Source organism: Phycodurus eques, chromosome 8 (assembly GCF_024500275.1).
Source record: "Phycodurus eques isolate BA_2022a chromosome 8, UOR_Pequ_1.1, whole genome shotgun sequence".
Taxonomy (NCBI): domain Eukaryota; kingdom Metazoa; phylum Chordata; class Actinopteri; order Syngnathiformes; family Syngnathidae; genus Phycodurus; species Phycodurus eques.
In genome coordinates, this window is record NC_084532.1 from 25,964,186 (window position 1) to 26,248,791 (window position 284,606).

Sequence of the window (284,606 nt, forward strand, 5' to 3'; positions counted from 1 at the left end):
AGACGCTCATGCAGACCCATGATGTCATGCGCCACCCCACAAGGCTCCGCCTCTTAGAGGCACATGTATGTACGTACAAAAACACTACAATACCTAAAGTGTTTTCTATATATTTTAAGATTGCAATTTGTTTTTGGGTGGGTTCAAGTACTTTTACAATGAGTTTTAAAAGTGTTTTTTACTAAGTTTACATTATTTAACAAAAGTGTTTCAACCACATGTGAGGGGTAAAACTATTTAAAAATATCTCTATATGGAGGCATGTAAAAAGGTCCACAAAAAAAAAAAAAAAAGCATTGAATCCACACATGCTCATAATATGCTTATTTCCATACATTTATTGGTGATGCAGGCGTGCCTCATGAATTTTCCTTTCTTAAATTTTTTTTGATTTATACAAAAACATAGATGCTACTCAACTTTTAACTCAACCGGTTCATTTAAGACAAAATTCTCCCCTAAATTGTTTTGGACAAAAACTGAAACATTTATTTATTTATTTTTTAAAAAAAAAAAGTTTCATCAAAGACTGAATTGTCTTTGATGTTTATGGTAATGTACATAGGTTCATCAGTCTTTGATGTTCACAAAAACGTAAGTTTCACTGAATACTAAATTAGCTTTGCTTACGAAAAATGTATAGAGTCAGTCTGTCATTTGTTCTGTCACAGTCTGCCGTGACAGACGGCCAATTTGTTAGCCATTCCGTTCTACTAAACAGCCAATCACGTTCTAGCCACAGTCAGCTAAACCTGCCTTTTTAAGGCCTTGTTGATGATGCAATCAGCGTCAGAGTGTCCGAGATGCTCAAGACTACCCAGTGAGAGTCTGCTTCATCATGTTTGCCTCTTCCTGTCCCCGTGGCTGTTTGAGATCTTGCTAAAAGGTCAACAAGGTGGGAGTTTGCCTGTTTCTGCTCTCTGCAAATCGTGGATTAAGACAACAGTGACGTCTGTCTGTGGATTGCGGAACATTGCCACACTTTGGCCCAAGACCAAGCTATCTTCAAAGCCTGACCCTCTCGACTGTGATGTGAAGGTTGCATAAATAAGAAAATTTGTTTGCAAAAACAGTCCATCAAAGATTAAATTGGCTTTGATGTTCGCAAAGAAACGTATGTAAAAGGTTGACTGAATAGTAAATTAGCTTAGATGTTTACGAAAAATGTGTGCGCGTGGATCTACAAAAACAGGAGTGTGACCTCATGGTAAAATCTCGTCAGGATTTGAGTGTATCTCATATTTTTTATTTATTTTTTGTTCCTGTGTCCGCAGACCGCATCCCGCGCTATCAGCCGCTGACATCGCGCGCAGGAAATAAAAGCAGCGACGTCGCGCCAGGAGTGGAGGACGAGGAGGAAGACGGTGACTCGGGGCTGTCGTCAGCCTCCTCGAGCAGAGCCATTAAAGTAATGGCCGACTCCGGGTATGTCATGAAAGTATGATGTTTGCCTGTGCGGCGCCTATGGAAGGCCGTTTGAGCATCTATCCCATATCCTCCATATCTATCTAAAAAGTCCATGTACTACTAGTACGCTCTTTGCCCTCACTTGTTGGACAGCTTTGGCATACTAGTAGGACAACCGCAGGTTACTAGTGAGGCAAAACTGTAAACTAGTTGAAATGTATGTGCTACTAGTATAGAAAAGCCGGGCTGGATATCAAGAATATCATATAAATGCTTAAGCGGCTTTCCATAATCACCTTCTACTTAGTGCTGGGAACAGTCCACCGGAATTACTTCTTATTCATTGATGATGTCACTGCTGCAAGATGAGAGAGCGAGAGAGAGAGCATATTCAAATAAAGTCTGATAAATGAGACAATTTTGAGCTGATGCCAATCTGCAAGCGACGCTAGAGATGTGCGCCCGTCATCAGACCTTTTTAATAACAACACTCACGTCTCTCCCAACACCTTCAACAGGCTCCGTCCACTTTGGGCTTCAGCGTTCATTCAAGACTAAATTGTCACATAAAAATGTTGATGACAAACATGGACATAAGGTTCGAAAACTTAATTGTCTCTCCTAAATTGTCTTTGGTTTGCAAAACTATGAGGCGCATCCAAGATGAAACCGTTTATGAAACATGCACATAGGATCGATAGACGACTAAATTGCCAATTGTTTACCAAAACCAAATGTAAGATTAAACGCAGACTAAACGCTTTGCTAAAGTTCAGTAAACACTGTATTGTCTTATGTTTTTTGAAAACGTATGTCAGGTTCATTGAACACTTAAGTTGTCTTTGATGTGAATGAAAACACAAGTTGAATGCTGACGAGAAAAGCAGCTGCACTCATGCTGTTATCTGTTCCCAGAAATTACGTCATTATTCTTCGTACGCTTTCACATTTAATAGCAGCGTCCTCGCTCAGTGGATTCAAAGTCACTCAAAGGACAAAATGTGTACTTTGTTGGAGACGGACAAGATACTGCCAGCCCTCCCAGTTAACATGGATATTTGACTTCTAAAGCCGTCAATGGCAGTGAATGTTTTAATATATTGTATTACAGTATAATGGACTTTTTCGAAATTAAGATCAAGGTTAAAAAGGTAATGACAATGTCCAGAAGATCCAAGCACTTTGTGGGAGCAGTTTGAAAATTCTCATGTTTTCTATTATTTGAAATGTGGAGAAAGAGCAATAAAAAAGTAAAAATGGAAGGAAAAGATTTTAGAGTTTTTATTTGAAATGTGATTTTACACAGGAAAACAAAACTTGTCATGTTTGTGGCTTTTAAAAAAGATCAAATAAAAGAAAGAAAAGTGTCACACAAAACGTGTGGTTGCTGTTGGGCTTCTTTTTTTTTTTTTTTTTGCAACATTCTGTCCAGCTTCTCATCTTTATCTGAGGCACCTTTTCTCTCGTTTTAATAAATAACTTTTGATTTACACATTAGATATAAATATGAAGGCGCAAAGTCAAACTTTTTTTTTTCTTCCTCAAAGCAATTATAATAATAAATGTAATTCATTTCCATTAAAAAAATAGGCAGGCAGGCAAATGAATAAAACCTTGGCAAAACCATAAATTGGCACCAAAAATAAAAAAAATCAAATGATAACAGACATTAAAATCAGAGGCACTAGTTTATAAATGAGCCACCACACCAATGAGTACCAACACTGGCACACAAATTTAATCATTCTGATAATTCTCCTCTTTTTTTTGCCCCTCCCCTTTCGTTATTCTAAGCATGGATGACACACTGAGAATATCGATGGGTATTTAAGGAGCCATTAAAGGGGACATATTATTCACATCTTTTCTTTTTCTTCTGTTTTTTAAAAATAAAACAGTTCCCAGATGTTTTAATAACACATCTGTGACTTAAGTCAAAACATCCTTAGATCAAGAATTACAGCACACTTTCCAAGCCTGTTTTGTCTCATGCAAATGAGCCACTGCTCACCGTGTCCGTTGCCAATGCATTTTATTACCATGACGACCTGGGTGGAGTCGAGCAGCTACGAACTATGCCCAATCTCAAAAAAAAAATTAAAAAAAAGCCAGTCCCCACTAAGTATGGATTGCTTTTTCACGTTGGAGGCAACACTTCCTTACTTGATGGGAGGGTAGGCACGCCAGAGACTTTGTATATAAGCCATTAAAAAGTACATTTTCCATAATATGTCCCCTTTTATTTTATTTGGCTGAAATGTTATAAAGTCCAAAGTTGGCACATGCTAACCAAAGGCCTCCTCACACTTTTTGGGGGGCCACAAATGGCCGACTTTGGCCAGCTTGCCCGCTATTTCAGCATCAGTAAAACAATCAAGGCTGTCATGTTTGAAAGGAAGTAGTCAGTGCCAGAGTTCTTCCCTATTGTCAACTTATTGTTGGATCAGCCTGACAGTTTCAGACCTGAACTGAAGTCGAAAGAATCAAAGCACTTCACGTTTGACAAAAAAAAAAAAAAAAAAGCGCAAGTCGAGCCTTTGGAAACGTATAAAATGCTTTGGAGCGTTAGCTATGCAAATTGAGGTTCAAACGTACATAAGAAAACATAAAAAAAAATAATAATAAAAAAATACTGATATGGACGTGCGGCGTCTTTAAGGGATCCTCCGTTGTTCGGCCACATTCGCGGCGTATTTTTGTGCTCTTTCTGTAACACCATAAAGTGCCGCAAATTCGATGGCTAATAGGAAAGTAGTAATTGTAATAGAGCTACACTGGATTGTGGACTGTTTTATGATCTTTATATATTTGGGAGGCGCTAAGTTTAGCCCTGGTTGAAGGAAGAACTTCCAGCAGTCTTCACCGCATTTGCATGTTTTAGATCTGCTTAGTGGTGATTTTTCTGGTTGGCGCTCGGAGATATCACATTTCCCAGTTTTCTTGAACGTAGCATATGAAGTATTCCAGTGCTCTGGCCCAGAATTTGTCAACAAGCACTTGCCTGTGTCATCGCTGGAGACAAGAGAACTCCTCTAGTAGCTACATAAGCACTTTTTAAGTGTCAGAATATCAGAGGATCCCTACAAATAATTTTAATAAATAAACTTGTGCATTCTGTCTGAGTGCTTTTTCTTTCTTTCGTTTTTTTTTTAACGAGGAAAGATTTGTTTTAATAGGACCGCCCCGCACTGGTGCTACTGCGGCGGACGCTCGCCGACAGCATCGCAGAGGTCGCACGGCGATGTCATCGTTTGGGTGTCTCAGCACGCTCGCTCTCTGACGGCATCATCGAAGTTACTCGCCGATGTCGATGTCTCCCGCTGTGATGACAGCGGTTGCTGGCCGACATCATCACAGAGGATGCTCACTGTCGTCTTCGAGGTTCCTCGCCGACGTGCGCGAAGGCTTAAAGGAGGATGAAAAATAAAAAATGAGCCCTCTGGCGTGGCGTACATGGCAGAGAAGGCTGAGTTTGTTCTTTGGCGTTCTCACGGGCCTCTCTGGAGGATGTCCTCCTCTTATGAATTCTGTATATGTTTTGTTTTTTTTAATATTCCTGGGACATTGTGATTTAAGAGTCATCAAGGTAGAATAAAGTGCCATGCGGTCTCACTCCTCGCACGATTGACAGTTTGATTAGAGCGCCCTCTGCTGGGCAAACAGCTAGTAGCTTTCCCTCAAGTTGTCTCTGGTGCCGCTGTAGATGCGAGGAGCCGGTAGACTTCTGGAAGAGGAGGGGAAAGAAAGAAAACAAAAGTCACATTTACACTTGTACCCTCCTCAGATGTGCAGTACTACCTTTAGAATACCTTCTTGGCAAAAATGTCCATGCACAAACTGCTGTAAAATCACCATACATACAAATATTTTTTTTAAATAAAGGAAAACTTTAGACTTGCGTGTAAATACCAAACAATTTTGAGGATGCAACCCTCTAAATGCCAGTTTTATGATTTGAATTATTGAGTATTTTCCATGTAATGGTAAGGTGATGAGGCTTGTGGTGATTAAAGTCTTGGATTTGTCAGATTAGCAACAAATTTGACTGACGGCATCAAGATTTGAGTTTAATTTGTTCTGTGACCACACAACTCAAATCATCTTTCCCCATTGAAAAAAATGCAAATGATATTGCATTTTTGTAATGTGTTTTTAAATAAAGAATAAAGCACAATCTATAATATTGTGCTTTGTAATAGCCCACAATAATTAATATAATTAAATATTTTTAAAAGATATAAAATATGAATATAAAAGAAATAATAATTAATAGTAGTCATTTTTGCAGCAAAGACAAAAACATATATGCCCGTGAGTATTGTTAGCTTGTCTGTCTAGTTTTGCTTCACAGTTTTGTGTTCAAATAGGGCTACAACACCTCAACACTGATGCTTTTCCTTAGCCCATCTATGGCGTTTCACATTGGTAGCATTTTCCTACCTGCGCACAGGCTGTGCCAGTTTGCTGCGAGGCAGAGGGATGCCTCCGCCGCTACCTGCCGGGACGCTGGGGCGAGGCAGGCCGCTGCGGGGCGGAATCAGGGAGCGGCCGGGCACGGTGGCAGCGGCGGCGGAGCCGGCGGGGTTGGCGGTCGCCTTGACGGGCTGCCTCAAGGCCAGCGGCGAGGGTGCGGCCGGCGCCCGCAGCTTGCTGGACGGCGGAACTGAGGAGGAGGAAGACAGCGCGTGTCAAACGTGACGCAAAACCACGGACGTCGACGATTTCCGGAAAATAAATGAATGTCGGGAATTGGAGAGCCAAGCATGAAGAATGTCTTTTTAACAATCACGATTCAAATGGTCGGCAATGGCAAAAGAAGCAAGAGTCCTACCATAACATTAATGAGTGTTTATGTGTCACTATTTCTGCTATGACTATTCTCCCTCACGGGATGTCTGTCTATTCATCCATCTCGCTAGCATGTTTACCGTTTTCAAAGATTTTCCCTCCCTCTTGTCAACATTAAGGTGAATAATGGATCAATCTTAACGATAACATTCAAGCAAACGCAGGAGTTGGGTATCAATAATGCGGTACCCTCACCCAGGATGGCTCTGCCTGGTGCCGCTTTTCCCACTGCACAGTACTGGCTCGCTTTGGTTCTACATATTGGTCGGTACCTGTTCAAAAATTCACCGAATTGTTTTTTTTGGTGCGCCGAATGGCACAAGATGCGCCACATAGCTGGCTAAAAAGTCATTGGTGTCGAGGAAGCATTTTGAAGTGATACATCGGGGAGGAGCTGAGTTTAGCCGGGGTTGTTAGCGGATTAGCAAGAGTCTCCGCCGCATGTGTTTTTACTCTGCTGAGTGGCAATATTATCGAGCCAGTTAGCCATTTATTTTTTTCATATTAAGGGTAAGGTTGTAAAATGGGTTTTAAATTGTATTAAAGGGATTTGGGATTGTAGTTTGGCGTATATTCATGGTCTAAAATATTAATAAAGGCAATTATAATTATAGAAAAGCCACAAAATTACGTGGAGAGTTTTAGTTGCGTCCTACGGAAACATTGGCGAGTAGGTGAGTGTTTACAATACTGCAGCAAGAGTAAGCTAATGTTAGCATACGTCATTTCTCGCCACGTATTCCTCAACTCCTACAGTGGCACAACCATAAATAGTACGTTGTAGAACCTGCTAGCGTGAACGCCGTGCAGTGGGGGAAAAAGCGGCCTTGGTGGAGGTCTACTTTTTATGATGAGCCGACAGAATGAGATGCACGACGACACGGACACAAAACCACGCCGAGGAGCCACGGCAACAACAGCGGCGGCAAGCCGTCAGTGAAATACTCACTGAAGTCAACTTCGTCGCCGAAGCAACAGGAGAGTGGGACTGGACAAAGACAACAAAAACAACAAAGACACAGGCCTTAGGTCGGTCGGGTTTACAGGCTCCCATGACGTGCGTCGTCGTCACATTATTAATCCCAAACAACTTTGCGGCTCCTTTACGACAGAAGTTTGATTGGTTAGTGCAAAATGTGCCAGTGAATTCCAGGAGGCGTGGCATTTGCACCAAGGAAGAACCTGCTGGTGAGGATCTTGATCAAGGTGCAGTGAACCGCCACATATTCGCGCTTCGGCATTCGCAGATGTTTGGGGGGAACCCGTCCTCCAGTCAAAAGTGAAAGTACGTTTCTGCTTCTCTCCCGATGCAGCGAGCTACTTATAGCAGGATTAGTCTACTTTGCTGTTACGATTCGCTTGTATTCCTTTATATCTATTATTGCATGTAAATGCCAAAAGTGCTTGTGCGCATATTTGTTTGCCCGTGTGTGATGTCAGTTGTATACGCGTATTTTGCTTAGTATGCTAGCTAATACGATTGGTGAGCCACATGTGAAGGTGATTTGTTTTATGTTGAATAATTTAACTGCTGAATGCAGAAGTTTATGTAACATGGGTTCATGATTGTGTATGTGTGAGGAGCAAGGTGTTGATGCTTTATGATCATGACTTTTTTTTTTTTTTAATGAGGTTACTGCATAAGCAAGTTTATTTTTTTTTTTTTTTAAATCCAGAACACAAAGAAAAAGATGTGTTCTTATTTTTTTAGACGAAAATGAAAAAACTAAATTTGGACATATGTGTCGTTTGTTGACCAGCGATGATGGCGAAGGCACTGTTCATTGTTTTGGTTTTCCAATTTTATCAACAATTTGGCCTTGGCAGAGGTTAGCGGTCTACTGCTTGACATTGCATCTTAGCTTGTCAAGCTTTCTTCATACTGTGCCGAATTAACGTTGAACATCCCGTCAGCCCTTATATCGGGTGAGTCGGAGGACAGCGAGGTGGACGTCAGAGAGCGTCCGAGCTGCTTTGGGCCTGTTACCTCGCCGCGCTGTCGGGCTTTGGAGGTGCTGTTTGGTTTTGGGGGTCGAGTGTCTCGGGAGCTGAGGTGCTGCTGTGGACACACACACACACACACACACACACACACACACACACGTATACACACACGTCACTGCAACGCTGAGGCCTGCCTTTGCAGTGCGGTCGCATGCCGCTAGAGGACGCCACAGCCAAACACATGTGCCAGCCCGTAGCTCCGTTCAGCAGTCAAGTGGGAGGGAGTCAGCGCCTCATGCCAAAGCCAAGGAAGGGATGGAAAGCTCTTGGAGCATTTATGCCATGTTCTTCATGTCCATCTTAAGGTCCATGTACAATCCAAGACAATTCAGACTGGATATCAAGGACATGGAATAAATGCTCAAATGGCTTTCCAAAGGAAGGATTTAGTTAAAGATAAAGCTTAATGTTTAAAAAAAAAAAACATGGCAGGATAGAAGCATGTTTAGCAAACTGCAGCTTGCCCTCGGACCCCTGCGCTGTGCCACTTGTAACGGAGAGAAGGATTAAGAGCTCTCGGATTAAGAGGGATACCATTAACTTCATCCCACATTTAAGGATTACATCAAATGGATAGTCTGGACTCTTGTGAGGGGACGCTGTAATCTCTCTCTGTCTACGTTATGCTGCCCCCTGGTGGGCACGGCACACACACCAGAAGGAGCACTGTGTGGGACTGGAATGGATGAATGGCGTTTCTATTCATTTGAAGCGGGGAGCGATGATTTGAGATACGAGTGTTAGACAAATCAAGGCAAATCATAAAAACAACAAAAAAAGGATTAACTGCATATGTTTGTCTTTTTTCTCTGGCCGGCACGTTTTCCAAAAGAAGGAACAGCCGCAACAGGAATTTCTGTAAAATAAACAGACTCACACTCAAAGCCATCACCACAAGCATCGTCACTAGTTTTGCCACACTTGACTATTAGCAGAATTTAACTTCTTATTAGACTTCAACTAAAACTATGAATAATAATACCCGAGGCTCGTCTCACGACAAAATGTGCTGCAATGCAAAAGAAAGTTTGCCAAGAAAGAGTTAACGCGAACATGCAGGCATCGTGGACGTGTGTGTGAGTGTGTGCGTGGTACTCACGAGCTGATTGGCTCTGGTGTCTTGGGGATCCTCCATTTGGCAGCTGCAGGTTGGACTCGCAGCTTCGGCTGTTCTTGACGGGCTCCGGGCCTTGGGGGGGCGCCGCGTTGGAGCGCGTGAGGTTAGGAAGACTACGACGCAGCTTTTCTGCACAGGAAGAAGAGTTCGGGGATGTGTGCCGTGCAAGGTGTTAGTCCAGCAATCCCCCACCGATACCGACAAAATTGCCCCATCAAAAAAAAACACTAATTCGTCCTCATAAATAAAGTTTCACAGCCACAACGGTCTCTGATGGAAACCCGAAGTATAATGGGGCCCGCGACAAAAATGAGTTTCTTATCCGCTGCTTTCTGTGCGCTCACCTTCGTTCTTGACCACATTGGTCTGCGTGTCGTGGCCCTGGAGCGAGTGGCGCGGCTGCTGCAGGCGGCTGATGGCGGGCTGAGGCGAGCCGCGGCCGTAGTCCACGGAGCGGGCCGGGGAGCGCGAGCGCGGCGAGTTCCGCGGGGAGGCGCGCGGCGAGTGGCGAGGCGAGGGGCTGAAGCGGCTGGAGGGCAGGTGGAAGGCCGGGTGCGCCGCCTCCTCCTCGTCCTCCAGGCTGTGCGCGTCCAGCTCCTGGTCGCTGAACGTGCTGCGACGCAGCGAGTGGCAGGACGAGCCCGAGCTGCGTCGGGAGGCCGAGGCGGCGTAGTCCTGCCTCAGACCTGACCGCGCACACACACACACACACACACACACACACACACACACACACACACACACACACACACAGAGTTACGCGCGTGCACCTTTCAATTTGTCAGTTTATTGTAGTCACAGCACACAGGAAGGAAGTGCCACTTACTCTCTTCCTGCATACGCGCCAGAATCTGAACGTCGTTGACGTTGTTGAGCTTGTAGGTGGTGGACGAGCCCACCGAGTCTTCGTCCATCTCGGAGGTGCTCAGCTCGCTGTCCACCGACGACTGAGGGCTGATGGCCGGCGGGTTCCTTTCCGCCGCCGCGTTGCGCTGGTGCGCTGCAGAGGAAAAACTTTGCTTTAAAGTAGTCATACAGGGTGGGCGAAAAGTCGTCCTGTAGACACTTGAAAATGTTTTTTCATTACCGGTGCATTTATACTTATTCTGATCTGCAACAATTTCAATGAAAGCTTCCGTTATAATAGCAACAAGCAGGGGTTAGGGTCTCCAAAATAGTTTTTCAAGGCAAGTGTTGGGGGACAGGATTAGGGTTTCAAATGAGTTTCTAGCCAGGGTTTGGATTGGACGTTAGGTTTTCATGGAAGCATTAGGGTTTCAAAATCGGGTTTCTCGCAAGCGATTAGGTTTCAACTTTGTATTTTTTTTTTTTTTTTAAAAGAGCTTTCTCGTGTAAAATATGCGCTCTTTGCTCGATTAACGGACAACACTGCTTTGCTCCTCCGTCGTCGAATTAATTGGGTGGGATTTACCATTGCAAACCAGACTGCGGCGATCTAAACCAGAAACTTTGAACATCGGCCGGGTTTTGGCCTTTAGTCCTGCGGTCGCACCTGCGTTGACGGGCATCAGCTGCTGCCTGACGACGGGCACCTTGCTGGGCGTGGAGGAGGGCGAGTTGAATCCGCTGCTGTAGGGGCTGTTGGCGGCGTTTGGGCTGTACGGGCTCCCGTAGGTCACCTGCTGGTTGTAGCAGCTCCCGTAGAGGCTCCGACGCTTGTTTGCTGCAAGGTTTTAAGAAGTTTAAATGTGTTTCATTCATATGGTCTCTTTATGTCACAGATTTTCACCTATGAGGGTGTGGAACGTCTCCCCCATGATAAAACGAGAGTTCGCTGTTCATAAAGTGGCTCGGAGTACCAAATGCAGTCAATTCCGCAGGCACACTCCAAATTCTTAGAGCAAGTGGAAGCTATTCAAGTCTGTGGGCCGCAACAACGCTGACAGTGTTTGCTCGCGGTCGCTCTGCAGTCTGCCGCGGGGTGTATTCAAGCGGACGGAGAGCAGGACTCAATAGAAAGCATTCAAGCGGGAGCACAATGCAGGCGCGTGCGAGCTCTCAAGTCATGAGGTCGGGTTCCAGACTGCATGGGCACGTCCGGTTCTTGTCCTCGCATACACAATCTATAATGCAGAGATCATTTACTCAAGTGACACTCGGAGTCATTACGAGTAGAAGTAGTTGATTTTTCTTGAAAATCCACTCAGTAGCGCCCGCAGGAAAGTTAGGAAAAACAGATAAACATGAAATTGGGTGGACACGTCTATTGCCCAAATGAGCCCCGATCACAAGCGGCGGCACTAAATTGCCAAGCGTTTCTGTCTATGCCGTCTCACGTGGACAGAGCGTCGCGTCAACGTTTGATGATTAACCCGTTCGCTGCCGTGGACGTTTTCATTTGTCAAACGGAATCCAACTTTTTACTGCCACCGATGTGTATATTCTTCAAGTGTGTTTTTTGCAATGGCTAGGTGTGGAAGAGGGTCCCACCCAGCTTGTCTGTGAAATTCGGGTTTGCAACCCACCGTAATGACCGACAGATCTATGTAGATGGCGGCATTGCATCGCTTTGGATTTGATATCAGCACGGCTTTTGAGCAGACGGTAAAAATGAAGTTTTGACTCTCGGCTCGACGCGTTTTGGCGGCGCGACAAGTTTAGGCACCTCACATTCAAACAGAGAATGTATAACGTGTGGTACTAGCAACAGAGTGCGTGTCGCGATGGGTAGTAGAAAGCGTGTGTCCCGATTGTGAGAAAAGATGACGCAGTTTATGTTGTGAATGAGTCACGCCTTGAAAGATGAGTCAAAATGCTCTAGAACAGCTGGTAAAATGGGCTAATGTGGGTGGAGAGCACGATGTCAAGTTTAAGGAACATTTCAAGGACTTGCCGTGAAAAATGGGTGCCAAAATACATCGTCATTATATAACCTTTCATTTTGAATTCCCCATTGTCATTTTGTCTTGAGTCTGGGAGAAATAACGTCACCCATTTGCAGTGTGTGTTCACTACATTGCCAAATTTAGCCCCTTGCTCAACAAAGCGCCGCCACCTTGTTGTTACTGAGGTTTGTCATTAAGTCATGTGACAACACTTTTCCTGTGCAGGACAGCAGACGCTCGCTGAGGTGAAATAGAACACAACTTCGGATTTCTGGGGCCTTTCCCTGCTACTTTTGTCATATTATTATAATTTTTTTTTTTGCAATTGTTTGTTTGCCTTGAGATACGAGCATAAGTCTTTCCTCGCCCGGGCTCGCAACTCAAAGCGCACGTATTGCAAATCATCTTTCCCCATTGAAACGACAAGAAATGCCATGAATCCCTTCTAGCATCCCCAAAAAACAGCAACAAAAGATTTTGCAATGTATTTTGTATGAGGAAAATCGCACCCTACTTCATAAAAACATACAGTATGACAGACTTAAATTGAATTAAAACAGATCAAACAGTTTTTCTCACACTTTCTCATTCAATTCAATGCACATTGTGCTGCTCATTCTGGTTTGTGCACCTTGGCCACTAGGAGCAGTATGCGACAGAATATGACTGAGTACTGTTGTTTTTCCTGTGTTGCTGCATCGTTTGTGCAAACATCTGTTGCTTAAAGACAGCCGCATAGATGCTAATCATCGCTTATGTTAGCATTAAGCTAGCGGACTAAAAGCGAAGCTATGTGCTTGTTTTAAATATAGAACATGTAATTCTCTTTGTTTCCTGTTAAGCTTGACAGTAAACTAAAACTGACTAAAACTAGCATGGTTTGGTAGTATGGTTTCCGGAACGTATACCTCGTGATATTGTACGGATACTGCACGGTGCTCAGTTAGAGCTCAACGTTTTGGACCATAGAGGCAGGGATACGGGTTAAACTCCGCTTTATAGCGTGGACGTCCTCGTACGACCCACCTCGCACGACAAGACAAGCTGTCCGAGATGTTTTCGTATCGGCCGTGATCGGTGTCGCTTAGGGGAGAACGAGTGGCTGCTTACGCGGGCGGTCATGGCACACCAGGACAAGAGAAGCCTGAGGGGATTTGACGCTGAGGGGGATGAAGGAGCTCGGCCAGGCGCTCCTCTTGCTGTCATGTTATACAATTAGAGACAAAATAAAGGGCAGACTGTGGAGGAGAACACTGTTGTGTCCACAACTAAGCCATAGGAACAGCGTAAGCTAACATGAACGCTCATTTTTCGTCATTGTTCGAAGGCAAATTGACGGCAGTGGAAAATGGAGCACTGCAGCCAAGCGGAGACTGTGGAGTATAAATCTTGCGGCATAAATCATTTGATTCAAATTATTAAACCAATTACTTCTTCAAGTAAATAAGAACCTTAAATGTATATGTAAAATGTAGTTTAGTAGTTTTTTTGTATTTTATTATGTACAATAAATCAACCAATTATTTAGTGAGATAAATAAGAAAAAGAATGTATACATTTGAATTAACCAATTTTAGGGAAACGGCTCAATTTCAATGCAAAAAATACAGGATTATTGATCATTTAAACTATGTACAGTGTATGTAAAGTGCACGCCTGTACAATATGAGCAATACAATTAAATAAATACATAATTGCACATCTGTCAGGTATCTCCTAAGGGTAAGTAGTTTGTTTTATTTATACTTTACAGACGGAGACTCTTCAGCTGGTATGGGAGGGGGAGAGCAGAACGAGTATCGACTCATTCACGCTCGCGAGGTTTCACTCCGGCAATTATCTCGAACGAGTCTCCTCCGTGCTGTAACGTAACTGAGGCCCGCCGGCTGATGCGCAAGTGACTCGCTGCGCGCGTGCGGGCAGACTTGACAGCTCCCATCTATCGTCTTGCCCGCAGACTCCACGTTCCCGTGGCTAACGCACACACTCCATGGCGACAGCGTTCCCAGGCGCCCGTCCGTTTAAGCGAGCGGGCGCGAAGGCGTGCGTGCGTTTTGTGGAGTCGGCGGCAAAACGAGGGATGAGTCTCCCAGAGGGTGACGTGATCCTACTTCCACACCTACAAGCGATGAGGCCACCGCCCGTTACTTGCACTCTTAGTCATCCAGCAGCAGACTGTGCTTGCACTCAGCGCTCATCTCGGGTTTTGTCTTGTGAAACCTCATTATATACAAGCTAGAAGACACTTCAAAATAAGGGTTTAACTAGTACCAAGAGAAAATACAAACACCACGCCGCACTGAACGCATTATTGAGAACCCGGTGTGACAGGGTCTTTATTACGTATGTGTAAGATGACATTTTTCAAAGGTATTTTAGTATTTTTATAGATATATTTACCTTTTCTCCAATTGTGTTACTTTTATGTATTTTAAATGTAGCTCTGTTTACTTTTGTCATTTTCTTATTCTCTAATTTTGTTACTTACTATTACTATTGATAGAACCATCTATCTATTTACTTATTTGCACAAAGACACATTTATTTGAGGAGAATGAGAGCAGCAAGAAAACAGAGCGCTCCCGCATAGCGGAGACTGTGGAGCATAAATCTTGCAGCGTCCACAGCTAAGGCACAACAAGGGGGTAAGCTAATGCTAACGGTTAACGGTGGCGGCCTATCGTCAGCTTGCTCGTACCTAAAATTTTGGCTCGCAACACAAAGTAAAAAAAAAAAAAGTGCATTCGGAAATCAAGGTACCATTGACGCAAACCGCTGTCTAAATGGAAACTCTCAGTTTAGCCACAAGGAGGCGTGTGCCCCCCCCCCTCCCCCCAGTCGAGATATATTTATTTTTCTATATTTAGCGACGGTCAAAGCGTCGGACGAGAGCACAGCGCAAGTGTCCAGAGTAGAAGTGCAAGTTGAAAATGTTGCGGATTACCAGACATGGTGAGGTCCAGCCTGTGGATGAGCGAGCGCTTGGCCATCTCCATGTCCGGACTCGGGTTGTCCAAGGCCTGGCGGCACCACACGACGGGGCTCAGCGCCTTCTGCAGGGGACTGTTCAGCTTGGCCTCGTACAGCCTGAGAAAAAGCACAGAAGCAAACGTTTCATATGGAGACATGCCTGTAAATTGACTGTGTGGAAACAATCTGGTTTTGGTATGTCTTCTGTGTGAGCCAGATTCCGTCTTAGCCACAGTAACGATCAGTGGAAAATATTCTTTGTGGACGCAGCACTCAAGATCTAATACAAGAGCGTTGTCAAAAAAAACAAAAACAAAAAAAAATCTGCCTGCACGAAGATAACAATGCTCAATTTGGAGTTAGTTAGCCACGTTTCCACCAAACGATACGGTTATTCACATTCTGTGGCCAAAAGTACGTTAATTGTAGGGGATACGTTCCAGACCATCTAAGATATATTTTTTAATAAATTATAGTTTTACCCCTTCCATGCGAAAAAAAAAATACTTAATAAAACATCCTGAAAACATATTAAAACACATTTATTAAAGTATTCTTGAGTGTCTGTTCTTCCTCTCTCGCTGGCACAATTGGACAACAAAGAGAAATTAACATTGGATATTTCAACACCAAAATGTTCGACCAAACCATATCATTTCGTCTAGCGAAAGCTTGCTAGCTCAATGCGAAAAGCTTGCTAGCTCAATGCTAACAAGCAAAACAATGCAATCAATGCAAAACTCCATAGATTGGCTCACCGAAACTAGTATAGGCCTTGTGATAATTATTAACCTTCAAACAACTCCTACAACTCCTACATTGTGTGTTAGCATTAAGCTAGTTGAGTTTCACACACGTAAAGTTATGTGGTTGTTTTACAGACACAACATGGAATTGTGTAGACATCACAGACAATCTCACCCAAATTAGCATGGATTTTACAGGAATTACAAACCTTCTGACAACTGCTATTTTCACACATACAGAGCATACAACAAAATAGAATTAATCATTGTATATTTAAATAGTTTCAACCAACCAAATTGTATCGTTGTGTCTGATGAATGATAACCTGTAACCCTAAGCACCATAGACTAGGCTAACGGAAATTAGCATAGATGTGATGGTAATTCTAAACTTTCAAAGAGTTTCAACTTTAATACACACAGACCAGCAACACATACAAACAAGCAACTGTTGGAAAAAAATAATAATAATTTTGTGGCGGTTCACTACACATCTTTAATGCTTTAAAAGAATGTACCAGTGGCGCTTCTCAAAATTGAAAAGTCTGGGATTTCTGGTTCAAAGACACACTGCAATAATAATAATTTTAAAAATAAATAAATAAACAAAATAAAATTTTAAAAAAGCCTGTTCTTTTTGTTTCCAACACAAACGCCAAAAAAGGGGTGTCACGACCCTTTTAAAGAACAGCAAGAGAAGCAAGAGGAATCTCCACTACTAAACCAAATCACCGTCAGCAGCTGTCAGCTCAGCTGCACTCGCAGCCGTTACAGGAAGTCCCTCCTGATGAAAGGAGAGATCTTCCGGGCTCAAACTGAGACAAAGTTTAATCAATGCAACCTTCCTTTTCGAGCAAGGAGACGCTGAAAGTTAAAGAGATGATCCAGAATCCAGTCGCAGGCTAATTCCCAGATTACAGGAGCTCGCCATCGGAGCAGATAAAACAAGAGTCCGTATCTCCTAAATAACGCAAACATCCTGCGATGCAATCAAAAGGAAACATCTCCAACCACATTCCTGAAATTACAGTCCAGAAAACTGGGAAGTACGACAATTGCAGTTGAGCAAAATCAGAATAAGTAATAGCTGTCGTTTCGACAAAGCACAGTAAATCCACTGTATGCCTGTGAGTACTGTGACACGTGATGTTTCTGGACACTAAGGAATATTTTTAAAAAGTATGTTGAAATAAATTGAAGTGTGATTCACAAAGTTTAAATGTGTTTAAAGCAGATGGGCGAGGTAAAACTACTTAAAAAAAAATATAAGAATAAAGAAATAAATCTCCCTATATCACCGATCGTATACCCCGCAATAAACAGAGGTTCACTCTATGTATGCAAATTTGGGGATAACGCGGATTAAAGCTGATCCTCATCGTGTAATCACTTTTTTGGGTTGCCCGTTTTGCTCTCGAGCTCCAGCGTTAGTGGCCGGCTTGTGTTTGTTTGGCTGCGGGGAATTCTGCGTAGGAATGTAACCATGGCTGCCGGGCAGGACAACAGCTCTCGAGCACCAAAAGCAGTGCTGGAACAAGCCAAGCAATGTACACGTGTAACCCAGCTGTAATTCATTCGATAAGTCACTTTATGTTGCTTGAGTAATTGTGTTTGTATGGATGACAAAACCACCATATGACAGTAAAAACTATTTCAGCTATCTTTTACTGGCCAGCATTTAATTTTTAGGGCAATTAAAGGACACCAAGGAGATCAACTTTTTTTTTTTTTTTCAGTGAAGACTGTTAGGGTAATTTTCGTTTTCATGGTTTGAGAAAGGACTAAACAAAAAGGACAAGTAATAACTCGTTAACTACAATTGCAAAGTGCATTTAAATAGACCAAAACAGTTGGGACACATAAATGAGGACCGTTTAAACTTCATTTGTTTCATGCACAGATTTTATTTTTGATTATATTGACTGCACGTTACACTTCAATGTCCAAGTCTTTGGGCTTTTGGCTTAAAAGGTTATTGGAAAGAAGAGGTGAACTGCATTTTACTCCCTACTAGGATTGCACGGCATACCGATACTAGAAAAGTACTGTGATGAAACAATACTACACCTTTTTTTAACAGTACTTCTGCACAGTTCGGCAGTGAATAGTTCTCCATAATGAGGCTAACTGTGCTTGCGTCGTGCAGTTTATTAGTCACTTCTGTAAAATATGTATAGTATTTGTATGCAGAAAGACAGAAAGCCCGACAAGCGTACTTTGTTCGGCGGGAGAGGAGGGACAACATCTGAAGCAGCTATCGAAGAAAAATTCCAAACGAACTGGTCATGTTCCTGATTGTCACTCACTAGACCACGCCCCTTAAAGGCACAGGTACAACGCTACAGTTATTGCGTCTCAGCGAGTCCCAATGTACAGTAATTACCCTTTATATAACCAGTTCTTTTTTATATACTATTATATATACACTATATATATATATATATATATATATATATAGTTTGGACACCACTGCACTATATATATATATATATATATATATATATATATATATATATATATATATATATATAGTGCAGTGGTGTCCAAACTATGACCCAGGCCTATTTGCGGCTTGCTGTCTGTTTTTTAGCGACACGTACTAAACATTAACCCAATTCATTTCTTTAGTCTTTTTATGTTTTTATTAGGGATGTTCAATATCACTTTTTTTCAGGCCGATACCAGTATGAGTATTCACTCTTGAGTACTCACCGATAAAAAGTATTACTAGTCCATACATAAAATTTCGATGAACGCAATGAGATAATTGTGAACAAAGACCTTTCTTGCATTCTGACGCACGTGAGTCGCCAAAGTGTCAAACTGCCAGAGCGTAGCGCCAACTACTGGCGAGGATGACTTACTCAACGGCAGATGTATTTTTTTGCCTTAAGTATCGGTGGCTGCTATCGGAAGCCTTCACGAGTACCCAATACCTTGAAATAAGGTCGTTATTGGCCCGATCGCCCATCCTTAGTTTTTGTATTTTATAATAGTGCTTTTTAATTATTATTATTAAAATTGTAACCCAAAAAAAAGTGTGGTTTTGTTGAGGGGCTGGAATGCACAAAGAGAATTTCCATTCATTTCAATAGGGACAGTAGATTAGTGATTTGCGTTACAAGAATGAATTAAACTCATAAGGCACCACTGTAACTATAATATTCTATTTAAACAATATAAAATTGGAGAATGATTCTATTGTTTAGTATGTTTACTAAATACAATGAAAAAATGTCCAAGTGTCGCTTGCATCTTTTCATTTTTCTGTACGTAACCCTCGGATGAAAAAGTTGAACCACTCCTGATCTAGTCTGATCGACAAACAACAGGTTTCACGGTGCGTTCAGGGACCACCACCACCCGGCAGCTGTCATCTCCACTCACCAGCTGTCTTCGTCCTCGTGCAAACAGTCCATGACCTCCAGGTCCAAGACGTCCACCTGGTCCAGGATAGACGTCTCGCCCTCCGAGCACCGCGAGTTCCGGGCCGACCCGGAGGTGGCGGCCGAGGCGCCCTCACTCTCGTACGGCCTCCTGAAGCTGACGCCGTCGAAGGAGAGCCGCGGGCTCCGGCAGCGGCGGTTCTCCAACAGGTCGCCGTAGCCTAACCCCACCCCTTGGGCGAAGCCGGCCATGTCGCGCCCCGAGAGCAGCGCCGCCGCCGACGACGCCGCCGACAAGGACTCGTAGCCGGCGCTGTGGGGTCTGTGGTGCGCCGACATCATCATGGAGCGACCCCGGAGCTGCTCGTTCTGCTTCTCGAGCTGCTTCACCAAGTCCTGGAGCTTCCTCACCTCCAAGTCGGCGTTAATATTCGAGTTGATGTCCTCCATGGTGGCTCCCTCACTAACCCTCACTCAGCGCCCTCCTCCCCGGGGGAAGAAAAGGCGCTGGTCCGGGGCGGTTCGAGTCGCTCGTCGGTTCCTTCGAACTCCCTCCCCCTCCGCGACCGTCCTTCGTGTCCGCCGGAGAGACGTCGTTCACCCGCGGTGTTTGTTTGACGGAGTTAAAAAGCTTAACATTGTCTTGTGGGTTTGTCCCTCCTCGGCCATTTCCACAACACACGTCACAACGTTTGAGACAGGCTCTGGCAGCTGACGTCATCTCCAACGGGAGCGCGCACGTAAACCAACACCTATTTGCGCGTTCGCGACAAAAAAAAAAAAAGCTCCTGTTGCGCAACTTTTTATTAAGTTGCTTCTCGATGAGAAAACCATTTTTATGCTTTTTAAAATTGTATTTAATCAGGAAAAAAGTACAAATGTATTATTAATTAGATATTTATTTCCACACTGCCAAAATACCGCGAATACAAAATTAAAAAATTTAATTAAATAAAAACGAAATATTGCTTTTAATTACAGTATTTAAATGTATAAAATATTTCATCAGTATAAAACATAATACACACATTTGTTATTAAGTACTTATTTTCACACTGCTAAAATACTGTCCATATAAAATTAATCCAAAATAAATTGTATTTAATGTGCAATACGTCAGCAGGATAAAATAAGTCATACTGCACTACGCTTTATTTTCACACTGATGAAATACTGCACACAAACTACATTTAAATCAATTAAAATACATATCTACACAGTATTTATTTCATATGTACAATAAAAATATAGCAGCATAATAAAAATGTAAATAAGAATAAACACGTTTTTAATCACCCCGCGACCCTAGTGAGAAGCGGCTCAGAAAATGGATGGATGGATGGACGTTTTTAATCATACTGCTGAAGCTGTGTACATACAAAATACATATAAAATAGCATCTATTATATGTTATATGTTGTTATATATATATATATATGCTATAAGCATATAATATATGCTATTTTATATGTATTTTGTATGTACACAGCTTCAGCAGTATGATTAAAAACGTGTTTATTTTATATATATATATATATATATATATATGCTGTTTATTTTATATGTATTTTGTATGTACACAGCTTCAGCAGTATGAATTAAAATGCCTCATATATATATATGAGGCATTTTAATTCATTTATATATATTTGATATGTGCAATATTTCAGCAGTATGAAATATGTAAAATAAAAAATACTGCATATTTATTTTATACTGATATGTAACTAATGCAGCATACATATTTTCTTTCATTTATATTTATTTTATGTCATTCCGTGACCTGACCACTCAAAACACTCGCAAATCGTTTTTTCCAATTGAATATAGTGAATTAAACTTTCAAAATTAAACTTTGTTTCATTTCAATTGGCATTGTGCTACTCCTGGTGTGCACGCCCTGACCACCTGGGGGCAGTATAATAGACATACACATCGACTCCTCATTCCTCAGTAAGCCGCACTAATATTAGTCTTTCTTCACAGAGGATAAAGCATACATGCCTGTGAGTATTGTGTTACCTTTCTACATAGTTACTTCACAGTTAGTGTTCAGCTATCCGTTGCGTAAAAGTTATAAAACTCCCAATGAGATGCTGTTTGTTAGCACCTCTATGGCGTTTCCCATTGTTAGCATTAAGCTAGCCGAGGCTATATAGTTTTAAATGTGTAATTTTATTTTTATTTTGAAAGCAAACTTAACTGGGAGTGTCAATAAACAGCTCGTAGCCATTTTTTTAAACAATTGTTCAATAATTCGAGTTGCGAAATGAGTTTAGTCACTGGCACCATACAGCACTTGTATCTCAAGTTTTTTCTCACAAGTCAAAACAAAAATCTTTTTTTTTACGTGCAGTATTTCAGCAGTAAAAAACAAATGTTAATACTGTTTTTAGCATGATTTGTGTGTACACATTCTAACATCATTCTATGAGTACATTATACAGAATATTACTTTCTGAAACATGCCTATTCAGTATTTACATTGATGAATATGCAAGACTCAAATTAAGCGGTCTCGCGTCACAGTTTGCGAGTTCAAATTCGCATTTCGAGCCTCAAAAAACAATTGAAAAGCAAACGCACGCAGGGGCGTATGTGACACAACGCGCTTACGTCACCAATGCGTGTGAAGTAGGATGCGGAAGTGAAGCGATTCGGTTGAAGGAGCAGGAACACAGCAGTTGCAAGATGTGACGCAACGCCAAAATGAAAGAGAAACACAGAAAATGGCAAAACAGAGTATTTCATAGTAAAATGCAAGACGAGCACCCATTCGTTATAACACAGACCTTTCACTCTGACAAACACGCCGCGTCGTGGGATCTGAGAGACGAAGGTGAAATTAACAGAGATAAACTAACTTACTAACGTAACATTATTGCTAAGGAGTGTCTCTGTTAATTATGAGTACCGTTAAATGTGGGACTTGTTTATTACGAAGGTGACGGGTACAAATGTGGCCAGAGAGGAATAAAAGAAAAATTAATCATGTACCCAAACAGGAGGATTTTGGATTTGTTTTCTCTCGAGGTTCCTTCATTTTAGTTGGAACAAATTTAACACTTCCAAAACTTGCACAAAGAATAGTCTTTGTAATTGTTCGTCGTCGCCTCGGTTACGCGCTCTCTACGATTGTTTTTGTTTTTCGTTCGTCTTTGGAGACATTCAGTGACTGTTTTTTTGTTTTTTTTTTTAAATCAATGTCTTTATGTCACAAAAGTTTTCTGTCAATTGACTGTCTGTTGTCGTACCAGAGGGGCTCCAACTACCGGAGACACATTCCTTGTGTGTTTTGTGGACATACTTGGCAAATAAAGATGATTCTGATTCTGATTATGTCATAAAATGCTAAAATATTAGCAGCTGAATTTATACACGTCAATTTACAAAATTAAAATGGTGCATTATCTAAAAATGGAAACCAATTAGTCATACGTTAAGTGAAAGGTCTAATTTTCTCTTTTGTATTGGTAATTGCTCTTTAAACAAGCAAAAATATAGTTTATCCACATGCTCGACTGTTCCATCGAATTTTCAGTAGGATACTTGAATACCGAAATATTCAATAGCTGCAGCCCTAAATTCTACTCCATTATATTGTCGTATTTTTGTTCAATAAAACCCTTGCCTCGGTTCCCGGTTATCAACCTGCAAAAAAAAAAATTCTTCAAAATTACAAAGCTGCTTCTCAAATTAAGAAATGAGTAGCAAAACTGCTCCTCAAAGAAAAACATTGAGCCTTGATACGACATCTTAATATTATGCAGGGAACTAATTTACAACACATGGCAAAACCTCAACATATACTGTTAATGTGGTGCTTTTTTTGGTTAGCAACAGCATTCAACTGGCTCAGCAGTTAACTTTTCAATGTGCACGTGTGAACAACCACTTTTAAAGCAATTAAGATTTATTTAAATCAAATACAGTAAGTGATGTATGTGATTATTTACATTCTCAGTTTGGGGCCTTGTAGTTTATTAGCGAATCATACACAGAGTAGGCTCACAATTCTACTTAAATGTATCCATTTTATCAAACCGCCTCAACCAAAATTAATGAAAATGAAATGCACGTCTCTCACAAAATGGCTGCCCAACCCTAAAGCCACTTGAACTGCTTTCTTAACTAACAGACATCGACGTTTGCTCTCCGTGGCTATCCGTTGCTTCCTTACAATCGCAACATCTTTTTGTGGTTCAATTCAAATATATAATAATACGGCACCACCGTCAGACAGAGATAGACTACAACAAAAATACTACAACAACCTGTAATAACTCGGGGGTCATAACAATATGTGCATGTGACTGGTAAGGAAACAGTCCAGGGTGCGACCCAGCTTCTTCCACCCAAAAAGTCACCTGGGATGGACTCCCGCTCACCCGTAAACTTCATGAGGATAAACGCTATGGACAGTGAATAAGAATCAACCTGTGTAGCCTAGAATAGAGTTTGTTGACAAAAAAAAAAATTGCTATAGAATAATGAAAAAAAAATGCATCTATTTAGTTTCACGCGCTTGTCGGTGGCAGACTTGTGTTTTCTTACTCGATATTTCTGAGCTAAGCGTTTGTCGCACGCCCCGCAGCTGAAGAGTTTCTCGCTCATGTGCGTCCTCGCGGGTCTCTCCAGTTCAGATTGATTTCGTAAAACTTTTGGTTCGAAATAAACAAATTATGGACTGTGCCCTTGTGTCTCTTCAGCTGTTTGCTGTGAACGAACGCCCTGCCACACACGGGGCACACATAGGGCCTGGCGCCCATGTGAATGAAAAGGTGTCTGGTCAGGCGTCTCTGGGCGAAGAAAGTTTTTCCGCACTTCGGGCAGCTGAAGCGCGCCTCTGTGGGATGTCTCTCCCTTCTCATGTTGGCAAAGCCGACCTGCGAGCAGACGAAGGGCTCGTTGTGCGTCTCGGAAGACACGGTGTCGTCTATGTAAGCAATGTTAGGTTCTTCGCAGTGTTCTTCATCAGCTTCGCCTTCATTTAACTTCTCCACACTTGGGTGGCAAAGCTGTGAGGACTGACCTTCATCCTGTTCTTTCTTCAAAAGGACACCATTCAAAGGGGCCGTGTTGGAAGCGGTCTCCCCAACCTGAATGCTCCACACGCTGTCTTCCTCTTCCTTTTTAATAAAGCCACAACGCGGGCTGCACCCCTCCTCTTCTTGCTGCTGCTGCTGCTCAGAGGGAACCTCTTCTGGATTCTCCAACAAATGCTCTACATCTGCAAGAAAACACAAATGGGTTTTGAAAACGACAAATGAATATGTTTTGAGAAATAAATACCATTTGAAAATGTTTGCGCTGTCAACTCTGATGTCAGGAATATTCCATCCATTTTCTACCGCTTATCCGGGTCGGGTCGCGGGGGCAGTAGCTTTAGCAGGGACGCCCAGACTTCCCTCTCCCCAGCCACTTCATCCAGCTCTTCCGGAGGGATCCCGAGGCGTTCCCAGGCCAGCCGAAGGACGTAGTCTCTCCAGCGTGTCCTGGGTCGTCCCCGGGGTCTCCTCCCGGTGGGACGTGCCCGGAACACCTCACCAGGGAGGCTTCCGGGAGGCATCCGAATCAGATGCCCCAGCCACCTCATCTGGCTCCTCTCAATGCGGAGGAGCAGCGGCTCTACTCTGAGATCCTCCCGGATGACCGAGCTTCTCACACTATCTCTAAGGGAGAGCCCGGACACCCTGCGGAGGAAACTCATTTCGGCCGCTTGTATCCGGGATCTCGTTCTTTCGGTCACGACCCACAGCTCATGACCATAGGTGAGGGTAGGAACGAAGATCGACCGGTAAATTGAGAGCTTCGCCTTTCAGCTTAGCTCCTTCTTTACCACAGAATATTCCAAAAGAACAAAAATATACGATATTATGATACATTAACATTACCACGTGGGGTGATATGGGTGACTGAGTTTAACTAAATAGGGTGTTACCCGGTGTGACAACTGTGTAAGGCTGAACTGAGGTGTGGCGCCCTATGTCATCGAAGGATTCAAGTTAACCTCCGCCAATGCTAAATTCTCCTCATTACTAAAATCAAGCAATAAATAAGTGTTAAATGATATGAGTACGAACCTGCTCGGCGTAAGCCTCCATGAGACTTTAAAACGGCGTCCAGTAGTTTGCCTTCTCGCTCTTTCTCCTCTTTTGTTCGACGAAGTTCCTCCTCATAGTCCAAAATCGTTCTGTCAAAATGTTGAAATATTTCCTCCACGCCGACATTTAGCCGCTGCTTCATTAATTCTCTCAACATTGCGACTTTACGCATTTTAACGCAGTAGTGCTAGCTCTTAGCTTAGCGACGTGTTGCTAACTTGCGTTTGCCCGCTAGCAAGCTAAGCAAACCCCAATAACTCCAAACTAGTAACGCAGTAGTGCTAGCTCTTAGCTTAGCGACGTGTTGCTAACTTGCGTTTGCCCGCTAGCAAGCTAAGCAAACCCCAATAACTCCAAACTAGTAACGCAGTAGTGCTAGCTCTTAGCTTAGCGACGTGTTGCTAACTTGCGTTTGCCCGCTAGCAAGCTAAGCAAACCCCAATAACTCCAAACTAGTCCGCTTTGACGGTTTTATGTCCACTTCGAGACGCTGCGAGAACGTTTCTTCTTTTCACACGTCAGATGAGTGTGATGGCAGCACGGTAGAAAATCAAAGACAGCCAGGGGGTAAAAAAAATACAATAAAAATTGCACCTCTTCTTCGTGCTTAACGACGCTCATCAAACTATGAGCGCATTACCGCCCCCAAACGATCGGTAATGACTACTGCTTCGTCTTGCAATCAAGATTTTCATCAAACGAAATCGTTTTTTTAATAGTTGCACAATATCTTAGATTCCAATTATTTTTAATAAGCACCTCTCACATATTGCATTTAATCGTAATTAACTTTAAATTGATTCTACTTCATTACATAGTTCCCATTATTAGTTTTATATTTGTCCACATTTATTTATTCATATTTCCTCAGTTCCTCACTTTGTTCTCGTCATTTGTTCCCTAATTACTCCTTTGATACCAAGATATCATGTAGCACTTTTCACCACAATAACCATTATTTTTCACTGCATTTCCCCTTTTTTAAAAAATATATATATATATATATATATATATATTTGTACTATAAAACTCCTCACATCCCATTTGTCACACACGTCTACGTTAGTTTTCAGTTTGTGTTCAGATATCCATTGCTGAATGGGTTATAAAAGTTCCACAAAGATGCTTTTTGTTAGCCTATCTATGGCGTTTCCCATTACATTAGCATTAAGATAGATGAAGCTCGTTGGTTGTTTTAAATACACATTTAATCATTAGTTTTATGTCTGACAGTGAACTTGAACTGGTTGTCCCATTAAACAGCATAAAGCCTTTTTAGAACAATTGTTCAATGAGATACGAGTTTGATTTGTTCCTTAACCCTGCTTGAATGTCAAAACACAAGACAAAACACTCTCTCCCCATTTGAAATGAATTGGAATGCAATTAATCTGTACAGCCCCCACAAAACACCCATAATTAGATTAATTTAAAAAAAAAACATTTTTAATAAGAAAAATGCACTCAATAGTATTGCACTGTAAAAACAAATAAACTTCCAAAAATAATCAAACTTCTCTCATCCTACTGTCAACAAAGAGAAAAACATAGAAAACAAAATGGCTACCCATTCCTAGTTACAGAGACTATTTTTTTAACAGATCACCAGTTTGCTCTTATTTTTAATGATTTCAGAGGCATAAAAAAAAGAAAAAAAAGATATCGTGATAGTTTTAGGGAAAATATATGGTCCTAAAAATCTAATGGAAAAAAAGATAGCATCCATTTAGTTCACGTGCCGCTGCTCTTGTTGGTGACACGCTTGTGTTTACTGATGTGATATGCAAGCGAAGCATTTGTCGCACAACCCGCAGCTTAAGGGTTTCTCGCCTTCGTACGTCCTCATGTGTCTGGCCAGTTGGGGCTTGTTCTCAAACCCCTTGCTGCAAAAAACATAAGGGCCGGAGCGGTAGGCAGCGCTGACGAGGCTCTTCTTCACTGACTAGGCGGAGACTTGCTTGTCGCCTGTGTGCGCGTCCAGGTGTCTTTCAAAGTGTTGGCTTCGTGCGAACGCCTTGCTGCACAAGAAGCACGTGAAAGTCCTCCCCTCTGTGCGAGTGTGCAGGCGCCCGGTCACGTTCTTCCGTCTGATTGGGTTCCCCTTGAAGACAAAGGCTTTCTTGCACTTGGGGCAGCTTAAGTGTGTGTCTGCGGGGTGCGCGTGCGCCCTCATGTGTTTTCTCAGGGTTTTCGTTTTGGCAAAGGCTTTCCCCCACAGGGAGCAGACGAAGGGTTGGTTGAACATCTCGGAAGTCACAATGTCGCCCGTTTCGGCAACGTTATCAGGCTCTTCGCAGTCTTCTCCTTGATTTATTTTCTACACACTTAGGCGGTGAAGCTGTGAGGACTGACCTTCATGCTCGACACTCTTCAAATGGACATCAGTCGAAGGAAGCGTGTCGAGACCAGCTGCTTCCCATCCTGACAAATCCAAACGTCCTCCTCTTCCTGTTTAGTGAAGGGGGAAGTCTGCGTCTCCTCCTTGTGCTGCTGCTCAGAGGGATCCTCTTCTTGACTCTCCCTCAACACCTGCTGCACATCTTCAAGCAACCACAAGATGTGTGTTCGGAAACATCAAAACTTTAGCTCTTTTATCATCAAAGCCTCTCTGCATTTCTGATTATTAGATCAGAGAGAAATATCCCAGGCATTCCCCGTTATTGCTGCATTTGTGCATGCATTGTTCGGTGCGTGTATTTTACATCAGTCACCTCGCTGGGCAGCTATGCGGTCCTCGGAAAGAGGGGACAGCAATTATTGTTCTTATTTACTCAGTAATTGTATTTTATTTTTCTTCCATTTCGTTTATTGATAATGTGTACACACAATCAATATCAGTAGATATGGAAAGATGTTTCCACCAGATTTAGCAGAAATCTACAGAAAAGCAAAATATTTTTTAGAGAGCTTTTTACAGCGGTAAAATTTTAACTGCGTCATTTCTGGTGCGCCACCAAATGACCCAATGGGAAATGAATCGGGCATTCACTGAATACGAATATATCAAATATTTAATAATACAGCAAGATGAGAGAGGAGCTGATAGGCCTAATCAACATTGTGTCATCTCCTGTAGTAGTGGCTTGGGTGAAAAGAACGCATTTTAAGAAAGAATGATAAGAGAAGAAAACCTGCCTCCGAGTACAACGCGAGGCTTGAGAACTACGTTCAGTAGTTCGCTTTGTCGACGAAGTTCCTCCTCATACGCCAATATAGGTTTTTTTTTTTCCAAAAAGTTGATATATTCCCTTCTTGGCCACGTTTATTCGCCGCTTCTTTATTTCTCTCAACATTGTGACTCATTTTTTTATTTTTGTTTTAACCGCAAACGCGCTAGCTCTCTACTTTAGCAACACTATGTTTGCTCTCGGCTTTGTGACGGCGCGACGATGTTTCACTCTTCGCTCGTCACACGTGTTCGTCGTACGACGGCAGCAGAACAAAGAACATAAAAGACAGCGAGGGGGGGACAAAATAGGAAATTAAACTACAAATATGAACAGATTTGTATAGGTAGATACGACAGGCCTATTTTGAGTTCGGTGGCGACGCTAACCTTGGGATGTGTATGTGCGTGGACGGCAAGAAAAGAACAAATGATCAAGGCCGCCGGAAATTGTGCTGCATACGGTGGCGTAAAATGCCGTAAAATTACTACAAGGGAAATGGGAGTCCCTTCAGCATGTACAATTATTTGCTTTTTTAAGATCTTGGTATTGATAGAATACGCTTCGGCACTGACAAAACAGTAACTCCCACGAAAATCGGTCGAGAAATGAGCACGTTACGACTGAATTTTAGTATTCATGCATTGTCTTCTGTGGGAACGTCGACCTCTCCAACATGGCCGCCACGTAGGCACGTCGGTCAGCCGGGCGACTACAGCGCTAGTGTAGCTCGTGTTCACATCTATCTCGCGACGTGCGTCCCCAATGTTCTTCTTCTGTTAGTAATGACGGTTGTCAAATAACGTTTAGCAACTACCGCCACCTAACTGTAGGAACTGTGGAGCAGGTACTCAAAAGAAAAGTGTGTACATATGTTGCCTTCTCTAGAAACATTGCCCTTTCCTCTCATTTTCCCACTGCTTTTTCCAGGGTCTCATCAATTTGTTTAATGACACTTTTTTATTTCTGTCTTACTGACAAAATGTTAACGGGCAGGTGAGGTCAGTGGAATGAGGATGTAATAGAAAATGTAATATTTGATATTGTATCACTGACAGGTTTATTTTGTGTGTGTAACTGACTCAGTCTGTCTGTTATAGAAAGGCATTCAGTGAAAAGCGGGTGCATAGCACTTTTGGTTTTATTACATTTGAGGATAGACTTGTATATTTTGCAAGTGACTGCGCTATCTGTCTTATTTTACGCTTGAGGCACCGCTGCGAGTTTGCTGCAGACCGACCACCTGCTGATGTCAGCGAGGCGTCCATGTTATCAATGCCACAACACGTGATTGCCGATCGATTCAAGCTGAATTGTCCATGGGTGTTTGAGTATGGTCGTTATTTTCTAATGTTACGACCAGACGAGTTACCACGAGTACCCAACATGGGATGGCGCGCCCCTCTTTTCCCACTCCCAAGGATGAACACAGCCAGAGAGTTGCAGTCCAAACAAAGATCATTTATTTATACTTAAATCAGCGACAAACAAAATGGACTATTTTGTCAAACTAAACAAAAGAAAATCATGAAACTCGAACATTGGTCTCTTACATGGCTCCCTACAAACAGGAGAAAAACATTGAAAACAAAATGGCAGCCCAGTCCTACAGCTACCTGGACTTCTTGAACTAACGTACACTTTGGCTATGTTCACGCTGCAGGTCAATTTACATTTTTTTGCCCAATGTGACATTTATATGATTTTTTTTCATGTCATTGTGAATCGTACAAGTCCGATTTTTTTGTCATCTGACCCAGGCCTCTTTCGTATGTATAGAAATCGGATATGGATCCGACACGAGTGCAATGTGGACGCGTACGGCGCGCTCCTCCGACCCACACGTCATCAAACGGCGACAAACATCACAACTGCTCGACATAACAGACACGCGAAAAAAGCAAACGGCAGAAAACAGCCAGTGGTGAAAATAATATGCTTTAGGTAATAGATAAATACAAGAGAATGTTGGGTCCGGCTGCACAAAATCCTTGAAATTATACCACTGGTGCGTTATGACAAGATCTACGCGAGGGGCCTCGTTTTTGTGCGCATGAGCTATGCGACGTCCTGTTTTGTGCGCATGCGTGTGACATCACGGACGCATTCCCTCTCCAGTTATTTTAATGTGAATGACTACATAAAAAGATCAGATTTAATTTAAAAAAATAAATTAATTAAAAAATCCAGATTGGGCATCATGCCCTGAAGTGTGAACGTAGCCTTATGTTTAACACGGGCCTCAGCAAAACGCAAATGCAACGGCCAATCAAAAATGCCACGTCGTTTCACAGAAGCCTTCACGTTTTCCGGCCATAAGCGAGTGGCAGCCTGCCGCCGCCATTCTTAAGCCGTACCAAAAACAACAACAAAAAAAGGACAATACAGTATATACATTGTGTTTTACAACAAATAGCTATAATTTAACCTATACCCGGTGCTACAAACATTAAAGTGTGCAGAGTGTCTGTCGCGGAAATGTACAAGTAGTCAATGAATGGAGCGATCATTTCCAACAGCCTCTGAAATATCCACACTTTCCATTTATTACTAGCTTGATTCCCCTCTTTGTATGATTATAATAATATAGTTACAGCAGCCAGGGCAGCTTCATCCTTGACAATTGCGACATGTTGTTTGTGGTTCTAACATAAAATTAATACAGTATACTGTAGAGCTGCAACAACGAATTAATAAAATCGATATTTAAAAGTTTTGGCTATGAATTTCATTATCCATTTGTTGTGTCACGCAAATTATTACGTCAGTCACTCGCTCCGTTGATGCGTTGCGCACAAAGAGCAGCAGACCCCCAGTGCCGTCACGGGCACATAGCAGCGTCTCGAAAACCAATGAGTACGCTGCATTTGGATGATGCCAGTACTGCTGGTTACTGATCAAATCCTGATTAATCAATCGCAAATGAAGTCCTGAGGCTTTAAACGTGTGGAGCGACTGTACAGATATGGCAGCGCAAATTCCAGAAGGCCACACAAGCGGAAGTGATCGTTTTCGGTTTTTTTCATGATGCTCATGCTAGCCAAACGGACTTGCTCTCAGTTTAATTTAAATGTTACACGTGACAATATTTGAAGTTATTTTGAAAATATTTTAAGTAATTAAGAGGACTTTTTTCGGGTGTGTGGAAATGCAGTGTCGCGCAGCACTCAGCTGCTTGTTTATACAGTAATCAACAAAATACATATACATTTTTCATAGGTAAAGTATGGTGTCACCGTTCATTATAATTTCATGAATATATTTTGTACATAATGTTCTTGTTTTGCATAAAATCGACTTCCTTCAGGGTTTGGCAAATGAAGTTATTTGAACTTGACTCCTTGAATTCAGAAAATGATAAGCATCATGAGTGTCGAGGTAGGTTTTGAAATCAAGTGTTTCTACTTCTTAGTGAGCTTTAATCAATTGAATGGCTTATATGGACGATCTAAATGGCACGCATGAGAGGTCATGTCTTTGTCAGTGGGTGAACTTAGGAAACGAGTGAGGGATCAAAAAATTACTTCCTCCACTGTACTTGACAACATATTGTTGTTTTTCACGCAGCAACCTGTTCTGTGCACTTTTTCTGCAGTCAATTTGAAATAATGTTCAATTTTTTTATTCAAGGAGTGGAAATCCTTTATTGTTTTTATCCGATTGATTGATTAATTTAAAAAAAGTCAGCGTTAAACGATCATAATAATAGGCCTGCAGCCTTATTATACTGTATATAGAGCCTCAAAATGTTTCCTGGTAAGTAAAGTTGGGGAAACGTTTTTTTTTTTTTTTCTCTCTCCTGCGATTGTCCAGTTTAGTCACTTACAGGCGCAGCAGCGTTTAGACGATCAGTCCATATTGAACTCGGGTATTGCCATGGATGAACTCGCAATCGGTACGTATTGATCCGCTTGGAGAGAGACGAAACCCGAACCATCGAGCTGGCTGAGTCGGTACGACGGAAGTGTGAGGCAGAACCGAAAAAAGCGAGCGTCCGTGTAGCTCAGGCGCTGCCATTGTTGTCCACGACACACTTGTGATTTCGGACGCGTTCTTTACGCGCGAAGCGTTTGTCGCACACACCGCAGCTGAAGGGTTTCTCGCCCGTGTGCGTCCTCATGTGTCTCTCCAGGTGGGATTTTTTTGTGAAACCTTTGGTGCAAAACAAACAGGGAATAGGCTGGTCGGCCGCACTGACCGCGCTGACCACACTGACGGGGGTCTTCTTCTCGTACTGCTTGGAAACTCGCTTGTCACCTTTGTGCGTGCCCATGTGTCTCTTCAGGTGGTGGCTTCGGGTGAACGTGTTGCCGCACACGGCGCACACGTGGGGCCTGATGCCCGAGTGGGTGAGCATGTGTCTATTTAGGTTCCTCTTGATCCAGAAGGCTTTCTCGCACATGGGGCAACTGTACTGCGGTTCTGTAGTATGTATGTGCGTCTTCAAGTGTCGTCGCATGTTTCTACTTGAGCCAAATACTTTGTCGCACTTGGAGCAACTCAGGGATTTGTTGTTGGCGTGATGCGATGCGTCGCTTTCGGAGTTCTCCAGAGGTACTCTGGGGGCGTCGGTATCGGAAGACACCTTGTCGTCTGTGTCTGATAGCGGAGCAATGTTGAATACTTTGTAGTGTTCGCCATCAGATTCGCATTGACTAAACTGTTCCGCACTTTGAGTGTGGTGAAGCTGTGAGGACTGACCTTCATCCTCCTCGCTCTTCAAGTGGACATCAGTCAAAGCGACCGTGTTGACACCACTCTCTACCTGCCTGCCTGGAAGCCGCTTCCCATCCTGACAACTCCAAACGTCCTCCTCTTCCTGTTTAATGAGCGGGGAACTCGGGATGTGCTCCTCCCCCGCCGTCTCCTCTGCCTCCTCCTGCTCCTCCTGCTCATCCTGCTCAAAAGGAACCTCTTCTGGACTCTGCATCAACACCTGCTGCACATCTGCAAGCAAACGGAGACCGGTTTGGAAGCATGGAAAATTTAGCTCAGTCAAGTCTGATGTCATTTCAGGTACAGAACATGCTAGAGGTCCAAAAAAACAACATCATCAGACATAATTATCATCACGTGTGATCAAACAGTATGTAAAAATTGTCGTTAAAACGGGTTACAAGTTTATAATTGCCTACAGGTGCTACAAAACAGCAGCAAAGGAATACTTTTGTCTGAATGAAGCTCCTCAGCTCACTTCAACACCAAGATGCCACCAATGCTCCTTTACAGAGAACTGCAAGTTGTTTAAAAAGTAACAAGTTACTGGACAGTTGGACACGTGCGTTCAAAAATCTAGAGAAATCTAATTTATTTTTGCAAATCTTGATTTCTACTATGACAAAATCAGGTCAGGACGAACATCGGGATTCAACAAATTCGTCCAAGTAGTGTTGCCGTACCTCATCCAGGAAAGGGCCTGGCCTCCTAATTAATTAAAAACAATAATCATGCTAAAGAAGAGTAGAAACAAGTCAACAAACCTGCACAGTGAAAGCCAACATGAGACTTTAAAACGGCGTCCAATAGTTCGCCTTGTTGCTCTTTCGCCTCTTTTGTTCGACGAAGTTCCTCCTCGTACTCCAATATCGTTCTTTCAAAAAGTTGAAATATTCCCTCCATGGCCAAGTTTAGTCGCTGCTTCATTAATTCTCTCAACATTGTGACTTTACACATTTTCACACAACCGGGCTTGCTCTCTTCTCGTTGCTAACTTGAACGTCTCTCACGTTCTGCCTTCGTTTGCCGCTAGCAGGCTGAGCTAACTTGAACAACGCCGATTGGGTCCGCTTTGATGAGTTTTAACTCAACATTGACACCCCGCGACAACTTTTTTTTTTTTTTATCACGCGTCGTTCGCGTACGATGGTAGAAGGACAAAGACAAAGGGGAAAAACAAAAGCCTTCACTCGCACGCGCTACCGCTCCCGTCAGTGACGTATTAATAACTTCCGCGTTTTTCTTCTTCGCTCGCTTTTTTTCAGTAGCTAAGATCTACGACTTTACACTGCTGCCACCTTTCGAAGACCCCCGCCATTGGCAATTTACGTACTCCCAGAAAATATTTTATACCGTCTTTGAGATAAAACATCACCAAATTTACATGCTTAACAATAAATAATGCAAAAACAATAATAATACAAAAATCAAGATTGCCAGTAATTAAGTATAAACCGAGGACCCCCTGTATTGTATTTTTTTTCTGAATGTTTATTTAACCTTCATTTACCCAAATAAGGAACTTGAGAACAGATTCTTATTTGCAATGCCAACATGGCTGCAGACAGCAGAGTAAAACAAATAAGTAAAATAAAACCATACACATATTCAAGAAACAGTCAAATGTGATAGTTACATATTTACTGTACATATTACAACATAGCATATGGTAAATAAAAGGTTCATAAAAACAGGTGCAACGATCATGTACAGTATCTGTCACTTTAAACATTTATATTGGAATGAATGAGGTGAGTTTTATAACTTGTCTCAGTGTGACTTGCCCGTGCTTCAGGGAAGAGAGCGCCGTTGTTGCTCGCCTGGCACGGTAACAAACTGGTTAGCGCATCTGGCTCACAGTTCACAGGTCGTGGGTTACATTAAATGTACAAGAGGAGTATGATGGTTCAGAGGTTTAGCACACTAATCATACATACGCGTTTAAAAAGACTAACATATGATTGAATTTGTCATTATGAAATACCATAAATGAAACAACAATAAAAAGATGAAAAAACTGAAACATCTGCGCCACCATTTTGAGCCATGCTCTGATCATTAACAATTGAAGCAGACAAAAGAAGGCGGGCTCGGGGATAACAGCTGGATAACTTCAGGTTATTATAAGTTCAAATGATCCTTAATACTGACTGTGAACCCATATAAATGAATTATTGCCTCAAATACAGGATTTAAATATACAAAACATGGATAACTAGTTTTGACATCAGAGGCTGAAGACTCTAAATTGCCCGTAGGTGTGAATGTGAGTGCGAATGGTTGTTTGTTTAAATGTGCCCTGCGATTGGCTGGCAACCAGTTCAGGGTGTGTACCCCCGCCCCGCCTCCTGCCCGATGACAGCTGGGATAGGCTCCAGCACACCCGCGATGTCCAAAATGGATGGATGGGATGGTATTTCCACAAGAAGCATGAAGTTGACGCACACGATTTGCTTTTGCGGGCCACATAAAATGATGTGGCAGCCCGGATCTAGCCCCCAAGCCACGAGTTTGACACCGGTTCGCTATAAAGCGTGAGAGCACGTCACTGATAGAATAGGTACATCTCAATAAATTAGAATAGCGTCAAAAGCTTAATTCAGTAAGATACCGTCATTTCTCGTGTATAATGTGCACCCCCAAAGTTGACCTAAAAATTCTGGAAAAACCTTCTCCCTATGTATAGTGCATTTTTACAATGCATGATTTTGCTTCTACCCTTATGATCAAAACAAAGTATTTTTCAACAAATTATTCTGAAGTTAAGCACTTTATTTGAACATGTAATACTTTTTTTTATTTACTTGCTCTTATTTTAATTGGGATTCAAATTAAACTGTCAAGCATTTCAGAAAAGCATTGTCATTAAACAAAACATAACCATAAAGAAACGAATGATGGTTGTTGGTCAGTCATATTTAAAAAAAAAAAAAAACAGTAGTTCACACATTCAGCCAGGGTATGTAAACTTATGAGCACAACTGTACATACAGTATATGCAGTCATACGTACCCCTGTCATATTGGAATGAAAGTGTAGGCTACACCTTTTTCATAACCTCTAGTTGGTGGCCTGTTAGAATGAAAGTGTACACCTTTCTCGTAACCTCTAGGTGGCGGTGACATTGGAATGAAAGTGTACAGCTTTTTCATAACCTCTAGATGGCAGCATACATTTATAAAATGTGCAAGTTTTTTTAATTTCCCCCTATACCGATGTATAATGCGCACTATAGACTTTTGACAGTTTTTTTGGGGGGGGGGGAAATGTGCATTATACACGAGAAATTACGGTAGTTCATTTAAAAAAGTGAAACTTTGATGCATACCACGCAGTAAAATATTTCAAGATTTCTTTAATATCCATAATTTTGATGATTATAGCTTAAAGCAAACCAAAAACCCAAGTTCACCATCTCTAAAAACTTGATTATGTAACAAAAAAATAAAAAAAATAGAAACAACGACATGATTTTTAATGTAGAAACTAGGCAGGAATTTTCCCTCTGCAAAGTATTTTCCGAAGTTTTTAATAAATCTATATAGGAGTAATGAAATAAATGGACTTTTCTACCATATTCTAATTTATCGGGATGCACCAGTACATATATACATAAAATCGTTAAATCAGTTTGACAGCCGTTCTGCAGCTTTATTTACTGCATTTTTATTTCCCCCACTCCCAGTACATTTGTGTTGTATAATCCTGTTCTTAAAATGGAATCTTTTATGACACACGTTGCACTGGAACGGTTTCTCCCCGGTGTGTAATCTCATGTGCTTTGGGATGTACGATCTTTTTGCAAACGTTTTAGCACAAACTGGACATGTTAGATGTTTCTTGTCAGGGTGCGACTCCATGTGTGTTTTTAAATGGCTCTCTAAAAAGAATCCAACATTACAAAGCGAGCATGTAAAAGGTTTTTTATAGCCAGCGTGCGTCAGGATGTGCCTGTTCAAATATTCCTTTAAACTGAATCTTTTGTCGCAGCGCGAGCACGCGAAAGGTTTCTCTCCGGTGTGTTGAGTCATGTGTCTCTTCAAAACAGGCCTCGTCACAAACGTTTTCTTGCATACAGTGCACTGTTTGTCGTCAGAGTTCTTATTTGTGTTCAAAAAGACTTTCATTTGGTTGCCGGTGTGTTGGCGTGCTTTCATGTCTAGCTTCTTACTTTCCTTGAATAATCTTTTGCATCCAGACGTGGAAGCGACGGATCTTTCTTTTTCGAAATCTGAGTGGTGGTCCTTATCGGATTGTGGCGCCTCCTCCACTCTTCCCCTCGTACCAAATTTGTCCGCATCCAGACTGCTGTGCCGCGCTCCGTTAATGTGGGGGGACGCTTCCTCACTGGCCACCAACACCTGCGGCATGTCTGTATCACGTAAAGAGAGCAAAACATGATTATCAAACAGCAATTGTTTCGTCTGACCTAATTAATCAAAGGAGACATACTGTACATTACTCAGTATTTTCAAGTTTCAAGCTTAATTTTGATGGGGAAAATTAATTTGGTATGCAGCGGACCCCCGCATTCTCGCAGTTTGGCAGCAGCAAATTGCCTTATCCACAAATATTTGTTCTTCTTTTTCCAATTTTGTAAAGAAAATTCAGTTTTCTTTTTTTCTTTCTTTGGGGGAGGACTAACCCCGAAAACATCCAGGGTCGCGGGCGTGCTGGAGCCTATCCCAGCTATCTTTGGGCAGGAGGTGGGGTACATGCTAACTGGTTGCCAGCCAATCGCAGGGCACATACAAACAAACAACCATTCACACCTACGGGCAATTTAGAGTTGTCAATTAACCTACCACGCATGTTTTTGGGATGTGGGAGGAAACCGGAGTGCCCGGAGAAAACCCACGCAGGCACGGCGAGAACACGCAAACTCCACACAAAAACGGGGCCGGGGATTGAACCCCGGTCCTCAGAACTGTGAGGCAGACGCTCTAACCGGTCGCCCACCGTGCCGCCACCCTGAAAACACTTGTTGTTTTATCTCCACTTATTTAAGAATGTATTGGATTTAAAAAAATATTTTTTTTTTCTTTACCCCAATGCAATCATAATGGGCATATGTACAAATAAATTGAGTCACAAGCCTGTTTACAGAACAAATTAGTCGTAAGTTAAGGCAGCACTTTATGTACGGAAGCTGACGCTAACCTATGCTAACTTTGCAGCTCTGCTTAGCTTTTGGCCTTGATGTTATTGTTTTATTCATTTAAAAAACACAACCTCAGCCCGTTTTGAAGGGGCGGTCCTGTCTCATGCAAATGAGCAATGTTGGGTGAATTACTTTTGAAAGGTAACTGGTTACAATTACAAGTTACTCTGTTGAAAATGTAATACTCGTGTAACTATTTAAATTACTTTTTCAAAGTAATATAACTAATTACATTTGATTACATTTTGATTATCATAATTTTGAACACATGCTCTCAACTGTTTACCATTTTCAGATTTTAAGGTAAGACCTGCTAGTCTTAAAACCGTAAGCAGTACTTAAGACACACAAAGACTGAACTTCAGTTAAAAAAAAAAAAAAAAAAAAAAATTATACTGTTGCAACAGCTTACAGTAAAAAAAAAAAAAAAAAAAAAAATCATTGCCCTAACAATATAAAGAAATTTTCACAATGAGGAGTTTCAAGAGTCAACGCTAATTAAAGCACTTTCGCTGTGAAATCAAACTGGCCAACAGAACAACACAAAGCTTACAGATGTTACACACAATTTACGTCAGTATAAAAATCAAGATAGATGATGGCAATTATGTTCCATTAGCAAGGCCAAAATTATAAAGATGAAAGTCAATGTTGTTTTAAGCGTTCGAGTCTCACGCGTAGATCAGACTACATGATTTTAGCCCCGATATTCGCCCGATTTAGCTATCGCGGGGGATTTTCCAGATCGGGCCCGACATATTTTGTCGGGAACGCCAAAACCTCTTCTCGCATATCCACGACCAACGATTTGGCCCAACGATAGCCCTACGATGCCCAAATGAAAAGTCTAGCAAGTTTGATTTATTGGGATATCTTCCGTCTAGTGTGACATTAACGACAACTCTCTGATCGTGCACCTCGACGTCGACCAATAGGATTTTGTATTGTGACCGGCACTTTGCCTCCCATGCTTGCTGTTGTCAACATACTTGGTCGCTGTTGTCAACATTTATTCACGTGCACGAACCAATGTTTACCGAAGCTTTAGAGCATAATTCGACAGAACGCCGGCTTGTTTACGTACTTAACGTTAGTGCTAGCACTATCTTGCTAGGCTGCATGACATTATGTTGCCTGCTTGCGAGCCGAGTCGTATTAAAAGTTCGTGAACATACCTCAAGCTCTTCTTGAATGGACAGCTCACTTCCGAGCACCGGTGATGACGCCACACTTTTTTTCCCCATACAATACAATACATTAGCGCGATCCATTGATGTTCTCGTCGCCTTGGTAACGGGTGTATCCGGTCACATTGACCGGTGTCATGTTTTCTGGTTCCACCTCTCAGACAGTGTATGATTTGACAAGATAAAAGACAAGTGATCGTAAAAGACGGGATCCCGTGCAATCGGAATAAATGTCGTGTAGTGCTGCCCGACATACGGCAAGATTTTATGGCAGTAGTCTGACGTAATCCAATCGTAAAAGACCACATTTGTCTTGTAGTCTGTTACAGGCCCTTTCAAAATCTCAGATAAATTAATAGATTACACCACAAGGTCATATTTTACACGAGTACTTCCAGTTACCACTACCCAACAACTAGTAGTTACATACCTGTAAAGGTGTCAACTGTGCTGACGTGCACAGCACCTTCACTGCGGGTAAACACACGTTGCTCTGCACTAATACTGTATCAATACTTTTTTCAGTATGATGTATTGACTGTAATTCCAACCCATGAACTTGCAGCGGACTGCCATAATAGCGTTAACTTTAAAAGCCGAATGAATAGCGCAGGAGAATGGGACCTGACGAGAGAGCCAATCACAAAGCGGCAGAATGGCAGATGACCAGAGAGAGCCAATCATAAGCGTCGTCTTGAGAAGGCGGAAGAAAACAACTGTTTGATCAAGTGAAAATTGTAATCATCGGAATTCCCAAAAGCAACCAATTAGACTTTCTCCCAGTAATATAAAAGATAAGAATTACTTCGTTTGTAATTAAATTACCTAATCCCGTTGCATGTAATTTGTTATTCCCCAACACTGAAAATGAGCCGCTGCACTCCACTGCTAACGCCAAGTACGTCTTTAGGTACCGTGACGACTGAGGCCGTAGTTAGGCAGTCATGTCATGTGCTACGAATGTCTACTAAAAAAAAAATTATTAATCCAAAGTCATTCTTGAATGAATGAATGAATGAATGAATGTGGTTGGATGTTTGGTGGTGGTGCGAGTGGCCGTGGGTGCAGAATGGCAGCCACGCTTCTGTCAGCCTGCCCAGGCCAGCTGTGGCTACACAAGTAATTTACCGCCCCAAGACTATGACTGTGGAGTGAATGAATAATGTGTTCAATTGTAAAGAGTCTTTGAGCACCATGAAAAGCGCTCAGTAAGTCGTACGCTAGTTGTCGGGAATTAAAAAAGGAGGAGAAATTAGAAAAGGTTTTATTAACGTTTATTTGAACAACAAATGCTACATTGGGCAATTTCTGCTTTAAACATAAATTGCCCGTCGATGCCATAAGATGGCGGGAAAGTACTACTTTTCTCTGAGACTAAATGAAGCTCCTCCCTTCACTTCAACATAGTTCACCAAAATGGTGCCAAAGCAAAGCGTCTATTAGATTTGGCTTTGGCCTGAGGACAGAAATAGGCTAGCTTTTTTTTTTTTTTTTTTAAGCAAATTTAAAGGGTATCGGTATAGAGAGGACATATAAAGTATAGGTTAAAAAATAATAATCTGTGAGTAAGTAAATACAAGAATAGTGAATCACAAATATACGCTGTGTAACGTTTATATCAATAAGGGCTAAACTTTTCCAATTATATTTTCAAAAATTGGACATGAACTGGAGAAAAAAAAATTGTCTCAACTCAGCAAATTGTCCAGGCTTGTTATAAAGTCACACTTTCCTTGTTTTACTACCCTTTCTGTCCCCAGGACAATTGTGTGTTTTGAGCCGGTACCTAAACGTGAACTTCTCATGACACACCCGGCAATGGAAAGGTTTCTCACCAGTGTGTATTCTCATGTGACTGTTGACATACGACTTGGTGTTGAACGATTTGCCGCAAACTAGACACGCCAAGAGTTTCCCAGGGGCGTGCGCAGTCATGTGTTTCGCCAAGGTCGCCTTGTTGGAGAACATTCTAGTGCATACCGAGCAGCTGAAAATTTTCTGTTTGGCGTGCGCTCCCATGTGCACACTCATGTAGCTCTTTTCTCTGAATCTTTTTGAGCACAAGGAACAAGAATAGGGCATCTCCTCTGAGTGTACTGTCATGTGTCTGGTCAAAGTCCCCTTAAAGGGGAATTGTTCATGGCAAACTGGGCAAGTGAATGTTTTCTCTCCGGTGTGCGTTAGCATGTGTCTGCTTAAAATGTTCCTGTTGGTGAACTTTTTTTCACATTGGGAGCATTTAACAGCTTTGTTATTGTTATTATTGCAACGTGTCACATCACCTTTCGACTTTTTTTTCGTCTTCAGAGGGTCTTCGGGCCCGGCGCTGTGATCCGTGTCAGAAGAGTCCGTGGTCATGTTGTCCATGTCTGGTTCATCGCCGTGTTCTCCGTCAGCCTTTGTTGTCACGTGTGGACTTGAGCTACTGGAAGCCTTCTCATTGACATGTGCTCTTATGTGAGCTATCAGTCGCCCTCTATGCCTGAAGCTTCTCCGACAAAGCGAGCACGTAAATGTTTTCGGTCTCTTGTGTAGTTTCTCATGTCTCAGCATATTTGCCTTCACATTGAATCTTTTATCGCAAACAGCGCAAGCAAAAGATTTCTGTCCCGTGTGTATTTTCTTGTGTCTTCTTAAACCGTCCTTGGTGGCAAACTTTTTCTCACATTGACAGCAGCTTATGTATTTCTTATCATTGCGATGCGTCATATCACTTTTAGACTTCTTTTTAGTCTTTAAAGATTCGTCAATGTCCTTGCTGTGATCCGTGTCAGAAGAGTTCAGCGTCACGTTGTCTGTGTCCGGTTCCGAGTCACCGTGTTCTCCATCAGCTTTGGTTGTCACGCTTTGACTGGAGCTGCTGGATTTCAAAGCCTTCTTTCTGCAGTTTGTTTTTGCGAGTGAGAACAGTTGCGCCGTATTCCTGAAACCTTTCCTCCCAGCTGATTCGGGAACAGGTTTCTGTGTTGAGTGTATTTTCTCGTGTCTCAGCATATTTTGCTTCAAGGAGAATCTTCTATCGCAAATCGAACATGCGAAAGGTTTCTCTCCCCTGTGTGTCACCATGTGTGAAGTCAAATTTGAACTGGAGAAAAAGTTTTTCCGACAAAGAGAGCATCGATGGTTGTCGGCATCTGAGTCCTTTCTGGTCCGTGAAGGTTTTGTGGTGTGGTTCGTATCTGACAGTGGAGGAGCTTTGGATCCTCCGTCAGCTTCTGTCGTCAAAGCTTTCTCCCGTGTATGTATTTCCATGTGTCTCTTCACGTGATGCTTCCAGGAGAATCTTTTATCACAAACTAGGCAAGGAAAAGGTTTGTTTGGCGTGTGCGTTGACATGTGTTGTTTCAAACCTCTTTTGCTGTAAAACATTTTCTCACAGAGAGAGCAGTTAAATTCATTGTTGTCACTGTCCCGTGTCACAACACCTTCAGAGTTCTTAGTGGTCTCCAAATGTTCTTTGGTGTTGTCTTCTCGTGAGCCTTCACCAGCTTCTGTTGTCAGATCTTTCTCCCCTGTACATTTTCTAAAATGCCTCAAGGTGTACCTTTTATTAGACCAAGTAAAAGGTTTGTCTCCCGTGTGTGTTACCATATGAGTTTTCAAACTTATTTTGCTTTGAAACATTTTCTCACATTGAGAGCAGTTAAATTCACAGTTCTTCTCAGTCTCCACAGGTTCTTTGTCATCACCGCTGTGAACTGTGTCATCGCGATGCGTCATATCACCTTCACAGTCCTTATTAGTTTCCACAGGTTCTTCCACTTCATCGCTGTGATAAGTCTCAGAGGAGTCTGACATTATGTCGTCCATATCTGAGAGCGGGGCAAAGAGGCTGTCTGGTTCAGATTGGAGATCTTTACAGTGTTCTCCTTCCGTTTCCATTTTCACATGTTGACCTGAGCTGCCGTTCTCCTCACTTTGATTGTGCTCCACTTGCTCTGGAAAGTTGTCGTCCTCTTCCTCTTTAATGAGAAGGGGCGCTGCTGGGTCTTCCCGCGGCTCATAGGGAACTTCTCCTTGACGCTCCCGCTGCATATCTGCACCACACAAGGAAAGCCAAACACGATTAACAAAAGTGACATTTGTGTCAAACATCCATCCGGTACAGAGGGCTCCACGGAATCAAATAAACAGGCCAAATTTGAACAAATTCCCCTCCCTTCCGACCAAAAGTCAAATTCTCTGAGATCCCTGAAAGATTATCCTGTGGTCTAAAGTGTGTTAAGACTACTTCTTTCGTCTTCTGTGATCCGCTCGGTAAACTGTCGGGCTGATAATTGAAATTGTGAACCGAGGAACACACATACGCTTTGTCAAAATTAAATCACCTTCCTTTCCTTCCGATTTAAGTCAGTCGAGGCCTAATTGCCGGATATCTCTGAGAGATTACCCTCGCTGATTATACTGTGGTGTGGGGTGTGAATTTTCCTTCGCTATCTGCATGACAAATAGTCAGGGCTGATGATTGTAAATGTTATGCGGGAACGGGCATGCGAACAATCAGGCCAAATTTGAGCATGATTTTTGAGAATCATTGATAAGGAGAAGAGTTTTCCACTGCAGTTACCAGACAAGCCAACAATTAGCCTAGCATTGTGGAAGGGATGACGCTATTCTTCTTCAGACGACCACGCCGACGGCCCGGAACAGGTGGCCCAGATGATTTATATCGCACTCCGATATATATTGTAATATCGCATAGCACTACATCGACGAATCGGATAAACATTTTCATTCATTTCAATTTGTCATTATTAAACAACAATAATGTGTATGTGAGGTGCAGGTATTTATTTACCTTTTTCATGAATAAACAAAATGCGAGGTGGCGGTATTACATTGGTCGTACGGTAAATGTTTTTAATCACACTACGATATATATTGTAATACCGCACAGCACTACATCAAATAATCGGATATGCATTTTCATTCATTTCAATTTGTCATTATTAAACAACAATAATGTTGTATGTGAGGTGCAGGTATTTATTTATTTTTTGTCCACTTGGGGTGGCCAATCTCATGTTCTACAGTTTTACACGATATAATCTCTGAGTTTGAGTGTTTGTGGCTTTAAAAAGGTGGGGCCTCGCCTGGTGAGTGATGTGGGCGTCAGCGAATTAAAGTAGAGGGGGTTTAGATTCGGGGATGATGTCAAACATTGCCAACAGTTGGCCTGTCTTTTGTGATTAAGGCCTCGACAAATACATTTGATTTGAATACGAACGGTCATTCAACATATGTAGGCAGATAATATAATACTCACAGGAATATATGTTTTATCCTCTGTGAAGTATGAGCAATAGTAGTGCCGCTTATCGAGGAATGAGGATTCCCATGTATATCCGTATGTCGCTATTAAACTGCCTGCCCCCAGGTGGCCAAAGCATGCACACCAGAAGGAGTAACACAACGCGCATTAAAATGAAGCAAAAAGTGAGAGACAAACGGTTGAATTCTTTACATTCTTTTTAATTGTGTGATTACTTCATGTCTTGTAAGTAGAATCTTAGAGTGATAATGTTCAAATTAAAAACACATGACTAAAACTTTTGTTGCTTTATTGGGGAGAATCACACGCACACACACACACACAAACACACGCACACACGAATCCAAAAGAGTACAGGGAAACATTTTGAGAGGAGGAGGGAAACGGTGTCCAAAAGTCACTATTTGCTTAAGACAATGTTGTTCTACAAATTGGCCCAGAGAACAAAAAAATGACTTGTTCTCATACAGCCAAGAAACAGCCCTTGTACACCCTCTGACCCCCACCCACCCCATCTCGTGTCAAAGGTCAACTCCTCTCAGATGTTCAGTCCTGCACTCTGGGCAGATCACTGGGGAATTGTGTCGAGTTAGATTTTTATGCTGATTAAAACTAAAATTGGCATGCTGATTCCAAAATTGCAGTCCGTTTTTCTCTCCACAGCTTACCCTCCAGATAAACAACATTCCACTGATTAGCTGTAGTAAGACTTGCCAGCTGATGACGATTGGACTCATCTACAGCTACGTGGCAACTTGTTTGTGCAGTCACAATTAAGACGGTGAGAGGTGTGCGCAGGTCCCAAAAGATCAGTACTATCAATATCCGCAAACAGAAAGCTAGCATAGTAGGAATGAAGAGGGTAGGTGCTGGCTTTTCTCTGAACTTTGTAAATTCTACTTCGTTTTATGCTGGGGTTTTTTTAGCTGTCAAAGCTTGTAACTATTCCAGCTTAGTGTTTTATTTACATAAGTATGTATTTCCTTTGTTCCATCCACTTTGTTCAAAAACTTGACGTGACAGAGAAAAACTAAGATGAGTTTCGGATTCCGCACCCAGAAATCAGCTAAAAACAGCTGTCGGACTAAACTCAACAAAAATTGCGTTCCCCAGTGTTACTAGTTAGCTATTTAGAATTTTTGTTTTATTTTTGTTGGTTTTTCCCCCCAGGTGCTAGGCCATGATCAGTCAGCTATTTGATCAAAAATTCAATCACAATTTGATGAGTTTTAATAATAATTTGTTGAGTTGTAGTCGAATACCAAATACCGTGTTATTCTGTTATAGTTCTCTTTCTTTTGTCATTTTTGCCCAGTTCTCCATTTCCCCTAGGTCACCCCCTCACAAACATTGATTTATCCAATTACATTTCCAATAAATATCACAATACAAACAACCACAGTGGGTGTATTTCAAACTCCCGTTACACCAAAAAATGTTCTACCACAAAAAGGCTTACACAGCCACTATTTCAGTGATTCCAATCCCTGTAAAAATGTTTTCTTTTATGTGCAATATATTTTAATTGTATCATTATTTGGGTACAGTTTTTTCCCCCCTTTATTTAACTGCACTGTTAAAACAATAGGTGCAAGAATTTATTAATCGACAACTAATCGATTACCAAATTAATCAGCAGCTATTTGAAAAATGTGTTAATCCTTTATGGATACTTTGTTTAATTTAAAACTGTCCAAATCCCTCGGAATTTCAGTCGCTCCACAGTAAATATTCTTAGATCGCTGTAGTCCTCCATGAAAGCAGACTGATTGTCTTTGTGTTTAATTAAAATATTTTCAAATATGTTTTTACTTTTTTAAAAAAGTCAACATTTTTGCTCATTATATTATCCTACATGTACCAAACCAGTAACTGAATCATCATCAATTTATGTACTGAATGAAATTCAAAAATTTCTGTCCTGTCAATTTGAAATAATGTTCAGTTTTTGAAAAGGAGGGACCCATCAATCTATTTTCCGTACTGTTTAAGTTTTTATATCTGATTCAAAGATTAACTTAGAAAGTAATCAACAGATTAATCAATTCATAAAATCATGAGTTGCAGCCCCAGTTAAACCTGCGGATATTGTTGCAATGACTTCCAATTCTTTTAATATATATTTTTTCTTCTTTATAGAAAAACCACACTGCTGTTTTTTTTTTTTACACTTGGGAGAGTTTGATTTTTTTTCTTTACGTGGAACTTGGTGTAAAACTAAATTATATATATTTATATAAATAAAAGATATACATCAATAGATATTATAAAAGGCCTGAGCCAAGAAAACCAAGAAATAACGGATTTTCTCTCTCTCTCTCTCTCCGACAAATCTATAGTATGTGACGACAAATTAAAAATGGAATTAAGTCGTTAGGTAGTTTTAATTTATTTTTATTTATTTGAAACAAACCTTTTTTGTGCAGTAGACTACGAAGCTCGACGAGGGCATTCACTAGTTCGCGTTGCCGTCGCTCGTTCTCCTCTTTGCTTCGACGAAGTTTCTCCTCGTAGTCTGCAATAGTTTTCTCAAATAGCTCAAATATCTCTTCGGTGGCCACGTTTAGTCGCTCCTTCATCAATTCCCTCAACATGTTGACTTTACACATGTTTACACGATCGCGCTGGTGAACAAGCAACCTGTTGCTAACCTCGGCGTTTCTTTTAGTACAAGTTGGGCCCGCTCGCTCATAGATGAGCATAGGTAGATGCGACACACTTGCTATTGAGCTGCGTGCCTTCGGCGAAGCTGGGCTAGGAGGGGCAAAGTCGTTAACGCGTTCCATGTGTGCGGACGGTGAGAACTCAGAAAGTACATTGTGCTGCCTACGGTTGCGAATAAAACTGTAAAATTACGACAAGATGACTGGGGTCAACTTTTCACGGGTAAAAATGTTTGGGATCTTTTTTTTTTTTTTCTTTAAATAAAATGATTTGTATTGCTAGCACGTCGCCTCTGCCAACATGGCAGCCGCGTCGGTGAGCCGGGCTACTACAGCGCGCTGGTGTATCTAGTCTTTTTTCTTATCTGAGGGCCTCAGGCTCGTGTTCTTCTTCGGCAAATAAGCCTTTATGGGCAATTGCGCCACCTACAGGAGTGGGAAAGGGTGAAGAACAGGACATCATGCAGAAACCTTTTCAATTTCTTCCTCTCACGACACTATGAGACATATTATGGAATGTTGACTTTCTAAGTGCTGGTATACAAACAGCTGGGTCTCAAATTTGTTATTCCTCTACTACCATCGCTAATCTGTGTAAAAATATACATACTTTATATAGGGTGTCCACAAAAATGCCCTGATTTGTAATATTATTTCACACTAACTATACAGATGCATGATTTCATACAGTTTCACGTGGTAGGCCTACAGGTAAAGTGCAGTGTTGCCCAAATTATTTATTGAGACAAGGCAGTGGCACCCATCGTTCCAACAACTACTAACACTTTCACCACTATTCCAATCACCACTGCTACAGCTACCAATACTACTACCATTAACCACTACTACTACTACTACTACTACTACTATCACTTCAACTATTACGTCTACCACAAATCAAAACACCAATACTACTTCTACTACGAAAACTACTATCACTTCTACAACCACAAATACTAGGCCTACTACTAGTATCCTCTACAACTAATACAAGCACCACTCATTTAGTACGTTCTTTTCAAATCTGCAGTAGAACCTATTCAGGTTGTTAGTAGCAGCGTGACAAGATTTGACCAAAAGTGAAGGCAGTCAAAATGCGGAGCGTGTTTGGAATGGCCGCCTTAACTTGAGTACCAGCACCAAGAATTTTGAAAATTGGACAATGAGTTCCGGAGAAATTTGGATTTTTGTGTAGGGAAAAAAAACGGAATTGTTCTGCTGGCTTCTGATTTCAAGTTATCCATCATTTTTTCAGTGTGTGGAATAATACGAGGCAATCATACATGTATATGGCTTCACAGTCGTAACAGCCCTTTGAGGTTCTTAAAGCGATACAGCACACTTTACCCAGTGGAACACTTATGCAAAATACACACAATGTTCATTAATGTCACGTAATGTATGATGTTTATCATACCTCAGTACCAACCGACCATTCTCTCACGGACGTTACACATAAGAGAGATAAACGTGGTTGGGAACCACGTATAGTGAGGGGCCCAACCTTTAGGCAGGAGGGAAGGGGCTTCCCGACCATTTTACAGTAGCACAAAGAGATATTAGCGCCAGGAGCTTTACCTATCATTAATCAATCGGTAATCAATGATCATCTAAGTTTCACGCCTCTTTCAAACCAGCGGTCCTCCCTTTTTCGTAATTTGGACGTCGTCGTGCTCGAAGAATTGTCCCTTCTTTTTGAGACGCAAATGGAACTGCTGACTCTGCGATGTTGCGCCATGCGTTTGTGTAGAGGCTGCTTGGTCTCTCCAATGCGACTGGTCGTGATTGGTTGTCTGGCGCATTGATGGATAATGATGTCTGCTTTATCAACCAATCAGAATGGGAGTAGCTCAAACACCCGCTCCCCTTTATCAATTAAGTCCCGCCCCCTTGTCGTCCAATCTGATTGCAATTCGATCTGAGCCCCACCCTCATAGCTGTCTTAACGTCAAGAGTTTAATTACACTTTTAAGTGTTCATTTGTGAAATACAAAAGAAAACAAGATGTTTTGCATAAGAGATCCCCTTGGTGGCAGGTGTGTATGGATTCCCATATGTTATTGCTGGATCTATCTCACCCAACACCGATAAAAATAGACACAAAAGGAATGAAGACGCTGGTTTCTTTTGCTCATGAGGAGGGCGTTTGGGAGATTGTTCAGATTGCAGCCTCTCATCACGCTCTCAACAATCGCTCCCGTCGCTCCTGTATTTATTTGAAAGAGGGAGGTTTTACAAGACATAACATACTAAGCTTCCAAGACACAACACACTAAGGGGAGGGTTTCAAGGTGAAGACATGGGACCAACACCTGCCACGTCCTTGGTCAAGACGCCCTTCTATCGGATGATTCCTGCTGAGTCATCTTCTTGAAGGCGAGACATCTTCCTTTCTCAAAATCGTCCATAATACGAATGCAAGCTTAGCAAATAAATGATAACTTCTACAATATATTTAACACTTATTCATTTGTATTTTATTAGACGTTCATGCTGATTATTATTATTATTATTATTATTATTTTTTTTTTAAATCAGAACTTACTCACTTGTTACTTTTGGAGTATTTTTTTCAGTGAGTACTTTCTTGCTCTTACTCATGTAAATATTGGGAAGACTACATTTTACTTTTACTTGAGTCATATTATTCTAAAGTAAAAGTACTCCTACTTGAGTACAATATTTGGCTACTCTCGCCACCTCTGGTTATCACCGCTTTTGCTCAATTACTCTTGTTTGATTGTAAGATAAAAAGGTGTAATAAAAAGAGCCCTCACAGACGAATACATTTTCATGTTTAATTAAATCCCGTCTTCGTATCTACGTCGCATGACCAAACCGGTGGAGGTTAGCGAGAGAGTGAAATAAATCTCAATTTATTATTTTGAATTTAAATAATTTTTGCTGAGGGTGGAGCAACCCTACAATGCAGGCATTCCTTGTTAAATTTGGCCCCGCACGCAGCATGCAGGCTTTCTCCCATGCAATTGAGCACTTTTCCTCTTCCGCATTCCACAGGGTGTAGTAAATATAGTGCCATATTGGGTGTGGCCAGTAAAAATGAGCTCTGCTTTCCCAAAAATGTGAATAGCTACACTTTATTAATCATTTAACAAGGGGGCCATTACTTTTCCACACAAGGCCAGGTAGCGTTGAACATTTTATTTTTCATTAACAAATAAAATCATTTAAAAACATTTCCAAGTGGGGAAACTATGAAAAAAAAAAAAAAAGAATTTTAAAAGCAGGCAAATACTTTTTGTAGTGAGTCACCTGCTGTTTGTGGCGCAAAAGGTTCTGATGTAGAACAGCAGGAACACACACTTTTCTACTGATGGCCGCCCAAACATGCGTTCAGTCATAAGCACAGTATTCTGATTAAATTACCTTTATTGGATTTATTTCATACAGAATTGAAAAACACAGGCTCTCCTTCAAAGTGTAGTATGTTTGACGGAGTACTCCTCCGTAGTACTACTCCGTAGTAGTGTGCACTCTGGTGACATCGACTACTGAAGGTGTTTTTATATTTAAAGTGTGCAATATTTTCGATAAGGATTTTTATGACATTCACAAGTCTCGGGAAAACTCCGACTTCAATGAGTCACGCCTTTTGGGTGACTGCGTACACATTTCTGTGTTACACGCGGTAGGTTCGTCAGACGTCTGGACAGGAGAATGCGCATTGCTGGAATGTGCACAAGCCCGAAGCATAAAAATAAATACTTGCGCACAAATTGGAGAATGTAGTATGCATAACAGATCATTTAAAAAAATATATAGATATGTTCATACTATATACCTGGTGATGCCCACCTGTTATTATGCAACCAGAAGTCAGTACAGAAGGGGGAAGCTATCCTCAACCTAAATGTGTTACAACCCAAAGAAATGATCATAAGATTTCAGGAAATCCAGTGTCAACACTATCCAGAACTGCAGTCCTTTGTACACAATCCCAACAGGAAATGAAAAAGATCAGGCTAAGAATTTCAGTTGTAAGTATTTTTTTAATTTTGTTTTCGACAATGAATACATATTTACAATTTCCATTAAATGGGACAGTGCTTTAAAAAAAACAAAAAATTCATTTCATTTTGGTGGCTTGCATATATGGATCCCACTGGGTCATCGTGCAAGATCGCTAGCCACCAGCTAGCTAGCTTGAGAGCGAACAGGCTTCTGGGGCTGCGCTGCACCAGCAGACAGGCCTGTCCACGGTGCCTCCTCGCTCGGTAATTTAAAAGAACACCACCAAGCTGTTCCGTAAATTGTTGACATCCAGGGAAGCTACCTTTTTTTAGGGGACAGGCATAGCTAGCTAGCCAGCTGCACATTGTAGTGGTAGAAATAGGCCTCGTAATAATAATTAACTCGCAATTGTGTCGGACAACCACCGATGTCATAGTTGGGGAGGGGTCACTGATGCCGAATGCAGTTTTAGCCACCCGCACCCCAAAAAAAAAGAAATCAGGAAAATTGAAGTGGTGAAAAACTGAACGCTACGCCTCCACAATTCATAATTACTACGTTTTCAGTCTTTGCATGTTTTCAGTAACATATCAGCAAATATCTCTTCCAACGTTAATGTATTTAGACACAAATCTCCAAAATCACTTCACAGGGTGTCTATATTTTTCTTCAAAATATCCCAAGGATCAAGGATTGCGTTGCGCTTTACACTGGGGCTGCAACTAACAATTACTTTAATTGACTAATCTGTTGATTTGTTTTTTTATGAATCAAATTTAAAAGCATGTTTGAATTTCTCTTTATTCAAAATCAGAACATTATTTCAAACACGGTGCCGAAAATGCACAAACTTTTTATGTGTAACATATCAGAAAATTGTCCAAAATGTTGATCGTTTTCCAAAATAAAAGCAGATGTTTCCAAATGTCTTATTTTGAATAAACACAAATACTCTGCTTTCATGAACGACTACAGAAATGGTCTAATATTTACTGTTGAGGCTGAAATTCTGAAGATTTGGACAATTTTAAGTTAACAAGAGTTTCTAAACGAGTAATCGTTTATCAAAATAGTAATAATAATAATTCCATAATCGATTAGTTGTCGGTTTATTGTTGTACCTCTACTTTACACACTATTTCGCCCTAGTTCTTATTAGTCTCCAAATGTTCGTCGTCGTCGTCACTGTCAGACGCGTGTGACATCATGTCGTCCATATCTGACAAGGGAGCGAAGTTGTCTGCTTGTTCTCCATCAGCTTCTGTTGTCATCAGTTGACTCGAGCTGCTGGACGCCAAAGGATTCTCCTCCATGTGCGTTCTCATGTGCGCTATGAGAAGTTCTATACTCGTGAAACTGCTCGTGCAAACCGAGCAAGCAAACTTCTCCCCCGTGTGTATTCTCATGTGCTTTCTGAATTGCGATTTGCGGGAAAAACCTTTATCGCAAACTGAACACGCAAAAAGTTTCTCCCCAGTGTGCGCGCTCATGTGTATTCTGAGATACGCTCGGCTGGAGAATCCTTTCGAGCAAACGGAACACGTGAAAGGTTTCTCCGCAGCGTGTATTTTCATGTGTTGTCTGAGATACGATCTGTGCGAAAAGTTTTTAGCGCAAACGGGACACGCGAAAGGTTTCTCCGACGTGTGCGTGCTCATGTGCAGCGTCAGATAATTGCTACAAGAGAAACTTTTAGCGCAAAGCGAACACGTAAAAGGTTTCTCGGCTGTGTGTATCCTCTTGTGTCGTTTCATTTCAAACTCCACGTAGAATCTTTTCTCGCACACGGGGCAGGAGTAAGGTTTCTCCCCCGTGTGTATCGCCATGTGTCTCTTCATATTCTGCTTTATGGAGAATCGTTTGTCGCAAACCGGGCAAGCGAAAGGTTTCTCTCCGGTGTGCGTTAACATGTGCGTTTTCAAACTTCCTTTGTTCGCAAATGTTTTCTCACATACGGAACAGTGAAATTGTTTGTTGTCGTTGGGATGCGTCATATCGACTTCGGAGTTCTTATTTGTCTCAGAAGGTTCTTTGGGCTCATCGCTGTGGTCAATGTCAGAAGACTGCGACATCACGTCGTCCATATCCGACAGCGGAGCCAAGTTGTCTGGTTGTGCGAGATCCTCACATTGGTCCGCGTCGGCTTCTGTTCGCACGTGTTGACTGGAGCTGCTGGAGGTCGACGGTTTCTCCGCCGTGTGCTTTTTCATGTGCATTCGGAAATGCGACCTACGAGAGAAACTTTTAGCGCACTCTGAACACGCAAAAGGCTTCTCGGCCGTGTGCGTGAGCATGTGTCTCTTCATTTCAAACTTATCGTAGAATCTTTTATCGCAAAAGGGACAGGAATGGGGTTTCTCCCCCGTGTGTATCGCCATGTGTCTCCTCATATTCTGCTTGAAGGAGAATCTTTTATCACACACTGAGCAAGTGAAAGGTTTCTCTCCTGTGTGCGTTACCATGTGATTTCTGAGAACACTTTTGTTGGTAAAAGTTTTGCCACATCCGGTGCAAATGTACAGTTTGGTTTCAGAGTGATACGTCGCATCAACCCCGGACTTCTTTCTTGTTTTCAAAAGCTCTTTGCCGTCGTCACTGTTCTCGGTGTCGGAAGATTGTGACATCACGTAGTCAACATCTGACAGTGGCGCGTCGTCTGCTTGTTCTCCATCTGCTTCTGCTACGTGTTGACTTGAGCTGCTGGGTGACAAGTGTTTCTCCCCAGTGTGTGTTCTCATGTGCTCTTGCATGGCGGCCTCATCTCGGAATCTTTTGTCGCAAATTGAGCAGGGGAAAAAAGCTTTCTCCCCCGCGTGCACTCTCATGTGTCTCTTCATGTGATGCTTCAAGGAGAATCGTTTATCGCAAACCGCACACACAAAAGGTTTCTCTCCGGTGTGCGTTACCATGTGATTTTTCAAAACGCTCTTATTGGTAAACGTTTTCCCACATTCCGGGCAGTCAAAGTGTTTGTTGTCAGCGTGACGCGCCCCTTTAGACTTCTTCTTCGTCCTCAATGCTTCTTTGGTGTCGTCGCTGTGATCGGTGTCAGACGAGTGTGACATCATGTCATCCATATCATGAGAGTGGCGCGATGTTGCCCGATTCTGATCCTTCACAGTGTTCTCCGGCACCCTCTGTCGTCTCACGTTGACTCGACTTCTCCTCGCTTTGACTGTGACGGAGCTGTGAGGACTGACCTTGGTCATCTTCGCTCTTCACATACACGCCAGTCCATGTGAACTTGGTGACGTCAGCCTCCTCCAGCCCTTGAAGCTGCTGCCCATCCTGACGGCTCCACACGTCCTCCTCTTCCTCTTTAATGTGGGGGGACTTTACTGGCTCCTCCTGCTTCTCAGAGGCAACCTTTTCTGCTTGACCCTCCACCAGCACCTGCTGCATATCTGCATCACACGAGGAAAAGCACAAGAGCATTTATCTTGATTTTTTTTTTTTTTAAAGAGGGATGAAAAGGTCTACAGTGGTACCTTGATATACTAGTGACCGGGCTTACGAGTTTTGCGAGATATGAGTCATCGTTCTGTGATTTATTTTTTTTAGTGAGCAAAAATGTCACTTTTGTGCAATTTTTTTTTTTCGTAGCATGAGACGGGGCATCCCCGACCCACCCCGTTGATGATTAGCTATCCCCAACAACTAGGGGGCGAAGGCTTGGTAATAAGGCTTCATAAAGCTGCCTAAATAACAAGCGGGCAGCACCAAGCGCACTCGGAAGCGGCAGCCTTGGTCACTCAGAGACTGAGGTGAGGAGCTAGTGCCTCGGAAAGGGATCAACATTCGTTTTCTAGACACGTGTTGATTCAGGGAAAGAAGCCATATGTAAAGGGTGCAGCAGTCGTTCTGCCGCCTATGATAAAGACAATCAAGAGACAAGTGCACTAATTTCATCGCAGTCCAATGCAAATGTAATCTGAACAAAAAGATTCCTTCAACCTGTCCAAGAAAAATCATAAACAAAGATCATTTGTACATGATGAACATCTTTTTTTCAATTAAAAAAATAAAATAATCAACCAGCAATGTAATCACCCTCTTCAGAAAACATTGCAAATCATGAAACTTCATTTGGGACACATAACGGTAAAGATGTTTTGACATTTAAAGCGTGGGGAAATATCCATTTAGAACATTTTATTCACTTAGTCTTGAAACAACTATTACCTTTCGAATGATAACTTCAACTACTCATACCTGTAGAACGAATTGATTTACTAAATTAAACTGAGATGTCGCGAGATCTCCAGCGCGATCGGTTGCATCCAATATGGCGGCCCTTTTAAACTCGACATTTGTACGGTTAATAATCCGACTATTTAACTTTAAACAGCACCTATTGTTAATAAATCAACAATTAACACAACGAAGCAGTCTCATTACGAGTACGTACTTAAGAAAATGCACCTCAAGGTGTTAAACCGTGAAGTAGAAAGAAGTCAACAAACCTGCTTTGGACGACAGAAGACGAAGATTGGAAACATCGTCCCGTCGTCGTGGCTCGTTCTCGTCTTTGCTTCGACAAAGTTGCTTCTCGTACTCCGCGATCGTCCTCTCAAACAGTTCAATGACCTCCTCGACGGCCACGTTCAGGCGCTGCTTCACCAACGTCCTCAGCATCTTCACTTTACACATTTTTGTTTTTTTTGGGGGGGGGGGGCACGATGACGTTAAACGCTCGGCTTAGCGACGTGTTGCTAAGCTAAGCTAACAACTACAAAGTCCACTTTGGCGAATCTCAACAGGAAGCGTTTTTTTTTTTTTTAGTGTCTGTCTATACGACGACAGACGTGTGCTGATAGGAGAATAAAGTAAATAGCGACAAAATAGAGTTTTCGCGGCGGCTCTTCTCTTAGCCCAGCGACGACCGGCTAACTTAATCCCTTTTCTTCTTGTTTTCTTCTTTTTGAGTTTAACTAGCAGTGTCAAACCACTTTTGGGTTCATTACCGCCACCTTCAGGAGGAGGACGAGCAGTGCGGCTCAGGCATATTAAAATTGGATAGTCCTGTATTTGACAAATTTTCCTCATTCTACATAAAATAGAATCAGATTTTTGTAACTGAATATAATAGACATCATCTCACAAAAAGCGAAAACACTCACATTTCTATTTTATTATATATTTTCATGGGAAGACACCGAAGAAATGAAACTTTGTTTGCTGCAATTTAAAGTAGCCTGTGGACATCTTCTATAACAGTGTAAATTTACTCTCCTGTCAAAATAACTACAAAATTGCGGTGACCCCATTTACCGGTAGATAAATGACAGTGGAAAAACATTAGAACACATTTCCGAGTTTACCCACGAATTCAACATTTTCAAATCGTCCAAGAAGGCCTACAAGTGCGCTACAAATGTTCAATACATTTAAAATGATCAACGTTTGACCCTTAAATTGAACAAAAAAATGTCATGCCTAAAATGTTGTTGCTGCAGTTTTGTACCGTTAACAGCAAACTATTTTAAAACGGTGGCGAGATAAATATTTGAGAAAACTTAGAAACTTGAGGTAAAGGCAAGAAGTGAACCGACATTTGGCATTTGTTTCAATTTTACTATAAGTCTAAATGTAATACTGCTGCTAGATGAATTGAACCCATTTGTTTTCTGTTTGGCAAAAACGACCACCCATAACAGGACATTAACAGAGTGTCATTGAATATATTTGTCTTTTTTCCCAAACCTAACATCGCTTTGACTGTTGTTTTTAACACTGTTTGTTAACATTGTGGCTCGCAAAATGGCGGCCACATCCCGAGGCGCCTTGCGAGGAGACTCGCCGCATCGCGATGGTCTCGGAAGGTTAAAAAAAAAAAAAAAAAAAAAAGGCATTTTTTTTAACATTTTATTTTCCTTTGGATGTAACGGACAAGTTTTAGCTCAATTTGGCCGTCAGTTAGCTAGCTCGCTCGTTAGCTTAGCCATGGCCGCGCTTTCAAATTCATTTGCGCCCCTCTTAAGTATTTTTAGTTTGTATAAATCTGCCCAAATTAGTATTAGATTATTATGATTAGAATTAGTATTTAATTTCAGTACTTGCATTGAGAGTGAATTTCATTATTGAAATTATGCAGATTTTTGTTTTTCAAATTGGATTATATCGAAGCAGATGGAAATCCAAAATTTACCACCAAGAAATTAGAATTTAAACACTCACAATTTTTTTTTTTTAGTTTTGAAATTACGTCAGAATTCTTATTTCCTAATAAAATAAATGGAAATGTCTACCATGTATTGAGATGCACTTATATGTTGATTGTAAAGGTGTTCCTAATGGTTTGCCGCCTTAGTAAAGGCAGAATATCGCACTGGCTATCATTAGATCATTGTTAAAGTAGTCTCATGACTCACGTCTAAGAACTGACGGATGTTATGTATTTGTGGTTTGCAGTGTCTGCACCTGAGCTCGCACTGCCGCCTTTCAAGCATGAGGGGCCCGATGCATGCGGACCTTTTTTGGTTTTTCTCTCCCTATGAAAGTTTGGACAAATGTATCTTAATAATTCTATTGTAGGCTAGGAAGCGTTTATTTTACCACCCCAAAAAATGACAGCACTCAAAATTTCGCGATATGGCAAGTTATGTGATGATTTTGCAATACGCTGAATCGGCGATAGGCGAACCGCGGCATAGCGAGGGAATACTGCATACAAATCTTTCACTCTCTTAATAGCGATCACAGGAAAATGATACTTACCGGTATATCACTGGAATTGTTTTTAGAGCTGTCTGATAATGCTGGTCTCATGTAAACCAATTCATCTTTGAAATTTTACCCACCTACCCTCAAATTAACAGCAAGATGTGAACGATGATTAAAGCATAAATAACTTCAATGCACAAGCAAAAGCTTTTTGGAACTTGCATGCAAACATATGAGGCTTGAAATTAAAGATAATTTGTAGTTGCGCTTATTTAGTGTTTGAAATAAATGTTATCTATGAGAAATTATAATTACATATTACTACTAAATAGTAATAAGTAGTTTAATCACCATTGTTTTTTATTTATTTTTTTGCAGCTCAGTGCACCATTGGCAAATGTAGTCATTTACATGCAATACTAGCAAAAAAATAAAATAAAAAGACGAAGGTAATAGTTCAAACAAGTATTTTTATTGTACGTCAACAATAGTTACACTTCTCCAGTTTTCATGAAAAAAAAATCTATTTATTAGAAAGAAGCTTCAGTTACTTATTCACTTTAACGTCTTAGAGGACATTAAAGCGCATTAGCACAAACGATATACGCTCCATATTGAGCATTTTCGTCACAGTTTCTCAGTTGTTTCAAAGTCCCGCAGCTTCATTTACTGCAGTTGTCATCGCCACAACACAATCAGCAGTTCATGTTCGTTTTTCAGTGGATCATCTTATGTGTAAAGGCAGTGAATATTGATGACTTGTAAGATTCATTACCCAAACAAACACTCAACACAACCAGTTGCTCCGCTTAAGTGATACCATGATGTACCAGCGCCCCAAATCAAATTATTATTATTATTATTAATTATTTTCCCACATAAATACAAAACAAGCTTACTCGCCAGGAGCTTCTGTAGGCCACAACTCACACCGAGAGGCTCACACTGAACTATAAGCAGCCAACCCGACTCCGGCTCCTGATGTCACTCAATAGGCCACACCCCTAAAAGGCCCACATCTCGCGCACGGATACTACATTACTTACTTATGTTAATGACACGTCTGAAAAGTAGCTTATTTCTTAACATTCTCTTTTGTTTTTTTGTCATACATTACAGTGCTTTTTGAATTTGTAACAAAATAATAGTAGTTTTGGAAGGTGCTGGAACAAATTCATGGAATTGTTTAAATGTGAAATGTTTTTTAAATGGTGTCTCCATATCATGGACTTCCACCTATTGTGAGTTAGTATGGAATATAAACCCCCGCGATAAACGCAGGTTGACTGTACTTTCAAATGTCCTTTTCTGACAAACGTTTCCCAACATTAACAACATTTAAAGTGGAGAGCTCTTATTAGTCGCTAAAGGTTCTTTGGTGTTGTCAACGTGATCGACGTCAGAAGAGTCTGACATCATGTCGTCCAAATCCGATTGTGGAGCCAAGTTGTCGTCAGCTTGTCCTCCATCAGCTTCTGTTGTGAAACTGCGCGAGGACAAAGGATCCTTCGCAGTGTGCTTTTGCAAGTGTTTTCTGAGATAAGCGCTACTAGACAAACTTTTTGCACAAACCGGACAAGTAAAAGGTTTCTCCCCGCTGTGCGTTATCATGTGTTGTTTGAGATGTGACCTATGAGAGTAACATTTCGCACAGAGTTTACAATTAAAAGGTTTCTCCCCAGTGTGCGTTACCATGTGTTGTCTGAGACACGAGCTTTGTGAGAAACTTTTAGCGCAAACCGGACATGGAAAAGGTTTCTCCCCAGTGTGCGTTCTCATGTGAACTCCCAAGTACGATCTATGGGAGAAACTTTTTGAACAAACTGAACAAGTAAAAGCTTTCTCCCCGGTGTGTGTCACCATGTGTATTTTGAGATACGACCGATGAGAGAAACCTCGACCGCAAACAGAACATGTAAATGGTTTCTCCGCGGTGTGTCTTTTCATGTGTTGCCTGAGATAGGACCTATGAGAGAAGCTCTTAGCGCAAACCGAACATAGAAAACGTTTCTCGGCGGTGTGTGCGCTCGTGTGTTTTTTCATTTCTAACTTATCGGGGAAACTTGTATGACAAACGGAACAGGAAAAGCGTTTTTCGTCTGTGTGCATCGCCATGTGTCTCGTCATACTGCGCTTGGCGGAGAATCTTTTGTCGCAAACTGAGCAGGTGAAAGGTTTCTCTCCGCTGTGGGTTATCATGTGCGTTTTCAAAAGACTTTTATAGGCAAATTCTTTCCCACATACGGAGCAGTAAAAGTGATCGTAATCGTCGTCATGCGTCATGTCTCCTTTAGGCTTCTTTTTAGTCGCTGAAGAGTCTTTGGTGTACTCACTGTGATGAGTGTCGGAAGGGTGTGACGTGTTGTTGTCTGGTTTTGAGCGTAGATCTTCACAGTGATCTTTATTGGCTTCTGTTGTCAGGTTTTGACTTGAGCTGCCAGAGGCCAAAGGTGTCTTCCCAGTGTGCGTTCTCATGTGTATTCTGAGATGTGATCGACACGGAAATGTTTGAGGACAGAGCGAACATGTCAAATGTTTCTCAGCACTGTGTGTGCTCAAGTGTCTTCTCAGTTCAAACTTGTTAAAGAATCTTTTTTCACAAACCGAACAAGAAAAAGGTTTCTCCCCTGTATGAATTGACACGTGTCTGCTCATGTTCTGCTTGAAGGAGAATCTTTTACCGCAAACTGAGCAAGCAAAAGGTTTCTCTCCCGCTGTGCGTTATCATGTGTGTTTTCAAAGCACTTTTGTAGGTAAACGTTCGGCCACATTGAGAGCAGTGCAAGTGTTTGCTGTCACTGGGTTTTTCACCTTTAGAGTTTTTATTAGTCTTCAGAGATTCTCCATCACGTTCTGCTGGGATGTGTTGACTTGTGGTGCTCCCGTTGTTCTCCTCACTTTGACTGTGTTGAAGCTGAGAGGAGAGACCTTCATCCTCGTCACTCTTCACGTGCACACCAGTCCATGTGAACGTGATGACATCAGCCGCCTCCAGACCTCGAAGGTGCTCCCTATCCTGACCGCCCCACCCATCCTCCTCTTCCTCTTTAACGTTGGAGGGCTCTGCTGGCTCCTCCTGCTTCAAACTGGAGCTGCAGTCCTGCTGCTCAGAGGGAACCTCGTCTTGACTCCCCACCAACACCTGCTGCATGTCTGCATGACACGGGGAAAGCACAGCAGCGTGTCAGTGTTCAACACGAACAGTTCCAGGCGTACACCTTAAAAGTACAAATTAATAATTAGATAACTAAGACTGAAACAATTAATCGAATAACTTTATTAACATTGGCTAACTGCTGGCCAGTTAACACTCTAATTCGCTGATGCCCACATCACTCACCAGGCCTGCCCCCACCTTTTCAAGCCACACACACACTCAAAGTCACAGATACTACAATGTAGGACAAAAAACAACACCTGCACTTCAAACGCACTTTGTTATTGTATTGTGTGTTGGTAACTTTCTTTGTTGCAAGTCACTCGCATGATTTTGCTGGCACGGTTTTTACGCTAGATGCCCGTTCTGACGCAGCCCACTCAATTCTTATCCAAGCTTTGGACCAGCAGTAGCTGGGTATTCGGACACTGGCCGGGAATCGAACAACACGCCGTCAGCACGAAAGGAAGCAGCATGTACCAGTACCCTACCCGTGCATACAAAATAAAGTTATGCAAAATATTTTTTTATCCGATTAATCGATGGGATACTCTGTAGAATACTTGGTTCTCAAAATATTCGACTGTAGCTCAACAGAGTATACAAAGCCGTTTGAGCATTTATTTGATATCCAGCTTTCCATCAAATGACTCTCAATTCCCAGTTAATTCCCATATTTCTCATGAGAACGTTTCCAATTTGGAACATCTCCACAGTTTTCCATCTTTAATTCCACCAAAAACTTTGCAGAAATTTTCCACTCCTACTTACTAGTAACATTTTCCCCAACCACTGCTTTCCACGACTGAATGACATTTCTGCACACAAGTAGGACAACTTCATTGTGAGCAAATATTACAGATATGAGCGCTAGATGGTGGCAGAGAACTCAACTCACTTCACAGCAAGAAGACGTTTGGTAAATTGTGAAGAATTCTTCAAAAAATTGGCTTCAAGCTGTTTATTGCCACTCCCCATTGCAGTTTACTGTCAAACTAAATATAAAACAAAGAGCATTACTTGTGTATTTAAACCAATCACATAACTTTTCGGTTTGAAAGTCCGCTAGCTTAATGATAACAAAAAAAAAAAGGTAAGCGCCATAGACGGGCTAACGAAACTAGCATCCTACATTGCTGTGCTACAACCATTTACACAAGAGCTATATAATTTGTGCTACGGCCAAAGCGAAGTCTAATGTAAAAATCTTGATTGGGCGCCATCTTGCTGCCAAGTAATTATGTTGACGTGAGGGGAGGAGCTTCATTAGTCAGGCCACAGCCTTGTATATTAGAAAAAAGTACTCTGCTGCCATCTGGTGGCATCTTTCTGCAATTACTACAAGCTTTTCTCTCCTTGCGACAGGGCTCGGCTCGTATGCCCTGATTAAATGCATTTCAATTGAATTGATCAGGTTCTCGCGAGACCTTGAATGTGATTGATTGCACCCAAAATGGCGGCCCATTTAAACTTGGCACTTGTACAGTTAATAAACGTTTTACTTTATTAAACAACGATTGATGGTACAACAACAATGAAGATAACGAAGCAGTCCTCAACACACCATAACGAGTGTTCGATCAAGAAACTGGCAGTTTTAAACGGTGAAAACAACTACACAAACCTGCTTAGTTTTGTGCAAATCAGACGCGTTTCCTGTTTGCTTTCCGCTGTCGTTCCGTCAAGCAGTTGAAATAACTCCTCAACGTTTCCACGTTTAATCACCGCTTCATCGAATCTCTCAGCACGGTTCACCCATTAGCTCTCTGGTTAGCGACCGTGCAGCTAACACGCTAAGTTAACGTTCAACAACTCCAAAGTCCACTTAGATGATTTATCTCTACAGGCATCTGTGAAAGCCTTTAACTAGAAAACGACAGACCTGTGTGCTGATAAAAGCGCAATGAACACATTCAAGGAGAGAGAGAGCTCCCATGGTGGGTTTTAGCTTAGCGCAGTGCCGCTAACTAGCCACCATTTTTTTTACTACTTCTTTAATTGAGTTGGCGGATGGCAAACAGCGTTTGGTTGCATTACCGCCACCTACAGGCGGAGACGTGTGGCTCAGGCTCACTACATTCCTTTAACGAGCCCTATTTTCTTCTAACGCAGTACGGGACTCACATACTCACGTACAGCTCAATAAATTCGAATATATTTATTCTATATACATTTATTCTAATTTATCGAGACGACATGGCGAAATAAATTGTGCAACAGAAGCCTGAAGATGACTATAAATATGATTTATTAGCTGGAAAATGCAATTTGGACATACAATAGCCTGAAGCCTCACACAGTTCCACGACAAATTTGTGAACAATAAAACACATCTATAGTCATCTGCAGACTTCTGTTGTACAATTTATTTAGGTATCTCAATAATAAGCCCTGTTTTCTTCAGTGGTTCTGTAACTTTCCATAGCAAGTACTGTAAGTACCACCTCAAAATATACTTACCTCCCCAAGTACCACCATAATGAAATAGTAGTAGGCTAGAGTGTTCATCAAAAACGAGGTTTTATTCCGAAAAAAAAATAGAAAATTTAATGACTGTAAGCCACTGTGAACAATATGCAGTTTAAACATTAGCGCGGCGCTTTGATATGGGAAAATAAAAAACTGTAAATCAGAAATGAGCCATTTAGAAATGTATTGTAGACTTAAACGTTAAATAAAAACATTACATAAATTAATGTAGAAAAACAAAGACCTTTTAAAGATGCAAATGTACTGAATTTAAAAGTTAAATACAACTGAACTGTACTTGACAGTTATTCTATCAAGTACCACTAAAAGGAAGGTCTGCAAAATAATTTGCAATAAATTGCGTGCTTATCATAACATCACAACTTTTTTTTCTTTACAAAATATTCATCATCATAAACTAATTTCTTCGCCCTCAAAGATAGGCAACCTTTTAATCCCTATGTCATTTTAGAAGTACACATGGTACTTATGTTTAATTGGTGTTCGGATCGCAAGGGGTTTCTTGGAAACATTTCAGGTGTAATAATATGATGAGGTTATTCGGCTGTTACAGCCGAACAGGACAGAAAATAAAATGAGATGATTAAAGATTTTTATGGTTTCACAGTCATAACGGCCCTCTGAGGGAAACCGTAACTACAATGTGGCCCGCGACAAAAATGAGTTTGACACCCCCCCCTCCAATTTCCATTCCTGTGAATGTAATCATGGGTACTATCGAACATTTTTGTCAACAAACATTTTCCCAAATTCGTGGCAGTGAACGTGTTCTCAGTCAGCTTCTGTTGTCATGTGTTGACTTGAGCAACTGAGAGGTTTCGCCACCATTTGTTTTCTCGTATGTTTTATGAGCGACGACATACGAGTGAACAAACAGGACATGTAAAAGGTTTCTCCCCGGTGTGCATCCTCTTGTGTATTCCAAGATACGGCCTACGAGAGAACGCTTTGCCGCAAACTGAACACGTGAAAGGTTTCTCCCCACTGTGTGTTTTCATGTGCATTTTCATGTCGCTTTTATCGTGGAATCTTCGAGCGCAAACTGAGCAGGTGAAGGGTTTCTCCCCCGTGTGCCTTCTCATGTGTCTACTGATGTTCCGCTTGAAGGAGAATCTTTTATTGCAAACGGAGCAAGCGAAAGGTTTCACTCCATTGGGTGTTACCATGTTTTTTTCAACACTCTATATTTGCCAAACGTTTTCCCACATTGAGAGCAGATAAATTGATTGTTGACAGCTTGATGTGTCATATCGCCTTTAGACATCTTCTTAGCCTCCAAAGGTTCTTTGATGTAGTCACTGTGATCGGTGTCAGAAGAGTGTGACACCATGTCGTCCATAGCTGAAAGTGGAGCAATATTGTCTGCTTGTGAATCTTCACATGTGTTCTCCATCCCTTTCCGTTGTCATGTGTTGCATTAACTTGTCCTCACTTAGACTATGATGAAGCTGCGAGGACTGAGCTTCATCTTCTTCCTGACTGCTCCACGTGTTCTCCTCCACTTCTTTAATGTGGGGTCGCTCTGCTGGCTCCTCATCCTGCTCAGAGGGAACATCATCATCTCGGTGCTCCGCCGACACCTGCAGCAAGTCTTCGCCAGACGGGGGAAAACAAGCACAGATGGTTTGCTTTGATAACTACGACGTTTAAATATGAAGTTATTGTTGGACGAAAATATATTTAGCAGAAAAATGATGTGGCAGGGTTCTTCGGATAAAAACCTCACCAATAAACATTCCAGTGAGGGCATAACTCACAGCGTTATTGAACACGCGAGCAATGATAAACAAACCTGCTCTGTGCAGTCGAACTTGAGGCTTGTGAACAGCGTCCAGTAGTTGGTCTTATCGCGCGTTCTCCACTTTGCTTCGACAAAGTTCCTTCTCGTACTAGCGTTCTCTCAAATAGTTCAAATATCTCTTCGACTGCCACGTTCAGTCGCTGCTTCACCAGCGTTCTGAGAATTCTCATTTTACACACAATCGCACGAGCTGCTCAATTGAGCGTTGCCGCGCATGCGTACAACTTCCGGCAATTTTGAAAGCTCTACGGGACCCCCTGAAGGACAAAACACATAATCAGAATCATCTTTATTATCCCTGGGGAAAGTATGCACTATAAGGTTCATGTTCTACTGGTAGGCTCCTTGGCGTCACTAGTAAAATAATCCAGTGCACTAGTGGCAAGAATAGGGCCAACTACTAGAACTGCCGCACTTCTCACCTTACCCCTGAAAAACTGCTCAAGTTGAAAACATTGAAAAATAATATAGATGCAGCTCCATTACGCCAGAACATCCAGCTTAAGTTAGTTTTAATATTGCTGAAGCTGACACTGTCACCTTTGGCATAATTGCTGCCCTCAAAATATGTAATGAAATAAAGAGACTAATACACCAAGATTTTCAATTTTTATTGACATTTTTTTGGACAATTTCTTTTCCAGTGTCATCCGTAACCTTTCACACCTCAATTGCATAACTTTCCACGGAAGCTAGGAGGCCTCGTAAACGCAGGCGGGACGACGCACGGTGCGGTCAACTTTCACTCCCCGGGGGAAAATAAAAGATGCCAGCAGACGTCACCTCCAGTCTGGCTTGCAACCTCCTAGTCTTTAAGGCCGATGTATTTAAAAAAAAAAAAAAAAAAAAAAAAAAAAAAAAAAAAAAAAAAAAAATTAATTGCTGTTGAACAGAAACTCTGCCTTAGCAACTGGAAGACAAATGGGACCGGACCCTGACCCCCAAACGAGATGACATGATATTTTTAAGCTTGTTTTTCTTTTGTTTCTGTCTTTTTTTAAATGTATTATTATTATTTTTTTTTAAAGTGTGAGGTTTGATGAGCCAGAGGTGTGGTACTAGTGTTTTTAAAGGAAGTTGCATCATCTCCAAGCATCTGGCAGTTTTGCGTCAAAGTGAACGATAAGGCGACGAGGTGTCACGAGCAAATGGACGCACAGATGACAATTACTTAAACGGAAATGCACGGAGAGCACTAATAGAGCTGACCCCCTCCTTCCAAAACCTGGCAAAAGGGCAGCTCTACAACAACAACAACAAAAAGACAAACAAATTGTCACGTTTGTTTTTTCCTCTCTCTCTCTCTTTTTTTTTTTTTTTTTTTTTAAAGCATTGACAGGTGAGTGACAACTGAAGGACTTTTAAGGGGTCAGCAGTCAGTCCAGGAGGGGGGGGGGGGTTTCGGGGTGAGGACGGGGGAAAGATTGTGTCTGTTTGAAGATGTTCTCCTTTAAAAGCGTTTGGGTCCCCAGGGTGAGGCCTTGGCGGAGGACACCGGGGCCCCGAAGCTGGGGAAGTCCTCAGAGCTGCTCATGTCAGGAGCCTTTTGTTAGAAAGAAAAAAGACAAAACACAAAAGAACATCACTGGTAAAATGAGTAAAACAAAATGACACTCAAGAGCTCATTAAAAGCAAAGTATTGATAATTGAAATGGGAATTAGCATACTACATACAGGTATATCAATAAATTTGAACAGTGTCAAAAGCTTAATTGAGTTAGGTGCCAGTGAGTCATAGTGACTGACAGTACAAATAAATGCTCTTCTATTAGATGGCAGGAAGTACATACAGTCAATGTATCCACGTTTTGGGACATTTTTGTTTGTTGGTGTGCCGTGAAATTTTTCTATTGTAAAATATGTGCCTTGGCTCCATAAAGGTTGGAAATCACTGCTCCACACACACACACAGAAATATTTCATTTGTTTAATCTATAATTTTGATTATAGTTTACAGTTACCAAAAAACGCAAATTCACCATCTCTAGAAACTAGAATATTTTACAAATGATGAAAATGACTTTCAATGTAGAAATTAGGCAGGAATTTGCCTTCTGAAAACTATTTTCTCAAGTGCTGAAAGAATCTATAATGGATGAGTAAGGAAATAAATTGACGTATTCACATCCGCTCAAAACGTTACCGTCATAATCATGTAAGAACTAGACAAAATTTGGTTCATTAATACAAATGGATGATTTTTTTCCCCTCTGCCAACACTTTTGGATGCTTTGTTCAAATCACTTATTTCACAAAATGTTCCTGAACGGGACCTTTTAACTAACAAGCTAGCAGAGGAAGTGAAAGTCTCACCTTCTCGTTGTCAGTGGTCCAGGGAGCCTCCCTCACCACAAAGCCTTTGGAGGGCCCACGATGCTCGTCGGCGGCCGCGTGGTTGCCCCCCGAGGGCCTCATGTACGCCATTTTTGACTCATTCTCTACCATGTCTGCCATCTGAAACCCAAGCTGCATTAATATCCACTGCCACACCAGAAACGAGAATAGTGGGAGACGCTTACGTATTCTTCTTCGAGGTTAAGGAGGTGGTCGATGGCTTCGTCCACCAGCTCGGGTCGACCAGTCACTGTCACCGTGTTGGGGTTAGCGGCTCCGCTCTGAGGAAACCTGAGATCAACCTGGAAAGGACAACACCAGTCAATAAATGGAAGTTAGTGGAAATGTACAGTGGTGCCTTGAGATACGAGTTCAACACATTCCATGACCACACGCAACTCAAAACACACCTCACATCATCTTTCCCCATTGAAATGAAATTAATCCATTCCAGCCTCCCCCCCCCCCAAAGTGTGTTCTATATGAAGGAAAATAGCATCGCGTGAGTGAGTCACAAAAAAAAAAAAAACTAACAAAATAAATCCCACTCCCCACACACCTTGAACTCATCCATGATGCGGCGGATGCCCTTGCCGCGGGCACCGATGATGCGCGCGTGGACCCTGCTGTCCAAAGTGATGTCCTCAGAGATCATCTCCTCCAACTCCTCCACGATGGCCTGGATGGCATTGCCTGCAGCTATGGCTTTGTGCTCATACCCTGTAATGGTAATCTGGTCCTGTGGAAAGACCATTGAAACCTGCAATTATCTGCAATGCCACGTCATACGTCTGTCTCGTCGGGATGGAATGGTTTAGCGACAAACCAAGATTATATTTTAGTTAGAATTTCAGGTTCAAATTTTATTAACATTATAGATGGACTATTGCATTTAGCGTCAGAGTAGTCGTTGGCAACAGCAAATAAACAAAGACGTGAACCGCAGAAAACGCAAAACGAACTTTGTTACAGTACTAAGATTCTAAAACATTGCAGACTGCAATCTAGGATAAGCAACATCTTATTTTAATGTTTTTTCCCCATCTAATGTTACACATTTTCATTATTTTTTGTTTTATTTGAATTTGGCATTATATTGCAATTTGTTTCTATTTTTGAATTTACCCATTTGTCACTGAATATTTTATATTTTTCTGATTACGTTCCAATTCTGTATTTTATTTTCTTAGTCAGTTTTTTTATATTGGCAGTATTTTTTATTCTGTTCAATATTTTTTTCATTATCTTCTAATTCTATAGCTATAAATTCCAGCAAAATAATACAGCAAAACCTAATGAAAATTTAAAAAAGCATGACAAAATACAAAAAGAATATAGCGAAAGTTAAATTGAAGTGAACCTAATGTTTTAAAAATGTGATAATACTGCTAAGTCATCATTACTCACCATAAGGCGATGTGAAAATATCACAGCATTTCATTGCTACTGTTGTATGTAGTTTGCAGGGTTCAAATTTGGTAACAATCTGATAAAATCGCTCTTTGAGGCACACTCTGTTGTCCAAAACGGCCGCATGAACGTAAAATGACATGCTTTCCTCCGTCTTTCTGGGCATGGCTTCTTGAGACTTTGCGGGATAAGTCATGCCTTCCAAATTTCATGTTGCCAAGGTGAACCGGCTTCAGGGGCTGAATTGTTAAACCCGACTTAAACCCTCAAACTGAGATTTATTCAGCCTAAGAATAACAAGGACGGAGATGATAAAGTACCTGGTTTTCGTCATTCTTTTCTGGGAACTGGATGTTAACATCGTGCTCTGTGCGAATGTTGGTAATAATGGCACCCTTGCGACCGATGATCTTGGGGTGATATTTGGGGTCCACAGTGATGGTCAGTTTGAAGCTCCTGAGTGCCTGCACGGGGAAACGATGAGTTACACGTTTCTCATTTGTTTGAACCACCGGGCGAGCGTCTCGTGCGTCAGGACACCGACCCGATCCTCCTGCTCGACCTGCAGCTCCTTGACGCGCTCCAACAATCCTTCTTTGGCGCGCTCCAGGTGGTTGGCCAAGCCGGTGACGGCGATTTTATCAGACTGCTGTTCAGGAGCAGGCACTTGAATATTTACCTGAAGGGAGGGAAAAGGACACCTTAGAACACCACCTCATTCCCAGAGAAGGTAGGGTATTATATATATATATATTTTTTTGTCATTGTGATCAGAGACATTTAATAGTAACATGGCATGGAATACACATTCCTTTAAAATCAGATATTGCTGAGGTAGTAATGTAGTCCATTCACATCAATATGTGAAATGTTATTGAAATGAGAACATCCTTGGGTAAATACCTTCCAATCTAAAAAAAAGAAAAAGTAGGTCTTTATAAAGATAAAAAAAATTTAAAAAGACATGAACCGTCTGTGCTTGTTTAAAAAAAAAAAAAAAAAAAAAAAAAAACATTTTAAAACTACAAAATTTGGAGATCAACGCATGGAAGACAAAAAATACTTGAGACTGGCAGTAGCTGAAGGGGGTTTCATTATTTTGACTGATTATCTTTGTGTTAAGTCAAAATAAGACATTTGCAAACTGCTTTTTTTTTTAGGAAAAGGATTATTAAAATTTTTGCCTATTTTGCCTGTTACGGACTTAACCGGTAATTGAATCATAATCAATTTATGTTTTGTGCATTTTCTGCACTGTCAATTTGAAATAATGTCCTACTTTTGCATAAAGAGATGGAAACTTAAAATTTTAATCAGATTCAATGATTATTCAAATTGTTAAGTGCAGCCCTGGATAGTGACAATTTTGCTTATCATCGTGATATCGAAATCTCACACAGTCTTATCTCTGTAGAACGCATCCAAGATTCTAATTTGGTGGACAAAATCTCTAGGAAGGCTGTGTCAAACCAAATTGACAGACTGTCTTTTTGGACAAAGATTCTATGTAGATACAAGCTTAGAGCTTAAGATGTAAATTATAGCAGACAGACCTTACACTCTGTCACGAACCTCAAATTCGTCCATCATCTTGCGAATTCCACTTCCTTTCTGCCCGATGATGTAACGATGAAGCACAAAAGGCACTTTCACCTTGATTGTGACAGGAACCAAAGCCTAAGAGCCGCCGACAAGTTAGTAAAAACAAAACAAAAAACAGTAAGGTTTGTCCGTTTTAGATTGAAACCTTCAGTGCTTCCACAGCAGCCTCGCATCGCTCCTTGCGGCCAGAGATCACAATCACGTCACACTTCTTTGGCGCGTTTGGATCAACGGGCTCCTTGATCTCACCATTGGCCTCGCCGTTCTCCTGAATTGGCTCCACAGCTGACGCAGGGGAAGAAGACAGCACAACAGTCATACATCTTTTCAAATATTCAATTCTAGGACATTCATCATGATTTTGAGCCCTTTCTGCCACTTAACTGTGTGAAGCTACATATCGTCACAGGTCAATGAAAAGCATGTTTGTCAAAATTTGGAGTTTTGTCAAAACACAATTGTTAAAAATAGAACACGAGTCATTGGTGAGAGAATATATGCTTACAATAAATCAGGCTGCTGATTTAATTTTTATGAATACTGTTGCCGTTTAATGAAGGAGCGTGGATGTCCAAAATTTGTGTCTTCTATTAAAATGCATTTTTTTGTAATTAAAACAATTCCATTTAGTTAAGTGACAAAAGGCATGTGGCCAATAAAAAGCACATCTGTTTTTCTGAATTAAAAAAAAAAAAAAAAAAATGGACAAAAAGAGGGGGGTGAAAAAAAAGATTTAAGTGACTAATTTATTCATTTTATTGAACAAGCTCAGAAAATTAAAAAAAAAGATAAATTTCTTGTAAAAATTTGTTTGTTTTCTTCCAAGTAATTTAAAGGGACATTTGTTAAAAATAAAAATAAAAAATAAGATTCTGGTTTAAAAAAATATTTGGAGATTTAACACATCATACAGGTGTGAAATGGGTCCATAGAAATTTTGATACAGCTGTAAATCATCTGATGATGTGAATGACTTCAAACAAACAACCTATTATACCATAGAAGCTATTTGGAGTGAAATACCACTTATCCAATTTGAAACACTCGATAGGAACCTTGTGAGAGGTCATCTTAAGTTATTTTGTTACCTTGAGGGTCCTCGCGATCAGGGAACTTGATGTGCACGTTGTGATCTCTGGTGATCTGCTGGATTCGGGAGCCCTTGGGGCCCATGATAGAACGATGGAACTTCTGAGCAATGGTGCATTCAATGATCACTTGAGCATCCTGTGGGGTGGGAGGTAAAAAGGAGAGATTAAGTGGCTTTGTCACAGAGGACGAAAACACGCTGTACTCACCAGGTCCTCGACAATCTCCTGCATGCGCTTTTTGGCCGCCTCCACACACTCTTTGGCTCCTTTGAGGGTGACTTTCTCGCTCTGCGTGCCAGTGCGGGGGAAGCTCACCATCACACCACCGTACTCGTCGGCGAGGTCGCGCAGGACTTGGCCGCGACGGGACACAAAGTAGCGGTGGTGCTTGGGGTCCACGCTCATGGTTTCCTCAATGACGTTGTCCTGTAAATACAGTGAGTGTGTGTGTTAAACATAGTGCTGGGCTGTATGTACTTGTAATTACATTTTTTCCCCTGCAAATATGAAATTAAAAATATTTTTCCCCCCCACAAATGACAATTTTCAAACTTTGATTTCCCCCCTTATTTCTCAGGATACCTTTTTTTCATTACCCCTCTTTTCCACAGAAATGGAAAGATTTTCTTGGAATAAAAAAAACAACATCAAGCTATGCATGTAAACATGAGTCTCAATCGTAAAATGGGAAGTCAATGCTGGTCCATACACTACTCATAAAAAGTTATATTTGGCTATGGGTGAAATTTCAAGATTAACCCAGAACACACTATAACCTTTAAAGGTCAACTTAATTTGACCTCTAAACTTCTTAATGCACGAATCTTGTGTAAACTAGCTTTAGTCTCTTGGCAGCTACAATGTTACACAAAAAAACATTCTGACAAATGAACTTTAATTAACAGATAAAACTGATTAATTCACAAGCCCTAGTTAAGCACCCATTCAAGTGTCGTCGTATTGCCGTACCAAGCTCTTGATGAGCTCCTCCAACTCCTTCTGGGCATCGCGCACGGCCTCCTCGGTGCCGATGACCGTGATGAGCTCCTGGTCTTTGTCTTCGGCTGTGGGGAAGATGATCCTGGCTCCGGTGCTGTCGCGCACCTTGCGAATGTTGCCGCCGCCTTTGCCGATGAGGAACTTGTGGTACTCTGGCTTGGCGCGAAGCTCGGCCGTGTGGCTCTTCGTTTGCTGGTGGGACGACACATCAGGAATTTTTATTGAGGAAAAAAAAAAAAAAAAAAAGATTACAAATTCAGGGGCTTCTTTGAGAGATTGTATAGAACTGATACAAGGTCTGTGAAAAACATGGGAGCGAATGTAAGCTGCCACATGATGACAAATGTGAAATTGTTCACAGTTACAAAATAACCACGGCGCCACTTGCTGCTTAGAGTTAACGGGTTCATAATGGTGACAGTTTGAGCTTGGAATTAATTCAGTCCCTTTATGTTATTTCCTATTACATGTAATCTTTCCATTTGCACAGACATGCCTATAGAGTACCTTTTCCTCAGCCAGGGCCAGAAGCTGTTGCTTGGCCTTCTCCACCTCCTCCACGGGGCCCCGGATGGTGACCTTGTCGATACCAGAGCCTTCGCTGGGGAAGTGGATGTGCACACCGCCGCACTCCTCCATGATGGAGCGCACGAAGCGGCCCTTGGAGCCGATCAAGGAATTGTGCAGTTTGGAGGGAATGGACACCTCCAGCTCAGTGATGTTTGCCTTGTGAAGAGACGTTGAATTAAGGTCAGGGTATACCGTGGTGCCTTGCGATAAATGTAAGTTTCATTTGTTGCGTGACCAGACAATTCAAAACATTCAACTCCCCCACATTTTTGTATATATATATATTTTTTTGTATAAATACGGTAATAGCATTCTATAACATTGTACTTATAAAAACAGTAAAAGCGTAAATAGAATGTAAAACTTTGGGCATTATACACAATATGACTATCAAAGTGGAAGGAGAGCAGGTAATTATAACACGATGATTAAAAACTCATTCACTGCCAGCCTTCCCAGTTAAAGCAGTCAATGGTAGTGAATGTTTAAAGCTTCATTGCAAAAATAATTGCAAATCTGAAAAAAAGATCTGTAAGGGTGTATTGTCCCATGTAGGGCGTACCAAAACTGCGCAATATTTGACAGAGTACCGTTGCATCCCTAATGAGTCTACGTGTCTTACCAGTTCCTTTTGAATGGCCAAAATGCGGACTCGTGCAGCCTCACAGTTTGCCTTCTTCCCAGTGATGATGATCATCTCAGAGTTGTTGTTCTCAGCAGGCAGGTCGATTTTAGTGTTGGTTTCCTCACGAATCTAACAAGAAAGTCAAAGCGGACTCTTATCCATGCAAATAGTTTGATGACACAGTTTACTGATCAACTGTGACAGAATTTTACACAATTAGTATTACCGTTTTATTTATATTCTATAATTATGAGTCTAGTAGTAGCTATCTCGATGGGAAATATACAAAGACCTAAATTCTTGTGTCTTTCCCTTTAAATTGTTTTTGTCCATTGTATTTTCCTATAAATTTTTCCACTAATTTGTCTGACCTTTTATCATTGTTTAATAGTTTGTAGATTTTATCAATTTTGTGTATTTTTGTTGTTAATAAACTTGAATCTTCTGAGAAAAATACTAGCCGAAAATCCAATTGCTTTTTCATATTTGATTATTTTTAATTTCTTTGTTTTAGTCTAGTTTGTATAACTTGCTAATATTTTGTCCAATAGCAAAAATATGAAAAATACAAAAACATTTATCCAATATTCCTTGATTTGGTCAAATATTTTGTATAATCTTTTACGCTAATATTTTTGGTATTTTTTTCCTAATGTGTAGATATTTTCTTTCCAATATACATTTAATATTTGTAAACTTGTTTTAATCCCTTGTCAAATATGTTAATTTTGTGTCCAATATTCTTTTGTAATAGTTTGAGAATTAGTACCATGGCTCTCGTTAGATTGTGCTGCTGATAACTTAAGTACACCAGTGTACCAGCAGGTTAACGAGAGCTACATTCAAGATGTTTTAAATGACCGCTCATTACATTTAAGACTTAAACACCTTACCTTTTTGATGTTTGATCCACCTTTTCCGATGATGTTCCTGTGGAACTGCTTAAAGATTGGGACGGAGACGGAAAAGCTGTTCTCCATCTGGTAGACGCACTCAAGGTTAGTGTTTAACATGACAATAAAATACTTGCCTGCAAGCCAAAGGGTTTCCGAGCCTTACCATTTCAGCTACAATTTTCTGCATGAACTTGGAACACTTTTCCACCTCAGTTCGCGGGCCCCTCAGCTGAACAATATCACTTTTCTGGGCGGGGTCAGGGAAATTGATGATGACCTAAACATTTGGATACATGATAAAAAGGAGACATTTTTATACAAATTAAAACAGTTCACAGGTGTCAGCCTGGGCTGTCTCTCCCCGCTAACACTCTACTCAGTGATGTGCCAACCCGAGTATGACTTGGCGTTACCGCAGCGACAACTACGCACAAATGCTGGGAGGAACACTGTTGCCGGCTAATTGTTACAACAGTATGTTAGCAGCACATTGGTTTATACAGGTTTTTCAGGATGTGGTGGCCACGCCCGTAACAGCTCCCATATAATGTTAAAAAGTGTGTTCATGTGCCTGCTCATCTACGCATCCAACAACACTGCAACTCTTGATTAGCTTTCGGCTTGCACATAAAGGCAACTGGTGTAGTAGGAGTCAGCAGTTGCATTGCATTGCAAGAAAGGGAAAGGAAAAAAAAATAAATAAAAAGTCTCCTTAATCAGTCTTGTAAAATATGTACAGTATTTGTATGTGGGGGAGGGGGGGAACGAAAGCGAGACAACAACGCTACGGTAGACTGTAGGATACTTTACATAACCTCCGGCAATACATAACAGTACAAAAAGCGTGGAGGGACACAAAGCAGCAATGAGTTAGCATGAAAAAGGGAACGAAAACTGGGCATTTCCAGTCCATATTATATTGCAAACCTGATAAAAAGGCCAAATAACAGAATGCTGTAGGGACTGTGACAACTGGAAAAAAATTGGGCTGGCCAACATTTTTAGCCAGAAGTCCTGCCTTATCTGTGACATAAACCCAAAGCTATGTTTTGTTAAATGATTGTGTTATTCTGAAATGTCTTTTAGCTTAATTTGAATGACGACAAAAATGTTTTTCTCTCGTGATCACCTATGTATTCTTTAATGTAAATCCTGCCAGGGTGTTTTTATTTTATTTATTTAACCTTTATCCAGGTAAGGCAATTGAAAACATACTCATCTGCAATGCCAACCTGGCTGCAGACAGCATAGTATAACAAAGCAAAATAAAAGCAGATACACATGTGTATCTGCTACATGTGTAAAAAATTAGTTCAACTGTTTAAGATCAACTACTCAATGTTTTTTTTGTCATCTATGATTCGAATGCTTTGACTAAAGTTTTAGGTTTTTGCCAGAGGTATCGGTTCAGTATCGAGCTAATTTATGCAGGTATAGTAACAAAGTCAGAATTTTGCTATTGTGGCAACACTAGGCAGGCATATTTAAATTAACCCAACTGTCAAACTGAACAGACAGATACAATTTGATGACTGTGGGCAGATCCTCCTGAGACCCAAAATAAGAGTATACAAGTAATTAACCTTTACTTTTCCCATAAGTAACCCTTTACAACTGTTGCACTGAGGTAAAACGATTTTCCAGCTCACCTCTGGGAATTTGTCGCGCACTTCTTTTATCTTCTCTCCCTTTTGGCCGATGATGGCTCTGTGAAAACGCTGTTCGATGATCAGATCCTTTGTACGCTCGTTCTCCTGCAAGGAGGTGGGCGTGGATTGAGTAACAGCGACGCAGCTGTTTATCAAAAGGATGTGTAAGTGCACAGACCATGCGTGACGCAAGCTCCAACAGCTCCTTCTTGGCCTCCTGTACACCTTGGGGGTCCCCCTCGATGCGGATCAGGGTACTCTTCTCGTGGTCAGGGGGGATACGGACGGTGACTTTGTGTAGCTCCTTGATGCGGTTGACTTAAAAAAATAAAATAAAAACCTGGTTAAAAGGAAGGCCACCAGGCAGATTATTGTACATGTACAGCTGTGGCCCAATGGTTAAGATCATCGCCTGCCACCGTGGGGGACCTAGGTTCAAGACCCTGACTGGACCATCTCCCAACATCTCCCGGACTCACAGCTGTGGTGTCCTTGAGCAAGACACTGATACCCCGAAATGCTCCCCGGGCGCTTCAGCTACCCCCTGCTCCAGTGTGTTCCACTAACATGTGTTCACTGTGATGGGTTAAATGCAGAGAACAAATTTCGTGTGCATGCATGCATGTTCATGACAATAAAAGGTGATTCTTCTTCTTACTGTTGGCGCCAGCCTTCCCAATCAGATGTCTGTGGAATTTGGGATCCACGCTGATCTCGGTGTAGTCCATGCGACTTATCTGTTAAGGAAAAGTAAACGTGCTATGTAGACAACCACATTAGGGCACCAGACTGGACTGAAGTCAGTACTCACTAGGTCTGCAACAATGGCTTCAATCTGGCTGTGTACCATCTGCACATCTTTGGTGGGACCCTCCAGGGTGATCTTGTCTTCTCCCTCGGTGAACTCGATGTGCACCTGCATGAGGTACACAGACATTTAGAAAAGGGAGGGGAGAGAAGAGAAAAAAAAAAAAAAAAAAAAAAAAAAAAAAAAAAAAATAGTATTTCAACATGAATAATCAATTCTATTCGACCCACCTTGGGCATTTGTTGGGTAATTTTGGCCAAGTTCTGGCCCTTCTTGCCAATGATGAATCGATGGAGCCAAGAGGGAGCCGTTACCGAGGAAACAGTATAGCTGTTTGCCTGCAAAGACAAAATGAGAAAAGTAAAATTGTTAGCCGCAAGTTCAAAAGAATGGTATTAAAGTGCTTCACAAACAAATGCAGCACAGCAGAGCCTCTGGCTCGCAGACATGGCTCGCGATATGCTTTTCCAAGTCCATGAAACTTGTTCGCTCATTTGAAATTGCATCATGTCAACATCCTGTCTCTGGATCAGCAGAGGGAATGGTAAATGATAAGCTAACTTGCCCCACACCAGCTACAGGTAGGGCAGGCTAGCTATTGCGGCTCCAAAACGGCAGTTATTACAAGTACTACCATTAAAAGGAGGTTGAGGCCGTGCTAACTAACAAGCAAGGGAGACTGAGGACAGAAGCCAAGCGTTTAACCTCTAAAGCAAACTTTTAAATGGAAAAATCCACAGAAAATAAGTGCTTGAGTGATACACATCAACAACAAAAGAGCTGAACCCACAAGGAGAATATCCAGCTAATACATTAATTTAGCACTTCCCGAAAAAGAAAATAATGCTATTACATTATATGAATATCTAATTGTATACATTTAATTTGACAATCTGTAAAAAACTATGTTGCAATTTCCTAAAAAGATTGAACCTGCTATACATTAAATATGTCATTGTATAAATTGCTTGTTTGTCTATAAGCTTCTCGAAAAAGACAATCAAATGTTACACTTACCTAAAAAGATTAAAACTATGATACATAAGATTTTTAAACCTAATGTCTTGTATAATAGAATAATTATTTTCTGCCCCTTACCTTTCCTTAAAATATGACAAAACTATTAAGTGTTGATTACGCAAGATAAATTTTATTTTTGAATTTTGTTGAATGGAGAAGGTTTCATTGTCTGCATCCTAATTTTCCTAAAATGACAACCAATTGTTATTGCACTTTCCTAATATATTTATACATATATAAAAAGACAAGATGAAAGTCCCAGTAGAGTAAAAAAATAAGTCTTCTAAATTTGCTTCGCACTATTCGAAGGGAAGGAGTGTAGGCAATGGCCAGCTATTTGGCTAGCAATTGCGCAATCACTGATTGGAATGAATTATGCAGCAATTAACTTCAAACATAGAATGCATTAAGAAACACCATCTTTATTATATTTGATCGTATACATTGGAAAAATAAATTTACTCGATTTAACTGCTATAAAATGTGAGTTGGAAACGTGGCCCCCAGATGAAATCAATGAAGAACACCCAAGGTTAAGTCACCTTGGCATAAACTTCGGTGAGGGCCTGACCGAGGCGGTCGGGCTCCCCGCGAAGGATGACGGTTTCCGAGCTGCTGTCGGAAGGTGGGATCTCAACCGAGACGCCGGTTCTGTCCAGGATCTCCTGCATGGTGTTTCCCTTGGGGCCGATCACATACTTGTGCTGAGACTTCTTCACCTCCACCGCGATGGTGGTGGCATTCTTCTTCTACACAAAAAATAAAAGCATGTAAGAAGCCAACCAGACAAAACTCAAAGCACCCTTTGTGGTCTTCAAAAGGCGTACCTTGTCTTCGTAAATCTTCTTGATCATAGCCACAGCAAGGGCCACCTGTTCCTTTTCCCCAGTGATCACGATCTCCGTCTTGTTGACGCTGGGAGGAGGCACGTTGATGCGAGCGCCCGTCTCCTGCATCATCTCGCCGACCAGCTTGTTGTAGGCACCTGTGATGAACGGGTGGTACACCTTGTCGATGTTCACACTCTCCACAGCTCGCTTGTCCTAAAATGATGGGGTGGGGGCAAAAAAAAAAAAAAAAAAAAAAAGTCAGGTTTCACATATAAACCCACCCCCCCCCATTCAAATCCTCAAAAACAAAACTTAAAGTATAAAGTACAGTAGAGCAGAGGTTCTCAAACCTTTTGGGTAAATTTTTTCAAGGAACCCCTGACTACTCCCAAATCGTACCTGTTCGGCAGAGATCAGCAGGATCTCGTGTTTCGCCTTCTCCAAGCCCTCCTTGGTGCCGGAGATCTTGATCTGGTTGCTGGGGTCGTCGGGTCTTGGGATCTGGATTTTGGTGGCGGTCTTCAGCTCCAGCTCCTGCAGCTTCTCCCCATTCTTGCCGATGACAAAGCGGTGGTGCTCCTTGGGGATGCCCACAGTAGCCGAGGCCTGTCGGTATAAGAAAAGCTTTGTGTTAACAGCTTTTAACATGGGGAAAGAAACGTGATGTGACCTGTACAACTCCACAATTTTTTTTTATCAATTTTTCCGCTTAAAATATATTTATTTCAAATTAGTTGTATAGGTTATAGGTTACATTAAGGGTGATGTAAGTTTCAAAATGTTTTCTTTGTCTCTTTTTATATCTCAAAAACGTGGCATTTGAACAGGGCAGGGTCAAACTTTTACATCCATTGTATATCCTTTAGGACATCACCTCCAGGTCAAAGTAGTAGCAAAGCTTTTAGGATGAGGTCACATAGAATTCAATTAAGAGGCCCTAATTTGGAGAGAGGAGCTTCAGAAAACAAAGCAAGGAAATGAATGTCTTGAATCTGAAGATAATGTACTACACATTTGATGAGAGATGTTCTTCACCTGAGTCTGCAGTCGGGACACAATCTCCTTGCGAGCCTTCATCACGGCGTCCAGCTTTCCAGACACCATGATGGAGAGACCCTGATCTTTAGCCAAGGAGAGTTCCAGGTGGGATCCGGTCTTGTGCATGATGTCCACACAGACCTTGCCTTGGTCTCCCTCCCCAAACTGGTTGATGTCCTTGTACTTGCGCTCTTCTAGAGGAACATGGAAAACCTAGTTCGACAAATGAGGAAATAGATTATGTATGGCACATTTGAACGTTTTCCTCAACAGTCTGTTGACAATGTCTAAAACTGAGATTTAAGTGCAGCTATACAGTTTAGAAGGGACACAGCCCTGCTGCCAACAGCAAAAATCAAAGCCAAGTAAAGGAAAGTATGGACACTGAGAAGTGGTTGGTTAAATCCACATCACATGCTTTACCCAGCATCTCAATTGACACAATTTCCATAGAATGGGCCTTTGGTAACCTTGGTCAGGTTTTGGCCTTTTATGAGTGGATTTTTGGCAAAATTATTTGTTGTGTGGGCCTAGGCTCCTCCACTCTTCCCAGACGCGTGTGAATGAATAATTCCTCGAAAAAAAAACTGAAAAACGATACCAGTAGGAGGTAAAAGTGACGAGACGGCAGGGTGACTTAAGACAATTCCTCTCTCTGTGACGCGATGAGAGTATTTGTTAATTATGGTACTTCATTCGTACACAAATTATAAAAACGGAAATTTCATTAGCCTAAGACTTTTGAAAAGTTGTACAAATCTTGAATCAAAACAAGTTGCTTTGACCTACTTGTTCTGTTCTTTATGTTGCTACTTGCCACTTTTTCTTAACCGACTGGAAACTTGTCAGTATATTGCCTGTTAAGGCAATGATGAGTGTTTATACGTCTGTGACAAATGTTTAATATTTGTTTAAGTGTTGTTTTTTCTGAACAAAGCCTGAGTCTGTTTTAGTTTAATTTTTATCCAATATGTTTTAGTTCTTGTTCTACAGTGACATTGTAATGTAGAACAATAAATATCTTAGATGTGTTCATTCGTCTTAGAATTAAATGTGAATTGTTCGTAAAAAGTTGCATTATGCTGCTCTAATATCATATCAGTGGCATAAAACTATTGTTTGTCATGATAGCAATTTATTTAGGATATAATTTCCCAAAAACTATCATGACAGGCCTAAACAAAATAGAGAGAGAGCAAGAGCAATGGATAAACAGTATAAAAAAATAGAGTAGGAACTGTAATAAAAATATGCAATACAGCGGGACCGCAAAGCAAGAACCGTGATATAGCGGAGGATTACTGTATCTGTATTCCGTGATAAATTGCAGGGTCTCATTGTTTCCATGACATGTACATCCAGGGACGCTCATCTATCTGATCTATGTTTGACCATTTTTCATTTTCTGCAATTAAATGCTCTAAATGACAATATTCGTATTTGGGAATCATGTAGTTTAATATGTTCACTCACAGATATTTTCACTTATTTTGCATGTGACGGGACCCTCTCGTGGGCAGGCGGCGCTATGAATAGAAACTGGAAAAATGGAAATTTACTGAAAAATTTCCATCCCTTAGCGACATAAAAATGTGCCTTGTCTCAATAAATGTTGGGAAACACTGGTGTCAAAGAGGCTTAAAAAGGTAGATACTAGATAAAAGACACACATACCTGGGTGATGACGGAGGACTTCAGAGAACGCATTTTGGTGGCCCAGGCGCTGGTGGTCTCCTGGGCGCCCTCGGGCGTCGCCGCCTTCTCAGGCAGCGGCGGGAAGGCATCCTTGTAGGTGGGAAGGGCGTCCTCCTCTTCTCCCCCGACGGCACCGGCAGCTGCCACAGTGGCAGCTGCTGCTGATTCCACAAAAAGAGATTTCACATCGTTCTTGAATTTCACACATTTAGAGAGAGGGCGAAGTACTCACCTCCGCTCTGCTCCGGCAGGAGCCCGATGCGGTGCTCGTTAAAGATTTCCTGCGTAAGTACGGCGACTGAGCTCATGATTGAAATCCCACGCTTAACACAGAGTCCGAGTGTGCCACTAGAAAGGGGGGTGGGGGTGGAGCAATGGCATTTTAATTTCTCTGCTTCACACCAGCATTAAATTGACACCATTTGATTGCATACAGATGCATCTCAGTAAATTTGATCGTGGTAGAAAAGCTTTATTTTAATAGTTCAATTCAAAAAGTGAAACTCATTTTACAGCTCAATTTAACATTTGGGAAACACTTCAGAAGGGCAATTCTGACCTAACTTCTATAGTAAATCCTTTTGTTTGGTTATGTAATATTCCAATTCTTTCAGATGGTGAAAGTGAAGCTATAATGATCGAAATCATGAAAAATACAATATAATGCATTCAAAAAGTATATTTAAATACTTTTATCCCATTAGTATATACCTATTTTCTATTCATATCATGCATGCAATTTTTGTGTTCAAATACATGTACAATTTGTTCAAAAAGTGTGTTTCATAATAGGTTTCAATATGTGAAGGGAACTTTGCTTAAACTATAAAAGGTATTCACTGCCATGGACATCTACAGCTGTTAAATACATGTCGGCGTGGACGAGGGTCTGACGCTGCGCCGTCTGTGAATATCAAGCTTGTCACCCACTGAAATGATTACGAAGTAAATTTCTGTTTATCCCGTCAATTATGACGAGGGAGCGAAAAGCCAACACGCACGTCAGACGAGTTTAGGCACCTCGCATTCGAACAGTGTGGGTCTATGTATGGTATAAACGGAGTGTGTGTCACAGTAGCTTCTGCAAAGTGTGTGACGCCATCGTGGGAAAAGATGACGCAGTTTATAGAGTGAACGAAGAAACATGTAAAAAGGGTTATTATGGGTCTTATTTTGTTTGATAGTCATAGTTTGAGGTCACTGTTCTGTTTGACAGGTTTCTTTTCATAAAAAGCTCGTTTTGTCTTATAGTCGGTGAGAAAGTTATTTTGGGTGAAACAAACCCATGTTCTACTGATTATTTCAAAAGAATGGAAAATGGAAAACTGGTTTTGGTGAAAAGTGTTTGTATCGTCACAGAGCACAATATTCTGTGGGTCTTGAAAGAGCTGTCAAAATGCTTATGTATTATGTACTCCAAAACCGTGGATTTTCAACTATCATGGGTGTGTCTGGAACGTCGCGCAATTCCGATCACTGCATTTCACTGTGTAGTGAATAGGACTATACGAGTGTGACTTTAAATTAACCCACGGAATAAATTAAGTTTTCCACAATATTGTCATGCATGTACACATAGAATTGTGCATTGACAGTATTAACAGTAGTGAACAAAGCAGGAATATAAGCTTTTAAGAAGGTAAATGCAGATAAGAATAAACTATGCAGTCTGCACCTACAAATACGAGTCTTGTAAATCTAAATTGAGAGGCAAAAGGCCCCTTTCACACAGAGATCCTGCTAACTTACTCTAACAGAGAAACCCCGGCATTTATCAGTATGTGGATTTCACGCAGAACCCAGTGACAGGAGCTGGACAGTGACAATCGCTTTCAACGCAACAGGGTGGGAGAAGTGAATGGTGGGTGTTAAACGTCACACTTCTCTTCTGTCCCTCACACAGGCCGCGTCCCAGCTCTGATACTGGCTCCGTAGGTGGAAAGTTGCGTCACCGTGAATGTGTAAAGTGTGGCAAAACAAGCTTATCGTGAATGGACTTTGGGATTTTCCTCCATTATCTAATCTGCCGTCATCAAATGTCATTGATTGATTGATCGCATCCAGTTTTTGGCATTTTACCTCATCAGCGCCTTGTTTGTGTACACACCTGCACTTGTCTTTCTGCTTATTTCTATTGTGCAAGGTGGCAGCAGTTCTCACAAATATCTGGCGAGAGGAGCAATCGCATTGATTATAGGACACGTACAATGTCCACAGGCATGTTCTTGTTCACCCCTTAGACTTAAGTTGTGCTGTGTTTATTTCTATTGTGCAAGGTGGTGGTCATCATGAATAACTGAGATTAAAATAAATAACTATTATGTGACATGAACATTGCGTGAGTGTACGTTTCCATGAATGATGAGGATTTTGACGAATTCTAGAGGTTCTGTCTTGTTGTCGTGCAAGGTAGTGGTTATTAAGGACAACTGATGAGGGGAGCAATCACAATGATAGGTCGGATGTAGGGCTGCAGCTATCAAATATTTTTACTCTACCGATTGTCCCATGGAATAATCAAGCACCGTATTTTCACGACCATAAGGCGCACTTAAGTCTTAAATTTTCTCCAAAATGGACGGGGTGCCTGATAATGCGGCGCGCCTTGTGTGTGCACCGAGTTCCAACATCTATAAATGTTGTTGTGTGATGAGCGCTCCGCTTGACTTTTTTTAAGCACAGAGGAAAAGCGGACGTGGCTGAGGACAGGGGAAGGGTGCGTGAAGTAAGACGCTAAAGCCACGCCCCCAGTAGGTATATAGCGCTGGTGTGCTTTTCTTTTTTTAACCGCTTGACTGACTGGGAGCATTTCCAGGATGTGCATTGTCCAAAACAACATCGGTTTGGCTAAGGACCTAAGAAAATGTCACCTACGAAGAGACACGCTTACGAAGCACAGTTTGAACTGCAAGCTATCAGTTACCCGGATGAACATGGGAATCGAGCAGCCGCAAGAGAATAAGATCAACAAATCCATGGTTCGCAAGTGTAGGAAGCAGGAAAACGAGCTTCGCCAAGTCAAGAAGACGAAGCCGAGTTTCCGCGGGAAAAAAGAAAAAGAAAAACAAAACGCGGAAACAAGGTGAGGTGGCCAGAGTTGGAAGACCAACTCGGGTAATGGATTAATGAGCAAAGAACAGCTTGGAGAAGCGTCTCACCAGTCACCATTCGTCTGAGTGCAATAACGCGGGGCTTGCCATCATTCCGGGAGGCTTGACGAACCGCTGGACATCCGTGTAAACAGGACGTTCAAAGTGAAGTTGCGAGCGGCGTGGGAGCCATGGATGACAGATGGCGAACACAGCTTTACTAAGACAGGGAGGCAACGCCGGGCGAGTTACGCCACCATATGTGAATGGATTGTGGATGCTTGCGCTAAGGTATCTATCTGCTTTGACTGTTGTCCGAGCTTTCGCGAAAGCAGGCATCATTCCTGAACAGCCCCCCGGCAACGAGACTGACAATGACGAGATGGAAACCAGGCGTGTTTGTTGGAGAACTTGCCCAGTTGTTCATTTCAGATACAGACCGTGAGGACTTTGATGGATTTTTGGATGAGGATTGATTAAAAAAATAACACAAGTACATTGTTAAATACTTCAATAAAGTACAACCGAACTCAGTTTTGCTCCCGCTGCCTTTTTAAAAACATTGTTTTAGCATGCATCCATGCTACCGCATGTTTTTAGCTAGCGTATGTTTTACCATGCCTACGCCCAATAATACGGTCCGCCTTATGTATGTGTTAAATACAGAAATAGACCCCGTAACTGAGACTGCACCTTTTAATACGGTGCGCTCTATGGCCGTGAGAATACAGTATCCATTCATTCATTTTCTTATGTTTATACAAGATAGGTGTCACGGGGGCAGCAGCTTAAGCAGGGAATGCCAGACTTTCCTCTCCCCAGCCACTTCGTCCAGCTTGGATTAAAAAATATATATATTTTTTTTTACATTATGAAACAGTAGCATGTGAGGTGAAGGTATTATTTGGGCCTACTTGGGGTCACCATCTTCATATTCTACTCTCTGATTCTATTGTAGTATCTGTGACCGAGTGTTTTGGCTTTAAGACGCCAGCCTGGTCTGGTGAGTGACGTGAGCGTCAGCGAATGAGCGTGTAGAGGCGCCTGTTGTGGGCTCAGGTTAACAGCTGGTTGTTAGCCAGCCGTTTACATTGTTAAAGTTAGTACAATAAAGCGATTCCAAGTCCACCGGCGGCTGTGTCTGTCCTTGACCAGTTTTGGGGTGGGGGGGGGGGCGTTACAATGCAGAGAATTTGCGGCATTTTTAAAAATCTAAATATTGAATTAATTGTTTCAGCCTCAGTGGTGATTACCATTAATACACCTACATTGACCAGGCAATGCAATACACTTATGTTCATTTCTTGTAATAAATACATTTCTTGTATTACTTCAGAAATAAATTACAAATACTTAAAAATCGGGAGTTACTTTTCAATGACCCAGTATAGAGCTGACATAGAGTGACAAGGCATCGTTTCCTAGTGATAAGAACGTTGTGAAATGATTGGTGTCCGGTACCAGAGTATTTTCTTCCCCCACTAGAACTCCATTTACTCGTTCTAGTAACAAGAAACAATCGACTGCGCAAAAGGGGAATTTGAACAAAGGCATGTTTGTGATAGAAAACTGGAAATTGAGCACCATGGCTTGTGAGTCCTTTATTAATCCGGGGTTAAAATCCACTTTCTTTTGACAAAGGCACTTTCAAGTGTGGCCAAGAGGAGCAGAGTGTTTATCAGGTAGACTTTAACTCCCTAATTCTTCTGAAAGTTCTGAGAGATGACACCCACATCAGAGGAGAACTGGCTGATCCCAAAGATTTCCTTACTTCAGTGCTGGTTTAAGCACACACCCCACCTACATATTACAGAACCCCCGCTCAGCAGCCTCTTTCCCGGGACTTGCTCAAGGCAGTAATCATGACTGCAGACTTTGGATTTAAAATAGCTTTCAATTAACTGTGTGAATAGGTTTGCTCAAAGGAAAGGACAAAATCTGTTCATGGATACTCTCCAATTGTGGAGTATGGTTTAAAAAAAAATAAAAAAAGAAGCAATGGAGCATTGGTAGTATGATTTTGGAGAACTAAAAAAAAAAAAACATGGTTAAAACCATTCCAAGCAAAAAACGTTACATTTCTTTTGTTGTCCATATGCAATCACTAAGGTTGAACACAACAACTTTCTCCTAGGGATATAATGGAAATAGAAATAATCCATTTCAGTATCAAACCTGTCTTACAGGCGTAAAAGAAAAAAATGGCTGCTTCATAAATGAGAAAAACCGGTCGGGTCTAACTTTAAAGACAAAAGCATCAAGTGAAAGAAGGGCGGGGCCATTTAAATTTCCCGTCAATCATGGCAGCTGTGAGCATATTTACTCAACCAAACATGGTGAAAAGGTGCGTGACATCAGCCAGAGTCGTCCTATTCCAGCTCCACTTTTGTTTGCAAGTTGTAAAAGCAAACGTAATGGCCGAGCGTGAAGCGAGACGCAGAGCTGAGGGCGGCGAAATAGATGTCAGCCATGACTTGAAGTTATCCTCCGAAGAGGAGGCCATTTTGATCAGTCACTCAATGTCAGTTATGTGGTGGTGTCTCCAAAGCGACGTGGAGCAATGCTATTAACTAGCTGGTGTGCAAGCTATGTTGGTGCCCTCAAAAACAGGCAACACAACAAACCGGTTTATTAATTTGAAGAAGTACTACCCTAGTGATTATGTGGAAAGCATAAAATGTGAGCAGAGTCATTATAGCCTGTCACTTAGTGCTACTAGCACACGCCGTGCTACTACATACGTGCTTATGCTACATAGCATTTAGCCACTACTAGCGGTGCAACCACCGGACACAAACAAAGCGCAATCAATTGTGTCATAATCATTAATCAGATGGTTTGTCACATGACAGAACCAGACTGCATATTTGTAAGTACCAATAACGTTTCTAACTGGGTATGTAGCATCATAACCAGAAAATTATAATGTTTATAATCAAGGTGTCTTCATTATCCCGGAGGGGACAAGTTGTTTATGCTCTATAGTGTATACCTGTAAAAACACTCTGCATTCGTTGCTCTGAAGATTTTTATTTTTATATTTTATTTGCCTTATTTGTTTAGTCTGCTAATATAATGTTGGGGTTAGAGTTTTAAATTTAGATCATGAGGATTTTTGTTAGAAAAAGGCGTTAAATACATAGTCATACTCCTTCCTAGCTTCTTTAGTTTTCACTACAGATGCTTCAAAACTGGCAGTTTCGAAACAATATAAAGAAAATTGTGGTAATAATCAAGATCAGACTATATGAAAAAAATCGTCAATGTTTTTTTGCCATATCGGCAGGCCCTCAGTGAAAGCGAGAATTATTCTTGACGCAGGAGTCATAACTTTTCATGAGAAAAAGGAAAACACGGAGATAATTCTTTGACGTCTCATGTGACATTATACACGAGCGGTTCCAACTGCCAAAATTGTGTCACTCTAGGGTCAAATTTTATAATAAAAGACCCTCCAAGTTGTTGAGATAAATTCTAACACTGTTAGGTTAAAACTCATTACGACATGAATGCATAATACCTAATTAGCAGATGCTAAATTTAAACAAAAAATAAAAAATAATAAAATAAAAAACCTAGAGTTACACTGACGTGATTAGCCAAAATTGCAACGTTTTGTCTTTGGTCTTATTGCAGTTCCATCGCCAAACTTTAGGTCAGCTTTGGAAACTGTTTCTCAAGTTTTATGACGTCTGAAGCTTTTGAGTAGCTGGAGGATATCCTAATACGAGGTTAAGACACACTACAACATGAATGTGTAAAAGATGCCAAAATCTAAGCAAAATGCTAATGATTTATTGACTAAAATGTCAAAGTTTTAACTCAGGTCTTAACGTGGCTTGAATATTGAAAATGATCAATTTAGGGAAATGTTGATCTTATTGTAGAACCTCAGGAGCTTTTTGAGATTTTGGACAAAATTGTAAAACTGCAAAGTTTAAAAAACAAAAAAACAAAAAAAACAGACTTTTAAAACAAGGTTAACAGATGCTACATTTAAACAAAAATGCTAGAAATGTGAATGTGTACAAAAGCCAAAATGGTTTCAAATTTTTAGCTTGGGTCATAGCTAAAAATACACCCAGCGGCGGCATTTTCATGTTAAACAAAACAAGCAGCAAAATTCAACGTTAACTCACAGTTCTGAAAGAAAAAATAGGCGCAAGGACTCACCAGCTAATTGGTCAGTTACCAGATAATCCGTCCTGTAAAGATGCAAATTCCCGTCAGCCTGCCAGCTTTTGCCTTTGGACACACAAAGAAAAGGAGAGTTCAGCATTGTCGGAATGGTTAGCGGAAACAATTACGAGAAGTAAATCACGTTCAGGGGTGATGTCGGAATCTTCCAACAATAGTGTAAGAAGCCCTCGCCCATTCATGAATTCACCAGCTCACATATTTTTCAGTAGAACAAGCTATCGGCTTGAAAAACGCACCTATTCGTGTCTATCTGCATATTTTTGTTTTTATCCTGTAATGGCATTGGACGGCACTTAAACACCCTACTCCTTCTTAACCGCCATATTACCGGAAGAGTAGCTAGCGTCAGGCATCAGCCTGAATAGTAGCGAGATGGAAGATTCCAGTAGCGGTGCGAGAGGCAGGCGAGGCTCCTTGTGTGGTGACACTGGAAAAAAAACGGGGTGCCAAGCTTCCCAAGATGATGCAGAGAAAGAAAGTACTCTGAATCACCATTGGCAGCCCTGTAAGGTCAAAGCTGATCAGCTGCTAATGGCTATCGGCTGTAACTACGGTAAGTAAAGTTGTAGGCAGCACAGTGTTGCTTGTGAGAGCTTAAGTCGTTCGGTGACCACACTTGTAACTCAAAACACGTGCATCTCAAATCGTCCCCATTTGAATAAAATGGAAATGCTATTAATCCATTCCAGCCTTCCCCCCTCTAAAAAAAAATAAATAATAATTTAGATTTTAATTAGGGAAAAATGCACTCTAATAGTACTTTATAAAAACAAAGTAATGACAAATGGAACGTAAAGAATTTAACCGCTTTTGTCACACATTTCGTTTCAATTCAAATGGTCATTATGCTGCTCCTTCTAGTGTACACCTTGGGTACAATAATACAGCCATACTGATATATATGGCGACAAATGTCACAACTCCTCAGCAATGTTAGTCGTTCATCACAGAGGATAAAGAATGTATGCCAGTGAGTGTTATAATATCCGTCTACAATGGGTTGCTCCACTGTTTGTGTGTTCAAATATCCATTGTTTAAAGCGTTACAACACCGCCACATAGATGCCATTTGTGAGCCAGTCTGTCTATGGCGTATCCAATTATGTTAGCATCAGGCTGGTGGACTTTTTATTTTATTTTATAAAATTCAGCCAAATGACAGCTCGTATGTTGAAAAACTAAATCGAGTCACTTGTATCCCAAGGCAACTGTATTTAAAAGAATGAGTGTATATGCATCTGTTCTGTGTTGAGCTTATCAGTGTACACGACACACCACTTCTAGTACGACCAAAACTGTTAAATGCCAGATTTTTTTTTTTTTTTTTTTTAAATCTTCATGTGTGGAGTCTGCAACAGCTAAACAATCTTAAATATTAATAATTTTTATGAGTGTACCAGGCCCAAGACGAAAATTAAAAATCCTTATGCGTGTACCAGGCCCAAGACTGAAGTTTTGAACTAGTCTCGCTGGCTCAACTGGAATTAACCACTTTGCATTGCCGATACAAACACTTTAAAAGGATAAATGCAAATCCCAGATTAGGTATTTAAAACGCAGTGTGCGCGCACGCGTCTGATTGACAGCTTTGAAACAACACTGTTAGCCATCTTCTGATAGCCACCAGATGTACACGTATTACCTCCAAAATGAACTAAAAATTCCAACCCCTTTAACTTTAAGCGTTATAGGGTGTCAGGATGTTAAAAAAGAGAGACAAAATAATGAGCGCTATTACGATCATACGGTCGTGGTGTGGCGGTTTTATCCTTCCAATTCGGGCACTAACTTAGTTTGCACGAAGGGCGAGAAGAGAGTGACACGTAGCCGCGAGGGCTAACGCTAACTCGGCTAACTCCTTGTTAACATTGCGACACAACTTCCCGAGCTACGCCGTAAATGAGCTACCAAAATGACACTGAGATCGACTGTGAACATGTGCGTAATTTTTTTTAATGTACGGTACTCCCGGGGAACCGTGTTCGGTGACAAATTTTGTCCACACGGTTGTTAAAAAGTACCAAGTTGGATTCATTTAGCATTATCCTGTGTTCAATAAAGTTTTTTTTTTTTTTTAAATGAACTTAGCATTAGCTTCGATTAGCTTCCACGACTACAGTTGCTAGCTGGCCAAGTCCACGTAGACACAGTTGCTAGCCGAGGAGGCGGAGGAGGAGTAGGAGGCGTAATGACACCGAGTCCAGGCCAGAACACACGCCGAGGTCCAAAAAGAAAGACTGTGGGGGGGGGGGCTCGGCGACGAAACCCGGCCTGGTAAAAGAGTCCATTCCCGCCGCGTTCGCGCGAGCAACCCGACCCGGCGTTTGTACCAACGCGACTGTTGTCAACGATGTGCAAAGACAGGAGAAACGGTGAAGACACAACGACTTACTTCTTTTTTTGTGTTCTCGTCTGCCCAGAAGGTGCAGAAGCGGAGATGAAATTCCACTGGCGAGGAGGTGGGAGTGACGCGTGACGCATATATACGAGCGACGCCCACCAATCGTTGGCCGCCGACGTCACGCCGGAGTCCGGTTACACGCCCCGCAGCACCACGTACTCTTTCGCCAACTCCAGGGAAACACCAGAGATTTAGATCACAAATATAAATTTACAAAGGTAAAGCTTTTTTTTTTTGGTGTGTGTTTTAACGACTCGATCTTTTTCTTTTTTATTTGTACTTTTTATTTTTTGTTTACACACTATTTACCGTTGTACTGCATATATATGTTAAATAAACATAGAAAATGACACTTAGTTGAGTTGTATCAATTAAATTCAATAGATTCACTGACTTGAATAAGAGGAAGTAAAGTAAAGGAAGCAATAGTCCAGCAAATAATTAGTGGTGCCTTGAGATACGAGTGACAGCACTCACATTTGTTTCAAGACAAGAGCCGTCGTTCGGCCGTTTATTTGCTTTGACTTTCGATCAAAAATTGGATGCAGGACGGTGGTGCTTTGAGGTAAGTTTAATTCGTTCCTTGAGCACCCTTGTAACTCAAAACAATTTTATCTCAAATCACATTTTCCCATTGAAATTAATGGACATGCCATTAATCCACCCCCCAATGTGTAATGTGTTTTTTAATGAGAAAATAGCACTATTGTACTTTATAAGCACATACAGTGAAGAAATAATTAAATAGAATTAAAGAGAACTTGTTGCTACATTTTTTTATTCAATTCAATGCACATTGTGCTGCTCATTCTGGTGTGCACACCTTGGCCACCTGGGGGCAGTATAAGACATACTGTACAGATATATGGCGACAGTTGCAGCTTCTCAATATGGCAATACTATATGACGTTCTTCACAAGAGGATAAAGAATATATGCCTGTGAGTATTGTTATATACAATGGTGGAAATCGGCACAGGCGAAGTGCGGCAGGCCCCCCATTGTGAAGATCCATCGCAAGCTGCTGTTGGACCAGATTGGAACAGTGGGGGGAAAAAAATTACGTCAACATCCCCCAACCCTCGGTCGTATCTCGAAACACTCGTAAATCAGGTCACTCGTACCCCAAGACAGCACAGTATAGCGATTATTAGTGGACTTTTTGGTAAACTATATATCCCACTGCGATATATAAAAACATATATATAGTGTATGTCGTGATTAGGGAGTAGGGAATGAGTTATTGATTCCCAACACAGCCGGCAGCACTGCAACATGGATGACATTATCGCTCTCTCTATTCATCAATCAATAGTATCTGGACAAAAGTCATGAGACACAGACACCAATCAATCACACAATCAATCGGAGCCATTAGTTGTCTTATCTTAATTCGAGACAATTGTGTGTTTCCCACTTTAATGGGAACAGTTAGGGGAGGGCCCTTTTCTGTTTCCAGCTCACAAAGGCAGGTCCATAAAAAGCCAAGCTTGGATGAATGTGGGACAGAAGAACAACTTTGCGGGCAAATGCAGACGGTGGGCGACATCGCAAACTGACTGAACCGCAGTAAGTGTCATTTCATGTTCTATGGTTATCATTTCCTCACAGATGGATTTAAATACTCACCAAAGTTGAATACTTTTTTTTTTGTTTACCTTAAAATATAATATAGAATTGAGTTAATTATCAAACATTAAATATACAGTACTTGCTATATAAATAATATGCAAGTATAAAAAGTTTAAACTACATATGGTAATTTTTAAAGTAATTTTTTTTTAATGTAAATATTACTCGGATAACTTCCACTGCTTTTTTATTTGTACATTTAAATACAACTAAAATATGTTTTTTTTTTTTTACTTATTATTATGTAATTTCTTCCCAGCTATTTGTATTTTTAAGTGGATTACAAATAAGGTAAATGTTTAATTTACAAAAAGGAAATGATTAATAATCATTTTCAAGGACATTCAGGCATATGCAGGATGCACATTTAATAACAACAAATACAGTTATTTCTATTGTAGACAATATATTTATTGAACTACTACTATCTTTATATTGTGATGCATGCTGTTAACCTTGTAAAGTAAGTTATTTCATATTTTATTATGGGTTTTCTTTGTTTTACACCTATTTTACAGGTATGTGCCAAAAAATGTTTGAAGATTGAGGGAAAGTCCATTTATTTCAATTATTTGTTTCGGAAAGTGAAATGTTATATTACTTCACCACACAAAGTGAAATATTTCAAGCCTTTATTTTTTCAATTATAATGATGATGGCAGAAAGAAAATAATCATCCCTCTCTGGCCCCATCTAATGCCGCTAGTTAAATTTAAATTCTTATTTTAAAACTGGGCGGCACGGTGGACGACTGGTTAGAGCGTCAGCCTCACAGTTCTGAGGACCCGGGTTCAATCCCTGGCCTCGCCTGTGTGGAGTTTGCATGTTCTCCCCGTGCCTGCGTGGGTTTTCTCCGGGCACTCCGGTTTCCTCCCAGATCCCAAAAACATGCATTAATTGGAGACTCTAAATTGCCCGTAGGTTTGACTGTGAGTGTGAATGGTTGTTTGTTTGTATGTGCCCTGCGATTGGCTGGCAACCAGTTCAGGGTGTACCCCGCTTCCTGCCCGATGATAGCTGTGCTGGCCCATCAAGTACTGTTATTCCATGGCTATTAAACCAGGTATTGGTAGTTTTGGCTTTGTGGGTAGGTGCCAAATCCTGTTGGAAAATAAAATCACTGTCTCCAAAAAGCTCGTCGGCAGCGGGAAGCATGAAGTGCTCTAAAATTTCCTGGCACACAGCTGCGTTGACTGTGGACTTGATAAACTACAACGGACCAACACCACCAAATGACATGGTTCCCCAAACCATTACTGACTTTAAGCAGCTTGACTTTTGTGTTTCTCCAGTTTTCCTTCAGACTCTGGGACCTTGATTTCCAAATGAAATGCAAAATTTACTTTCATCTGAAAAGAGGACTTGGGACCACTCGGCAACAAACCAGTTCTTTTTCTCCTTATCCCAGCACAGGATAATTGTTAACACAGGATAAAAGTTTTTGGTTCAGGAGTGGCTTGACACATGGAATTCTCCAGCTGTAGCCCATGTCATGCAGACGTCTGTATGTAGTGGTTCTTGATGCACTGACACCAGTCTCGGTGTGTCCCCCCCCCCCCCATTGCTTGACAATCCTCTCAAGGCTGCGGTCATTCCTGTCACTTGTGCCCCTTTTCTGGCCGCATTTCCCTCTTCCTCTTAACACTTTGATACAGCGCTCTGTGAGCATCCAACTTCTTTTGCAATTTCCTTTTGAGACCTTTTCTCCTTATGGAGGGTGTCAATGATTATTTTCTGCACAACTGTCCAGTCAGTAGTCTTCCCCATGATTCTGAAGCCTACTAAACCTGAGTGAGACCATTAATTAGCTGACAAGATTGGGACACAGGGAGCCTACAATTCAAATTTTGTGAAATACTGGATTTATTTTTTGTCTTTCTGCCATAATCATCAAAAGTGAAGCAAAACAAGGCTTGAAATATTTCACTAATATAACATACAAGTTTCACTTTTTGAAACAAATTATTGAAATAAATGGATTTTCCCTCGATATTAAATTTTTTTAGGCACATACCTGTACTTACAGCTATTTTTATTTTTATGCGAATTACAAATAAAGTAGATTTTGTTTAATGAATAAACATTTCAATGGCGAAATAATGCATTTTAACGACAAATTCAGGTACAGTATTTTATTCTCACAAAGGAATTACGATGCGCGTGCACAAGGGGGCGCTGCTTGCCACATATACCATTTCTTCGCCTTTTGGCTCACGTTCAGGTTTTTGAAGTATCTACAACGAGAACTAAATGGACTCTTGACTTCGCTGCAGATTTGTATACATGACGAAAATAGTCGTTAACCAAACACATAATCTCTTCGGAGAAAAATCTCTACACTTGCCGTAAAACCTGTTGCAGGGCACTGCGAACTTTAACCTAGTTCAAGACACGCTGCGGGGGGCAAGATTAACGATTAATGACACGTTTTACGGTAGTTTGGACCGGTCAAAATTGAGGGTGAAAAATGATTTTTTTCAGAAATGACCGACATTATTTGGATGCACGTTAATCCGTCCTGTCCATCGCGGCTAATTTGAGTCGAGGATGACGAGAGAAGGAGGTGATCAAAAATTTGGCTAGCAATGCAGAAGCCACATTTCAGCCAATCAAAGGCCGAGATGGCGCGCCGCAGCCAATCGGAAAGCGGCTTCGAGTGCACACTTAGTTGGACGGCAGGCCTGGGGCCATGGACGGGACGAGTTGTGCCCTCGTTAAAATCTCAAATTTTTAGCAGTTTACTTTCGACACCAGCCCATACGGTAAGTGTCTTTTTCAGAAAAACAAACAATTCTCATTTTTCATGCGCTGCGCTACGTTTACGTCTTCGTCGTTAATCGCCAAGTTAGCTAAAAACTCGCAGTGCTCGAGCTCACGTTCTGGAGCCGGAAAAAAAACCAAAAAAACAAACAACAACAACGCCACGTTAAACTTTTTTTTTTTTTTTTTCGTGTTTGAATATGACATTGAACTCGTTTATATCAAAATGATCATTGGAGTTGCAACGCGGTGCTTTTAAAATCCAACATTTGTGTATTTTTAACCTTCAGGTGGACATTCACCTTTTAATTATGTTCGCTTTCTTAAACTTGTGGAGTTTCAATCAAAATACGCAACTTTTAGAAAATAGTGTCGTGTGAGTTGTGTTGGGCTATTTAAACTCACCTGTTGTATGCTTGTAAACGTTTAAAAAGCATGTGATTTACAATGGGGATTTAATTCATTGTGAGTGTAAGTAACTGAAAGATTGATGACATTGACAGACACTGAATACTAACCACGTCATATAAAAACACACAAGTGAGCCTTGGCTTTTCTTGGCGGTTTTAAGACTTAGCCCTGACACAAATAACAAGAATTATATTTATATTTGCCTATTAATAGTTAAAACACCAAATATACCCCACGCTATGATCGGAAAATACTTAATATCCTTTCAAACTCATTTTACAACATTACCCTTAAAAATAAATGGTAAAACATTTTTAAAATGGTAAATAAATGCACTGGCGTGTATGTTCGCAACATGTAAAAGTACCAACTACTACTTTTATATGTGCCGTTTTATTGCATTTTTGAATCCGTGATCCATAAATACACTTTTTTTTTTTAAATGTACAGACCTGTACAGACAATCCTTACTGATTAGCCATTCAGAAACTCACCTACTTGCAAATTTTTCTGTCGACTGAAAAATGCAAATGAGTAACAACTTGACATTACTGACATTTTAACAGACACTTAAGAGAGACATTTAAGCAGCCTCACCAGCGAGCTATCTAAACTAAAGATGTTTTTCAGAGTGTAGGCATAGCTAGTTAGCAAACTGCACGTCGCAATTGTGCCGGATAACCGCTGATGTGAACGCAGGCGCTCAAGTTCTTGTATAGTGGGGGTAGGGGTGACTCATGCCGGTCGGTCTCCAAAGTACATCACGCGGCACCTAACCACGGTAACCAAAAAATTAGATGGTTGATGGAAAACAAAGCTACAGCTCCACAATTCAGTACTACATAGTTCCCAGTCTGTGTACATTTTCAGAAATTATCTTCAAACATACATAATGTGTTTAGAAACAAATCTCTGAATTCACTTTGCAGGGTCTTTAATAAATAAACATTTAGGATCCATTAACATTTAATGAACAATCAAACTCAATGGCTCGGCTGGTCCATGCGTCTCTTGGTCGACATCCAGCTCTGTCACAGTCTTTCTCATGTGGATGCACTTGTTTTCCCTTCTTTTCTTCAAGGAGCCGCCCGCTTGGGCGCCGTCATGGGGGAAGTCGAGGGATCCTACAGAGTCCTGCAGACCCCGGCCACAAGACTGGGAGCCCAATTCAATGCGGGCATCAGCACATTGGAGCCCGGCCAGAGCCTCAGCACCAACGTGGTGGTGGTCGGCGGCACCCCCGCCCCCACGGGTCCTGGTCGGGGGTTGCAGGTCCGCGTGCAGGGACTGGACGAGTCCCAGGAGTTCTTCGATTTAGACGTGAGTGTTTCTTTCGCCTTCCTCGCACGCTGGGATAAGTTTGCTGTTAGTTAGCCGTGCACAGCAGGGCCACGTTTGACCCGGTCTTCGTGTTGGTGACAGCTGCAACGTGGCTTTGGCGCGGAAATCCCTTCCCCTCAGTCTTATGCCATCTTATTTACAAACTTCATACTGCTGAATTTGGAGGGATTGTCCTTTAAATTTGAGATTTTGTCTTTGTCTTTACTGAGGACATCAGCTTTTTTGATTGGGTAATAATTGGGTGCATTGTTTGTTACCTCAATCTCATGGTGATTAAAGCAGTATCTGTAAAACCAAATAGATTTTTGCTGTGTAATGATTAGCTCTCACGTAATCAACGCTGAGTCATGTTTATACCACAATGTCCACTCACCTTTGAGACACATGTCGCTAGGGCTGGGGGATATGACCTTAAAATAAAATCAATGTTGTCGTTTTTATTTTTGACAAAAATCAGCTTTCCAATTTTAATAGATTTTCCCCCTTGCCTCCTTTCACTTCTAAAAACAATAACTGACATTTACATTATTCAAATGCAATTTGGATTTTCTCCTGATACCTTACGAGCGTTTTATAGGCCTTGCATCAATTTCCACAGCAATACAAATCTATTTCTTTACACGTAATGCGTCTTACGCATTTTGATGCGTATGACGTTTGGCGGTCTCTGCAGTTAAAACTTTATGTTGCAGTTGTTTGGTTTTACAGGGTTAGCAAATGCACAATCGAACGATAGGCAGTCTTGCTAGTCGGCCTGGTTCTATTTTTGCCTGAATGGCGCTTGATGGCTTTTTGGTTTGAATTCTCTAATAAAACACATTGTAAACCAGCAAATATTCTGTCAAACCTTACCGAAGTTCAACAAAATGTACTGTTTGTCAGCAACATCTGCCTCACATTTCTAGGGTTCAGAATACGGGCTATGGCCTTCATGTGTGGAGATTGCATGTTCTCTCTCCCCTGTGCTGTAGTGGATTTTCTCCAGGTACTCCGATTTCCTCCCACTTTTCAAAAACATGCGTGTTAGGTTAATCAAAGACTAAATTGTCCATAGGTGTGAATGTAAGTGTGAATGCTTGTTTCTCTATGTTTCCCCTGGATTGATCGATTCACTCTCGGCCCCTTTCATACTAGACCAGTAACACGAGGAATAAGCCTGCTCTGATGGGAAGCCTGCAAGGGGATGTTGTCAATTAATTAGTAATTTAATTATGACTGTGATTGCTGTGTTGCCGTGTTAAACTTCTCACCCCGTTCCCAGTTTTCCAGCATTCCCTTTCACACAACCTCTGTTATAGCTTTGATAGTACCTCAGAAGATGAGACATTTGCGGATTTGACCTTTGTGACTCCCAGACCTCATTCCCTGTCTGTCCCTTTCACACAGACCAGCAACATGCGGGCTAAGCCTGTTTTGACAGGTAGCATGAAAGGGGCTATTTTTTATTTTTATTTTTTTCCCAGGTAGGGGTATCCCAGTCACATTTTTTTGTGGCCAGAGTCGAGTTATTTAATTCGCCCGATTTGGTATTTCAGCAATGCATTAAGAAGAATATATACGAGTGCATTTAATTTCTTCCATAGTTAACAATACATTTACATGCAGCTGCTTTGCAGATTTCGTTGAGTTTGTGGTATCTTTCAGCTTGCCCTAACTGACCCCCCCCCCCCCCCCCCCCCCCCCTTTTGGCCATTAACACAAGCTTTAGGTACAAAGCTGCTGCCCACTAGAGGGCACTGTGCCTGAAGACAGGAGAGCCGTATCTGTTAAACAATTAACCTTCGTTCCATCGCTGATACGATCTCGGAAGCTGTGAGAATGTTGCTCTTTAACTCAATAATAATGTGACTGCAGGATGCCTTTTTGCTGCGTGAAAGCGCCCACAGTTGCCCTTTGCTGGGTTCTGTGTGAAAGACACGGGTGGACAAATGCTGGATCTTCTACTATGACTGGAATGAACATTTCGCAGGATCTGTATGTGAAAGAGGATATTTATTCTGATGAAAATCACTTGAGAAGGAAGTCGCCAATGATGTGCTTTCCTGTTGGCCCGCTGTCGGTCCGCCAACTTGCTGCAGTAGTCATTCACATAGGAAGCAATAAGGAAGCCAATAGAAATGAGCCTCTTTCCTGTCTTTGTAAGTCAGGCTGGTGTTAAATAACCGGCGTGAAAGAAGCATTCAAGACTCACTGATGATGTTGTGTAATTAAATACTGCGCCCTAATAAATCCTCATGTAGCCTCAGCAGTAAGGATTCTGCGGTGCACTGCTGAGACGGACATTTTATAATCTAAGGCGCCATATGTTGTCTCAAACCCCTTAACTAATACAGTCAAGTTTAATTTGTATGTAAGTGAGTCCATGCAGAGTTGAATGGGGAAAGAAATATAAGACTTGATGGATTTAAAGTGACTCCAACTTGACCTGCAGGTTCTGAGCATATTTTTACAAATATATATTTTCCCTATTCCCTGGTAAGAAAACATCTGTCATATACACAAAAAAAGATTTGCCGTCTCGAGCGCATTTCGGCCAATCAGGAGGGTGTGAAAGCATCAGCTGACTTGCACAAAATCGCTGTGAATAAGGCGATAACATTGTTCAACAAATACACAAGATTACATGTTCAACATGTTTCAAAGACAAATCACCTTTTAAACTGCCCTCCCGACAAACCGCGCATCAGAGGTGTAATGGTAGAGCCGGCATTTATTCGCCTGTGCCTTTTATACAGCTGAATATTTTCCACAGATGTTGTGGCTTAAGGCATTCTGATAATTAGCTGTGCAGCGATGTCAGTGACAATTACCTTCGACACGAAAGGGGGTGTAGGCAGAGACTTGGGTGTTAAACTTCATATTTTGGTGTCCTGCTGTCCTATTAGGCCCGGTAAACACACTTGGGCTTTTTTTCCCCTTATTTTTGCCCTAGCCCGACCAAGGACGTCAAACGCCAGACTATTTTATAAGATTGTCCTTAGGGGTCGAGGTTTCTTCAGAGTGCATTTGTCACGATTATAGGGTCCGAAACAGGTCGGGTCCAACAATCTTAAATGTTGAACGCGTTCGATATTTTCTTGCATGGGGAATACTGACATCTCCCAGAGCCATGACGATGTGAGTTGTGACGTAGAACATAAAGTAGCCAATCAAGAAGCGCCCTGACTCAGGAACAAGTAACATTAGCGCATACCCGGAAGTGTCAGCTCTTCTTTGTTTTTGTGAGATCATGTGTTATCACGCGAGATTTCTGCCTTGGAGGACTTGTTTTGAGATCGGTGGTGCTACAGAAATGTAACTGCGTTATGTGTTGAAATTATCAGAGCACACCACACACAATACCACTAAAACTGTTGAATGAATGTTTTTTTTTTTTTTAAATCTTCATGTGTGGAGTCTGTCACAGATAAAAAAAAAAAAATAAAAAAAAACATCTTTTAAGATTAAAAAAAACCCTCATGTGTGTACCAGGCCTGACACACTGGTGGCGTTCCAAATCCAATATTAAGTGGGAAAACGGCAAATTGTCAGGTTTACCAGAACCCCGGCCTCAGTATTTTAAGCACAGGACAGCGAGCCGGGGAAAAGTCTGTTTGGATGGCAAGTGGGAACAGAGAAGTGGCAGTAAAACAGGCCAAACTCACCCAAGTGTGAAAGCGCTTTCTGCTTTCACGCAGGTGTTGCGGAACAAATGAGTTTGGGGGTTCTGCAATTTCAGCGTTACTGCCTGTTTCTTTCTCTCCACTGGTACGCTTAGCATAATTCAGGAGAACTAGCACCAGCTACAGTTCTGCTCACAAAAACTCGTCACATAAGACGGAGTTGGAGGAGCAATTCTCTGTTTGAATACTGTATTGTTACAGCTGCAATGGCCAGTGTGTGAACAAATTGGCTATAATATTCTGGCTTAGTCTTTTCACACCACCTTTGCGACAAATTGCTGTAACGATAAAGCATGCATTTATTCGGTCGTGCCTTTCAGACAGGACTCGATAGACAGTGACATCGCCGTTTTCCGTATCGTGCTTTCGCGCAGATATTGTGGGACAGCAACAATTGCGTTCAACACAAAGTGGTGCGGGCTTTGAGTCTCGGGTATTTAATGTCACACTCTGGTCATGGCCTCCCGCTAACCCCGTACACACTGATACCTTACACATAGCAAGCAGGGAAAGGGCCGAGAAAGTAGAATATGTGTGTCTGTGATCCTGTCTAGTAGGCTGTAGTCTGCCAAGAAAAAAAGATGGTTTCTGAGTGCTTCTCTTCATTCAGTGTGGGGCGTTGTGGGCCGGTCTTGTCTCTTTCGTATAACAGCACTGTGGAGCTAATAACGTTGTTTCTATGTATGCTTGACTTCGAGCAGAATTTGTTCCAAATGTTAATTTCTTGATCTGAGGACAGCTACAGTCTTTTTTTATTTATTTATTTCTTTTTATTCCAGGATTGTGCCCTTTTCCTGTACACCGTGTACAAGAATAGACACCAAATTGCAGTGGTGAAAGTTTGAAATGGTTGTGGCCTTTCAAGCGACTGCCCTCCCTCGCACATTTCATCGTACTCTGGCTTGCAGTCCGTGTGAACCGATGCGCTTGGCGCACTAAAAGCAGTACGGCTTTGCCTGGTGTGTGAAGGCTGACAGTCGAGCAATTGCGTCGTCGTCGTTGAACTTTCCCAAAAACTGGGAAGTGGGAAATATTAGACCTGAGACTGGGAAAAAATGGAATAGAATGCTGCTTGAAATTGATGTACCCTGATTATAATTACTTCCAAAGACAATCTATATTACGGAATGTCTTTAAATATTGTCCTAGGGTGTGTATTTACCTAACGGTAGATTGTGGGAGGCCCTTGTTGGAATGAACAAATTATTTTAACAAAACAAAAATAATTATTACGGATGAATGCAGCGAAACTTATCACCTAACTTCATTTCTAATACAGCGGGGCCTTGAGATATGAGTGACCCGATTTAAGTTTTTTGAGATACGAGCTGTCGTTCGGCTGCCACTCCCAGTTGAAGTTTACAGTCAAACTAAACATAAAACTAAGAGAATTACAAGTTGTGTATTTCAAACGTCACATAGACTGCCGAGACTGATTAGTCGCGGAGACTCCGGGACCTGGAACACCAAAATATGGCTTAGACTCTCACCAGGAAAATGCCTCAGACGTCTCCAGCCAAGCTGGCAACTAATTCACGTGGACGGAACTGATATAGGCCTATTATCGTCTGTGAAAAACGACGACTATTATTGCAGCTTATAGAGTCATAGCGACTCTTCTTTGTTTGTGTATGTATGACTGTATTATACTGTCCCAGGTGGTCAAGGTGGACACACAAGAAGGAGCAGCGCTATGAATTGAAATGAAGCATTAAATCATGATGCACAAACTGTTCTCAACATTCTAATTATTACTTGGCCCGAACCGATAGAGATTTTTTGAGGCCGAGGCTGATTCTGATATTTGGCAGAATAAAATACTGATAACCGATTAATCAGCCAATTAATATAATTTACAGGCAGGGCATTTGACCGTTTTACAATACTTTGTCCTTTTATATTGGTTTGAATTTAAGAACAATCAGTGAAAAGGTTTATTTTTTTTTTTTTTTCCTGATACTTAGCGATTTGTTTTATTTTTTTGGGCAATTAGAAAAGGCCGATTACTCGGTCTAATCCCAGTCATTACTATTTTTATTCAATCATTCATTTTCCATGCCGCTTATCCTCATCAGGGTTGCGGGCGTGCTGGACCCTATCCTAGCTGACCCTGGGCGCGAGGCGGGGTAAACCCTGAACTGGTCACCAGCCAATCGCAGTTTCACATATAAAGAAACAACCATTCACACTCACATTCACACCTACGGACAATTTAGAGTCCTCAGTTAACCTACCATTCATATTTTGTGGATGTGGGAGGAAACCGGAGTACATGGAGAAAACCCACGCAGGCACAGGGAGAACATGCAAACTCTACACAGGCGAGGCCGGATTTGAACCCGGGTCCTCAGAACTGTGAGGCAGATGTGCTAAACAGTCGTCCACCATTCCGCTAGTTTTTATAATTGACAATTTTATAGTGGTATTTTCCTTATTAAAAAAGAACATTACAAACATGTTAGAAACAGATTAATGGAATTTTCCATTCATGTGACTGTAGAAAGATGATTTGAGATGGAGTGTTTTGAGTTACAAGCGTGGTCATGGAACAAATGAAACTCTTATCTGAATCTGAAGGCACCACCGTCCTGGACTGCGCCAAAAAAAGAAAAAAGAAAAGTTTAAGCCACTGTACCATTTGAACATTTAATTTAGTGGTTCCTTCGCATATCACTAGAGGAAGCGTGTTGTGATTAAGAATCACTGGCATCCAGCGTCGTACTAGTTCTTTCATCGTTTACTTTTTTCTTTTTTTGAGAAGACATTTGCTTGCGTGGTGGTTCTTGCCCTGAGGCCCCTCCCGCCACTGGCGCAGGAGAAAGCCGGGCCTTGTGGTCACCGAAACACAGGCTCCTTTGATGCGACGCGTAGTCTTGCCCCTCCGCCCGGTCGTCACTCGCATGCGGAGCCTCGCCGCGTACAGACGGCGCTGCATTCATTAGATGTGGACGGGCTCTGCTTTGAGGCAAACAAGCACATAAATAGCTAGGTTGACAACCACAAGGGTTGCACAAGGAAGAGGAGGAGGGAGTGCAAGGTTTGAGCTGGTCGGCGGGGGGGGAGGGGGACGGAAGCGAAGTTTGGGTCAGGCATTTTAACTGCAGGGAGAGAGCGCATTCCGGCTATGTCGTGGATGATGGAACTGGTTTAACGTTATAATATATGCAACTGATGGTTTTAATGTCAATAGCAGACTAAGAAACAGTGCAGGATTATTTGTATAGTACCAGATTTTTTTTTAAACTCAATTCGATGTCTCTGTTGGTTGAGTTAAATTGTGTTGTTGCTTGCACACAAATTGAAGTTTTGTGCAGGTTTTTTTGAGCCTGCCTTTTTTTCCTACTATTTTTGTCTGGTATTTGTATATTTTTATTTAAATATTTTTGTCCAATGTTTTATTTTCTAACACTTTATCTTTTCAGATCTAACGTAATTTCTGATACAGTGGTGCTTTGAGACAAGATATGAAGCCTCGTTTGTACGGATTTTCGTTTATTTGAATCAGGAATGATTTGAAATACGCTTTGTTTGAGTTACGAGCGGGGTCATGGAACAAATAACTCGTATTTCAAAGCACATCTATTTTTTTTCCATTTACCCATTTTACCTTATTCTATTTTTTCATGTTATTATTTTGCTATTTTTCCAGTTGTTTTCTCACATTTTTGTATTTTCCCTAACTATATTTTTTTCTGTTTTTATTTTGTATTGTATTTTGTATCTTTTTTTAATGTATTTGAGTTTTGCTAACTAATTATATAGTTGTCTTTTTTTGCTAACATTTTCCATTTTTTCCATTTGTATTTTTGTCTTATTAGTATATATATTTTTTTCCTAATATGATTCTTATTTGTTTGTTTGTGTTGTTTCGCATCTCATGGCTTGGTGTTTTAATGACTATTTTCTATATATTAGTCATTATTGCTTTGACTCTCATTAAATTGTGCAAACGATGTAGAAGATGGACCTCTAAGGTTGGAGCTAGTCCATGTTGCGCAGGTGCACTGAGTAGACTAGCATCTTGCCCAGTGGGTTGTTGTCTTCAATCCAGGGTGGACCTTCCAACTTCTAGATGTGGCGTCTCCCGTCCGAACATCTGTTTTGTCCTAATCCGTAGCCGCCGCTTTCTCTGAACTTGATTGTGTGACCCGGTAACGCGCTTTAGCGCTCGACCTCTGAGCCATGCCGCTTGCCGACACGGCATTGCGCCGCGGATTTGCTTAAAATTCCAAATGGCAGATGTGCTTTTTAGGTCGTAGACCACACACTCATTTGCATTTCAACTTGGAGTGATTATGTGCTTTGTACATTTTACACAGAACCCAGTAAGATAGGGATATTACCTCAACTGTTTTCATGCAGCAACATCATGTCAGGGCAGAAGGAGTGAGTTTTGAACCCCCATTCTGTGTCAATGCCTTTCACATAGCCTCTGTTCTGCTTTGACAGGTAGTTAAGTCCATCTTTTTTCACTTCAGGCAGCTGGCAAAAGGGGGAAACCTTTTCTTTAACAGCAGCACTTTGAGACGGTAATCCATACTTTCACCACATTTGCTGAATTACTCGAATACACTTCACTTTGGAGTCAGCCAGTCCGCCCTCAAATGTCTCAAGTTGGTCCAAAATGCTTTTGCTCCCCTCTTGACTGGAACACATAAGAGGGAGAAAATAGCTCCTATTCTGGCTTCCCTCCACTGGCTGCATTTGCACTTTAGAGTTCATTTTCTGATTTCGGATTCTGTTTTGTTTTCGAATCTCGGCATGATCTCTCGTGTCTCACCTCTCTGAGCTGCTCCATCCCTACACTCATGCCTGCTGCCTCAGGTCAGCTGACCAGCTGCTCCTGGAAGTACCGAAGTCTAAGCGGAAGCTCAGAGGAAATAGGGGCTTTACTATTGCTGGTCCCATGGAATGACCTCCTAGTGCATATTAGTAGACAAGCCCCTTTGATCTCCATTTATAGTACCCATCCTAAAACCCATGTTTATAGTTTAGTTTAGTGTCATATTTATTTTTATTGTTTTTGACTTTGTTTTAAAGTTATGTTCAATTGTCCTGTGTTTTATGTTCTTTTTTTAATTAACGTACAGCATTTTCTTTCAGCTGCGGTTATTTTTAAGTTCTCAAAACAAAATTTAATTGAGTAGAATTTGATACTACCTTGGAGGCCAGGAAATATGTGGGTGAACACCCCATTCCCATGCCAATACAGTAGTCCTTCGTTTATCACAAGGGTTACGTTCGAGAACCCCCCGCAATAGACAAAAATCTGCAAAGTAACGACCATATCTATTTTCCATCCATCCATCCATTGTCTTACGCTTTTCCGAGGTCAGGTCGGGGTGCAGCAGCCTCAGCAGGGAAGCCCAGACTTCCCTCTCCCCAGCCACTTCCTCAAGCTCTTCTGAGGGGATCCCGAGGCGTTCCCAGGCAAGCCGACAGACATAGTTTCTCCAGCGTATCCTGCGTCGTCCCCGGGGTCTCCTCCCGGTGGGACGTGCCCGGAACACCTCACCAGGGAGGCGTCCAGGAGGCATCCTAAACAGATGCCCGACCCACCTCATCTGGCTCCGCTCAATGCGGAGGAGCAGCGGCTCTACTCTGAGCCCCTCCCGGATGACTGAGCTTCTCACCTTATCTTTAAGGGAGAGCCCGGACATCCTGCGGAGGGAACTCATTTCGGCCGCTTGTATCCGGGATCTCGTTCTTTCGGTCACGACCCACAGGCAAAAAAAGCAAAGATGCAATACTGAGGACACCAAACCGGACCCCCTCTACGCCTAGAAAAGCCGCATTCCGCTTGGCCAGCCGGTACCCATCAGCTGCCTCAGGAGTACCACAGTCCAAAAAGGCCTGATAGAACTCATTCTTCAGCTTGACGGCATCCCTCACCGCTGGTGTCCACCAACGGGTTTGGGGATTGCCGCCATGACAGGCACCGACTACCTTACGGCCACAGCTCCGGTCGGCCGCGGCGGCAATGGAGGCGCGGAACATGGTCCGTTCGGAGTCGATATCCCCCGCCTCCCCCAGGACGTGGGTGAAGTTCTGCCGGAGGTGGGAGTTGAAACTCCTTCTGACAGGGGATTCCGCCAGATGTTCCCAGCAGACCCTCAAAATACGTTTGGGCCTGCCATGTCAGACCGGCATCTTCCCCCACCATCAGAGCCAACTCACCACCAGCTGGTGATCAGTTGACAGCTTCGCCCCTCTCTTCACCCGAGTGTCCAAGACATGCGGCCATAAGTCCGATGACACGACTACAAAGTCGATCATCGAACGGCGACCTAGGGTGTCCTGGTGCCAAGTGCACGTGTGGACACCCTTATGCTTGAACACGGTGTTTGTTATGGACAATCCGTGGTGAGCACAGAAGTCCAATAACAGAACACCACTCGGGTTCTGATCGGGGGGGGGGGCCGTTCCTACCAATCACGCCCTTCCAGGTCTCACTTTCGTGAGACCTGGAAGGGCGTTTAGGTTTATACAAAATATGATGTAAAAAATATTTATTTGCACTTAAAACACACTTAAAATGTATACATTTAATCCATCCAGTCTCTGTACCGCTTATCCTGGTTAGGGTTTCGGGTGTCCTGGAGCCTATCCCAGGTGACTCTGAGCAAAAGGCGGGGTACACCCTGAACTGGTCACCAGCCAATCGAAGAGCACATGGAAACACACAACTAGTCACACTCACATTCACACCTACGGGCAATTTAGAGTCTTCAATTAACCTACCATGCATGTTTTTAGGATGTGGGAAGAAACCGGAGTACCCGGAGAAAACCCACGCAGGCACGGGGAGAACATGCCAACTCCACACAGGCGAGGCCAGATTTGAACCCGGGTTCTCAGAACTGTGAGGCAGATGTGCTAAACAGTCGCCCACCGTGCCGCTACTGTTTTTATAATTTACAATATTATAGTGAGATTTTCCTTATTAAAAAACGCACATTACAAACATGTTAGTTTTTTGCCAGAACAGATTAATGGCATTTCCATTCATTTGAATGTAGAAAGATGATTTGAGACATGAGTGTTTTGAGTTACAAGCGTGGTCATGCAACAAATTAAACTCTTATCTGAACCTGAAGGCATCACTGTCCTGGACTGTGCCAAAAAAAAAAAAAAAGTTTAAGCCACTCTACCATTATCTACCATTTGAACATTTAATTTAGTGGTTCTTTCGCATATCACTAGAGGAACCGTGTTGTGATTAAGACTCACTGGCATCCGGCGTCGTACTAGTTCTTTCATCGTTTTTTTTTCTTGTTTTTTTACATTTTTTTTTTTCCCCCAGAAGACATTTGCTTGCGTGGTGTTTCTTGCCCTGGAAAGTGCACCGGCGGCTGTGTCTATCCTTGCCCAGCTAATACAGGAAAAATCCACTGTGCAAAATTAGATGTGTTCAAGTTAAACAGTCTGCAAAAAGTGAACTGTACCTTTCACACGGGACAGCACCCTGGGAATAAACTGCTTTGGCGGACAATGTGAAAGGGGCTAACTCAATTTCCGCGTCAAACGTCATCCTCCTATCCTGGCGAGGCGGAATACGCTTACACATCAGCAGTGCCTGGAAATTCTTGGGTCGGCTTTGTGCACCCATTCCATGTCTGTACTTTACACACAGAATACATCTTTGTGTTCATAAGAGAACAGGTCAGACATTGGTGGATTACATGACATCGTCTCTCAGTGAACCTTGCAGAATGTTGTAACGTGAGACAGAATACCTCCGAATGTTCCTCCGGTTTACAGCACGTCTGGATTGTGAGTTGAGTAGTCAAAGGCGATCCGTGGAAAATATTTAATAGCATATTTTATTCTCTGTTTTGGGACTGACTAAAATGAGACACTGAGGACTTATGGAACAATGAATTTTAAAACACTTAACTGTTGTCAGATGTAATCATTAGTAGTCTTTTTTACGTGCACTACTTTTACCATTGTGGCCCAGTTCTTTTTAAAAACCCCTCCTTAAAAAAAAATAAAAAATACTATCTTGCATTACAACCAGATGTCTAAGGCTATAATTTCGTCTGCTACATCTCCAAACCTCAAGTGACGTGTGTGCTGAGTACGTAGTAATTAGTTAGTTGGCCCAGTGAAAATAAACCCAGAAAAAGCAAGCCAGGAGCCACACTTGGGCACGTTTCCTGCTTGCGTTGATGGGAACGTGTGGTCGTTTGTCGTTATTTACTTGCTTGTCTAAGTCAGGGGAAATAAAGTGATGGGAACAGACACATGCAACATTTAAAAATGCAGATGGAATTTATTTTCTTCTCAGGATATATTATGGAAAATTGACTGTTTACTAGCTGCTTTACTAACAGTTGGGTCTCTGTAATGCCTGCCCGCCCATCAAGTGTGAAATTACACAACCAAGTAAATGAATGACCAAAAAACATGTCTGTGAGTGAGCCGTTCAGATTTTTGATTATGCCAAGTGCCCGATATTTCACGCAATCCTGCTACCACACACTTTCTGTGCTCATGACTTGGAAGCTAGGCTTGGCAAAGATTCAGAGCCACTTTCAACTTTCAGACCTCCACCAAGGTTTGGCACCAAATTATACACCCACTGACACGCTCACGAGTGTGTGTTCTCTCAGAGTCTACATTGACTTCATTACAGGAGTGTTCCAGATTATGTGGCATATTTTGCACCCCCCCCCCCCCCCCCACCACACACATACACGCACACACCCGAGTCACCTGACATGTTCAAATGAGTTTAGGTCTGATGTACGCCAATTAGAAACTCTGGATGTGTGCTCCTTACTCAAACTCCTCTTCGTCTATTTATCAGACATCTTGAAGGTTTATTTTATTGTGCTGTTGACAAGGGGATGAAATTATTAAGTATTAATACTAGGTTTTTTTTTTTCCTTTTCTGTGCTTCTTTCAGCCAAGAGCTTTTGGGCAGGACCTTCTCTCTGAGGTGTTTCTGCGAGGGAACCTCATCGAGAACGATTACTTTGGGCTGGAGTTTCAGAACATTCAGATGAACTGGGTGTGTAGATCTGTCAACACACACACATGCGTGCACACACACTGTGAACAAACTGTCAAAGGCAAACGGCGTCTCCAAGGCTTAGAAGTTGGCAGTTTGGTGTTGACGAGAAGAAGAAATGTGACGCATTTATGCTGCAAAAAGCACATGGTTTCAAATGGCAAGCCAAAGGTCTTGGTGGGATGTGTCCCAATACTTATGTCTGAATAATTGTATAACCCAGGCTGGTGTCATCTAAAAGTCAACTTTCTGTTTGTGTCAATTCAGCTTTGGCTGGAGCCTACGAAACTGATCGTGAAACAAGTACGAAGTAAGTTTGAATAACATTAATATCAATTTAATAACAGCAGCGATGCAGTGTAATCTAATGTTTTGTTTGTTTTTCAGGACCGGCAAATTCTCTGTTTAGACTGGCTGTGAAATTCTTCCCGCCAGACCCTGGTCAGCTGCAGGAGGAGTTCACCAGGTCCTACATTACAAACTCACAAATCACAACAATGACCAAGTCAAATTTTGACTTGACTTAGCATTGTACACACAATCTGATGCTGCTTATTATGACACTAAACCTGTGTTTTATTATTGTTTAAAATACATATATTTTGTGGGGTAGGTACTTGTTCTCTCTGCAGATGAAAAGGGATCTGATCGAGGGACAGTTGATCTGCACAGAAAACACCGGAGCCCTCCTCGCCTCGCACCTCGTCCAATGTACGCTTTAAACACTTTTGGTTATAGTTAAAGAAGTCATGAATATCAGAATCAGAATCATCTTTATTTGCCAAGTATGTCCAAAACACACAAGGAATTTGTCTCCGGTAGTTGGAGCCGCTCTAGTACAACAGACAGTCAATTTACAGAACACTTTGGAGACATAAAGACATTGACAAAAAACAATTGTGCAAAAAGATGCAGTCCTCCAGCACTTAGAGCAGTTCGAATGACTGCTCTAAGTGCTATGACTAATATAGTGACTAATATATATGACTAATATTGCAATAGTCCGGTGCGAATGACCATTGTGCAAAGGGCGCTGAGACTTCAAGGAGTGTGTGCGGTTTAAAGTGACGAGTAGTGCGATCATCTGGGACAATGTTGGTTGTGCAAATGTTACAGCTACTCCTCCATGTAATGTAAGTAGGTATTTTGTAAAAATGTGGGAAGTTTGGCAATGTGATAAAGCATTTTGTATACAGGTATGTCCTGCATGAGCTACATAAACAATTTCAAATTGGATTTGAATGGGTCAAGATTCAAGAAATGTGGAAGGAGGAGGTCAATATGGAGAATTTATTAATTTGGGAATCTTATTGTGGAGAATTTTTGGAATGTGATAAATAATTCCTTAGTACTGTGAATGTTTATATTCGGCAACTGGAATCCAGCCATTTACTGCCACTGACGAATTCTTGTCAAGTATAGACCCTCCGTTGACTGATCTGATTTCAAAGCGCAAAACGATTGATCAGCACTCCCCTGCATCTTAAATCGTTACCTCCTCATTCCACATTTCTTGAAATTAACAAAAAGTAAATCACTGTATGAACACAATAAAAATGGAATAATGCCGTCATTGGTCCCCAGCCGAGATCGGCGACTACGACGCAGCCGCTGACCGAGACTTCCTGATGAACAACAAGCTGCTGCCCTACCAAGAGAAGGTGCTGGAGGCCATCGTAGACTTCCACAGCAGACACCTGTAAGTGTTTCACCTCCTGTTGGTGAACCTTGTAAGCACATGTGGCGATGTTAAGTTTTTTGCCTTTTTGGTTTAAGCTTGGTATATTACTTTGCTGTGAAAGCCTGAATTTTGACGTTAGTGTCATTCCTTGCCTTTATGTTGTTGTTTTTAGTTTTTATTAAAGCTTTTAAAATATAAATGTATTTGTATTATGTAGTACATTAAATGCTCATTTCTATTATGATTTATATTTGTATTTCATTTTATAGATGTTTAAAATATACTTATTTTTGTATTTTATTTTTTAAAAAATATTTTTAGAAGAAAATATATTTTCATATTTAATTTTTGTGTATGATATACTTATTATATGATGAAAAACTTAAAAAAATGCGATTTATATTTTTGTGTTGGTATTTGTATTTAAATATTAACTATGTTGCACATACTTTTTATTTTGTTTTTATTATATCATATGACTTATGGTTTTATTTTTTTGTTTTTGCTTTAAGTGAGCATATTTGGTATTTTTTATTTTATTTCTATTTTTAAATTTTATTTATGCTTTATAATACAGATATTTTGTTTGCCTTCATTATTTATGACCATATTTAGCATCTTTAAACACTGCATAAGTTCAGTAAAGACTGTTTATCTAGTTTTTATTTCATTTATTCCTATAGTTTATATTTCAAAACACACATTTTTGTGCTTTATTTATTTATTTATATATTTAAAAAAACATTTTTAGGTTTTTACTTTGCGTGACCATATTTGGTATCTTTGAAGAGTAGATTTTGCCCTTTTCCGACCGCCATTCTCCTCCAACAGTGTCTTTTCAACACTGTGCACTAGTTAGCTAATCTCTTCCCTCGCTTGCTAGTGGAGAAGCACAAGCGGCCTAATCCTTTTCCTCCTCCGTCTCTCCCTCTGTCCTCGTTCTGTTAGCCTTAAGGGCCAGTAGGGCAGCAGGGGAGGGCCTTAAGGAGATTTCACCGCTTAACTGATCAACCAAATTAGAATGTGGTGAGGACTGGACGGAATGTCCTTCTAATATGCTGTTTTCTTGTAATCACTTTTTTTTCTTATTTTTTGTAATGTCACTCAAATCCTGGAAGTTCAAATGTTTTTAATTGAACGAAATTTGATTGACAAGTAAATAATGCATGAAAAAATCTCAAGGACCTATATTTTAATTTAAACGGGAAATCGCCCATTTTGGTTTGAAGCAGCTATTTTGTGGCGAATTCCAAAGCTCAATAGTTCTAAAATTTTTGCCCCCGACACCCGTTTCATCAATTGACACAACAATAGGTGGCCATGTCGATCATAACAGGACCTACAAAAACGTCTCAAGGACCGTGCCTGAAATTGAACAGGAAGTTGCGCATCTTAGTTTGAAAGAGCCATTTAAGGGTGGATTCCAATTTTTGAAAATTATAAAAAAAATATCCCCCTCGACACCAGTTTCACTGATGAAGACGAAACCGGGTGGTCATTTCTTTTATGGCAGGCTGCACAAAAAAGTCTCAGGGATCCATGCCTGAAATTAAATAGAAAGTTAGCGGTTACGGTTTGAAGCAGGAATTTTGGGTGAAATCCCCGGCTTGCCTCATACTTTGATAAACTCCTACAATGGAATTTGTCTAAATGAGCCTCAATTGGAAACGGGTATTGCAGAGTTACAGGCAGCACTAAGTGAACTGAAGTAATGTCACTGTCTAATATGGGTGGAGCGTGGCGTCATATTTGGATAAATTTGAGTATTTCCTGTGAAAAAGTTGATGCAAAGGACAGCTTAAAAAAAATTGGTCGCCCCCACACCGCTTAAACCATTTGGTTTAAAATAGGAGCATGGCGTCAAGCGACAACATGGGCTCAAGGTCTGAGCCTTGCGGCACTCCATTTGTTATTATGGTCCAATTTGATAAACACAGCCGTGTATAAAAGTCTTTGTTTGTTGACCCCTTCAGTGGCCAGACCCCCGCCGAATCAGACTTCCAAATCTTAGAGATTGCCCGCAAGCTGGAGATGTACGGTGTGCGCTTCCACCCGGCGGCCGACCGGGAGGGCACCAAGATCAACCTGGCCGTCGCTCACATGGGTCTTCAGGTCTTTCAGGTGATCTTCCGCTCACTTTCTCTCTCACATGTTGTTCATTTACAGCGGAACTCCTGCCTCAATACGCCCAGGTTTGTTTTTCAGGGCCAAACCAAAATAAACACCTTCAACTGGTCCAAGATTCGCAAGCTGAGCTTCAAGAGGAAGCGCTTCCTGATCAAGCTCCACCCGGAAGTCCATGTACGTATGGAAACTCATAGATGACCAATCTCAGGTCAGATGTGATGGATGTGTTCTCTCGTGTGGTTCCAGGGCCCCCATCAGGACACTCTTGAGTTCATGATGAGCAGCAGGGACCAGTGCAAGGTCTTCTGGAAGATCTGCGTGGAGTATCACTCCTTTTTCCGTCTCTTTGACCAACCCCAACCAAAACCTAAGACCATACTTTTCACCAGAGGCTCTTCTTTCCGATACAGGTATGCTTGGATTAGCATTTAAGAGCTACTTTTCGCTGAGACCTGCTGAAACTAAACCAGATAAATGAAGGCCCTAGTTAAAATTATGTGGTCGTCTGCGATCCATCCCGTTTCTTGTGAACAAAATCGCTAACGTTATACTACCAGTGTGTGGTCTCATTGCTGTCTGCACCGCCTACAACTCCGCTACTAACTAGGCTAGCTACATGCTCCAGGGAGGTTGGAGGGAATTTGTTTTAATAGTTATCAAAACCTCAAACTAATCCAAATAAATGCAAGTTCTTTAAAGCCCAATGTCGTCCGCAACAATGCTATGCTGTTATTTGCTCATTAACCATAACACTATGCTACCGACTACAATCTGTGGAGCTAACAAAGTTAGCAACATGCTCCACAGAGGTTGGAGGGAGATAGAAGCACACTCTTGATAAAGCCACGTGATTGGCCACATACTTAAGCTTAGATTGGCCAGCTAAGCTAATGAGGCTAGCTACCTGCTCCAGAGGTTGGAGGGAACTTTTTTTTTTAATCAGTTTCCAAAACATAAAACAAAACCAGATAAATACAGGTTCTGGATAAAGCTATGTGCTCGTCTGCATAGTCATGCAAGTCCCTGCTACCGAGGCTGCATAGCCAAGCTTTAGCTCAGCCAGCAAAACTAACGAGACTAGCTACATGCTCCAGAGAGGTTGGAGGGAAATATATATTTTTTATTTAAGTTCCTAAATTATCCCAGATAAGTGCAGGGTATGGCCGAAAGCTATACGGTCATCCACATAGTCATTTGACTACCTCAAAAAAGCTAAGAAATGCACTCGTAATATCCGTCAAATTATGCCATGCTGTTGTTCTCTCGTGAACTAAAACGCAAACATTATGCTAACAACTTGAGGGTCTTTATCAAAACAATGTAGTCGTCCGTATAGTCATTTGAATGGTCTAAGCGAAAGGTCAATTTAGACCAATATTTTCATGTTATTGATTGCAGTTTGTTCCTTTCAGTGGGCGGACACAGAAGCAGCTTGTTGAGTACGTGAGGGAAAATGGAGCCAAGAGAACGCCATACCAGAGGTGTGTGTTTATTTAAAATGTATTAGTTGACTTTCCTGTTGGTTATCAAATGATCTGTCATTGACTTGATAATACCGCTGATATTTGTCAGGAGGAACAGTAAAATTCAAACGTCGTCTCACTCCCTCTCGCTGGATGTGCCAAAACAGGTCAGTCAGTCACGCTTTGGTTCTCATCTGAAACGACAAGATTTTCTTTTTTCAACATTGTAGTGGATGGCAGTTTTCAACATTTTCACCCAAAGTTCCAGGAACCTTTAGTTCTTGATACATACTATAAACCATCTTATTTGTTTACATTTTCTTGTATTATGTTTTATTAGTTCTCTGGCTTCTCCGGTTTCCTCCCACATTCCAACAACATTCATGGAACATTTATTGAAGACTCTCAAATTGTCCGTAGGTGTGACTGTGATTGTGAATGTTTGTCTGTTTATATGTGCCCTGCGATTGGCTGGCGACCAGTTCAGGGTGTACCCCGCCTCTCGCCCAAAGTCAGCTGAGATAGGCTCCAGCACACCTGTGACCCTTGTGAGGATTAGAGATGCAGAGAATGGATGTGTTTTGGGGGGGCTGGAGCAGATGAATTAAATTTCAGTCCATTTCAATGGGGAAAATTGATTTGATATTAAGGTAAATTGTGTTACAAGCTTGGTCACAGAACAAATTAAATTCATAAGTCAAGGTACCACTGTCTTGTCTAAATTTATTTCTGGAGTAATTTCTCGCAGCTGAAAGTAGACCTTGCTAAGCAGAGTAGTACTTTCAAGCGCTCCAGTATGTCTGCAGTGCTGAAGGTATCTGAAGTAACAAAAACTAAAGGTTAGTGGAACAGTAAGTTGAAAAGTGGCTCTGGTGTTAAATTTAATACCTCTCAAAACTGAGTTTCATTACCTTAAAGGTAAAGGCAGAGTTTTCCATTGGCTCCCATGCGATTGTGTCCCTGCGGTATATATATTAGTCATCATGGTCTTGTGTTGTGGTTGCAGAGCTTGTCGTTCAACGAGCGTCTCCGGACGCCATGCGCCCCTCCGTCGTCCTGCGTGTCCTTCCATTCGCTGCACATCTCCAGCGTCAGCCCACGAAAAGACCACCAAGCTCCCCATCAGCAGCAGCAGCTGCCTTCACCCGCAATGTCGCCCTCACCGGCGTCCCCCCCCCAGCAGCAGCAGCAGCCTCACATCCCCCCGAAGGAAGAAGCTGTGAACGGCACCAATCCCCCGTCTCACTACGCTTTCCCAGGTGCTCCCACGACCGCTTACTTCAGCCCCGCGTTTGTGTGTGTAGAAGGTGGCACCCTGCAGTTGCAGGTCCCCAAAAGTGAGGATAGTAAGCGTGTTAGTAGAAGGGCGGGCATTAAGGGGGTTCTCACACCCGAGGCTTTTGAGGCAGAGCTTTTGCGTACCAAACAAATATTCTCGCCGCTGCGCATCACCGAGGAGTTTATAGATGATGATCCCACGCAAATGTCCTTCTACGGGGGTGGGGTGGAGGCCTATCCTTATGGGCCCAACGACATTGTAGACCAGTTTGATTACGAACACGAGTCTGCTAAGAACGGGCTCTTTAGCGTGGGAATCGAAGACCTGAATGGCAGCGTCAACCCTTTCCCTGACAGCGTGGTGGGCCGTTCCGAGACCAGCTCCTTGGTCAACAATCGCTCCGAGTGCAGCTCCCTGGACAACCTGGGGCTCAGTTCAGCAGGCGAGTCAATGTCGGCTGCCCCCGACTCGACCTCCTCGCTGCGTTTGCCGGGCTCCGACGTCCAGTCGGAGGCCAGCTCCATGGTCAACTTCCCGGCGTGCTCTGTGCGCTCTGAGAGCAGCTCGGCCGTACAGTTCAGTGACCTGGTAGAGCAGCTGGAGCAGCTCAGCTACCCGCCCACCGCCACTGAAGGCTCTGGGAACGGCACCTCCGACTCTGACTCTGACTGGGGGTTAGACAGCGTCCTTCCGCCGGAGCAAAAGTTGTTTTACAGCAACCCGCTCACCGGGAACGGTAGGATTGAGGGCTTCCTCCTTCAGTGCCATAACCTGCAATCCCTGGCCCTTGCAGATCCCCCTGGACCTGCACAAATTTAGTTGAAATCCTAACAAAACCATGTCGCTTTGACCATTGGTTGACACACAAACACACTTTTGGAGAATGCAAATGTGTCTGAAAAGCCACAAATTTCAAGAACTTTTAGTTCTTGGCACACTTATAAGGTAGTTTGTGGCATGGTCCAATCCAGCGCTTCAGATTCTGATTTAGGTTCCTGGACCTATTGAGCGTTACTACCCCACCTAGAATGATCTTCTTTTGGCCCTGGAAGTAAATTCAGACAAATTAGATGCCCAAAATGGGGTTGCTTTGGCTGTTAGTTTACACATAAACGCTGTTTTGGATCCTGAGAATGCAAAAGCAGTAGCGCTACCTCAAGTCCCTGGCACTTGTGCGATAGTTTCTGGAACTAAATTCAGACAATAGTTCTCCTTCTAATCGCCCTTCTAAGGTTCCTGGATCCGGGGTAAAGTTTGCTGCAGGCACTCTCCGACCCACCTGGACCTACACAAAGTTAGGGCGTTTTAGTTGAGAGCCTAACAAAAACCGTGTCACTTTGGATGGTCGTTTACAAAGTAAACCCTGCTTTGGACCTCAATAGCAGCCTTTCCACCTAAAGTTCTAGGCACTTGTACGGTAGTTCCTTGAACCTAAAATGTTCCAGTCAAATACGTTCGGTGCAGCAGACCCTGCCCCCAAGGGTTCCTGGACTTGTGGAAAATACTGCCCCACCTAGCAGGGTCTTCTTTCGGCCCTATAACTAAAATCAGACAAAAGTCTCTGGTGTGAACACACAGTGGTTCTTCTAAAGTTGAAGAACTCTACCTTGATCCTCAGGTAGAGTTCCTGCCGGCCCTGGGGCTTACTGAACCCATCTGGACGTGCTAATTTTGTGGCTTCAATCTTGTGGCACGCCTGCAGTGTGAGGGAAGAGGCTGAGTTTTATGACACTTGTCAGACACTTCAAACATTCAAGAGCGTTAACAAACTTGTTCTGAAGATATTTTCAACAATTTAAATTGGTTTTGTTTCAAAAGATAACAGACGACGTGGAGACAAACCAATAGTATCGATTTCTGAAAACAAAATAATGAAATTGACCATATTTGGACATACGAGGTTTCTGCCTGACAGCAATGAAATAGCCATAGCAGCATAGGAATTGTAGAATTGCAAAGTAGTCGAAATTGAAGGGTTTTTTAAATTTTTATTCTGTCCATATTTCGACACACCCAGGAAACTATTGGAAAAAACATATTGGTTTTAAAAACACATATAGATGTTACTAGTCTACTTCCTGTGGTTTGTAAATCCAGACCATAAGGGATGGACTATACAGTGTTGTCTTTGGTGGTGCTTCTTTCTGTTCAATTGTCAAGTCTTGGGTGGAGTTGGAAGTAATTGCAGTGATCCTTCGCTGACACCTGCTGGCTAAAGCAGCTGTCATTGGAGTTCTGTTACAGTGAATCTCTACCACCGCTCATTTTGGTGCATTGAAGAATGTCGACTGCCAATGAGCCACTTTGTCCCTGGTGAATGTATCCACATAGAAGACTCATTGTAGAGTTGTTGGTGTGGCCTTGTGGGTCATCATCATGTACCACTAGTGCGTCACAAGATGTGAACTTCAGGGCCTTGTGAGGGTATTTGCATGTGTAGCTTCAAATAGTGGCCACCTTCTTTTCCCCCCTCAGGAAAACAAAAATCAAAATATGACCCCACTACCTTTTACCATAGCCATATTTCACGAGTAATTAGTTTTGTGTTTGAATTATGGTGAGCTGTCAAACCTTGCCGTCATGCACAGCTTACACGCCATAATGAAAACTCAAATGTTTAGCGATTTGGCGTCGTCCATCTGTCTAGTTGAGGCGGTTCAAATTCGGTAGCATTTGGACAAAATCTCATCTTTGAAGTACCCTGGTTAATGGTAACAATAACCCTACAATGGCTGCTTCAAACCAAAATGGCAGACATCCTGTGTCTTTTCAAGCATGGCTTCCTGAGACTCTTTTGAGGGTGTACTCATGATGGGCATGCCTACCAAATTTCCTCTTGCGAAGTGAAATGACTTTGGGGGCTAACATTTCCAAATTGTGGCATACGTAGAGCTCTGTGTTTTGTGGCGAATTGTCAAATTTGTTTGTTCGTCTATGAAGGACCTCTTGAAATGGCGAAATGACTCTAAAATGGGCCAGACTTCTTGTCTTTTCGGTAATGATTTCTTGAGACTTCTCTCTAGTGCTTCATTTTTTAAAATGTTATTATTATTTTTGTTTATATATATATATATATATATATATATATATATATAGAAAAACCTTGAATTTTGTTGAAAAATAAACCAATACAGGTGTGCCTTGAGATAGGAGTTTAATTTGTTCTGTGGCCACGTTTGTAAAAGCTCATATGTCAAATCATCTTTCCACATTGAAATGAATCGAAATGCCATTGATCTGTTCCCGCCTACCCCCAAAAACAAACAAACCTTTATAGAATTTGTTATTTAATAAGGATAAAAGCACTCTATAATATTGTAATTTATACAAACATACCATAATAACATAATTATAAACTAATGTAAAGAATTAAACAGTTTGTGCATCATTGGTTAATGCTTCATTTCTGTTCATTGTGCTGGTCCTTCTGGTGTGCCATCTTGGCCACTGGGGTGGCAGTATAATAGAAGAGTTACCACTACGCTCAGTGACTCAATACGCTGGAACACTATACATTTTTTTTCCCACAGAGGATAAAGAAAAGATGCCTGTGAGTATTGATATTGCCTATGTTGCTCCACTGTTTGTATTCAAATATGCGTCACTTAAAGGGGTATAACATCACATCAATAGTGTTTTACATTGTGTTAGCATCGAGCTAGCTGGGACATTCCTAAGACAACGTTGTTTGGTTGAGCTACACAAATGGTCTGTTTTATGTTTAGTTTGTCGCTAAACTTAGTCGAGGAGTGACATTAAACAGCTTGAAGCCTCTTTTTTGAAGACCACTACCTGCCAAACTGCTGCTTATTTTCATGTGAGTTTAGTAGAGTTTGCTGCCACCATACAGCGCTCGCATCTAAAGTTTGCACTTGCGAGTCAAAGCAAAAAAAATCGCCCGGACGATGGCTCATTTCTCGAAAAACTCTCAAGCCGGGTCACTCGTATCTCAAGGCACCACTGTACACAACACAACACGGCTCACTTCTTAATCGGTACGTGTAATATGCAATTATGCTCTTGAAGAGCCTCTGTCACATTAGTAACATCAACCAGTGCTTGGTACTTTGCAGTTGAGCGACCACTTTTTGAGAAAATGTTAACGTCCTCTTTTGAGCAGATTTTCTTTTACCTGAAGGTCAATTTAGTCCTTTGTGTGTGTGTGAGTGTGTGTGTGTGTGTGTATGTGTGTACAGCACTTGTTTCTGTGCCTTTAAAGCACCTCTTGATCTCAGGTGTATGTTTTTTTTTGTTTTTTTTTTTGTTTTTTTTGGTAGATCGTAGGGTGTTTGCAGTTATAACGCCACTGTGACATAATTATTTCAACTTATTTTAACTCACTAATCGTATGTCACTTTGAAGGAGGTTGTACGGCTGTTTGTGTTCCGTCGGCGCATTGCTTTCAAGTTTTGTTTCGCTTGGTGCCCCTTCGCACATATACTTTAGTTGCGCTGGGTATTGAAAGCTAAACGCTGGTAAAGTACAGTACATCATCAACTTCTTCTGATGTTTAAAGACACCACAAAAATTATAACCTGTACAATTAAATTGAAAAATAATTAAATACATAAGGGAATTTTTTAAGTACTTTGAAGCGCTTCAAGAAAGTATAGAATCACAAAATGTATTTAAAACAATGAATAAATATTATTGGGTTTCATTTTTTTTCCCTGCTACCTAAAATTTGTTTTAAATGTATATGATTAATTGATTTAGGATTTTTGTCTTTTCCAGCAACCTAAAATTCCTATTTCTTTTAAAAGTGATTAGTTAATTAACCAATAACTCAGTTTTTTTAAATATATTTTCTGCTACCTAAATTTAAAAAAAATAAAAGGATGAGTCGATTCCTGATCAGCCACATTATTTTGGGATATACCCTGTGACCTAAAAGTCATTTTTTAATATGTATTTTAAAAAGATGATTTTTTTTTCCTCCTCCTTAAATTGTATCAATTCATTATACATTTACAGAGTTTTATTTAAAAAAATGTATCTTCTATGGTTGCCTGAAAGATATATATTTCTAAATGATTGATTACCAGATTTTTGGTATTTTCTGCCGACTAAAATAGGATAAAACACTTAATTTTAAGATTTTACTTTTAGTAACAGAATTGTACTGGTTATAATTCACTTTTTTATTTTTTACAAAAAAAAAAATAAGTTTATTGATTTTTATTGCACTCATTTGTTCAAAAACTTGATCATTTAAGCTCACTTTCCATACCCACTGTTATCTTCTCCACAACGGGGCTGACAGTCATGCACTTACGTAGATGTCCATTCATCACCGTAACCGCCGACTAGTCTCCAGCACATGTATATTTGAAGTCCAAGTGTACTTTAAATGTTTTGTATGTTTCTCCTCTCAAGAAGAATAAAGTCAAGTACCACACATGTTGCACTTAAACATTCTTTTTGGTGATAGAAAGCTACTTTTCACACCACAGATGGATCTTTCCACCGTTTGAAAATCCATTTTGGGGGTAAACAGCCCAAAAACAGGCATAGCTATTTGCCTTGCAGTGAACAACAGCAACAGGATGGACTAGATCATAGTTTTGTAAGTGTGTGTGTGTGTGTGTGTGTGTGTGTGTGTGTGTGTGTGTGTGTGTGTGTGCGCGCGCGCTGGCACTCGTGTGCTATTTGGACAGACTCGTAGCTGAAGTCATTCCAAAGAAAAGCTGCCCCTCCCTCCCATGTGGTGCAGGCCCACTGAAGATAAACTATAAACAACTCCACGCCCTCCAGAGAGACCGCATTCCTGATTAGTTGCGAGCAATTGTTTCCGGGTCACGGAGAGACTTTTTTTTCCTTACTCTTCCCTTTCTCCTTCCTCCGCTGCCACCCCCTTTTTCTGTTTTTTTTTTTTTTTTGTATGTCGTATTAGACAAGTGGAAGACCAGCTGTGCGCTGACCTAAGAAGGATGCAGGAGGATGTTATGAGTGCTTCGATGTTGCTGTTTGATTTTGATTCTGAGTCCAAGTCTTTCATTCTCCTAACTGAGGCTTGTACAAACAATAGCGTGGGCAGGGCGGGGAGGGAATGTGGGAAACATGAGGCGCTTTTCCACTGACCGCAGGAACTTAACCAGGAACTGTTGCAGGACCGTTAGCACCGCAGAAACTATTGTATACTCACACTTTCTGTGCCATGCACAGGCGCTCTTAACACTAAGTCCAGTGTGTTTGGCTCATGTCAGTGCTCTGATAACCGCCACCTTGCACAACAGCGATGAGCGAAACAACTAGAAATAATCCACAGAGTAAAAATAAATTAAGGCCATGTCACGCGCAGGCATGTGGGTATGGGAAATGGTCTCGTCTTGTGATTAATGTAATTGCTTCCTCGTGCTAACTGACACTTTGCACAATAGAAACAAACAGAACGACGAGAAATAATCTGCAGTTAAAAAAATAATTAAGTCTACTGCACATGCACAAGAAGACAAGAAGCAGCACCGTAGCACCTCTTACGCAATACAAATAAACACAATGACTACAGATCATCCACTGAGTCCACGATACGCTCATTCCCGCACGGGCACACGCGACATATCGTACAATTACTGTAATGCGATCACGCCTCGTGGCAGTTATTCAGTATGACCTACCACTTTGCACAATAGAAATTATGCACACGGTCAGAAAAGGTCCATGGCACAATATAAGCTGTCCACGGCAGGATTCTCAAAACAGGATCTGTTCTTTGACAAACCACGAAGCAGAAGGCCTGCTACTACCACCGCTGATGAAAACACCAAACTCCTAAAGCAGGCATTGGCACAAAGCCAGGGAAAGTCTCTCTGGAGGGCTGCACTGGAATCCAGCATCAGAGAAAGCGCGATTCAGCAGATTCTTCGGAGAGTGATCAAGCTTTACCCGCACCTACTTCCGGTTGTTGAGCGTCATAATCGTCCACTTGAAGTCTATGAGCTGTCAAATGCTGACGCTCTCACATCTGTTCAAATGATACCTAAAACGAAATAGAAAAAATGAAGTGAATAGTGGCTTGTGCGACACCCTTGGATTTGACACCAGTGCCCTTATCGTTGTTCTTTGTGTGCAGACGTAGCATTGGACAGCCCCAAGCTGTCCCCCTTCGACGCCGCCGGCCCCCTCTGCCTGTCGACCTCCTTCCAGATGTCCACGCTCAGTCTGCCGGCCCAGGCCGCCGCCTCCACGCCTCTGCAAACCCCCGTCCTGAGCGAGGTGGGCAGCAATGCCAGACTGGAGGAGGAGGAGGAGGGCAGGAGGAAGGTACACGCCCCCCACCACCTTGCCTCACAGTCCCCCCCACCCACCAATTTTTACAGTGTAAAGCAGGAGTTGATTAAGTCTGGGCCACACTCTGTTCTTTAATCCAGCTCACTGAGCATTTACATCATCAAGAGTGCTGTAAAATCTGTTGCATTGTTTTTTCCCCTCAGTTTTGTTCATTAAAATGTTTTCATTTTCATTTTTTCTATTCCTGTATCTAGATAAATTAGTTACTTTATTCATTGTCGAGAATAAAATAGAAATATTACTAAAATTGACTAATTTACTTATACAGTGGGGTTTTGAGATACAAGCAACCAAACTTTTTTTTTTTTTTAGATGCGAGCCATCGTTCAGCCAATTTATTGCATTGATTTGGGAGCAAAAATGTGAGGAAAAAAAAAATCACATCTACATAATTACACACAGCCTTTGTCAAGAAACTTGAAGTTAAGTTCAGGTATATGCTGTTTTTCCACTGATCATCCTTAATGTTTCTACAGCTTAATTGGAGTCCACCTGCGGTCAATTCAGTTGATAGGACGTGATTTGGAAAGGCGCGCACCTGTCTGTATAAGGTCCCACAGGTGCCAGTACATGTGAGAGCACAAACCCAACATGAAGAAAACCTGTGCCAGAGCATTTGTGACCTCAGACTGCAGCGTCAGTTCAACATTCCATCCTGATGGACCTGGAGACGAATGGGCAAAAACTGCCCAAAGATAGGCGTGCCATGCTCGTAGCATCACATTAAAACAAATACTGTTGCCAAAGGTGCATCAGCCAAGTATTGAGGAAAGGCTGTGAATACTTATGTGCATGTGATTGCTTTTTAAATTATTTTCAATAAATTTACAAAACACAAAAAATAAAAATTCATGTTGTCATTATGGGATGTTGTGTCTGTAGAATTTTGAAGAAAACAATGAATTTATTCAAAATTTTCAAATACAAAAATGCAAAGAAAAAGTGTTTCAAAGGAGTATTTTCCCCACACCTACCGTAAAGAGATATAGTTAAATAGCACTGAGCATTTACATTACCAAGAGTCCTGTGATATTTGATGAATTTAGTTTTCTAAAATTAATGTATTTTTTGTTTGTTTTATTCATTAAATAAATAGTACAATTATTAAATTGCAAATAATACAAATATTAGTATAAGAATAAGCTTTGCATATACAATTAATTCATTGGCATTTAAACTTCTTTTTTTTTTTTTTTATGAGTGACTTGGCCCATCTGTCCCTGAGCACAGGTTTGGCCACTCCTGATTTACATTATCAGGAGTCCTGTAACGTGTTGCATGAATTTAGCAGTTTCTTTCCCCCCAAAAAATTGCTTAATCAAAACGTATTTATAAAATGTTATTTCCATTGCTGTATCTCTCTGAATAATTGTGTAATCATTTTCTTTTTAATAATTCAAAAATGTGTCTTAATTGGTCAGCTAAAATAATACAATTTATAAATGACAGTGTATCATTAATATTAAAAACTATTTCATCTCATCTACAACTGACCTGGCCCATCTGTCTGTTTTAAAAATCATCATCTGTGAATGGCCTCATTCTGGCGTTAAAGGACAGTATTCGAACGGAGGTTGTTTTTCATTCAAGAGTGCCAGGTTTTGTTAGGGACTTCCAGGACAAAACCCATCTGAATACACCATTTACGAGCCTTTTTATGTCGGCGGATAAACGCTGTATTTGGCAACCGATTCAGTGCTGCCATGACTGCCATTCATGGCAGGCATGTTGCAACCGCGTGAGAACGCAAGTTGCGTTCTGGGACACTGCGTGCAGTGAGTGTGTTCTTCTGTGGTTCTTTTGTAGTGCAGTACATCATTGTAAAGATTGATTACTAGTGAATTATTTATCAGAATGCTTAGAAGTGTACGATCCCACTGTCATGATATGGTCTTTGTTTTGTAATATGAGAACAGATCATAAAATATTTTAACATAGTCAGCCAGAGCTGCGAAGAATGTAAAGTTAGCAATGTCCTTTCACTATTGTTCCTGTCATACTGTTTTGCGTGTTTTTGTTTGCAGATTAAGGACAACAGAAGTCCTGTTTTTGTTTTAAAAAGACCATTCAAGCATCAACGTTTTCCTCATGTTTTTGAGATTGTAGGCTGAAAGCTGCAGCTAGCTACTCGTGTGGACTGAATGGGTGGCAACATTAGGAAAATGAAATGGCCGTATTTTACGGGGAATCACTTTTCAACAACACATTGAGGAAAAAAAAAAACTATGAAATAGTTCATTTTTGGAATGGTCAACTTAATTAAAAATTTGGAACTATGAACTGAACTAGTTCATTTTTGGAACAGTGAACTGAACTTTGAACTAATTCACGCAGAAAATGAACTTTCCCAACACTGCAGAAGTGTTGCAACTCCTCCTGTGATATCTGAAACATTGTATTGTTTGCTCCTCAGAGGTATCCCGCCGACAAGGCTTACTTCATTGCCAAAGAGATTTTGACCACAGAGAGAACCTACTTGAAGGACTTGGAAGTGATCACAGTGGTGAGTGGATACAATAATATATGTCATTTAAACAGATAAAAATAAAGGCTACAATATTTTTCACAAAAATCAGATTTCACCCCCCCACAAAAACAAATTTTCAAATTTTTTCCCCAAAGATCTGATTTCCAATTTTTTTTCTCCCTTTGCTAATAGAAAAACACAAAAGACAAAGTAATGTTTCCCTTCCCCCCCCCCATCAGCGATTTTTATCTATTTCTACTGTTACCAAAAGAGCTTTGTCTTCCACTGTGCCCATATGGAAAACACTAAAATGATTGTCTAAGTTTTGCGCTGTAAATTATATGCCTTGGCTCAATAAAGGGTGGGAAACACTATTGACATTGTCCCTCTGTCTCCCCCAGTGGTTCCGCAGTGCGGTGATCAAGGAGAACGCCATGCCTGACGGCCTGATGACGCTGCTCTTCTCCAACATCGACCCTATATACGAGTTCCACCGCGGCTTCCTCAAGGAGCTGGACCAGCGGCTGGCTCTCTGGTGGGTGGGGGAGATGCTAAGCTAGCATCAAGTAATAACCATTTTTGCCACATTTTTTAGCTCTAGTTCAATGGACATTGTGCTGCTCCTCCTGCTGTGCATACCTTGGCCACCTGGGGGTAATAAAATACAGACATACGAATATACAGTCATCCCTCGCTGTATCGCAGTTCACCTATTGGCGGATTCAGTGCATCACTGATTTGTTTTTAATCATATTTATATTTCTGATAATTCGCCATATCACGGGATTTGTTTTTTAAATCGTCGTGGTAAAATAAGCATTTTCTAGCCTAAAACATAAAAAAACTCAAATTAATTAAAGCACATTACAAGGAATAAAATACCTGTATAGTTAAGTACAAGAGCTGAGTTGTGCTGAGCATTTTAAGTTCACACTTTAAAGGGATTCAAATGACTATGTGGAAGACTGCATTTTTGTTTTGCAGATGGAACATTTGCAAAACAAAAATCACATAACTAGCCTTGTTAGCATAACAAGCTAAGCTAACCTCACTTGCGCCAGGAATAGTAGCCTCACGTTGGTAGCATAATGTTGGTATTTTGGCTATGCGGACGGCTGCATATCTTTATTTGGATTATCTGGGCTAGTTTTGGGGGAAAGAAACAATTCATTCTCAGTGGAAAAAGAAAGATGCCACAAGTTCGTGGCAAAGGTCTACTTTGATCGAAAGGAAGCTCCTCAACTAACTGTGACTGGCCAGTCTTGAGTTCTTGTGGTGTGGCTTAGTGAAATCAAGACAAACGTGTCGTTTTTCTTCGCAGGGAGGGCCGCTCTAACGCTCACGTCAAAGGCGACTACCAGCGGATTGGTGACGTGATGCTGAAGAATATGTCTGCTCTCAAGGTGAGATTCCACCTTACTGCTCCCAGATTTAACCACCTGACAACCATTTTTAGGCAAGAAAGACCATGGAGGCCCCTCCGCCCAAAAATGGATAAATAGAGATATCTATTTGCATATACTGGCCACTCATGCCAGAGTAGCATCTGCTCCATTTGCACACTGATTGAGGAGTATCTGTAACATTTGCACAACCGACATTGTCCCAGATGATCGCACTACTCGTCACTTTAAACCGCATACACTCCTTGAAGTCTCAGCGCCCTTTGCACAATGGTCATTGCACCGGACTATTGCAATATTAGTCGTTCGAACTGCTCTAAGTGCTAGAGGACTCTGCATCTTTTTGCACAATTGTTTTTTGTCAATGTCTTTATGTCCCCAAAGTGTTCTGTAAATTGACTGTTTGTTGTACTAGAGCGGCTCCAACTACCGGAGACAAATTCCTTGTGTGTTTTGGACATACTTGGCAAATAAAGATGATTCTGATTCTGATTCTGATAACTGACAAATTGAAGAAATAAATACCAATACTGAAAAGCATGCATTGTATGAATAACTATGTGCAAACGTATCTGAAGGGCCCTCTCCCTTCACCCGCTTTCCTCTGTCTCCCCCTACAGGGCTTCACTGGCTACCTGCAGAAGCACGACGAGGTGTTGACGGAGCTGGAGAAGGCCAGCAAGCGCCTGAAGAAGCTGGAGACGGTCTACAAGGAGTTTGAGCTGCAGAAGGTGTGCTACCTGCCGCTCAACACCTTCCTGCTCAAGCCCATCCAACGCCTCATGCACTACAAGCTCATCCTGGAGCGCCTGTGCAAGCACTATGGGCCTGCCCACCGCCACCACACCGACTGCAAAGGTGAACTCACGCACACACATACACTCACACATGCACTCACGCAGTAGTGGCTGGTCAGGGCTAGCAAAGACTTCTCTGCTGGCCTAAACACTATCAGAAGCACTGACCTACATTTAAAATCTAATACAGTGGTGCCTTAAGGTACAAGTTGAATTTGTTCTGTGACCACCTCGCAAGTCAAAACACTTGCATTTCCAAATCATCATTCCCCAGTAATTCATTCCAGGCTCCCAAAATAACAACAACGAAAAATGTTTGTCATGTTTTTTGTTTTTTTTTGTTTGTGTGGAAAAATAGCACTATATAATGTTCTACTTTATAAAAACATTCAGTCATGACATAATTTCAAAGAATGAAATAAAATAAAACTCACTCGGATAAAATAAATAACTCCACAAATAAAATAAAACTCCTCACTCGGCTTCTCAGTACGGCAGTAATATTAGTTGTTCTTTGCAGAGAATAAAGAATATATGACTGTGAGTATTGTTATATTATCGGTCATTATATGTGTTGCTGCAACGCTTGAGTTCAGATAGCCGATGCTTAAAGGCTAACAACTCTGCCATGTAGATGGTCATTTTTAGCACCTGTGTGCGTATGGAGTTTCCTATTGTATGGTAGGATCAAGGTAGTGGAGGCTATGTTGTTGTCTTGAATACACATGTAATTGTCTTTTTTTTACCTGTCCTGTTCAGCTGCATGGCCATGCAGAATGATGGATCTGTAAGCCTTTTCTGCTGGAGCAGTTTTGCTGTGGAGCAGGGGAGTTTGAAATACTCCCTCTGCTCATTTTTGTCTTTGTTTTGTGTTTGTGTTTGACAGCATCCTTCAGCTGAGAGTGGAAATAAACAGCTTGGAGCCTCTTTTTTTTTAAGAATATATACTAATTGTATCCGCTAAACTGCGTGTGAAGTGATTTGAGTCACGAGCCGCCGTGCAGCGCTTGTATCTCAAGTTTGCCCTCCCAAATAAAAGCAAAAAAATCGGCCGATCGACGGGTCTCATTTCAAGTCAGGTCACTCATTTCTCAAGACACCACTGTGTAGCCAGCCTATAATGGTGTTATATTGCATTTTTGTATAGTATTGATGGTTTGAAGTGTGATGTCCCCAATGAAGGCCCAGGTACCAAAAACACGGCCCGTCACTGCGATGAAGTATGCTGTGTGTTTATAACCTCGTGTGCCTGCGCATGTGCAGAGGCTCTAAAGGAGGTGGCGGAGATCGCGGCGCAGCTTCAGAGCAGCCTCATCCGCCTGGAAAACTTCCAGAAGCTCACTGAGCTGCAGCGAGACCTCATCGGGATCGACAACTTGACGGCGCCGGGGAGGGTGAGTTGGGCTTTTAAGTTAGGTTTAGGGTTTCAAGCCTCGGTTAGGGGTATCAAACGTAGGGTTTCAAATTAGCAATTCAAATTAGGGTTTTAAATTTCAGGGCTTCAAGTCTGTGTAAAGTGAGTACGTTGTCTCATGGTGGCAGCTAGAGAGCGCCAAACAAAGTGTTGTGATTGTCTCCCTTTCTCTTTAAGGAGTTCATACGGGAAGGCTGCCTGTACAAGCTGACCAAGAAGGGACTGCAGCAAAGAATGTTCTTCCTGGTGAGGAGAAACATCAATAATTAACTCAACGAAGTCTTAATAAGTGTTGTTTCTGTCATCTGTCAGTTCTCGGACATGCTCCTCTACACCAGCAAAGGCGTCACGGCAACCAATCAGTTCAAAGTGCACGGACAGCTGCCCCTCCACGGCATGATCGTGAGTATTATGTGTATGGGGGTATCGAAGGAAGGGTTGAAGGCCGGGCTCGTGCTAACTTTTGCGTGTCTCTGCTTTTACTTGCCGGCCGCAGCTCATAATTCTGGATGCTCCGGTAAGTTTGATGAGCTGTAGGCGTGCTCACTTGGACACCCGAATAAACCTCCTTGTCTGTTTCTTCATCTTCTTTCTCATCCTCCTCTTATTTGTCCTCGCTTAATAGCGGAGAGCACACCCTCCAGACACTCCTGGCAACCCAAAATAAGCGATAAAATATCCTAAAAGTGGGTTCGGGTTTCAATCGGCCGGTGTTATGGTTTCAATTCAGAGTTAGCATATCAAGTCAGGCTTAACATTTCAAGTCAGGGTTTTGAGTCTGGGTCGTGGTTTCATGTCAATGTTTTGGTTTGATGTTTGGATTTCATGGCAATGTTATGGTTTTTAGTTAGTGTTCCAAGACACGGTCACGGTTTGGAATAAGGGTTTCAGACCAGGGATATGATGTTACGTTCAAGTTAGGGTTTCAAATGAGTTTTTCAAGTTTAAAATTAGGTTATCAAGTCAGGACTGTGTTTTTAAAGTAGGGTATCAAGCCAGCCTCATTGTTTCAATTTAGGGTTTGAAGCCTGGGTTAGGGTTTCAAAATAGACTATCGAGATGTGTGTGTGACTTTAGTGTCGTTTCCGTCAACAGGTGGAGGAGAGCGAGCAGGAGTGGGCGGTGCCTCACTGCTTCACCATCTACTCTGCACACAGGACCATCGTGGTGGCGGCCAGGTCAGTGACATCACTTCCTGTGCAGTCTGTGACATCACTTCCAATTTGTCTGCATGCAAGTCGGTGGTGTTTGTGTCGACGCAGCTCCAAAGTGGAGATGAGCAAGTGGATTGAGGATCTCAACGTGGCCGTCGACTTGGCCAAGAAGTCTCAGGAGAAGTCCAGCGTCTTCCTGGATGGAGGCCTCACCGATCACTCCAATCGTAAGAGACGGACCCAGTCATGTGACCTGCAAGTGGGACACTTTATTAGGAACACTGTTAGGACTTTCAGTAGTGAATCAAGAAATTTGGGTTTTAAACATGGCTTAGGTTTTCCGGTTAGGGTTTCAAATTAGGGTTTTGAGATATGGTTAGCATTTAACATTATGGTTTTAAGAAGTGGTTAGGTTTGAAATGATGGTTTTAGGTCAGGGTCAGGGTTATGGTTTCAAATGTTTTTGTTTTTTCTTTTGTCAGGGTTGGGGTTTCAAGCCAAGGTTAGGGTTTCAATTTAGGTTATTAAGCCAAGGTTCAAGTTTTAAATTAAGGTTTAAAGCAAGGCTTGGCGTTTGTTTCAAGTTAGGTTTTCAAGCCAGAGTTAGGATTTCAAATTACGGGTTCAAGCCAGGGTTAGGGATATAAAGCCTCATTTAAGGTTTTAAGACAGGGTTAGCTTTAGGGTTTTAAGCCTGTGTTAGTATTTCAAACAGGATTAGGGTTTGAAATTAGCATTAGGATTTGAAGTCAGGATCAGGTTTAGGGTTTCAGTATAAGGCTTAAAGTCTTGTTTAGTGTTTCAAAACAAGGTTAGGGTTTCAAAATAGGGTATCAAGCCAGGATTGGTGTTTTAAATTACTGTGCAAGATTGATTAGATTGTGCAGGTGTACCTAATGATGTGTCCGGCTAGTGCTTCAGTTTCCTTTCTTGCCTCAACCTCCAACCTCGCTCCCCTCCTTCCGTTCTCGTTTCCTCGTCTCCTACCCGGCGTCCTCCCCCCGCCCTCAGGCTCTTCGGATGAGGTTTCTCTGGAGCAGGAGTCCGAGGACGACATGAACTCGTCTCACACGTCACTGGACAAACAGACGCACCACCGCGCCAACACCACCATACACGTGTGCTGGCACCGCAACACCAGCGTGTCCATGTCAGACCACAGCCTGGCTGTGGAGGTACTACGCGCCGGACCCATACCGCCTCACGTCAGACACGCACGCACCCACGCGCGACATAAAAGCACGTAAACGCAGTGGGAAGATTTTGTAGGTCGCTAAGAAGACAGGCCAATGTTCTGATGGATGACATCTCTTCTGATAGCGTGTAACGCAATTAATATTTCAGTCTCTACTATAACATGTCACCTCTTCCTGTCCAGTGTAACCCACAACCAATGTGAAAAAGGCTAACACTTTCTCTCCAGTGTAACATGGTTGACCTTCCTCTTCTTTTTCTGTATCATCCACACTTCCTCTTCCTGTCCAGTGTCACACCCCAACTCTCCCTCTAGCTCTCTTATGTAACACTGTGTTCGTCTTGGGTGTAACACACTTAACACTTCCTCTTCTGTCTTCCTTTTCTTTCCTGTCTTTTTCTTCGACCGTTGCGTTCAGTTTCTCCCGCCGCGTCGCCCGAGTTGCCTCCTCGCTACCTTCTGGGTCAGGGCCAGAGACCGAACACCATCACACACGTTTGCTGGTACCGCAACCAGAACCTCTCGCTCACTGATTACCTGCGCATGAACCAGGTACCGTCAAGGGAGTAGACAGAGTTGCTGGTAACGTTGCGTGTCCAACGGTGGCTACACAAAAACACGGTCTCCGAAATTAGTAATTCTTAGTGTGGTACTCGTTCTATCGGACAAAGCATCTGTAGGAATTTTAAACAGCTCAAATGTCTTTTGTTAATCACAAGATGTCACCTTAGAGCCACCAAAGATAATAATATTCGATGTTTAGGCTTCATTCGTGTTTCCGTTTATCATTTCATATTTGTAGAAATAAGTGATATTTCGTAATTTCTCGTGTATAATGCGCACCCCCAAAGTCGACCTCAAAATTCTGGAAAACCCTTCTACCTATGTATAATGCATTTTTACAATGCATGATTTTGCTCTACCCATATGAACAAAAGAAGTATTTTTTTCAAATAATTATTCTGAAGTTAAGCAGTTTATTTGAACATGTAATACTTTTTTGTATTTATTTTATCTTATTTTGAAATTCACAGTCTTACTTTTATTTAGTAAATGAGAGAACACACAGTTGTACTCATATGGTTGATTACCCAGGGCAGAATTTGTAAGATGGGTACAATTCTTTAGGCTAGGTGAAACACATTTAATTTTATTTTAATGGGATTAAAATTAAACTGTCAAGCATTTCGGAAAAGTATTATTTTTAAACAAAACATAACCATAAAGAAATGAATGATGGTTGTTGTTCAGTCGTATAAAAAAAATAAAATTATATATATATTTCATAAATTCTGCCAGGGTATGTAAACTTGAGCACAACTGTACATACAGTATATGTAGTCATACGTACGTCATACTGTCATATTGGAATGAAAGTGTAGGCCACACCTTTTTCATAACCTCTTGGTGGCGACATATTAAAATGAAAGTGTACACCTTTCTCATAACCTCTAGGTGACGGTGACATTGGAATGAAAGTGCACAGCTTTTTCATAACCGCGAGATGGTGGCATACATTTATAAAATGTGAAAGTTTTTTTTTTTTCCCCTTTTCCCCTATACCTCTGTATAATGCGCACTATTGACTTTTGACAATTTTTGGGTGGGAACAAAATGCTCATTATACACGAGAAATTACGGTATGTGTGTTTAACTTTTGTCCAAAGACACCAGCCATAAAGAAAACAACATTTTTGCAAGTTGGGCTTCAAACCATCATGTCATCAACCTATAGTCATGCTCGTTAGTGTAGCATACACAAAAAGTCATGGACCGGTTTTCCGGGTTTGGTCACGTGACATTGCACAAATAGCTAATTCAGTACTACATAATTCTCAGTCTTGTCATGTTTTCAGCAGGATATCCTCAAACATGGATAGGTGCATCTCAATTAATTAGAATAGTTTTTATAAACAATAAAAACAACTTTGTTGTTCAATTCAAAAAGTGTAACTCAGAGATATACTCCACACACAGAGTGAAATATTTAGATTTAAAAAAAAAAAGAAAATGTTATTTTGATGGCTATAGCTTACAGCGATTGAAAACACAAAATTCGCCATCTCTAGAAACTAAATATTACATAACAAACAATCAAGAAACAGTGAAAATGATTTTTAATGTAGAAATTAGGCATGAACTTGCCCTCTGAAAGGTATTTTACCGAGTGTTTAATGACGCTACGTAATGTATGTGTACTGAAATGAATGAACCGTTCTTCCACATTCTAATTAACTCAGATGTACCTGTATATCGCATTTTGAAAGAAATTTCTGAATTCACTTCACAGGGTCTTTCAGTTGTATGTAACGTTTACAGTACAATAGATGTATTTAGATACAAATATTTAACTCACATGGGCAATATATTTTTATGGAATCATTATAGTACAGTTTGTTTATTGAAGCGCAGTGTTAATGTTCAAATTGTGCATCATGTTAAAGTGCACTGTGGTGTGGTTGTATAGAACCAGTTGTCGGGGTACCTCCTGAGGAAGTTCAAGAACAGCAACGGCTGGCAAAAACTCTGGGTGGTTTTCACCAACTTCTGCTTGTTCTTCTACAAGACGCACCAGGTACGTAAACGCACACACGTACACACGTGATCACTACACAAACAGTTGAATCCTGGCCAATTTTCAGATTTTCATTTGGATTTGGAAACATTCACATTGATCGAGGAAATAGAAATCACCTGTTAACATCATCACGAGTCTAAGCGTTTTTTTTTTTTGTGTTTTTTTTTTTTTACTTTTTTTTTTACAGTTTCTTTCTCTTTTTTAAAATTTAAAAAAAATTCTATTCTATATAACTTGTATTTCCTACCATTTTTGTATCGTTGTACTGTTTTTGCATTATAGTATTTGTCTACTTTGGAAAGCCATCAAAAAAGTTCCCAATATTTGTGTTTTTCATCTCATATTTTCATCAAATATTTTACATTTTCTATTTTTTTTGTTTCATAGTATTTTTGTGCTTCTAATATTTCTTTTTAATCTAGTTTTTGTATTGTTTGTCAAGTATTTGTTAAATTATTTTGTTTTTGTGTATGTTCCATCTACCATGTTTGTATTTTCTGTCGAATATTTTGTATTTCCTAAAATTGTTTGTATTTGTATTTTTCCCCCAATGTTTTTCTATTTCATTTTCATGTGTATTTTTAATCTAGTTTCAACTTTTATCTTATTTCCGATTATTTTTGTCTCATTATATTGTTTTTGTTTTCTAGTATTTGTCTACTTTTGAATCCAATTTTTGTCCCAATATTTGTGTCAAATATTTTGTAATTTCTGATGTTTTTGGTCTCTTTAGCTTGTTAATATGTTTCTTTATTTGCTAATATTTTTGTGTCTGTGCTCAGGACGACTTCCCGCTGGCGAGCCTGCCGCTTCTGGGCTACACGGTGAGCACGCCGGAGGAGGCGGATGCCATCCATAAGGATTACGTCTTCAAGCTGCAGTTCAAGTCGCATGTCTACTTTTTCCGGGCCGAGAGCGAGTACACCTTTGAGAGGTCAGCATTCATCTTTTCTTTTCTTTTTTTTTTAAGTAAGTGTGTGATGTAGTTTTACATTTACATTATAATTATTTTTTTACCTAATTATTGTTTTTATTGGGAAGAGTGTGATGATGTATGTTTTTCTAATATTTTTATAGTATATTTGGGGGCTTTTCCTAATTAGTGTAACGTTAATCTAACCTTCTGTATTCAGTTTTGTATTTTTTCTTAAGAGAAAAAAACTAGTGGGACATATTGGAACATAGGTTTTTTACATTTACATTATTTTACCTTGTTCTTTTTATTAAAAAAATACTGTGATGTCCTGTGTATTTTTCATCTAATATTTACTATCTAATAATAATAATAATATATATATGTGTATATATATATTTCTAAATTTTTATTGTATCTTTGGTATTTTAGTCTTAATTTGTGTAATTTTCCTCTATTTTGTTTCCATTATATTTCACAGTCTAAAAAAAACATTTAAAAAATAAATGTGATATTTTGCAACATTCGTTTCTACATTTACATTGTTTCATCTTTTTCTTTTTAGTAAAAATAACGTGATGTCTTGTGTATTTTACATCTAATATTTTTTTGTCTAGTATTTTTTTTTATTTTCTAATATTTTCATAGTATTTTGGGGGTTCCCTAGTGTGTCATTTTTAACTAATATTTTATTTGTTTTTGCATTTTGTTCAAATATTTCGCATCTCAATAAATTTGTATTTAAACATTTTTGGGGAGTCAAAACCAAATTTAATTTTTGAACATTTACATTGTTTTACCTTAATTGTTTTTTGCTTGAATAGCGTGATGTCTTTCATCTATTTTTTTGTCTGGTACTTTTGTAATTTTTTTATACGTATGTATTTTCTTTAATTTGTGTTCATGTAATATTTAGTGTTTTTGTATTTATCCTATTTCACAAAAAGTCTAATTTAAAACAAAATGTTAACATTTTCAAGTAAAAAAAAAAAACGTTTTTTTTTTTTCCAATTACAAAAATGTTGTATCTTCTTTTGAACACCAGCCCGCTAATGACAACTCTGTGTTGCTCTCTCAGGTGGATGGAGGTGATCAAGAGCGCGGCAAGCGACACGGGCCGCGTGAGCCTGCTGGTGCCCGCCAAAGGAGGAGGCGGCGGCCCCCTCACCGAGATGAACGGAAGCTGACGCGGACGAGTCGGCTTCTGCGCGCCTCCCTCCATTAACCACCTTAACATTGATTTCTGCGCGTAGGCTCTTTCAAGTTTTACTGGACCAATTTAGCAAGGAAGGTGAAGCAGGTCTTGCGTTGAAGGAGCAGAGACGTGACGAAGACGACGAAGGTTCCTGAAAGTGCAAATGAAGACTTGAGTGCGTCGGTGCTGCTGTTTGTGCTAGCTTTGAATCCGTATTTGACATTAACCAAGGCTGGTCCCTACTAAGATGGATGCTCTCGCCGTATTGTGTGGTCTCGTAACAAGAAGAGAGTCCATCTCTACCGTCGTTCTCGTCGTCTATTTATTGTGTAGTGCGTGCGTGTGCGTGTGTGTATATATGTGTGTTTGTGCGTGCGTGCAGTCTTCCCGTTGATTCCTTTTGAAATGCAGCCAAATAATAAAAAGATCATTGCAGACTCCATGTTGGGCCTGCGCAACTCCTTTCAACACAAACTTTGTTGGGAAAAATTTGGTCATTTTTATTTGAAAATATTTTTTAACAGTATTTAAAATGTTTACATTGATATCAATTCTAAAATCAGACGTATTCCATGTAAATGTGTGGTGTCAAATCTGGTCATGATTTCTTTTTTTTTAAATATGTATTTCTTATTCAACAGTATTTAAAATGTCTAACTTTAAAATTGTTTGTATTGGAAATAAATCACAGATATTGCATTTTTGATGAAAATTAATGGTAATTTTTATGTTTAGGATAAAATATTGTAATATTTGCTTTTCAACACTATTTAAAAAGTATTTCAACTTTTAAAAAATAAAGAGAATTTGACTTATGTGTATATGTCATAGCTGTGGTCATTTTTCTTTTATTTCTCATTTGAAAATATTTTTTTAAACCTGTTTTAAATATATTTGATGTAACTTGTAATAAATGTAACTAAATGTAGAGTTTCAATTAAATGTATAAACGTGTCATGGTGGTCATTTTTAATGTTTTGGTTAAAATTATTTTACCAGTACTAAAACAATAGTTTATAAAATTAAAACCTTTTTTATTTGAATATTCTGTATATACACATACATTGCATTCCAAATTATTATGCAAATGATTATTCTGTTTTTCCTAATTTTTTTGTATGCAAATGATAGCACAATTTTCAAAGTTGTAAAGAACTGAAAATTCTTCTTGAATATATGAATTTGAATAGTTCACGTGACCAACAAAAAAGGATCGTAAACACAGAAATGCTGGCCTTCTGAAAAGTGTATTGAAGCAATATACCCTCAGTACTTTGTTGGGCCTCCTTTTTATTAATCACAGCACCAAGGCGGCGTGGCGTGGAGTTGGTCAGCCTTTGGCACAGTTCAGGTGTTATTGTAGCCCAAGTTGCTTTGATATTGGCCTTCAGATCGTCTGCATTTCGGGGGTTTCTGTTCCGTCATCTTCCTCTTGACAATACCCCAACATTTTTCAATGGGGTTCGAGTCAGGGCAATTTGCTGGCCAATCAAGTACGATTATTCCATGGCTATTAAACTAGTTTTGGCTTTGTGGGAAGGTGCCAAATCCTGCTGGAAAATAAAATCATCACTACCTAAGTACAGCTCTGTTGTTGAAGTGCAAAACGTTTAAGAATTGTTTCTATTATTTAGGTACAAATCTTATTTAACCTAGGTGTCAAACAGTTTTTAATTGAACAATTGAAGTTGTTTTTAACATAATAACAGACCGTTTGAGTAATAAAACCTCGTTCGCGATTCACTTTTTGCGGTTTGTGGGATTTTGTTACTGCTGACCTATTAGCAATAAGCACGAGCCAGGAGGAAAGAGTGCTTGCTGTAAGACAGAATGTCCAAAGTTTGAGATCATGTCAGACTTAATATAGCCTACCACTGATAGTTAGAACAAAATGTAATCCATAACAGGTGGTTTGGATAGAGGGAGAATGGAAACAGCCACTGGTGCTCGTTCAATGGCTTTATTGAACAAACGGTAACAAAATACAGTAAACGTACTCATTCGCTTGCGGACGGCTTTAACTGATGCCATCAGTGCACACACGAGGCTAAAGCTAGTACGTAGTACGTCCTCATTCGCTCACTTCCGCTTAATTCAACAAGCCAGCATTAAAATACAGAAGCTAGTATTCATCCAAAACGGTTTTATTCATCAAAAGTATATTTTAGGCCACTGTAACATGCACTGTTCGAACATTTACACGATGCTTTAATAAAGGAACTTGGTTTCTACACCTAGATCCAAAAGTATATTTTTAAAATAAAACTCTACAAATAGAATTATTCAATAAAACATTATAAAAGTAAAATATTAACCTGATTTATAAAAAAAAAAAAAAGTTTATTTAAAATCACTTTTCAACTATTCAAAGTACATTACTACGTAAAATGCCTTTTGAAAATCATATAAAATGATAGAAAAACTATTAAAAATATATATTTTTTAATGCAAGCTAAAACAAAACAATAATTAACGCGTATATAATTTGCACAACCTTAATTAGGATTTCGTCTGGGTTGTATCCTATGCGCATGCGCATGTGTTTAGAGGCGTGTCTACGCGTTCGAATAAAAAGTGTCCTTAGAAGGAAACTTTATGAAATACGCAAGTTTTGACGTGTCAAAAGAAGGCAGAATGACAAATTTGCACTACATTTCTTAACACGTGAACACACTTTCTCCGAGCGAGTCGTCAAACATTTCCTCCAGAAACCAGCGGAGGGAGAGCGGCGTGCGCGCACTGCCGTGGCCGCCTGACAGGCTCGCGCAGGCGGCTCGCGGAGGAAGAAGACATGGAGATGTTACGCCGTTCGTCCGTGTTCGCCGCCGAGGTGTTTGACCGCTCGCCCACCGACAAGGAGCTGGTGTCCCAGGCCAAGGCGCTGTGCCGGGACTACATCCAATCCAGGCTGAGCCGCGCCGGCGTCGGCTGGTCCAAGCCCGAGCAGCTCGCCTCTTCGTGGGGGACGCACGGCGACGTATCGGCGGTGCTCTTGTGGTTGGGTGAGCGGCTGCAGGGGGTCGAAACGGAGGAGGGGGAGGGGGGGGGCTATCTGTCACAGTGACTGGTTGCCAGTCAATGGAAGGCCACATGCTGACAATATTGTCGACTAGTTTACTCGTCATTCCATTGTATGTCCCCTGCAATTGACTAGCAGCCAATCCATTGTTATGATGTGCTGTCACCTACTACCGTCGGGACAGAATTGCTCGATATATTTCGACTTATTTGAATGGGAAGAATGGCTTTTTTTTTTTCAGTTTCAGTGATTGTTTTGTATGTGGTATTTGTGTTTAGGCGACGAACTGGAGTATTTGCGTCCCAGCGTTTATCGCAACGTGGCTCGGCAGCTCAACATCACGGTGGCCTCGGAGAGCGCGGTGACGGACGCCTTCTTGGCCGTGGCGGCCGACATCTTCTCCACGGGTGAGTCCGCGGTCAATGAGTCGCTGTCAGATTTACGGTTCTGAGATTCCGGGGTTTGAAACTTCGTTCGTGTGGAGTTTGCGTGTTCTCGTCCCACGTTGCCAAAAACTTGTCCGTTTTTAGATGAGCGGGATAAACAGTTTGTAGTTAACGACGAGTCAAGTTGGTTCCAATTCCAATGAAGTTGGGACGTTGTGTTAAACATAAATAAAAACAGAATACAATGATTTGCAAATCATGTTCAACCTATATTTAATTGAATACACTACAAAGACAAGTTATTTAATCTTCAAACTGAATAAATTTGTTTTTAGCAAATAATCATTAACTTAGAATTTTATGGCTGCAACATGTTCCAAAAAAAGCTGGGACAGGGTCATGTTTACCACTGTGTTACGTCACCTTTTCTTTTAACAACATTCAATAAACGTTTGGAAATTGCGGACACTAATTGTTGAAGCTTTGTAGGTGGATTTCTTTCCCATTCTTGCTTGATGTACAGCTTCAGCTGTTCAACAGTCCGGGGTCTCCGTTGTCGTATTTTACGCTTCATAATGCGCCATACATTTTCAATGGGAGACAGGTCTGGACTGCAGGCAGGCCAGTCTAGTACTCGCACTCTTTTACTACAAAGCCACGCTGTTGTAACACGTGCAGAATGTGGTTCGCCATTGTCTTGCTGAAATAAGCAGGGGGGACTGTGAAAAAGATGTTGCTTGGATGGCAGCATATATTTCTCCAAAACCTGTATGTACCTTTCAGCATTAATGGTGCCTTCACAGATGTGTAAGTTACCCATGCCATTGGCACTAACACAGCCCCATACCATCCCAGATGCTGGCCTTTGAACTTTGCGTCCATAACAGTCCGGATGGTTCTTTTCCTCTTTGGTCCGGAGGACACGACGTCCACAATTTCCAAAAACAATTTAAAATGTGGACTCGTCGGACCACAGAACCCTTTTCCACTTTGCATCCGTCCATCTTAGATGAGCTCGGGCCCAGAGAAGCCGGCGGCGTTTCTGGGTGTTGTTGATAAATGGCTTTTGCTTTGCATAGTCGAGTTTCAAGTTGCACTTACGGATGTAGCGCCGAACTGTATTTAGTGACTTTGGTTTTCTGAAGTGTTCCTGAGCCCACGTGGTGATATCCTTTGCACATTGATGTCGGTTTTTGATGCAGTGCCGCCCGAGGGATCGAAGGTCACGGGCATTCAATGTTGGTTTTCGGCCGTGCCGCTTACATGCAGTGATTTCTCCAGATCCTCTGAACCTTTTGATGATATTATGGACCGTAGTTGATGAAATCCCTAAATTCCTTGCAATTGTACATTGAGGAACATTGTCCTTAAACTGTTCGACTATTTTCTCACACACTTGTTCACAAAGAGGTGAACCTCACCCCACCTTTGCTTATGAATGACTGAGCAATTCAGGGAAGCTCCTTCTACACCCAATCATGGCACCCACCTGTTCCCAATTAGCCTGTTGCAAACAGGTGTTTGATGAGCATTCCTCAACTTTACCAGTCTTTTTTGCCACCTGTCCCAGCTTTTTGGGAACGTCTTGCAACCATAAAATTCCGTTAAATTCATAAGATGATTTGAGGGAAGTGGAGTTGAAATTAAGAGGAGGAACTTGTTATCACTCATCAGGTGAATGACATCATAAGCGTTTATCCACCAAGGTGAATGAAGCGTGAGAAACGTGACTAGCTCCATATTTGGTCAACAGACATTTTCTCAGGGAAACGCTAAGGAGCCAATTAGAGGAGTCCAAGAAATACCAATATCAGTACAGATCTTGAGACGTATGCTACAGATATCGCCACCAACATCATTGCAGCATCGACACCAATATTGACTCAGAAATTAATATCCACACCGATAGATATTATTACCGATATCGATTCCCACCAATATTGGTACAGATATCGACATTAATATTGCTATCGTTACTGATACAGCTTAACAGTAAAACTGATATCGATACCATCATGAACACGAATATTGACATGATACAGATATCAATATCAATACCAACATAAAGACCGATATTAATATAAATAACACTGGTACAGATATCAGCGTTGATACTGAGATTGACACCAATATTGACAATCAATACACAAATCGATATTGATACGGACATCGACACCAAAATTGATTTTGGTACTGTTGTAGAGCTCAATATTGACACCAATATTGATACAGATGTCAAAACCAAATATTAGATGGGCAACACCATACATTTCCTTACTGAGACCGTGTTATGTCAAAATTGGACTGGTATCACCGATATCGATAACAATATTGACCCATATATTGAGACCGACATCGGCACTGATATTGATACAGATATCGACATTAACATTGATAGAATCACTGCCTAAGTACAGTTCAGTTGTATTTCACTTTTTTGTACAATAGATTTGCATTTTATATTTTAGACCTGTTTGTTTTAAATTTGAAACTTACACAATTTTTATTCATCTTTAATGTGTACTGCATTTTAATTGAATCACTATTTAGGAGCATTTTTCTTAATTTTCCTATATTTAAGCACAGTGTTTATGTTCAAAGTGTGCATCATGTTACATATTAAAGGCAAAACGTTGTTCTTTTTCCCTTTTAAAGGATTTGTTTCCATCTTGAAAGGCTGCACACAGTGCGGTGGTAAAAATGTAGCAAAGCGGCGTTGTCCTGCACTTTATCTTCATGGAAGACAAACACAGAGTCAAGTGTGTTTATGGGAAGTGGAAAGGGATGGCAGGTCAAAGTTGGGACGTCTAAACGCTGCAAATATGGTCCACGGAGGTTCCTGTAAAAGAGACACTCACTCTGGTCTAGTCCCCCACCCCCCTCCTTCTTAACAGGACATTTTAGCACCGCTCATCCAGCCCCCAAAAAATGCAGACAGAAGCACTTTTCCGCCCTAAAAAAAAAAATCTCCTCTGCTGCCAACTCTGGCGTCGGAAGAGCGGAGGACCTCTGCCAAGGCTGAGCTCTGAAAAAAAAATGAAAGAAAATCATCTTTGTGTTTGGGCAGGCTACTAATGGCGACCACCGTTGTTCATTCTAGGACAAGGGATAACAGTTCTGTTGTGACGTAAATGGCAAAAAGAGAAAGACGGCTGTATTCGTTGCTGTCCACTTGAATGCCATTTAGCAGGCTTTTTCCTGCTTCACTGAAAATGACGTAAATGACAGGAACGTACCACTTTTTAGTCTAGGACAGGGGAGAAAAGTTACAGCATGACTAAAACAGAACGAGAAAATATGATTTCTCAAACAACAAGTGGGAGACAAATTGTGGAGTGACATATTTTCGATTGTCTATTCGTTTGTTTTTTAAGCGAGTAGGCTACTTCCTGGTTCACTGAGGTTGACGTAAGAAGACAGAACTGAATCTTTTTTTTTTTTTTCGGGAATGGGGAACAATTCCGTTCTGATCAAACCAAAAATGGTAACCTTATTGTGTTTGTCCACCACCTATATGCTATGCTAAGTTAGCTGGCTACTTCCTGGTTGATTTAGGATGACATTTGACAACAGGACCATATCATTTTTTATTCTTAGACAGGGCGAACGGGTTTCACTGTGACTAAAATCGAAAAGGAAAACAAGACTTCTCAGATAAAAGAAGAAAAAAAAAATGCAGAGTGATTTTTCCATTTGTCAGCACCTCCAATTCTGAGACCGTGGTCCTCAGTCGGAAAAGGGTGGCGTGCCCTCTCCAGGTCAGGGATGAAAATCCTGCCCCAAGTGGAGGAGTTCAAGTATCTTGGGGTCTTGTTCACGAGTGAGGGAAGAATGGAACGGGAGAGCGACAGGCGGATCGGTGCAGCGTCTGCAATGATGCGGACTTTGTATAGATCCGTTGTGGTAAAGAAGGAGCTAAGGCGAAAGCTCTCAATTTATCGGTCGATCTATGTTCCTACTCTCACCTATGGTCACGAGTTGCGGGTCGTCCCCGAAAGAACAAGATCCCGGATACAAGCGGCCGAAATGAGTTTCCTCCGCAGGGTGTCCGGGCTCTCCCTCAGAGTAGAGTCGCTGCTCCTCCACATCGAGAGGAGCCAGATGAGGTGACTGGGGCATCTGATTCAGATGCCTCCCGGACTTTCCCCGGTGAGGTGTTCCGGGCACGTCCCACCGGGAGCAGACCCCGGGGACGACCCAGGGCACGCCGGAGAGACTACGTCTTTCGGCTGGCCTGGGAACGCCTCGGGATCCCCTCGGAAGAGCTGGATGAAGCGGCTGGGGAGAGGGAAGTCTGGGCTTCCCTGCTGAGGCTGCTGCACCCCGACCTCACCTCGGAAAAGCGTAAGACAATGGATGGATGGATGGAAAATAGATATGGTCGTTACTTTGCAGATTTTTGTCTATTGCGGGGGGTTCTGGAAGCGGGAGAAAATGGATGGATGGATGGATTTGCCATTTGTTTGTTAGCCAGCAGGCTAATTAGCAGACTGGTTCCTGGTTCATTGAGAAAGACACAAGATGATGGGACTGTACCATTTTGGATTCTGGCACAGGGAATATGCTTTGTGACTAAAAACGAAAGAGAAAATATGATTCCCAAAACTAAAGTTTGTTTGCCCGCCTGTATGTTTAAGTTAGCAGGCTACTTCCTGGTTCACTGACGTTTGATGACAGGATTGTACCATATTTTATGGGACAAAGAAAATGCTTGGTGATTGAAAGTGACAGAAAATAAGATTCCTGAAATAAAACAATGTAAATCATTTTGCGCCACATTTGTTTGTTTGCCCACCTGTATGCTATGCTACGTTAGAAGGCTACTTCCTGGTTCACTGAGGATGACGCAGGACGACAGGAACGTACCATTTTGGATTCTGGCGCGGGGGGAATGGTTTCTAGGGTGACTGAAATGGCAAAAAGAAATATATCAAGATGCGTGTGTGTGTTTGTGCGTATGTCCAGGTGTGACATGGGGTAAGGTGGTATCTTTGTACGCGGTGGCCAGTTCTCTTGCTGTGGACTGCGTTCGCCACGGCCACCCTGCCATGGTCCATACCATCGTGGACTGCATGGGGGAGTTTGTCCGCAAAAGCCTGTCCACGTGGTTGAAACGCAGAGGAGGATGGGTGAGTGCGCATTCGCAAACACACCTGCGTGTGTCCGCCTTGGACTTTGACTTTCATAATGTTGACTTTTATTTTAGGTGTCTTTCAAAGTAGGGTTTCAAACTATCGGTTCAAGTTTAGGTTAGGGCTTCAAGTCTTGGGGAAAGCGTTTGGGTGGCACGAGTTTCAAGTTAGGGTTTCAAGGCTGGTTTAAAGTTTCACATTAAGACTCAAGTCAGGCTGAGGGTTTCACGTCAATGTTATGATTTTAAAATAGGGTTTCAAATTAGGGTAAGGGTTTCAAGTCAGGGTTAGGGTTTCAAACCATGGTTTGGGTTATCAGTAGTGTTTCAAGTAGGTTTTATGTTTCAAAGTTGGGTTTCGGGATTTTAAATTGGGTCTTCAAATTAGGGTTTTTAAGAGAGGCTTTGGGTTTGGAACAAAAGGTAGGTTTTGAAATTAGGGTCGGAGGTAGGGATTTGAAAGAAGGGGGTTTAGTCCGAGTTAGCCTGAGCTGAGATTTCAAAGTATTGTATGTATTATGAAGTGTTGCTTTTCTTCTTCTTCTTTAGGCGGACCTGACTAAATGTGTGGTGAGCACAGAGGTTGGTTTGCATTCCCACTGGTTGGTGGTGTCGCTGCGCACCTTTGGACACTACGTCAAGGCCGTGCTGCTCTACCTCCTCAGAGACAAGTGACGGACCCCTGGTTCATGAGGACACCCCCGATCCCCCAAACACGCACACACTCACAATCAGGGGCGTGCAAAGGCCTATTGAGGGGTAAGGTGCTCAAAGTTAAAAGGGTGACACATAGCACAAGAGTTTGAAGCGCCTTACAGAAACATACTTTACAATACAACTTGCACTTGCACGATGTACTTTGCATATAGCTGATGAGAACAGAATAAGAAAAGACACTTGCCTTACAGGTGAGCTATTCAGTTTTTCCAAGTGCTTACAAGATTTGAGTCTAGCCTCATTTCAGTCCCCGCCCCCGCCGCCTCACGTGCCTGCACAAAGAAACGCCCCCAGCTCACGCGACGGACAGTGGCTCGTCGCGCTCGGCCGGCCGCCTCAGAGTGCTCCTCAGTAGGCCGGGCGTGTTACGTGAAATGTTGCCGGTTTGATGTTGGATTTTTTTGGTTAAAAATTTAAGAGAGGTGATCAACTTACCAGACGACTTGGTGAGAGTGGTGACGTGATGTACGGGGTGGTTTTCGAAGCTCATGCAGTCATGCAGCCGTCTGCATATAGAACACCACCTAGAGGCGGGGTACACCCTGAACTGGTTGCCAGCCAATCGCAGGGCACATACAAACAAACAACCATTTGCACTCACATTCGCACCTTACAGTACATTTTATTGCTGAAAGGCTACAGGCAGGCTTACAATATCACACGCACAGGAAAAATCTAATTGACAAAAAGGCTAAAAGAGGCAGAGGCTCAGGCACCCATCCCCTCTTCACGGCCCTGCTCCCCATTCATCGAATTAAAAAGGTCCATGCATGCACAATGTACATGTCATATGAGTAATACATGTGCCACTTATTAATGACGACCACCTTGTGCTATAGAAATAATACAAAACCACTGGGAATAATCCAACATGGCTGAGTGTGGGTATCCTACTGCCTTCAGTTGTGTTAACTCTCATTTGTCACACCCTTCCTGCACCTTGTTTATTTACTGTATATTAATTACTATGGCACATATTTAGTTACAAAGTGCACATTCTTCTTAGTATTTTTTTTCAACGCAGCTTTCCACAAAACTGCCTATTTTGCTCGTATTTAAACCGTTTGATAAGATCAAAAATAAAGGATGTGGTCTTCCTTTCCTGTGCTGGAATTGTAGATTTTATCTATAGATGAGCACTTTTCACTTTATTGTGGCTATGTTTTATTGCATACATTCAGAATGTAGCGTGTCTTTATAGTCTGTCACACAAGTCGTTAATAAATGGTTCTTTAATTCCTGACATATTTTGTTTCATGTAGGAGCTTATTTAGTGGAGTGGAACTAGAAAGTGCTGTTTTAAAGGATTTGAGTTAAAACGACAACAAAAGCCAACAACACTAACGTACGTCCAAGATTTAAACGTCTACGTTGCCTGGACCAACATGGCGGCGCTCGTGTCATACCCAAAGCTGTAGTATTCTACGTCTCTGGTTGTCTGTTACATTATCCCATTTAAAGAGAAGCCTTTGTAAAGAAGGATAACGACAGATTTACTTCAATCTTTCCAAAAAGTCAGAGTGTGAGCAATGAGCAGATCCAAAGGGCAAGTTACGTCAATGTCCCTTAACTAATTGCATGTAGCGGAGCTGTCAAATGATCACCACCTGGTGGTGAGTTGGCTCCGATGGTGGGGGAAGATGCCGGTCCGACGTGGCAGGCCCAAACGTATTGTGAGGGTCTACTGGAAACGTCTGGCGGAATCCCCTGTCAGAAGGAGTTTCAACTCCCACCTCCGATAGAACTTTGCTCACGTTCCGGGGAGGCGGGGGAAAATCGAGTCCGAGTGGACCATGTTCCGCACCTCCATTGTTGTGGCCGTAAGGTGGTCGGTGCCTGTCGTGACTGCAATCCCCGAACCCGTTGATGGACACCGACGGTGAGGGATGCCGTCAAGCTGAAGAAGGAGTCCTATCGGGCCTTTTTGGCCTGTGGGACTCCTGAGGCAGCTGATGGGTACCGGCTGGCCAAGCGGAATGCGGCTTTGGTGGTCACTGAGGCAAAAACCCGGGCGTGGGAGGCGTTCGGCGAGGCCATGGAGAACGACTTCCGGACGGCTTCGAGGAAATTCTGGTCCACCGTCCGGCGACTCAGGAGGGGGAAGCAGTGCACCATCAACACTGTGTAGAGTGGGGATGGGGCGCTGCTGACCTCGACTCGGGACGTTGTGATCCGGTGGGGAGAATACTTCGAAGACCTCCTCAATGCCACTGACACGCCTTCCCATGAGGAAGCAGAGTCTGGGTTCTCTGAGGCGGGCTCTCCTATCTCTGGGTTTGAGGTCTCCGAGGTGGTTAAAAAGCTCCTCAGGGGTGGATGAGATTCGCCCGGAGTTCCTAAAGGCTCTGGATGTTGTGAGGCTCTCCTGGTTGACACGCCTCTGCAACATCGCGTGGACATCGGGGACAGTGCCTCTGGATTGGCAGACTGGGGTGGTGGTCCCCCTTTTTAAGAAGGGGTACCCGAAGGTGTGTTCCAACGACAGGGGGATCACACTCCTCAAGCCTCCCTGGTAAGGCACTGTTATCTATTGTTTCATTCAAGAGTTCTGTTGATGCATCCATTCAAAATGTATTGTAAACAGTAAAATGTCATTAGTTATATTACTTTGAGAAAGTAATTGAAATATTTACATTACTATTACATTTTCAACAGGCCATGGTAAGTTACAATCTTTACCACCTACATTTTCAAAGTAATCTTCCCAACACTATTGATGTAATATTTTCATGGCCACTACATCTCTTGTTTACGTCTTCTGAGTTGCCTTGACCAATATGGCGGCCCCCCCTCCAAAAAAATCACGGCACTAGTATTTGCAACGACTTCAAAAGCTTACATTATTTATACGGTAAACTATATTAAAAATATGATATCAAGAAAACAAACACACAGCAATAATAACTATATTTTTGACACTTAGCAGTCGAAGGTCACGTTGTGCTTCCCGTACGACTCTAGTGTAAGTGGAGTGATAGCGCCATCCTGCGTTTTACGGCAATGTCGGGACTCCACGTCACCAGTTTTTAATTGGTCATGGCTGGCCGTATATCGATTCCTATTGGCTACACATTCCTTCCGTACTAGTACTCTCTCCTTATTGGTCAAGCCGGGGCCAGGGTGGCTCGAGAACAACAAACAAGTCCAGCGCAACTCGTCGGGATGGACGCAGGTAAGGCGAAATTTGGCAGCAAAAATAACGAAATAACCTTAATTGTTGTCAAAACAACACAACACAACAACATGTAAACCACAAACGTTCACTCCGGACGACAGTAGGCCGGGGTTGCCACCTTAACACGGAAGCGACATTCCTTTGGAGCTTCGTTGGCGTTAGCCCCGCTAAAGTGATGACCAAAGCTAACTGCTAATTTACGCTAGCCTGTTTTTTTTTTTGTGATTTTGTTTTTGTGTTGTTTTTTTTATGAAGGTAAACTGTTAATGTCTATCGATGCCATGTGTACTTTGTATACAAGAACTCGTGACAAGTCGCTCGTGCTTGGATTTTTTTTTTATGCTCATATTTTAGCGTTTGCCCAGTCATCATTACCAAAAGATGATCGACAACTCTGACATCGTACAAAGTTAGCTTCTGAATCGCTTCCTTTATGTCAGGGACTTGATAAATGACAGCCTATTGTGATTGATAAGCCATTAAATGTGAAAAAAGAGGGACGAAAGCTTAAAATAGGATCATTCCAAAAGTGTCTTGGGGCAGAGGGGTCTTCATCCATCCATCCATTTTTCGTACCAAATGGTATGGTCTTGTTTGATGTCATCATTAGTCAACCAGAAAGTAGCTTGCTAGCTAAAATACAAACCATTACAAACGTGCATTAGGCAAGGCAGCTGTATTTATTTAACAAAATTCATACACAAGCTAGCTCTGCTTTACATAATTAAAAGCATTTTAAAACAAAGAGCCAAAGACATTCGAAAATACAGCACAGAAATAAAAGGCATCTTACTAAAATAACAAAAAGAATAAAATAATAGTTTTTAACCAGGATTTAAAAACATTGACACTTGGTGCTTGAAACACTTGAAATGCTGCTTCACCATGTCTGCTTGGAACTCTGTGCTCCACTATATTTGACCTGAGTCTGTCGCTCTCAGAGCCCTGCTGGGTTTATAATCCATTAGCATTTCTTTCATGTATTCAGGACTTAAACCATTTAGTGATTTACAAACCTATAGCTGACTGGGAGCCACTGTGGAGATCGCTGATCTATTTGTTCTGATCAGAACTCGAGCTGCAGCTGTTTAATGCTCTTTTGGGGGAGTCCAGTCCATTACAATAGTCAAGTCTACTTGAGATAAAAGCATGGATTAGCTTCTCGTGGTCAGCTTGGAACCCTTCGCTCTGGATATGTTCTTTAGCTGGCAGAAGGCACTTTTTGTGATTGATTTGGTATGACTGCTGAAAATCATATCCGAATCTATCAGCACACCAGGGTTTTGGACTTGGTCTTTGGTTTTTAAAGATAATGACACCAGGTATTTACTAATAGCAATCCTTTTTTCTTTACTGCCCAAAATAATTACCTCTGTTTTTTGGTGTGGTTTAACTGAAGGAAATGTTGGTTATTTTGTTTTAGACAGTGACACAACACCTCACCCAAGGGTAGCCTATACTAGATTTAACATAAAGGGTCTAAGAACTGACCCTTGAGGGACCTCATATGTCATAGTTATTTAATCAGATTTAAAACTTCCAATGGTCAAAAAATAACAAATTTCCTCCAAGTAGGACCTGAACCATTTAAGGAATGTTTCATATTACATTTATTATAGATGTATTATACTTCCACTACATACTATCACTTCTTTTGTTAGGGGAATTTATTTAGGCATCATTCTTTACTAGTACAAATACTTGAGTCCTAACATATTGAAATACGATTAATACAATCAATGTTGAGGCTTGAGAAAGTACGGCCCCCCTCAAAACTGCCTGATTTCAACTGGCCTGTTTCCTTAGGCTGAAAAGTGTGCTGTCATTCTTGATCTGTGGGCTGTTTTATTCTATTAAGACACCAGGGAACCGTTTTAAATTATGGCCACAAAAATATGTGCTTTACTCTTCAGCGACGTTGACGTACGACACACTCCGCTTCGGTGAGTTTGAGGATTTCCCCGAGACCTCGGACCCCGTTTGGATCTTAGGGAGAGAATACAATGCGCTCACAGGTAAGCGCTGTTTATAATTTTTTTGGTCTGAATTTACACTGTAGGCAACGGAGCTCAATTGGAATGAATACAGCAAGTAGAAATGAGCCATAGAGTCAAAAATAGGAAGTCCGAGGCAAGGCGCACTTGGTCACATGCTCGCCAGATATTATTGATAACCGCCCACCTTGCTCAATACATTGTGTATTTAAAGCAACCATATAGCCTTTAAGTTTGCTAGCTTAATGCTACTGCTAACAGATAATGTCTCTGTGGACACACGTATGTCTGAATTGTACAGCATAATGACCATTGAATCAAAGCAAAAAAGTGTGACAAAAACCGTTCTTTACATTCTGTTTAATGATATCATTACTGCATATTTTTTATAAAGTACAAACAAATAAAGTGCTATTTTTACGCATTAAAATGCACAATACAAACATTTTTACAAATTAAACTCTCATCTCAAGGCAACACTGTGGAGTCCAACCAAAGGTCACCGTGTGCAATATATGTGTCGTGGAATTATGTAATGGCTCCTCTCGCCAGTTATTGATAATAACCACCTCCTTGGACAGTAGAAATGATCATAATGACTAACTGTGTGGATCAATGTGTTGTTTCACAATAGAAAAAGATGACATCCTATCAGACGTCACCTCGAGACTTTGGTTCACGTACAGAAAAAACTTCCCACCCATAGGTGAGTGCCGTGGGCGGCGGAGAAACCTTTTTTTTTTGAAAAGCGCGTGCGTGAATTTACATTTTCAGGCGGCACGGGGCCCACGTCGGACACGGGCTGGGGCTGCATGTTACGGTGCGGGCAGATGATCCTGGGCGAGGCGCTGATGTGCCGACACTTGGGCAGAGGTACCGTACCGTACCGTGCCGTAAGGCACGTAACCGGCGATGAGACGCGTCCCGGTGCTTGTCATTGTTTCCTCCCGTGCAGACTGGCGATGGTCGTCCGGGCACAAGCAGAGACAGGAGTACGTCAGCATCCTCAACGCCTTCATCGACAAGAAGGACAGTTACTATTCCATACATCAAATCGGTGAGTAGCGGCCGGCTCGTGCCTCGGCTCGCCCCGCCCCGCTTAGAAGCGCTTGGCTTATTCTTTGGCTATGTGGAATGATTCCTGCAGCCCAAATGGGCGTTGGCGAGGGCAAGCCCATAGGACAGTGGTACGGACCAAACACAGTCGCACAGGTTCTCAAGTGAGTCTCATCTTACATAAACAAGTTAGAGTTTGCCCCGACAAAGTCTGTCGACTAGTCCATTGTTTGTCCTCGTGCAGGAAGCTAGCGGTGTTCGACACGTGGAGCAGGCTGGTGGTGCACGTGGCCATGGACAACACGGTGGTCATCGAGGAGATCAGTGAGTTGCCGTCGATTGCTCGCGTAAAGACGGCAAAAGCCATGCCGACCGGTCGTGGTGTTTGCCGCAGAGCGTCTGTGCATGCCTTGGCTGGACGCGTGCGCCGATTCGGCGGCGACGAGCGAACTGAACGGCTGCGTGGAGGGCGCCTGCGCTCTGGCCGGGGAGGATGTGGAACTTTGGAGACCGCTCGTGCTGCTCATACCGCTCAGGCTGGGACTCAGCGATATCAACGACGCCTACATACAAACGCTCAAGGTGACGCTCGCATCCATGCTTGAATAGTCTATGATACAGGTATGTATTGGTAGATACGACACGCCCCTTTGGAGCTGCGTGCCTACGGCAACGCTAAGCTAGGGAGGTCGAAGTCATCAGCGCATTCCAGGCGTGTGGATGGCAAGAAAACCAAAACACCAAGGATGCCGGTACATTGTGCTTCGTACGGTTGCGTACAGAAGTGTACAATTAGGCCCAGGAACTGGCGTTTTTTTTTTTCTTCTTCCTCACATATTGATAGCACACGCTATCAGTTGAATGGTGAAAGTATTGCTGGCGATCTGAAGTTTTCCTTTGAATATTTGAAAACTCCAGAAGAAACATCTGACACCGTTTAAGCTAGAAAATAAAGCAAACGCAACGCCATCAATCCATACAACTTGACACGTTTAACATTTAAGGCGCGATAGATGAAACTCAAAATAATAATCGCAAACATAAATGCATTGAAATCGCTACACAATTCTTCACCCTGTTGCCACTTTCAACCCGGCTAAGTGTCTTTAAACTGTTGTATTTGTCGTGTGTGAATCTTCATTTTACACGTACCAAACTGTATCGCTTTGAGCTGTCAAGTTACCATCCACTCAGCCGTTATCCTTTTCCGCATGCCTTCAAAACGTCAGCCCAACAGGAAGTGAAAAAGTAAGATGGATAACAAATAAAACGGTAGACCTTTAAAGATATGAAAATGTAGAGTTTGGATAAAAGTAGTGGGACGACCACAGGAAGTTGAAAAGATGTGGGCAAAAGAATTGGGACACTCAGCAGGAAGTTGGAAAACGTTTGGGAGGCCTCCAGCAAATGGAAAAGATGTGCAAATGTATTGGGACAGTACAAGGACCAACCTCTTGGTAGGTGTCCCAATACTTTAGCCCGCATATTTTCAGCGTCGTGCGTGTCTCCGGATACTTGAATCCCTGTACTGTTAAGTTATTAACATGATAATACAAAAATATTGTTGCGCCATCACAGCAATGCTTCATGCTGCCTCAGTCGCTGGGCGTCATCGGCGGCAAACCAAACAGCGCTCACTACTTCATCGGTTACGTCGGTACGTCTCTCCTCGTTTTGCTTCCCGTCGGACGTCCGCCATCTTGTTAATCTCTCCTTTGCTTTCCGGCGCTTCAGGCGAGGAGCTGATCTACTTGGACCCGCACACCACGCAGCCCGCCGTGGAACCCTGCGACGACGGCCAGGTGCCCGACGACACGTACCACTGCCAGCACCCGCCCTGCCGCATGCACATCTGCGAACTGGACCCGTCCATCGCCGCCGTAATGAGCCTTCCCGCCCGCCGGCAGCCATTTTGTGCCGGATCACCTTGCTAACAGAAGCCGTGTCCTCGTGTCCTCCAGGGTTTCTTCTGCAGAACAGAGGACGACTTCGACGACTGGTGCGTGCGCATAAGGAGGGTACGTACTGGAATGTTTCAATTAAGTCGAAAAGAGGGGGGGGGGGGTTCGAAAGTATTGCATATTATACGCCTATAGGAAGTGAAAAGTTTGGACAAAAGTATTCGGAAAAGTGGGCAAAAGAAAAGGGTACACCAAAAGGAAGTGCAATGATTTGGGCAAACATATTTGCTATTACTGGAATAAGAAGTTGAAATAATTCGGACAAAGGTGTTGGGACAGCTGCAGGAAGTTGAAAATGTGTGGGCAAAAGTCCAAGAAATTGGATAACATGGACTTTCGCAGGAAGTTGAACAGACGTGGAGTTCGGACGAATGTCCAACTCGGTGCACTTTTGTGTCCACATTAAGAATCCCTCATTGTTTGTGTGTAGTTGTCGTGCAACAGAGGAGGCTTGCCGATGTTTGAGCTGGTGGAGAGTCAGCCGTCGCACATGGTCAGCGTGGACGCGCTCAACCTCACTCCCGGTAAAACACTTTCAGTGTGACATTTGTTTTTTTAAAACAGACGGGACAGTTTTTTTTTTTGTAGATAAAACTAAAATGTGTATGTAAAATATGTAGTGTATTGTAATGTTAAAATAATAATTCATTTTCATTTATGAATATTTATAATCAATTTAAAAAACAATTATTCCCGCACTTAAATTCAACGAAGAAAATGCAAAAGTCGTACTTGTAAGCTAAAATTTTTTTAAAAAACGTTGTAATTTAGGTTATTATGAAGGAAAAAAATGGATTATGAGACTAAGGCACTCATGGGAATGAAGTATAATATTGTGAGGAAAAAAAGTTGTAATTGTTGTCATTTATGAAGAAAATTTTTCTTTTGACTAAATTCATTATTCTCTAATGATTTCTGACTTTTTTTCTATTCCAAGTTTATTCACTTCAAAAAAACAACTGAATTTAAACTTAAATGATCCTTTCGACGCAATATTTCGTGTTTCCAGATTTCTCCGACTCGGACCGTCTGGAGCGCTACTTTGACTCTGAGGACGAAGAGTTTGAGATCCTTTCCTTGTGAGGAACACGCTAACAATCCAACACGATTTGGCGCCTCAACAAAAAAAAGAAGATTCTCTCGTCTTTTCCCGCACGCCGAGGGGGAAAAGCCGCGGTTGGGGTCGGGCACGCCCCTGGCCCCCGAAAGGCAGGATGGGACTTCGTATGCGCATCCTCACCTCCAAACTTTTTTTCCATGGGAGTCTTAACTGCATCACAAACTAATGTTGATAAGGAGATCAGAACGGTGCCTTGCCCCCCCCCCCCCTAACGCCAACCCGCCGAACCCCCCACCCCCCCACCCGGACTCCATCCCTTAACCTGCTTCAGCTAACACTACATGAGCACTCATTGCAAAAAGTATCCTTGCCCACCAGATTATTTATTTACTCACCATCATACATTATTCTCAAAAGATAAACCTTTTGGGAGTAGAATATGTATATATACACACACACACAGATGAGAAGGAAGTTAGAAATAAACTCGTGACTGATAAGATTTCACACAACGTCTCGAATCACTTTCAAGTGTGTGAGAAGCAATGCGCAATCAGCTCAAGAAGAAAAAAACAAGTTCATGGAGAGTTCATTCATACGGGAAGTCATACATTACGAGAAAAGCAAAAAGTTGTAATTGCTCTAGAATAGTTGCAATTTTATGAGAAAAATGTCTCGTGTTAAGAATAATGTTCCAAGGGAAAAAGGTCATATTCAGTCAAAAACTGAATTATATCATAAAATTTGAAAAACAATATACGCCACGAAAAATATAATTTTCGGAGAGACTACAATGATGAAAAAGTTGTCATTTTAAAAGTAAAGTTGTTTAATGACAAGAAATAAGTGACAACTTTATTCTAGTATAACGCAAACTTTTTCCTCATAATACAGTGGTGCCTTCACTTCGAGATACAAGGCGTCGCTTGGCTGAATTATTATTGTTTTTGTCTTGAGATAAGAGTAAAAGGTTGATACACACGTGCGCTTCAGACTCCCCACTGCTAGATGGCGCCAGCAAACTTGAAAATATCCGGCCAACATCAATTCACATTGGTTTCCTTGCAGTGGAAGGACAACATCAATACACTAATAAGCTGGTTTGGCAGCTGCCAGTCGACACCACAGAAGAAGAACAAGGAAGGACAACATATTGTGTACAGTTGTGTTTTGTGCTCACGTTTTTTTGTGCTTGCAGGTTATGTGGTGAGCGAATGTATTACTGTATTTTTATGCAGTACGATACTCGAAATTGAAAAAAAAAAAATTCTCCTAAATTATGACCATTTGAGTAAAATAATGATTTTTATTTTTCATGTTGACAATTGTTCTCTCCTAAACTCGGAAAATATATTTTTTTCTAATTTCTCGTAATACTGTTAAGTGCAATTTTTCTTATGAAAAAACAACCCAAAAAAATACTTATTTTTTTTTAGGGGGCTGGAATCGATTCATGGCTTTTGTCGTCATTTCAACGGCGTAAGATGATTTGAGATACACGACGAATTAAACTCTCATTGAACTTTATTTTATACCATCAAAAAATGACAAATATAAATAGTTCAACTTTAATGTTTTGCGACACGATGCTTGGACATGATTCCCCTTTATTAGTAAAGGCAAAGTTAGCGGCGGCGACCGCTCACTTCCAGAGCTCCCCGAGAGGTTGCGTCTGCGCCGTGCGGATGACGTCCAGGCTTTTCTGGACGATGTCGCCGTGAACGTCATCCACGCGCCCGGACGCGTCCACCACCTGCGCGGGACGAGGGCGCGACGTGAGGAAGGAAGCGGACCGAGCGCTGAGGAAACAAAGTCGGTCTTCGGCGTGCTCACCTTCCAGTTGACGGACGGGTCGTCCATGAGCTGCGAGAAGCGCTCGAGCACGGCGCTCTGGAAGGCGGCGTCCTCGTAGCGCTCCTCGCCGTAGCGACCTCGCAAAGCCGCCTCGGCCGGGCTCAGGCGCAGGAAGAGGACCGTGTCCGGCTTGGGCAGACCCACGTCCGGCCTGGTGCACCACTCCAGACTGAAACCCTAAAATGAAGACATTTTTCTCTTAATATTATGACTATTTGAGAAGAATTCACACATTTTTCTCATAATGTTCTATTCAAGTAAAATCTTGAAATTTTTCCTCATAAAGTTCAGACTATATTAGTAAAATTCTAACATTTTTCAAAAAATTACAAAGATTTCAGAAAAATGAAAAAAAAATTTTTTCAAAACTACATCAGTAAAATTATCCAAATAAAGTACTATTCAAGTGAAAATCTGACATTTTCTCATAACGTTACAACTATGAGTATAAAATTAAATTTTTCCTCATAAAATAACGAATATTCTAGTAAAACTACAGTATTTTTCGCAAAATTACAGCTATTTGAATAAAATTTTATTTTTCTAATAAAATGACAACTGCTTGAGTAAAATGAAATTTTTCTCAAAGTTGTGACTCGTCGAGTAAAATTACAAGTTTTCTTGTGGTGTGTTGTCCTATTTCCTAAAATTTCAAGTTTTTCCTCCTAAAATTAAAACTTTTTCCTCATAACTTGACTATTTTAAAAACATTCCCCCCCCCTAAATTGACTACTTTGCAAGTAAAATTAAATTTTCTATGTGGGATTTTTGACTTTTTCCCCTCCTAAAATGACAACTTTTGTTCTCATAAAAGCAGAACTTTATTCTTGTAAAATTACAACTTCTTTCCCCTCATAACATTACAGCTTTATTCTAATAAAATGACCATCCATTTTCTGAGCTGCTTTTCCTCACAAGGGTCGCGGGTGTGCCGGAGCCTATCCCAGGTATCATCGGGCAGGAGGCGGGCACACCCTGAACTGCTCGCAAGCCAATCGCAGGGCACATAGAAACAAACAACCATTCGCACTCACATTCACACCTACGGGCAATTTAGAGTCTTCGATCAACCTACCACGCATGTTTTGTGGATGTGGGAAGAAACCGGAGTGTCCGGAGAAAACCCACGCAGGCGGGGCCGGATTTGAACCCAGGTCCTCAGAACTGTGAGGCAGAAATCCTAACCAGTCGTCCACTGTCCCGCTACCTTTGTTCTTGTAAAATTTTAAAAAGTAAAATAACTTTTGCTTTTTGTTGAGCTATTCCAACTTTTCTGGTAAGATTGTGTTATTTTTGGGGTGGTACACTGGCTGAGTAGAGATCGCCATACCGGTTTTGCACTGGTGAAGGCGGCCCCGGAGAAGGCGTATCGGTCCACCACTAGCGTGATGCCTCGCTCCAGCTTTCTCTTCATCTCAGGCCTGGGGGGATATATATATAGATATATATAATATATTTTATATATTATATATATATATTTTATATATATATAATATATAAAATATATTATATATATAAATATATATATTATATATATATATATATATATATATAGAATATTTACTATCATGTTTTTTTTTACTATTTTACTATAAAATATATAAATATAAAATATAATATATATATATACATATTATATATGTAATATATAATATATATATTATATATGTATATATAATATATATATTATATATATAAGAACCACACTAAAGAAGCAAGCGGACACCTCCACTTCTGATTCTCGCATTGCAATGATCTTCAGTGTGGATCCGGCAAACACTTACACCATTTCCCAGCGGTTGGCGGAGAAGAGAAGGTGCACCGTGTGGTCCTCCAGCTCGCTCTTTTTCTCCAGGTAAGCGCTGATCAGCTTTCCGATTGTCGTGCTTCTGTCTGCCAACAACCAGGCAATAATATTTAACACTTGTTTTTTTTTTATCCTTACAAATCGTTCGGATTCAATTTGACAGCAATAAAAACAACAACAATGTCATTCTTTCACCCTGAATTTGGATGACTTTTCTGTAAGACTGGTTCTCAAACCTTTTACACCTAGTACCACCTTAAAACAAAACAAAAAACTTCCATCACCACCATCATGACTAAAATTAAAATACAGGAACTAGTAGGCCTGTGTGTTCTTCAAAAAAACATTTCTCCTCAGAATTTCAGCCTCTCAACAGTAAATATTCTCAGGTTTCTGTAGTCCTCCATGAAAGCAGACTGATTAGCTCTGTGTTTAATCAAAATAAAACATGTACAAACATCTGCTTTTACTTTGGAAAATGATTTCCAACATTTTTGCTTTTCTGATGGACGTTATGGACCAAACCATTAACCAAATCATAATCAATTTATGATTGTTCATTTTCTGCTTTGTCAATATAAAATAATGTTCTTTTTTTTATTTACGTTTTTTTTTTATCCGATTCATCGAAAAAAATAATATACAGATTAATGCATTCATAATTGTTAGTTGCAGCCCTAGTAGAAAATTAAAAACACAGCCCTTACATAAAGATCCAATTAATATGTATTGCACACAAACATCATTCAAAAATTGTGCCTAAATAAAAAGTTTCCAAACAAGCAATTCTTAATAATTAAGTGCAAATGTACTAAAATGTTACAATTGAACTGTACAAAGGGAGTGATTCTTTCGCGTAGCACTAAAGGGAGCCTGCATACCACTAGTGGTACTAGCACAACACTTGGAGAATGTGACACAAAACACACAAAAATTGAAGTATACGGTGGGAATTTTTAAACTGAATGCCATAAATGTGTGTATATATTTTCACGGAACAGTGGTGACAGTGTTGAAACAGTACCGAGAACTGTCTGTGTTTCCATCACAATTGCTCAGGTTCCCGCAGAAACAGGCACCTATGAAGGCTCGTGGGGGGATATTGACACAGTTAAAAAGTGCAAATCTTGTATATGTGCATATTTATGGGACAGTGGTAACTGTGGTCACGGTGGAGTTCGGAACAGTCTCTGGAACTGTCTATGTAATTAATAATTTCATATAGTCAATTATCATTAGGGCATTAGCCCGGAATATGTTTTGTGTGCATGGGAAATGAACATTACGTAAGTCTTGACGCGGAGGCTAGTCGAAGGTCGTGTGGGGCCTCACCTGGAAACCTCATCATCTCCGCCGGGTGTCCGCTCTGCTGCAGCGCCTGCACCAGCTTCTTGCACTGGGTGGTCTTGCCTGCTTTGTCCACCCCCTCCAGCACTATGAGGGCGCCTCGCTTCGCCGCCATATTGGCCGACAAAAAAAACAACAACAACAATGTACGTCGACCGAGTGCTCTTCTCTTCCCGCGCTGGAAATTGTAAACACGGAGATAGAGAGCAGCATTTCCCTTCCGCTTGGGTCACGTGGAACGCTGTGAGCCAATGGAAGCGTTTATTTAATCTCGCCCACTGTCGCGAGAGAAGAGCGACACTCGGAAGGCTATTTGGACAAATTATGTGCCACAACAATGTACATAGAACAATTGTAGCTTACTTCAAGAGTTACAAAAAACGTACTATCAATAACCATCAAAATTATTTAACAATAAGTACAAATATAGGATTAAATAAAGATAAAACGTACGAAGGATAAACAGTAAGATTTAAAATATCGTTATATATTACATATTAAAAATGTCCGATTGATTTAAAAAAAAAAATTCAACAATGTCGGTCGTTATAATGGCTTTTCTGTGTTTCTTTATCATCGGTAAGGATATATGAGTGTTTATTTGATTTCGGCCACTTTGGATTTTCGTTTTTTGCAAAAATAAAATGTCACAAAAACTATATATATTACCTTAATTGCCATCTTTCTGTGACTCAGAATCTGTTCGTGTCCATATATATTTATTTAAGATTTCTTTAAAAAAATATTTTTTTTTGTCAGATACCCTAGAGAAATGTAATGACCGCCACAATGGCACATTGATTAAAAATTTATTAATATTGTGATGGTAATGACATTTCAAAGTTTTGAGCTAACTGTGCTATGCTTTTTTTATCTTAAAAAATATTTTAGCTAGCTAGTCCTGTACAACATTTTATATGACTATCAAGTCTTTACAGGAAAATCTTTAAACATATTAACACTACAGGTCGTTTGGTAATGACATGCAATAAAAATATTATGCAACTTAAGGGTACAAATGAGGAAAAAAATTTACTCTTCCAGTTATCAAAATGTCTGACTGCCCTAGCGCTTGAGTGACAAGACAAAATGACACAGGGAATTAAAGAATCAGATTTTGAATAAACTTGATTGATCTGAAAATGGTCAATGTGGCAGTAACGACAGCAACTTTAAGGGACAGACATATTTTATTAAAAATAAAAGACAGAATTTGAAATGTTTTGCATATATGATGAGAAATCATTAATTCTATTATATTTTAAGGAATTGATGGTAAAAGTTACACCATTTTAGCAATTTTTAGTAGAATGATAGAGCTTCATATATCCAAACCCTGTGCTAGGGACATGGTGAAAACTGCAAAATACCACCACAAAAACGCTCAGAAAATGTCAAAATATACTAATATTAACATGAAATTTTAGGCAACACTTATAATGCTGCTGGTTATTGAAAAAAATCAATTTAAATATATTTTTTCTTTAAATTTTACCTCAAGGACACAAAAAGGCCTGTAATCAAATAAACACCCATATATAACAATTTAAAAAACGAAATTTCTCGTGTTTTCTCCTCATAGATGTACCCGTCACATAAACCTTTAGCATTATGTGCTCTATATATTTTTTTATTTAATGTGACACTGAGTTTTTCCCTGTGTTTGTATTTCACCCTTGGCAATTGAATTTGTATGTTCTGTGTTTCTATATAAAACGTTTAAATCCAACACAAAAACAAAGTACCCGTAGATACAGTTCAAAGATGGCGGCCGGTGCGTGTACGCATGGAAACTACGGGTGCGTTCGGAAATTCACTCTGTGATTGCAGTGTTCAGAGAGGCAGAGCACGCTCAATTTACCATAAATTACAAACGATCGTGTTGGCCATTGGAGGGATACGCCAGTGCGTCCGCCATATTGAATGTGTCACTTCTGCCTGTGAACATCTCGTCCTGCCTGACGATTGTTTTCCTCAGAGTGAATAACCGAACGGTACACTCCACCAAGGCTCTTCGATTTTCCGAACGTTCCGGAGTGTAGAGAGCGCGCTTGGAGCGAATTATCCGAACGTACCCTATGTGCACGCAGATGCCGGAACCCGGGCTTTGCTCCCTGACGTCATCACGTCGTAAGTAAGCAGCCAGTGTGGCGTGTAGAAGGAGACGACGACGCACTTACGCAGACGTGAAAAGAGAAGCTTTTGCAGTTGTCTCTCGTCGTGTTCCGAGCACATCTGGTACCAACATCACCAATGCCGATTCACCATTGCATTTTCGAAAATATTATATACTTAAATGATGATGGCAGTAGACACGTGGCTCGTTGGTCTAGGGGTATGATTCTCGCTTCGGGTGCGAGAGGTCCCGGGTTCAAATCCCGGACGAGCCCAAAGTTTTGATTCCTCCCCCGCAAACTGAGTAAGTTCCCACTTCGTGGCAGCCACAAATAGTTCCGTTAAATCGGTAGAATGTTTTAATATGAATTACGAAACAGACATTTTATGGTGGTTCTCTTACAGTCTAATCTCATATGCTATCTGAAATGAATGTATAAAAAGGTCTAGCGACTACAGCTATGTCAAGTGGCTCGTTGGTCTAGGGGTATGATTCTCGCTTTGGGTGCGAGAGGTCCCGGGTTCAAATCCCGGACGAGCCCGGTTCTTTTCTTTTTCTTCGTAAAACACAAATCTGCATTTAATGTGTTGTGGCTAATTCCAATAGCCCCCGACGATGTAATCCAACGCGTGTTGTGCAGTCGCTCTTCACAGGACGGCTCGGTGCTCTCTGCTTCCACAGCTGCTGTCCCGTGGACGTTCCAGCAGGCTGGCTGGGAGCTGGGAACCGCCCACACAACACACACAAAGAAACAAGCAGCACAGGCTTCATTCATAAACTAAATCATCTCTCAGCATCAAGCAATCGCTCTTCGGGATAATAGTTCATTCATTTGTTCTCTACAAGCCTGCTGTAAGTACTTCCGTTTTTTCTGTTTGTGGGTGAAGGGGAAGTCAAAAACATCAGTAACTTTACAGTAATTTGACCTTGTAAAATATATATCCGTTGCAAAAATAATCCTTTGTGTCCATCCATTTTCTGTACCGCTTGGCCTCATATTCATATGTAACATACAATGGTTGAATTGACATTTTAACATAAGGACAAAAAAATGTCAACCACTGCATACCAAAACTAAAATTGACTTGCGCTTTAAACGTTATTTTCTTCACATTTCCCCCCCCTCATTTAATATGTATATTTCATTTTATAGATATTGATGTATTTAATTTTACATATATATATATATATATATATATAAATAAATACAATAAAAAAAGTTAACCATTCTTCGTGGTCATAAAAATGTTAAAATAAGTAAACGACTGGTCAAGAAAATGATATAAAATACAAAATAAGACATTTGGGCATTGAATGTATGACAAATGTTACTTTAGAATCTTTTTATTTATTTATTTATTTTTAAATTAACTTGCACCCCAGGCAGAGGCGTTGCCGGGGGTCCTCCATGGTGCTGTGCGGCGAGGGCGACTGTGGCGTTTGCCTGCTGGCCTTCTCCCGGGCGGAGCGCGTCCCTCGGCTGCTGCACTGCCACCACACCTTCTGCCAGGCCTGCCTGGAGGCCATGGCGGCGCCTTCGGCACCGGGAGGCCTCGGGTCGCCGCTGAGCGTGCGCTGCCCGCTGTGTCGCCGCGTCACGTGCGTGCGGCGGGGCCTCAGCCTCCGGGAAGCGCTGTGGGTGGACAGCGAGCGGTGGGAGCGCATCCCAAGCGACAAGGAAGACGAAGACGAAGGCGGGACGAGAGACGACCAAGTCGAGGTGCCGCAGGCCTCGCTCCGAGCAGAATGGTAGCTATTGTACAACCTCTTTGAAAATTAAGCCTGAACGCTGAGTTGAAAGGTGGACTAAAGATCTTTTCACTATGTTTGGAAATAATCGACAGCAGGATACTTCCAAGTGACAGAAAAGTGATTGGCTACCACTAACCTGAACTGAAAACGATAAGCAAAACTTGTTTGGGGTGGCGCCACCACATCAGTAGTGGCAGTTGTAGCCTGTTTATAGCGGGGTGGCCAGACTGGGTCCAAGGATTTCAGATGGAAAATTTTGTCTGACTAGTCTTGTCACATCCTATCTATTTTGTCAATGTGGAACTGTTGCTCAACCTTAACCTAAATTAGCCCTTAATCCTAACCCTTCAAAGGGAAAGACAAAGTTAAATTGATGCAGTCACTTATCTTCTCCGTTGCTGCGATCCTCAAATCCCATTGACCAACATCGTCCTCGTGGAATCTGTGGACTTGTTTATAAACACCAGTTTCACCGATGCGTTCGTGACATCACCATTCTTGGGCTGTTTCACGCAATTAACTACAGGCAATATATTGGAAAGTTCTGTTTTAAGCTCAGTTTCGTCAACAATTGGAGCTATATTAGTTTCCACGGTTTTATATTATTAGTTTCAGGGCGTAAGCAACGTGTTGACATAAATGCGTGTGGGCTTGGCTTCAATGGAGATGTCGCTAGCTGCTCGTGGGCTTTTGCAATTGAACTCGTCAGCTGTACAAAGAAGATTGCAAGACGTAGTAACCACTTCTCAAGGCAAAGACTGAAGCAAAACTCCATCATTGGGATTGTGGGAGACATTTTCCTCATAGCGATCATGCATGTTTGTTCGGTGTGATGTTTAACAGGCGTGCCCCCCCACCCCCAAAACTCATAAGCCTTCAGTGGTCGCGTAATGCTAAGAAAAACTGAACACCTCTGTCCTCTCTCAGCATTGCCTCCAGCAACAAGCTCAAGTTCCGCTCCTTCTTCCGCAAGTTTACGCTGACCAAGAGACCTCGAGAGAGGATCGTGCCCAGCAGTAATGTGTAAGTCGGACCCCACGCCCGGAAAGTGGTTGTAAGTGAAAATGCTGGATAAATTGTTTACTTTCTTTTTTGTCTTTTAAGGGAAATGAAATCCTGGCGCAGGCTCTCCAGCGAAGAGACATTATGAACCCCCACCGACATCACGTATTTATTCTGGGCTTAGTTCTCCCAGCTGCTGCTCTGGGATTTAGTTCAACTGGGACTAAGAATACACACTGGGACCACCTCCAGAACAGATGGCCTCCCCCAATGTTGCCGGAACACTAAATAAACGCCATAGCTTTTTCTATTTATGATGGCAAAGTAGCTGTAGAGAGTATTTACTTGTGTACGATCGGTTCTGGTCGCATCATACACAGCTTTACAGGACAACAGACGCTTTCAAGACATCAGACCTTTGTCCTGTGAATGCCCTGAACGCTAAATAAACTATCCATTTTTTTTTTTTTTTTTTTAAATTTATGACAACCAAAGTAGCTGTGAGAGTAACAATTATGTATGTTCTGCTGTGGTAGCATCATATGCGACTTTACCGGACCACAATAGTTTGAAAGACACCAGTCCTCCTTTCTGTGATGCTCTGAACGCAAAATAATCGAGATCCATTTTTATTTATGACAAAAACGTGGTGGTCTCTGCCTCACGAGTAGTCCTTGCTGTGGATGACGTGAACGCAAAATAAACAATCCCTTTTTCATTTATGACGACCAAATTAGCTGCGACAGTATTGAATTGTGGCTATTCTGTTTTGTCAGCAACATACGCAGATTTACAAGACAACAATCCTGTGAACGATGACACACTTGAAGGACGCTCCTTCACGGCAAAACGCCAACGTCACACAACAGAAGTGTGCGACAAAAGACTCGCTGAAGCATGAAAGGGGATTATGAAGAGCATTCATCCAGCATCTGGCAAAGAGTTGGCGTTGGGAGGATACGAAAATACTGCATCATCACTTTATTTAAAATGCAAACAAACAAGCACGAGATTAAAGACTGCCTGGAGAGTCAGAGCTCAGTTTCGGATCATAGTTGATGATGCAAATTTGGGCCAGGGTGGTTTCTCAGCGGGATGGTGCAAGAAATCCGTTTATTGGCAATCCGGTTTGGCGCGAACTTGTTGGAACGTGTCGTATCATCAGCCTGTGAAATCCACACTGAGTAACTGTGACGGTTTGCCTTAAAGGGCTTTTTGTGTCAAATGATGCAAACCATTTGGTTTCGACGACAATCTGGACCAAAGTCGGGGCAAAGATTTGGATTCCAGACAGAGGGTTGGACTTCAGTCTGGATAAAGACGTGGATAGAAGACTAGACCAAGGTCTAGACAAAAGTTGGTCCATGATCTGGACAAGGTCTGCACATTTGTCTGAACCAAAGATTGGACTATCGCCTTGACTGACAAAAATCAGGAAAAAGATTTGGATTCTGGACAGAGGATTGTACTAAAGTCTGGACAAAGGTGTGGACATAAGTCTAGACCACGATCTGGACAAAAATTGGTCCAAGATCTGCACAGATGTCTGGACCAATGTCTGCACCATTGTCTGAACCATCGTCTTGACTAGGCTCTGGACAAAAGTCTGGAACAAAGAATAGACCAGGACCTGTACCAAATTAGTTCCCAAGTGTAGACAGAAGTCTGGAAAAATGTCTTGAATAAAATTGGGACCAGGATCTGGACCAAGTTCTAGTTCAGGTCTGTCTGAATAAGCACAGAGCCGTGTGGTGTTTGGCAATAAGACATGTTTAATAGCGACATGCTCTGTACAGTCAGTGAGAGGAGAGCTGTGGTCCCGCCCCCTCAATGCAAAAGCATCACTACAATGCTCACAAATGTTGACATATGGACACCAGGGTTCCTATTCACCAGCAATAAATACAAAGAACCATCTGTAAAATCCTCTTTCAATTTAAAAAAAGAAAAAGAAAAAAGTGCTCATCCCACAGTAAGGCTGTGTGTTGTCCTACATTCCTGTTGTAAAATAATGAATATGAAATGATAAGCAGCAAAGTGTGTTAGGGTTCACTGTCAAGGTGTCTTCCCTGACTTCCAAGTCTCAACCTGATAAAAACTTTTTAAAATAAAAAAAATTCAATTTTAAAACATTTTGCCCCCCCGCCAAAGAAAAAAACAAAACAAATATAGTGGAACCTCTAAAAGGAAGAAAAACAACAAATAAAACAACAAATACAGCGGAACCTCTAAGATACCAAAGTCTGGACCAAGGTCTGAATAAGATCCGCATCCAAGTCTGAACAAATGTCTGGACCAAAATGTGGCGCAATACCAAGATCTGGGCCAAGTTCTGGACCAAAGTTTTGACCAAGGTCTGGATCAAGACCTGGGCAAAAGTCCGGACCTAGATATTCCTCAAAGTCTCTACCAAAGTCTGGACAATAACATGGAGCAACATCTGGAGAAATGTTCAGACAAAAATCTGGACCAAGGTCTGGACCAAACTCTTGAATAAGATCTGGGCCAAGGTCTGGAGCAATGCCTTGACTTAATGTCTAGACCAAGATCTGGGCCAATGTCTGGACCAAAATTTCAACCAAGGTGTAGAAAAGGTCTGGATCAAGATCTGGGTAAAAATCTGGACTGAAATTTTAAACAATGTCTTGACCAAAGATCTGAAACAATGACCAAGATCTGAGATAATGTCTAGACATACGTCTGACCTACAGTTTTGACAATAGTCTGGATCGGGATCTGTACAAAAATATGGATCAAGATCTGCAAAAAAAAAAAAAAGATCTGAACTAAAGTCTGGGCAAATGTCTAGTCCAAAGATTGGTGACAATAATTGTTTTAAGAGTGTCACAAAAATGGCAAAGAACAGACAAAAGCACAAGTTAATCCTTTGCTGCTCGCTCATCTGAGGTCTGTTCAAGTCTATTACAAGGTCATAATTCCAAATCTGTTTGTTGTCTGACTTTCGAAGTGTATTTGGGTCACATTCCTAATTGGACTCTAGAGGTTCCACTGTAGACGTTTCCGGTGTGGTCCAAACACTTTACCAGGTGTATCTTGGCCTTCACATCAACGTACATATTTACACATCCCAGAATGCATTCGTGACAATGCCCGAATGTTGCGTGTACACAAAGCACAAAGTGATACACATCAGTCACGTATAGAAACTATGCAAAGTCCAACATTTGTGTGTGTGTGTGTGTGTGTGTGTGTGTGAGTGAGACGTTACCTGACATATAGAGAAGCATGCATGGACAGTCCATAAGCGTGGATGTTTGTTTTAAAGTTAGGGGCTCCAAACATGGAGAGAATTGTCCCTGAATATAAAAATACAAAAACAAAGCATGGAGAGGACTTGATCAGGACAAAAAAAGAAAAAAGGAGAAAAAAAAAAAAAAAAAAAAAGAAAAAAGCAGCAGCAGCTTGTTTGTAAACTTGTTTGTTTTTGGCAGCTTCAACGTTGACATATTGCTCTCTGGAAGCACTGACCAGCAGTCGGGATGTTAACCAATAAGAAGCCACAACATAAGAGTGTCTGGGTGGGGAGGGTAGACATCATGACCGCTAGCTACTAATGCTAGCGGCTATTAACAGGAGCAGCCAGCCTCGTTCGTCTGCGGCTCCTGAGCTTTGTCCAGCTTGATGTCAATCACTGGAGGCCATCGTTAAGGAAATTTAATTTTCATAATGAACCAGAGCTAGTCAGTTCGATAACCATAATAATACCAATACAAACAATGTGGAGTTATGTCAAGACAGGGTTCAAGTTACTATTGTGTGTTTCAAATTAGGGTTTCATGTCAAGGTTACGGTTTAAATTTGCTTTTAGAGCCTGGGTTGGATTTACAATGAGGGTTTCAAGGTTGGGTGAAGCTTTCAAAACAAAACTGGGATTCAAATTAGGATCTCAACAAAGCCTCAGGGTTTCAAATTAGGGATTAGTATTGTTTTAAATCAGGGTTACAAGTTATAGTTTCAAATTAGTGTTTCAAACAACAAATAGTACAACGCCAATTCCAATGAAGTTGGGACATTGTGTTAAACATCAATAAAAACAATGATTTACAAATCATGTTCAACCTATATTTAATTGAATACACTACAAAGACAAGATATTGAATGTTCAAACTGATAAACTTGACTGCTTTTAGCAAATAATCATTAACTTAGAATGTTATGGCTGCAACACGTTCCAAAAAGGCTGGGACAGGCTTGGGTCAAGTCAGGGTTTGGGTTTTACATTAGGGTTTCAAAGTACATTTTATGGTTTGCAAGTTAGCGTTTCAAGGCCAGGGCTTTAAAATTGGGGTCTCAAACAAGGGTCAAGGTTTCAAGTTATGGTTTCAAAGTAGGGATAGGGTTTCAAAGTAGAGTTTCAAACCAGGGTTTGGTTTTCCAGTTAGGGTTTCAATTTAGGGTTCAAAGCCTTGCTGAGGGTGTCAATCAGGGGTTAGGATTTCAAATGAACAAATTAAGGTTTTAAGCCATGGTTCAGGCTTCAATCAAGAGTCCGAAATTAGGGTTTCAAGCAAGGCTCTCAAATTTGGCAGTATTTGTGCCATAGTACCCCGTTATCACCACTTGGTGGTGCCGTTTACCATCAGTAAAATGTTTACCAAGGCTGACGTTTCACTGGATTTAGTGCCAAAATCACATTTTGTGTCCTGTCAATTTACATGGAAATATTGTAGAGGGACGTTACTGATGCTGTGCTCGTGTGGGCTTCTATTTGTATACCGTACCGAACCGTACCGCTTGGCATGAAGGCTGCAAAACATGGCAGGGGTTAGCTAGCATTGTTAGCAGTCAGCCTCCCGCCGCTGGAGTTATGCCATTTCAACATGTCTTGGTGCACATATTTGAGGAAAACAAACAAACAAAAAAGGATACTGCCTTGTTTGCCAGTCTCCTGCACGCTCTCGATGCCGGGAAGAGAGGAGGCCACGCGGCGGAACAGCTGCAAGAAAAAGCAGGAGTTCAAAACATTCAAGTGATTCTCCCATCCGATGAAACAGAATACTTTCACCATAGCAATCAAGGACACTCATTTAATTGAGATGCCATTAATCCAATCCAGCGCCCCCCAAAAAACAGAAAACGTTTTTGTAACATGGTTTTAAATAAGACAAATAACACTCTACAGTATTGTACTATATACAAACACGCAGTAAAACGTAGCCAGGTAACTCATGTTGACATAACAATACTCACAGGTATATATATTTTACAAAATTATAAATATATATATATATATATATATATAAATATTACAGCAACCTTCTGAGTCACTTACAGTTATAGCAAAAATGCCCACATAATTGACCCCCATTTAGAATTAATTTATTATTATTATTATTATTTTTTTTTTAATTGCAATGGGATTTTTTTTTTCTTAAACCCAGCAAATTCATGGATCGTTTTCGGGATTGGTCCAGAATTATGTTATTACTCATGCTTTTATAAAGTACAATATTATAGAGTGCTATTTTTCCTAATTAAAAAACACAAACATTTCCGTTTTTTGGACGAGGCAGGAACAGATTAATAGCATTTCCATTCATTTCAATGGCCTTGAGATCAATCGTATCTCAAGGAACCACTGTAACATAATCAAATAGAATGTAAAGAAAATGTCTGATTTGCTACTTTTTTCCTCCTGCTTTCTTCGGAGCCACGGTTGACAAACATTTTTAAAAACAAAAACTGTTACAAACGAGCACAAAAAAACTGATCATGGTCGGATGTGAAGTTCACTGCCGCCATCTAGTAGGGGAGTGTCTGAAGCTCACCGGGAAATCAAATTTTTGCTCGCTAAATTAATCTAAAAATCAATAAATAAAATAAATGCACTTTAAAAACGGTAAAGTGACATAGCTGTCCTTTTCTTTGATGCTGAGGTAGTGTGTCACCTGTTTGACGTTGTGGCCCGTCTTGGCGCTGGTCTCGATGAACATGACGCTGAGCTCTTTAGCCCGCTGCTCGCCTTCCTCGATGCTAATTTGCCTGCGGGGCGTACACAGGGAGTGACATCATGCACAAAGCAGGGAGAGATTCCAGCGTCAACGCAGGCGGCATCATTCTCATTAGGAACTTTAAGCTCCACCTTTTGTCTTTTGATTTGTTTTTACGTCTTACAAGTAGCAGAGGTGATCTTATCCTTACACTTTCAAAGTAGGGTTTTAAACAGTATTTCAAAGCAAGGCTTCAAGCCAGGGTTAGGGTTTCAGAAAAGGTTTGGGGTCCAAGTTGGGGTTTTAAGGAAGGGTTGGGTTTCAATTCAGGGTTACAGCTTCACATAAATGTTGGAAATTAGGTTTTTAAAGCAGGGTTAGGGCTGTCAAGCTTTAAAAAAAAAATAACACCTCTGACAGTGATTTCTTATTTCCTATGGGAAACAATGACCCCAAAAATATATTTATGTAACAGTGTCACCTGACCACTGCTACTTCAGTATGTTCGCGCACGTGTATGTGTGCTGCAACTGAAGCGACTCAGAGGCTTCCTCATCCTCATCCTCATCATCATCATCATCGTCGTCGTGATCGTCGTCACAGAGAAGATTGCATAACCCTGGTCCAAAAATAGACTAGGTCCGTTTCTCTCCTGTTAGGCAGCACGCACCTCTTGTCTGCCAGGTCTGTTTTGTTGCCCACCAGCATGATGATAACGTCACTTCCTCTCTCCGTCCGCACGTCGTCAATCCATTTGGACGTCTGCTGGAAGGAATTCACGTCTGTTGAGACAAGGCGAGGCGTTAGGACCATACTTTACCTTCAATTTATATACACTGGGTTAAACGCAGCAATATAGAGACCACATAAAAAACATTTTTGAATAGTTTTACTCCTCCCACAAACTGTTCTACTGATTTTTAAGCGATTTATGTATTTAAAAAAAATAAAAAAAAATTATATAGCATCCGGAAGTCGGAATTTAGTAAAGTTGCGCCTCTTTAGTGTAGTACCACGTTGTGCCACAACATGCTGGGCAGCACTGAGCTCTACTGGAAGAAATGAAACAAGAAGCAAGACGAAGAGTAAAGGCCTCTTTATACTCCAGCGGTCGCACGGCCGACAACGGCCGCATTGCATCACGTGACCGACGAATTGCCCCGTGCAGCACCTCTGCGTAGCTTGCCGCGCACCTGACAAGAATAGTTGCATAATAGTTTCTATTTCGTTAGCACTAAGCTAGCGGAGCTTTATTAGACAAAATGAAATGGTTTGGTTGAACATTTTAGTGTTTAAATATACAATGTTTGATAATATTTTGTTTCATGTCAGTTTTACATTAAATTTCAACTGGGAGTGAGAAACAGCTTGAAGCAAGCACTCTGTGCCTCTTATTTGGAAAACTGCAAGCGAGGGTCTTTTCATTTCCTAAATGGTTGTTATGCGATAGTGTCAAATTACTTGACAGCGAGAGTGTGAACAAGTACTCAAGAATATTTTAAGAAGCTTGTTTTAATAGGTTTAAGTGTGTTTGAATGAGTTTAAAAAATGTGTGTTCAAGGGATAATACTATAAACCCTGTTGTCACATTTTTACATGTGGTTGCTAAACAACGCTGTGGGCGTCCATGTTTATGTTTGAGGAAGCTACGAAACCCACTTGTAATGTCGTAGACGACCACGGCCACCGTGGAGTCTCGTATGTAGCTCGGGATGAGGCTCCTGAAGCGCTCTTGTCCCGCAGTGTCCCAGAGCTGCAACCGCACCTGAAGGTTTGACCACCAACAAGACGTACACAGTGAATATGTTTAATGCCAGACAACATCACAAGCATGGACTAATGAACTTACCGTTCGGTCCTCCAGGTACATGGTTTTCGACAGGAAGTCAATTCCGATTGTTGCCTTGTTTAGCGGAGAGAAGAAATCCATACAAGAGTTCATTAGTAGGGTTGCAAAATCTCAGGGATGTTCATAGTATGAAACTTACCATGGGAATTCACTTGAATTTATGGGAATTAGTTAATTTTTGAATGAGTCGTGGGGACAAGTAATGTTAAACTTAACATTTATGTTTTTTTTCATCAATAAAAATATTAATAGTTCAACCAAAATTTTAAAACTTGATAAGGTTTCACTGTTAAAATGTCATGCTTTTAAATTGTATGATTGTTCATGTCTATTTACTGGAAACCTTTCTGGAAATATTCCAACCCTTTGCAACCTTAGTTGATAGGCAGACAAAAATATGAGAAATACAGCTTTTCCAAAGAAATCCTTCGCCACAGCTGCCCCGCACGTTGTCCAGCTGCCTTGTGTCAACCGTCGAGACCTTCAAGTTCCTGGGAATTACAGTCTCTCAGGGCCTGAAGGGGGCGATCAACATCAACCCCGTCCTCAAAAAGGCCCAGCAGAGGATGTACTTCCTGCGGCTTCTGAGGAAGCACGGCCTGCCACGGGAGCTGCTGAGGCAGTTCTACACAGCGGTCATCGAATCAGTCCGGTGTTCTTCCATCACAGTCTGGTTTGGTGCTGCTACAAAAAAGGACAAACTCCGACTGCAACGGACAATCAAAAGTACTGAAAGGATTGTCGGTACCCCCCTACCCACCCTTGAGAACTTGCACGCTGCCAAAACTAAGACAAGAGCGTGCAAAATCCTCATGGACACTCCACATCCCGGTCACCGGCTCTTCCGGCTCCTTCCCTCAGGTAGGCGCTACCGATCAATGCAAACTAGAACTAGCAGACATTCCAACAGTTTCTTCCCTCTTGCAATCAACTTCTTAAACAGCTAACCTAGAATTCCATGGCAACATGCTGCCATTTTTTTTGTCTTGAGTTTGTTGTCACATTTCTGTCAGGTCAATTATACAGTACTCGTGCACTCACTGTGGTTGTCTCGCCACGCTGCACTATTTGCATATCTGTTGTTGACCAATACTGGCCACTCATGCCAGAGTAGCATCTGCCCCACTTGCACACTGACTGCGGAGTATCTGCAACATTTGCACAATCGACATTGTCCCAGATTATCGCGCTACAGGTCACTTTAAAACTGCATACACTCCTTGAAGTCTCGGCGCCCTTTGCACCGGACTATTGGTACATTAGTCATTCAAACTGCTCTAACTGTTTTTCTCATTGTCTTTATGTCTCAAAAGTGTTCTCTGCCAATTGACTGTCTGTTGTCGTACTTGAGCGGCTCCAACTACCGGAGACAAATTCCTTGTGTGTTTTTTGGACATACTTGGCAAATAAAGATGATTCTGAAATGATAGAATGAAGTGCCCTGTGTCAACATGGATGGAGAACTACAAAACCCCAAAATGAAATGTTGTAATGTGCATGCCAGGCTACTAGTTAGCAATGTCATTTAGTAAAGAACAACTGGACCGGCTTGTCCTGTTGTCCAGAAGTCTTTGAAAACGAATTCCCTGAAGCCAGTTTCACCTTGCAACATGAAATTTGGTAGACACGTCTGTCATGAGTATATCCACAAAAAGGTCTGAGGAAGCCAGGCCCGAAAAGACACAGGAAGTCATCCATTCTGGTTCGAAGCGGCCATTTTTGGCTCATGTTGGCCATTTCCAGGGCTCCTTCAAATACTAACTTGTCGTAGTTTCAGTTCATTATTTGTTATGTATCATTCTGCAAGGGTGTGTTTGTCTCCGGCGAGGCAGATGGCTTTGTGTTCCTTCTTGGCGGGGTGTTCACAGTGCGTTGCCAAGCACACTGCTTCAACTGCTATGATGTCCTCAGGTGATCTGGCCCAAAATAAATCCCAATATTTACATTTTAAAATGAGGGTACTTAAATTCTGTTCAGGCGCAAACTGTCGCCTTCATATAAGCTTTGTCAACTGTACAGGCCATGTTTTAATAAATCGCATTTTAACGTTCTTCGCTGTCATACAAGTGTAAAGTGTACAGACTGTACAGACTTTTTAATTTTTTTTAACATGACGTCACACGTACTTTCTATCTCCAGCGGCACCACTCGTAAAACAAACCCGACTGTAACGTTTAACAGTGAGAGGGATTGAGAAAAGAGGGAAAATGGTTTGAACGGTGATTTTAGCTAGGGCTGCAGTTATCAAATCGTTTTAGAATAGAGTAATCAGATAAATTGAATGACTCTGCATTATTAAACAACAAAATGTGCATGTGAGTTGCAGGTGATGTTCCCTTAGGACCCCATCCTCTCATTCTACACTATTTATTATCTGCGACTTTGAGGGTGTATGGCTTTCGCCTGGCCTGAAGAGTGAGGTGAAAGTCAGCGAATGAAAGTAGGATTCGCTGTTGTGAGCTCAAGTTAGCAGCTGCCTGTTAACTGACTAACCGTTGCCCGGTCTGGGCGTCACTTGTGGCAAACGTGTGTGAATGTTTATTAAATGTTTATTTTGTTATCGTTTATTCAAAAAAAGGGATTAAAATGGCAGTGGTCGGCTATATTAAATTAGCCAACAATCGTTCCTTGTGTTGGCGATCGTAGACGTGCTGTCGTGTGAGTCAGTTCTGCTTTGCAGTCGGCACACTGCAATTGATCTCCTTTTTTATGTTGGAAACGATTCCAAAGTTGCATCTAACGGTCGGTGTGGAAAGACGATCCCTGCAACGCTTATTTGATTATTTATTTGATTTACTCGATAAAAGGTTGCGGCCCTACTTTAAGTCTGCCGTAGTTTGAATGTGTTAAATGTCAGTCGAAAACATGCAAGTGAAGTAAATTGAAATTTGCTGCGGTTCGAGGAACTTTTTGGGTGCTATGCTTCTTAAGTTCTCTTTTGTTGGTTTTTGGGATGTAGTTGAGTTGAGTTGTGTTGGCCCACGTGAGGCGGTCCAGCCGGGTGCCCGTTTGCAAATCAGCAGCTCCGTCACGCGCTCGTTTCCTTGGCGATGCTAGCGACCGGCGCGGGCCGAACCAGGCAACCTGGCCCAGTGACAAAAAAGTCATTTGCACTCAGTTTTAATCTACATAGATGCTCATTTTGATGCCGTGAGGGCCACTAAACTGCGGTGCGACAGAGGTTAATAAGCACAGTACAATCTAGTTAAATCATCTTCACATGAAAGGAAGCCATTTTGAGGTATTGACATGACAGTAATATTTGAGTCAAAGGTTTCTGGGTTCCTTTTGGCCCAGATGTTAAAAATAGGATCCCCACACAGGCAGCTACATGAACACATTAAATCCTTGTACATTTTTAACGATGCCTTTTTGAATGATTAAAGAGCGTGTGCGTCAGGCAGGCTGCGTCCATTGCCCGTTCTGCCTGTGGAAAAAGAACCATGCACGCATTTCATTTTCTCATTCAATTTGTACATTTTGCCTTTAAGAGGATTTGGAAAAGTCATGTTGTGCAACTTAGTCCTAATAATGAATACAACATGAAATAAGAATGTTAAGAATCAACATGAGGAGAATTTTTTTTTTTAAAGTGAAGCCCCGCTTACTTGTGATTCAGCAGTCGCAAATTGAAACTTTTTTTCAAACCTATCCATGTAGTCGCTGTTTTGTGCTCAGGCCAAAACCTTATCGAATATCTAATCTTTGGTGCTATCGTGTGTCATCTTCGCAGGTGTGATGTACAGTATACTAGGACAGATGAGTGACACAAAATGACAAAGGATAAGCGGTAAAGACAATGGATGGATGGATGGATGCGTTTTCAATCGATGCATGCGAGCAGAACAGGGCTTCAAAGTTTGATGACTCGCCATTAAACAGGAAAATCTGATAATGTCACAATTATGAAAATTTCACTTTGTGTTCAACATGTATATCACTCCTACTATTGCGTCTACTCACAGTAGACCCAACTAAAGTCTCAAAAACCATTGCCCAAAAAGAGAATGGAACTCTTCCATTTTGATTTGAAATGGCGGTTTTTGGGTGATTTGGGACATTTCCAAGGACCTTCAAAGATGAATTTGACCTTGACATTTTGTCCCGATTCCTTCCCTATTTTCCAAACCCCATGCAAACGAGACAGAACGACACAAAACTGCAAAAGATTAGCGATAGCGTGTGGGCGCCCAAGTCCTCCCAGATTTTGTGCACCACAATAGAGTGAGGCAGAGGCTGACATTATTAAACACAAGGCTCTCTGCTGGGACATTATTAAAACAGCAGATGCTATCCGGCCAGCATCCGACTGTCCACTTAAAAGCATAAAAAGGGAGGCGGGTGAGGAATGAACGATGCGACTTCAAGTCTCAGCCACACTATTTGTGGCCACACTTTCCTTCAGAATGATTTATCCGGAAGCATTCAGGTCAGCGGCAAACGTGTTCATTCCAAGGAGGGTCACGATGATAACAGCATTTGAAAATATGTCCCAAAAATTGAACAATTGTCATAGAATGAAATTCTGTGCTTCTGGAGCTAATCTGATTACAATTTCTCTGACGTAATAACCCGCATACCCCATGTGAACACCAAAACAACAAGGCTTTGTGAGGTTAATTTGAACGCCTTTTGATCGTGTATTAGAAGGTCTTTGTGTGTGTGAGTGAAGGTAGTTTTGAGCTTTTTTTTTTTTTTACCTGGTACGTGCTGTCAAAGCTGTCGTACATGAAGCGAGTGATCAGCGATGTCTTTCCCACTGCAAGAGAAAATGTTATTAATGGCGAAGACTGCAAATTTGTCATGAAAGGAGATTATTTAATTAAAAACAGTTCTCAGGTGTTTTAACAGCACACATTTCACCCTCTTTTCTATCCTGGCTTGTTTTGAGGGTGCGGTCTCATTTGTCTAATGCAAATGCAATGAGCCACTGCATGTACCACGCCCCCCCCCCCCCAAGAAAATACATGCGCGCAAAACACTGGCTAAAGATTCAGGAATCGTTATGTGGCTGATAACTAACGTAGAAAACATCTTAGCTCAATTCGCGTCTACTCGATGGTGCTTTTATCAATTAGAAGCAGACCACAATCAATGACTGCTTATGCATACATTTCCTTCCGCTTATTCAGGGTGGGGTTAAGGCGGCAAAACCTAAGCAGAGAAGCCCAGACTTTCCTCTTTTTAGCCACTTCGTCCAGCTCCTCCGGACGGAATGACTGCTTGGTCATTGATAAATGGTCTAGATTAATGAGAAAAGGCAGCATTCCCTTATGTGATTCTCTTGCTATACATCCATGGCGATATGGATCAGAAGCTACCAGTTGCCATCATCTAATACCCTGGCACAAATGGCGCCCAAAGGGATCACATTTGCTCGGCTTGCAAACTCTTTTTAGGACTCATCATCATCAACCTCTAATGAGCTTCGTTGTGTACGCCAAGACTTTTAATCAAGGAGACTAATTATACACGCGCCTGCTGTGAATGTCTGCCAGGCACAATGTGATTACATAGATAATGATTATTCTCATGATGCCGCGCTAATTTTTTTAATCAACGCGTCATCTGAACTGACTTTAGATAAACGCAGCAGCCAGTGTGGCAGTGATTGCCTTCAGCATTATTAGGCACTGAAGCCCTTTGTCTAATGTTAGATTTGACTAAAAATTACATACAGTATAAAATACTACACTCGGCCATACCATGGCAACTAACATGACGAGAGATAATGTATCTGCCCTTTAACAGTGTCATTTTTATTTTATTTTTATTGTGTTGACTGTGTGAAAGGGACTGAAACGGAATGGAAGGACCGGCCAGTTGTGAAACGTTGTTGCCAAAATTCGGGACCAGGGTGTAAAATTAGATCCGGCTAATCGACATGACACGTCTGTGTAACTTCTGAGCTAACTAAACAAGCAACTATTGCCAACGCTACCCAGATTAGCTAACTGAACATTTCAAACTCAACTTCTAAGAGCTGAGCGATCTGAAAAAGCAACCAGTAAGAAAACTAGCCACCGAACTTAACCGAAAGTTAACTTGCCAAACAACAAGTGATAAAATTAGTTGCTTAGTTTGTGAGCTAAATTACCAAGTGACAAACTAGTCAGCTAACTTCTGACTGAAAAGACCAACTATTGACAACTGTGAGCCAACTACAAATTAGTGAAAAACTTGTCAGCTAACTGAACAATTGACAAATTACTCACCTAACTTATGATCTTACTGAACAACTAACTAGTGGCAAAACTAACTTGTGAGCTAAATGAACATGTGGGAAAATACCCAGCAAACTTCTTAGCTAACTGAACAAGCGACTAGTGACATAATAGCCAGCTAACCTGTGAGCTAACTTAACAAGTAACTAATGAAAAAGCAAGCTAGCTAACTGAACAAGTATTGCACCTCTGATGTTGCTATTTTACAGGATATCTGCGTCCGAGAGCTGTGTGTGATGTCGCCACTGGTCGGGGTGAGGGAGGACGAAGTCATCCCTGTTATATAAAGCAGCTGAATCTTTTAACGTCTTAAGGCAGACACATTTTCTGTTTATCTCCACACGTTGGCAAACAAATGGCACCGTTGCCTACCACAAAATGGCCGTGAGGTCACCTCCCCTGGTACACCCTATCCTCACAGAATTGTTGACATATGTTACAGACAAAACAAGCCAGCTAACTTGTGAGCAAACTTGCCAACCACCGGGAGACAAAACTTGTCAGCTAACTGAACAAGTGACAAACTAGCCGGACACCATGAACAAGTAACTGGTGACAAAACTAGCGAACAAGGGAGAATGTCACTAGGCCAGCACATGGTCACAACAACACGTCTAAAGCAGATTTACCAGTAGCTTCTGAATAATGGATGAACATGCTGGCAAATTCCACAAAGGAAACAAAAATCAATTTCAACTCCGTTGTGGGCTAATGGAGATTTGTAACTGTAGGCCAAACATGAACAAATGCACGCACATGCACACATGTACATATTGAGGCCACAGTAACAAATGCAGTCAGGTGTGACACCATGTTATTAGCCTCATTGCATTAGCCTCAGGAAAGCAGACAGGAGGTTGTTATGAGAGAACACACTTGTTGTTTTAATGCGCACAATTAGATTCATCCTCCAGGCAGACAGGAAGTATCACATATGAGGACATTTTGCCTCAGTCGGCCCACAAAAAGTCTCAAGAAGCCATGCCCGAAAAAAAACCACGCTGCTGTTACTGGCCAATGTTGGCCTACATGGCGCATTAGGAGGAGCAGGGCGTTCGGGCGCCATCTTAGGTTGTTCCATAAAGAGCACAGAAAACCTGGAAACTAGTTAGCTAAATTGTGAGGTAATTGAACAATTAACTGGTGACTAAACTAGCCTGCTAACCTGTGAGCTAACTGAACAAGTAACTAGAGACAAAACTAGCAAGCTTAAGTCAGAAACTACTCAGCTAAATACGAACAGTTGAGTTTTTCTGCATTATTTTTAGTTATGTTCTGCAGAATTTAGGGGGAGTAGGTGACTTAGTGAATCGGTGGGGGATAGAGACAACGAATTACAAAAATTGCATACGTAATTGACACCCACAGCAAAAAAACATTCTGATTGCCTAAAGATGCGAGAAAATGGTGGCTAAGCCAATTTTTTAAAATTAGACAAGGCCATGGCCTTACTAAATGAAACGCCTCCCATTACTTGGTGAGCAACATGATGGCGCCAAAGCAATACTTTAATATTAGACATGGCTTTGGCCTGAGGTGTCACGTAATCCTCCTGCCTTGACTTGTTTTGACAATCGTGCTGAATCACTGGAGCAATATGCTGCACTGCACTGCAAGGTCCGCTGGCTGCTCTCAGGCATCAATCAGAGTGTGTGTGTGTGCGTGCGTGCGTGCAGGAAGTGGTGGCCTACTAACATTTCCTCACCACACACTGCGATGAAGCTAGGCTACGCGTTTACACACATACAGAAAGCGGTTTGGGCATTTATTCAATATCTTTGATATCCATCTTAAGATCCATATACAAGTACACTCTTTGTCCTTACTTGTTTACCAATTCAGCACAACACAGCATTTTCATTACTAGTGCCCTAGCATAGTTTTACTCCACTAGTAACATGTAGTTGTGCTACTAGTATGCTGTTGTTGTCCTACTAGTGTGTACAAATGTCATCCAGCAGTGGAAGGCAGAGGCGGAAAAAACATGACTAGTAAGAGATAGTCGTTTTAGTAGTGCCCCCTAGTCGTTCCACTTATAAGTGAGGACAAAGAGCATACTAGTTCATGGAATTTAAGCTGGATATCAATTTAGGGTATGGAATATATGCACAAATGACTTTCCATATACACACACACACACACACGTACAGTACATATAAGGCAGTATTATAGTGAGCCTATTGATTGTGCTGTTTGTATTTCCTGCTGGTTAAATACTGCTGATGTACAAATAAGCATGACGACATCCATTAAAGCGCATCACTGGAGCGCTGTTAACCTTTAGCCCGGCGTCGGGTCATGATTTCCTAAGTGAGTAAGGCAGGGAGCTGGCGTTAACTGAATCAACATTTCCCCCACCCGGCGTAGTGATTCTGTTGAAAACTTAATGACTTGGCAAATCCCCTTTGACCTTTTAAGTGATGGGGGCTGCTTCCCAGAAACCTGCAACGTGATGAAAATTCGCACATTATAAAAAGCTAAGAAATAAATCAGTTTCAAGTAGTGGCGCATGGAAAACGTCAACCTATAGACAACAGAAAGTTGAAAAAACACTTTTTATAGAGGAAATAGCATAGCCTCTATTAATTCCGCCACAGAATTTATTCCTACACTCCAGGGGAGTGTAAGAATAAATGAGCAAGGCGGAACTGCAGGGATCCACCGGCTGCAATTACAGCTCACGTCAGTCACGGGCGCATCAAGCTGGCAGCTGCCACGCTTGAGTTTGGACAAATCAAGTCCAGTCAACCGGATGGAACGCACTTCAAATATGCCTCAAAAGAAGTCTAGCTCGAACTAGTTGACTACACTCATGAGTCATGACTGCTAAGAAAGTTACAAGTTTGCAAAACATGGCCAGAAATCAGAGAGCAATTTAAAAGGGTTTGAGAGTGCCTCTTGATGCCACAAAAAGGCGGCAAAGGACTACTTTTGTCAAAATGGAGCTCTCTTTTCGAAGTGTTATTCGATTAATCGTTTCAGCCCTAATTTATATATTACTAGGTGGAGCGTAGTCAGTAGATCCGCCTCATAGTTCTGACGTTGGGGGGTTCGAACTAGCGCGCCACATTCATAAACACTGTCAAATGAAATTTCTCCAACTGTGTCAATCAAAACAGCAGTCACCTTTGTAAAAGCAGCGTTCATGTTGTGATTCTAATTACACTGCACAGGCGTGCTTATTAAAGTGGTTAGCGGAAGCCCGCCCGCCTCAAAATTTTGCGTTAATATCTCGGCTCCAGCCTTCCTCTGAGGAGTGTGAATGTCCTCTCTGCGCTTACGTAGGTTTTCTTCTGGTAGCTTACTGTGGCTTCCTCCCACATTCCAAAAAATTCATAATTCATAGTTTTTTTCTTTTTAAACTAGATTCCATCGGTGTGAATGTCAACGGTTGGTGGTCGACGTGGGCCCTACAATTGGCGGGCCACCAGTCCAGGGTGTGCAACACTTCTCCCAGGGAGAACAAAAAAAAACAAAAACAAAAAATAAGTTTTTGGGAGGGAGGCTTGAACAGTCATTTTCATGGGGAAAATGATCATTAGTAATTCCAATTGTGGAAAAAAAAAAAAAAAAAGTTAAAAACAAAAATATTTGGAGGTCGACCTATCAGCATCCACTCGAACCGTTTAGTCATCTTTAACAGTGTAGCATCCACGTTTTGGACTTAAATAGTCTTGGGCTGCTATAAATGCTTTTGGTTGACGAGGTGACGTCAGAGCGGGAAGCTTGGAGGACCAAACAAGGATCTCGTGGAACAAAGCTGCGTAACTGAGGGTCCATTTTGGATCCTGACGACCGAAACCCCTCACCCCCCCGCCCCCTTTTTTTTCTTTTTTAAAAAAACCCTTTATTCGGACGAGGGCGCTGGACGAACTTGACTTCAACGGCGAACCAAGAACCTTCTCAAGTCCTCAGACGGGACAACAAGCGAGAGTGTGTCCGAGACTGTATCAGTCAGACAACTTCACTCCGTCCACCGCGTCACACTTGACCTCCATTTTGGCTCGCCGACGAGTGAATGACAACTCTTGAAATGCTTAACTTGCGTCAAAAGAGACGCCCTTAGCCTATACTAAAGCTAAAAATTACTGCATTAAGACTTGTTAAAGACTATATACGCTTTGAATTTGACGCTAACTTCGAATTGACCAAATATGAACTTGGTGACCAGGCAGGTACATCGGCATCACGTGACCCCACCTTCCCTCAAATCCTGAACTTTCCCCACGAAACCCAAAATAAAATGTCACGTCTTACCGCTCTGCTCTCCTAAAAAGACGAGCTTGAATTTCCTTAAAGGGTTCCCGAAGTCGCCGGTCACGGACATGTTGACGATAAGGGCGGCCAGTGGACGCCGGAGGACGGACTCACGCTGCTGCCGGACGGTGATGAGGATGCTGGAGGGGGTTGGGGGGGGAAGAAAAAGGCGGAGGTGTCGGTGTCGCACAGCCTCGCCACTACCCCCCTTTCGCTTTCCTTTATTCTTTCTCTCTCTCTTCCACGCTCTCTCGCTCACTTTGTGACGGTGACAAGTCACCACAAACCCGCCCGGAAGGAATGTTTGCCGGGCGCTGATGGTTGGTGGGATTGGGTGGAGTGGACGAGCCTTCTGCGCACGCGCAGTCGTCGAAGTTTGCCGAAGGAGCTGTGAGCCGAAACGGTGGAATGACGTCATGTAAAGTGGCGTCTTTGTCACGAGTTGAGGCCGAAAAACAATGAAAACAGAACAAAATTCGGAAATTATTAGTAAATAACATTTTCAATCATTAAGTTTAAAATCATTTTGAATAAAAATAATATTTTTAAACACGCTCCCAAAATTGTAGAAAAACAGCCAAACTGTCAACATTGTACAATGAAAAAACTTCGAGTTTTTTATCTGATATACAAGTTCCAAATACCCAAAAAATTTTTTTAATAAAAGACAGAAAATGTATCTAAAATCCCAAATGTTGTCCAATACAAATTTTAAAATGTGTTGTCTCTTTATCTGAGATAGAGTTTCATGCCGTATTGTGAAAGTTCATTTTCTATGCAAACTAGCTCAAAGTTCAGTTTACAAAAAAAAAAAACTAGCTCAGTTTATAGTTAACGAATCAAACTTTGAAAACTCAGTTCACCATTTCAAAAATGAACGAGTTCAAAGTTGTTTTTTTCTCAATATGTTGCTGTGGGCAATTACCCTCATAATAGCAGCCTTTCTCCATTGTTGCCACCCATTCAGACCACATTAGTGTCCAGCTGCAGCTTCCACTATAAGTCTCAAAAGAATGAGGAAAGACTTGTTGCGTGAATGGCCTTTTTTAAATGAGGAATAAAAAACAAAAACAAGAATGTTATGTGCAAAAAGAAAATCAATCTGAGGTAAATCAACTCAATTGAAAAGAAAAAAAAATCCTTTCAAGAGGAGAAAGTCAAAATAACCTACAGTAGGGGTGGGCAGAAACATTAATTGATGAACCGCAGTGTTTCTATTATGAAATGCATCTTACATTTCATTATGTGTGAAAGGATTGTTGTTGAAACCCTTAAATTTGATTAATCTAGATTAATTAATAGATCAAACTCAAGGCCTGCAATTGCAATTTTACTTCACTCTAAGCAGTTATAAGCATTTCTTCTTAGCATAAATTGGACAATAGTTCATCCATCCATCCAGTTTCTGAGCCGCTTATCCTCACTAGGGTCGCGGGCGTGCTGGAGCCTATCCCAGCTGTCATCGGGCAGGAGGCGGGGTACACCCTGAAGTTGTATATTAAAATATTTGCTTGCCACTATTTTCCATAAATTAGTAATTCAAATTCAATTGAGTTAACTCAATTATGGCCCTCTGAGGGAAGCCATAACTATGATGTGGCCTGCGATGAAAATGAGTTTGACAACCCCTAGATTAGCGTGTCAATCTAAGGCTTCATTTAATATGCACCTAGCGCCACTTCACAGATTGCAATACAAAATAATACAAAAAAAATCTTTGCACATGTAATCTACAGCATGTTTTATTAGAAAGCAGGCATTATGTGCGGTACGTAGCACCGAAATATGTGTGATGAATACAATGAGTACATACACACGCACACAAAAAGTTTATGAACTGAACAGCGTGCAATTACACAGTATACAAAAAACACTTAAATATTAAGCTATACAGTTAATGGGCTGTGCATAAGGACCTACCTGACAGGCAGTAGTGAACATGTTATTTATACAAGTCCTGCGGAAGCTGTGAGGTATTATCACTGTTTGGTCTTTTGAGCGCTCCCACCTTAAAATAGGAATAGGGGAGGGGGGGGGGGGGGGGGGGCGAGTTTATAACACGCCATTGGGCCTCTTCTCCAGACTGTACTCCTGCGTCCGTAGCACCTTCCAGCCCAGGATGGCCAGCAGCGCCACACCCATCACCTTGTAGCCCACCAACAAGCCCAGGTACCTGCAAAAAACACCATTTTTAGCCTAGTGTCAAGTTGTAAACTCGGCAACTTAAGTCTGACTCAAGTCAAGTCACATGACTCGAGTGTCCCCGCTTCGTTTTAGGGAGGTCCCCTTGAACTTATTTTTTTGTGCGCCGCTAACCTGCTTCTGAAGACGTCGTTGTCGTAGTAGCCGCAGCTGAACTTCTTGCCGCACACGCGCTTCCACCAGACGCACGACGTGTCGATGGCCACGCCGAACAACGCTGGCGCCGGGAGCCACGCTTGGACGGAGAGAGGACGCAAAAATCACAATTGAACCAGCCCTACTGCAGCCAACACAACAACCAGTTGTCGATATTAGGATAGAGCATTATATTTTCTGACTTACCCAAAAGCCTCAGGAGGAGAAACTGAACTCCGATAGCAAAGGACTTCTCCTCTGACGCTACGCTCCTAAAAACGTCAACAAAACCCACAGTCAAGTCGGTCAGTCTCGAGCAAGTGCGCGCTTAAGACTGGGATGAGTTTGGTGCGGAAGAACAGCAGCTGCCGCGGCCTGACCTGAGCAGCATCATGTACATGGGGTTGTGGGTGAGGCAGGCGAGCAGCGCCCCCGCCGACAGCACCAGGATGAAGGGCAGCAGGAAGTGGGGGCACTGGTTGGCGCAGGGCGACGGCCGCGCGTGACGCTGGCTGCCCGGTATGCATCTGCAGTTGGTGTACAGCTAAACACACACACACAACGCTTAATTAGAGACAATGTGGAGAATAGGTGCTCTACTTCCTAAATCTCTCATATTCAAATGATGTTAAACAATTGCAAATAACGTGCACAGTGGGACCTCGGTTTACGAACGACCCCGTTTACAAACAATTGGGTTTATAAACAAGTCTTAAAAAAAAAAAAAAAAATTACTTCAGGTTCCAAATTATTTTCGGTTTATGAACAGTCTCAGAACTTTGTGCTTTTTCTCACGCCGCACAGACATCAGTTGCTCTGTGCTTCGGGTATCTTTGTTCTTTCCCTAAAATGGCCGCCACACATCCCACAATGCAACGCAAGAGCTATTGTGGGAGATGTTGACCATAGAGGGCAAGCACCAACCACAGCGAACGTAAACATTACGGTACCGGAAAAAGCTAAGACTCTGCACAGTGATTTTCTCGGGAACCCACTGTTAATTCATCATCATAAATTGTGTTTTCACCTGTTTTCTATATTACACAGAACTTATTATTATCGAAGCATCATGCACTGCTTGTTTGACAGGGGCCCATAGGAGTAAAAATGTGTCTGTGTGTTAATGCTAAATTATAAGCTGCAGAACAAAAACAAACAGACATTTTCCATAACATGTGCGAATGAGTGTGATCCGTTCGTGAAACCAAGCGTGCTCTCTGTTCCCTGCTTGTGCGAGTGACGACCTGAGGGGCTTAAAGATGGAGGCGAGATTGTTTCATTGGCATTGCGGCCACAGCCACACGGGAAGACGGATGGCTTCTCTGCACTTCTCTGTAACAGCCCACTTTTACCTTGCAGACTCTGACATGCGCGTAGCGCTGCAATGTGGCGTGTGTGTCAGTGTTTACGTTCCACGATGTTGTGTGCGTCCGAGTTTAGGTTTCCCAGTTTTTTTTTTTTTTTTTGTTCCCTGATTTTGTGATCGTCCCATTTTTATGTTCCACAATTTTGTGCACGTACATGTTGTGTATTGTACGACTTACCTGCACGGCGTGCGCGTTGTCTGGGCTTTTGGTGAAGTTGATGCAGCCGGCGTGACACGGCGAGACGTACTCGACGCTGTCGGCGCCGCACACCGGGTTGAAGGTGCCCGAAGGACAAGAGCAGTTGGCGTAGCACAGGGACGACGGAGACCTGCAAACAATCCGGATTGTCAAAAACACGTTTGTTGGGTTCGACAGGAGTCAAAGTTGCCTTTGAGGTTTACAAAACAAAAAGACATACGTTAAGGGCAAAGGTGAGTCTTTGATGTTTACAAAAAAGCATACACTAGGATAAAGTAGCTCAAAATTGCCTTTGGTGTTTTACAAAAAGAGGTTCACAATTGTCTTTGATGTTTGAAACTCCCCTTGATGTTTACAAAAACGTACGTCAGGTTTAAAGAGGCTCGATATTGTCTTTTATATTTACAAAAAACGCGCGTTAGGTTAAATGAGTCAAATCGTCTCTGATGTTGCTTTCAGCCAGACTCGAAACGGTCTTTGATGTTTAAACAAACGTGTGCGTGAAGGTTCGCCAAGTCAGAATTGGATTTGTAGTTTCCCAAAAAAGACATTGTCTTTGAAAACTAAAAACACACGTGTTGGGTTTAATCAGTCAAAAATTGTCCTTGTTTTTTAAAAACCACACATACGTTCAGTAAAACAAGATAAAAAAAAAATTGTCTTTGACGTTTACGCTTGGGTGCTGCAAAAGTGAAATTTGCATTTGATGTTTACAAACTCACGCCCCGGTTTCAACGAGAATTTGGAATTTGAAATTGTCTTAAGATGGTTTAAACAAACGAGTACGCTGATGATCGCAACAACACACAGATCTGGTTAAATGAGTCCAAATGCCAAATCACGTCCGTTGGGTTCGAAGAAACTAAATCAGGCGAGCTCACCCGTGCTGTCCGATCTGGTGGTGATTGACCTGCGACACTTTGTGCGTGGAGCACCCCATGAAGAAGAGCGGCACGCACATCAGCGTGGAGACGCTCAGCATGAGCACGGAGAAGCGCGGGATGTTCTTCAGAGACATTCCCGTCCGCTTCATGACGACGCCGCCCGCCAGCATGCCCACCGCCACGGCCGGAAGATTCACCGCTCCTGTCAAAACCAATTACAGTGAGCGTCAGCGTTCGAACCCCCGCTATGTCGCAGATTTTTACGCAATTTTACCTTTTTTTTATTTTTTTTTTTATAGGTTTTTACAATCAACAGTTAAGTCTGAATTTAGAGTTGCTCGTAATCAATTTAGTACCACGTTGTGCCACAACATGTCGGGCAGCACTGAGACTTACTGGATGGAAATGCAACATAATGAAGGAGAGGGAGGCTTCTTTTTTTTTTTTTTTTTTTTTTTAAGTCACATGTTTTGACTTTTTAAGGGGGTGTCTTCTTAAAAACTATATTCCGTTAATACAAATAAATGTGGGTCAAACTGAGTCTTTGCTCTGGCAACTTTTGTGGGATTTACAGAACTTTTAACCTGCGCAACTTTTGTCAGATTTAAAGTAGTTTAAATGTGCAGCTTTTGGATGATTTAAGGTAGTATTACCTGTGCGACCTTTTTATTTTAACTTATGCACCTTGTTTTTTTTTTGTAACCGTCGATAATAGTATTATAATTTTAACCTGAAAAACATTAGAGCGTTTTATGGTAGTCTTACTTTAACTGGCGCATTTTGGGAGGATTTACAGATGTTTTTCTACTCAGGCAACTGCAGTTTTTATTTTAAAAAATTTTTTTAACAATAGTTTCATTTTAACCAGTATAACTTTTTTCCCCCTCTCTTTCTTATTTTAACCAGCAAAGACAAGTGCTGGCCACTGTGCATGACGAGACCTCCGCCAAGTCTCCCCCCCCCCCCCCCCCCCCCGAGTGCGAGGCTTCGGAGGCGACACCCACCGACCAGCATGGTACTGTAGGCGGCGGAGGCGCTGTACTGGCGCTCCAGGAACTTGTTGAGGAAGGTGGAGAGGCCGGCGATCACCGAGGAGAAGCAGCACTGGGCCAGGATCAGGACCAGGAAAAGCGGACTCATCAGCAGGTGAAAGAACATCCTGGGAAACACTTGAGCACATCGACAAAAAACACAAAGTCATACAGAGTCAACCCCGCATATTTTCGGTGTAGTTAAGTACCGCGTTGAGGCGCAACAGGCCAGAAAGCGCTGAGCTCTACGGGATGTTGATGCAGCATAATTAAGAGAAAGAACCAGAAGAGCCAGAGAAGGTCCCCTACTAAGCTGCAGCAATATTAGTTGCTCCCAAAGAGCGGAGATAATATACGCCTGTGAGTATTGTTGTGTACATGAGTCTTCAAGCAGCAGTTGTTTAAAGGATTATAATTACGTAACATCCATGCTAATTTCCCTTAGCCCGTCTATGGCATTTCACATTATATGTTAGCATTAGGCTTGCGGACTTTCATCAGGCGAAATTAGTTATTAGAATTTGTTTTTAACTATGCGGTCAACAATGGCATATTCGCGGTTTAGCATTCACAAATTGACAAATTGGTGTTTTTAATTTGGGAAACTATCCTCCATTATTCGCTGAAATACAATACAAAACACCTATTTGCTGTTTTTGTGCTCAAGCCAAGGACCAATGTGAAGAGTGAGTGTTTGCTGTTTTGTTTGACGTCTCAGTTTGAAAGTAAACTTCAACTGGGAGCGACAAACGGCTTGAAGCGAGCACGTTTTGCCTCGTTTTGGAGAACTTTGCCAACGAGTTCCCTCAAAGTGATGTTTAGTCTTCCATTTCTTCACAGCAAGCGTGTGAGAACAAGCACTAAGGAATACTTTAACAAGTGTGTTTTTAAAAGTTTAAATGTGTTCCGTGTAGGAGGGGGTAAAACTACAACAAAATATATATATATATATATATATATATATATATATTTTTTTTTTTTTTTTTACATGGTCTCGCTTTATCATATATGTTGACTTATTGGGCTATAAAACAAAAACAGCTTAGGAACGAGGAATATAATGAACGTACTTTTTAAGAAGTCAGACAAAGAGACGTGAGGTTTCTTGAAGTCCACACAGGATTCACTTCCAATCATCTGGAAACATACAAAAAGTTCAACATTGCGCCACACAACTAAAATAAAGTCAAATTACAACCTTTGAAGATGCCTGACAAACACGTCATATTGTTGAGGGGATTTACTGGAGTGTGATTTTTAACTCGCACATCTTTTGGAGACTTTACAGCAGTTTCGTTTTTACCTGCATGACTTTTTGCAGAATATACGTTTGTTTTCGTTTGACCTGTGCAACTTTGCAGCAGTCTTAGTTTGATCTCACAACTTTTGGGGGTTTTTGCAGTAGTGGTGTGGTTTCACGAACACCAGGGAGGAGACACTTCAGGCATCATCTTGTTGATGAGACACTTTTGAACATGCCTCACATAAAACAAAAGCACTAACCAGAGTGTTGCAAATATACACCACAACAACCGCAGTGTCCATCAAAAACAACATTAGAACAACAGTACAGCGAACCCAATGTTTCGGAGGGGATACGTTCCAGGCCCACTCGCAAAAGGGGAATATCCACGATATATAAGATGAGATAGATATAAGATTAAAAAAAAGCTTTAAACACATTGAAATGTATTAAAACATACTTTCTCACAGTATTACTGGTCACCTGTTTTCGCTCTCGCTGTCAAAAAAATGGAAGACAAAAACTCTCGCCTTATGACTTTCTCGCTTTACAAAAAGACATGTTGGGTGCACGGGAGAATATAATTGTTTTTCATGTTTAAAAAAAAACAACAACAAACATTAGCCTCATCGAAGACTTAAAATTGTCTTTTGATATTTATGAAAATGTGCGTTGGTATCAGTGAGAGACTTTGAACTGTCTGTGATGCTTACAAAACTTGTACAAAAGATATCAGAGAAATTGTTTAGATTTTTAATTTAAAGAGCAAAAATTATTTTTGACGTTTCCCAAAACACTTGTAGGTTTGGTCAAATGCAACTCTGGAATTGTCTTTGATGTTTCCACAAAAATTACTGTCAGATTTCATTTAATAACCGTTCCCTTTGGGTGCAGTGTGGTGGTTCCGCCAGTAGATGGCAGCGCATCCCGCCAGATGTACTCACCCGCCCCTCTGAAGGCAGAGTGCGAGGGAACAAGAAGTACGGCAGGGACGTGAGCGCCAGGCAGGCCGACGTGATGAGGAGGCCCATCCACCAGGCGCCCACCCAGCTGGGGTCGCCTGGACTCAGCGCCTGATCCACACTGCTGTCTGCGGGCAAAGACAAAAAAGAAATAAATATCACGTCAAGAAAGTATGAAGGCGTGTCGGGATGAGCGGTGGCGGTTAGTCGAACCGATTTTGTCCACGTCCACGTTGATACGAAGCATCACGGAGCACAACAGGAAGCCAAAGGCCGGCCCGCACACGGAAACGGCAAACAAGATGGCTGCAAATGGAAATAAATAAAACACATACATGAGCTTCAACGACACTCAAAATTGTCTGTATGAAAAACACGTACATCGGCTTAAACAAGACCCCAAATTGTCTTGGATGTTTACAAAAACATACAGGCTAGATTCAACAAGACCATTTTTTTATGGTGAGAAAAAAAACTAAACAAAAAAAAATTCAAATCGATACGAAATCGTCATTGATTTTTTCGACAACTCAAAATTGTGTTTGATGTTTATGAAAAACAGATGCTTGGTTAAAAGTGACTCAAAATTGTATTTCATGTGAACAGAAATACTGCGTACGCTTTATTTGACACTGTTGTTGTTTAGCAAAAACATATAGATCCATTACAGACTCAATTATCTTCCATGTTTACGAAATGTCTTATCTTTGACGACTATTAAAAACAAACTAAATCGTCATTGATGTTTACAAACGGCCGCGCATCCCATCAACAATACTCAAAATTGTCTTTGATGTTCACCAAAACATGTACGTGAGGCTTAACCAGATTTTAAACCGTTTTTGGTGTCTTTGGTGCAACAAAACTGTTTCCAAAAACACAGCAGGTTCAACGGTGTTTACAAAAGCGTTCAACGAGACTAACAGTGTTCGTTGACGTTCTTGAATCAAAAGCGATCAAAACACGAGCCGTACGAAGAATCTGTCGGGACGTGTGGACGACGCACCGCGTGCAGACTGTTGAATAACAGCAGCACAGATCCGCCGGGGGTCCGTTCACCTATGTAGAGCGGAGAGTTCCCGGGCGCCGCAAAGTCGTCGATGTAGGAGATGCCGAAGGGCTGCATGGGCACCGAGCCAACGCCGAACAGCAGCTGGGCGGCGGCCATTAGCATCCACAGGGTGTGCGTGTCAGCCAATCGCCTGCTCTCGTCGCGGCCGCAAGACTCGGAGGCGCTGGAGTTCCTCTGCAGGTCGCAAATGTCCTGACGGTCTGGACAAATGAGACGGGCCAATTCATTTCCAAGGAGGTTTACTTCTGTGCCTTTCTGTGACTCTTCCAGTCACGCCGTTTTAGTAGCACTGGAAGAGTCACAGAAGGGCATAGAAGCGGATGTTCTTGGAAAGTTTCATGGATCAAATACCAGTTGTGATTTTCTTTTTTTGGCCATGTGTACTCAAAAGCTCAGAAAAGGTTTACCTGTAAAGATTATAGTGTATGGTAGGTTCATCTGGAAATTTCACCCCGAAAGCCAAATATAAAATATACTTTTTGTGATGCGAGTAGTGCAATTTTAATTTCCTGAAGCTTGCTATAAACAAACAGTCTGGAGGAGACATGAATGAATGGTGATTTCCATGCCAGATAAGGCGCACACGATGACGAATTTCCTCCCAGCTAATGCAAAAGTTGCGCTGGCGTGTTTAAGCGACCTTCACCAAGAGAACTCAGAAAGCACCGGGCGCCGTGTTGTGCCGTACATGGCGTGACATACCCTCCAGCGTGGAGACATTTATTAGATTAGATAACTGTTAATTTGTAACTTAGTCTGAAGGAAATTAGTTCCTAAACTCTTCCCCGGGTTGCCATTTGCAAGACTCAAATTGTCTCCAATTTTACAAGCACACGAACGTTAGGTTCATTTAACATTCAGGCCTCGTTTGACCCTTTCAGCTTTTTTTGGGGCCATTTTTGTTCATTTAACACACAGAAGGTCCTACATTATGCTCACTGCTGGTGTAAACTATTGTTGATGTTCACAAAAACACATGATTTGTTCATTGAAGATTGTGACGTGCAATCTCGTGTTTCAGTGCTCACTCAGTAGCACCGAGTCGTAGTCATACGGCTGTGACAGGAAGTGTGGCAGGGCGAGCATCATGGCGCTGACGGACATCAGCAGTCCGCCGATGCCGATGACGCGAGGGCGGTGCACACGATTCCCAAAATAGCTCAGGAACACGATCAACACGCAGTTGCTCACCTGGAAAGACGGACGGAAACCATCGATCGATCGTCACACTCTGCTCACGCTATCAATCGACAGTATTGATCTTTATCTCAGTGATACATTCAGGTCCCAATTGGGTGTAGGAATCCTGCCGCCTGACAACAGACACACAATTAAACAGTCAAGACCCCGCTTCACTGGCCAATAAATGCAATCCAGAGCCCGCCGCTTTTTCGCCGTTTTCCCTTTTGTCACGAGTGCATCCTTGAATCCGGGCCAGCTCGCGTTGCCAGTGTTGTTGTTGGCTCGCTCTCCATCTTTCTCTCTTACCTCGTGCAGGGAGGACAGGGTTCCCGCGGAGTAGCTGCTGAGGCCGTAGCGTCGCTCCACGGTGCTCAGGGTGCTCTTGAAGTACGAGCTGTACAGCAGCTGGGAGAACTGCAGCAGACCGTGACATAGCACAAACACCTAAAACAAACCCAGCAGGATTCAAAATCATGTAATAATACAATCAAAGTTGCACAAAAAAAAAAATCCAAGGCTTTAATCTAGTGAGAAAATTCAAGTACAGCGTTACCTTGACTTACGAATGTCCCGACTTTTTCACTTTCACTGCAGGGTGGAAATATTAACGCTCAGATTTAGGGGAACAGTTAGCAAACACAAATGATGCCTTCGGTTTCACGCTGTAAAAACGGGGGCATCTGGTGTCAAAACGACCAGAAGAACAGTTCTTTGTATACAAGTGCTCTATTGTTGCCCATGTAGATTAAATCGGTTGCCGCATCGGTAAATCAATGACAGCAGGCCTAATTTTCTATTTGAATGATGCAGTCAAGTGGCAAAGCACCACGAGCAAAAAAAAAAAAAAAAAAAATAAATAAATAAATAAAAAAAGCACAAAAACCTTCGGTTCATTGGAGACTGGAAATTGTCATTGATGTTTACAAAAACAAGAAGATATTCATATCGCTATTCGTGAAAATATGTACATTAGTTTTAAGGAGACTCAAAAACAAATGTTAGGTTCGTAAAGACTAAATTGTCTTCATTGTTACAAAATTGCATGTTAGGTTCAAGTGTCTTTGATGTTTACAAAAACTATGTCGTCAGGTTCCACAAAACTCCAACCTCTTCACAAAAATATGCACGCTAAGTTCTAGAAGTCTCAAAAATGTCGTTGATTTTGTACACATTTTGCAAGGTTGAACAAGTTTGATGTTTACAAAACACGTTAGGTTGAACGACTTTGACGTTTACAAGAAAGTGCGTGAGGTTCAGGGCCTTGAATTGTTTTTGATGTTCATGAAAACATGTATGCTAGGTTCAACAAGTCTCAAAAGTATAAAATGATGTATATCGGGCCAAAGGAGACAAACGATACTTCCAAACACGTGTACGCTAGGTTCAGCAAGACTTTACAAAAACGCGTGTGTTCGGTTCAACGGGGCTCCAAAGTGATGTTTACAAAAATGGTTGAATGAATGACACAGTCAAGTGGCAAAAGCGCCATTTATGTCAGTGACATTTTTGTTGATTCTTTAAATGTTATGACGAGAGATGTAAGCTCGTAAGCGTCGCCTTTGTTTCAACACGCTGGTCGTCTTTCAAACCTGCTGCGGCGGAAAGAATTGAGGGAAGTTTGCTCAAACGCTTTCATTCCAAGGGACGCGCGAGCTTGACGTATCCGTGCATTCCCACACGGGAAACTGTGTTGTTGTTGTTATTGTTGTTTTTGTTCTTTTAACCTGACCTATTCGGTGGAATAAAACGAAACGAAGGAAATCCACAAACATTCCCAAGATAGATCACGGAATCAACTCCCCTCATTGTGAGGAGGACATGAAAGAGTGGGGCTACACAATACCTTAGATACATATCATCACTACATGTCAGTACCATTCATTTTACACTAGTGGAAATGGAGCACTTGACTTATCATCAAAAACAATTATGCGCCCCTTTGTGAGTTTTAATATGTTCCCAGTGTCAAAAGTGAGCATTATTATCGACTTGAAATGCTTTTTTTGATATTCAAATATATATTCATCCAAATGATCAAAAACATATGGTTGCTTGAATGCGCCAGGTTCAGCGAGGTGGAATTGTCGTTTACAAAAACGACTGTAATTTCAAGTCCGTCATGATCCTGTCTTTGTTGTTTACAAAAACACTGTGCGGTTAGCTGTCAACTCAAAATTTACTAGAACACACACATTTAGTCCAATGATATTGCAAATTGTCTTTAACGTTGACAAAAGATTGTTCATTTCAAGTCTGCCACGACCTTATCGTTGATGTTTAGGAAAGGTTCATTGAAATTGTCTTTGAATTTTACGACACCAAGTACATAAGGTTCAAGGAGAATCGAAATTGTCTGATGTTTATGACAACGTATGAGGTTCAATGACTCAAAAGTGTCTTTGATGTTTACAAAAACATACTTCGGTTATTCAGACGCTTGTAATTGTCATTCAGTGAAACAAAAACACGATCGATAAGTTCATTGAGGGCTCTAAACTGCCTTTGACACTGATGAAAACATGTAGGTTCATTACGGACAAACTTGAAAGTGTATTTAGACTTAAACGTTAGGTTTATTTTTGCGGAGTGTTCTTTTTTTTTTTTTTGTCTTCGATGTTTTCAAAAACACGTACACATTGTGTGTCAATCAAGGAGTGAGTGAGTGTGTATATATATATATATATATATATATATATATATATATCTTCTTGGAATGGAAATCATTAGATGTTTGTCTGTGGGTGTACCGAATGTTGTATCTGCTAAGTCTATCAATATCAATCTGTCATTCCCTTTTGTCTCCTACAATGGTGACGACGGAAATATCCTTGAAGAATTTATGTTGCAATCCTGCTCGGTGTGTGCGTGCGCGCCGATGGAATTGAGCAAATAAAGAGTGCAGAATGAACATTGTGTTCCCGAGCAAAGAAAAGATGGATTTATTATGAAGTGTTTTTTTGTGGGTGCAAAGGGGGAATATTAAAAAAATAAATAAAAGCGTGCAGAAGTACTCCCATTATCTAAACACAACGGACCCTCGCTGTGTAGTGCAACCACATCAGGGAGGTCATAGAGCAGTGATTCTCAAACGTTTTACACAAAGTAACATTTCCCAAAACATTCTTAGATAACAAAGTGCCAACATAACGGCCAAAGTTAAAATACAGTACCTAGTGGGACTAAGTGTTCATCAAAATCAAACGTAGTGTACACAGGTTGAACATTGACATTATTGACATTATTATTATTGAACATTATTACATTTTTTGTAAAACAAAACAAACAAAAAAACAACAACAACAATACAGTGGCCACCAGGGGCCATTTAATTTAAAAAAAAAAATCCATATTAGAATTATGGCAAAATATAGATGATATACTTTCCTCATCCTGTAAGGGAAATTAGAATACGATGCAACAATGGAACAACTTATTATGTTATTATTATATACGCAGCGGTGCCTTGACATACGAGTGACTCAACTTATATGAGTTTTTCAAGATACGATTTTTTTGCTTGCTCATGTGGCCAACGCACAAACACCAGAAGGAGCAGCACAATGTCCATGAATTGAAGCAAAAAGTGTGACAAAAACAGTTGAATTTATTTTTAATACTATCTAATTATGCCATTATTGCGTTTTCATAACATACAATACTATTCATTATTACATTCCTTATTGTCCTATATTTAACCACAGTGTTAATGTTGCCGCGGCATACAATTACAACCCCAATGCCAATGAAGTTGGCAAAACAGAATACAATGATTTGCAAATCATGTTCAACTTATATTTAACGGAATACACTACAAAGACAAGATATTTAATGTTCAAACTGATAAATTTTAGTTTTTAGCAAATAATCAACTTAGAATTTTATTTGTGCATCATGGTCCAAAAAAGCTGGGACAGGTGGCAAAAAAGACTGAAAAAGTTGAGGAATCATCAAACACCGGTTTGGAACATCCCACAGGTGAACAGGCTAATTGGGAACAGGTGGGTGCCGTGATTGGGTATAAAAGGAGTTTCCCTGAATTGCTCAGTCATTCACAATCAAAGATGGGGCAAGGTTCACCTCTTTGTGAACAAGTGCGTGAGAAAAAAATTGGAACAGTTTCAGGACAATGTTCCTTAACGTACAATTACAAGGAATTTAGGGATTTCATCATCTATGGCCCATATCATCATCATCAAAAGGTTCAGAGAATCTGGAGAAATCCCTGCTTTTACGCGGCAAGGCCGAAAACCAACATTGAATGCCCGTGACCTTCGATCCCTCAGGTGGCACTGCATCAAAAACCGACATCAATGTGTAAAGGATACCACCACATGGGCTCAGGAGCACTTCAGAAAAATAATGTCAGTAAATACAGTTTGGCGTTACATCCATAAGTGTGACTTGAAACTCTACTATGCAAAGCAAAATAAATTGTGGACGTCGTGTCCTCCGGGCCAGAGAGGAAAAGAACCATCCGGACTGTTATGGAGGCAAAGTTCAAAAGCCAGCATCTGTGATGGTATGGGGCTGTGTTAGTGCCAATGGCATGGGTAACTTACACATCTGTGAAAGCACCATTAATGCTGAAAGGTACATACAGGTTTTGGAGAAACATATGCTGCCATCCAAGCAACGTCTTTTTCATGGACGCTCCTGCTTATTTCAGCAAGGCAATGCCAAACCACATTCTGCACGTGTTACAACAGCGTGGCTTTGTAGTAAAAGAGTGCGGGTACTAGACTGGCCTGCCTGCATTCCGGACCTGTCCCCCATTGAAAATGTGTGGCGCATTATGAAGCGTAAAATACGACAACGGAGACCCCGGACTGTTGAACAGCTGAAGCTGTACATCAAGCAAGAATGGGAAAGAATTCCACCTACAGAGTTTCAACAATTAGTGTCCTCAGTTTACATAAACATTTATTGAATGTTGTTAAAACAAAAAGGTGATGTAACACAGTGGTAGACATGACCCTGTCCCAGTTTTTTTGGAACGTGCTGCAGCCTTAAAATTCTAAGTTAATGATCATTTGCTAAAAACAATAACGTTTATCAGTTTGAACATTAAATATCTTGTCTTTGTTGTGTATTCAATCAAATATAGGTCGAACATGATTTGCAAATCATTGTATTCTGCTTTTATTTATGTTTCACACAACGTCCCAACTTCATTGGAATTGGGGTTGTACATTAAATAACAGTATACTTTTTTAGGAATAAAACTTAATGCACACTTAGACTTACTAGCTCCTGTATTTGAATGGTTTTTGAGTACCAACTATTTTTTTAAGGTGGTACTTGGTTTAAAAAGTTCCTTGTACCGCTGCACTATACAATATATGTTGGAAGGACCGTCCTATCCTTTTTTTTTTTTTTTTTTTTAATGGAAACATTTTTATTCTTTTTAATGTTGCTGTACGATACAATAGATGTTTATGGGAACATGTAGCAAATTATACTTAAAGTAAATTAATGATTTGCCCTTTTTATGTTTCAAACCAGTGTCGGTCGAAGAAATTTTTACATTAGCATAGTTGGGAACTGTACACGCCATAACATATTTAACACACGCCATAACATATTTAATAAATTACCGGGCGTGTTAAAATGCGATGAATCGCGCTGTTATTATTATTAGTTTTAAATAAACTAATAGTAGTTAGTTCCTACCTTGATGCTGCGGAGCTTCATGGTCTTCTTGTGTCTCTTCACGTCTTTGCTGGAATGAAGTTAAATGAGCCGTTTAGAAGTGTGCGTGTTGCTAGTGCGCATGCGCGTGTCTTGTTCCCTCCGGTAAGCGACAGCGTATGACGTCAAAGTAGAACGTGTGCTCACCTTTGGCTGAGTCACACGTTTCAAGACCCACCAGTCATGTAGATTGACCACATAAAAAAAAAATATATATATATATATATATTGTTTTACACCCCCCACACTTAATTAAAAAAATAAATAAATACTACATATTGTGTATTTAAAACAACCACATAGCCTTCAAGTCCACTAGCTTAATGTTAATGCTAACACGGTACAACAAATGCTAACGCGTTGCATCCGTGTGGTCATGTGATAACCCTTTAACCAAAAGACGTCTGAACACAACAGTGCAGCAACACGTAGACGTAACAATTCTCACAGGCATATATTCTTTATCCTCTGCGAAGAACGACGAACATTACTGAGTTGTGATGTCTGTATTATACTGCCCCCCACGTGGACAAGGTGCACACAGCAGGAGGAGCAGCATAACGACCATTGAATTAAACCAAATTGGTAAATAAGCTTTCTGGCCCTTTTATTAAATTATGTAATTACTGTAAGTTTTTAAAAAAGTTTTTCTTTTTTAAAAACATATTATAATGTTGTTGTTTTTTTTTGGGGGGGGGGGGGGGGGGGTTGAGTTACGAACATGTCATGGAATGATTTAAACTAGGTATTTCAAGGCATCCTTAGGCAGAATGTGTGTTTCTGAGACTCGCTCACACAGTTCTCCAAATAAGAGATAAAGTGTGCTTGCTTTAAGGCTTTAAGCCATTAACAAAAGTCTGCTAGTTTAATGCTAACGACGTGAAACGACAGACGGTCTGATGGAATCTACATCGATGTTATGGTAATTATAAACCTTCAAAAAAGTGTGTTGCAGCCATATTGTGACATCTATAGCCAATTACAAACCTTTTTGGTTGGCGTCAATTAATAAAGGATTTTCACTATTCATGGCAGAGCTCGGGTCTTATCCCCCACGATTAGCGGGGGTTCATTGTATTAACAAAAGTGTGCTAGCTCAATGCTACCATATGACGCAAATAGCCGTAGACTGGCTTAAAAAAAAATAGCATTCACGTCACAGTAATTATAACCTGTCAAAAAACTGCAACTTAAAACTACATGGAGCAGCAAGACATACAAACAAATCCTACAACAATACTCACAGGCAGATATTCCATTCAAACCACATTCAACCATACATAAAGAATAAACTTGTATATTTAAAAAAAAAAAAAAAAAAGAAAAAAAAAGGTGAAAAGCAATGTAGCATGGGTTTACTGTATTATAAAAAATAATTGTGATTACAAACTGGTCAATTACTAAACACGTTCCCGCACACTTGGAGGACATAAAGCGAAGTATTTGCTCATTAAGTCGTCACTTTGGTGACAGGCTAATTGAGGGCGCTAGTGCTAATGAATGCAGCTGAGAATGGAACAAATAGAGAGATCTATATTCTAGGTTCCTGTACAGTTATGACAGCAGCAACCTTGAAATTGGATTACTTTCCCCGACTGAAAATCCGTACAGAGACGCTGTTCCGGGTCAAATTCGGTCAGTGTCTACTAAAATGGGTTTTAGATTTACCAGGGTGTGTTAAATCACAAAACTGCAAAAGAGTAAAACAGCATAAGAATGATCATGCACATGGACATAAACATAAGGAACAAAACTCGTAGAGGTGCCTTGACACAAGCGTGTACAGTACATGTAAAAATACACTTTTCACTGAAACATCAGTTAAGGATGAATCACCCATTTATTAACGTCAGCCAGAATAATATATTTGGAAACATCTATAACTGATAATTGATAAATATACAGTACAATGAAGCCATGAATAGTTAAAATCTGTGCATAATGGACTTTGCCCGTGTTGGTAATCGACTAATTCTTTGCTCCTTGAACAATTATACAGGATTTTTTTATACTTATAATAGTAGCTTTAAAAAAAAAAAAAAAAAAAACAGCTTAAAAGCTAACCAGCTAGCCAATATAAGGCTGAGTTAAATTGGTATGGATTTAGATTTAAAACCTCAACAGCTAGTTATTGCTAACCGAGTAACTTGGATAATTGATGGCTTTGATCGCCAACTAGCTAAGACAGAGTGATATCGACACATAGGCTATACATGTAAAAGATAACTTACTAGCTAAAATAAGACTGAGTACCCAACTTAGATTGACATACAGTGAATCAACAGCAATATAAATCCAGGAAAACCTAACTAGCCAGCTAGGGTAGTGCTAACTTAGTTTGAAGCTAAGCTGACAAGCTCGCTGGATAAAGGCCATCTTGGACAGACAGATAAGATTTGCTACATTTATTTAACCCTCAAAGGAGGAGAAAGCTAACATAAATTTGTGTCATTGGTCGTGTTGAACCTCCATATCGACCCTAGTGATTGGCCAATGGCAATTTTCTTGAAATGGAAACAATTACTGTGTAAATGAGTCAAATAAGGTGTCAACAATGCTATGATGACGCATTCAAATGTGTCGACTTGTAGCAGTCGCTTCGGAGTAAACGGAAGGTTTTACTCCACTGATGACAGTGATGGACGTTGCAAAAGTCCACTGAAACTATTTTGGCGTGGCTCACATTTCGCTGGTGTTCCAAAAAAAAGCACCTCACGAGAGACTCACGAGAAAGCCAGGCAAATGTTTTAAGGTGGATCGGAAGTTACTGACCACTTAATGGCCTAAACTGTCAGTTGGAGTGCAAAATGGCTTTTCCGGTATGGCTTCTTTACTTTGACAGGGTTTTTCCTGGGCCAAATTAAGAAAGAAGTGGTACATGTATTTTATTGTTTTTTAACATTTCTGTTTTCTAACAACACTTGTCACCACCTCGCCTTCAAGAATATTCCCTGATCTCTGAAATTGCCAAAACAAAATGTACGGTCATTTATGTTTTTTTTTTGGTTACAAAATCCCCCAAATCGCTCCAACACTTTGGCAGTTTTAGGAGCAACTTCCAACTCTTTCCGATACAGCACAGCAATTGCAGGTTTAAAAAAAAAAACAAAAACAAAAACAACTGGTGTCATATTGGTCAGATCAGTTTCATTATGTCAGTGCTTTTACAGCCAACGGTGGCCCAAATTTAAGCAGAGCCCGCCGCCTCCAAATTTTAAATGCAGTAAAAACCCTCACTGACGATAAATAGGTCTCAAGAGTCCTAAGTGTTATGGAAAATCATGGAATCATCAAAAGAAAACGACTGTGGTTACATCATCTTCCCAAACTCTTTTTCAAAGGTCTAAGAGACGAAATTAACAAGCACAAGTCAGTCTTTGAAGCGACCCTGAAAAATTTACCTAAATGTCTCTGGTCTGCAGCAGTTCTTTTACCCTATTCACACATAGTGTACATAAAGGGGGAAATTGCGCATTTGTTTGTCTTGAGACAAAAAAATGAAAGCTAATTTCAAAGAAATAACATTTAATAGTGAATGAATGATCAGTCAGCTGGGATAGGCGGTGAAGAACGGATGGATGAATGAATGAATTCAAGCAACATCATTCAACATGCAGTAACTAGAAAAACACCAAACCCCATCAAAGCATGTTGACTTTTTACAGCAATGCTGATAACATCATAAAGATGAATAAATCCTGTGATGGGTGGCGTTAAATGTGTGTGTGTGTGTGTGGGGGGGGGGTGACCTGGTACATTTTGAAGGTGCTGGTACACTTGACAAGAGATTGTGGAATTTAAAACTTCTTTCACACAGAGATAACACACAAAAAAACACATCAGAGGGATCTGGAGTTTATCTGCATGTGAATATTGTACGCATAACCCAGCTAATTAACTAGCTGAATATCCTTACATATGGATGCTGTCACATCTGTTATGGCTCTGACGCTACTTTAGAAGACGGAAAACTGCTTGGTCAACTGTCACAGAACAGCGATGGCGAAAAAATGCCGTCTTTTATGGTCAATGGACTCTTTCACACGGACAACCTGCAAAATAACCCACATCAGACCCGTAACAGGAAATCCGGAATTTTTCCACGTGTTTTTACACAGAACCCAGCAAACTAAATGCACACACATTACTGCCCCATCATTGAGTAATACCCTTTACACATACAGGTGTTGTTCCGTCTGTTAGGGCTCTGCGACTACCTCCGTACAGTTTTAGTCTTGTACAGCGTACAATTACTTCGTTCCAGTGAAAAAAAAAAAAGAAATGCCTTTTTTGTTGTTGTTACAGTCAATGGTTTATATCAAACATGGTTTATTTCAAACACAGATCCTGCTAAAAGGTTTACAAATGTGCCCCCATATTTCTTACAGAACCCAACAAACTAGCTGTGCAAATTTATGGCGTCCCGTCGCTGATATCTCCAGAAATGTGTAAATTAAAGTGACTTTGTTCTCCCCATTCGGTGTCGGAAAACAGGCAGACGAATGCTGGCTTTTACATTTCAATCGCCTTCACTTCACACTGCGGAACAATCTTATATACAGGTGGCGTCCCGCCTCTGTTATGGCTCTGACACTACCTCCGAAGGTTGCCAGGTTGACTTTGTCCCCCCAAGTCCCCAATATGGAAAAATCCCAGCAATCTGAAAGTAACAGATGCTGAATGTTGGTGATGTAAGCAAAGTGGCGCACAAAGAAAATTCGGCAAAGGTTTCTCACTGTCGTACCGGCTTTGTTGCGTCTTAATGTGGTTACAGTACATATGTACAAGTGAAGTGAACGCTGAAGTGCCTTTAAAACACGGCACGTGAATGTCAGTTGAAAAATTCCCATCGGGAGAGTTCTCAAGTGGAAAAACATCCTACGGAAAAATACTTGCTATGCTGTAAAAAGCTATATATATATTATAAAAAAAATAAAATAATAATAAAAAAAAACTGTACAAAAATGAAAAAAGTCACAAGGCTCCATTTAGGTTTCTTTGGTAAGGCAAGTAGGATCACACGTAAGCACCCAAGGCGGCGTGAAACTCAGTGAGGCACTGGACCAGCTGCTGGAACTTGGGTCTCTCCTCAGGGTCCAGAGCCCAGCAGCACGCCATGACGGCGAACCTGCAACACAAACACGGCGGAGGAGGGAAGACAACAATTTTGGGCGCACGCAAAAGGAAGTGACGTCGGCGCGTTTCATTCAGTGGCCTGCAATATTTTGGAACAGTCGCTTCAACACCTTTTGTACTTCGCAGGAAAATACTGGACGACTTTGATTTTAGTCAAAACACACAGAGAATGTCGGAATAAAGCGGAAAGCTCACCAAAAAAACATTTCCTGGAGAAAAATACGTGAAAAGGCAAAAATTTTCAGGCGAACCAACATTTAACAATTTTGCCTTATAAGTAAAAAAATATATATTGGAGTTCAACCAACATTGTATAAAAAGATGCCTCCAAGTCTCAAAGTGTGAAGTTCAACTAACACTTTCTGGTTAAAAAAAAACTCTTAAGATAATTATGTTGCCGTTGTTAAACACATTCTCATAACATACTTTAAAAATAAAAAATAAAAAAATATATATAATAAATAAAAACAGAATAAAATGATTTGCAAATCATGTTCAACCTATATTTAATACAATACAAAGACAAGATATTTCATGTTCAAACTGATAAACTTTAGTTTTTAGCAAATAATCATTAACTTAGAATTTCATGGCTGCAACACGTTCCCAAAAAGCTGGGACAGGTGGCAAAAAAGGCTGAGAAAGTTGAGGAATGCTCATCAAACACCGGTTTGGAACATCCCACAGGTGAACAGGCTAATGGGGAACAGGTGGGTGCCATGATTGGGTATAAAAGGAGCTTCCCTCAATTTCTCAGTCATTCACAAGCAACGATGGGGCGAGGTTCACCTCTTTGTGAACAAGTGCGTGAGAAAATAGTCAAACAGTTTAAGGACAATGTTCCTCAATGTACAATTGCAAGGAACTGAGGGATATCATCATCAAAAGGTTCAGAGAATCTGGAGAAATCACTGCATGTAAGCAGCAAGGCCGAAAACCAACATTGAATGCCCGTGACCTTTGATCCCTCGGGCGGCACTACATCAAAAACCGACAACAATGTGTAAAGGATATCATCACATGGGCTCGGGAACACTTCAGAAAACCAATGTCAGTAAATATACTCCGGCGCTACATCCGTAAGTGCAACTTGAAACTCGACTATGCAAAGCAAAAGCCATTTATCAACGACACCCAGAAACGCCGCCGGCTTCTCTGGGCCCGAGCTCATCTAAGATGGACTGATGCAAAGTGGAAAAGTGTTTTGTGATTCGACGAGTCCACGTTTCAAATTGTTTTTGGAAATTGTGGACGTTGTGTCGTCCAGGCCAGAGAGTAAAAGAACCATCCGGACTGTTATGGAGGCAAAGGTCAAAAGCTGTTGAACAGCTTTAAGTTTATCAGTTTGAACATTAAATATCTTGTCTTTGTAGTGTATTCAATCAAATATAGGTTGAACATGATTTGCAAATCATTGTATTCTGTTTTTATTTATGTTTAACATAACGTCCCAAGTTCATTGGAATTGGGGTTGTAAATAAATGAAAATTCTGGTACATTTTCTGGTAAAATTATCCAACAGTAAGAAAAATTGAAGTTCAAGTCATTTTCCGGGGGAAAAAATGCCTCAAAAGCTTCCAAGACTGGACTTCAACCAAATTTTCTGTTAAAATGTGGTTCAAAGGTCATAATATGGAATTCAACCAACATTTTCTGGTAAAATATGAGTCAAAAGTAAGGAAATTTGCAGTTCAACTAACATTTTCTAGAAGAAATGCCTCAAAAGCTCCCAAGATTGGAGTTCAACCAAATTGTCTGGTAAATTTTGCCTCAAATATCGCAATTTGTAATTCAACCAACATTTTCTGGTAAAATACGACTCAAGTAGAAGAGTAAAGGGTAGTGACTTTCCAGATTCACTGTATATTCAAGTGAAATAAAAATAAAAAAATAAAATCAAGGTTGAGTTATCAAAAACTGTTGGAAACAACTTCCCTGGTGGCGGTAATTCTAAATTAGTGTATTATTGCTACGTACAGTTCATCGGGACAGTTGATTGGCTGTGCTATCCTGTATCCGTCCTTCAGGTAGGCCGACATCTCGAAGGGGTCAATGTCCACGTACGGCGTCTGGCCCAGAGTCATCAGTTCCCACAGCGTCACGCCAAAAGCCCACTGTGTTGGGAAAAAATATATATTATGGAGATCATTTATGGACATCCGGCAGGACAAACGATACATGTAAGTAATGCTGAAATAATTTTACAGACAATATAATCACTTGTGAATGTGAATGAGCTAATTTCCGCCAATAAACCATAAAAGATACAGTGGGTACAGAAAGTATTCAGACCCCCTTAAATTTTGCACTCTTTTTTTATATTGCAGCTATTTGCTAAAATCATTTAAGTTAATTTTTTTACACATAAATGTACATACAGCATTCAAAAACAGTCAGAGTTGTTCTGAAGCCACTAGTGTATTTTAGCTGTGTGCCTATTAGGGTCATTGTCTTTTTTAAAGGTGAACCTTCAGCCCAGTCTGAGCTTCTGAGAAGGTTTTCATCCAGGTACTGTACTTAGTCGTATTCGTCTTTTCTTCGTTTGCAACCAATCTCCCTGTCCCTGCAACTGAAAATCACCCCCACAGCATGATGCTGCCACCACCATGCTTCCCTGTTGGGACTGTATTGGACAGGTGATGAGCAATGCCTGGTTTTCTCCACAGATACTGCTTAGAATTAAGGCCAACAATTTCTATCTTGGTCTCATCAGACCAGAGAATCTTATTTCTCACCATCTTGTAGTCCTTCAAGTGTTTTTTTTTAGCAAACTCCATGTGGATTTTCATGTGTCTTCCACCGAGGAGAGGCTTCCGTCGGGCCACTCTGCCATAAAGCCCCGACTGGTGGAGGGCTGCAGTGATGGTTGACTTTCTAGAACTTTCTCCCATCTCCAGACTGCCTGTCTGGAGCTCAGCCACAGTGATCTTTGGGTTCTTCTTGATGTCTCTCACCAAGGTTCTTCTCCCCCGATTGCTCAGTTTGGCTGGACGGCCAACTCTAGGAAGGGTTCTGGTTGTCTTCCATTTCAGCATTATGGAGGCCACTGTGCTCTTATGAACCTTAAGTGCAGCAGAATTATTTTTCTAACCTTGGCCAGATCTATGCCTTGCCACAATTGTGTCTCTGAGCTCTTCAGGCAGTTCCTTTGACCTCATGATTCTCATTTGCTCTGACATGTACTGTGAGCTCTAAGGTCTTATACAGACTGGGGTGTGGCTTTCCTAATCAAGTCCAATCAGTATAATCAAACACTGCTGGACTCCAATGAAGGTGTAGAAGCATCTCAAGGATGATCAGAAGAAATGGACAGCGCCAGAGTTAAATATATGAGTGTCACAGCAAAGGGTCTGAATACTTATGGCTGTGTGATATTTCAGTTTTTCTTTTTTAATAAATCTGAAAAAAAAAAAAAAAATTCTGTCAATATGGGGTGCTGTGTGTACATTGAGGGAAAAATTAACAAATGGCTGCAATATAACAAAGACTGAAGAATTTAAGGGGGTCTGAAAACTTTCCGTACCCACTGTATGCAATAAACACCAAAAAACACACACAAACAAAAGAAAAAATACAAACTGAAATGAGAAAAATATAGAAATGTTTTTTTTTTTTTTGGCTTCTTCAGTCTACTTTGGCATGTATCTTGATGTTTATTGATATTTCTCCGTAATAGTCACCCCCCTGCGCCGGTAAATGGTGACATGTGGTCACGTCACACAATGTTGTGTGCGTCTATTTCCACGTTCCACGTTGCTATGCAAATGACCTGTTCTGTCATGTCTGCCTCACTTCTCGCCGTTTTGCTTCATTTCACAAAAAGAGTGCCTTGTGGGACTAATAATGGGACTTATGTTTTTTTGTTGTTGTTGTTTACAGTAGACTAATGTGCTTGCTCAACAATGTTGTGTGTGTCCATGTTTATGTTCCCTGGAGCTAGGAAACCTCTCTGTCGTATTGCTTTATTTCCCCAGTAGTCCCTGACATGTGGTCGCTCCACAATGTTGTGTGCGACCTTGTTTATAGTACGGGGAGCACAATGACTTATTTGTCTTACCCAAACTACCTCACTCCATGTCATTTTGCACTAATACATACAATTTATTACATTTTGCATAATAACAGCCAATTTCTTCTAATAGACTCTGAAACAGTCGCTCCACAATGTTGTGTGCCACATTGTTCATCCATGTTAACTTTCTGAGCTAAACCCCTCATTTGTCCCACCCAGTTGGCCTTGTTTCTTGATGTGGATTGACATTTCTTCATAAAAGCAATTTTCCCCCAATAGACTGAGGTGGGGTCACGCCACAATGTTGTGTGCGTCCATGTTTACGTTTCAGGGAGCTTGAGCCGCTTATTTGCTCGCTCCAGTCTGCCTCTTATCCTGATGTTTATTGACATTTGTCCAGAAGAGTCCCTTTTTCCCCCCAGAAGACATGTGGTTGGCTCCACAATGTTGTGTGCATCCACATTTATGTCCCAGTTATATTGACGCCCAGCCTGCCTAACTTCTTCCAATATCGCTGAATTTCTCATTGATCATTTTTTTTCTCGCTGACATGTGACAGTACAGTACCACAAATTTGTGGGCATCCATGTTTATGTTCCACAGAGCTATGCAAATTGCTTGTTCCGTCAAGTCAGTGTTACGTCTTGCCGTTTTGCTGCATTTCTCCAAAATACTCACTTTTATTTCCCACAATTGACTAACGTGGTCGCTCCATAATGTTGTGTGCTCTGGTACATTTCCAACCAGTGAGCCCAAACACCTGTTAGTGAACTTTGGGTAACAGCTGGCGTGTAATTGGTATTATGAAACCAAGAAAAGCAAAGCGTGTGAGGACACGGTGGTGTGTGTGATTCACTGCAGCGAGGGTACATGACGTCACGTAATACATTTGGACGTGTGAGAGAAATCACTTTTTGTTAGAAGACGTAAAATCAGTAGTGGCTATTCAGATACACTCGCATCCGATTGGCCCGTTCTAAGACGTCAATGAGGACTTAGGACAGTGATGTTGCAAAGGAGCAGCACGGAATGATAAACAAACCAGCGTATGGAAAATATAAATGTGTCATGCTGTGTGTGTGATGTTGAACATCTTGTCTGGACTTCCCCCTGAAGCTCAACTGTTAGCTAAATAGCAGGCCTCGGCAGATGGCTGTTTTGAGCTTCCACCTGGTGCCGTGACTATAAGAGGAATGCGTGGGGGTAAGTTTGGGTGGAGTTGAGGGCGTCACTGTGGATTCCTACACCTTGACCAACATGAACTAAATTCACAGAACCTTCAAAGTGGAACACGAGAGCTAAACATTGAACATTTCTAACACCACAATGTTCAACCAAACCCAACAATTTCTCACAAATGTTTGACTAGCTTAGTGCTAACGTAGAACATGAAATGCCAGAGACAGACGGGCCAATTTAAATTAGCGTAGATGTTCTGGTAATTATAAACCTTCAAACAACTGCTACTTGACACACACTCGGAGCAGCAAAACATACAACATTACTTAGAGGCATACTGTATATTCTCTCTGATCAGTGGGAATAGCAACTATTACTGCAGCTTGGTAGGGGGCCTTCTCTGCCGCTTCTTTTTGCTCTTAATTATGCTGCATCTCTTTTTGTAGACCTCACTGCAGCCCGGCATGTTGTGGCACAACGTGGTACTACGCTGAAGGCACGCAACTCAAAATTCAGATTTACCTGTACATAATATATATTTTTTTTAAATATACAGTCAAGTCCAAAGTTAGAGCTACGTGCCTTCAGCACAGTACCACGCTGTGCCGCAACATGCCGAGCACCATTGAGATCTACACTGAGTTGCTGCGTAATTATGAGAATACAGAATATAAATGCGAGTATTGTTATTACTCTGTTTGCATGTGTTGCTGCTCTTATTTGCAGAACTGTGTGAGAGAGACAGTGACAACAGGTGCGCTGTCACAACTTTAAATATTTGTAAAGCATGTGGGAGTTTCTTTTTTTATGTATTCCATATGGTTTTTCTATATTGTTGCAGATTTCTACTTATTGTGGGTGTGTCTGGAACGTTATCCCCCATGATAAACGGGGATTCACTGTTAGCAACACTAATGCTAAATTAGCACCTCTCCCTTTGCAGCCATGTTGTTAGTGGAAGCAATGTACGTCAGCGGGGAAATCGATGAGCCCTAGTACACACACAAAGACAATGTTCTTACCACATCGCTGGCACTGGAAAAGTCATTGTCGAGCAAGCTCTCCAGCGCCATCCAGCGCACGGGTCGGTTCTCGTTGTCCCCCAGGCAGTGGTAGTCCATGGGGAACAGATCACGGGCCAGGGCGTTGTCTGTGATCTTTACCTGCATGTTGTCGTCGATGCTGTCGGGAGGGGGAAACCAGGTTCAGAGGAAATCATTTCCGGGAGGTAACTTTGGGGTGCGGCGGCGAACACTCACACGCAGTTCCTGGCAGCGAGGTCTTTGTGGATGACCTCGCGGCGGGCTAGGTAGCTCATTCCGCACGCGATCTGGATGGCCATGTAGACCAGGTCTTGCTGGGAGATGGCCTGGCAGGAAGGGAGGGGTGGGTGCAGGACAATGCTTGAGAGCAGGAAACACACGTTAGCCACTGACCGTGACTTTAGATGTCATGTTGCCCTCATTTCCTTTTTGGGTCAAAACTGGGACTGAATATTTTAGAACAGGGTCATCCAAACTACACCATTTTCAGCCTACAGTCTAATTATTAGCTGCCACTGTCGTTTGCCTGCATTGTACTACATTGGTACATTGACTTACGAACGATAGCCACCAATTTCGCGTTTTCGAGGTACGAGGCGTTGGTTGGCCGATTTCTTTTTTTGCTCTGTGTTGCGAGCCAAAATTCGTCTCACGGGTGAGCTTCAGATACACCGTTCTCAAGTGAAGTGAGAAAAGAGAAAATCCACATTCACTGATGCGCTTTCAGCAGTGTATTGAACGCAACAAGGGACTCGACACACAAATACAAAATGAAAACACTTGCAGGAGCATGGGGTGGACGTTAGTTGCTTGGAAAATGACCAAGTGGAGCTGGGGTTAAGCTCCTGACGTCACTCACTAAGCCACACCCCCTTAAAGGTACACACCAACACACAGATAGACTACTGTACTAATGTGTGTGTGTGTTAGTTGTATTCTCTTTGTTTTATGTCTAATTTGACAGTAAACTTCAACTGGGGAGTCGAGTTTGCAGCTACCATACAGCACTTCTATCGCAAAGCAAATAACCTGTAAGTCTGGTCACTCGTATCTCAAGGCACCACTATCCTGTAAATTTTACAAAAAAAATGTAACTCAAAAGCAAAGCATAATTTACTTGCTAAATCATTTGCACTGCGCTCTGGCTGGCGCTGATGTCTTGTGTGACAGCGGTTTGAACAACGGTATGTAAATCTATTGACGCATTGTTTCCCCCCCACCCAGCTGCTGCTTTGCAAATGATTACTCAATGTTTTTGTCCAAAACAGCTTTGCAAGCTTATAATGACAATTAGGCTTGACTAGGCATGATGAAAAGCACTTATTAACCATTCGCAATAAATCTTTCACTCCGTCAGATCAGGTGAGAATCCGGCCGAAAAAGGCTCGCCGTGTGTTCTGCAGTTCCAGCTGCTTTGACTGGAGATGTGTGGCAGCTGATCAGGCTGCGTGAAGACAATCGGCCTTTTGTACGCGTTTAAACCCTGGCGGGCAGGCTTCCGTCAATCAGCTCCGTAGATGTAGCATTTGCAAGACGGAGCTTGCCGTCCTTATCAAAACTCTTTTTGGAGCCATTGAGATAAACATGCCCGTTTGAAGGAATTTCATTATTTTGAGCCTTTTGGCACTGGCGGGAGAAACGGCATTGCTGTTGCAATAAGCGCTCCAGATGTAAATCAGGTAGCAGCGCTTTTGGAGCATTTTTTCCGATATCCCTGAAATCCAGCTTAAGGTCAATGTGCTAGTACGCTCTTGGTCCTCACTAGTAAGCCAATTCAGCACACTAGTAGAACGATTGTCCTTCAAGTAATCTTTTTTCACTGCCAGTGCCATTTTTGGCCGAATAGTACGCAATTAAACCTTACTAATATGCTACTGTGCTGCACTAGTAACACAGCTAGGCCCACTAGTCAGCATGTGTCATGCACTTGTCGCCTCCTTATCTTTCCATAAAGCAGTTTGAGGATTTATCTGATATCAAGCTTATGAACAATGTACTAATACACTTGTTCCCCTCACTAGTAAACATACAATCACGATATCAGTGCAGATACTATACGTCGATACTGTCATATATTATGTCAGCAGATACTAGCATGTCATAAATGTCCTACAATAGTTTTGCAGACAGTTTTTCAAAAAGAGGCCACGTGTGGTTGCTTTAATCCAGGTTCCCTCACCTGCGGGTTGTTCGCCTCAGCGAGCTTGCACTGGCGCAGGAACAGCTTTAAGTTGCCCCAGGCCATGAAGGGCAGCAGCACCATAGGTTTCTCGCCATCTTCCGTGCACACGTGGCTAATGGGTAGCAGGTTTCTGCAAGGAGAAGGAAAACGTAACACAAATACATTCATTGGCCATTTCATTAGTTAGAGAAGTTATGCTGGCAGGGATATCTTGCAAAACATTGTTAAACGGGGGGAAGGGGAAGAGAAAACCTTGGCATCGTGTGGAGGAAAAGGTGTCGGCCAAAATGTGTCCAGTTAAGGTTAACTCGTCCTGATTGTTTGAGGTAATACAAGCTAAATTCAATATCAGTGGCACAATGGAAATAGATCCCGGACATACCCGCACCTATGAAACAATTAGGTCAGAAGGTCTCTCTTGACTTGTTTCAACAGCTTTTAAAGCAGGAACAAAACGTTTTGTGTTTTTTTTTTGCAGAAGAACAAAACTCTGATACCAGGAACGTTGTACATCCCTAACCAGGGAACAATTTTCACTTTGCACAACATTAATTAATTTCAACCTTATTTATATAGTGCCAAATACCTCAAATAGTGACCCTGACACTAACTCAAGGAGAGGAAAAACAAAACAAAAAAGCTTCCATTTGGGCCTCATTTGCTCGAATTCACTAGTAGGAGTTAGAGTTCTCCAAATGGGCTTGGGGTGTAAATAGGCTTTTGATGGTTTAGCGCTTTTCCACCTTCGAGGCACTCAAAGCGTGTTAACACGCTTCTCCTCGTTAGGAGCAACTGGGGGTTCAATATCTTGCTCAAGGATACTTGGGCATGGTCACAGGGGCTAAGGATGGAACCCACAATCTCCGACCACTACGGCCACTCTACCACCTGAGCCATGATACTGCTTTGAACCAAAACGTACTACTTCCTAATCATTTCAGGCATCGACTGCTCCTTGAGACTTTTTGTCCACGGAATTTTGTGCTGTTCGCTGAAACTCGTGTCAGGGGATAATTTTTTTTTCTTTACCCGCCCTAAAACGACCGACTTCCTGTTCACCATCTGTCATGGGTGCTTGTGACTTTTTCATGCAAGACAAAGAGCGCAAAATAAGCTCACCTGTGATGAAGGCCGCGAAGCTTGCAGCTTTCGGTCAACATCATGGTCACCTGGACCTCTGATGCGTGATCTGCAAACATAGAAGAACATGACACACACTTGAATATCTCACTTATTTAAAGGAGACTTATTATGCATTTTTTATAAACAGAACTCAAAATGTCACTCTTTTTCTGTTGGTCTTTTTTGCTCAACTATGCTGTGTGCATCCATGTTTATGTTTCCATGATGGTAGGCTGCCCAGTTTACCTTGCATTTCTGTTTCTCGCCAAAATAGTAAATTTTTTCCTCCAAGGTTTTAGGTATATCCTGAAATTTTACCTGAAATCCCAATATCCTGAACTTTTTCTCAGGATCGCACATATTTTTCGTGACATTTTCTTTGGTGGTGTGCCTTGAGATTTTTTGAATATAAAGTAAGTGCTTTGCCTCAATAAAAGTTGGGAAACACTGACTTATGTAACCTGATTAGCATTTGCAAGCATGGATACCTTTCACAGTCTTCACAAAGACTGGCCTTTCCTTGGCGGGGTCCTTTTCGTCCAGCAGCACGCCGTGAAAGATGCGGCCAAAGGTGCCTGTCCCCCAAAAAACAAAAATCAGTGGCTTTTATGAGACCCCCAGAGAAGTTTAAATGTCACACCGGGCTAATCGCCGGGTCAGGCTACCGATTTAAAAATTTTATCGCCTCGGCCAGAGATTCTGCCGGAGCTCAAAAGACATTTCAGCACCTCGAACGACGGCAGGAGATGCCAAACGAGCGCATTCATCATCGCTGTCGTCTAAACTGCCAGAGGAGCGCTCGAGGCGGGAACTCGAACGAGATGAGAAACAGAGCGTGGACGTAAAGTTTAGAAAAACATTTAAGCCCCGAGGCCGGCCAGGCCCAACAACGAGGTTAGTGTTTAAGTCCCTCACCTCCCACCTGGAGCGTGCGCGCCGGGCTAGTTCGGACCCGTTCGCAACCCGCTAAGTGTTCAAATTTCACCGCAATGTTCGTCTTCTTTTTATTCACGCGCTGTCATGCGAACCGTGGAAAAAAGTATGCTGAAAAGTATAGTCTGCAATAGTGGTATATTTTATTTTGATATCCAGCCATATATTTTGCACTGCAAGCCTGAGCTTTACTGAGCAACTTCTGATTAAAAATCTGATTTGTTGGGTTTTCAAGCACTCTCTCTCGCTCTCTTTGTACACACACACACGCACACACACCTCCCCGCTGACCTCCGTGTCCAGACATAGTGAGTTGATTCAGGATGACACTAAACAATCAAGCAGGATTTACTAACGGCGCATATCAAAAAACAGTACCATTTAAAATATTTACGTTGGAATTGTGCATTTCCAGACATAAGCTACTGTGCCGTGTCAGCATTCGGGAATCCTAACAACACTAAATCCACCAAAGCGGGCCAAACTCCAGCAGACTGAAGTACAGTCTTGTTCACACCATGACAAAGCTCAGCAGCCTCCAAAGCAGCCAGCCAGGACAATGGCAACAAAATGGAGGCAATGCAGAAGGTTGACATAGTTGCACAACAAGAGTTCAATGCATTTTATAAACGAATGGAGAAAAGATCAGAGAAAATTGCCATTAATTACATGTAACTATAAAATACTGAATAGGGATATACTGTATAATGACAATGATATCAAATATTTGTATAATTGATTTAATTCCCTCACCCAGTGAAGATCAATAAGACACTGTCAGGAATCGAACTGATAAGCAGTATCGACAATGGAGTTGGAATCGTTTAATTTGTATTCAATTCCCATCTCTAGCCATGTCTAAAGAAGCAAAATTAATTTAAAAAAAAAAAAAAAAAAAACCTTCATGCAGGACCTCCCGCAGTGTGACCCTCTCCCGTGAGATAGCGATGTCTTTGACTTTGGCCTTGGCCTCCATGAGGGTTACGCTCCTCAGGTCGTTCTTCTCGATGCGCAGGGACGGGAAGCCTGCGAGGGAGACAGGCAAGAGATTCACGTGTGAACACAAAAGCCCGGGCTCGGTTTATTTACTGGAGGAATGTCTGCTGAGCAGACTTTTTCGCGTAAGGCACGGAGTCGCTACCTATGAATTTTGTCCTGTTGTTGCCATAGCTCGCTATCAAAGATGGCCGACCTGTTGTGCATGCGCACCTCAGACAGTGCAGGCACCGCAGATGGTGTCTTGACAGGGGCGTTAATTATTTGCGAATTTTCGCAAAACGTGGCAGGAGCCTGTCCCCATCACCCACGAATAGGTTAAAAAAATAAAAACAATTCATTGAGGTGTTTTACAACCTGCACATTCTGCAAACAAACTGGAATTTGAGGGTTTAAAAGTAAAAATTAATGCAGTACAACAAGCAAAAAACCCCTGAAAAATCTTTAAAATTACCGACTAGGTCTGTATGTGGACAACAAATTACCCCAAAAAACTGAAAGGTTGGTAAAATCCAATAAGGCCTTAGGGTAAAACAAAGAATAACCTCCCAGTGTGTAGGCCAAATAATACATGTACAATAACAAAGTAAACGTGACCCACTATTGCGTGCACACACACACACACACACACACACACACACGACTGGTGTATATTTTGAGATAAGGGCGCATAGAGCAAAACAAGCACAATGTTGGGAGGCAATGCCGGTCAGTTGGGTGTTTTCATGTTCTTGTTATGTGTTATGAGATAAGATAAAGGAAGGCGTGGTAGCATGCGGGTTGGGCAAGAAGAGAGAGGCCTTGTGGGTCAATGCCGCCCCCTGGAGGCGAAATGTGCAGCAAAGTGGCGCATAACAGGATTACGAGGGGACAAGGTCACTTACTTTTGGTTTCGTGAGGGGGGGCGCCGGTGTTTTGGAAGGAGGAGGCAGCGAGCTGGAGAATGGGTGCGGAACCGAGGTGGTTGTCTGATAAGAGGATAAGGAGGGGAAGGATTCAATGGAGCGCTCGCACAAACGATAGACATTCACAAGCCACTTCATTAGGAACACCCGCACAATCCAATGGGATGCAAACGCTCGCAGCAGCTAAGCATGTTAGCATTTTAGTCATTCTCTATTGAAATAGAAGTAATCTACAATTAGAAATTCTCATTAGAAATAGTAGCTATCATGTAGCTATCTTGCCACGTTAGCATTTGGGCAATAAATCATAGGCACTGCAACATATTAAGCATTTTTGGTGGAAAATGTTAGGTTAGGTCCAAGTTTCTGGTGTCCACTGAATCCAAGCTACTGGGACGCCATCTGGTGGAAAAATAACCTCATTCTTTAAATGTGCGATAACGTGGGGTTGTGTAATACATATATTCAATAGTTAGGTGCTGGTACTTTTCAAGGTGCAGTTTTACAGTTTAAAGATGAAGGGACAGCGCTTCTTTTTCAGCACTGCAGTGTGCCGCCTGCCCGCCCGTTATGTTTAGCGATTCAACTTGGCATTTTATTTGAACACGTTTAACAGTGACCAGGTTCCACAAAGGAGATTGGAAGTTACCACTCGTCCAGGCGATTTCACCATTGCAACAACAGTCGCGGCAGGCGAAGCTCCGTCCCCCTCTTCCCTCTCTCCCCCCGCTCGGCGCTACTTGGCTGCGGCCCAAGCCCAATTTCGTTTTATTTGCACCACACAATGACAATAAAGGTTTTATATTTATGTTCAATCATTATGTACAGCACTTTATGAGAGCTGCAGTTTTTTTTCTTCTTTTTTATTTTAAGTGCTCTTCAACAAAGTTGAGTTGAGTGTGTCAAAGATTAAGTTGTGCAAGAGTAAGTCCACACAGATCTGCGCACGTCATTCACTGTAACTTTACCTAATTGCAGGCATATTCAATGAAGAGGCTGGTAAGTGGTCAATTGCTGTTTGTTGTAAGCTCATACACACAAAAAGTCAGGCATAGAGGGGTGGATGGTGAGCACATGAGTGGAAAACAGTGCAGCGTGAGATAAGCATTGCATCCACAAGAGGGCGACGATGACTTGGAAGACTTCCCCCTGCATGTGTCATTATGCGGTTGGAAACATTCTGTACGTGCCAAAGCCTGAAAGACGAATTTCTTGTCCTTTCTAAAAACAATCTTAATCGTGCAGTAGCTCTCCAATTTGTCAAAACCATTAAAAGTTATACGAGGTGTTAGCAAAATAGCTTCACGGGTGCCAAATCCTGTAAGTGGACTTTTAAAACTAAAAACCAAACAAATGTTCACATTATAAGACATTGAAAGTAGCGAATTGAAACAAGCGGTGACACACAGTAGGCACCTTGTGACAACAGCTCAGCTAGTTACAGCATTCCCGCTCGCTAATCACATTTAGACAAGACTGCAAATGGTGGCACGCCACAGGATGACGACAATCAAAGTGTGTCATCATTTGCTGCTATGTTAGCACACCCACTGTTAGCATTGTTTTTAAGCAATTCTCATTAGAAATACTAACGGAATCCTATCCATCCGCCATAGCACTTTCTCTACTCGGGTTACAGTCTTGGCACATATTACCATTTGAACAACATTCACTTGAAATAGTAATCAAATATAGAGCAAGATGTTATGTTAATCCTATCAATCTACCTAATCAGGTTGCCATCTTTCTACATCTTAACCTTTTTGCATTTCTCATTTAAATTAGTAGCCAAATACAGAGCAAGACATAAAATCCATGTCCATCGGCCTTAGCGCTTTCTCATTTTAGCAGTTCTCATGACAAACAAGAGTTGAATCCTTAACAATCTGCCTTAGCACTTTCAGTAGTTCAGTTGCCATCTTGCCATATCTCAGCATACCCACTGTTAGCATTTTTCAAATGGTACCTGACTGAAAAGCCTTATGCAGCTAACCTTAGCGCCTTCTTTGTATAGTATATTGGCATTCTATCAATTTGAGAGAGTTTGAGGGAACAGATTAATTGTATTTGCATTATGTCACTGTATATCAGCTTGAACAAATTGTGTAACAACTTGGGAGGTCCTACTGTACTGCTGCTTTGTATGTTATAAATAAATGTCAAACTTACTGGACACAGGGGCAGCGTTGTTAGGTGTGTCGGCCCTCAGGTACTGCGTGGTCTGCGTGGAAGGCTGAGAAAGTCCCTGTGAGCTTCCACTGTCGCTCACGCTGGAAGAACAAAGGGGAGAAAAAACAATAATAATCGATGGTATTCAAAGAAGTCGATGGATAAAAGATGAACCAAAGACACCAACCTGTCCTCCATCTCCATTCTCTTCATGCTGTGCAGGTGCAGGATGGCCAGAATGATGGCCACCAGGAAAATGACGATGCAGCACACGCTCACGCTGATGTAGAACACCTGGGTGGAGGTGGTGGGCGCAGTCACGCCGTCTACTGATGGAAGCACAAACACAAAAAAAAAAAAGCAGTGTTGTTTGAATGAATTTCCATGAAGTTGCCACCCATCAGTACCAGTACTCAACGCAATCATTTTGTTTCCACTGTCAAAAGTTAACTCAATCTTAAGCAGTACAGTTCCAAATGGTTTGCATTTTCCTACGCTTGCTTTATAAAGTGAATATTTAAAGTAATTTGATTGGACCACTTGGTGGAAAAGTCGCAAAAATAGCCAAAGCGTCCTGTAACACTTTGACTTTTTGGGACCCCTCCAATGTGGAGCAAGCAGTTCAGTTTAAGATGGTCAACATTTTTCTATGCGTTTCCATTGTAAAGTGGTGAGACGAAGAGCGACTCTGAAAGCTTTAGAATGCCTCAGGTTGTTCCAGCCTGCTGGAGCAGAAGTAAGGCAACCCACTAATGGTACTGCTAATGGTTCTGCTAATGGTACTAAGGGCAGTGTGCTCGCACAAAGGAGGCCAAACACTGCATGAGACGGGTATCTGGACTATTCATGGTTAAAAAAAAATACAAATAAAAAAAAAAAGACCTTTCCTAGACATGGACTATTCATAGCGCCGCTGTTGGGTGGAATCCTTGCATCTCTAAATTTTTTTCAGGAAAAAACAAAAAGCATCATCTTGCTTATGTTACCAAACACTGCATCGTTCAAGCAGGTATTACACCTTATATAGTCATCATATACCGTTGCGCACAAACATCAACACAACCCATAAATCACGTGCAATCGCTAAATTATTTAAAAAAAAAAATGCTATATAAATATGCTGTCGTCACCAGTCCCGGCCATCCACAAAGTCTGACAAAAAGCCCATACCAAAAAATTCACAAAAGCAAACGATTGTGGTTAAACTATCTTCACAAACTCTTTTTCAAAAGTCTTAGACCTACGAGGCATGCAATTAAATAAAATGATGAGCAACTTACCTTTGTGCCTGACCAGTTCCTTCTCCACCGAAGCATTACAGTTACCCATTTTTAACAAAGCAGTATTGGTCAAACTAATATAACCAAACTATTTTCACTCGTTGTCTTAAAAAAGACTAACAAACCAAAAAAAAAAAAAACAGACTTTAAATCTTGAGGCGACACAACGGCTCCGTCAGAGTGAGGGGAAGAGGCGGAGTTTGACAACACTTCTCAGTCTTCAAGAGTTAATAGATTTGTTCAGGTTATTTTCAACGCTTAAAATTGGTTAACGCGTAAAAATAAACGACACGTGGACAGTCCAATTAGCAAACACACCCAAAAAAAAAAAAAAAAAAAAAAGGGTGGGGGGGGGGGGGGGGGGGCGCGTATCTATGAAACGGTGTCAATTAATGTTTTTTGTTTTGTTTTGTGTTTTTTTGGTCTACGAATTGCCCATGTTTATATGTGGAAACCCATCAGACAGAGGATCTGAAAGGGTCAATGAATGCCTCGCGACAGGCTCTGGAAGTTAGCACGTACCCAGAGATCACAAGGCGATACTCACAGTCGGGGTGCTGAAGCGTGTGAAGGGTGTGGTTGTTGAAAGGAAATGGAATCTTTGGGTCAGAATCTATTCCTGTCCGAAAGAAAAAGGACAAAGACACCAACATTAGAGCGACAGCCAAAACGTTTTTACGTAATCGTGCAAATTGATTTACACAATATTTGCTAATAAACTTTTCAACTTTCCCCACACAACCCCCCCAACAGGTTTGATAAACTTCCTGGTTTACCTTTGTAGCACATTTTCCTCCTCTTGAAGTTGAGCACTGTGTAGTTGTTGCCGTGCAAGGTCAAATTGAGCTGCACCGTCACGACAAGCCTCACCGTCCACCTTGCCCGAACAGAAAAGGTCCACTCGAAAAACTGTTGGGAACGCACACATAAAACACCATTTAGTCATACCCATAACCTAAAAATACATTTAAAGGGGAAGGAAACCCACAAGTTGTTTTTCTTTGGTGCAAGAATATGTTGTATGTGCCACCACCAACCAAAACACAGTATTCTGGTTAATATTGCATTAGTGGAATAAGAATTAAACAGAATAACGATCGATCGATAGATAGATGTAGCGCAGTCAAGTCACTTGATTACGAATATCTGCTGATACCGAGTCCAACCCAATACCTAAGCAATAGATTCAGAAGAAAAGGATGTATTCAAGCCAGCGAGCGATTTGGCCACACTGTGTGTTGCCTCGTCTGGTCTGTGCAGCTTTGCATACTTAGTTTGTAGCATCTTTCGGCTTGCCCTAACTGTCAGCCATGTAAGCAAAATGTTTCCACATCTTAAGGCCTCTTTATACTCCCGCGGTCGCGCAGCCGACAACGCCCGCATTGCATCACGTGACCGACAAATTGCCCTGCGCAGCACCTCTGCGTGGCTTGCCGCGCACCCGACAAAAATAGATCATGATTGGTCCGTTTTAGTCACATGCTGTGATGACGTACCAGCGTGCCGCTTGGTTCTACATACCATTTACGTCGCCGCCTTCTCGATGATCAAAATACTAGGCTTTACACAATCAGGATTTTTGCAGCAAGATTAAACGTATCATCTGGTCATCTAGGTCCATTTGTTCTGTCGCAGTCGCCATCGTTGTTGCTTTGTTCTCTGTTACTGAAAGGAAAGTAAAAACGGCTACCGCAAATGGCAAAAAAAAATGCAGAGGAAACGCCACCCTTTTTTTTTTTTTTTTTTTTAATTGAGCTTTCTCCATCCAGTCACACACACTCTCTGGGATTGATGCTTTTTGGGAGGTGCCACCCGCTACCAGTGAGCACTGTGGCTGGCGGCAGACGCACACACTTACGCTTAAAATACCGGTACTAAAAAAACAAAAACTTTACATTTTGTCACATAAAATTAAGCGACTACAGTTCCATTTGGCAAGCTCTTATTACCCAAGGATTATTTTGACACTTTGAGAACTTTAAAAATTAAGAAAATCGGATCTTTTTCATCAGAAACCCATCAGCTAAAAATTAGGTGATCGGCCTGATTTCCGATTACATGATCGGATCGGAACAATGCTACTGTATTCTGTATATGAATGCATAATATTTCTCCTTTAAATTAAGACTATTGGCAACATAGTCATTCAAAAAGTTGTCAACTCTTAGAAACCCTTAACAAGATAAAGCGGTATCGATTTTAAATGGACAGGATTTTATATGTCCTTAAAACTCAATCTTGGTTGGAGGATAAATGGTGGAGCGTTGAGAATACTGACAAGAAATGTGTACAAGAGAGATGGTTCATGGGCCAAACCAAATGTCATTGGCATGGGACAGTGATTCTCAAGTGTGCTCCCGATAGTTGCATGTGAAAGAATACACTAAATAAAATTTTTAAACCATGCAAAATGTTACAGTGGCTTAAAAGTTTTTTTTCTTTGTTTGTTTTCTTTTCTAAATCCAGGTCAGTTCATTTGATTAGTGTAGTTCAGTTGTATTCAACTTTACAAGACAAAACATACCGCATTTAATCTGCAGATGCGCCCAAGAGCGACTTTTTTAGATCTTGGTAGTAAATAGATCAATCCGAGCAGGGGAACAGAAAAAAAAGTATTTTAAACAAACCGGAGGGAATGCGGGGAAGCTCCCCATGGCTGGAGATGTTGCTCTGCGGTGTGTTCATGGCAGGAGAGTTCTCCACGTGGAAACCTAAGCGGTAGTCCACCTAGGAATCAAGAAGAACTCGTTGCGATGTTGTTGTGGGGTCGAAATAGATGTTGGCGCTTACCTTGGACTTGGAGTGCCAGGTGAAGTGAAGGTTGTTGGTCTCGCTGGGCACGGGCATCGTGAAGGACATGGCGTTGTGGTTCACCACGTCGTCACGGACATAATAAAGCTCTGCATCCAGACCTGTATGGAGAGAACACATCAAGTCAGACCATAAGTAGGAATGTTTGACAAAATGTATGGAAAATGAGCAAAAGTGGAAAGTTGACACTGGTCGGCCTCGATTTTGGTCATGATCGACCAAGACTTTGTTCAAATTTAGAATACATATTGCCTTATGGGAAGAATATTTATTTATTACCACAAACATCTGATGACCGATAAGAGATCAATTTAAAACTGGGTAAACGTCAGAGAACTATTTATTAATTTTTTGGGACATCCCGATTTGATCACGTGATAAAAAATATTTTTAACAACAAATTGAATTTGAAGTTAGAAGACATAGGAAATACTGAATTCATGGAAAATGTAAGTTAAAAAGAAGTAAAAAAAGCTTGTAATTGGGGATGCAACGATACCACTTTTTTCAGAATGAGTGTGAGTACAAGAAATTCACTGAATTTGTCCCAAAATTATCCATAAATTACCAATACATCTTTTGTTTATCCATTAAATGGCAGAAGGTACAATAAACCCATGTATCCACCTGTTGACATTCATACAACAGCATAAGTCATGGCTTCCTGTGAGTATATAAGCTTTGTGTTCAATTAAACGGGTTCAAATTTCACACGTCAATTTGTGATTTCAGTATTGACACTTTTTGACATTTTTGTTTGGTGCTGTGCCGTGAAATTTTGTGGGATGCAAAACAGGTGCCTTGGCTCAATAAAGCTTGGGAAACTTATTTAGAGCTTCCGGCTTGTTAAAACACCCCCCAAAAATGCCACTTTGCCATGAACAGACAACAAATATACCCCCCTCATCCAAGCCTAAATGAGAGCGATGGCCCAAGCACATCTCTTAGCACTTGAAACCTCGCAGTGCCCAAAGTGAAGAAGTTCAAAACATTCAAGTGCGGACGAGCTCCGAAATGAGTGCAATTTTACCAAGTGGTTAAGAGGATGGTTCACATAAGTCACTATGTCACACACACACTAACATAAGAGTGTGAAGCCTTAGTATGTTTATTTTGATGATTTATGGAGGGGTTAAAGCTCTCAGGCCTGACTTCGAGGATCTCGTTTAAAGGCAAGAATGTGTGCAACAGCCTCGGGCTCGAACCACTTTCTCACATTGACTCAATTAAAAACATCTCAAATATTTTTTGCCAGCTCAGGGAGCAGATGGAGGACATCTTAAAAGGCCCCGTGTAGGCGGCGGCGGTGGGCGTGCTAACACACAAACCTAGAGGGCTGATTTTCCCCTCAACGTATGAGCTTAGATGAAAGGACAGCACATGTGTCGCTAGTACTACAATCAGTCGCAATTGACTCAAAGGAAGGAAAAGTGAGCACATAACACACACAAACCTATTAAAACTCACTTTTTAAGCTGTCAAGAAATGTGAGACCGTCGCATCACGTCAGTTTGTAGAAATGAAAAGAACAGTTCCCCAAATAAGAGGCAACATGTGCTTGCTTGAAGGTGTCTGTCACTCCCAGTTGAAGTTTATGGTAAAAATGACACGTAAAATGAGAATTAAACATTATATATCAAAATATTCAACCAAACCCTTTTATTTTCTCTTATGAAAGTCCACTAGCTTAATGCTAACATGAAGCGTGAAACATCATAGACGAGCTAACTGCGATTATAATAGCTGTTATGGTAATTACTAACCCCCAACAAATTATTGTATAAACGGGGATGTACCGCCAAAAAGCGTTTTCCAGGGGGTGAGGGGGAGAGAAGGTAGGAAAAATTGAAAAAAATAAAAATAAATCTGCAAGTAACTGAACCAGTGGGTGTTGAACCGTAGGCATGCGGCCGTTCACTGTACAGCCAATCAAAATGCACATGAGCTTTCACACAAAAACATTAATTTCTGGGTATTAAGCTAGCGAGGTCCATCGAGTTGCCGCCGCGCCATACACATCCGTTCATACATTAGACATATATATTGTGTTTTAAAACAATTAATTTCATATATACCTGTGAATGAAATAGTGGAGCGTGCAGTCTGTGATGCCAAAACACACACAAGCGAGGTACAGTCAGTGTATGGGGGCGAGGCAACCTCTTAAGAGTTACACTCTCTCCTTTATTCTGACCCACTTCCTCACTTTGTGGTAACCCGCTTCGTCCTTGACCATCACACTATGGTTTTATGGTTTAATAAAAGTCATACAGTACAAAATACTAGGCTTTACACGATCAGGATTTTTGGGGCCGATCACCGAGTTTAAAAAAACGATAACCGATTCGATCACGAGATGGGGGAATGTCTATTTAAAAGACCTGTTCATTTACTGTATGGACTTGTGTACTTAATTGCTCAAAAAAGTATATTTACAATAAATAATGTATCTTTGTTCCTCTATTTATGCCAGTGAGGCATAGTGACAGACAACAAATTAATGGTCTTCTATTAGATGGCAGGAAGTAAATACAGTAATTAATATATCCACTTTTTGTGACATTTTTGTTTGTTGGTGTGCCATGAGATTTTACAATTGTAAAATATGTTCCTTGGCTCCATAAAGGTTGGAAATCACTGCTCTAGTCAGGTCATGTATTTTAATCAGTCAGGTCAAACCAACATTACATGACAGAAATAATGGGTGCTAACTTACTGTAATTCAATTACTTTATTTTTAATTAAATGACTTTACCCACACCGATACGTTAGAGCATGTTCCGACAGAACTGTGGCATGTTTACGTCCAACCGCTCGTGCTACCGCTTGCTTGCTAGGCTACATAACATTTTTGTTGCCTGCTTGCGAGCCGTATCGTATTAAAAGTACGTGAACATACCTCAAGCAAGCCTTAAACGAATGTCCTCTCCTGGCCTGAGCACAGGTGACCACCAACACGCGTCTTTCCCCATTTTGTCCTTATAATACAATTTGCGCGATCCACTCTTGTTGTCATAGCCACAGTAACGAGTGTATACGGTCGCATTTGAGTTGACAAGATAAAGCCCAATGATCGTAAAAAACGGCATGTGGTGGCTATGACAGGCTAAAAATAAACTAGCTTTTGGATTCAAATCTACTGCGCAAGATGGCGACGTGGAGTAAATGTCTTTTGCGCAGCCGATCAATGACGTCCTTGATCGGATCGGGGAATGACGAGATTAAAGCCGATCAGCATAGAATGCTAATTATCGGCGGATACCAATAAGGCCGATAAAATCGGTGTAAAGTCTACAAAATACTGTAAGTAGGAGCCTCAAAACCAGAGGGTCGCAGTTTTCCAGTTTTTGTGTAGTCGCCAACTATTTTTTATTTTTTGAGCTGGTCCGGTTCGGCGGTGTTGCGGCGGGCCTTACACTTGTTTGTTGTTTTTGGAAAATACGTGAATGTACCTTTTGAACAGAAACAGGTTAGTGTATGCGTCGAAAATTGATGCGATTACGTGCCGTTCAGGGCTATCGGCAGCTAAAAGTGTAGCGCCGCAACGGTTTGTGCTTTGTCAGTACAGAGAACATGTTGTGCTGGCGGCGGAGGATTAATAAACAGTTGGAGCTGAACACACAATGAGTGGTCTAATGGGCCTCCTGTGAGAAAATGGCCGCGGTGCTGTGATAATTGCCTTTCTCTGGCTTGAACTCTGTGTGCCTCCCCTGTCTTGACGTGTGGCCGCAGTGCACTTTGATAGCAATTAAAGCGGCGCAACCAGGCGTGTAAGAGTGACCAGTTTTCCCTTCGTTTCCAGTATTTGAGCCCTCAACCTCAACTACTTTCAAAACAGGAAGTGACGGGAAAGGCAACAGGCGCCTGTCACGCGTTCAATGGAAGCTTTTGCTCACAAATTTGACCGCTTAAGGCTAAAGGCTAACCGAGATGCTAACAGGCTTGTTTGTAGAATGGGGTTTAGTGTTTTGAATTCCAGCATGGCAGCGTGTTTATTTTGTTTTGAGTGATCACTTCCTTTGAGATCAACACATCACCTTCCCAGGACAGGAACACGGCACTCAAGTGCCGTTGACCGCCGTAATGGGCAGCAAACATCAACGCTATCATTTATTAGCTTTTTTATATATACAGTGGGACCTAGATTTACAGGTTATTAGAGTTACGAGTCGTCACTTGGTTGAATTTTGCTTTGTGATCCATAACACATAACTTGAAAAACTCGCCAGTTAGGGCACTTCTAAAATCAAGGTACCGCTGTCCTTGCATGAAGTATTTTTTTACCTATTAAGAGCCAACCTTCAGTTTCATAAATTCCTAGTTGACTCACTTATTGCCATAAGTTCCTGTTAAATCCCATGGAAAGTTTCCTACTTGGAAATTTTATGGAATTTTGCAACCCAAGTCCTGTAGCTCTTAATTTAATCTAAAGCAAACCAAAGAATGTAAAATGTACCACTATTCACGTTCTAATGATCAACCAAGTAAACCACGACAAAATCTCCTTCATTTCACATGGACATGAAGCAAGTACGGCGCGGATCACGGTGTGCATCGAAAGAGAGAGGACAAAAGGCGGCGGCGAGCAGGTGCCGAGATCCGGATAGCAGCTAACAAAGACCCTCTTGTAGCCCACACTTGTGCCTTTACCTCCTCCTAGCCTCAAGAAGACAGTGGGAGAAAATGGAGGCCCGCATGAAAGCATATCAGTCGGCAACACCTCTGTTACACCTTCTACAACGGCGAGCTGGGAAAATGGCTGGCCAGTGCGGGACAGGCTAATATATGGCGGATAAAACACATTGGACAGTGACGGTCGCTTTTTATCTCATTCATCACTTAATCGAAAAAATTATCAACCCATTAATCGATTACTAAAATAATCGCTAGTTGCTGACCTACTTTGGACACTGTGCCTTTTACTGACTCTTTCCTCCTTCCTTGCAGAATATCACAACAACTTATTTCAAAACGGAGGAGTGCGTGAGACTCCAGTAACAATAGTCCGTGTGGCAAAAATCATGCCTGCGAAGCTTGCAGGCTGAGATTTTGCTTCAACCTTTGTTGTAATCAAACAGAGTTATTTAATTAATCGTTTAAACCCTACTCCCAACACAACGGGCCGGACCTTTGACACTACGTCGGAAACCGGAAAGTTCTTAGGTTAAAAAAAACAAACAAACAAAAAACGGGAAAATACCGACATGTTTGACATTAAATATTTGCGGGAGTAATGCTTGCTTTCAACACAACAGGACGGTAGAAATGTTTGTCAGGTGTCAAACGTCACAAAGCGTCAGGAAATATCCCTCACATGGCGCCTCTGATGCTAAACGTCCAGATGAAGCTGTAGGTTGCACGTTAGCACAGTATGCTAACATTGCCTGTATCTTGTTATTGGACCGCGGGGAAAAACTTGAAAGGCGGTTCCATAAATAGCTACTTTTCAAAGCCATCAAGTGCGGTTTTCTTTCACTTCAAAAGGACCGTACATCAGCCGCCTGCTTTTATTCAATGGACCGCCTCGGGGGGGCCGACGAAGGCAGGAATCCGAGCCCGACCGTCTTACTTCCATACCGTAATAAGCACCTCACTAATGCTTGTTTGGGAGGGGGTGGGGATTGTTTGTTCCACAAATAAACAAAAATCTGATGGTTTGCTGAAGAAGTGATTAAGTTGGGAGAATGATTTTGTTGCGGAGAAATCTATTTTTAGACGTTAAGGAGGCTTTGTGAGGCCAAGTGCACCAGGACAAATATTTTTGAATGCCTGATTTAGCTAAGCAAATTCTCTGGGTGGCTACACGCCCACGTCTCCAAAACATGAAAAAAGGGTTCATTTGCCTCTCAAGGCACGCTCATGAGAACAAAACAAAACAAAAACAAAAAAGGAGGAAGAAGAAGGAGACAAAGAGGAAGGCTATCTATCCATCCATCCAGCCTGGGCAATATATTTATTTTTTTCAATTAATTAGTTGTTTTTAATTGCAAAAAAATTGAAACATATTCAAATCTAATTTTTATATGTTTTCCTCCATTTTCCCTTATTTCTGTCACAGTGATACACACATAAGTCCACCAACATGACTACCGCTAAAGAGAGCGAAAGGTTTGTTCAAAAGAAAGGAACCGTATCGTCTGTGGTTTGGATCTGGTTTGGGTTTGCGGCGACGGACGTGGAACAAGTGACGGCCTGTGGCAAAGTTTGTGTAAAGCCCATTTGAACAAAACACAGCCGTAAAAAACAAACTTATTCCAGCATCTAAAACAGAGGCGGGCATCCAGCCGGGTGGGAGCAAGGCCAATCTTTCCAAGGGGAACACGACCGCTGCAACCAACAAACTCCTGCTAAAAAGTAGCAATTTTTGTAATTATTTTACCTTTTTTCCTAATATTTTAGAATTTTTAATCTAATATTTTTGTACTTTGTATCTATTTTTCCCTGTTTATTTATTCTTTTCTTTTTTCTGTTACTATTTTACTACATTATTTTATTTATTATATTTTTATTTATTTATTTTTCCCCCAATAGTTTTACCCTTCAGTTTCATTTTTATGTACTATTTTGGAATATGTTTGGATTCGTTTTTATATATTTTCTTTTACAGTTCCTCAGGGTTGTATTTTTTTTTTTTTATATTTTGGTACTTTCATCTGTGTAAATTTTGTTGATCGTTTCAAATTTCTTTTAAGGAGTTATTGTGTTAGTTGATGACATTTTTCCATTTTGTATGAATATGTGTATTTTGGTCTCGTATTTCTGTATGTTTCCCAACAATTCTACATTTATTTATTTTTTGAAATTTCTAATTAGTTTTGTATCTAATATTTTTTCCAATATTGTTGTACTTTTATCTACTAATTTTTGCCTGGTTATTGTATTATTCATTAACATTTCAACATTAGTTGAAAAACAAATTTGTTTTAATGTGTATTTGTTGTCCACTGCTTCTGTAGTTTTTCCTCAACGATTAGCATTTTCGTGTATTATTTTTCTGTGTTGTCTATTCTTCACCTAATATTTGGACAAATATATTTTTAGCTGTGTGTACCTAATGTTTTGACTTTGCCACTGCTATAAGCCAACCCCTGACGCAGGATAATTGTGACATATATTATTTAAGAAGGGCTGCATGGGATTATAACCACAAAATACATGGTCGTAGAGGACCACAATGTATCCCACAGGACTTTTTCTGCATTCCAATGCATTTTATTTTCGGGGGGTGGGGGGTGGCACATTCACATGCAAAAGCTATCAGGGACGATGGCCGCTCTTGATCGCCTAAGCGAGACGCAGTGCGCGCGTTTGAGTCAGGCCCGAAAGTTTAGCTAGACGTCCGCTAGAGAAAAGGCTCATTTGGTAAAGTTATCAGCAACATTTCCATCTGCTGTCCCAGCGAGACTTCACATGCATGATGCTGCACTTCTGTTATCTTGACAGAGTATCACCAGCACAATTGTGATGGCCAACACAAGGAAATTGAAAAAGGGCCTTTTAGTTCTTGAGCAGGTCACAGTAATACAGCCTTATAGTGAGGATCACAACTTCCTTTCTTGACAAAAAGTGAGTTTTTCTTCTACAACTTCATTCGAGTAAGCTCACTACTTTTGTGTGTGTGTGTGTGTGTGTGTGTATATGGGTGTTTCCCCCTCAAAAATTAAGAACTTATTCTCTGAAAAAAATATATATATATTTTCATGAGATTATCACTTTTTTTCCTCAAATAAACGTTTTGGAAAAAAAATACAAATTCATCCTCTTAAGATCGCTGCTTTTTTTTATATCCAATATGTACACATTTCTCGGAGAGAAAAAAAACGTTCAAATTCCTCCAAAAATGACTTGCTCTGGAAAAAAAAAAACAATCTGGAAAATAAAATGAAAAAATAAAATTTCCTCTTTAATTCTTGAAAATATAAAAAATATGACTGTTGAAAAAAATCTACTTTTTATTCCTGAGAAAGAAAATCAACAAATAATACCGTATTTTCACGACCATAAGGCGCACCGTATTATAAGGCGCAGTCTCAGTTAGGGGGTCTCTTTCTGTATTTAACACATACATAAGATATTATTGGGCGCAGGCATGGTAAAACATACGCTATCTTAAAACATACGGTAGCAAGCATGCACACTAAAACGATGTTTTTAAAAAGGCAGCGGGAGCAAAAGTGAGTTTGGTTGTACTTTATTGAAGTGTTTAACAATGTACTCACGTTATTTTTTTGATGGCAAGCTCAGGGTTATTGCACTCAGTCAAATGGTGACTGTAGCGACGCTTCTCCCGGCTGTTCTTTGGTCATTAATCCATTGCTCGAGTTGGTCTTCCAGCTCGGGCCACCTCGCCTTGTTTCCGCGGAAACTCAGCTTCGTCTTCTTGACTTGGTGAAACTCGTTTTCCTGCTTCCTCCACTTGCGAACCATGGATTCGTTGATCTTGAATTCTCTCGCGGCTGCTCGATTCCCATGTTCCTCCGCGTAACTGATAGCTTGCAGTTTAAACTGTGCTTCGTAAGCGTGTCTCTTCGTAGGTGCCATTTTCAGGGGTCCTTAGCCAAACCGATGTTTTGCACAATGAACAGCTAACATGCCTTTAGCGTCCTCTGTCACGCGCACCATTCCCCCTTTAAAGGCCGCATGCTGTCCTCAGCCACGTCCGTTTTTCCTCTATATAAGCAGCGTGTCGGCATGAAATGCTCCCAGTCAGTGAAGCGGAGCGCTCATCACACGATAACATTTATAGATTTTGGAACTCTGTGCACACATAAGGCGCACCGCATTAGAAGGCGCCCCGTCCATTTTGGAGAAAATTTAAGACTTTTAAGTGCACCTTATGGTCGTGAAAATACGGTACTGCTTTTTCTCAATAATACGACTATTCACAAAAATAGGACCCTCAAAAATGTATTTATTAATTTTAAAAATATATAAACAGTATGACTATTTTACATTACTAAGATTACTCGTTTTTCACAATTTATTTATTTATTTAAAAAACGATTCTTGAAAAAAGTGACTATTTTTGGAAAAAACGACTTTTTATTCTTACAAAACTACCTTAAAACTCGTAAAACCTTTTAAAAAAATACAACTTCCTTGGAAAGAGTAGGGCTTTTTTGTAGAGGAAAAAAAAACTAAACAAAAAGTTATACTTGAAAAACATGGCTTTATTCTTGGGAAAAAATGGCTTCAACAGAAAAATGTTTTAATCTTAAAACTTTTAATCTTTTTTTTCTTGTGAAAATACAGATTTTTAGTCTTTAATTTTTTTTATTCTTAAAAAATACGACTTTCCTTAAATAAAAACAATATATTTTTTTATTCCCATCCCAATTTTTTTTTTTTAATTATTCTTTTACCACCAAAAAGTTCCAGTTTTTGGAAAAAAATTAGCACACGCAAATCCGAATTTAGAATTGCGCGCCTTCAGTGTAGTACCACGTTATGCCGTGACATGCTGGGCAGCACTGAGAACTACAAAATCTACATGCAGCGTAAGAGCAAGAAGAATGGGCAGAGAAGGTCCCCTACTAAGGAGAAGTAAGTTATTATAAGAGTAATCTTGTATGCTCTGTTTGTATGGGATCCTGCTCTCTGTGTCTTATAATTCCTGTAACGTCTATGCTAATTTCTGAAATGACCTGGTTCAGGTCAACATTTTGACCTTAAATTACACAATTGTTTAACTAATTGTATTTTGTTTTACAGTAGACTACAACTGTGAGTGGCAAACAGCTAGAAGCGAGCATGAATTGCCTTGTATTTGGAGAACTGTGCCAGTTTTTGTTTCTTTAAAGTGATGATGTACGATAGTCTTCCATTTCTTGAGCGAGAGAGTGTGAACAGGTGCTAAGGAATAATTTAAAAAGTATGTTTTAAAGGCTTGAGTATGGGAAAAAAAATTATATATAAAAAAAGAATTTAAAAAAACAATTTCACCCAAAGGCACGACTAGAGGCGATAACAAAATGCTCATTAAGGCTTTCAGCTCCTCTAACATCTTGCTGTATTTGTCAGTATTTGATCCTTTAACATTTCCTGTCGACCAGCGATATTACCGTACTGTAACTGTTGGTGGGACGCCGAAAATGACGTCGCGGAAATTACATATCGGAAATGAAGCATTTTACCAAGCAGGCAGCGGAGTGCGGCCGTTTGTCTACGTTTGTAATTTTTATCTCAAATTAATCACAATTTATTTTGACCATTTATGCTCCTTTACATTAACAGCGGAAGGTTATCGGAAATGCGGTGCAGGTTGATAAGCCCAGTGATCAGGTCAACACTTACGCCAGTGCAAAGTTGAGTGAGGAGACTCCGACTGGTCTGCTCGACAGCAAATTTTGCTTCAAAAGTTACCCCGATGGGACTTTGGGGGGGTTAATTTGGATATATTGTAGTGCTGAACTCACTTTTCATCGAAACAAGTTCAAAACACCATCTCAAAGCAAAATGTGGTACTACATGTGGTATATTTGGCACCTGTGATTAATCAAAATCCAGGTGTGATTAATCTGATTTTTAAAAAAAAAAAACATTGATAGTCCTGATGTACATACATATATATATTTTTATCCCATGAGTATTTCTCAAATTTTTGCACATTTCATCTAACATTTTGTAACACTGAGGATCACATTTGCCACAACAACTACAAATAAATATGCATTAAAATATTGTGATATTTTCCATCTATTTCTGAAGTGCTTACTAAAACTTTTTAAAAACATTTTCCATTTTTTCCCTTCATGTTTTTATATTATTTTCAAATATTTTTGTGTGCCTTCACAATTTTCTTCTTTTTGCTACTATTTCTCAGGTATTTTTTCCGAATATTTCGAAATATTGTTTACTTTTTCTCAAGCATTTTTCCCCCTAATATTTTGTTATATTGTTTTCTTTCAAGTAGGTTTATAATAGGTGGAGGAGTGGATGGAAAAACAAGTACAAATGATGGTTAACAATCACTTTCAGCCCTTTTCAAATCACCCAGATGACAACATTGACCCCAATAAAACAAGTTTCCTTACCCAGCAGCCTGTTGAGCTCGTCCACACTCATGTATATGTTGACGCTACGGTTGTTGCCGCTGTTGTCGAGCCCTGAAACCGATACGCCGAGGTCGAGGGCCCCTTCCAGCAGTAGCAGCCCGAGGAAGAAGCTCCCGAGCGACCGCCGCCACGGCACCACCGAGTGCGGCCATCCCCGGCGCTCGGACGGGCCGCCGGAGCCGAGCAGCGGCAGCCACCCCAACATGGCAGCGGTCCTCTGGCTCGCAAGTAGTCGTCCGCGTTCCCGGGTCTCCTTCTTCTCATCCGTAGGTGAACTTCCGAATCCCGGGGCGCGACATTCCTCGTCACTCTTCGCCTCCTCGCTCGTTCCCCCCGGCGGGCCTGTTATTGTCCTCGACGGGCTAATTTAGCCGAGGCGAGCTAATTTGGCTAACTTTTCAGTCTGGCTGTGGGCTCGAAGTTGGGATATTTCCCGACGTTCCCACCCGCCGCACATAACAACACACCACTAAAACGAGCACATTTCGCCTCCACGGCTGTCGAAAGTGAATAAAAGTGTTCCGAAGTGGGACTAAAATGGCCTGTTTTCTCCCTCCACGGTCGTCCCAAGTCTTTCCCCACCACCAGTCCGCCACTAGCTCACTTTTCACAGGGAGAGCGCGCAGGGAGACGCGGGGGCGCGCACTGCTTTGGCTGCCTAAATGCTGTCTTCAGGTACTGTGGTAAATAAGGAGACTGATTTAGGAGCCCCTTTAAACAATTGAGCCACAACCGTAAATATGTAAGTTTTAACTGTGGTTTTAGCGCCACATATTTGCTATAGTACCCTCGCTACATCATAGTCGTCTAATGAGACATAACAATCCGATATGCGGACGAAAATGCAATTGTCACCAGAAATTACGATATTGACGAAGGTATCGTTCACTTCAAATGCCTCTTTACGTGCTGCGAGGCGAATTTTTCAAAACAAGCCTTTTCAGGAAAATTAGAGTTGGCGGAAGCCTCATTCAGTCTAAATCCGCCTTTGCGCGCTATGGTAAAAACAACTTAATTAAAAAAAGAATACGACTCCTCATATCAAATTTTTACTTTTCTCCCGTAAAGATTCTTTGCGTTCAAAAATGCAACTGACAGGTCAAAATGCAACTGACAGTGGAAGTTCTGACTATATTGAACGCATCATTTGAACTATCGTCAACGTGCCAAACAAGTGTAATAAAACACACACTATCCAGCAGCAAAATTATTATAATTGTTGTTTCTTGTGTGTGTTTTGGGATTTATTTCTTATTTTTAAGGCCATAAGTATATATTTTTGTGTCACTGCGTGAATAAAGATATGAAGAGTTCAAACGCAAAAGAAGACGTCCCCTTTTTTTGTTTTTGGGTGAATTTAGCAAAATTTGTTTTTAATTTTTGGTTTCCGGTTGAAGCGAATAGTTTTGATTTAGAATAATCTAAGTTATTATAAAGGAACAGACAAGTCCAAGATTTTCACATAACTATAAAATGACAGTGAAAGGGTATTATGCTTTATGAGAAAAAATAAAATAGGTGAGTTTACGAGAATGCAACTCCAATCCGACTTTACTTGTTAGCATTTTATACATATATGATCATGACGATTGTTATCTTATCATGTTTTTATGTACGTTATTCTGTCTGTCGAAGTACTTTGCAAACACAAAATAATAAAGTTATTATTACAAGAAGAAAAGGCACAAATCCACGGGACATTTTAACATTTTTATTAATAAAATATTCACCTACAAAAACGGCCTATGGACACTATTTACAGCATAACGAGCAGCGATGCCTGCTAATACATAACAATAATAAAAAATAAAACAAAGATATTTTACAAAGAAAACACTGCGCCATCATCAGAGAGAGGGAGAGATGAATTCCTGCGACTCGCGATGAGATGTCGAACGTCGTGGAGCTTGAAACGTTCCAGTGTGTCCTGACGGGTTTGCGCGGCATCAACAACGCCAGCGTGACCTCGTCTTATCTTATCTTATCTTATCTTATAACCATGCTACTTCAAGTACATCATAAACACCAACGTGGATGTTTCCCCCGTGCCGGCCTCCAAGTGCTCTAGAATATAAAAACATTACATGTTAAATAACAGTTTGTGCATCATGGTTTCATGCTTCAATTCCCATTGACATTGTGCTCCTCATTGAAGACGGTCTCTTCTTAACTCAGTAAGCTGCAGTAAAATTAGTCACTTTTCGCAGAGGATAAAGAATATATACCTGTGGGTATTGTTATATTGGCTGTCTACATGTGTTGCAGCGCTGTTTGTGTTCAAATAGCTTCAGCTTATAACTACCGCAACGTAGATGCTATCTTTGTTAGCCAGTCTGGGCATTTGCCATTATGTGTTAGCATGAAGCTAGCTGGCTTCTTTAAGACAAAGTAATGTAGCATGATGCATAATTATTTGTTTTATGTTTAGTTTTCCAGTAAACATCAACTGGGAGTCTCAATAAACAAGTTATCTGTACATTCACAACTTGTTGTGAAGTTTGCTGCTGCCATCTAGCGGTGGAGTGCCTGAACTTCACCTGTATGTCAAAATTTTGCTCGCAAGATAGCAAATAAAATTGGGCACACAACGGTACCGCTGTACAACTTTATTCTTGCAAAATTACTAATAGCTCCCCCCGCCCCCCCCCAAAAATACAACTTTACTTATTACTTTGTTTTCACTTTTATTTTTGTCAGCTAGCCATTACATGGTTAGCTTGACTTTAGCAGCTAACTTTACAGTCGACACCGGTTGTTTTATCTACTTTCATTGTTCGACCATTTATTTTTCACAATGCCACTAAAGTAAACAAACCTTCACTGTTGTCTGCGTGTTCTTCTGACTGTTACTGGAGGAGGTAATAAAAACAAATTTAAATTAGGAGATTTTTTTTAAATTTTATTTTATTTAATTTTATTATTATTATTATTGTGACATCTGGTTTGAACTCACCTTGACTTTTCCTCGGAAGCGTCGAATCGCAGACTTCTCGGTAGCAAACATCTTGCTGCACTTTATAGATTCTTTTGTACCTGCAAGAACAACAAAAGGAACAAAGGAGAATTAGAAAAAAAATGACAAGAATAAAGTACGAGATTAATGTTGAACTCCAACAATGTTTAAAGATTTTATTTATTTTTTAGCGAAAATGCGTTTTCTTGCAAGATGACTACTTTTCCCAAAACAAAACTTTATCCTTGAAAGATTACTGCTTTAGTTCTGAAAAATATTTTTTTCCCCCCCATTTTAAAAAAAGACTTTATTCTTGTAAGATTAGATCAGATAAGACTTTTTTCTAAAAAAAAATCTACTTTATTCACATATGATATTTTCTTGAAAAATAAGACTAAAAATGGTCTTAATTTTAAACAATATTTTGACTTGTTTTCTCAGTTTTTTCTTTAAAAATAATGACTTTACTCTTCTAAGACAACAATTTTTATCCTTTAGATTAGATTTAAATTTCACTGAATCGCTCTTCAATGCTACACTTGTATTACATTTTCCTTTGTTGGTTGTTTTTATATTATTGATATGAGTGACAATTTAATCTAGCTACAAAAAAAAAAAAAAAAAAAAAAATTCAAGAAAGATTACCGTACAACTTTGTTCTGGTGGTATCTTTATTTTAGTAGTGCTCCATTTTAAAAAGATCTTTGTGTTTCTGAATAGAATACAACTTTGTTCAGGTAGTGGTGCCTTACACGTAATGGCAGACGTCGCCCTCCCACACGGGCACGCTCTTTGTCTCCGAGTAGAGGCGGGTGCACGGGTGAGGCACTCGCTGGCACGCTGTAATACACACACAAAATTTTACCATCTTCAACTCAAACGGGCGTTCACTATAGTAAAACAAAATGGAATTCCGCCTGTGTAGGTAAACGTACACAGTTCACAGTGCGCGCCTTTGAAGCCGGTGGCGCAGTCGCAGACGTGCGAGTCGCCGCCACCGTTCGTGCAAGTGCCGCCGTTCAGGCAGGGCACACTCAGACAGTCCTGGGACGACTCTGGAAAACAAAACAAAACAAACATTTAATATAAGCCGCATGTAAAGATGGGGGGGGATCCACACATTTTCAAGATATTCAACATAATTTTACACCAACTCAGCATAAAAGATTTTGGATCCTGCACAGATTGAAGACACTTTGTGCTGGATGGAGCAAAGCAGCCCCAGGAAATAACCAAACGTTCTCTGTCGGGGCGTTTATTCCATATCCTTCATATCAAGTTTGAGCTCCATGTAATAGTACGCTCTTTTTCCTCACTAGTAAGATAATCCACCACACTAGTACAATGACTGTGTCTTACTAGTAAAGGTTTTTTTTTTTTTTAACACAACTAGTGCCACTTTTGGCTTATTAGTAAGCAATTAAACCTCACAAGCCCAAAAAGAAATCCTCACCAGTAAACTACTGTGCGGCACTAATAACATTGGAAGACCCAACTAGTAGGCATGTGTCACATACTAGTAGACTCCTTTATTGAAAGCCGTTTGAGTATTTAATCGATATCCATTTCCATCTGAAGGTCCATGTACTAGTACGCGCTTTGTCCTCACTAATAGGAGAACGTTGGCATACTAGTAGTAGCAGAACTGCATTATGTAACTAGTGAGGCAAGACTGTGCAGTAGTTGACAACTGTGTGCTACTAGTACTTCAAGTGAAGCTCTAGATGTTAATTTGTACAATTTTATAATGTCACAAGTAGCATGTAAATGTCCACTAGCGCACAGTTTTGTCTCACTAGTAACATGTAGCTGTCTAGTATGCCAGTTGTCCTACTAGAAGCATTTATTCACTATACTTTATATCCATCTTAAGGTCCATGTTCTAGTATGCACTTTGTCCTCACGAGTAAGCCAATGTCGTGCACTAGTAGAATGACTAGGACGCATTAGTAGAACGACTTTGTCTTACTAGAAACGTTTTTTCCAGTACTACCTTTCACTACTGAATGACATTTCTGGACGCTAGTAGGACAATTTTGGCATACTAGTAGGACAATGACATGTTATAAGAGAGAAAAAACAAGTTGACATCTGCATGCTACTAGTATGGAAAGCCATTTGAGAATCTATTCGATAGCCTTGTTCTAAAGGCCCAAGAACAACTGCACGACACTGACCAGGTTTTGCCTTGGACGCGGTCTCCTCTTGAATCTCCAGCGCCAGGCTGATTTTGTTTGTGGTCTCCTCCATCCTCTCCAACGGAACCGGCGGCTGGGGTTCTGCCGGGCAAAAACATACAGATTTTATAGGTGGTGTGAAAGGGGCTTCTGATACTACTTCCCAAGACGGAAAATTCCCAGGTTGACCGGCTATGTTCAACAGGTGTCAAACTCAAGGCCCCGGGGGCCAGATGGGGCCCGCCACATCATTTTACGCAGCCTGTGAAAGCATATTATGTGCAGTCTACTTCATCTTTGTTGCCAAAATCTGTTCCAAAATTGCAAATTATCTTCACTTTTAATAACACTTGCGATTCCAAACATGTTTTCTGACCAAACTACTTTTAAAAAATAAATTGAACAATATTTGAACAGATTGTTTTCCTTGACTTTGTATTTCAAAACTGGTAATCCATTAATTTGCAATTATATATTGATATGGTTTCACAGTTATAACGGCGCTCTAAGGGAAACTATAACTAGAACGTGACCCGCACCAAAAATGAGCTTGACATCTATGGATTATAAAATAGTATTGCCTTGAGATACGAGCGACCCGACTTACAAGTTTTTAGATATACCAGTCGTCGTCCGGCTGATTGTTTTTGGGTTTGAGTTGCGAGGAAAAATTTGCGATGTGAGCGCTGTATGCAAGCAGCGAACTCAATTCACTTCACAGCAAGCAGCAGTCAACAATTCTTCATCTCGAGTGCCACTCCAGCTTGAAGTTCACTTTCAGACGAAACATAAACCAACGAGAATTACATGTATATGAAAACAAACACCTTGATTTGCCTTAGGGAAGTCCATTCAGCTTAATGTTAACAAACTACCCAAAATGCCATAGGAATAGCATCAGTGTAGCTTAACAGAAAAATGTCGAATATAACTGGAGCTTACTGAATCGGTTGCGTAACTCTTCTGTATATATACTGCCCCCAGGTGGCCAAGACGTGCACAACAGAAAGAGCAGCACAATCTCTATTGAATTGAAGCAAAACACTTGGCAAAAAGTGTTTCATTCTTTACATTCGATTGAATTATTTCATTACTGTATCTTTTGATAAATGACAATATCATAAAGTCCTATTTTTCTTATTTAAAAAGACTACAAAAATGTTTTTTTGGGTGGAGGCTGGAAACAAGTTAATGGCATTTCCACTCATTTCAATATGGAAAGATGATATGAGATGAAAAAAATGTCTTTATTCTTAAAAAAAATATATATTTTTGAAAAAAAATCTCGTAAGATTAGTACTTTCCCGTGGGGAAAAAAATACAACTTCCTTTAAAAAAAGATAAAAGAAAGATGATTTGAGATGAAAAAAAAATCTTTATTCTTGAAAAACATACTTATTTTTGAAAACAAATCTAAGATTAGTACTTTTTTAACTTTAAAAAACCCCAGAAAAATACAGCTTTTGCTACAAAAATGCGACTTGACTTGAGAAATACAAAAACCATAAAAAAACCACTTTTCTCAAGAAAATCAATAACTTTCTACTCTAGAAAAATAAACAAATAAGATGACTACTTTTACAATACAACTTCCTCTAAAGAAATGATAAAAGAAAGACGATTTTAGATTCGAGTGTTTTGAGTTGCAAGCGTGTTCACGGAATGAATGAAACTCATCTCTCAAGACACCACTGTACTGTACATGTTGTATAAGATGACTTTCTACAGTAACTTTGAATGTCAGAGCCCTATAATACAGTGTTGAGTCACGCATATGATCATTTAGGAACTGATGATGTCATCTGCAGCATGATTCAATTACCAAAGCAAAAGAACAAATCTTAACATGTCAAAGAACAACAAAAACAACACAAGAGATGCTTTTGCCTAATGTAGACACACATGGAACGACTTAAGCAAGAGATTTTTTTAGGGCCTCCTCAACATAAACAAATGTCACACAAATACGCAGATGTAGAAAAACTAGAGCGGAAAAAAAACCCTGAAACGTGACTACCATACATAGCCCGAACTATATCAAAATCTAAATACTACTGAGGTAAAAGTAGCAAAACAAAAGTAGCTTTTACAGGTTGCGTAAAAAGAGGCTTTCTGTGTTGCTGCACTGTTTGTGTTCAAATATCATTTGCTTAAAGGGTTACTGTATGTATTGTATGTGTTAGCATTAGCATTCAGCAAGCCGACAAAAGGCTAAGCTATGTGCTTGTTTTAAATACACTACATTTGCACAACCAACATTGTCCCAGATGATCGCACTACTCGTCACTTTAAACCGGATACACTCCTTGAAGTCTCAGCGCCCTTTGCACAATGCTCATTGCACCGGACTATTGCAATATTAGTCATTCGAACTGCTCTAAGTGCTAGAGGACTCTGCATCTTTTTGCACAATTGTTTTTTGTCAATGTCTTTATGTCTCCAAAGTGTTCTGTAAATTGACTGTCTGTTGTACTAGAGCGGCTCCAACGACCGGAGACAAATTCCTTGTGTGTTTTGGACATACTTGGCAAATAAAGATGATTCTGATTCTGATTCTGATTGTGATTCTGATGTAAGTCTCTTTGTTTTCCGTTAAGTTTGATAGTAAACTTCAACTGGGAGTGCGATTCAACATTTTGAAGCCTCTTTTTTGAAGAATTAGTCACTATCGGTCAAACTGTAGCTCGTTGAAGCGCTCGGGAAACTGTTAAGTCGGGACACTCGTATGTCAAGGCACCGCCATATTTAGTATTGTTGCGTTTTCGCTTACTGGGCCGATGCCGAATGACTTTTCTTGGCAAGTTTGTGAACTTGGCCGTGATCTTTCCCCTCCTGTCAATCAGTTCAGTGTACCTGCAGAGAACATCCATATCAGTCCCAATATTTTTTTAGTTGTGTAAATGCTGAGGAACAAATCTTTTTATTATTATTGCTCCCACTTTTTCACATTCAACTGCTTCATATTTGTTCATTCATTTTGATGTGTTATTGTCGTACCTCTGTTCCGCGTCGACGCCCAGATCATGAGGCTGAGACGGCCTTCGTCCTGCCTTGGTTGGTCGTTCTCTTCTTCCGGACCTGGCCTCCATCGGCACTGAGCCCAAGGAAACGTAAACAGGAAGTGTGTTTTTTAAGAGATCACATAAAGCCTGATTCCAGATTGGAGAGAGGGGAGGTTGTTATTTTTTATTTTTTTTATTTTTTTTGTCCATGAAAAATTTCATTAACTCGAAAAAAAAAGATTCAGAGCCATAACAGAAGATTTGACATTCCTCTGCCTAGGAGTTCTACATAGAATACATCCAAGTAGGATATTTTAAAGTCAGTATGAAAGGAGCTTGTGATACTACCTCCAAAGACGGAAGAATGATTGGGTGCCCGTATTATTATCGGGTGCCGCAGAGAAGAAAGTCAGAAAATGTACAGGTAGTGTGAAAGGGGCTTCTGAGGGGCTTACCAAAGAAAGCGAGAAATTCACAGGTTTGATTTTGGCTTTTTGCTTTGTGTCAGTGCCGTTTAAATAAAAAAAAGAAAAAAAAAAAGAAAACGTCAGCACTTAACAGGTATTGTGAATGGGGCTTGTAATACTACCTTTGAAAACGTCAAATTTGCCGGTCGACTCCGTCCCCCCCCCACTTCATGTTGTTGCTGTTTATCCAGAATATGTGAAAATGTTGGCATTTTCACACTACCTGTGTGGAAGGGATGTCTGTTTCTACCTCTGAAGGTGGAAGAATCCCCCGTTAACCTTGTCCCCGTGTTCTGTCAGTGCTGCTTATACAGAATAAAGGCAAAAAATTTCAGCATTCACAGGTAGTGTGAAGGGCTTTTGATACGACCTCGGAAGGCGGAAAATTCACTCCCCGCATTCTGTGTCGGTGCCATTTATACAGAACGGCGAGACAGGAAAAAGAGCACTACCAGCATTTACATGTAGTGTGAAGAGGGGTTTGGGTACAACCTCGGAAGGCGGACAAATCCCGGGTTGACCGCGTCGGTGACGTTTCTACAGAACAGCAACACAGAAAAAGCCTTAATGTGGGATTTTACACGTAGTGTGCAAGTGGAGTCTGATACTACCTCTGAAAGTAGTGAATTGCCGTGTGGAAAAAGGTCAGTTTTTACAGGAAGTGTGAAACAGATTTCAGAGACTACCTACGATACCGTAAAATTCCCGGATTGACCGCATGTTGGTGCCGTTTATACAAAACAGCGAGACAGAAATACCGGCATTTATAGCAAGTGTGAAAGGGGCTTCCAATACTACCTCAGAAGGCGGAAGCTTTTGGGGTTGACTTGTGGTACTCACAGGTGGTGAAGTCCAGATACTGAGGCTGGCTGTGGATCTGCTCCTGTCCCACTTTCTTGACGGAAGTGAGGGCGAGGCGGTAGAGCTGAGCCGGCGTCAGCTCTCGGAGGGTGTACGAGCCCAGCAGACCGCTGGGCAGAAAGCGGCTCCTGGTGGTCAGCCCTCGCGTCACGTTCACTACGAAGCCGTTGGGTATGAGCCCGGGGTGGTGGGTCCAGGTGATGGCGGCCGCGTTGGCGCTGACGTGGGCCAGCGAGAGGTTCTGAGGTGGGAGGGGCCCTGAAGGCAACACAGCAAAACATAAATGTGTATTTTTTAAAATGATTGAGTTTCTCGAAAAATATACCTTTTTCTCTGGAAAACACACAATTGAATACATTTTAAAAATCCTTGAAAAATACAACCTTCTTGGAATGAAAACTACTTTTTATTATTGAAGAAATACAACTTAATTTAAGATGAACGGTACTACTTTTTCTCTTCAGTCGAAGAAAACGCAACTCCCGAAAAACATGCTTTTATTCTGGACCAAAAAAATAAATAAAAAATGTACCTTGAAAAAATACATTTCAAGATTGTTACATTTTTCACAAAGAAATAGACATTTCATTGAAAAGAAATCTTGAAAGCACAACTTTTCTCTTGAAAATAAACTTTTTATTCGTATAAAAATCAACTTGACAAAAAAATAAAAAATAACTTTTTCTTGAACAAAACCTTTTTATTCTTATGAAAATATACTTGCAAGATGAAAACTTTTTTTTCACAAAGAATACAACTCTCTTCAAAAAAAATCTTTGTTGAAGAAAAATGTGCCTTTATTCTTGAAAAAATATATATGGTATGCTATGGCAGCATTTTATAGTCAATCCTCAATATATGTGGAACATACATAAAAAAAACATCCATTCATATATGCTCTTTGTTGTATGAAGCAGTTATCAATGAAAAAGAAGGTCTGGAGTCCTCACCAGTGGATCAGAGATGTTCCGATCACAGCGTATGTGACTTTTTATTCATGAAAAATATGGTTTTATCCTTGAAAAAAAAAAATCTCTATGAATAAAAAAAACATTTTGTTTTTGAAAAAATAAACTGTAAAATACTTTTTTCCCCCAAAAAAATTATCGAAGAATATGACTGTTTATTCTTGAAAAACAAATTCTCTCGAAAAAAAAAACGTTTTATTCATGAAAAATATGGTTTTATTCTTGAAAAATAATCTGTAGGGGAAAAAACATGTTTTATTTTTGAAAAAATAAACTTGTAAGATTGTAAAATACTTTCTTCCCCCCCAAAAATCTTGAATGTGACTTTTTGTTCTCAAGAAATATGGCTTTATTCTTGAAAAATAACTTCTCTAGATAAAACAACTTTTTGTTCTTGAAAAACTACTTTCTAAAAATATGACTTTCATTTTAATAAATATGAATTCTCATGTAAAAACAATGACTTTTTAATTCTTGAAAAAAAATACATTTTGCATCCCGGTACATCGCATAATTTTAAACGGTCGTGCTTTTTTTGTTTTGTTTTGTAGTTGTTTTTTTGTTTTTTTGTTTTTTTTACAGCTTACATCCAGGGCAGCACTGAGCTCTACTGGAAAAGATGCTGCATGTAACTAAGAGCAAGAAGAAGACGTAGAGGACATTTCCCTAAGCCTCAGTAATAACAGCGGACTGAATATATGGTCATGAGTATTGTTGTGTTTGTTTGTGTACATTGCTGCTCCGTGTGTTAAAGTAGCAGTTTAAATGTTTATAATTACCGTAACATCTGTGCTAATTTCTGTTAGCCCATCAATGGCCTTTTACATTACATGTTAGTATTAAGCTCGCTGACTTTCATAGGGGAAAAAAAAAAAAAAGTAACCTACGAGTCCAAAATTGCAAGGGTCCTGCAGAGTGGCTCGTGGAAGGAAACTCATCGGGTTTGAGTCCACTTTGGGTCAGCACGTCCACTGTATACATGTGTGCAGGAAGTAGGGAACTGAAAAGAACATTACAGTAGTTGTTACATTACAACATGGGGAGTTACGCAACCGCTTCCTCTGGTGGTGGGAAAATGCACACGCTGGCCAAACAGAGCCTTTTAACACAGGCAACTCGACAGTATGACAAATACATACTAGCTAGCTAGCTAAATGGTAGTTAGCTAGATTCCGTGCCAAATGAAGTGATCTGTGAATGCTTTGCTGTGTGTGCAGGGTCTGACCTGAAGGTGTGTAGGTTGGTAGGCAGAGTCTGACCTGAAGGCGTGCTCGCTGGTGCTGGCGTTGAGCAGGGCCGTGCGTGCTTCTTTGCCATCTTCGGGCGTCAGCGTGACTCGTACCCCGCTGACTGGCGCGTGGCGAGCCGTCTTGAGGTTGAGGCTCCAGCTCAGCCACACCTCAGACGACGAAACGTTCAACACCTGGAGATGCTCCACACGCCGGGGCCCTTAGTTTTGAACGCAAACAATTCAGTTGACACGGGCACAATCGTTTGAAAGTTTCAAGAAGCCGTCCGGGGCGTCATTCTCACACATACTACAAAAATGCTCTCACACAAACAACTGAAAGTCTCGCACAGGCACTACTGAAACTCTGTCCCACACACACAATTAAAACACATATCACATGAGAGCACTTCGGTAAAATGTATGACAGCATTACAGTACATAATGAGAGCGCATTTCAATTGAAACTGTGAGAACATTTAAGTCAGGTGTGAACGCAAACATGTTTAGTAGCGTGTGAGAGTGTTACAGTTGTATCTCTAGTGTTGCGTGTGTAAACAAAGACAATTGGTAGTGTTTGTGAGATTTCCGTAGTGTAGGAGTGAAAATACTGTATTTTCAGTCGTGTGCTTTAGAGCATTTTCGAAGTGAATGTGAATTTTTAGTAGTGCATTTCAGTAGTATCTGTGTGAGAGCATTTCAGTAGTCAACGTGAGAAAAACGTATAGCGTGTCTGTCACTGACTGGTGCGTATGAGGGCGGTGGCTGGCATGCTAATGTGGTCGCTGTTGGCGTTGCGCTTGAAGGAGTAGGTGGAGATGTTGTAGAGCAGGCCGGGCACCAGGCCTCGCAGGACGTGCCGCCGCTTCTGCCGGTCCAGGAAGTCTACTTTGCGGGCGCCTCCGCGGCCGTGCGGCGCGTACGTCACCACGAAGCCGCTCAGCCAGGCCGCCGTCGACGCCTCCGGCTGGTCCCAGCGCAGCTCCATCTCGCTCTCCTCCACTCGCTGCACGTGCAGGCCGGAGGGGGGCAGCAGATCTGGGAACAGTTGACAGAATATGACGACCAGCAAGGGTAACCGTCATAACATTCACAGTGGGACGCCCCGCGGTTAGAAAGTTTTTGCCATACAGTTATGGAAACAATTATTAGACCATCCTTGTTTCTTCGGTTTCTTTTGCAGTTTTACAGCCTACAACAAAAGGTACATTTATTAGGTCAACTATAAGGATGACAACAATAATAGCTCAAATTTAATTTAGTTTAGTTTAATGTAAGAGCCATTTTCCATGGTTTTCTTGATAGTAACCAAAATGACTGGGAATACAATTAAGCTTCAGCATGTCAAAAAGGATCAAAGTATTATAGAATCAGCTGTGTTTTGTCGTGTTCATTGTATTCTTCAGGTAATATACTGTACCTTTAGTGGTACCAGGTATTCAAATTAACACAAAATTGAGAAACAAAACGTCTAATACTATTTTCCATGACTCTATATTTGTGCTCTGGTAATTAGTAAGTAAGTTAGTTAGTTAGTTAGAGTAAGGTAGTTTGATAAGTCAATATGCAGGTTGGTAGCTAATTAGGTAAGTAGCCAAGGAGGTAGATAGTCTGATAGATAGATTAGTATCTAAGCACTAAGCAGGTCAGCGGTTAGTTAGTTGGTTAGTTAGTTAGTTTAGGTAACTCGAAACTCCACATTGGTAGCTATATTGGAAGGAAGGGAGGTTGCGAGGAAGATGCTTAGGTAGGTGTAGGTAAATAGGTAGCGAAGGAGCTAGGTAGCTATGTAGTTTGGTGTAGGTTAATAGTTTGGTAAGTAGCTGAAGAGCTAGGTAGGTAGTGTAGGTATCTAGGGAGCTAGGTAGTTTGTTAGGTAGATAGGTAAGTAGGTACTGTAGGTAGCTAGTTCAGTAGGGAGGTAGCCAAAACGAAAAAAAAAAAAAAAATAAAATAAAAAAAAAAAAAAAAATATATATATATATATATATATATATATATTTCCTAAAGAACATAATACAGCACAAGTATATAAATAAAATGGAAACAATAAAAATAAGGACATAAAAATGACAGCATAAACAAATAAAATAAGACAATCAAATAAAATAGATGTCAGACCTTTCTCACAGTCTTTCCCGGTGTGTCCGGCTTTGCACACACAGTTGTAGTTTCCTCTCCTGTCGCTCCTGCACTCGCCCCTGCTCCTGCACGGATGCAGTACACAGGGGTCCTCCACTGGGGGGCGACACATGCAAACACTTGCCACAAGGCTGCGCCCAAAAAAGTGTGAACCGGCTGAACTTGAGGAAGAGGAGGGAGGGGGAAGGAAAGCCACTTACACATCTGGCACTGGTCGCCGAAGAAGCCATCTTTGCACGTGCACACGTACATCTTTTTGGAGCTGCGACAAACGCCGCCGTTCATACACGGGTTGGACTCGCAGCTGTCCTGCTCTGCGCATGCACGCACACGCACACACACACACACACACACACATGCACGCACGCACACGATGTGATGATGACCACGTTTGAGGCCTCTGTTTCGTAATGTAAACAGTATAGTCAACATGAGCACAACCGCTTGAAAGTATTAGATGCCACCAGGAACATCAAGGAGGATAACCGCTCACACATAGGTAATAAAAGGCTTTCACACAAATATCTGCAAACCTCTCTCACACACTACTAAAACACGTATTTCCATATTTAGGAGAGCGCTTAAGTATGTGTGGGCCAATTTTAGCATATTAGATAATACAAATGCACTATAATGTATGGGAGCAGGTGAGAGGTACGTTATTTTTAGTGTTTGTGGTTGACTTCTTTTTCTACTTTTTCTTTTGAATGCCAGTGAAGCGTGTTGAAGGTGTACCTGTTTGGCAGTGGCGGCCTTTGAGGCCCGGCGGGCAGCGACACAAGTACGATCCCGGCTGGTTCTCGCAGGTTCCTCCGTTCTTGCAGGGCTCCAACAAGCACTCGTTAACGTCTGAGACAGAACAGAGTAGAAATAAAATATAGTATAAGCAGGCTCAGCGCAACACACTTGTTTATACAGTACGTACGGTGGAGCTGGAAAGTATTCACAAGCTTTGACTGTTTATTTTTTTAAAATTTACTTTTACCTGTTGTCATTATGGGGAAAATATTAATGAAGCTTCACTTGTCCCACATTTTATGTTACAGCCTTATTGATTCAATTATTTTTATTTCCCCAGAATTCTACATTCAACACCCCATAATGACAATGTAGATTTTTATTTTGTATTTATGTAAGCATTTTATTTAATTTTAAAATAAAATAAAAATAACAGAAACACAATTCTACACTTAAAACCCCATTATGACAATGAGACTTAACCAAAAAAACTTTTTCCCACTTTATTCAAAATTTTAATTCACAGAAATAACATCAGAAAGTATTCACAGCCCCGCGACCCGAGTGAGGATAAGCGGTAGAGAAAACGGATGGATGGAAGTATTCACAGCACTTTACCTTTCCCCCATTTTGTTCTACAACCTTATTCCAAATTGGATTTAATTCCTCAAAATTCTACACTCAAAAATCCAATCATGTCAATAATCTTTTTTTAAAAAAAGACTTTTCCACTTTTATTAAAGTCCTTGTAAAGTGAACATAATCACAAAAAAATGAAGCCATTGTCTCCGCTCTCAAATGCTGAGGGCGTGTCCACCAGATGTGTGACACCACGCTCTAATGACAAATGGATGTCACTGTATCTAGCAACTCTCTTATGTCTACACATCCCTTACATGTTTTGGCCACAAAAATGCAGTCGTTAGCTATATAGGCGTTAGCTAAATATAGGCGTTAGCTACCAGGCTATATCTCCACAACTGAGTACTACATCGTTCTCAGTCTTTGCACGTTTTCAGCAATTATCTTCGAACACGTATAATTAATTTAGAAACCAACCTCTGAAAACACTTCACATGGTATTCAAATAAATAAATAAAAAATAAGCACTCACCTGTCTGACACTGTTTCCCACTGAAGCCTTTTTGACAGTCGCACAGGTAAGACCCCCCGTGGTTGTGGCACTTCCCGCCGTTGGCGCACGGCTCAGACGAGCACTCGCTGAGTTCTGGAGAAACACGGATACGACAAACTGGCATCGATTGAGCATTTTTTTCCCATATCACATCCAGTTTAAGGTCCATGTACACTGAGTGAACCATGGGAGCATGACCGACCGCTACGGATAGCAAAAAATCCGCTAGTAATTGAAGCCTCCCTCAAAAGGTTTGTAATTGTCTGAAGGTGCCACAAGATGGCAGTAAAGCACTACTTCTGTCTAAATGAAACTCTTCAACTCACTTCAACACTGTATTGTTATGGTTGAATATAGTTTTTCAACGAATAACGTAGGCTAGGTTCCACAAAAAAAAAAAACAAAAAAAAAAAAAATCTGCCAATGTCCTAGTAAATTGATACAAGCTGAATATCAAGGATATGGAATAAATGCACAAATGGCTTTCCATATTTGTACACGTGTTGTGACGCACCTTCGCAAACGGGGGGCTGGCTCCAGTCGCCCTGCACGCCGCAGACGCTCTGCGTGGCTCTGGGCACTGCCACGTATCCCGCCTGGCACAAGTAAACGGCGACCGATCCCGGCAAGGTGGACGAGAACTGAACCTCGGCGTGCTTCACCTGCGCGGGCGGCCCGCAGCCCACCTCTGGAATATCAACAACAATGTAGCTTTTATTAGCATGTTAGCATTGACTCATCACATTTTTTTCAAGAAAGAAGTTTTAACAACAAAGACGTAACCCTACAAAAGCCGCTCAGGTATACATTTATTTTAGAAAAGTCATAATAATTACAAGAATAATTTCGTATTTTAGGAAAAACTGTTTTTAAGGTCGTATTTTTTTAGAAAACACTTGTATTATTTCAAGAAAAAAGTTTTTATCAGGGGAAAAAGTCGTAATCCTACAATAATATTTTTTGCACTTCATATTGTTTTTTAAAAAAGGTTGCATTGTTTGAGGTCCTGGGGGTTGTAGGACGGCTCCTTCCTAACTCAAAACGAAAAAAAAGAGAAACTATTCACCACAGAAAGAGTAGAAAAAACCTTTTTTCCAGTGAGGAGGAAACTTCCTGATTCATGTTCGAATTGTCACTTGTCACTAGGCAGAATTCATAGGGCTCAATGCCAACAGCTGTATGGGTCAATATAATTTTTTAAATTGTATTTATTTATTTTTTTATACAAGGCAGTCACCCCCACTGGTCTGTTTGAATGACAAACCACAGGCAGATTTTAGTTTTTTTGTTTTTGTTTTAACACATAATTTACCGATTCAATCACTGCTCTCTATTAAACATAAAATAAAATAGACAGTATAATGTGAGGTTGGGCCACCAGGACATTGTAATGGCAACAGTGGCACATTGAGGCTAAAGTGAGCTCCGTGTCAGCGCTCATGTGTCCTGGGCTTCGACTTGAAATAGCTTTGACTCGCTTCTATATCGGAACATACTGCTTGCTACAGGGCAGCAACCAATGCTAAGATTAGCTTCACATGAACACAGCCAGGCTCATCGGACCACCAGCCGCTGGATTAGAAGTGGAATATTACCAGAATATTGTCCTATTATGGGGTCGAGGGGATGTAATACTATAAGACTTAAATCAAAGTTTAACGAGAAAAAACTATATCTAAACTTTTTTTTTTTTATTCTGAGTATTATGAGAATCTCGTATTTTTTACGAAAACGTTTGGGATACAAAACCGTAATCCAATGAGAGCAATGTATTTTTGGGCAAAAAAAAAAATACAATCTTAATAATGCAAGAATGACGAAAATAAAAATTTGGAAAAAGTAAAATTTTTGACAGGAAAAAAGTCAGAATATTAAAGGTCATAACATTATGAGGAAATTAATGTATTTTTTAAAGAAAGAAAATGCAAACATTTGGATAATAAAGCCAAATTTTTATGAGAAAAATTCCGCCATTTTCTCAATTCAGATGTACTGTTTTTCATTTGGGAAAAAACTTGGAATATTATGAGAATATTGTATTTTTTTTAAAGAAGAAAGTTGCAATATTATCATAATCAAGTCGTATATTTATGAGAAAAAAAATCCATGTTGCAAGAATAACAATGTTTTTTGAGACAAAATATTGTAAAAAAATCTCTTATGCTAACAATATTGCTTTTTTTCGAGGAAAAAAGGGAGTATTTTTTGTCGTACTTTTTAACAAAAGTTTGGGAATAAACAAATTGCAATCTTATGAGAATTTAGTATTTTTTTCCTGAAAAACAAATAGTAATACTAAAATAAAAAAAGCTTGTTTTTAAAAAAGCTTGTTTTTTTTGCCAGGAAATCATTTTTTGGTGAGGGGGTCGGGGGGGGGGGGGGTTGTCATAATATTATGAGAATAAAGTTGTATTTTTTTCATACATTTGGGGGGAATTTTACAAAAATGCTGTATACGTCTTTGAAAAAAAAATATATTTGAATACAAATGATTTTTTGCTGACCTGCGTGAGGATACGTGGTGGCAGTGTTGACCTCACAGTGTCTGCCAGTGAACGAGTCGGTACACTCACACTTGTACTTCCCGATGTAGTGGAAGCACGTTCCTCCGTTCACACACGGACTGGATGCACACGGATCAGGCTTCCCTAAATGACAGTTTTTTGTATTTAGTTTTTTTTGTGAATTCATTCAAAATCAACAAAATAAATGTACAAAAAAGTGAAGCGCTGTAAATACATTCTTCACAGAACTTCACTTTTTCCACATTTTGTTGTTACAGCCTTATTCCAAAATGCATTAAAAATCAAAATGTTCCCCTCAACATTTTACACTCAACACCCCATAACGACAATCCATCCATCCATCCATCCATTTTCTACCGCTTATCCGAGGTCGGGTCGCGGGGGCAGTAGCTTTAGGACGCCACTGCCCCCAGCTCTTCCGGGGCGATCCCGAGGCGTTCCCAAGCTGACTAAACTCTGACACCGGTCGTACAGGGGGTTCGGTACTCCATACTCCCGAAGCACCCCCACAGGACTCGCCAAGGGACACGGTCGATCGCCTTCTTCAAGTCCACAAAACACATGTAGACTGGTTGGGCGAACTCCCATGCACCCGCGAGTACACTGCCGAGGGTGTAGAGCTGGTCCACTGTTCCACGGCCAGGACGAAAACCACACTGCTCCTCCTGAATCTGAGATTCGACTTCCCGACGGACCCTCCTCTCAATTCGTGATGAGCACAGAAGTCCAATAACAGAACACCGCTCGGGTTCTAATCGGGGGGCGGGGGGAACGTTCCTCCCAATCACACCCTTCCGGGTCTCACTGTCATTGCCCACATGAGCATTGAAGCCCCAGCAGAACGATTGCGTCCCCAGCAGGAGCGCTCTCCAGCACCCCTTCCAAGGACTCCAAAAAGGGTGGGTACTCTGAACTGCTGTTTGGTACATTGGCACAAACAACAGTCAGGACCCGTCCCCCCACCCGAAGGCGGCTACCCTCTCGTCCACCGGGGTGAACCCCAACGTACAGGCGCTGAGCCGGGGGGCAATAAGTATACACACACCAGCTCGGGCTCCTTCCCTGCCAGAGAGGTGACATTCCACGTCGCTAGAGCCAGCTTCTGTCACCGGGGATCGGATCGGCAAGTTCCCTGCCTTCGGCCACCGCCCAGCTCGCACTGTACCCGACCCCTATGGCCCCTCCCATAACAACAATGTGAAAAAAAATACGGGGAGATTTTTGCAAATGTATTGAAGATTTAAAAAAATTAAAAAGTGTGTGAAGGCCCACTCACCCACTTCACAGTGTTTCCCGGTGAACCTGTAAGGACACACACATTTGTAGTTGCCCGCTTCCTCCTTGCACGAGCCTCCGTTGCGACACGGACCGGATGCGCACGTGTTGAGTCGCACTGCAACGACACGTGTGGAAAGCCATTTGAGCATTAGCTAGAGTTTAGCTTAGCGTAGCATCGACAGCGTGCTAAAACAAGTCTTTAAACAAGCGTCTTATGTCATCTGGACTCTACTCACTATGTACTGTGTGTGTGTATGTGTGTGTGTATATATATATATATATATATATATATATATATGAATGTATATATGTATATATATATATGAATGAACAGGTTATCTTAGCTTAGGTTAGCTTACTTTAGCTTAGTGTAGTGACAGTATCTTAAAACAAGTTGCGGTCTTAGCATGGGGAAGGAAGCCTTTTCCGTTCAGTTGTCCACTGCATAGTACCAAATATAAGGACATGCTTAGCTTAGCTTAGCATAGGAACAATGTGTTTGAAAAATGTTTGTTTGAGCATTTCGTCAATATCCTCCATATCTAGCTTAATAAAGTACGGTACGCTGTTTGTTCTCACTTGTGTCATTAGTAGTATCATCTGCTCCATGCTCCTTGCGAGTGTTTTTATTTTGTATTTGCGAGTTTGGATGCTTGTTCATCAGGCTCCCTGGTCCTAGTTACCTTTCTCGCAGTGCTTGCCCCAGTGTCCATGGGCGCACTGGCACGTGTATCCTCCGTCGCGCTCGTAGCAGTAGCCGCCGTTGAGACACGGGGTGGAGTCGCAGACCGATCGGGGCTGTACTGAAAAACACAAAGCGACACTTGACTGTGTTCCTTCCGTCACGTTTACTTTTCAAAGACTATTACAGCAGCCCCACTAGGGCTGTATTCTGTATTCTATTTGATTAAACTGCCGCCTGGGCACTAACACGAGTAGAAGTACGTTTCTAAACGTCTTAGTGACCATGGTTAAGCTCTTACCATAAGGGTAAAAGTCCCGCTGGTCCAGTTCTGCGGCGCTGGTCTGACACGTGCACAGATACGTGCCCCCGTACTCCAAACACGGACCCCCGTCGGGACACGGACGACTGTGGCTGCACGGCGTCTGCGTCACCTCTGAACACAAACCACAAGTAAACACAAAGATTTTTAAGCAATCGTATTCACGGCTTTTTACAGTACACAGGTGTTGCGCGCCTTCATTGTAGTACCAAGTGGTGCCACACAACATGCCAGACAGCGCTGAGCTCTACTGGAAGAGATGCAGCGTAATTAATAGCGAGAGCAAGAGGCAGAGAAGTATGTGATCCTGCTCTCTGTGTGATAATATAGCAGTTGTTTGAAGGTTCGTAATTACCGTAACATCCATGCTCATTTCCGTTAATCCGTGTATGGTGTTTTACATTGCATGCTAGCCTTAAACTGCAGAATTTTGTTTTGGTTGAACATTTTGGTGTTTGTATACAACGTTTAATTCTCGTTTGTTTCATGGGTTAGTTTTAAAGGGCTTATAAACGATAAATAGGGGTTGACTGTAATAATAAAAGTCCAGATTTACCAAACTGGCAGTAGAGTCCCGTGTAGGAGGCGGGACATTGGCACGTCCCGTTGCTGTCCACGCAGACGCCGCCATTCTGGCACAGACATTCCTCTGAGCGCACACACACATACACACACACACACACACACACACACACACACACACGGACGGCAAAAGTTAGCGATTGCTTTTGGGTGCTGATCCAAACGTAAACAAAAGGCAGGCCGCAGGACTGGAATGGAGAATGAATGGCGACCATGTGTCGCGGATACCGAGCGCCTTTCATCTTGTTATTGATTAGCTGTCATGTGACTTATTATTGTGTGAATGCTGAAGAGCATTCACACAATTCACACACGTGTTATTCTGCACCCAAAAAAAACCAAACAAAAAAACGTATTATTTTGGCCATTTTTGTTTTTACATTCTAGTGGTTCCATGTTTTTGAACTGACTTAAACCATTCCAACTTCCCACTTCAGGACATCCAGAAAAATTCTACATTTTGCCATCAAAATAATCCCATTGAAATGAGAGATAGAAACATGTTCCAAATTTAACTCATCCTTCCACATTTCACAACGTATTCAACTGATTCCAAAACAGCACATTCAGGACTTCTTGTGAACTATTTTACCATTCCAACAAATCCCACATTTTCCATTTCGCATGACAGCATTCCGAGCTTAATCCAGACATTTGTCATATTAACCTCCTCCTTCCACATTTCTTCACCCATTCAAACTGTTTAGTTTATGATTAAAAATACAATTTCCCAAATTAAGAGATATTTTCCACATTTCCCTTTTTCTACCACATTTCTTGACTGTTTCAAACCATTCCAAATTCCAAATGTTCAACTCATTCAGGACTCATTCTTGAAAACTATTTATGACATGTCCCAAATTTTCACAGTAAAATTCCCAAATGAAGCCATATATTTTACATATCGACCTCCTCCTTCCACATTTCTTGACCAATGCCAACCATTCCAACTCCAAGTCTCATTTCTTACATTTAAACAATTCAATGAATTCCACCGCATTTCAGTGCAGCCTCAGCATTCACACGCAATTTCTACTGAAATTGCATTCTCGAGTTATTACTACCAGTCACCCCAGGGCCAAAAGATGTTGTTTACCCTCCGTGTCCTAATTTGAGCGCCTAATTTGAGCGTCGAGGCGGAGGAAGCGGCCGTATCACGCAAAACAAAAATGCCTGGCCTTTGAAGTTTAATTCCTCTCGTGATACGGAGCCGATGTGGCGAGGACCCTGGGGCCGATTAGCGGATGCTTCATTAGCACAATATGCTCTTTCATTGGCTACCTTTGAAGCCATGAGGCACTCTCCGGTGTCCCGCTTGTTTTTTTTTTTTTTCTTTTCTTTTTTTCCACTCGCCGTTCCAAGCAAAGCTTTGGGAAAGATTTAAAAGACGCTCAGTTGAACTCAGGGGTGACTAGCTGCATGCTGTTTGCTGGAGCTCCGACGCTATTAAAGAGCTTTGCCACGGCGGGACATGAAATGCTGCTGCGTTTCGTGGTTTTTTTTTCGCCACCACGAATCAACACGGAAACACTTGATGATATTCCCCACGTTTTTTTTATTTTTTTTTTATATTATATTAAGAAGTTTTCGACAGTCAAGGGGTCAAGGTTAGGGTAGAAGTTCGAGGTCACAGCACGGTCAAATACGTCAAATACCCAAAACCTTAACATCGCCGCATTTATCTTACCTTGAATATTTTGCCACAGCACAAACGCGCCACAATGAAACATCTATTTGCGACAAACCACATCGTGTCATACCTTAAATGAAAGGACACAATGAGGCTTTTTCAGGTCACTAAATATTCTGTCAATGGCTTGATTTGATGACTTAATAACTAGGTATACTTTCTAATTTTATGAGAATCTTTTTTAGCGAAAATAAGTTTTTTGTTTTTTTTTAAGTCAACCCAGTGAGGATAAGCGCTATAGAGAATGGATGGATAGTACAACTTTTTTTCAAAATAAAAATAAAAAATGATATGAAACCGTACTTGTTGAAAAAAAAAAAAAAAAAGTTTTATTCTTGAAAAAAATATTTATTCTTGTAATAATTTCTGATGGCATCCGTCTGTCTCGGGAGATAATGTAGTCTGCATCTGGGTCAGTGGGTCATATACAACTTTATTTAAAAAAAAGTTTTTTAAATACTACGTCATTTAAAAAAATACAACGTGTAACTTGATACTCTTAAAAAAATATAAATCTGGTAATACATCTTTGCTCTCATAACACTACGTCTTATTGTCTAACAACTCTATTAAAGATTTGCTCCTGTAATGTTATTCCTTTAAAAAAAATAAAAACAAAAAATGCAACTTTGGTGCCTGGCCGCGTTCCAGAGGAGCAAGTAAGTAGCCACATATTTCTGTGGTGGGAAGCAATGAGCTGAATACCTCAGAGTGCGGCATCCCCTCATAAAGAAACATTTGGGCGTCTAGACAAAGCGCTTCCTCTTTTGTTGGTAAACTAATAAAAAATGCTCCATAAAACAAATATTTACAGGAACTGAAATTGCCCCAGGTTAGAATGAGTGAAGAACAAACGCGAATAGTAATATTGTCTTGTAGAATGATGCCTTAAAAAAACTTTAAACGCCTTTATTCTTGTAATATTATACCGTTTTAGTCTAAAAATACCACTTGATTCTTGAAAAACATATTCCCGTTATATTACAGCTTTTCCCCTACAATCAATACAACTTCATTATTGAAAAAACAGGACTATATTTTTGCAATATAGTGAATTTTCGCCACAAATAAACTTTTATCCTTGAAAACCTTATTCTGTAAAATATGATTATTCTCATGAATTTATTCAAGTAAAATACAAAGTCTTTATACTTAAAAAAGTGTCTTTTTTTTCTTGAAAAATTATAACTCAAGTCTTAAAAAATAATATTTAATTTTTTCCCTAAAATATATTTAAAAAATACAAAATTAATCTCTAAAATATGACTCTTTAATGAAAGAAATTGCCTTTTTTCATGCCATAAACAATGCCTTTTTAGCCATACAAATTCGCAAAAAAACAACATCGTTATTCTCTCAATACTGCATCTTTTATCTCGAAAGACTAAATCTGTATTCTAGAAAATTTGACACCTCATGACTAATACTACAAAATAATTGTCTTTATCCTGGTAAGAGCATGTCTTCTTATTCTAGAAAAATAACACATCTTTATTCCCATAAGGGGCAATCTTTTTTCTCGGAAAAAAGATTATTTTATTCTAGAAAAAATAATTTTCATAATGGTGCATCTTTTTTTCTTGAAATAATACAACATTATTCTCGAAAAAATAGTCTGTCTTTATTCTCATAAAAGTCTTTTTTCGGAAAAAAATACAACTTTATTGTAGACTAATATCACTTTATTATTGTACTATTACGCATTTATTCTGGAAAAATTGACTTACTGTGTTTTGGTGCTTAGCATGTTGTCCTGGCCGTGTTTGTTCCAGAGGAGCAAGTAGCTGCATATTTCCACGGTATCCCCTCATAAAAAACGTTTGGGCGTCTCGACAAAGCACTTCCTCTTTTGTTGGTAAACTCATAAAAGAGCGCTCCATAAAACAAATATTTACAGGAACATCAAGCGGCCCGCCTAACCCCCAGGTTCGATTAAAACGCGTCTGCTTTGATAATTCCAACAATACATCAACATGCAACCTCTTCCGAGGCAAGCATCCAAATTCCTGCGACGGGAGCTACCGGTCCGGACGCAGGCAAACTTACCTTGGCACGTGTCGCCGTAGTAACCCGGCGCACATGAGCACCGGCGCACTCCGGTGCCGCCGTCCGGTTGGCAGATTCTGTTTTTGTCGCAGTTACTGTGTTGGCACGGGCCTGTGGACGAAAAAACAAAAGTGACGACAAAAACAAAACACTAAGCAAACGCGTCAGCTAAAGTTGTCTTGGAGCGCACCTGTTTGGTTTTTGGACTCGGTCGAATTGAGCTGAAACTCCATCAGCTCTGTGGACAAAAAAAAAAATACGGACAAATTCAAATGTGCTATATCCATCCATCCCTTTTCCGTACCGCTTATCCTCACTAGGCTTGCGGACATGTTGTATAGAATATATATATATATGGTTGAGGAGCGTTCAAACATGTTATTCTGCACACAAAAAATACACTTCATTATTATTATTATTATTATTCTGCCCACGTTTTTGTGTTTCCATATTTCTCAACCTTTTCTAACCATTTTTCAACATGACTAAAAGTTCTACTTTTCCCACAAATCAAGATTTTACACCCAAAGAGAATCCCATTGGGGGCTTTCCCACCGCAGGAACCTTTTCAGGAACCTCTCTTGCTACCATGGTAGCTTGAGTTCGGCCCTGTGTGCCCACCGCGAAAAAATACCAGGGTACGGCAGGTTCCCCTTGGATTTATTTCGCTCCTCCTGCCGGATAGGGTCTTCCTGGAGCTACCAGGAACTCTTTGAGGGGGCGGGCTGTGCTGGCGAACGTTGATTGGTTGACAGACCTCTGTAGGCGTTGACTTTTTCATTCGCAGAGCCGCCATGATGCAGCGTTACGCAAGGCTCGAAATAGGAGGGTTAAAATACATTGAAGAGCAAAACTTCGAATCACCGATCGAGCGGCGGGCGGCGGTGCCGGACCTCGCGGCGACGAGAAATCTGCCGGTGGCCCGGTGCCAAGGTCCGCTGCTGGCCGACTCGGTTCCGCTAAGGAGCGGAGGTCCGACCCCACCTACTGGATCTAAAAACTGCTGGTATTTTATTTCAAGCTTTCAAGTGTCACATGCTGCTTGGCCATGCGGGCACGGAGGCAAAGTTCATCCCTGCACATTGAGGGGAGACGAACTACGAACCTTCCTACCTACCTATTCAGCTACCTACTGTACCTACCTACTTATTTACCTACCTGCCTACCTACCTACCCATCAACCAACATCTCTATCAACTACCTACCTAATGTTTTTTTTTTCTCCAAATAAAAATATTTGCTCAATGAAAAATACAATTTTCTTTTCAAAAACATGCCTTTATTCTTGTAGTATTTGGCCTTTATGTAAAACAAATATGCATGTATACTTATACAGCTTTACTCTCATAGTTCACATTTTTTCTTGAAAAAAAATCCAACTCTTGTCAAAAAAATATTGCTTTCATGCTTGTAACATTACTTTCATCCTAAAAAAGTACAACTTTACTCTTGTAATATTTCACTTTCTTTCCTCCCAAAAATGCCAACTGTTATTCTACAAAAATACAACCTTGGTCTTGTAATTGATGCCTTTTTACCTGAGAAAAATGTAATTTTATTCTTGCAAAAATACAGCTTTATCCTAGCTTTATCTTTTATGCTTTTTTCTTTATGCTTGAAATTCGACTCATTTTTTCAGTATGCCCTCGTCTGACGACACAATGACCAAAAGGCTTTTTTTTTTTTTTTTAATTTGACCTGAATTTCACCTGACTCGCAGACGACTCCTGTGAACGGAGCGGGGCAAAGGCAGCTGAAGTTGCTGCCATGATTGACGCACTGGCCGCCGTTCAAGCAGGGCTGCGAGTCGCACTTGTCGATGTCTGCAGCATCACACAACACAAACACACACTTATTATTGAAATTAAAAAATAAAAATAACACTGCTCGGAAGTACAGTGAGCCCCCGCTACATCATCTAAGAACAATGCTAATTTCCATTAGCCCGTCTATGGGGTTTAACATTACATGCTAGCATGAAGCTAACAGACTTTCGTTGGAAAATATATGAAAAATTTGACAGTTTGGTTGAACATTTTGGTGTTTAAATATACAATGTTTAATTTTGTTTTACATGCTCTGTTTGTATCTGTTGCTGCGCTGTGTTTATTAGAGTAAATAGTCGTTAGTTGAAGGTTTATAATTACAGTAAGATCGATGCTAATTTTCTTTAGACCGTCAAAGGTGTTTCCCATTTTGTGTGAGCTAGATAACTTTGTTTGACGAAATGATATGGTTTAGTTGAACATTTTTGTGTTGAAATATAAAATGTAACTGTCTTTGGTTTTATGTGTCAGTTTTACAGTAAACTTCAACGGGATTTGACAAATCTTCCTCTAATATGGAGCGCTAGGAGCTTCTTATGTCCTCAAAGTGATGTTACACGAGTTATAGTCTCTCTTTTTTTGACAGTGACGGAGTAAAAACAGGCACAAAAGAGTACTTTTTAAAAAATAATTTTTTTTATAAGTTTAAGCAGGTTTTAGTAAGTTTGAATGTGTTTTAACAAGTTGTGGGAATGGTAAAGCGCCCCAAATATTTTTTTTTTACCTATCAAGGGTGGTTCTGGAACATATCCTAAGCAATAATCAGGGGGTAACTTTACTTACAGTTCAGTTGTATTTAACGTTTTAGGCCAATACAGTTTTATTTAATCTTTAAAAACGTTGAGTTTTTAAACTTTTATTATATAAATGGGATGAAGCATGACAAAGCTGTGTCCCACCTGTTTGGCAAAGCTCGCCAGTGTACCCTGGCGGGCACACGCAGGTGAAATTGTCGGCGGTCTGCACGCACAGCGCGCCGTTGAGGCACGGCCCGTCCCTGCACTCATCCACATCTGCAACGGAATGTTACATCCATATTTCAATATTTACTCAGCCGATTGATATATCCGCCACGCGGCTCCCCTCGTGCTGCAAGTATGCGCCGCTGGCCGTCAAATAAAGTCTCACAAGAGGTCGGATACGTCTTCGCACCGCCCGGCTGTGGGAATGTTCATGAAAACAACACAGAATCTATTCTTTCTTTCTTTCTTTCTTTCTATCTATGTCTATCTATCTATCTGTCTATCGCATTTCTTATTATTTATTTTTTCCTCTTATACAGCTCTTGAAAAAAATTAGAGACCACTGCAAAACTATCTGTTTTGCTGATTTCGCTTTTTAAAGTTCTATGTTTCGGTAAAATTCTTATTATTTTTGTAATTTAAAATCATTTTTAAAATATTTTGATTTATGTAATTCATATTTTGCACATAAGCGATGCTCGTACCTGTTTCACACAGAGACCCGGTGTATCCAGGCGGACACTGACACCTGAAACTGTTGATGTGGTCTTGACACGTTCCTCCGTTCTGGCAGGGGAACGAAGCGCACTCATCCACATCTGCAACGAAAAGTAGAAGGCTTTTACAGACAGCGTGAAATGGGCTAATAAAGGTGCACAAATTCGATGTCGGTATGTGAAAGGTACGTATACGGAATGGGCCGACTCACCAAATTGCTGCAATGTCAAAGAAAACATATAATCGGCGGAAAAATGCCGGCTTTTACAGACAGTGTGAAAGGTGCACAATTTGGGGCAAATCCAAATTCAGTGTCTTATGTGTGTGCAAGGTACGTAATCAGAATAGGCCGACTCGCTAATTTACAACACCAATTCCAATGAATTTGGGATGTTGTGTTAAACATAAATAAAAACAGAATACAATGATTTGCAAATCACGTTCAACCTATATTTAATTGAATACACTACAAAGACAAGATATGTAATGTTCAAACTGATAAACCTGATTGCTTTTAGCAAAAAAATCATTAACTTAGAATTTTATGGCTGCAACACATTCCAAAAAAGCTGGGACAGGTGGCAAAAAAGGCTGAGAAAGTTGAGGAATTCTCATCAAACCTGTTTGGAACATCCCACAGGTGAACAGGCTCATTGGGAGCAGGTGGGTGCCATGATTGGGTATAAAAGGAGCTTCCCTGAATTGCTCAGTCATTCACAAGCAAAGATGGGGCGAGGTTCACCTCCTTGTGAACAAGTGTGTGAGAAAATAGTCGAACAGTTTAAGGACAATGTTCCTCAATGTACAATTGCAAGGGATTTAGGGATTTCATCATCTACGGTCCATAATATCCTCAAAAGGTTCAGAGAATCTGGAGAAATCACTGCATGTAAGCAGCAAGGCCGAAAACCAACATTGAATGCCCGTGACCTTCGATCCCTCGGGCGGCACTGCATCAAAAACCGACATCAATGTGTATAGGATATCACCACATGGGCTCAGGAACACTTCAGAAAACCAATGTCAGTAAATACAGTTCGGCGCTACATCCGGAAGTGCAACTTGAAACTTTACTATGCAAAGCAAAAGCCATTTATCAACAAGACCCAGAAACGCCGCCGACTTCTCTGGGCCAGCTGAAGCTGTACAACAAGCAAGAATGGGAAAGAATTCCACCGACAAAGCTTCATCAATTAGTGTCCTCAGTTCCCAAACGTTTATTGAATGTTGTTAAAAGAAAAGGTGATGTAACACAGTGGTAAACATGAGCCTGTCCCAGCTTTTTTGGAACGTCTTGCAGTCATAAAATTCTAAGTTAATGATTATTTGCTAAAAACAATGAAGTTTATCAGTTTGAACATTAAATAACTTGTCTTTGTAGTGTATTCAATTAAATATAGGTCGAACATGATTTGCAAATCATTGTATTCTGTTTTTATTTATGTTTAACACAATGTCCCAACTTCATTGGAATTGGGGTTGTACTTACTTACAATCCGTGTCAATGTTGTTTACACAGAACAGCAACGGCAGAAAAATACCAGTTTTTACAGATGGAGTGAAAGGGGATTATGAAGGAGTCCAATTTGGGGCGGATTCAAAATTCGGCGTACGGCATGAAAAGTACTCACTACGAAATGAGAAGTCTGCTTTGAAAGTTAGCTAAATTGCTCTGTAGGTAGGTAGCAAGTGAGGAAGACAGATGAGTTGCTAGGAAAGTGGCTAATTAGGTAGGTGGGAATGTATAGGTAGGTAACTTGGAACACTAGGTAGGTAGGTAGGTAGGTAGGTAGGCAGGTAAATTGACTCCCAACTGACTGATGTGGCAGCGTCGTCCAGTGAAGCCTGACAAGCAGGAGCAGGTGAACGAGGGATTTCCGGTGATACAGTCGTCGATGCAGCGGCCTCCGTTAAGACACGGTCTCAGGTGCGGGCACACCGACGCTGGGGGAAGAAGTTACCGTGTCAAAGTAGTACCCGCAGGTGGTGCAAAGGGGGCGTTCTTACCTGAATTGTTGCAGCCGCCCACCTCCACGTTAGCGTGGTCGATGCGGAAGACCCAGCGTCCCGGGAAGCCTACGTTGGTGGTGGCCTCCAGATTGGATACATCTTGGGTGCGCGAGCCAGGAATGTTGAAGTATCGTTTGCCGTCGCCGGCGTTAAAGCCTGCCTGGGGGGAGACGGGACCGGGGAAGCCAATCAGAGCCTGCTAACTAGTCTGCTCGCAAATCAGTATCTAATATGACTAAGAACACCGTGTGAAACCCGTCAGGCGATATCTGCCAGATTTTAAGGTTATATAGCTACCTAGTAACCTAGCTAGCTAGCAACCTACCTACCTACGGTACCTAACTACCTAGCTAGCTACCTATTAATCTTCCAACCACCTAGCTACCTACCCACTAATCTACGTACCTAACTACCTTCCTACCTACTTAACCACCCACTGACTACCTTCATACAGTCGCAAGCTACCTAGCTACTTACCAACATGGTTAACCACCTTGCTGCCTTTTGAAATAAAATGTAATTGTCACTCAAATGATACTTTACATTTTTATTTTTTTTAAGGAATCCCACTGAGGATGACTCTCACTTGCACATGGGATCCTCTTTGAGGAATCTGCGTCAATGACGATTGGTTGTCATGCATGTTCTTTGGACTTTCCTGTTCACTACACCTTGAATACACAAAGTCCATGAAACAAACATTTCATTTTATTCCGCATTGAGCTGGACCCTGTTGAGCTAAAACCAAGCCTGCAAACTAAAAAAACAAACAAAAAAAAAACAGATTTTAAATGTGGTTGTTGTGACGTAACTGTTTTTGTTTTTTTAAGTATGAATAAACAAACAAAAAATATGTTTTTTTTCATGGGGAAAAAGGGGGCACACTTGAATTTGTACACCTGTTAATAAGGAAAAGTGTTTTTTTTGTGTGTTGCATTTTGGGAAATCAGCTGTTACATTATGTTGAGCTATTCAAATGGCACTTTGTCAAGTTAGTTGTTGAAAACAGATGCAAGCTGGAGATTTTCCTGATAGACCAAATTTGCAACATGGGTTTCATTATTTTGATTGCAAGTGAATGATTTTCTTACCATTTCATGTTTTGACATGGACTTTCGACGTTCCTCGGAAGTGTCCAAGATGACTTGACACATGCGTTCACCTGGAGTAACCGGATAACGCGAGGTGTGGTCGCCTTGCCGGATTTAACAGGTCGACCACACTTGTCATGCCGATCCTCCAGGATAGAATTCCGGTAAAGAATATGTGTCACATCATCTGGGACTCTTCTAATGCCAAAACATTTAGAGGGGAAAATTGCTCCTATTGTTGTCTATTAATGAATAAACACTTCCTGTAAGAGAGTTCCGAAGTAATCTTTTTCGATGGAAAGCTTGGTTTTTTTTGTTTTTGTTTTTTAAATACACTGTTGTTGTTAATAATCAATGTACTTGACAATGCATTTAATTACTTGCCAGAAGTTGCTTGAAACACCAGGCAAGATAAAACAAAGAACAAGCATTTTCATTTTTGTGTTTGTATATTTGCATATTCACAGAATAAAAAAAAATATATATACCCACTGCATCCAGTGAGGTACTATGTTAACACAGCAAGACACAAGGCAATGACTTTCCAAGCGATTGTTTAGTAAACACAACTAAATCGGGTTAAGGGCGTACCCACTGACCTACACAGACTGCATACTGTATCTACCAATCACCTAACCTTCTACCTATCAACCTATCCTTTTAATTAGCTATGGACCTATCTACCTTCCCACCCCTCTACCTTTTTACCTACCGCTCTACCTACTATGCTTACCTGCGCTGCGATGCCTCCCAGGCCGTTTGCGTCCCCCCCGCTGCTGGCGTGCCTGCCGGTAGTCCAGGTGACGTTATTGTACTGGAAGATGGTGAACGAGAGCTCGCCGTCCGTAATAAGCACCACTTGGAACGTGTTCATCTGCACAAAAACAAGTGAACACACTTGTTTCTATAGTAGTATACAGTTACCCCGCACCATGTTATGGTTCATCGGTCGCACCCCTGATATAGCGCGGATTTTTAGCGACTGTTTTTAAAAAAAAATGTTTAAACAGGGTTTCATTTCATGTGGTAGAAGTCCGTACTGGCGTGGTAGAGCCGCCACCATAGAAGGTGACTTGGTGCCAGGTGGACACGAGCACCCAGGTGGCGTTAAAGGCGGGGAAGTCTGAGAAGTACATCTTGACGTCTCCGGCTGCCCGGCGGAGGATGTCCGGCTCGCGACTTTGTCGGTAGAAGACGCGTCCCGCACGCCGGTTGTCCACGTCGGCCCAGAAGGGCGCCACTACCCGGCGGTCCCCGGCGATGGGGAACGCCACCGGGGTGAACTGGGACACCTCCCTGAGGAAGGACACTAGGCCGTTGTTGTTCACCTGTGGAAGACAGAAGTAAATCATCAGTGACTCAGAGTCAGCCTGGTAGATGTTTGCACTTGCTGAGTGGCAAACACATGCTAGATTTATTTATTCCAAGGAAGAACGGACAACAGCTGAGCAAACCAACAGATTCCCAAGTGGCAAGCCATTCAGACGTCTGGACAGACAGGAAAGTTCACACATTTGCAGCTTACAAATCCAAACCCTCGTCATCATATAGCATGAAAACCTACCTACCTGCCTATCTACCTACATACATCACTACCTCGCCACAGACCTACTGTGTAAGTAAATAGGTAGATAGTTGATGGTTATGTTGGTAGGTAGATAGATAGTTTGTAGTTATGTTGGTAGATAGGTAGGTTAGCACATAGGCAGCTAGGTGCATAGGTAGGTAGCTAGGTAGGAAATAAGGTAGATGGGTAGGAACTTGGATGGGTAGGTCGGTAGATAGTTGGTAGTCATGTTGGTAGGTTAGATTGTTTGTAGTTATTTGGATAGATAGGTAGGTAGGTAAGTAGGTAGTGGGGTAAGTAGGTTTGAGGTAGGTGAGAAGGAAGGTAGGTTGCTGGAGAGGTGTCTAGGTAAGTGGGAAGGTAGGTAGATAGTTAGTAGTTGGGTGGGTAGATAGCTAAATAGGTAGATAGGAAGGTAGGCAAGGCAGGTGGCTAGGTAAGTAGGTAGATAGTTGATAGTTATGTTGGCAGATAGGTAGGTACATTAGTTGGTAGGTAGGAAGGAGGTTACATTGCTAGGAAGGTGGCTAGGCAGGTAGGTAGACAGTTGGTACTAGTTATGTCGGTAGTTGGGTAGGTAAGTAGTTAACTAGGTAGGAAGGTGACTACGTAACATAGTCAGTGGCTCGGTAGATAGCTGGCAGTTACGTTGATAGGTAGGTAGGTAGGTAGGTAGTTGATAAATATGTTGGTTGATGGGTAGGTAGGAAGCCAGGCAGGTAAATAAGTCAGTAGGTTAGTAGGTAGGTAGGTACAGGAGCTAGCTGAATCGGTAGGTAGGAAGGTTCGGAGTTAGTTTCCCCTCAATGTGCGGGGATGAACTTTGCCTCCGTGCCCGCATGGCCAAGCAGCATGTGACAAAACAACAACACGGAGGGAGACTCGGTGGAAGGCTCCCGGCCAGCTTTGGCTTGGCGCCCCCAAAACATCATTTGGTGTAAAAACAGCCCAGGAAGTTTTGTTTGGCTACGAGGACGGAAGCTCAGTTAATGATCCCCACCGCAGCTTTCTTCCCCTTCGCATCAGCGGGACGCGGTGAAAACATGGACTCCTGTGTACACGTGTGCATGCTTGCAAATGTGTATGTGTGTGTGCGTGGAGCATGGGCGTGGAGGTCAGCCCATCCGATAGCGGGAGTCGGTCGTGATGAAAGGGACAGGCGCTCGGGAGTTGTGAAGCTCCCACACCCGCAGAGAGACGCGCTAATGATGTGTTTCTGTGCGAAAGGGCCTTCAGATGACATTGGATACACTCTACATGAATACAGAGATATTATATATACACAAATGGATGCAGGGAGAATAGTCAGCAGCGGTGCATGAAGCTACTGTAGCAATAACGAGTCTATCTATAAGCAGTTAAGAACAAAAGTGGCGGATTGACAAACATACATGAATAGATATACAGTGTACACGGAAGTGAATATGTACAGCAGTGAAAATAGTCAGCAGGTGCGAAAATAGTCAGCAGCGTTGGATGTAGCAAACAGCAATAAATAGTCGATTTATAAGCAGTTGTGAAGGAAACAGAGCAGTGGCTTGACAACTACGCATGAATAAATAGCTACAGATGTGAATGGTAACAACAGCAACAATAGTCAGGAGCGTTGTATGTAGCAAATAGCAGCAAGCTCTATGTATAAGCGGTTGAGAATGAAACAAACACCAGCAGTGCAGTTTGGAGTCACAACTCGACATGAACAAATAAATAGGAGAAAAAGAAAAGACTATACTACTCGATGTATACGAAATACTGCATACGTAGGAAAACGACTGTATGGCCATGACCATGGTAAAACAATACGATCAAATGGCGCTTGAATAGACAGCAGCGTTGTACTGGTATGTAACAAAAAACTATTAGGCATAGAGTAACAACGATACATGACTAAATATCGAAAACTATGCTATACTATGTGCATGTTATGTTTTCACAGTGATGGTAAACAAAAGCAGCAGGAATAGTCAGCAGCATGGTATGTAGCAAAAACCTTTTTGCAAAAGTGTAGCATTAACTATACATGAATAAATAACACATAAAAGAATAATATGCTATCATAAGCATGCTGTATAACTGAATGTCAACACAAGCAGCAAGAATAGTCAGCGATATTGTATGCGACTGAATTTACGAGCATTTTTCTGAACTGAGAGCCTTTTGTTTGCTTGCTGAGTAAAAAAAAAAAAGAATCAGTCCGAGCAAGCGGTGGATGTGTCTGAGCCTTTACACTTATGTGAGAGAGTGAACGGGTTCAAGTGCTGCCTGGCGTTGTCGTGTCGAAACAGCGCCAAGGTCAGATTCACAGGAGAAACATCTCTGTGTCCATATTTCTTAAAAAAAAAAAAAATTCAGGAGGGTTGGGGGGTTGAGTGGCGGACATATCCAGGATTTAGCTTGGGTGAGTTTCTGCCGGCCTAGGCGCTTTCACGGAGCACAACAAACTTTGATGTGGTCTTCGCTGGGCCAAAGCAAACCTGCCGAACGGCGAAGAAGGTGCCCAGGCGTCAACAGGAGGGGAAACACTACTTCTTTCTTGTCAAAAGACGGACGTTTCCGCTACTCCAAAGGCTTTTCGGCTCATAAATCCGCTTCGGAACAACTTTAATACGCCGGCGACTCTGCGGGTAATTGCAAGGCTCCTCGTTTAATCAAGGAAACTAGTCAGTCTATGTCATGACAAATCTTGCCCAGTTCCAGCCAAACATAACAACGCACGCCGGGTGAGAACATCTCGCATCTCATTAAAAGGTCTTGTAAAAATGTTTTGGTTTTTTTTGCTTCTTTCACTGAATATTTTTTCAGTTCTTGTCATTAGTATAAAATATCTATTCATTTCTATTTTTTTTTAATCCTTTCAGTTCCGTTTTTTTAAGCACATTACGCAGGTTTCAAAACAACCTTAGCAAATTAAGATTTGATATATTCTCAGTACAGTGGTGCCTTGAGATACGACTGACTCACATGTTACTCGGCAGATTTTTTTTGCTTTAACTTGCGAACGCAGACATGAGATATGACTACTGTATGCTGACAGGGAACTCAACTCAATTTACAATAAGCAGCTCTTTGGCAAATAGTGCACAGGACTTCAAAAAAAGAGGCTTCGAGCTGTTTATTGTCACACCCAGCAGAATTTAACTGTCTAACGAAACGTAACACAACGAGAATTACACCTTGTGCATTTTAAACAACAACAACAGCTGAGACTGTTAGTTTGATAGCTTAATGCTAACGCTAAACAGCATCTATGTGGTGGTGCTATAACCCTTTAACACATTCACTGCCATTGGCGGCTTTAGAAGTCAAATATCCATGTTAAATGGGAAGGCTGGCAGTGAATGGGTTAAGCAACGGATTGAACACAAATGGTGTTATCCTCACAAGCCTATCCCAGCTATCATCAGGTAGGAGGTGGGGTACACCCTGTTCTGGTTGCCAGCCAATCACAGGGCACATATAAACAAACAACCATTCGCACTCACATTCACACCTACGGGCAATTTAGAGTCTTCAATTAACCTACCATGCATGTTTTTGGGATTTTGGGATAAGCTAAGTGATCCATAGCTGCCATGCCTTCCCACTGCGTGTTTTAGCTCCCAGTGGCTAAGCTAAGTTTAAACAAGCTAAAATAAGCTACGCTAAGTGTTACATAATATAGTGAGTTGAGTCATTACGTTACTCCCCCATGCCTTTGCGCTACCTATTTAAGCTCTTAGTGGCTATGCTAAGCATAGCTATTACTGGATGTGGGGCCTGCTCAGATGCTGAATGACCACACGAACACGTATGGAACGGAACACTGAAAAAAAAACAAAAAACTTTAGAGATGAGCACTTGCAGATGTTGGCCAGATCTTCTGTAAACTTCTACGCATGCATCATGTGCTTCACTCCCAGCAACGTCTTCTTCTCCTTCTCTCCACTTTCCCTCGCAATAAAAAGCGGCGGATCGTAACTATCTCCCCCTCACATCTTCTTCCAAACATGTGCTGTCCTCCCTGACCTTCACGCTCCCGAACCCCTGCGTTAAAAAGTACGGTGAAAAAAAAACAACGTGTTGGGGGCTGGGCGGGCATTCGGTTTTGGGAGCCGCGGCGCACGGGACTGACATCTGGGTTGCGTTAAGCCTTGATTGGTCATTTCTAAGATAAAGCAGCTGGACAGTTCCGTGGGGAAGACCCTGCCATGTTTTCTGAGGCGTGGGAGGAGGGCAGAGGGTTGGTGGGGAATTATGGGGGGTGGGATCCCACAGCAACATGTGAAAACTCCCACACACAAAGCACAACAACACGGTGACAGCCTGCCTGGTTACTGAGGTTTCATCTTGTCAATCACAGCGGACCAAAATAAAAGCAACATATGGAAAGCTGCTCGAGCATATGTTCGCAGTGCTCTGAGTTATGAATGAAAACCAATGTGGTCGTTCAACCAGTGCACTGAATTGTCTTACTGCTACAAAAAGTGTACAAATACCTGACCTACCTACGTACTTTAAAGGTAGATATTAAAAATATTGTATAAATGCTCAAAAGACTTTCCATAGGCACAGAAGATTAAAATCAAAGTTGTTTCAATGCACTGTTGCTATGCTAATGTAGGCTAAAAGCTAAGCTAAGCCAGTCCTTACATTTGGTATGGTGCAGAATCACGATATTGATATTTTTCTGTGGCCGTTTAGATAGTTAAAAATTGTCTAAAACTTGACCGCGAGAATATTGCTACTTGGCGATTGTGTATTGATATTGTACCATAAAACAATACCTGGTGATAGTTATCATTTTCATTGGTCGATACTGTAGCCTAAAATGAGACCATACATCACAATGTCCAAATGTTTCATTTATTTTAATATTGTTATTTTTTCCCACACTTCCCAAATACTTACTGTTGCACTTTGTTCATGTCCTAAAAAGAAGACAAACCATTGATGTTGCACTTTCCTAAAAAGAAAATATTTGAGCTTTAGATTTAATCTTTTGTATACTATGACATTTCATTTTTATTGCTTACATAACTGTTTATGTTATGATTTTGTCCATATATATGTTTAATTTATTTTTCATTTAATTTAATTATATTTTAATTCGATTTTATTATGTTTTTTTTTTTTCTGTATGCGTCCCTCATTGGAAAACGTTTGGAGAGCCTTTGGTTAGGGTAAGGGGAAAATCCAAGCTACGTACTAAACAATGTTTTTTTGTTTATATTCGAGGCAGCAATTACGACATTTCCCAGCGCTCTTAAATGCAGCATAGGTGACTTCACTGACTTGCCTGTTGTTGCCATGGTTCCTCAGCCTCCCCTGGTGGCCATTTGAAGACTATGAGGAGGAAGAGGAAGAGGAGGAGGAGGGGATGCATAAGCGCACAACAGGTGGTGCTGATTTAAGGAACATCAAAGTGTGTGTGCGTGAAAAGCCGGCGAAAAGTTCCCCTGCGAGTCGCACGGGACGGCGAAAACATAGAAAGGTGCAAAACGGGGTTATGCGCACATCCACACACGCTCACACACATTCACACACACACACACACACACACACCTACATACAGATTTTTTTCAAGAGTAAATATATTCTTTTTTGAGAAAAAAAAAATGTTTCGGAAAAAAATATTTTTCTTTGGTCATAAAGTTACATTTTTGCGCGAATTTTTGTGGGTTGTTTTTAGCTAAAATTGTTCTCTATTTTTAACGAAAATGTCCTATTTTTAAGAACAAAAAAAATATATATATATTTAAAAAAACAAAACTTTCTTTTTGACATTTTTTTAAAAGTCATCTATTTGCAAAAACTGTGTTTTGGGAAATTTGGTATTTTTTCAATAATTTTTTTTATTTTTTAGTCAAAACATAATAACATTTTGAGCATAAATTTATTGACAAAAAAATCCCATCATATTCTATTATCCATCCATCCATTTTCCACCGCTTATCCGAGGTTAGGTCGCGGGGGCAGTAGTTTTGGCAGGGATTCCCAGACTTCCCTCTCCCCAGCCACTTCATCCAGCTCTTCTGGGGGGATCCCGAGGCGTTCCCAGGCCAGCCGAAAGGTCAGCGTGTCCTGGGTCGTCCCCGGGGTCTCCTCCCGGTGGGACAAGCCCGGAATGTCCGGTAGGCATCCGAATCAGATGCCCCAGCCACCTCATCTGGCTCCTCTTGATGTGCAGGAGCAGCGGCTCTACTCTGAGCCCCTCCCGGATAACCGTCCCACAGCTCGTGACCATAGGTGAGGGTAGGAACGTATATCGACCGGTAAATTGAGAGGTTCGCCTTTCGGTTTAGCCACTTCTTTATCACAACGGACTGATACAAAGTCCGCATCACTGCAGACGCTGTGACCCCAAGATAATTGAACTCCTCCACTTGGGGCAGGATCTAATCCCCGACCTGGAAAGGGCACGCCACCCTTTTCCGACTGAGGACCGTGGTCTCAGATTTGGAGGTGCTGATTCTCATCCCAACCGCTTCACACTCGGGTGCGAATTGCTCCATATTATGATTATTCTATCATGAGAAAAACAATACTTGGGAGAAAAAAAAAATTCTAGCAAAAACTAGTATTTTTATAATAAAATATTTTTTTTATATTTTTGTTTCTAACAAAAAAATAATAGTTTTGGAAGGAAAATTTCCCATTTTTTTTAACAAAGTCTTTTTGAGAATAATAAATTAAACAGGTTTCAACTTGACTTCAGAACAAAAACGCCTAATTTCTTTCAAGCAAAAAGCCATATTTTTTTTTTAATTTAAAAAAATGAGTTTTTCAATTAAAAAAAACAATACGAAATTTGGAAAAATTCAGATTTGCTTTGGAAATGTTATATTTTTTTTAGACATTCTTATTTCTTGACAAAAAATAAACAAATGTTATGTTATTTCATGAGGACAATTTTTGAGGGGGAAAAAAAACAACTCAATTTTCTCTGTAAGAAATCACGCGATGCAAAACATGCATGCTACACATGCAGCGAGCCCCCCCAGCCCCATCTCATCCCCCTGAAGTCATGTCACTTTAGCTTGCCAAGTCCACACACACATACGCACACACACAAAGAGACATAGACACACTCACATAGAGCCCCGTGTGTCGGTCTCCAAAGAAGGGGAACGCCACCAAGATCTCCAGGAGCCCCGAGCCTCCGTCGTCCTGGGCCACCGTCTGCGCGTCCCCCCGCTCTGGGCCGAAGGGGTAGAAGTCCTCCAGGGGCACGGCCGCCTCCGCCCCTCCAGGCAGCAGCAGCAGTAGCAAGGCGCACAGCAAGGAGGCCAGCAGCGGCAGCAGCATGGCCTTGGCCGCCCTAGTGGGGGAGCAGATGGAGGAGGCCCTGACTCAAACCCACCTCGGGGGTGGGGGTGGGGTGGGGGGGACAAGTTGTCTCGGAGAGTCTCACGCCGGTTTTTCAGCTCTGCAGTGTGTGAGGAATATTGGGGATTCCTCACATTTTGCTCTGGGAATGAACAGAGCAGCAGCCGTAGCAGGTTTTTTTTGTTGTTGTTGGGGGGGGGGGGGAGTGGGGGGTTTGGGTTAAACAATCCTGTAATTTGTTTTTTTCTTAGGGTTCCCTGATGGCTGAGCTTGTGAGATATCCTCAATAAAAGCGCTCTATTCTAAGCCCGCTAAAGGACTTCTTTCACTGTTTGGCCACACCTACGCCCCCCCAAAGCGGGCATAGACCACCTTGCATAATTAGCCGGTGGCGGCCAATGGCGACGCAGGGGGCGGGTAACCGGAGCGTGGCCGGGGGCGGGACTATGGTAATCAAAGAGTCGCTTGAAGCCCTGCCCAGCCGCTGAGGGGACAAGTGTGTGCGCACAAGGAGGTGCACTCATGAAATGTGTGTCCGTGTGTGCGTGCTGAAACACTACACACACACACACACACATAGCACATGAATAAAAGCCATTTGAGCATTCATTCGATATCCTTGAGATCCAGTTTAAGGTCACTGTACTAGGGCGTTCTGTGTCATTACTATTTAGATAATTCAGCTCGCTAGTACAACAACTAGTAGACTGACTGTCTTACTAGTAACATTCTATCCACTACTAATGCTACTTATGGGCTAGTAATACGGATATCAGATAAATGCTCAAACAGCATTCTGTATTACCTTACTAGTTTGCAACTTGTGTGCTACTAGTATGCAATTACACTACTAGTGCACGACAACACGCAACTGGTAGGACATTTCTGTGATGTGAAATACTAGTACGCAATGAAACCTTACTAGAAAACTATGGAGAGGCGTTTGAGCATTTATTCGAGATCCTTGATATCCAACTTAAGGTCTATGTTCTAGTACGCTCTTTGTCCTCACGAGTAAGACAACTTTGGTAGTAGTTGGACAACTACATGTTACGAGTGAGGCAAAACTTCACGAGTGGATATCTGCGTGCTACTAGTACTACTTGTGACATAAAATTCTACGAGTTAACATCTAGCGCTTCACTACTACTACTACTTTGATCTTAAAGTAGTGTCCAGGAGGTTACTAGTGTGTGACACATGCCTACTCGTTGGAACTAGTTGCGTCAGTAGCTTACTACTAAAGTTTGATTGCGTACTAGTCGGCCAAAAGTGGCATTAGTAGCGAGAAACTTTACTAGGAAGACAATCATTCTGCGAGTACGTCCTCTTTGTTCTGCTAGTGTGTTGAATAGTGTTACAAGAGAGGATAGAGCGTACTAGTACGTGAACCTTAAGTTGAATATTAAGGATATTGAATAAGTGCACAAACGGCTTCACACACACACACACACACACACACACACACACACACACACACACGCTTTCGTGGTTTGTCAGCAGTTGATCCTCTCACAGCCACCACAACACCAAATCCATGCATTTTTTTATTTTTTTATTTAATGAGTCAGTGTGTTGTGAAAGACACTTCTGTTCCACATGGAATCCCAGCCCGCAGATACCCCAAAGACCATCCCCCCAAAAAGAAAAAAAAAGAACCCCCCAAAAAACCCCACAAAGAACAGTAAATGTGGTAGACGTGCCAAGATAATTTGACTTAAAACAAAATAAATAAAAAAACACCATTTTCCCTTCAATGTCCATTTGATAGTTTTTCCAACCTTAGTGCAGTAAACGACTCGTGATGAGGACGACTGATCATGATAATGATGATTAATATTCAATAATTAATAATCAATATATTGGTGCCTCGAGATTGATCGAGTTTGATTCGTTCCATGACCTCACTTGTAACTCGAAACATATCTCAAATTATCTTTCCCCATTGAAATGAATGGAAAAGCCATGTATCCGTTCCAGCCTTCCCCCAAAAAAGCAACAACAATTTTGTACCGTGTTTTTTGAGAAGAAAAAAAAAAGAACTCTATAAGGTTGTACTTTATAAAAAGCAGTTTTGCGTCAATCAATGGACATTGTGCTGCTCCTTCTGGTGTGTGTGCCATGGCCACCTGCAGGCAATATAATGCAAACATACAGCTATATGCAGATGGTCACAGCTTCTCAGTAAGCCGCAGTAATATTAATGGTTATTTGCAGAGGGTAATATTTGCCAGTCTATTGTTATCTGTCGATTGTAAATGTGTTGCTCAACCGTTTGTGTTCAAATAGCCATTGCTTAAAGCAGGGGTCACCGACCATTTTGAAATTGAGAGGTACTTCTTGGGTACTGGTTAACTTGAAGGGCTACCAGTTTGATACATACTTCTGAAAAAAAACAAATGTGCTCAAATTACCATTAATTATGTTCCTAATATATGCTATTATTAATATCTAATGATATTCATATCTGTGAAGACATTGATCGTGTTCACGATTTGTCACAATAATTTGAAAACACAAATACCAATATGCAACATTTTATTTCTATAAATCTCCGCCAGTGTTTACATTTTCAAATGGTCACTTCTAAAACATTCCTAGAAAATCACAAAGTCCCATCACTGACGAGCTATTTTTTCGAACAGGCACCAGGTCGGTGACCCCTGCCTGAAAGGTTTATAAAACTGCGACACCGATGCTATTTGTTTGGCCGTCTATGACGTTTCGTTGGGTCACTCACATCTCAAGGCACCACTTTACGGCAAAATGTTGGGATTTCGCAACAGTTGTCACACAGGAAATTGGAAAGAAATCATCCATTCTGGGGTCCACTCAGTCTAATGTCATAAACAAAAGTGTATTTGTTGTAGTCCAGCATGTTGCGGGCGCTACATACTTGAGTGCACGCCCGGCCGGAGCATCTTATGGACGGATGCCTGTCGCCTCCGCGTCTCCTCGTCCAGCTGCTGCTTGAGCGTGAACACCTGCGCACCAGGTACACCTTCAGAGACTGCAGTCTACCCCCGCTTATTCGCGCTTTGCTTCAAATGCCCTCTAAATAGCAGTCAGTACAACTGTCACCATTTAAAATGCCTCCGATTAACTCCAAATAAATTGAAGATGTTCAAGTATGATATGATGACTCCGTCTTGTCTAAGGCTGAATCAGCACACACCTGCCACCATTTAAAATTTCTCTGATTAGACCAAAATAAAATTCAGCTGTTTTAACAGGCTTTTCCTGACAAATGACTTATAGCGCAGGCCTGAAAGTTTTGTGCTGACTGCTATTTGGAAATGTTCATAATTCCTTTCACCTTGACTCAGGCCCTTGTTCCAGCTGAAGAAAAACAGCCCCAAAGCGTGATGCTGCCACAACCATTCTTCACTGTAGGTATGGTGTTAATTCTTTTGGTGATGAGCAATGTTGTGTATGCGCCTTTTGGGATTAGGGCGAAAAAGTATTGCATTGGACCATAACACATTTTCCCACACGTATGTGGGAGATTTTGTTATGGTCCAATGAAACCAAGGTTGAACTAACACTGCTCATTAGCAGAAAAATACATAAAGAACCACAGTGAAGCATGGTAGTGTCGTGCTTGGGGGCTGCTTTTCTTCAGATGGAACTCGGGGGCCTAAGTCAGGATGGAGAGAATTATGAACAGTTCAAAATAGCAGAGAATGTTTGCACGAAACCTTCAGGCTTCTGCTAAAAGAGCGAAAAATGTCAGGAAAAGCCTACTCGAACATCTGAACTTTATTTGGGGCTAATAAGAGAGATCTTAAACGGTGGCAGGTAAAAATGCGATTTGTGCAGGTCACATTAATGGTGGAAAAGGTTTTGAAATAATTTATCCATCCATCCATTTTCTGTACCGCTTATATCTTCGTCCTAATTATTATTTTTTTAACTCGCAAAACCCTGGTATTTGAACAAGGGTGTGTACACTTGTTGTATGTTCTGTTTGTATGTGTTGCTGTTGCCCGTGTGGCAACTGTTCGAAGATTTACTAAAACATCGATGCTAATTTCCGTTCGCCTGTCTGGGGTTTTGCATTATATGTTAGCATTAAACTAGCAGAATTTCGTGAGACAACATTACATTTTGGGTAAACATTTTGCTAATTAAATGTACAATGTTTCGTTTTTTTTGTTTTATGTATCAGTTTTACAGTAAAGTTCAACTATGTGCGACAAATATACAGTTTGAAGTCAGCACCCTCTGATGTGGGGGTTCACTGTACTGTATTAATATTGGCAATTCTAAACAATTTTGGGGGCGCGTCAATTAATCTGGGTTCACTGTCCATCCACACGTACCTGATCTTCCAGACACTTGACCCTCTGGCGGTGGGCCTTCTCACGGCTCTCCTGCGCCTGCTGGGCCTGCAGCTGTGCGTTGCGCAGCCGCTGCGTGGCGTCGTCCAGCTCCTGGTGGTGGCACGTCGCCGCCTCCAGGAGGCGCTGTGCCTGAGTCTGCTCCAGCTGGCCCACGTGCGCCTGAACACATGGAACATACACGTGCACAAAAATACACACCAAATAGTGTAAGTACATGAGGAGTGGTCCATGATCCAAAGCATCATGTGTCTGACATCCATCAATCCATCCTATGTTGATGAAAAGAGACAGCTCATGATCCAAAGCATACCACATCATCTGTCCAACATCCAAAGTAAAAGTGGTGCTGACCTGCAGGGCTGTCACCTGGTGCTGCCTCTCCACCAGCTGCCGCTCAAGGCAGACCAGCGCCTGATGCGTCTCCGTGGCAACCGCTTCCTTCGTCCTCAGCCTCTCCATCTCCGCCTGACCACACATCAACACACACGTGAAGGAAGAATCCCCCAAATAATGCCAACGACAAAGCAAATGAAAACAATCAGTAAGTTAATAATGCATGCTGCGTGCTTACAATGCAGCTGACTAGTCCTGCTGCCTTTTGTCTTATCTCACCTTCTCCAACGACTTCCTGAGAGCGCTTTTGTCTTTTCCTAATCGGGTCATGGCTTTCTCCGTGTCGGCCTTTTCCCGCTGTAGCTGCTGCAGTGTCACCTGTAGGCTCGTCACCTTACTTTCCAGATTTGTCGCTTTGTTCTCCAGCAGCTCAGCGTTCTTCTGCGCCGCCTCTTGCGCCGCCTGTTGCCGCTTCAGACTCTGTGGGGGGCACAAACAATTACAATTCTATACATGCTACTCACAACATTAGGTATGCAATCGAAATATTTTGCCTTTACAAAACTAAAGGAAACAGAAATTAAATGAACATCATTGGTTAGTTGCATAGTTAGTTACAATGGTGCTTTGTGTGACCATGCTTGCAACTCAAAAGACTTGTACCTCAAATCCTCTTTCCCCATTGAAATGAGTGGAAATGCCATTAATCCGTTCCAGCCTTCCAAAGAAAAGCCAATATTTTTTGCTTTTTAAACAAGAAAAACAGCGCCCAACAGTCTTGTATTTTATAAAAACATACAGTAATAATATAACTAAATAGAATGCAAATAATTAAACAGTTTGTGCATTACGATAATTCAATGGGCATCGTGCTGTTCCTTCTGGTGTGCACACCATGGCCACCGGAGGGCAGTATAATACATACAGACATACTTCAAAAAGGTTTGCTGATGAAACCCAAAAGACCACTGCAATGATAAGTCGTTTTTCGCAAAGGATAAAGAATACATGCGTTTGAGTATTGTCATATGCTTTCTTCATGTTTTGCTACCATTTGTGTTCAAATGTAAGTTAAGCTAAGGTCAGAGTCGTCATCTCACGTGTGCGGATGGAAGAAAACCGAAAAACCAAGGATAATGGCACATTGGGCCGTATACAGTTGCACACAACCCTGTACAATCGAAACAAGGGAACTGGGAATAACCTTTCATAGGTACAAATATTTTTGGGGGATTTTTTAAATGTTTATTGAGGCACCATAGAGCCAATATAACATCCCAAATACTAGAAAAAGTTGGTTTTGTAAAATATGGGACCTTTAAATTCAATGTTCGTGCATTGCCTTTGATGGGAACGTTGACCTCTGCAACACGGCTGACACGGAGGCACGTCAGTTAGCTGGGCTGCTACAGCGCACTGGTGTATCAAGTCTATATCTGCAGTTTTAAGATTTATAACTACCCTGATATCGATACTAGTTTTGTTAGCCCGTCTATGGTGTTTCCCATTATGCGTCAGCATTAAGATAGAATACCTTTGTCAGTTAGGTGCTTTGGTAAAATACGCAACATGCTATCCTATCACTAGTGGAAGTACCACTGTGGCTGACCTGCTGCAGGCTCTTGTTGTGCTTGTCCAGCTCACAGTTCCTCAACTCAGAGTCCCCCCGGTCCCTCTGAAGGGTCTGACTGTGCTCTGTCAGAGAGTGGTTCAGCTTCTTGCTCTCCGCCAGGGCGTCTCGGGTTTCGTCCAGACGATCCTGTGATGTCACATGTCGGGATCAAAGCTCGCTCAGGGTATGTTCAGTGTCAATGCTCAAGAGATCTTGAAACGAAGGGAAAAATTTGACAAAGCTCCCTTGTCTTTTAAGCCGTTTTACACTGGCAAACCTTCAAATATTCAGGGGTGTGGGTTAGGATTTCGGGTAAGGGCTCACGTTTCAGGTTAGAATGAAAAGGAATCAGTCGTTTAATTGAAGAAGAAAAAAAATAAACCCAAGTGTATAACTGTAAATGGAGGTAACGGAGGACCTGCAGGAGTCGTCGTTCAATCTCGCTGTCAGTCATGGCTCTTTGCAGTTGCTTCAGGTTCTCCTGCAGCGCCCCCTCGCTGCTGCGCTGTTCACTGAGCGCGGCGGTCACCGCTCGCACCTGCTCTCCTAGCTGGCCCTGGCGCCGCTCGGCCCGGGCCAGCGCCGCGCTCTGCCGCTCCTCGCCGGCCCGCAGCGAAGCCTGGCTCTCGGCCAGCTTCCTCCCCGCCTTGGCCAGCCTCTGCCGCAACGTCGCCGCCGCCGCCTCCAGCTCGGATGCAGTTTGACGGGCGAGCTGCAGCTCGTCCTCCAGGGAGTGCCGAATGAGCTCCAGGCGGACCGAGTTCCTTTGGGCATCCTCCAGGGCCTCTTTGAGTCTTGCAAGCTCCGAGTGTGCGTCGGCCTGGGAGCTGTCCAGCTTATCCTATAGAATCATTACAATTTTCAGTCTAAAATGTTCACATTCACAACTGTGTATGGTATTTATCGATCCACATGTAGTCACCACATACAATGCTGCTGACTATTCTTACTGCCTTTTGCTTGCACATACATCTACATATACAGTGTCTCACAAAAGTGAGCACACCCATCACATTTTTGTAAATATTTTATGATATCTATTCATGGGACAACACTTCGCTACAATGCAAACTAGTCAGTGTAGAGCTAGTACAACAGTGTATATTGACTATACCGCCATATAACTCAACAGACAACCATTGATGTCAAAACCGCGAGCAACAAACGTGAGTAAATCCCTAAACCCCTCGTGAAAATATCCAAATAGTGACCAAAGTGTTTTTTGTATTTCCTGTAGTCATTTTAAAAAAATGTGACCGGTGTACTAACTTTTGAGAGGTCCTGCATGTACCTACACAGTGATGCTTAATCCTGCTGACTGTTCTGTGAATACACACCCTTAGCGAGTTAGACTCGGCCTGGGAAGCGAGCAGAGCAGACCGGAGCTGAGCCGCCTCCTCCTCCAGGCCCGTCTTGTCTCGCTCGGCTGCTTCCCGGTGCCGGAAAAGCGAGGTCTGGGATTCGCGCAGTTGCTCTTCAATCTCCCGATTTCCTGCAAATGATCATTGTGTTGAATTTTTAAGTCGCTCTTGTTAACGTGCATCCACTCCCTACCGTCTTTGAACTGCTTCAGGGACTTGTGCAGTTTGGTCACCTCACTGGTCGACTTGTCCTGGAGTGCTGAGACCTGCTCGCGTAGAATCACCAGCTGAGCCTTGGACTCATCCTAAAGTAAAAAAAAACAAATAGACTCTTTCTACAATTCATTTGTATTTAACTTTGAAGTTCAATACATTTGCATTCAATAATTATGTTTTTTAACATTTACTAAGGTGCAATTTTTATTTAACTTTTGTGCGAAATACATTTTAGTTCAATCTTGGGGTCTTGTTCACGAGTGAGGGACGAATGGAACGGGAGAACGACAGGTGGATCGGTGCAGCATCTGCAGTAATGCGGACTTTGTATCGGTCCGTTGTACTGAAGAAGGAGCTAAGCGGAAAGGCGAAGCTCTCTATTTACCGGTCGATCTACGTTCCTACCCTCACATGTGGTCACGAGCCGTGGGTCGTGACCGAAAGAACAAGATACCGGATACAAGCGGCCAAAATGAGTTTCCTCCGCAGGGTGTCCGGGCTCTCCCTTAGCGATAGGGTGAGAAGCTCGGTCATCCGGGAGGAGCTCAGACTAGAGCCACCGCTCCTCCGTTTTGAGAGGAGCCAGATGAGGGCATCTGTTTTGGATTCCTCCAGGACGCCTCCCTCGTGAGGTGTTCCGGGAGGAGACCCCGGGGACGCCCCGGGACACGCCGGAGAGACTACGTCTCTCGGCTGGCCTGGGAACGCCTCGGGATCCCCTCGGAAGAGCTGGGGGAAGTGACTGGGGAGAGGGAAGTCTGGGCTTCCCTACTAAAGCTACTGCCCCCGCGACCCCACCTCGGATAAGCGGAAGAAAATGGATGGATGGACATTTGAATTTAATCATTACTTAAGTATAGTTTCTTTTATTTTCCTTTTAAGCACAGTGTCAATGTTCAAACTGTGTATAATCCATCCATCCATCAATTTTCCGTACCGCTTTATCCTCACAAGGGTCACGGGCTGTTGGAGCCTATCCCAGCTATCTTCGGGCGAGTGGCGGGGTACACCCTGAACTGGTCGCCAGCCAATCGCAGGACACATAAACAAACAACCATTCGCACTCACATTCACACCGACGGGCAATTTAGAGTTGTCAATTAACCTAGCATGCATGTTTTTGGGATGTGGGAGGAAATCGGAGTGCCCGCAGAAAACCCACGCAGGCACGGGGAGAACATGCAAACACCACACAGGAGGGGCTGGGGATTGAACCCCGGTCCTCAGAACTGTGAGGCAGATGTGCTAACCAGTCATCCACCGTTCCACTACTGTGTATATTGTTACAATAATATAAAATGACCTTTTTAGAAATAAAATAGTTTTTGGATGACACATGCTTTACAGCCTGGATTAGAGTTTAGGATTAGAAGAACTGGTAAGGAGTGAAGACATACTCTTTCTCTCTGTGTGTCCCTGAGTTCTCTCTGGAGTTCCTGCAGGCCAGCCTGGATGGAGTCCAAGTCCAGTTCTTCATCGTCAGCACAGGAAGTGGAGATGCCGGTCACACCGTCTCCCGCCGAGCCTGTGG

At 41.5% G+C, this 284,606-nt stretch overlaps 17 protein-coding genes, 1 long non-coding RNA gene and 2 other non-coding genes across 33 annotated transcripts in view; 6 read left to right on the forward strand and 14 right to left on the reverse strand.

Moving 5' to 3' along the window:
* Positions 1–3,917: 3,917 nt before the first annotated feature.
* Positions 3,918–20,024, reverse strand: slain2 (SLAIN motif family, member 2). 4 transcript variants are annotated; one of them, XM_061684263.1, is made up of 10 exons: positions 19,326–20,024; positions 15,167–15,309; positions 10,890–11,060; positions 10,203–10,376; positions 9,721–10,062; positions 9,359–9,505; positions 8,243–8,311; positions 7,205–7,243; positions 5,848–6,070; positions 3,918–5,131 (listed from the first exon to the last, which is right to left on the reverse strand). In XM_061684263.1, the coding sequence occupies exons 1-10, from the start codon at positions 19,772–19,774 to the stop codon at positions 5,071–5,073; spliced, it is 1,818 nt and encodes a 605-aa protein (XP_061540247.1). In that variant the 5' UTR covers positions 19,775–20,024; the 3' UTR covers positions 3,918–5,070. The 4 variants fall into 4 exon arrangements, with proteins under 4 accessions (XP_061540247.1, XP_061540246.1, XP_061540248.1 ...); XM_061684262.1 differs by having other exon boundaries at positions 8,243–8,314; XM_061684264.1 differs by lacking the exon at positions 7,205–7,243 and having other exon boundaries at positions 8,243–8,314.
* Positions 20,025–20,986: 962 nt separating this feature from the next.
* On the reverse strand, positions 20,987–26,038 carry LOC133406825 (zinc finger protein 623-like). Its single transcript, XM_061684793.1, has 2 exons — positions 25,408–26,038; positions 20,987–24,554 (listed from the first exon to the last, which is right to left on the reverse strand). Exons 1-2 carry the CDS (start codon positions 25,598–25,600, stop codon positions 23,935–23,937), a joined length of 813 nt encoding a protein of 270 aa, XP_061540777.1. The 5' UTR covers positions 25,601–26,038; the 3' UTR covers positions 20,987–23,934.
* An 818-nt stretch (positions 26,039–26,856) lies between these two features.
* Positions 26,857–29,017, reverse strand: LOC133406356 (uncharacterized). Its single transcript, XR_009769048.1, has 2 exons — positions 28,985–29,017; positions 26,857–27,968 (listed from the first exon to the last, which is right to left on the reverse strand). It is a non-coding gene; the product is annotated as an uncharacterized LOC133406356 (long non-coding RNA).
* A 1,018-nt stretch (positions 29,018–30,035) lies between these two features.
* LOC133406177 (zinc finger and SCAN domain-containing protein 30-like) lies at positions 30,036–34,535 on the reverse strand. The gene is made up of 2 exons (XM_061683579.1): positions 34,076–34,535; positions 30,036–33,542 (listed from the first exon to the last, which is right to left on the reverse strand). The coding sequence occupies exons 1-2, from the start codon at positions 34,266–34,268 to the stop codon at positions 32,599–32,601; spliced, it is 1,137 nt and encodes a 378-aa protein (XP_061539563.1). The 5' UTR covers positions 34,269–34,535; the 3' UTR covers positions 30,036–32,598.
* Positions 34,536–34,929: 394 nt separating this feature from the next.
* Positions 34,930–47,583, reverse strand: LOC133406608 (zinc finger protein 84-like). The gene is made up of 3 exons (XM_061684323.1): positions 47,345–47,583; positions 41,942–43,696; positions 34,930–37,683 (listed from the first exon to the last, which is right to left on the reverse strand). The coding sequence occupies exons 1-3, from the start codon at positions 47,538–47,540 to the stop codon at positions 36,938–36,940; spliced, it is 2,697 nt and encodes an 898-aa protein (XP_061540307.1). The 5' UTR covers positions 47,541–47,583; the 3' UTR covers positions 34,930–36,937.
* Positions 47,584–51,222: 3,639 nt separating this feature from the next.
* LOC133406609 (zinc finger protein 665-like) lies at positions 51,223–56,475 on the reverse strand. Its single transcript, XM_061684324.1, is given in 3 exon segments — positions 51,223–54,646; positions 54,648–54,970; positions 56,030–56,475. Coding segments are annotated over 3 exon segments (2,445 nt in total). The 5' UTR covers positions 56,217–56,475; the 3' UTR covers positions 51,223–52,711.
* Positions 56,476–58,715: 2,240 nt separating this feature from the next.
* Positions 58,716–63,354, reverse strand: LOC133406284 (oocyte zinc finger protein XlCOF6.1-like). Its single transcript, XM_061683786.1, has 2 exons — positions 63,011–63,354; positions 58,716–61,382 (listed from the first exon to the last, which is right to left on the reverse strand). Exon 2 carries the CDS (start codon positions 60,882–60,884, stop codon positions 59,568–59,570), a length of 1,317 nt encoding a protein of 438 aa, XP_061539770.1. The 5' UTR covers positions 60,885–61,382; positions 63,011–63,354; the 3' UTR covers positions 58,716–59,567.
* A 2,915-nt stretch (positions 63,355–66,269) lies between these two features.
* hdlbpa (high density lipoprotein binding protein a) lies at positions 66,270–92,006 on the reverse strand. Of its 2 annotated transcripts, none has more exons than XM_061683756.1 (28): positions 91,926–92,006; positions 89,507–89,578; positions 82,477–82,592; positions 82,224–82,402; positions 80,547–80,762; positions 79,911–80,117; positions 79,509–79,724; positions 79,224–79,430; positions 77,892–77,999; positions 77,665–77,769; positions 77,512–77,590; positions 77,032–77,171; positions 76,854–76,958; positions 75,368–75,481; positions 75,202–75,288; positions 74,306–74,437; positions 73,621–73,839; positions 73,084–73,305; positions 72,322–72,540; positions 72,112–72,250; positions 71,169–71,308; positions 70,994–71,098; positions 69,966–70,100; positions 69,742–69,885; positions 68,571–68,750; positions 68,197–68,313; positions 67,991–68,131; positions 66,270–67,220 (listed from the first exon to the last, which is right to left on the reverse strand). In XM_061683756.1, exons 3-28 carry the CDS (start codon positions 82,550–82,552, stop codon positions 67,128–67,130), a joined length of 3,825 nt encoding a protein of 1,274 aa, XP_061539740.1. In that variant the 5' UTR covers positions 82,553–82,592; positions 89,507–89,578; positions 91,926–92,006; the 3' UTR covers positions 66,270–67,127. The 2 variants fall into 2 exon arrangements, with proteins under 2 accessions (XP_061539740.1, XP_061539739.1); XM_061683755.1 differs by having other exon boundaries at positions 82,224–82,405.
* Positions 92,007–96,238: 4,232 nt separating this feature from the next.
* On the forward strand, positions 96,239–138,470 carry farp2 (FERM, RhoGEF and pleckstrin domain protein 2). 6 transcript variants are annotated; one of them, XM_061683330.1, is made up of 28 exons: positions 96,239–96,327; positions 97,818–98,056; positions 110,651–110,755; positions 111,023–111,065; positions 111,143–111,221; positions 111,369–111,466; positions 112,340–112,454; positions 114,410–114,557; positions 114,642–114,737; positions 114,810–114,973; positions 115,976–116,044; positions 116,136–116,193; positions 117,033–117,285; positions 124,378–124,568; positions 127,009–127,098; positions 127,464–127,597; positions 128,384–128,465; positions 129,044–129,323; positions 130,526–130,656; positions 130,854–130,922; positions 130,989–131,078; positions 131,173–131,193; positions 131,772–131,854; positions 131,939–132,057; positions 132,842–133,005; positions 135,493–135,600; positions 136,386–136,537; positions 137,595–138,470. In XM_061683330.1, exons 2-28 carry the CDS (start codon positions 97,841–97,843, stop codon positions 137,701–137,703), a joined length of 3,267 nt encoding a protein of 1,088 aa, XP_061539314.1. In that variant the 5' UTR covers positions 96,239–96,327; positions 97,818–97,840; the 3' UTR covers positions 137,704–138,470. The 6 variants fall into 6 exon arrangements, with proteins under 6 accessions (XP_061539314.1, XP_061539316.1, XP_061539317.1 ...); XM_061683332.1 differs by lacking the exon at positions 132,842–133,005 and adding an exon at positions 133,444–133,577; XM_061683333.1 differs by having other exon boundaries at positions 129,086–129,323.
* A 1,803-nt stretch (positions 138,471–140,273) lies between these two features.
* boka (BCL2 family apoptosis regulator BOK a) lies at positions 140,274–148,132 on the forward strand. Its single transcript, XM_061683914.1, has 4 exons — positions 140,274–140,713; positions 141,009–141,137; positions 146,082–146,245; positions 146,797–148,132. The coding sequence occupies exons 1-4, from the start codon at positions 140,503–140,505 to the stop codon at positions 146,920–146,922; spliced, it is 630 nt and encodes a 209-aa protein (XP_061539898.1). The 5' UTR covers positions 140,274–140,502; the 3' UTR covers positions 146,923–148,132.
* Positions 148,133–150,089: 1,957 nt separating this feature from the next.
* atg4b (autophagy related 4B, cysteine peptidase) lies at positions 150,090–156,722 on the forward strand. The gene is made up of 13 exons (XM_061684052.1): positions 150,090–150,136; positions 152,053–152,154; positions 152,768–152,839; positions 152,908–153,006; positions 153,089–153,190; positions 153,281–153,353; positions 153,434–153,513; positions 153,584–153,771; positions 154,768–154,846; positions 154,924–155,069; positions 155,151–155,207; positions 155,581–155,674; positions 156,160–156,722. The coding sequence occupies exons 1-13, from the start codon at positions 150,127–150,129 to the stop codon at positions 156,231–156,233; spliced, it is 1,176 nt and encodes a 391-aa protein (XP_061540036.1). The 5' UTR covers positions 150,090–150,126; the 3' UTR covers positions 156,234–156,722.
* Positions 156,723–157,015: 293 nt separating this feature from the next.
* dtymk (deoxythymidylate kinase (thymidylate kinase)) lies at positions 157,016–161,430 on the reverse strand. Of its 2 annotated transcripts, XM_061684054.1 has the most exons (5): positions 161,204–161,430; positions 159,849–159,957; positions 159,395–159,485; positions 158,044–158,241; positions 157,717–157,963 (listed from the first exon to the last, which is right to left on the reverse strand). In XM_061684054.1, the coding sequence occupies exons 1-5, from the start codon at positions 161,331–161,333 to the stop codon at positions 157,853–157,855; spliced, it is 639 nt and encodes a 212-aa protein (XP_061540038.1). In that variant the 5' UTR covers positions 161,334–161,430; the 3' UTR covers positions 157,717–157,852. The 2 variants fall into 2 exon arrangements, with proteins under 2 accessions (XP_061540037.1, XP_061540038.1); XM_061684053.1 differs by lacking the exon at positions 159,395–159,485 and having other exon boundaries at positions 157,016–158,241; positions 159,851–159,957.
* Positions 161,431–163,536: 2,106 nt separating this feature from the next.
* trnap-cgg (transfer RNA proline (anticodon CGG)) lies at positions 163,537–163,608 on the forward strand. The gene has a single exon. It is a non-coding gene; the product is annotated as a tRNA-Pro (tRNA).
* Positions 163,562–166,884, forward strand: im:7152348 (uncharacterized protein LOC559250 homolog). Its single transcript, XM_061683980.1, has 5 exons — positions 163,562–163,637; positions 164,016–164,186; positions 164,718–165,083; positions 166,014–166,109; positions 166,191–166,884. Exons 3-5 carry the CDS (start codon positions 164,743–164,745, stop codon positions 166,234–166,236), a joined length of 483 nt encoding a protein of 160 aa, XP_061539964.1. The 5' UTR covers positions 163,562–163,637; positions 164,016–164,186; positions 164,718–164,742; the 3' UTR covers positions 166,237–166,884.
* Positions 163,804–163,875, forward strand: trnap-ugg (transfer RNA proline (anticodon UGG)). Its single transcript has one exon. It is a non-coding gene; the product is annotated as a tRNA-Pro (tRNA).
* Positions 166,885–167,840: 956 nt separating the features above from the next.
* Positions 167,841–184,728, reverse strand: rab6ba (RAB6B, member RAS oncogene family a). 2 transcript variants are annotated; one of them, XM_061683392.1, is made up of 8 exons: positions 184,370–184,728; positions 178,589–178,647; positions 173,889–173,942; positions 173,699–173,804; positions 172,710–172,821; positions 171,998–172,091; positions 170,979–171,045; positions 167,841–169,740 (listed from the first exon to the last, which is right to left on the reverse strand). In XM_061683392.1, exons 1-8 carry the CDS (start codon positions 184,437–184,439, stop codon positions 169,676–169,678), a joined length of 627 nt encoding a protein of 208 aa, XP_061539376.1. In that variant the 5' UTR covers positions 184,440–184,728; the 3' UTR covers positions 167,841–169,675. The 2 variants fall into 2 exon arrangements, with proteins under 2 accessions (XP_061539376.1, XP_061539377.1); XM_061683393.1 differs by having other exon boundaries at positions 173,889–176,972; positions 184,370–184,399.
* Positions 184,729–186,095: 1,367 nt separating this feature from the next.
* Positions 186,096–200,419, reverse strand: slco2a1 (solute carrier organic anion transporter family, member 2A1). Of its 2 annotated transcripts, XM_061683352.1 has the most exons (15): positions 200,316–200,377; positions 195,199–195,233; positions 194,952–195,089; positions 194,492–194,776; positions 193,451–193,663; positions 192,605–192,697; positions 192,374–192,519; positions 191,257–191,323; positions 190,160–190,324; positions 189,153–189,357; positions 188,251–188,401; positions 187,087–187,250; positions 186,914–186,978; positions 186,686–186,806; positions 186,096–186,542 (listed from the first exon to the last, which is right to left on the reverse strand). In XM_061683352.1, the coding sequence occupies exons 4-15, from the start codon at positions 194,565–194,567 to the stop codon at positions 186,422–186,424; spliced, it is 1,587 nt and encodes a 528-aa protein (XP_061539336.1). In that variant the 5' UTR covers positions 194,568–194,776; positions 194,952–195,089; positions 195,199–195,233; positions 200,316–200,377; the 3' UTR covers positions 186,096–186,421. The 2 variants fall into 2 exon arrangements, with proteins under 2 accessions (XP_061539336.1, XP_061539334.1); XM_061683350.1 differs by lacking the exon at positions 195,199–195,233 and having other exon boundaries at positions 194,492–194,654; positions 200,316–200,419.
* A 3,118-nt stretch (positions 200,420–203,537) lies between these two features.
* On the reverse strand, positions 203,538–235,772 carry ryk (receptor like tyrosine kinase). Its single transcript, XM_061683063.1, is given in 17 exon segments — positions 203,538–205,461; positions 207,447–207,583; positions 211,683–211,842; positions 211,920–212,029; positions 213,883–214,015; positions 215,005–215,074; positions 215,496–215,582; positions 216,841–216,966; positions 217,821–217,904; positions 220,011–220,111; positions 220,198–220,336; positions 221,838–221,909; positions 222,067–222,151; positions 222,153–222,199; positions 223,918–224,017; positions 224,081–224,202; positions 235,135–235,772. Coding segments are annotated over 17 exon segments (1,911 nt in total). The 5' UTR covers positions 235,361–235,772; the 3' UTR covers positions 203,538–205,349.
* A 1,116-nt stretch (positions 235,773–236,888) lies between these two features.
* On the reverse strand, positions 236,889–278,114 carry sned1 (sushi, nidogen and EGF-like domains 1). 2 transcript variants are annotated; one of them, XM_061683061.1, is made up of 33 exons: positions 278,107–278,114; positions 274,977–275,202; positions 267,379–267,666; positions 267,072–267,212; positions 265,245–265,407; positions 265,056–265,181; positions 263,225–263,338; positions 262,677–262,790; positions 261,661–261,774; positions 260,142–260,189; positions 259,952–260,062; positions 256,190–256,282; positions 255,613–255,747; positions 255,313–255,432; positions 254,628–254,744; positions 253,331–253,474; positions 251,341–251,514; positions 250,806–250,919; positions 249,689–249,802; positions 249,154–249,267; positions 248,933–249,049; positions 247,556–247,849; positions 246,843–247,032; positions 246,471–246,583; positions 244,595–244,873; positions 243,283–243,379; positions 243,056–243,138; positions 240,286–240,387; positions 239,044–239,163; positions 238,861–238,948; positions 238,109–238,188; positions 237,971–238,004; positions 236,889–237,219 (listed from the first exon to the last, which is right to left on the reverse strand). In XM_061683061.1, exons 2-32 carry the CDS (start codon positions 275,187–275,189, stop codon positions 237,973–237,975), a joined length of 4,152 nt encoding a protein of 1,383 aa, XP_061539045.1. In that variant the 5' UTR covers positions 275,190–275,202; positions 278,107–278,114; the 3' UTR covers positions 236,889–237,219; positions 237,971–237,972. The 2 variants fall into 2 exon arrangements, with proteins under 2 accessions (XP_061539045.1, XP_061539046.1); XM_061683062.1 differs by lacking the exon at positions 261,661–261,774.
* Positions 276,888–284,606, reverse strand: part of crocc2 (ciliary rootlet coiled-coil, rootletin family member 2) — a 77,541-nt gene continuing 69,822 nt past the window's right edge. Inside the window, 10 exon segments of the mRNA XM_061683071.1 lie at positions 276,888–278,085; positions 278,087–278,194; positions 279,533–279,712; positions 279,905–280,018; positions 280,166–280,366; positions 281,496–281,645; positions 281,917–282,339; positions 282,836–282,990; positions 283,053–283,164; positions 284,473–284,600. Coding sequence (XP_061539055.1) covers positions 278,023–278,085; positions 278,087–278,194; positions 279,533–279,712; positions 279,905–280,018; positions 280,166–280,366; positions 281,496–281,645; positions 281,917–282,339; positions 282,836–282,990; positions 283,053–283,164; positions 284,473–284,600 — 1,634 coding nt within the window. The 3' untranslated portion in view covers positions 276,888–278,022.

Excerpts from the sequence above, each read along its gene's own strand:
- slain2 (XM_061684262.1), bottom strand. The coding sequence starts at position 19,774 with ATGGAGGACATCAACTCGAATATTAACGCCGACTTGGAGGTGAGGAAG. Across the intron at positions 8,315-9,358 it reads ACACCAGAGCCAATCAGCTC|CAGCACCTCAGCTCCCGAGA; the intron begins GTGAGTACCACG and ends GTGTGTCCACAG. Across the intron at positions 5,132-5,847 it reads CTGGCACAGCCTGTGCGCAG|AAGTCTACCGGCTCCTCGCA; the intron begins GTAGGAAAATGC and ends CTCCTCTTCCAG.
- LOC133406825 (XM_061684793.1), bottom strand. The coding sequence starts at position 25,600 with ATGCGTAAAGTCGCAATGTTGAGAGAATTAATGAAGCAGCGGCTAAAT. Across the intron at positions 24,555-25,407 it reads TGGAGGCTTACGCCGAGCAG|ATGTAGAGCATTTGTTGGAG; the intron begins GTTCGTACTCAT and ends GTTTTCTTGCAG.
- LOC133406177 (XM_061683579.1), bottom strand. The coding sequence starts at position 34,268 with ATGTGTAAAGTCACAATGTTGAGAGAATTAATGAAGCAGCGACTAAAC. Across the intron at positions 33,543-34,075 it reads TGTTGGCTTTCACTGTGCAG|ATGTGCAGCAGGTGTTGATG; the intron begins GTTTGTTGACTT and ends GTTTGCTTGCAG.
- LOC133406608 (XM_061684323.1), bottom strand. The coding sequence starts at position 47,540 with ATGTGTAAAGTCAACATGTTGAGGGAATTGATGAAGGAGCGACTAAAC. Across the intron at positions 43,697-47,344 it reads TAGTCTACTGCACAAAAAAG|ATATGCAGCGGGAGCGTCAA; the intron begins GTTTGTTTCAAA and ends TGTGTGGTGCAG. Across the intron at positions 37,684-41,941 it reads GACGAAAAAAAAGTCGAAAG|ACATGCCGCAGGTGTTGGTG; the intron begins GTGATGTGACAC and ends TACGTGATACAG.
- LOC133406284 (XM_061683786.1), bottom strand. The coding sequence starts at position 60,884 with ATGAGCAGACACGTGTCAATTCATACAGGGGAGAAACCTTTTTCTTGT.
- hdlbpa (XM_061683755.1), bottom strand. The coding sequence starts at position 82,552 with ATGAGCTCAGTCGCCGTACTTACGCAGGAAATCTTTAACGAGCACCGC. Across the intron at positions 74,438-75,201 it reads GTGGATCAAACATCAAAAAG|ATTCGTGAGGAAACCAACAC; the intron begins GTAAGGTGTTTA and ends CTTTCTTGTTAG. Across the intron at positions 69,886-69,965 it reads AGGTCGAGCAGGAGGATCGG|GCACTCAGGAGCTTCAAACT; the intron begins GTCGGTGTCCTG and ends TTCCCCGTGCAG.
- farp2 (XM_061683330.1), top strand. The coding sequence starts at position 97,841 with ATGGGGGAAGTCGAGGGATCCTACAGAGTCCTGCAGACCCCGGCCACA. Across the intron at positions 116,045-116,135 it reads AAGAGAACGCCATACCAGAG|GAGGAACAGTAAAATTCAAA; the intron begins GTGTGTGTTTAT and ends GATATTTGTCAG. Across the intron at positions 116,194-117,032 it reads CGCTGGATGTGCCAAAACAG|AGCTTGTCGTTCAACGAGCG; the intron begins GTCAGTCAGTCA and ends TTGTGGTTGCAG.
- boka (XM_061683914.1), top strand. The coding sequence starts at position 140,503 with ATGGAGATGTTACGCCGTTCGTCCGTGTTCGCCGCCGAGGTGTTTGAC. Across the intron at positions 140,714-141,008 it reads GGCGGTGCTCTTGTGGTTGG|GCGACGAACTGGAGTATTTG; the intron begins GTGAGCGGCTGC and ends ATTTGTGTTTAG. Across the intron at positions 146,246-146,796 it reads TGAAACGCAGAGGAGGATGG|GCGGACCTGACTAAATGTGT; the intron begins GTGAGTGCGCAT and ends CTTCTTCTTTAG.
- atg4b (XM_061684052.1), top strand. Across the intron at positions 153,191-153,280 it reads CTATTCCATACATCAAATCG|CCCAAATGGGCGTTGGCGAG; the intron begins GTGAGTAGCGGC and ends TGATTCCTGCAG. Across the intron at positions 153,354-153,433 it reads ACAGTCGCACAGGTTCTCAA|GAAGCTAGCGGTGTTCGACA; the intron begins GTGAGTCTCATC and ends GTCCTCGTGCAG.
- dtymk (XM_061684053.1), bottom strand. The coding sequence starts at position 161,333 with ATGGCGGCGAAGCGAGGCGCCCTCATAGTGCTGGAGGGGGTGGACAAA. Across the intron at positions 159,958-161,203 it reads GGAGATGATGAGGTTTCCAG|ACAGAAGCACGACAATCGGA; the intron begins GTGAGGCCCCAC and ends GGTTGTTGGCAG. Across the intron at positions 158,242-159,850 it reads CCGCCAACCGCTGGGAAATG|GGTTTCAGTCTGGAGTGGTG; the intron begins GTGTAAGTGTTT and ends TCTTCATTTTAG.
- im:7152348 (XM_061683980.1), top strand. The coding sequence starts at position 164,743 with ATGGTGCTGTGCGGCGAGGGCGACTGTGGCGTTTGCCTGCTGGCCTTC. Across the intron at positions 165,084-166,013 it reads GCCTCGCTCCGAGCAGAATG|CATTGCCTCCAGCAACAAGC; the intron begins GTAGCTATTGTA and ends GTCCTCTCTCAG. Across the intron at positions 166,110-166,190 it reads ATCGTGCCCAGCAGTAATGT|GGAAATGAAATCCTGGCGCA; the intron begins GTAAGTCGGACC and ends TTGTCTTTTAAG.
- rab6ba (XM_061683392.1), bottom strand. The coding sequence starts at position 184,439 with ATGTCCGTGACCGGCGACTTCGGGAACCCTTTAAGGAAATTCAAGCTC. Across the intron at positions 178,648-184,369 it reads CTTTTTAGGAGAGCAGAGCG|TGGGAAAGACATCGCTGATC; the intron begins GTAAGACGTGAC and ends TTTCTCTTGCAG. Across the intron at positions 172,092-172,709 it reads ACAGACCTGGCAGACAAGAG|GCAAATTAGCATCGAGGAAG; the intron begins GTGCGTGCTGCC and ends TACGCCCCGCAG.
- slco2a1 (XM_061683350.1), bottom strand. The coding sequence starts at position 200,336 with ATGAAGCTCCGCAGCATCAAG. Across the intron at positions 192,520-192,604 it reads CGTGGACGTGGACAAAATCG|ACAGCAGTGTGGATCAGGCG; the intron begins GTTCGACTAACC and ends CTTTGCCCGCAG. Across the intron at positions 191,324-192,373 it reads CTCTGCCTTCAGAGGGGCGG|ATGATTGGAAGTGAATCCTG; the intron begins GTGAGTACATCT and ends GTATGTTTCCAG.
- sned1 (XM_061683061.1), bottom strand. The coding sequence starts at position 275,189 with ATGCTGCTGCCGCTGCTGGCCTCCTTGCTGTGCGCCTTGCTACTGCTG. Across the intron at positions 267,213-267,378 it reads GTGGCGGCTCTACCACGCCA|ATGAACACGTTCCAAGTGGT; the intron begins GTACGGACTTCT and ends GTTTTTGTGCAG. Across the intron at positions 253,475-254,627 it reads CGGGAAACACTGTGAAGTGG|GGAAGCCTGATCCGTGTGCA; the intron begins GTGAGTGGGCCT and ends ACTGTCATTTAG.